The sequence below is a fragment of the Cydia strobilella genome, chromosome 18 (assembly GCF_947568885.1).
Source record: "Cydia strobilella chromosome 18, ilCydStro3.1, whole genome shotgun sequence".
Taxonomy (NCBI): Eukaryota; Metazoa; Arthropoda; class Insecta; order Lepidoptera; family Tortricidae; genus Cydia; species Cydia strobilella.
Window position 1 is genome coordinate 1,221,486 of NC_086058.1, and position 288,358 is coordinate 1,509,843.

The 288,358-nt window shown below is 36.4% G+C and overlaps 2 protein-coding genes across 4 annotated transcripts; both read left to right on the forward strand.

Annotated features, from left to right (window-relative positions):
• Positions 1-3,113: 3,113 nt before the first annotated feature.
• On the forward strand, positions 3,114-8,635 carry LOC134749766 (uncharacterized). Of its 3 annotated transcripts, none has more exons than XM_063684800.1 (2): positions 3,114-4,178; positions 4,913-5,052. In XM_063684800.1, exons 1-2 carry the CDS (start codon positions 3,242-3,244, stop codon positions 5,029-5,031), a joined length of 1,056 nt encoding a protein of 351 aa, XP_063540870.1. In that variant the 5' UTR covers positions 3,114-3,241; the 3' UTR covers positions 5,032-5,052. The 3 variants fall into 3 exon arrangements, with proteins under 3 accessions (XP_063540870.1, XP_063540868.1, XP_063540869.1); XM_063684798.1 differs by adding an exon at positions 7,724-8,635 and having other exon boundaries at positions 3,205-6,794; XM_063684799.1 differs by having other exon boundaries at positions 4,081-4,178; positions 4,913-8,635.
• Positions 8,636-20,038: 11,403 nt separating this feature from the next.
• Positions 20,039-117,841, forward strand: LOC134749480 (transcription factor sem-2-like). The gene is made up of 2 exons (XM_063684419.1): positions 20,039-20,415; positions 111,784-117,841. Exons 1-2 carry the CDS (start codon positions 20,290-20,292, stop codon positions 112,504-112,506), a joined length of 849 nt encoding a protein of 282 aa, XP_063540489.1. The 5' UTR covers positions 20,039-20,289; the 3' UTR covers positions 112,507-117,841.
• The last annotated feature ends 170,517 nt before the right edge of the window (positions 117,842-288,358 follow it).

The window sequence follows — 288,358 nt, forward strand, 5'->3', positions numbered from 1 at the left end:
ATGTCATATAAAGCAGTGGATTAAGTTCTTGTTTTTTTTATACCACGTCGGTGGCAATCAAGCATACGGCCCGCCTGATGGTAAGCAGTTACCGTAGCCTATGGACGCCTGCAACACCGGAGATATTACACGCGCGTTGCCGACCCTTTAAAAACCTGTACACTCCTTTTTTGAAGAACCCCATACTGTAGCCCCTCGGGAAAACCTCGGCAGGGAGCTCATTCCACAGCCGAAGCGTACGCGTGTTTTTGTTAATTTCTTCAAATTAATCTCAAATTTCTCTGTCAGAGATGAGTTTTATTAACCTATAGGTATAATGCTCTTAGGGCAGAAGTTTATTTTTAGCAAAAAGCTCATAGTTTTAACTTACTTAATTAATAATTATGCAAGCCCTCTTATCAATTGTAAATATTATTTCACGCTGACGAAGTAGAGGGTTGAAGCTAGTAGGTAATTTTATAAATAAAAATAAAATTGGGGGAATAATAATAATAAATATTAGGGGACATCTTACACAGATTAACCTAGCCCCAAATTAACTAAGCAAAACTTACTGTTAGAAGTATTAGAACAAATTAAATTATTTACAGAAAATACTTTAATTTGTTTTTATTTTAAGTAGAAACACTACTATATAAATTATAAACTGAAATAAATGTCATATACTAAGAAAAAACTCTTAGTAGCTATTTTTTCTTAGTATATGACATTTATAAGTATTTCAGTTTATAAGCAAAGCAAAAGGCGACGATATACATACTTATATAGATAATACATACTTATATGTATACATAGGAAATACCCATGACTCAGGAACAAATATTTGTGTTCATCACACAAAAAAATGCCCTTACCGGGATTCGAACCCAGGACCATCGGCTTCGCAGGCAGGGTCGTCAAATAAAATACTATTTGAAACTAAATTTCTGGTTACTTGAGAATCCTTTATTCACTTTAGTAGCAGGCGAAATAATAAAAAATATGTACTAAAGAAAACCAACAAATTAAGGTATTAAGTACTGTTACCGCTGACCGCTGACTGTAATAAACAGTTCTGTTGTCGTGTAAAAATAATTATTTACAAATAATAATGCTCTTTAGAATCATCATTAGATACAGCTGTCCCGTTTTGATGCGGTTTTTCTTAAGATTAATAACGACGTAAAACTGAATTTAATGTTAATAAGCTACTAAAGTGAGATAGGTAGGTACTAGGTACAATTAAGTAGATAATTCTACTTGGAAGCGTTTACATCAATAATTTCTTATATATTAAAATTAAACTCATACCTACCTATTAAAAATTTCATCTGAATATATATATTTAAAGCCATCTTTAATTAACTGTTTATTATTATGGTAAGTAAAGAAATAAATGAAGGAAGCGCTGATGGCCTAGCGGTAAGAGCGTGCGACTTGCAATCCGGAGGTCGCGGGTTCAAACCCCGGCTCGTACCAATGAGTTCTTCGGAACTTAAGTACGAAATATCATTTGATATTTATATACCAGTCGCTTTTCGGTGAAGGAAAACATCGTGAGGAAACCGGGCTAATCCCAACAAGGCCTAGTTTCCCCTCTGGGTTGGAAGGTTTGATGGCAGTCGCTTTCGTAAAAACTAGTGCCTACGCCAATTCTTAGGATTAGTTGCCAAGCGGACCCCAGGCTCCCATGAGCCGTGGCAGAAATGCCGGGACAACGCGAGGAAGATGATGATGAAGTAAAGAAATAAATGAATAAATAAAATTCACGTCTTTATGCTATGAAAAATCGTGAAGGCGCGATGCAGGATTTTGGCTAACATAACGTTTTGAACAGCGCCACCTAGTGATCACTTCGACGTTAACTTTGCTAAACAACTTCGATGCGGCATATCATGTTTATTCAGCATAAATCAATACGGTGTCGTTGTCATTATTGTAAGAGCGTAGGGTCTGAATCCTTGACATTTGCAAGCAAATCACTTAGACACGACTCGTATTGGATGTAGCGTCGGCAGCAGTTTAGATCTGCATTTTTCACAATTTCATTTTGTTTTATGGTGACATGATGACATCAATATTATCTCTCATCATCTCTGATCATCATGCGTCTTCCAAACAAATTGTTACTTTACTAATCGATTTCTTCAATCCGATGAATCGATATATTTTTAAACGAATTAAAAACCGGCGAAGTGCGAGTTAGACTCGCGCCTCAAGGGTTCCGTGTCATTTTCTTAAGTCTAACGTAGGTACTATTGACCGTAAACTTCTTATAGTTTTCTTAGATGTAGGTTAGTAACTTAAAAGCGACTAAAATAAACAATTAAAAAAGGCCTTTAAATTAATGTCCAACGGTGTAGTAAAACTTTTTTTTAACTTTCTGGTTTACGATTGTTGCCACGTAATCGTCTATAGGGGACCCAGTTGTTCATAACCGAACACAAGTTATCAAAACTCTTTAGGTTTTTTGATATACTTTTGTCTATGGTAGAAACATCTGAATAAAATAAGAAAATGGAAGATATGTATCAGTTTTTTATTATTATAAAATAAATTTATTTATGTGGAGACACGGTCGGGACCAGGGCCTTTCATTTTAATATTGTCTCCAACATAAAATGGTCCTTCGAGATAAGATATAAAGAAGATTATGGAGATACAGTGAGTTGCGGAAGTTGAAGAAGTGAGTTGCGGAAGTTGAAGAAGTGAGCTGTAAAGAAAGCAAGAAGCTAAAGTTGTGAGAAGATTGCAATTTGCAAATATCTGAAGTCAGAAGCTTGAAAATTTTTCAAGATTTTCGTCATTTCGCCAAAATTACAATCGTCCAGAAAAGAAATATAATTTGAAATTGGCGCCAGTGCTACAATAAGAGTGCATTCGAATACGGTGTCACACGGAATTTTACGCGATTCCTGTATGCTTGTTTAGTTCCCCGTCGCGGTAGGGCGACCTACGACGGTGCAGAATTTGCTTGCTGCGTGAATGGGCCTCGACGTGCTACGAGTACGTGTATCCGAACGTGAGCGGGCAACAACCGCTGCCGGTGCCGTCTTCAACTGTCAGAGCTGCCAGCGGCATTTGTTGATATTGTGTTGTGTTCAAATTTCATTCGCGGCGAAAATTAGGCGGGCGTTTTATATGTTTAACATGTGAATTATGTACCTAAATCTCGTCTAGTTAATATTTGTATAAGTTTTATAAGCTGGAAGATTGTAACACGAGTATTTTATACAAGGTTGTCAACTTTTTTGGGTGTGAAATGGCTCAGCTGAAAGAATTAAAAGCCAGTCGGGGCTATGTTAAAGGGGCGATTAGTCGAATCGAGACATTCTGCACCTCAGAAGAGTTTTCAACAGCAACACTTGAAGTGCTCAGTCAAAAAAAGGACAGGTTGCTTAAGGCCTTTAACGACTACGAATCATATAATCGAGCTATCCTTGCCGTTGAGTCGGAGGATACTGAATCTTACGAATTATATGAAACTAAGTGCGATTTATGCCTCGCGATGATAAATACGCGAGTGCAGCCTGCAACACTACCTGCGGCACAGCCTGCTACATCTACATCTTCCGAGCTAGGATCAGGTAAGTTTAAAAAACTTCCTTTCATTAATATTAAAACTTTTGATGGCCAGAGTGTGATGGACTATCATCCATTCATTAATATGTTTAAGGCAGTCATTGATATGGATGCAAACCTGAGTTTCTGCGAAAAACTGTACTATTTGCGGTCGTTTTTGGCAGGAGGAGCTTTAGATTTGATAAAGCATTTAATGCTTACTGGTGAAAACTATGAGGTAGCTTTAAAACTCCTTAATGATAGGTACAATAATATACCTAAAATTGTAAGTTTTCATGTAAATAGCATTCTTGACATGCCAGTTTTGACAAAATGTACAGCTTCTGGGCTGCGTTCAATAGTGTCAACTGTAAATATGCATCTTGCAGCATTGAAAAACTTGAATGAAAAGGTTGAGTTCTGGGATACTATATTGGTCAATATTTTGTCTAGGAAGATTGATTCCTACACTTACCGTGGATTTTATCTTGAGCGTGGTTTGCAGGAGGTTCCTAAATTGTGTGAATTGCTTACTTTCCTAGAAAAAAGGGCTATTGCATTGGAAGCCACAATGAGGGAGGAGCCTAAGAAGAGGGAGAATTCGGTTGTGAGTGCTGCAGCTGCTACTGGAGTTTCATGTAAGTATTGCCAAGATACTCATAAAATATATGAATGTGCTAAGTTTAAGTTGCTCCCTTATGAGCAGAGATGTGAGTTTGTTGATGAAAACAACTTGTGTAAATTGTGTCTCAATGGTCATCGAGGTAGGTGTTTAATGAGATTAAAATGTGCAACATGTCATGAATTACACAACACTCTGTTGCATTCGCCAAATAAAGGTAAGGTAACGAATGTTTCCTTAGCTGATGAACCCTCTCTGAATGTAAAGGATAATTCCAAATCTGATGATTGTTGCTTGCCTACCGACTTATCCAGAAATGTGAGTTTGTCGGCTAGACCTCGGAATGCAAGTGTATTGCTTCCGTCTGTAATTGTGAAGTTGAAGAAAAAAGATGGTACTTTTACTCATGCTAGAGCACTTCTAGACTCTTGCTCACAGATACATTTTGTAAGTGAGAAACTGATTAAGGAAGTAGGTATTTGCACATATGATACTGATGAGGTAGTGACTGGTGTATGTGAAAGAGACAATAATATTGCACAAAAGGCTGATTTAGTTGTTTACTCTACTGTGGGTAATTTTAAGGTTGATGTGTCATGCTGTGTGACAAGGAAGATTACTTGTGCCCTTCCACAGCAAACATTTGACATTTCTCAGTTTAATATACCATCCTATGCCCAGTTGGCTGATGAGAAGTTCAATGAATCAAATGAGAGTTCACTATTATTAGGAGCCGACGTCTTTTTCCAGGTGTTCGAGTATGTGTGCCGGCAGCTGACACCTGTGGGTCCATATTTGGTGAAGACGAGGTTCGGTCATATTGTAGGCGGGGGGCTGCCCTTCCCTGCCGGCAAGAAGTCGATAAGTAACTATTGTGTTACAACTAAAGGTAATCCTTTCCATTTTAATGTAGCTGAGGATGATTTACAACCACCCTTCCCATGTGCTAAACAAAGTGAGGTTTGTTTACTGTCAAATGATTGTCAACCTTCGGAAGATATTGTTGATATAATGTCCAAGTTTTGGGATTGTGAAAAGGTACCTGATATCATTAAGGAAACAGGTACAGAGGCTGAGCAGGCTGAACAGATTTTTCTGGAGTCGGTTAAATTAGAAAATGACAAGTTCACTGTGGCCATGCCTGTGAAGGTTGAGTTGGATAAGTTAGACTTAGGTGATTCTTTTAGTTGCGCCTTGCAACGATTTTTTAATTTAGAAAAACGGTTTTTACGGGATCTAGAATTGAGTAAAAAATATAAAAAATTCATACATGATTACATAGACCAAGGTCATGCTAAATATTTTGACATGTCTACTTATGACTTAAGTGCAGGTAATGTCATGTTTCTGCCCCACCACCCTGTAATTAGCTCCAGTAAAACGACACCTGTTAGGGCTGTTTTTGATGCTGGCGCTGTCACAAAAAAGGGTATATGCTTAAATGACATTTTATTAAATGGTCCGGTGGTTCAAAAGGATCTCTTTGAAATTCTGATTTTGTTCAGAACTTTCAAGTATGTATTATTGTGCGACATAAAGGCTATGTATCGCCAAATTCTAATTGAGGATAAGTATCGTTGCTTGCAAAATATTTTGTGGCGCGATTCTCCGGACGACTCAGTCAAATGTGTACAGTTGCAGACAGTGACGTATGGTTTGAAGAACTCTGCGTTCTTGGCATGTAGGTGTTTGTTGGAATTAGCTCAGAGATACGAGAGTCAATATCCTTTGGCTTCGTTTGTGTTAAAGCACACGTGTTATGTTGATGATATTCAGTGCGGTTCTAATGATTTGAATGAGCTTATCCAGATGAAAAAGGAGTTGGTTGATTTAATGAAGTTGGCTAGTTTGTCTCTTCACAAATGGTGCTCTAATAACCAAGAAATTTTAAGCGACATACCGGTTGAATTTCATCAACTCGATAGTAGGAGCTTTGATAAAAATAATGAATATGTTAAAACTCTTGGATTGACATATGACGTCATTACCGATACTCTTAACATGCAGTGTCCTGTTAAAGAGGTTCAAGAAAAGTACACGAAGCGTCAGATGCTTAGCTTCATAAGTAAATTTTTTGATCCTTTAGGATTATGTGGCCCTGTGTTAGTGCAGGCAAAGATACTGATGCAACAGGTTTGGTTTGAATCGTTGAAATGGGATGAGTTTTTACCTCAAGGTCTTAACCAAAAGTGGGTTGACTTTGCCAATAGCTTAGTTCAAATGTCTTGCATATCGATAGCTAGAAATATCAATGTTCAAGGAGCACAATCGTTAGAATTAGTGGGATTTTCTGATGCTTCTAATGCTGCTCATGGTTGTTGTTTGTACTTACGTGTCATTGATGCTGACAACAAGGTTTCGGTGAATCTTTTGTGCTCAAAATCGCGCATCAATCCCAAGGCTAAATCCTTGACTATCCCAAAATTGGAACTGAATGGTGCCCTGCTACTTGCTATTCTAGCTCGGAAGGTGTATACTGCTCTGTCCTTAAAATACTCAGTGAGCGCTCATCTTTACAGTGACTCCATGATTTTGCTAGCTTGGTTAAAAACATTACCGGTAAAGCTTAACATGTACGTAGGTAACAGAGTTGATAAGATTAATAAGTTATCCTCCGGCTTTGAATGGCATTATGTAAATACTCATGATAATGCCGCAGATATATTGTCTCGTGGTGTAGAGCCCCAATTATTGGAAAAATGTGACATTTGGTGGCATGGACCAAAGTTTTTGTCAGACCCTACTTACCATCATAAACCTGTAGAACTTGATATTTTAAAATCTGATGTACCAGAGTTAAGGCCTACAACTGAAACCTGTTATACTTGTGTAGATGTAAGTTCTAGCTCGATTGATGCCTTGATACAGAAATGTTCAAATATAAACAAATTGACAAGGATTGTAGGTTATCTCCTTAGATTTGTATTTAACTGTAAACATTTAAATATTAACAAACGTCAGGGACATTTATCTCCCCAAGAGTTGGAATCTGCGTTGCGCATAATAATTAAATGTGAGCAAAGAAAGTTCTTTTGTAATGATATTGAAGACTTAAATAACAAGTTCTCATTAAAGTCGAGTATAAACAGTTTGCATCCTTTTCTTGATTCTGAAGGATTGCTACGTGTTGGTGGTAGATTGCAAAACGCAGGATTGTCCTATGACCAGAAACACCCGATTATATTGCCCAAAGGTTCTCATGTCACAAAAATAATTGTTCATAATGAGCACTTAAGGTTAAAACATGCTGGTGCAACTTTGTTATTGAGTACCCTAAATGAGAAATATTGGATTTTGAATGCAAACAGAGAACTCAAGTCCGTTTTGTATAAATGTATAAAATGTTTCAGACTTAAGGCAAAAAATGCTTCTCAACTAATGGGTTCTCTGCCATTCGATCGTGTAAATATGACTAGGCCATTTCAAATTGTGGGCACTGACTACGCCGGTCCTTTCTATGTAAAGCAGTCTAGAATTAGGAGACCTGTGATAACAAAGGCTTATGTTGTGATTTTTGTATGCTTTGTTACAAAGGCCATCCACATTGAATTGGCATCTGACATGACAACTGATACTTTTTTAGGGTGTCTTAAAAGATTTATAGCTCGTAGAAATAAACCTACTAAAATATATTGTGATAATGCGGCCTATTATAAAGGCGCAGAAAATGTTCTTAAGGAATTGTATGACCTTCAAAATTCTACTAATCATCAAGCATCTGTGGTTGACTTTTCTAGTTCTGAAAGAATAGCCTTTCATTTCATTCCTTCTTATTCCCCAGTTTTTGGTGGTCTGTGGGAAGCAGGTATTAAAAGTGTTAAATATCACATGAAACGTGTAATTGCTAATACAGTGTTTACCTATGAGCAAATGTACTCGACTTTGGTTCAGTTTGAAGCCATTTTGAATTCTAGGCCGTTGACCCCAATGTCTAGGGATCCTAGCGATATGACCTATTTAACTCCTGGACATTTTCTCACCGGTAGTCCACTGACATCTTATCCAGAAACGGATATTACAGATGTAAATGTAGGTAGGTTAAGTTTTTGGAAACAATGTGTTCAATTGCAACAACATTTTTGGAAGCAATGGCATAAGCAATACTTGGTTATGCTGCAGAGTAGACCAAAGTGGAGAAATGAGTCTCCTAACTTAGAAATAGGCAATTTAGTTTTGTTGAGGGAAGATAATACCTCTCCATTGTGTTGGCCAGTAGGTCGAATTGTTGATGTTCAACCTGGTAAAGATGGTAAGGTTCGAGCCTTGCATGTAAAAAACGCAAAGGGTTTCATTGTTAAAACGAGTGTTACCAAGGTGTGTCCCTTACCAATTGATTATAGTTAGGTAAACTGCTTTGTTTATTTGTTAAATTTAATGATAATGCAGGAGTTAGTTAGCATTAAATTTTTGTTGTTTTTTAACATTGTAATTGTTGTTTTTTGGCTTGGCCCCCAACATGTTCATAACCGAACACAAGTTATCAAAACTCTTTAGGTTTTTTGATATACTTTTGTCTATGGTAGAAACATCTGAATAAAATAAGAAAATGGAAGATATGTATCAGTTTTTTATTATTATAAAATAAATTTATTTATGTGGAGACACGGTCGGGACCAGGGCCTTTCATTTTAATATTGTCTCCAACACCAGTGACTAAGTCCGCTGGAAAATATCGGCCTGTCAGGTAGAACAAAAATTTTACAATTCCGAACAACTGACAGGCCGATATCGTCCGGCGGACTGATCGTCAGTGGGCCCCTTATGAGCGTGTAGAATAGATTTCCCGGTATTATACAACGGAAACGCAGCAGTAATACGGCGCAACGTTACTGCGGATTGTATTGCTGCCGTAAATGTCAAGAATATGAGCAATTGGGCAGCAACATAAATTTTGACTCTATAACGCCGACTGCGACACCTCATTGCTTTAGGAAACGCCAAAAGTGTCATATTACATGAGATATTTTATATTAAATTTGACAATATTTAAATCAATACGGTTTCACTCACTGTTATTTTTAGTCGCTTTTGGCGACATGTTTCGGATTCTTCGGGAATCCTTCCTCAGGCACGAGTGCTCGACGTGCAACCGCCGCGGACACTCGTGCCTGAGGAAGGATTCCTAAAGAATCCGAAATATGTCGCCAGAAACGAGTGAAACTGTATTGATCTGAATATTTTGAAATATGTCTGACGATAGTTTAATTTCGATTAAATTTGACGTTTGCTGCAGAAATCGGCAGTATTACTGCAGCAGTACCTATTGCACTGCGACATTACTGCTGCAAATGACAAAAATCCGGGCAACAACACCATGTCAACACATCAATCAACAATGACGACAGGTCTGGCCTAGTGGGTAGTGACCCTGCCTATGAAGCCGATGGTCCTGGGTTCGAATCCCGGTAAGGGCATTTATTTGTGTGATGAGCACAGATATTTGTTCCAGTCATGGATGTTTTCTATGTATGTATTTAAGTATTTTTATATTATATATATCGTTGTCTGAGTACCCATAACACAAGCCTTCTTGAGCTTACCGTGAGACTTAGTCAATTTGTGTAATGTCCCTATAATATTGATTTATTTATTATTTATCTCATTTAGCAATTGTACCACTGGTTAATAATACAAAATGTAGGTAAAAGTAATGTACGGCACATTTAGCTGTCTTTGCCTAACGGTACCTAGGTCTGTAATCTAGTTTCGTATGGAAACTATAATTGCGTTATTATATTTACTATAGTTATTAATATCGGCACTTGACTCCGTGAAAATGTTTGCATAATAATCATATTTTACTCATACCCGTAGGGCGTAGATCGGCGCGATATACAATGGGTAGGTATTTACCTACAGTGGGGTAAACTTGCATTATTTGGTGACACGCCTAATTCGGTGATACAAGTTATGAAGCATGACAACGAGGAAAGCTAGTGAATTAGGGCCCTTTAAATGGGCCTGTGAGGTCCCATTTTAAATTACTTCTTTTGGCTTGTTTCGTTCTGATTTGTTAGGAAAGGCCAATTAGGTAGTATAGCAGTAATGTTTTTTTTGGCTTGTTTCTTTCTGATTTGGTTAGGAAAGGCCAATTAGGTAGTATAGCAGTAGGTAGTATTATGTCTGCATGGCTAGAAAGCCAAAAAAATAAGAATTTTTATGCACTATGTTGCGGCGTTAAATAAATGTATTTTCTTTCTTCCTTTCTTTCAGTCTCCCTACCTAATCATAATAAAATAACCTATTATGCGCCGTGCGAACATTATTTTCGGGAAATCACTGATGTAACCATATTGATAATAAAGATGAGATGTATTCTTAGAAATGTTATCATACACTCAATTTGAGGATATCCTGAATTTGAAGTGCTTACCTACTTTAAAAATAATGTAAAATCGCTGCCCCAATATTACAGGGTTCTATGTTACAGCTTCAAGATAGTTGAAATTCGACTTAATGTCACTATGATAAAGTTAAAATTTCAGTTCGATAAAAGTGAAACATAGAACCCTGTAATATTGCGGCAACGAAATATTACAATGATAAGATTTTGAATGAGAAGAGTATATCCCAGGTAGCAAAATGACGTAAAATGACGTCAGCGACGTCATAATGACGGCATTATTACGTCATTACGACGTCGCTGACGTCATTTGACGTCATTTTGCTACCTGGGATGATAATTATAATTCCGGTAATACTTATATGGCTTTCCGAGAAGGGTTTCCTTATGCACGAGAAGCGTATGACTTCTCTGTGGAAATGGAAAGCCTATTTATTAATTTCCGATATCTAAAGGTTTATTTTATTTTATTTTATTTACCGCCTGTTGTTTAACCTCCTTTTCTGTATTCTTTGAAATGAGGTAATGAGGTCTGCAATAAAGAGTATTTGTATTGTATATTGTATTGCATTGTATATTTTAATTTTAATGTACATACTTAAATAACTATATTACGAGTATACTAACGCGTAAAGGACAAGCTTTTTTTTTGAGGTACAGAGGTTATAATACTTTTTTTCGGGTTATAGAGGTAAAATTTTATTTTTTCGATTTATGGAGACGACCGGTCTGGCGTAGTGATCCTGCTTGTGAAGCTGATGGTCCTGGGTTCGAATCCCGGTAAGGGCATTTATTTGTGTGATGAGCACAGACATTTCTTCCTGATTCATGGGTGTTTTCTGTTTTCTATGTATTTAGGTATTTATATATTATATATATCGTTGTCCTTGGGCTTACCGTAGGACTTAGTCAATCTGTGTAAGAATGTCCTAAATATAATTTATTATAAAATAATAAATTATAATTATATAAATTGTTATTTATTTTATGGAGGGTACAATCTTTAGTTTGTACCTACTGCATAACAGCGGAGGGAATCGTTGGTTACTTCGTTTAAATATTTCGAGTTATAGAGGTTTTCCGCTTTGAAGGGAATTACATTTTATGTTAACTAGCATTTCGCCTTATCGGGGTTACAGTTATCGAGGTTCCACTGTATATAACAGGACTGCTTTCTATATAATATGTATTGATGTAATATGAATTATTATGAATATACGAATATGAATATGAATATGGATGCTAACAGCTTTCAAAAAGCTTATCAAAACCTGTGGTTGCCTTACACGGACTCGAACCGCACATGTTAATCCGAAGGTCGATTTGACGGCAAAAGACACGCAAAGTCGCAAACTTTACCAAACGTACCTATAGACAAGTAAGTTATTAAGACTGTCAATGTCCATATTTACAAAAAAATTATAGTTTTATAATAAGCCCTTTCCTTTTAGGTACCAGGATTCGAAATTGGAACCTGCTTATACAGCCACAGGGCGGACACGCTATACATCAAAAATCACTTGCGTTTCTACACGTCTGTACACGCGTCATGCGTCATAGTGTGAGTAAGTTGCTTAAAAATAGTACTGAGAGTACGCCAGAAGTCCGCCAGATTTCTGTCGCGGGGCGAGGTAATTCGAGTCGGGGCGGGGCGGTGCGTGGCCGTTCTGTATGATAATACTATTACTTATTCTGTGACGCAGCGTACTATGTAGGCGAACAAAACGCGAACATAAAGCCAAGCGATGCGGGGCGGGGTGAATCAATCCTAGAATACCTATAGAAGACAAGTGTCCTACGTGGGCGATCACGTTGCGAACGCGAACGCCGTGGGCCCGCCGCGCCGCGCCTCGCCGCTTCGCTTCGCGTTCGCGAGTTGTTCGCTTACGTAAGACGCAGCGTTATCAATGTTATCATATTAATATAATACAGTTAATTTCTTCTAACAAACTATACTATTATTATCGCTTAGCTGACGGGACACAAAAACAAGTTAATCTACTCTAAATAATTTTATGTTACCTACAACTAAAAATTTAGCCAATGAAACATGGCCCAAAATATTTCGAAGAATCCTTGACGTCTTTAGTCTTTACATTATACAAGTCTCTGCTAAACCCCAATCCCCTGAAAGGCCTTAAGAAATTCGGCCATAATTGCATAGCGCGTCAAACCGGCGGGACCAGGAGACCGATTATGTTATAAAAATTTGATTAAGGTTTTATCTTATTTCGATACAACCTTGACTTTTGTTATCAAGCATCTCACGCGCACCAAAAAGTGCGAGCATACTTTATAATGGCTCCTCTACACGATGGGCCATCATTACTGGTGGCCCACTACGATGGGCCAGCGTCTGTGCTAGCGTGTAGAAAGGGTAGTTTTATTTATTTATTTATTTTAAACTTTATTGCACAATATAACAAATAAAGTACAAATGGTGGACTTTATGCCTAAAGGCATTCTCTCATTCTCGGTAGTGGTGTCGGATGGCTTATGGCGCGGCGGGGTGGCGATGTGATGGCCGCGTTGTCGGTTTCTCGTCCGCACATCAAAGGTAGTGGGCCATCGATGGCGCGTACGCATCTACACGTGGCCCATTTCATAGTGCGTGCTCTCAACCTACGCATGGCCATCTCGCTGGTCCAGCGCTGGCACAGTGTAGAGGAGACGATTCCAAACCTGCTAGCATGAATCGTGTTGTCGTGTGTGACTTAAAGATGGAGTCGTGCACGACAACACAGCAGGTCTCAGGTAACGACAGCAGGTCTGATTGCATTTAATCAGCAATCAGTGCTTTTTATTTATTTTTTATTTATATGATTACACTGTTTGGTCGATATAGTGACCAGAGACTGCTTATTTTATGTCAAGATTGTTGTCGCGGTCGAAATGGCCACATCTCCACCGAGCAATCAGCATGAGCCGCTAATGCTGACTGGTCCTCATCATGAGTCGTATCAAAAGAAGAAAACCAGATCAAATAGTTTGAACCGAATCGGCCTACAGGTTTCTCTCAATAAACGCATTACGCTAAGTCGGGTGCCAGCTGCCATGCGGTTTGTGGGGGGGAGGGGGTTGATGTTTTGTGAAACTGAAAACGATATTTCATGATTAAATAACATCACCATGCCACGATTTACTAAGGCAGGTTTACTCGAGGGACTGCCAGTCAGACGGAATGCAGAGTATGATGAGATTGATGAGTAGAGCAGAGGAAAAAGGGAGTGTACAGGTTTCTGTAGTCAGCAACGCGCATATTATATTGGTATTGCAGGTGTTCATATACTACGGAAATCACTTAGCACCAGACAAGCTGTATGACCGTTTGCCCCCAAGAATTGGCACAAGCACTAGTTTTTTAAGAAGCCTTTAAACGAATTTTTAAATGCCATCAAGCCTTATAGTTCATAAGGCAATAGGCAATATCAGGCGTTTTTCTTTAAAGCCAACCAGCTGATAAATGTATACCAAATGGCATACATATAATTAAATAAATAATAAATAAATATTAGGGGACATCTTACACAGATCAATCTAGCCCCAAACTAAGCAAAGCTTGTACTATGGATGCTAGGCGACGATATACATACTTATATACATAGAAAACACCCATGACTGAGGAACAAATATTTGTGTTCACCACACAAATAAATTCCCTTACCGGGATTCGAACCCAGGACCATCGGCTTCACAGGCAGGGTCACTACCCACTAGGCCAGACCGGTCGTCGATAAATAATACTACTTTCAATATACCTTATCAAATCATTTCACTACATATTAGCAAGCAAAAATAATACATATTATGCATATTAGTGTGGAGTTCTTCAATAAAGGAGCGTACAGGTCGGCAGGTTTAAAGGGTGGGCAACGCCCATGTAACACCCCTGGATTTGCAGGCGTCCATAGGCTACGATGACCGCTTACCATCATGCTTGTGCCACCGACGTGGTATAAATATAAATTCTGATGACTTTGTATTTTTTGCAGCCAGCTCCCAACCTATTATACCTATTGGGCTTTTTAATTATTTATCGCTGGTCACGAATTAACCTCCGTCAGGTGGTCGCGCTGCCGTGACGCACACGTGCGATAGTTTTCAAGTAAATAATGCGTAATTTATGAGTTTGATACACTTATTTCATTAGTTGTTATTAATTTTGAAAAATAACCGGATAAGTGCGAGTCGGACTCGCCCACCGAGGGTTCCGTACTTTTTAGTATTTGTTGTTATAGCGGCAATAGAAATACATCATCTGTGAAAATTTCAACTGTCTAGCTATCACGGTTTATGAGATACAGCCTGGTGACAGACAGACGGACAGACGGACAGAGGAGTCTTAGTAATAGGGTCCCGTTTTTACCCTTTGGGTACGGAACCCTAAAAACAATAAAAGCGTGAGATTTGACATAAGGACTGTTACGTATTGTTGGTAGTTTTATTTATTTGCAGTACGTAATCACCATAATAATTAATAGCTTGTACGTTCTAAAAAATAAATGCATTCCCGTTGTTAGGGAGTTTTGGGATTATATTATAGTGAGCAACTTTTACTATGGGACCAACCACGAAATCGCGAAAAAAAATTTTAACTGAACCAGCCAAAATGTATGAAACAGCCAAATTTTTTTTCGCGATTTCGGGGTTGGTCCCATAATAAAAGTTGCTTAGTATAATCCCAAAACATCCCTGGCAACGGGAATACACCTATTTTTTAGCCACCCTGTATAATACTTAAATATATAGAAAACATCCATGACTCAGGAACAAATATCTGTGCTCATCACACAAATAAATGCCCTTACCGGGATTCGAACCCAGGACCATCGAAATTAATCCAAAAGCATAAAATCTGCGATTATGTGTTTTTTTTTGTAAATGAAGATCTAGTCTAGAGCAGAGCCCGACTGTGGAAGTACCTCTTACAGAAAACCGCAGCCAAATAACACTAGACCCTACTCATAGTGTTGTGTTCCTGCCGGTGAGTAAGGTTGCCAGAGCTCAACGAGGGTGCGGAGTGTTAGGGTCGGCAACGGACATGTAACTCCTCTGGAGTTGCAGGCGTACATAGGCTACGGAGACTGCTTAACATCAGGCGGGCCGTATGCCTGTTTGCCACCGACGTAGTATAAAAAAAAATGAAAAAAGTATATCACATTAGTATAACGAGGCAGATATACATAACGCAAGCGACTATCCCTTAAGGTGAAAGAGGACGACCGCCTCGAAATCGGTTTCCCATAGAAACGACTTCCGCATTTTCCTCTCTGGATATTAGCAATATTGCAAATATTTTCACACAATTTGATGTATTTTAATCATGGTATATTTTAATCGGAGTTTTCCCGAGGCTTGATGAGAAAAAAAAAATTTGAGTTTCCAGTTCTAAGTAGGAATTATAATTGTAAAAACTACTTGATTACTTTCTATTAAGTGTTGACTTTTATAATTAAGTAAGATTTATATAATTAAATTATTACCTTGTATCTTTTTGGTTTAAACTGATATGTAATGTGATTGCGCTTACTATGTAAGGATTATTTATTTCCAGTAATTTTTTTAAGTTGTACCCAGACTGACATGTAAATTAGCTTTACCAATAAAATGATTATGATTATGATTAGGTACTTACCAAGTTTCAACAGTATAGTTCTTATAGTTTCGGAAAAAAGTGGGTGTGACATACGTACGGACAGACAGACATGACGAATCCATAAGGGTTCCGTTTTTTGCCATTTGGCTACGGAACCCTAAAAATGAGGACTACGATTGTATATATTCGATCGTCCCCCATCCTCTTAAAGAAATCTACACTTCCCACTAAAATAGTTTTTACCATCAAACTACCCTCACATGATTTATATAATCGTTTTCCAATACTAGTTTGTGGGACCATTGAGGGCCTACCACGAACCATGATCGACGTGTTGCCTCCCTTTCACACTTACGTACGAATTTTCAAGTGCGACAGAGGCAACACGTCGAACGTGGTTCGCGGTAGGCCCTCTGGACATTAGGATAGTGTTGCCAAAGGTACTTCTGGTTATTATTGAGGGAATTATGAATTTTGATTCGTGGAAATTCAAGCTTATGACAAACTGTGGCTTTCAGTTGAGAAGGGTCCATATGCTTTAAGTACAAGAAGGACGTTTCCATCTAAAATTCTGATGACTTCTGAGACCCCTATGACCCCTAAGGTCATCTATTAAGGGTCCCCGGCAAGCTCGTTTCTCCATACAAACGTAGTTACGCTCTCTATTTAAAACAACTAGCTAGTTTGCTCTAAAACTTTGTACTTACAATAGGATAAGATATATCTGTGTGTAATTAATTTATATAGATTTAGATACCATAAAAAATACAGCGAATTTAAGTTTTTAATACAAAACTTGCTTTTGCTCTATTTCGTGTTTTATAAACTGGAGCTATATAAACTAATAACAGACTTAGATAAACCTCATGTCATTGTATGTGCAAAGTTTCATTGCAATCCAACACGTAGTTTTAAAATGAGAACGAAACTCCGTTTGTATGGGAAGGTGTAATTCGGCCGAGCTTGCCGGGGACTCTCAATTACATCACACAAAACATTGTCTTCGGTTACCGCGATAGTTACTCATGAAATAAAACTATGAAGACGGATTATATCGCGTATATTGAATTTATAATACATCCCGACGTTTCGAACCCTTTACAGCGTTCGTGGGCAAGTGACTGAGGAAAAATTACAAAGTGTAAAAATACCCACATACTAAAAATAATGAACCATCATAGACTATAAACTTTAAGGCTGGTTGTACATGCAAAATCGGTAAAATAAAAATAAAATGAACATAAAATAATTATAAATAATTGTAGTGTGTAACTAGCCTTATGAACCGATTTTGCATGTACAACCAGCCTTAAAGTTTATAGTCTATGATGGTTCATTATTTTTAGTATATGGGTATTTTTGCACTTTGTAGTTTTTCCTCAGTCACCCGTTGACCACGAACGCTGTAAAGGGTTCGAAACGTCGGGATGTATTATAAATTCAATATACGCGATATAATCCGTTTTCATAGTTTTATTTTACATCACACAATTTCGATTTTTAGACCGGCCCCCTCCCCCTTGTTACATTTTTTCATAGGAAAGAGATAGGTAATACGTACCGTCATACTTGGCATGATCCCCCCCCCCCCCCCCCTGTTGCTGTTACGTAATAATGTGGATGAACCCTTACAGATGAAGTGAAGTGTAACCCTTCTCTGATGGAAAGCCACAAATTAACTTTGATATTACCTGTTCCTATAAAATAAAGGCCTTGACTGTGAAGTATTCAATGTCAATCTAGAAGTTACCAAAGTTTGTAACTACGTAGTTACGTACCCTATTATTTGTTACGTAACAATAATTACATCTAAGCTACTTGCCTTTATTGAAATTAATATTAATCATGTTAATACAATTAATTTCAAATTAGTGTCAATTTAGAAGTTAAGACTTGTGAAGTTATTTCTAAATATTACATTTATACAATTATCAATTATACAATTACATTGTGGATAGTATATTTTATGAAGAAATTAAATGTGTATATTTTATGTATAGTTGTTTTAAACATTAAATAATTTCACGGTTTAGACTCACTTGTTTTAGTCACGCGTGAAATTATTTAATGTTAGTATGTCTCGCAACAGTTTAAATTCGATTATAGTTGTTTTAATATTTTAAACATGTGCACTAAATATAAATATGTAGGTGGGTAAGTTTTATTAGTTTTTTTTTTAGTTTATACCTAATTTTAATATTTTTTTGTCATGTATTTATACCTTATTCCTTGAAATAAATACGTTGTCCAATAAAAAAAATATCTTTCTAAAAAGTTTTTTTCGCTGTATGTGCGTGACAAAATTTCGATAAAAACATGGAAAAATACATATTTCTAGACTTATCTTTATAATTGTACCAATGCTGAAATTTGTATTTTGTGGTACTCGTTGTACAGAAAAAAAACAGAATTATATTTATTTAAGATAAGAAAAATATAGTTTATTATTCAAGTAGGCATATTACAATGCGCTTATGAACGTCAAATAAAGCTACGCCGGCTCTAACCCTACACCTCTGACTCGAGAAGATTTAAATCCCCCCTTAAAATAATACATCAGCTTATAATTAACATTTTAAATTACTATATAATTCATGCAATTACATACGGTAGGTACTTTTCTTTATAGAAATTTGATTTAAAAGCATATAATTATGTACATCAAATCATCATTCAATCAAATTACAAAAAGCATATCAAATTCTAAAAAATGGAAAAGAAAATAAAATATAATGTATAAAATAAATTATAAATATATTATAATATTATTGTGTAATAAAATATATTATAATGGAAATGGAATAAAAAAAATGATAATATATAACATTATATAAATCTGACTGATTGTTTTGAAATACCTACATAAAATATTTAATGTGCTTAAAATATAAAATATTAATTTCATTAAAATACATATCTAACTAGTTTTGCAAAATGACTAAAATGTTATTTTCACAACGCAGCATAAAAATTGAATCGTTAAGGCCTGTAAAAGTCTATTTTAATACTTTAGGTACTTACTTATTAAACGGGCTTGTTAAGTGTTATAATAATATCATAAAAATGTTTACACAAATAATTACAGCTACGCATTGCATTAAAATATAAACAAATTAAATCATTGGATTCATAGTACTTAATAATATTAAAGTTGCAAGTTTGCAACTTGATTGTTATGACTAGGAACTTATGAATCATTTAAATTATACCTACTTATTAACCTTGAAAACTTACAATAAAATAATGTTTAATTGCGAAATTAAAAGTTCAGTATTAATAATAAATAATACAATGGCTTAGGTTAGGTTTTTTTAAATGTGTTTATATATTTTTTGTATTGTTTTGTATGTGCTTTTATATTTTACTATTATATTCATACTTATTATAAAAACCGTAACTTAAGATGAGACAAATAAATAAAAATAATATAATATAATAAATAAATAATCCTATTTAAATATGTAGAGGTAATTAAAATCTACAAGAGTAAGATACCTATTCAAAAACGTCCTGGTTGTTTTAGTTAAATACACTTATAAAAAAAAATTAAAAAGACCCGCATGCTTACCTACTTAAGTCGTACAAATGGAACTAAGTCATAAATTTACGATCTTTAACCAAATACCTGATATTTAGACATGTTACTTTTCAAAACCGAAATAAACATTACTTATGCATTTATGGTGTGCAGTCTGCAACGCGCATGTGACCCTACGCTACCTCATCTTACCATCAGAACCGCACCATTGCCAAGGTAAAAAACCATTCGTAAATAAAGTGACGCTCATAATATTTATGTTTAAACACTTTAAACGCATGCTGCAGCGTGCGTTTGCGTCGAGCGTCGTTGCCCGAATGAAGGGCGCGGGGCGCGCGGGGCGCCTGCGCCCGCGGGGGGCGGGGCGAACAGCTGAGCTGGGTATATTGACAGCACGTTGCTTGCCATCCAGTCGGTCCGCAGCCTTCGCGGAGTGCGAACGTCACAATTGATATGATCACCGCTCGCAGCATATGAACTCACGCTGCGGTAGGGTAACGATAAAATTATGACTTTTGGAGCTGAAGAAGACGTTCGAGTAATAAAGGAGTTTCATAGGATTGTTTCAAGGTATTGGGAAATCTCCGGTGCGACTGCCGAGAGGTGTGAAAAACTATAAAAACAGTGTGACTGTGTTGTGTTTTTTTTTAATGAAAATGGTGCCCCAACAAGTGTCGGATGTTCGGTCCATGTCGCCGACTTCGAGCGCCGGTCCGGTGTTCGGCTCCCAGTTAGTGGACAAAAACTCGTCCACACCTTATACGGATGCTACACAGGTAAGTTTTTTGCTAAGTGGAAAATCGGCAAGTGTGGAAAAGTGATCAAAATTAATTAAAAGTCAAAAATTTATTTGACAGAGATCAACCTAATATTACACTGAAATAAAATAAAAAACATTTAAATTAAATAAATAAAAATAAAGTAGCTACAACTAAAAAAAAAAAAAAAAATACGACTCAAAATTCAAAACTTAAAAACAACTGTCGTAACAAGTCTAGGTTACCTCCAAAACGGAAAAAAGAAACAAACCAGTTCTTCGCGAAAACACAAAAATATTACAACTGACATTTTATTCTAAATTTAAATTTTGAGACCGTAAAAGTCTAACAGTTTTTTAAACGTGTGCCATAGACCATGACTACCTACGAAAAAAAAAGTGAATTACATTCGTAATCGTTAGTACTTAATCGAATAATCTGAATGTTTATTTGTTTTGAGTGAAATGCGCAGTAGGTAAGTTAATCGTTTATCATGCCGTAAACATGTTTTTGTGATAATCTACGCGAGAAAATACTATATTATTATTTGATAAAAATGCGGAAAATATAAATAAGTAAATAAACTCGTGGATAAAATTATTCATAGGCAAGTTGTCGTCGCAGTGAACGGAATGAATACGAATGAGGCCATATTTTTGCATTTAAAGGCACCAAAATACAAATTAGTTTCCGCAAATGCATTAAACCCAATGACACACAAAATACGAAGGTGATATTCGTCCTACTATTTGTTTTGAACGCCATAGTAACAAACTATGGTAAAAAAATGTAGGTACCTACGTATTTATAAAATTTTTGCAAAATTTCAACTTTTGAAAAATTATGTGAATGTTGTGATCCACATCATACACAAGTTTGTGTAGTGAGAATCAATTTAGTGCAATATTAATAAAATAGACAAATTGTTCGAAAATTTGCAAGTGCTACTATGTTACGAAATCTTACTTCTTTATTTTTTGTCTCATTACAAAATTTAAGTTTCCGTTCAAAAAATATTATAGGTAAAAAATACTATCAAATTTCGCAATTTATACTTCTTGGCTTGGGCCTTGCATCCGACTGATTTCTTGAAATTAATTCTAGAAACAAATAGGTATATTAAAGTAACAACAATAAAATATTAAAAACGTTATTAAATTACCCATTAATCATAAGATTGCACATTAACAATAAAATTCTAAGTGATTTATCACACCAGGTAGAATCGCACAAATTTTATTGCATTGAAATAAGTTATTAAACAGAACTATAACGTTTTGGGAACAAATAAAATTATTTTTATTAAATATTTTGATTTGTGTTTTTTAAGTAGTCACACTACTATATATAAATTAAAAACTGTAATATATGTCATATATTAAAGAAAAACTATAAAATTCAGGTTTTTACTGGAAGTCCAAAACCTACTTTAAAGTCATTAAATTTGTTGATAATAAAGTCTACACATAGTTATTGATAAATATGTGTTTCAAATCAGTAAAGTTCTAACCTATAAACGAATGAACTATACACTACAGGGGTTAAAGGTTAGATTTGCAATAAAGTAATAAACCTGTTCAGTTAATAAAAGAAAACTTAGTCTATAGACATATAAATGTGTAAACTTCAATTTAGTAAAACTACAATAGATATAATTTAGTTTAATATTTATAGGTATATATGTATGTGATTACTTAGAAACACAAATTAAAAAAATAGTTCATAAAACAATTTTATTTATTTCCTAGTTATCTTAAATACCTATTTCATTTTTCGTATCGTATCGTATCGTAATCGTTTATTGCAGACAAATAGTCCATATTATGTACCTACACACTATTTACAAGTAGAATTAAAAAAAATTAAAAATAATCAATCACAAAATTCATAAACCAAGTCAAAAAATATAAATAAACGAACAATTATATCATAAAAAAAAAATTAAATTAAAATTGAAATAAAAATTAAAAGGATTAAAATTCAAATATTTTAAAATTAAAATTTTTACTGAAATTAAATATACCTATTCGTGGTAATAAATAAAATCGACGAACTGGTAAATACGTGGCCATATTTCGATTAAATGTGTTTAACACTACAAGAAAACGAAAAACCTTATAGCGTTTGCGATAACAATATTAAAAATAAGCCTAACACGGCCCAAAATTAGTTTTAACTATAAAGTAATATAATATATTCCATATATTTTCTATGCAAGAAAAAAATAAGCGTTCCATACTAGGTATTTTCTATACTTCATATTAAAGAAAAACTGTGTATAAGTCGGGAAAAAACCTTGAAGTGTTGTGAACTCTCAAGATATTATATAGTCATTCGTAACGAAGTTCGTGAACTGTCCAAGATTAACGTTCACAAAGAGCAATGACACGACAAGCAACTTTTCAAATTATCGCACTAACCGGCGATATGACGTCGCAAATGAAGCGATATCAGTCACAACAATCGATAAAACGAGAGGCACTGCCTATCCGCGAAGCGAAATACGTAAAATGCGCCCAGGGTACGGGTGCATTAACATTTTCAATGTCAACCCGCAATATTTTTAGCTCCATCTGTGCGTGTGTGCGGCCTCGTGTCGACGAGAATGTTTGCTTGTCTGTGCAATGCGTGTTCGTGTGCATTCAATTCCAAAAGAGCATTAAAGCTAAATTTTATTCTAGACATACGTCTGTTGCTCTCAGAGCGTGAGTGGTACTAGGAAATGATAATCTTAGGTCATTCGCGCTTGTTTTAACTCAACGGAATATTCAGGAAAATTATATTATTATTAGTCTTGACATGATCTCTGTAATTAGCTCCTGGGTTTGGTTAAGCCTTAATTATCAGCCACTGAGCGAATTATCAGATCATAAAAATCTTAATTGCGTAGAAACAAATGATTTAAATAAATGTTTGTTTATTTATCTTTAATGCAGCTTAGCGCATTAAAGATGATTTATAATTTGCATTTATGTATGAATTTGGTTAGAAGTGCTACAGATTATTTATACCCATGAAGAGTAACAAGTTTTGTAATAAAATCTAGATAATGATGTCTTCAACCAATCTTAAGGCATCAGTGTTGCTAATATAAAGCTCTTTTATCTTACCTATAAAACTACTGCGATATACATTAAATCTAATGAGATTTATGATCTAAAATTGATAGCACAAAAACAACTTGCGAGTCAGTTGCTCTCAGTGATAATTATCACGCGGAAACAATTAAAACCATTACTACAACATAATGGATTAACTACAATAGCTTAAGAAATTAGCGACGTTCAATCATCACGATACGATATCTAACAAAAACAACGCAGTTGCACAATCCCAGTAAAGATTGATAAATCATGATACGAGCTAAAAAATAACAATGGAAAAAAAACTTACAAAAAATAACAAAATTAACTTAGGGCGGAGTTTCGGGTCATTATAATTTGAACCGAGCGAACTGCGGACTTGTTTCTAGTCGGTTTTTGTCGTTTTTTGCTAGAGTAGCGCTGTTGCCGACCGCTCGACTCCTTTCCACCAAGGTTGATTCACGCCTCCTAGTGTAGTTACCTTTAACACTATTGTCCGCTCCAAAGCGATTCTTACATTATACAATCGAAGCTGAAAAACCCGCCTCGCCAGCTTTTAATTTACTTTAAGCACTTCCTAGAAAGAAAAGGCACTTTGTTAAGCCCGACGCTAACTTTTCCTTCGTGTTTGTCTACATCGTCGGTTTGCTTACAACTGCTACTCACGAAATGCCCTGTTTGAGAATTTCAGCTATTCCGATTACATTTTTACTTCAAGTTTCAAACTTCTGTATATGCGAGGGGTTGGCATTAAATTTCGGAGCGTTGTATCGGGGTAATAATTTAACTTTAAGAGCGCTGGTAACAGTGGAAACCACTCGAATACAATTCTGTGTTAAAATCCTTTCCTCGCATAAGTTTATCGCTTAAGTAAGCAAATTTATGTACCCTAATGCAGTGTTGGCAGTTCTGTGCAAATCAACATTTGATTGTAAAATATGTCGGCAAATGCAATTTGCTCTACACTTGTGGGTGGTATTTAATGGCACCATTATATGTCGGGGAACGGCGAATGTTGCCCAAGAAAATTACCGCTCAAGAACAGACGTGTCTATCAAACTCAACAAGTACTTACACAGGTTATTGAATAGTCTGGGTGCGGTGTTTTTGAAAAAGAGCAGCGCGAGTTCGCGGTCTCGCCGCGGATCCGAGACTTACCAAACTCGTGACATGTGAAAACAGAAAGTCGACACTGCAATAGCAATAAATTCCGGGCCCGTTTGACGCGGACTGAAAAACGCAAGAACAACTTCCATGGGAAACAACAAAAATAAACCAATATATCCTTCACTCCTGTTTTCCGCATACGGGTTCATTTACTCTACGGTAAACAAGCGTCGGTTTTACAAAATTGGATATTTGAACTTTTCAACGTTAAATGTGATTACTCGCTGTATGCAAACCTGGTTCACGTTTCATGTTATTAGCTGTTTGAAATGGAATTGCGTTTGCGTTCGACTCTATCAAGGTTTCAAGAGCCTAATCAGAAGGACTTCCATCAACAATTTCAGTAAAGTCTCGTTAGCGAAGGGCCGTGTAATCAAAATTCATTACACAAAATGAGCGCGGGCCTTCCATTTAAGGTGTTTATTCACGTATTCCGAACAAGTTCATTTCAGACATTTACTCCTCCAAGTCTTACCCCATTAGCGATTTATGTATGCTGATTGGATCCCCAAAAACTTGCCCAAGTTTCACGGCTCCCCTTAAGTCGCTGGCTTGATTAGGTGTTTTTAGATGAAGCAACTTTATTGTGGAAGTTTGATTGGAAAGTAATGGAAGGTCGGCGTCGTGTTATCGCTCCAAACAACGCGCCGTTAAATCGTAAGGATGTTATAAATGTATTACTGTTTTTCGATGTTATAAATAGCTGGGACCTCGAGTTGTTAAGTGCCTTGTTGTTTTTACTTAGCTACTTGTAATGGGCCCACGAATCACGTTTTAATAGAGCTTTGCTGTTTTCGTCACTCGAGAACGTTTGTAACTCGATCTTCCTTCGATAAAGCTTTAAATCTTGAACGAATGACATCGTAAATATTGGGTCTCCGTTGACCCCATCGAGGTCGCCTGCAATTTTAAAATGATAAATTTCATGACTGGTTTTTAAACAGGAGATGACACGTATACTCGACACTTTCGAATTTTCTCTTTTATTTGCATGCTCGCTGAAGGACATGCAATTAATAATTTTAATAGGGCTCGGAACAATATGGGCTTTATCTAAGGCGAGGTATTTATTATAATAGTTCTACAACCGTCGTAAATCGGTATTTATAAAGCCTTTCCGGGTAATTTAATTATTAGTGCACGCACACTCAATTCCGTTTTAGGCGTTTATATTAATGGCGCTCGGCGTTTTCTGATAATTATATGCATTAAATATTCATAATTTGTAGAACATTCTAATCAAAAGAAACAAGTTGGTCGACTGTATTTTTAGCAATTATCTGTTTTTTTTTTATACCACGTACGTCGGTGGCAATCAAGCATACGGACCGCCTGATGGTAAGCAGTTACCGTAGCCTATAGACGCCTGCAACACCGGAGATATGACTGTTTTTGATTTTGTACTGTATCTTTAATAATCTAAAATTTCTCAACTTCTAGTTCAAACACAGATCTAGGATCTAGTTCAAAATCTTTGAATCGTTCTAGAACTCTTTAGAACTCTGGTTATAGTTTCCACATAAATGTATGTTGTCTATTCCTTCGGTTAAACTTAAATCGGCACAAGCCTAACATTACCGAGAACCAGTTCCGCGCCGAGTATTATCGACAATGACCTTTGCTTAAATCGCTCACCAAAACCTGTACCGGACTCTCTTTTTTAGCTTTTGTTGTTTTGTTATTAAATCAGACGGGTACGGTATGATTCTCTTTAATGTTGATAGCAGCCCTACCAACCTTGACTCATTTTGTTCACATTTGAAATTATTTCAGAAGTAATAATACTCTTTTAAGTACATATTAGAACTTAAATGAGATTTCTTGTTGACCCGCGTATACATTGGTATAAAGTTCCTTAACATTACTATTACTGGCTTTTATTACATCGTTTAAAAGTAAAACGTCTTATTACGTTCATAAATGAAATGTATTTCTTATTGCAAATTTTATTTTACCATCATGTGTGTATTCTTTAACTTTACCTGCATCTACTTCTTTATTTTTCTTCGCTTAATCTAGTTGAAAATTCACTTAACTTGCGTTTATCTTTATCGGAATTTTGCACCGCAGCAACTTTTGTATCGCACAAGTTTGCGTGTACCAACTTGCTTCGCCTCAATAACCGGCTGAATTAACTTGGTTTATAAAAATCTGCTAAAGTCAGGACTTGGAGTTTGATACTTTAGAACCCGTGTATTCCAGTCTGGAATATCTTTGATAGTTTCAACAGGAAATTAGATTCCTTGCGCTGCTTGTGTTGACGGGCCTGGGGAATCTGTAAGTTTATCTTATAATAGAATTCTGCAATATCCTGTACTGCTGAGACGAAATTTGATCACGATACTCGTAGTTAGGCTTTGATCTCAGATAGAAAAGGAACAATGAATACATATAATAATATTGAGTGTTTAAAATTAAATACCTTTTCGTTATTCAAACTATCAGCTTTTTTACTAAGCTCTTAAGTTAAATGATTATTTGGGCATCTGCCAGACAACTGAAAATCGAATTGAAATTAAAGCTAACTATGACACTTAAACATTCCCGAAGCTGTATTTCCAAAACCGTGTAAAAAGTATTTGAACATAAAAAGCCCTTGGCAATAGTTGGCTGGCGTGACTCCTGAGTAAATCCTTTATACGTCGGCCAAATTAATCACTCGCCTCGAATTTCCATTCTGCGAAGTTTTATTAAAACTTGGTACACAGGCGGTTGATAGGCCATTTTTTAAACGCTACGTGTAGATTTTTTACTTACTTTTTGAAACTTTAAATTGAATTTATAAGCTAATTTAATGGATAGTCCTGAAAATTATAGATCTTTCTATGTTGTTCTTCGTAACTTTTAAATTCGTCTCCTATTTGTTTTTGGATTGATCATTAGAAGTTTATCTACATCACAAGCATCATATAACATGATTTTAAAAGTAGAACCGTATAATCCAAAGCTAGAGATTTAATCAACTGACATGGTCAATACTTAAAACCCAATATCTCTGATTTATCAAAAGAAAGCCCAGCAGTAAGACGTAATGAAGATGATGATAAGCTTATAGCATATCTTGGAACTGGAACTAATTATCTGTAGTAAGTAAATGCATGATTTAAGCAGTTAAAACGCGGCGATATAGGTACCTACCCGGCCCGCTTACCCAAAACTAAATCGCTTGCCTTAAATTTACTACCAAAAGGAATCAACAATTATTATAATTTCTGATTTCTGTACGTTACTTGGCAAACGCCGGGTTCTGGATACCATCCAGCCTGAAGTGTTTACTTGGTGCTACTAAATTTAAGTTTAGTCTCAAAGGGGTTCAAACGAGCTAAGTTTAGTCTTAAAGCTAAAAGTTTCGAGATCGTTGCTTTAAAAAATGCTTTGGGGATCCAATTTTATGCGGGGCTATACTTTTAATCATTTTGACGGACGGGAAAAGGTAAACCAACTTTACGGTTTTTATATTGAGTCTTCCTGTGACTTATTTAATTTAGTACGTTGCATGATTATCTTCATTTTATTACAAAAAGACGGCGATGACAAAAAAATCGAATCATGAAGATCATAGATATTTTGATAGGTGTGTAGATTAATGAACGTTTAAGAATTGTGTTTTTTTTTACAAAACTGGGCCAGGAAATGATTTTAACATACCTTTCTGCCTAAACTCAACTCTAGTTAATGACTAAACCCTTTTAACTGAAACTAAAACGTAGAAATCCATAAGGAATGCAGTGCCCTAATTGATTGAACTGTGGAACATAAACAAGGGCTCGGAAATAAAGATTCACCTGTGGAGTTAGGTAATTGGGAAAACATCACTGGTAATAGGGTTTCGTCGAAAAACTTAAAACCGGCCTATACACAACTGAAGATAGCTTCAAGTAGCAAACCGTTTCGTAAGTATCTTCGCGTTGCTACACCTGCCTACCCTACAATGAAATGTAATAAATGAAGAACCTTCTTAAGTACCTTCACATAACCAACTCAGTTTCAAAATATTGTTATTATAGTTTAATTTAGGATGTAAATTGATTTCGATCTAGAACAGTTTACTTGTAAAACCATGTAAATGTTGCAACAAGACCTTGCTTTAAACGACTTTCAAACGATGTTATGAATTTGGCGTAAATAAAAAAAATACCTGGTATATTATATAATTCTGAAAGCAGCTGCTCTAGAAAACGTACAAAAGCATACAGAACCATCCATAAAATCGCCTCACGCTTGACCGCACACACAATCAGATTAGGTTTCGCAATATTCTTTTTTCGGGCCAAGAAAAATATCTTAAACATTCAAACATCTTGGAAAGCAGGTTATTTCTATTTCTGAGTTGAGCGGATCACATAGAAAGTCTTTACTTATAAGGTTTTATACTTTATCCCATGATTATTTTGTATTTTTTTCTTTCTATCTTTCGCAAATATGCGATTTACCATCCATTGCTTTTAGTTTATTATTTATATGTAATTGCGACTTTACTTTCATCCATAACTTTCTTGGTAATTGCTTTATTTATTGTATGAACTATTTACAAATCACCAATGACGATTATATTTCTATTAGATTAAAAGAAAAAGCTATTATCTTTCATTATTATATTAAATATTTTAAGTGGAACCTAGCAACGGAGCCAACGGACGGATGTTATTAATTAATTATTAATTGAATTATTCGAACATAATGAAACCTTTCCTAATGCCTGACTCGTAGATTATTATTATTGGCAAAAACCTTACGTTTATATCGCAATTAAATTAATATCTGTATTTTATATCAGTAATTCAGTACTAACTTTAAGTTTCAATGAAGTAAAACATGATAACATTTCTCTATTCAGATCTAATTTCTATTTTATGTTATTATCGAAGAAGTTGAACAATAAAATAGACATTATTATATGTTGTCCATTTTATAGTTCCACTTCTGTTACTTCATAAGCTTTCCAATATAAACTAATTAATAAAAGTAATAACATATATATATATATATATATATATTATAACCCCTTTAATAACGACAAGATTTCACTTAGTAGAAAATACAGACATTAAATAAAATATAGTGTTATGGTTACGTACAGATCCGGGCCTAGTACTGCACTGTGTTATGGGGTACGGATAGTAAGCAAAAAATAGCGTAGATCGTTATTTTAATGGTGACATTATGTTTAATGTTGCATAAATATTTAATTAGTCAAGCAGAATTTTGTAGATTAAACTTCGTTATTTTATTTTCAATCTAACTAAACGAAATTAAACGTAAACTGTAATAGATATCATATATTAAAGAAAAAAGTGACGAAGCCCTCCAGTACAGTACAGTACAGTTTTAATAAAATAATTTGATTTGTTCCCAAAGTTGAAATTAAACGTTTTTTTTTTAAATAAGTTTTTCTATTTTTTTGTACGCTAAGTAATAAACTCACTCGATACCCGGTCTCCTAGTTTTGCACGGTTCCTGCAACAGGTTTAGATCTAGTATAACTCGATTTATTATCATTTGTACTAGTAAATATCAATGTGATAATATGCGCTGAACAAACACGTGTCATATTTGCATAGATATTGAGATCGCATTACTTTACAACATTATTATAACGTCCCTTTTATATAACTGTAGGTATTCTAAGGGCAAGTTTCCTGTCAAATTTTCGCGGTGGCGTTCGCGGTTACATATAGGCTTATAAAACTTTATTAAATATATTATTAATTATTTCTACACGTGTATTGTAAATAATAAGTTTTCAACAGTAAACAATAATATCGGTTATACATTATCGTCGCTAATGTATATTGAATTACAGTGTTCTAATTAACTTTGATAACAGCGAGTATATGGACTACGAGTAGGTGTATCGTACATTTATAATATATATGTGACAGTGACACGTGTTAATATGGTATGTGCATGCGATAGAATCATTTCATAGTAGATTTATAGGTATAAAGTGTTTTTCAACAATTTTGACAAAAATAGTAAACAAATACTGTTGACTGACACTCTCCGTAGACAGGACTTAAAATGACATTCAAATGTTATCAACTTATCACTCGCTTTGCATTTTGCTCGTATCAATACATATTTCTTAAGGTACGTCATGTCAAAATGCGATTTTGACATGAATTTGTAACTTCAAATCGGCCTCCTATTATTATAATAGTGAAATTTATTCAGATATAATGTCGATAAGTTCATTCCATTGTGGCTAGTAGTTACTACCCAATCGAACCCTACTGTAGGGTCCGATTGGGTTTGTATAGGCGTAGCCCAAGATGTCCACTTATCTTAGGCGGCCAGTAGAGATGCCCGGTGATTTTCTAGTAAAAGGTAGCCGAGTCTTGGTACTTGGGACTAAAACTAGTTTGTTAGGACTTTGGACGTTAATAGTCGCGTAAGGCCTTAGCCACCGCTCGCTTTTTCTTTATTATATGACATCTATTTCAGTTTATGACATCATATGATCAGAAACCAGCTAAGACTTGTGCGGTATATAGAGAGGGCCAATAGAGACCAGAGAACTGAGATTTGGAACTGTAAGCGCGATGTAGGTTTCTACGAAATTGCGTTCTAACTTCCTAACGCCATCTGTTAGAACATTGTGGCACGATGTCGACAGTGACAGAGGAGACGCCACAAACTTTTCCTTGCGCTGTTAATGCCCCCATCTGTTCGTGAGCTTTTTTTCTAGACTGCAACGAGGAAGCGAAGTAATAATAAACACAATTGCTCGGCCTTGAACTTACAGTACGTTTAGTCGCTCGATCGCCTCGCTTGAACCGGTCTACTCTGCACTCTACGCTAAATTGAACATGATTTTTATGTCTTTTTAATTTTATGGGCTGCAAGATGCAAGTTTCTAGAAGATTTTTTTATTGAAGAAATCGTTTTATATTACATATATATTTTTTGTGCTGTTTTGATATCTCTCGACGAATATTATTGTATACGTGTTTCTGACCGCGACATTGAATCATCAATGTTTCTAGAAACATTGTGTTTTGCGACTTTTGATTTCAAAAATCAAGATAAACACTAAAAAGTCGTTTTCAAAATTCAATTTCATGAAACCCATTCTGTTATTTCTATAGCTTGTAGAAAAATGGCTCCTTCTATTGCTTGTATAATAAACATAAAAATCTGTAGCGAAACATGATAAAAAAAAACTATTTAAACAAGATTAAAAATAGGATGTTATATAAATCCCACCGATTAATTTGAAAACAGTTATTTTTATATACTTACAAGTTTTAAAGGAAAGTAATATTTATTACAGTCAATATCTCGCTAAATGTTTAACTGACTTCAAAAAAAAGGAGGTTATCAATTCGACCGTATTCTCATAACTTCGTCACCGTGAACCGATTTGAAAAGCATTTTTTTTATTGATGTTTGTCCCATTTTTGTCAAAAACTAGATTATTTTCTGATGATTAGATCCATGAGGAATTGAGGGATCGTCTCAAATCTTATAGGTGATTTTGGTATTTTTTACAAACAATAATTGAGTAGAAACGGGATTAACCCGTCAACAGACCGGTGTAGTCACTAGTCAGGCCCCAGGCTCCAAATAAGGAGAGGGCACGGATACCTTGTTATTACTAGTTTAAAAGAGACGGGAAAACACGGGCTTAACAACGTGCCCTGACATGTTTCTATTAACCCCCTGCGGCGATGTCATCACCATGTTTTTGTGAACTAGAAAAATAGTTCGTTTTTGACTGGAAATAATAGTTCAATTGTTAGTTCGGTTGAGTGATTTAATATGGAATGTTTTGTTAGTAACATAAAGAAACTTTATACTGTATTTACTTATAGCGTAAATTAGAGATACATTTTCGTGTGACTTCGCAAAATGTGAAAGTTCAATAAAAGTAATAAGTGTGATTACATATGTATATTAAATGTATAGAGTTTGCAAGATATTTACAGGATTATACAGATCAAAAATATATTTGAACAAAATAACACCCATATTATGTGTCAACAAATATACTGTACTCATATTTTAACTTACTTTATAGATGGATAGATAAATGATTTATTTATTTGCTTTATGTATAAAATTGATTATTGAAGCCTCAACTTTCCTGTCAAAATGATTAACTTTTTTACAATTTTAATGTCTACAAACTTTAATAACAAATATTCACACCATTCTGAAAACATTGGTACAAAACAATTAGTTGTTAACAGGTAAATATTTAATAATGTCTAAGTATATAATTGTGACGGTTGTCGTAGAATTGAGTCAGAAACGTCAATTAAGCCAAAATTGAACGTTCCCAAGTCGTGAACGTGTAATTAAAACGCTCTAGACGCGTTGGGGGGGTTAACTCCCTTACCTCATATCTCTCTGAGAACTCCATCAAATCTCGACTCTATCTCCTTGTGATAAAGTCTCATTATAAATATATTCAAACGAAATGTGAGCATTCGTAAGTTATCAGTATTTTGTTGTTAAGAATTTTGTACACGAAAGGTGTTTGGATCAATTTAGTTATTTCATTAAATGTAATTGAAAAATACGTTTTTGGGCGCAATTTGGATTGACAAAATTACAATTAAGTTGAGAATTAAAAAATTGAGTGTTAGATTACTTAAAACTGCTTTAATATATATGTTATAGTCTATTTTTTTATTCCGTAGACTAAAATGACATTTCATGTGTTGCTAGTTTTTTACGTCGTCTTATAAATATAAATATATTATGTGGCTAGTTTTTTACGTCTTATAAATATAAATATAAGACGTAAAAAACTAGCAACACATGAAATGTCATTTTAGTCTACGAAAAAAAAATAGACTATAGACTAGCTTATATTATTAAAGATCCGGATTAAATTACCAGAAGTAATTACAAAAAAAGCTTTAAGGTTGAAATTACCTGTACAATACAATACAATACAATACAAATCCTATTTATTGCACAACCTCAAAAAAAAGACCTGTGAGAAAAACCTGTAATATTAGATAAATGGTTAAAAGTTCTACTAGAGACTGCCATTACAAAATTAAATACATTTACATCAATATTTGAAACAAACAAATGACGTAACGGCTAAATTGCGATCAGTAAAAGTTTTCCATAAATAAGCTTCAAGAAAAACAGCGTGATCACTTTTCCAGCCTCAGTATTTCATCCACCGTATTTCGTTCGGTTCTTCACGCTCATTTCCATATCTTGCACTGTACAAAAGGTTGCTTTCGGCTTTTGGAAGTTTATTAACTTTCTATGAGATTTTTTTTTAACTTTAATAAAATGTTTTATGATTTAATTACGAAAAAAAAACATTTTTTTTTAACCCAGGGGAAATCCGTTAGGGATCCCACCCGGCCCGGGAGAGGCCGAGTGGGTATGTCCGACTCGCACGGACTAAAACCCCTGGGGTGTTCCGACGCTCGCTTTTGGGCGGGGTTACGGGAACAACTTTGCAGACCTCCGTGACCCCGCCGGCTTTGCCCTTGCGGGCCCATCAAACGAAACGAAATCATACGAAAAAAAAAACCATGAAGAAACTCGACATAACCCGATTTTTGTTTTACAAATTGGCGTAAAGTATGATCTTGATGAAACAGATTCTTAGAATGTTACAGTACTATTACGCAGAAAATGTAAATATAGTTACAGTTTTTTTAGCTAATTTAGTTATACAAATTTAAATCCTATCGTCCCTTCGTTGAAGAACTCTGTTTACAAATCCCACAGTGTATATAAACATTGTTTTATAGTTTTGCAAAAATAAAATTAAATGTACTGTCAAGCAATGTGAAATGCTACATCGCTGCGGGATTTTTTTTCCGTAGGAAGTCACTAAAAACCCACCCTTGCATTTCGCGACAGTTCAAATGTAAATACTATATTTTTTCTAGACCCAGACGTTTAGTTAACCGGCCAATAAAGATAAATCAAGTGCGGCAAGGGAATTGAAAAATACCGAGATCTTTTTGCCAAGAAAAATGTTTAACAAGCAAGAAGCAGACAGTGGCGCGAAACGACGCTGTTTAGCCAGAAAAGCATGTCCCTTACGACAATTTGTAAATAAGACGTAACTCCATCAGTTATTGTAGCAAAAACTATCGTGCGAGAAAGAGTTAAAGTTTAAATTTGCTTAAAGTACCTAGACTTATATAGTATTTTGTTTTGTTTCAGGTTTGTGCAGTTTTTTTGGACTATCGAGAGAAAAAGGTATTTTAATGCTAGGAATTTAGCCTTTGACGATTACTAAAGAGAAAAACGAGCAGCAAACTTTATGTAATCTTTTTGTATCATTTATATTTAATCTATAAACATATTATAAAATCCCTAGATTAGACTAACTACAACAGACTAAATTTAATTAAGGTAAAGACTTAGTTAGGCTCTATTCAAACATTAAAGTATGTTTTTATGGCAAAGGGGTTGAATGGACATAGATAACCGTGCCCTTATTTGCTCACGACGTCCAAGGCGTGAGAACTTCAAATTTATTAGGGTCGCTAATGATGCAAGTTATCTCAAACTTGGACTAATGATACAAGCCTGATTTACAAATGATATGCACTTACCGGTTTGAGACAGCTTAAATTTACTTGTACGCTGCTAGCTTAAGTATTAAGTTGGAAAAGCAAAACGCTTTGCTATTTTGTGTCGATGTCTATAAAATGTTGTTAGCTTAGTTTTCATTACTTTAAATTTAAAGGACGGTAGCTCACGTAAATACAATTACGAAGGTAATATGTGAATTTATTAGTTCAGTTTTATGTTTAAAATGTATACAATACTAAGTTACATTTGGTATAGAATTTCTTATTATGTTTCGTAATAGAATTTCGGTATATGTAATTGTAAACTCGTAATAATAAAAAATTCTATTCAATTAAATTAGACTTTTTAAATTGTCGGAGTAGTAAGGAGACACTAACCAAGTTCTTAATTGCAAACAAAATGAAGTAAAGGACAAATAACTCGTAAGCATGGAAAGAAGAATTAATCGTCTAACTGCAGTAGGTGTAGGGCAAAAAGTGTCAATAGCGAGTGACTCGTTCACTAATACAGTGCCAATATTTGCCCGCGCCGACTCCCCGGATATAGTAGATCGGGACGCTGTAAGTGCCATTGACTTTACAGAAACCTTAAAGCGTTTGAACACTTTGAAGTTAGGTAGAATGACGTAACGTTATGTTACCGTTATTTAATTATGTGTAGTTCTTAGGTGCTTGTTATGCAAGTTATGTTTTTAGATAAGTACAGCTTGGCAAAAAAGAGTAGAAAATAATAGGGGCGCCACTGTCTATGTAAAACGTCTTGCATATGGCAACTATTGAGTCACTTTGACGTCTCTTTTGTATGCTTACGGTGGCGTCGTTGATCGGGTCGCCACTTTCCCGAATGAAGATTGAGGGAGACGATGGCTGAGATACGCGTCATACTCGTGAACGGGTGCTGTTTGTGGAGACCGGTCTGTTTAAGTTTACACGGGCTTCATTTTACCTATGTAACTTTACTTTTGAGTGGCATTAACGTGAGGCACTTCATTCGGTTCTTGTCTGTTTGTCTGATTTAATATCTTGTCTTTTTATTAATTATATAACAATTCAAGTCTTGGAGACCCTTTACATCTCTGGATAATTTGATGATCTTTTTTATTATTATATACATTTTATCTCTGACGCCTAGAGACTTTTACATCTCTAAACAATTTTAGTACTTCTGTTATTTGTATAGTTTTTATTAGTTTTTTTTCTTGTGTAATTAAACATTTATATTTATGTAATTGTTTTTTGTAATTTTGGATTCATTTTATTGTTTGTAAAAATTGACATGTAAAAGTGCCCCTGTGGCCTATTTGCTGAATAAATGTTTGATGTTTGATGAAAACAGTAAATGTTGCCATGATAAAAAAGAATATTTCCATTTCTACTCTTTTTTACCAAGCTGTATTTAAATACAAGTTAAAAATATAATGGAGGAATATTTTACAGTAAAATGAAATGCCTTCGAAATATAGATTGAACATGAAAAGCTATCGGTTTGATAACGTCCAAAAGAGGATTATTATAATTATACAGCTTACTTTCACATATAATTCATAATAATGTTTCCTATTATTTAATTTTGCTGATGTTAAATTATGGTAAACTGTGTTATAAAAAATTAGACCTTTTTTTAACTAACGTAACTCATAATACAATAATCCTTACATTGGGTTACATAAATGAATAGTTCTTTTTCACTGAAATTTGATCTGGATTTATTCTGTCCAGAACAAATGCAGATCAAATTCATGTCGCTGTTTATTAGAATACGTCTCAAGAAAACAATTTCGAAAACGTCCTCTACCCCGTTTTGTCACGCCGCAGTCGTTGCACAAACATTGTCTGTTCTTTCGATGCAGTCCCGAGGGGTGTAATGGCGTTAGGTCTTGAGATATTGTGAAATGGTAATGCTCAGCCGCTCTAACTTTGCAGCTGATATTTAGTTCTGCAGAACTATCACGTTTTAGAGCCGGGGAAGATTACTTTTAGGTAAAAAGCATGCTGTAAAGTTTGGTGCATGTGTTATTCATAAAAAGTTGCTGTAATAAATAATTAAATATCCATGATAACTATATTTTTCCGTGATCGTAAAGGACAATGTACGATAAAGTATTTTAGTCTAATTCAGTGCTAAATTATCTTGTAACATGACAGTGACAGTTACAACAAGCAGGTCTAGGTAACATGATATTTTACAAAATTACAAAATGAATAGGTACGCTTAAATCGATATCATGCCGTTTGCGATCAAGCGTGTATTCTTTGGCCCGCACCGCAGTTCACTCGACATCGAACGTTGATAGCTGATTTTTATGTCTGTCAGACGTTTGATAAGTGGAGCGCGATTCACAATTTGCGGACTCGCTAGTTATAGCCCCCCTATCATCAGTAAAAGCTATCGCCCCAGGCGCCCGGGAAACGCACACGTGAAATGGACACTTGAATAAAATTACGAGACCCATAAATCGGAAAACGCACTTCATCCAGCGAAATAAAAAGTTCAATTTGGTACAACAAAGTATCGTGCGGGTTCATGCGTCGCATCTGCGTCCGTTCGGACTTATTGATTGTGAGCAGATGCGACGGCCTGCAGCGGGAATGCATCCGTTGCCGTCAAAATATTCCGATGAAAATTCAAGAGAACAAGGCATCCCGCGGGAGCACTACAAGAAAGTTCCTCCGCGTAAAGAATTGCCAAAGTTGCCGCGACGTCTCGACATCGCTTTGAATATCAACTCTGAATTCTATATCGACTCGACTTCACTAACTAGACTTGTAATGACGCAATAGTTTTTACAATTGAAGATTCCGCTTGCGAACGAGATCGAGGGTCGTATTGAGAGTTCCTTCCCCGGCCCTATTGACTCCGTAATGTCTCTCATTTCCCCTACACCACGGGATAAGAAAAGTTCCGATAACGCCTTCGACAAGGAAATGAAAGTAGGCCTTTCACTCGCCCGCTGAACTTAGTACCTTTGATCTTTCATCCAAAAGTTCGAGTTAACTGGAATACAAAGAGAGTCATGGCCATCTGTTTAGTACCCTCAGTGTCGACTAACTAATTCCAAGTTTAATGAGAAACTCGTCTGTAGGAATAATTCGATTGCGAGTTAATTTGGACGTTTGGTTCGTTTACCTTTTTGATGTCGGGCTAAATTAAATTGTGTGCGGTGCAAGTACAGTTTGACGGCGGTGATGAATCATCTGCCATAATGCCATCCTCTGCCCTTTTATGTATAGCTATCATTAGTGTAATTGCTTCGCACCAGGCAGAGCCATCGATCCGGGCATTGTGCGCCGTCGAGCCAACATATCAAACAATTTACTTACAAGACGTCTATGATTTCTTTATTACGCTTTATCCTTTTGTCCGCCACTCCACTTCCCTCTGATATCCGTCTCAGAGATAGGTGATATAGAATTTTGAAATGTATAAGGTTTTCCTTTTATCTCGCGGGGATTTGTATATTTACAGCGTGAAAGTGATTTAGGGAAGTCCATTCCATAAATTGGTATTCCTACTGTTTCGTATATTTTCGTGTGAAATCCGTTTAAAGATTAAAACGCGGGCTCGAGGGAGATTTCCGTAACGCTCACAAACATAAGCCGCATTAAATCAGTTCCAAAAGAATTGTGTTCCAGTTCCCTGCGAGTAAAGCACTTACGGTAATGTATTTATAATTACGTTTCTATGTAGGCTTCGGTCGTGACAACTCTCGAGTTTCATGTATCCATTTGTAGTTATTATTATAATACGAACCATGACCGTATGAGAATCGAATGCTCCAAATCAGCTGCAGTATCAACGTTATTCACATGCTAAAATTCGTTTTGTATTATATCCGTTTTTTAATGTCTTTTGTATTTCAACCGGTATTGACCGCAATCTAAAAATGCTTGTTTTTTTGAGTTTTTAAATAAAACTTGTTGGTTTTCACCTATCTTTTTCAGAACCTGTTAGATTATAATGATACTATTTTGCTTAATCCACACTGTATTAGGCTTCATTCATTTTACTATCAGGGATTAAACAGATTATTTCGCTGGAGTGTTCACGCGAATGAACATTGAACAACGTAGGGAGGTTGATAATTGTATTCCTGGTAGGGTGCTATATTACATACGTGTGTAATTATTGCCGACCGTGTCTGGGATAGGAGGGCGGCGCAGTCCGCTTTCCCAGGCCTCTAAATGCTCCGTTAGGACAAACACAGTGCGTCAGCCTAGTATTATACTAGCTATACACGGAAAATTACTGTACAACTGTTTTTTGTTCCCATACTGTACGTTGTTATCTAAAATTACAGGTTAATCTGCGCTGATGTCATTTGGTTGTATCGGCCATTATCAAATTGATTGGCTTGTTCAAATTCGTTAATGCCGGGCTGTTTTTGCAACTAATGGTCTGTATACACTTAACATTAGGCGCTGTTTACCGTCTGCTTTGGGCTTGAGACTTTGCTGTTTTCTGTACAAACAGGGTTTTCGAGTTCGGTGTTAGCTTTGGGTTTATCTTGGTAATGTTGTTTTACACTTACAATTAATTCGACTTGTTAAGTTTGCCGTAAACAGTTCCAACTTTACTTATAATTAGGACTTTTTTCGTATTCAACGAAGTTCTATAAATATTTAGACATTTAAAATTCACAGACAATATTGTCGTAAGTAACAATAAAAATTTGACGCAAATTCGCTTAGGTACTTATATCCTCACGAAAAAGCAGTAAAACGTATAATATATAACACCGAGGAACAGTATATTATTACGTTATTTTACTATTTGAGCTAACTATCCATAAATTTAAACTACGTAGGCAATTAGCGTAACGGACAGCCGATAAATTGTGACTTACGTTACACGTACGTTAAATCAAAACAGTGTAAATGCCACAGTAACATTTGTTTCTAGTGTCATTTTACAAAATAGCATGAAAATTAGAGACAAAGTAGGCAATACTGCGAGGTCTAAGTTGAAATTTTGCAATAGTATAAGGATAAAAAAAAATTATTGGTTAAAATCGTAGAATTTTAGCATTAAAATCAGAGTGAAAGTATAACGTCTAAGCTCGAACTAATCTTGGCAATGCAGATTGAACGTGGAAAGCTACACGTGTAGGGTACTACGCAGAACTCGCAGATTAGATTATGACTAGAGGAATCACTTCAAAACTGCACGGGACAAGGCGTGCAACATTTTTTTCGTGCAACATTTTTTTCGTGCAACATTTTTTTCGTGCAACTGGGGCAAACAAGCGTACGGCACGTATAATAAAAGATCCCTAAGCTACCCTAAGCTTATCTGGAAGAGATCGCTTACAGCGATAAGACCGCCTGTTGCTACCTTTATTTACATTTGTTTTCTTTTATAGTGCAATAAATTATATTTACTTACAAACAAATCTCAAATTAAAATGGCATTATATACAATAAATCGAACTTATCTATCCTACAGTCATCAACTTCAGAAGTTGATGCCTTTATGCCTTAAAGGTAATGGGAAAATGATTCCTCTAGAGACAGAATCATTTTCCCATTACCTTTTAAAAACTGCACATACTTCTTTTTTTTAAACCCTACACGGAAAAAACCATACCTTTTTTACAATCTAAAATATTCGCCGCTAAAGACTGTTTTAGAATCAATAAATTCGTAATAGCAATTTGGCATATCCGTTTCTATGTAAAATACCTGCTTTACTATGCTATAGATTTACGTATGCATGTCATGACTCAGACGGTAACCTATTAGCGCACGAGGTTTTTTAAATTATATCTTATCTAGCGGAAACTATGATAATACTAAAATAATAAGATGATCTAAGTTGTCGGTTAGAGGATTTCTTATAAATTAATATTTAGTTTAGTATTAGTAAAGATGACTTAACTTTAAAAAAGTAATGAAGGTTAGCTGTAAATGTCAGTTTATAATATGCATATTGTTTAAGGAAAAATAACATGTACAGTCAACAATACTATTCGATTAGCACCTTTGCATACAAACTTCTATGAAGGGGGAGTACCTTTTGTCTGCAGCTGACTGTATGAATACACGCTGGTTATTTCGCAAAACCGGCGTAATTCATTTCTGATACCAATTTTAAGTCGACGTTTTTGTACATATGTGCCATTTTCAACCAAAAGTGTACTTATAGTCGGTTGTCAATAAGGCGCTATTTCCATATCGCTTCAATTCGAAATCAACCTTATCGACAAGCGACAATGTGGTACCTTTTGATTGAAAACGTCACATATATCCAACAAGGTAGATAGAATAAAAAGTAGATACGTTGCTGAGTAAAGTGAACAATCTTTCTTTTGCATACTCTATGCATACACATGTATGGAATTACTAGTATTAGATAGACGCACAAAATTACTACTTAGTACTTTCTAGTTAGGTCTAGAAACTACGCTTCAAGCGTACTTTATTTTAATTACAATAATCCTTCGTTTTGAGATTTCAACGAGATTAGTAATGACTGGGTGTTTATATATTTAAGTGTTTTAAATGTAATTATACTTATATAAAACAGTCCTAAGGCAAAAAATATCTAGCTATTATGTAGGTGTAGTTACGTGGATGTAATACATTTTTTAGTCAAAGATTATCCTTCTTTTGTGATACGTCATTGCTACCGTATTCTTTAAACGCATGCTACTCGGGTGTAACATGCATGTTGCCGACCCGTTTTTTGTGATACGTCATTGCTACCGTATTCTTTAAACGCATGCTACTCGGGTGTAACATGCATGTTGCCGACCCGTTACACCTGTACTAACATGCGGACTCTTTAAAAAACTTCAGCAGACTACACTCGACAAAAGCGTTAGAGGTAGAATACGCCTCCTGTTTTTTTTTTATAGGACATTCTTACACAGATTGACTAAGTCCCACGGTAAGCCCAAGGAGGCTTGTGTTATGGGTACTCAGACAACAGATATTAATAAATACTTAAATACATAGAAAACACGCGTGACTCAGGGACAAATATCTGTGCTCATCACACAAATAAATGCCCTTACCGGGATTCGAACCCAGGACCATCGGCTTCACAGGCAGGGTCACTACCCAGTCTACCCACTAGGCCAGACCGTTCGTCTAAGATGATATAGATTTTAATTAGGACAATTAGGTGTTTTGTACAGAAATAGATGATATTGGTGTTTACTGTATTTACCACACGTATAGTAAAAAAAAACAACACAGACCCAAAGAAAATCCCCAGTATATAATTCATAAAGAAAAAATAGAAAAAATTCAGCGCTCCTTCTTGCGCCACCTGGCTTCCGTATTAGGCAATGGGATACCGACTACGAGTCCAGATGTATTCGTCACCGCTTTTTGAATCTCCAGAATAGTAGAGTATTATTAGACATCACTGCACTATATGATATACTCTCAGGTCGCATTGACAGTCCTTCTTTGCTGTCGGAGATCAATTTCTCAGTGCCATCTATTAGAACGCGTAATTCCGGGCGCTGCCTGTTTAGTCTACCCAGAGTTCATATCAACTATGCTCAAAATTCGCCCATAAATCGTATTCTAAAACTTTATAATAAACAATTAAGTAGTATCGACTTGTTCGACTGCATAAAATCAACTTTAAAAAAACGAGTTCAGTCACTGCTACTGAAATCTAAAAATAACGACAATTGACGAAATCTAACTAGGTAAATAATTACACACCTTAATCTTTCCGTCTTCCATTACACACTCAGTCACAGTCACATACACACACACGAACACGCACACACAATCACTCAAAACACACACGTACACATGTTATGCAAGCCATATCTAGTTTGTATAGAATGCTTTTTTACTCCCTTCTTTTTTTTGTGTTTCCACTTAGTTATTGCATGTTAATTGTACTTTTGTGGACATCTGTTATTGGCTATGTTTTCTGTTCACTATGATTTGTATTAATTTTTGTATTGCTGTTGATGCCCCAAATAAATAAAATAATAAAAAAAACAGCCTCAAGGATCTGCTTATGTAACATTAGTAACATTACAGTAACACGCTACCGACCTATAAATAGCATTATTGATACTACTCTTCAACGCTCCTTTGATATAGACGTATATATTCAAGTATTTACTCAGCGATTTGATAATCTTTATTTACCTTAGCTTACATACATAGATTAGACTCAAGTGCCTCTTGACATCGATTAGAATTTTCATAAAATTTTAAATAAATGACGGAATTGTGCGTTGTATGTAAATTATCTTATTAAATATTACTATCTGTTTACAGTACAGTTTTTCCTGGAATACATTCAACTATATTTACATATGTAGCATATGCTTTTGCGCATCAATTAGGTTTATTTAATATTAGCATGATGTGTAGTTATTTATTTAAATTAAAGTCATATGCAGCTTATTAATTATTTATATTAAATAACCTATTGAAAAACGATTTAGAATTACTTTTATTGTGTTAATTTGATCAATAAGTTACGTATCTACTTATTATTTAACCTATTTTTTTAATCATAAACTTAAAGTGAGGCAAAAGAATATGTCACTTACGACAAACTGTTGTATTTTATTCAACTGTACTTTACAACAATCTGCCACCGTAAGAGGCCAACCGCAAAATCGATTAAGTAACCAGTAATCATCAGAAGTGTCATTAGATCATAATTTTTTTACTAACGTGATTAATGCTTGGAAATCACAATCTTAAAGACACAGTGGAACCGGAAGTATAAATGACTGCGTTTTATACCCAACGGATACCTGGACCCGTGTTACTTATTACGAGTCTTGTATTGTATTGTATTGTATTGTATTGTATTGTAGTTCGGGCGATTTTCCGCAACTCGACGACTGGCGCCTATTTTGCGTGACATGGGGGTGGGCTAGTCCTGCCAGCCCAGCTCCTCGAGGAAACCTATCAAACCTTTGATGTTGAGTAGGACCTCGGGGAGGTCTCTCGGGGATCCGAGATGTTTTGCCCTGTATGGGGCCACTCCGCTGCACTCCAGCACCACGTGAGAGGCTGTTTCTTCTGTCTCCATGCATCCTCTGCATAGGGGACTGTCTGTGACACCTGTTATAAAAAGATGTTTGTTAAATAGTCCATGACCTGTTATGACCACCATGCTCAGTCGGGTCTTTCCTAATTGAAGGAGCACCCTTGTGAGCTTTCCGCTGATGCCAGGCACGAGTCTTACAACCGCATGAAAGTATTTACAACAAATAACCAGAACAAGCCTGATCTCTGGTTACCTGTATTTGGTACTTACCTATAGTTTATGCTTATACTGGTTTTTGTGACTGGAATATGGGGCCTGTTTTGGCCGGAAATCGAAACCAATCCGGTGCCAAAGCAGATATCGTCTCAGAATGTTAAACTCATCTTGTTTCATGTGAAAAATGTGTAACTAAACCCAAAGACATGCTTTAAAACAAAATCTTTGGAATGATTCTCACAGTAAGTAGTTGCCAACGCAACAATAGTCTGAACTCTGAAATATTATCAATAATTAACCATATTAACAGTCAGCAGCCAAAGATCAAGTGTATAACTAGTTAACTACATCATACCAAAGATAGATATAACTCCGTAATAGATGGATACAGTCTAAGGAAAAAACGTGCCTCGAAAATCAAGAAAATTTGATTCTCGTTCAGAGGGCGCTACTAGCTTTGGCCTACAGTCGTATAGATGGCGTTGACGGTTTCGTTTGTTATTTAACAATTTTAACGCATATCAGTGAAAGAACATGGGTCAAAATCATAAAAATAATTAATGCAAATAAAAAAAATCATTTATCCATATTTAAATACATTTTATCGTATTTTTATAAATCTTCATTTTTAGTTTTAAAGTGTGTCGACAGATGGCAGTGAATTTACTGGGGTTACAAAATTTACTCTGACAGTACCGCTCTAGTATAAGTTACTCTATGATCATACACAGCTTCATTATTTAATAGTGTGTCTATTAAACACTGAACAGACATTAGGTCTTCATTACTAATGCTACGGTCTTGATCTGTACCTAACTCACTGTACTGGTAATGGTTATATAATAAACGTAACATTACTCATATGTGCCCATATCGGCTTCTAGAATAGGCGTATTATTGAACACCGTTTTATATTATTTTGCTGTGCGACTGCTAAGTGCTATTGAATGTATACTATACCTATACTATAGGTAAAAAACCGGCCAAGTGCGAGTCGGACTCGCCCACCGAGGGTTCCGTACTTTTTAGTATTTGTTGTTATAGCGGCAACAGAAATACATCATCTGTGAAAATTTCAACTGTCTAGCTATCACGGTTCATGAGATTTTTGCGAAATAAACTTAAATTGTCCGTTACACCTTTTGAGTTTTTTTTACACTTGCAAAAAACGTCACGTCATTTTGAGTTTAAAAGCGATACGTAGTATAAATTATACTTATAGCTAATCTAAAGACCTAAATATAATATTGTTATTCTTGCTATATCTTTAATGATATATGTATTTACATGGTCCGGCGGCATCGGCATATTATTCAGGCTACTGGGTTGAATAACAATAAAATATTATTTACGAGGCCAATCCCCGGATTCTCGAAAAAAAATTGCCAAAACGTTTGCCAATAAGTTCCATGCTCCAATAACCAGCGATTCCATATATTTATTTTATTATTAAATAAAATTACCAGTTCATATAGCACAGATTCATCATAAGAATGGTCATATTTTTCTTCAGATATAATAGTATTTTATACAATCGTGATATAATAGAGAGCTTTTCAGTCGAGTACCGTTATTGCTCGAGTCATCTAAAATATTACTTTTTCTCCTATAAAATCTTAATAATTAAGGTAAATTAGATAAGTATCTCGGTAGTACAAACTACATCAACGCGTGCATAACATATAAATAGGTATCACTCATGAAATAGTCGCGCGTTGGTGTCTTTTTCACTGGACCGCGGCGCCACATGATTGGCTAAATTCATTATAGTTGACTAAACCGTTTCGAAACGAATATAGTTGAGTTGGCAGCCTATACATGAAAAGTACCCAATTACAGTTTGGTATACGAAATCTTAATTGAAAAATTACAGTCGACGAGTAGAAAATATATATATTTTAACATGGGTGTAAAAACTCCCACTGTAGACTTGTTAATTGTCAGACTTTCTACTTGAATTGGAATAGTTTTATGCTATTATTTTAATAATTACTTATGTGTTATAAATATGCAAATCGAATGTCAGCAAAAATAAATAATAGGTATCGATATTTTAGAATCAATGGGCGTTAACGACATTTTAAGATAAGATTATTAGTAGAAATATACATTATTGTAATCAACACAAAATACATAGCGGATGTTGTCTAGACAAAGATCTACTTAGGAAGTTTTTTTTCGCATTCATTCAAAATTGTATTTGATTGTACCGAAATGTTATTTTATTACAAACCATATAACATATTTATGGACATTCTAAAAGTTTGCCAAATTCAATACGGCATTCCGTATGCGTTTCTATTTCTGTCTTCAAATATGAAGATATACGAGCGTGACCAGTAACCTGGAGTTGTATATTGATCCCGACCCATGAGAATATCAAAACAGGATCGTAAAAATCACATTTCATTTGTTATTGTTAGTAATTTCTCGGCGCACTCGAATTGACGTGTTGTGAATTTCCACGCAAAATGCATTTTACATCAATTGGGTGTTTCTGGAAATTCGTCATAAATTATTTCAATGTTCTCAGCAGTATTTGACGACTATTTGACGGAACGTGTAAGAACATTATAAAACTGTTTATTGAAAAGCAAATATGAAGTTAGTGCAATGTTTAATATGCTAACGGAGGTAAAGGACTTTTATTCCAAACGACAATAATTAAACGAGTGTAGTTACGAAAGTACTTTGTCTGAAACTAATTAGACCTGTCTGAATAAAGAACTTAAATGCTGGCTTAAACGGTGTATTACTGAAGCTACAAATTACAGGCAGGTACTTGCATTTTTGCTGCCAAGAACTTGGAAAAAGGGAGGATAAAGCCACCTATTAATTAAAAACCAAATTATAATAAATCTATCACAGATAAAGATCTCACAACGCTGACTAGAACTTAGACTTCACTAAATTCTACAAATCTAAGACATTACTCCATTTCATTCCTATTTCACGTTATCTCGGTAAAGAATAGACCGAAATAGAGAGAGAACGCGATAAATCCAAAATGCATTTGTAGTTAGGGTAGAAAGGGACGTAAAAGGATGTCGATACGGCGCGACGTGGGCAGAGCACCGTGCCAAAATCTGGATTTATTGAGACTAACTTAGTAAGAACGCTCAGGGAATCTAAAATAGTATCAATACCTTTCCAACTGTACTATTAGCAATGTTAAAATAGCGTTTGACTACGAAAACACGAAGACTTACAGATGCTTAGAAGAAATCCATAGACATCTCATGCTAGAAAAAATATTTTCTAAGAAACATAACCTGGTTGTTAAGAAATGTTGTATCACGTAAAAAACCGGTCGAACAGCTGATGGCCAGGCTTCAATACTACCCCTGCTCGAGGCAAAAAACATAACAAGTTGTCTCGAATTACCTGCCTGGGAGACCCTTACAGGTATATGACATCACAAAGATATCTATTCAACTGCATAAAAGACGTAACTAACGACATTCGATACGCAACCGTCAATAAGGATGCTACAATCCCCGTCCTTAACCGCAAAGATAAATTTGTTCAAACTAGGGATGTCACTTACCGCAATTTCGAGAGTTTACTGCTTTTTTTAGAGGAAGTGGGTAATCATCGGTCGTAAAACATCTTAATAGTAGAATTAGTGTACTGTCATAAATTGGTATGAAAAAAGCGTTTTACTGCGCCTTATTACGCGTTGAGAGTTAAATTTAGTTCGGGAGGGTGTAAAATTGAAATTAAATTTTACTTAAGCGATACTTGAACTCCCCAAGTAAGGGGAGAGAAAAAAGACCACATATTTATGTTTTGTTCTATAGTATGTTTCGATTAGGTATACTAAAGTACCTACTATTTGTAGTAAGTAATAATTTTAACATTAAAAGTTTTTTATTTATTTGTAAAGGACAAATAAAAAAAAACCTTTCGACATACATACAGAAATTATTAGCTTGTTTGATTATTACAAAATGTCTAATGCTGGCATAGTTAAATGAGCACTCGGAAAATATGTATGTATTTCCATACATATTTTGATATCTATAAAGTAAAATGAGCCAAATCAACCATTATTGTCCTTTACGTCTTTTTTGATACCTCATAATAATTTACCTACTAACGGTCGTAACATAAGTACCACGTAGTATAGGAAACCCTAACATCGTAGTGACCGTTGCGCAGTTTCATCACGCGCCGTATAAATAAACTACCACGTGTGCGCGCGCGCACCTCATATAGTACTGAGCGCAGCGGAGGCGTAAATTAACTAATTTCGGATTTTATAACAGAAAAATTGAATAAAAATTGGTCAAGTATATAAAAAGAAAACTGTCAAATAATGTCAGTCGATCATTGGGACTTTTATAAATATTAAATATTAATAATGTTTAATCCAAACAGTTAGATTACAATTAAAATATAAATAAATTGATGTTAAATTCACATCTATTTCCTTTATTAACATTGTTAATCATTATTATTATAGTTGTGTGTAACAGATCTAAAGCTTTTATAAGTCAATTGTCACCTTATGATGAACTAGCTTTTGCCCGCGACTTCGTCTGCGTGGACTTAGTAACCGCAGCTAGAGTAAGAATAGCGCCTGGAGAAAATCTCATTGCAATCTAAATTTCAGCATATTATGCACACAAATTAGCAGGCACTTCGTTAATTATCTCAATTCCACCCCGCTTTTTACTTTCTTAAGGGATGATTTTCGGGATAAAAACTATCCTATGTCCTTCTCAGGGACTCAACCTATCTCTATGCCAAATTTCATCTAAATCGGTTCAGCGGTTTAAGTGTGAAGAGGGAACACACAGACAGACAGACAGAGACAAACTTTCGCATTTATAATATTACCTATAGTATGGATTATATTATGTACTTACCTAGGCTCAGAGCAGAAACTATAAATTAACTAGAATTACATATTATAAAGTTTACCTATAAATTGCCCTCCCTTTTCGTTCATTAGTCGACGTCTCTCGTCAAATTACACTTCAGAATCGAATGCTCTCAGCAGAATCCTAGTCACGTTACTAATTAATAAATAACCCATTTAGTTTGATAATGAAAATGTTTAATTAACAAATCGCTAGCCCTCGATCACTGTGCCAGTAAACGTATCGCATATGTCAGATAGCAATGTGCAATAAACATATAATATTATTATATTAGATATGTACATTTGACTAGCTATATCGAGAACGGCTCTTAAGTTTATATTTGTATCGTAATTAGGGAAAATATGCCTTATTAACGATGGCACTTACGACGAAATTTGTGAATATTCTTTATAATCATGTAAGTTGTAAGTGCCATCAACAATATGGTCCATTTGTCTTGAATATCACATTATAAAGCGCATTTTTGATTTTATATTTTACTATCTTACATGTGCATTTCATTTTGATAAGTTCTTGCTCTTAAAATCAAGAATATATAAACTATGGTTACAGGTGTAAGACACCTGCCCGTGCTATTTAGACAGACTATATCAGTGTCACCTCATAGCTCTAATGTTTACAATAAAAAGGTCTTAACAAACACATTTATTCTATGTACATAAGTCATTTTGTATACCGAGATAGCCATTATTTTTGCCTTAGTCAAATTCCATGAACACATTTTGTTTTGCTGTAACAAGAATTGCCGTCTCCAAACAGAATGTCGTAAGTGCCATAAACATTAAATATGGAGATACGACATTTTTTAATGTTGTATTCTTACCTACTCTGTTAAATTTAGTGGATGTTAGATCATTTCCAAGTAATGAAACGCAGCTAGTACATTTATCAGTATTATTGTGGTTGTGGTTGAATAATTTCTGGTCATCAAACTGTAGGTAATAGGTTAGTGTGGTAAATGAAATGTACAGAATACGTACCTAACGTATTATGTACATTTAATAGGCCAGAGGCCAAGTTGAGTTTCATATTAAATGGCCACTTTATAAAATAAGCATTAAACAAAACTACATTTAAAAAGTTGAAACCGAGTTTGGTAATGTTCTGATTTCGAACGAAACCGAACCTTCGGTCGAAACATGATTTTTATGCCGAAGGCCGAAACCTGCCAAAGCCGAGTCGACATTATACCAAAAATACAGTATCGGCGTGGCCGAAAGTACTTCGGTCGGACTAATGCTGTGGATGAAATACTGTAGTTACAAGCATGACTAACGCACAACAAACTAACATTCGTGCGATAATCCGACCATTGTTGATTTTGCATTTCCTTCATACACACGTGTAGTTTTTTATCTTCGAGTTCCACGTGCAGTGATTGATATGTTTGTTTTCTATTCGGTTAAAACATTCCACGTTGATCGTTATTGAGTCTTATTGAGACGACATACGGTTCTCCGATATTCAGTCACGTCACTCCCGTCTGTTGTTGGGTTTTAGAGCTCTTTACATCGCACTTTGATATACAATTAATTTGCTACTTTTGAACCGTATTGCGACGGGATTAAGTCTATTAATGGTGCTAAATAATATAAATGTTGCTAAGTATAGTACAGCTTAGCATCCCTGCATAGAAATATAGTATGCAGGGGTGCCAAGGTAATAACTTTTCTGACTGTACATGCTTACGAGTTCATTGCGTTTTTTGGAAAAATCAGCTTATGTAATGGTTGTTTGTGGTATTAATCAATGCGCTTGGTTATGGCCGATGAGTGTTAAATCAAAGATAGATATAACTTTGTAATAGATGGATACAGTCTAAGGAAAAAACGTGCCTCGAAAATCAAGAAAATTTGATTCTCGTTCAGAGGGCGCTACTAGTTTTGGCCTACTGTCGTATAGATTGCGTTGACGGTTTCGTTTGTTATTTAACAGTTTTAACGCATATCAGTGAAAGAACATGGGTCAAAATCATAAAAATAATTAATGCAAATAAAAAAAATCATTTATCTATATTTAAATACATTGTATCGTATTTTTATAAATCTTCATTTTTAGTTTTAAAATGTGTCGACAGATGGCAGTGAATTTACTGGGGTTACAAAATTTACTATGACAGTACCGCTCTAGTATAAGTTACTCTATGGTTAAATGAACGAAATTTATAAATTGTTATGGTTTTGACTTTTTGCTAAAGGACTAAATGCGTTAATAGCATTCTCTACTAGTCAACCATTGAATCTAACGGAAATTTGATGAAGGATCGTAAAAATATAGAAAACCCAAATTCTTATACAATATACTTTTTCAGAATTTATAGTAACTTTCAACCATAAAATTTGGCATTAGTCTACTAAAATGTTTGTATGGGACGTTAACACTGATTTATATTCAGTTTTACTGTGATCATAAATTATTATCAGGCCAAATAAATCATTTGAGTCCTTGTACCCGCATAAAGTGATAAAATATGTCGACACGTCAGACTTTATGTTACAGAAATTCAAATATTTTAAATGAAACTAGAGTTAGACCAAGATAAGTCAACGATTTTGATTGCACACGCAGTGCAAGTTATTTAAAACTTCCAACCTCTATGAAATTATAACGTAAGTACATATGAAGGGTACACGGAAAGAACATGTCTAGTCACTTTAGTAACATTTTGAGTAATCGCGGTTTTAAAATTTGGATCCATGTCAAAATGTAGGTACTTAATTATGTGACCAGGTCTTTTTTAACTAAAAAAAGTTGTAATAATATTGTCTTCGGTTACCGCGATAGTTACTCATGAAATAAAACTATGAAAACGGATTAAAAAAGTTGTGTTACATAATATATTATACAGTGGTAGCAAAAGATATAACTAATAGTTCATTAAGAGCTCTGCATTTTGAAATGAAAATCTTATTTTCCGAAAAAGTGACTAGACATGTTCTTTCCGTGTACCCTTCATATGTAAATAACACTTGCACTGCGTATGATATCTACGTCTTTTTTCAAAAACCGCAACAAAAAAAAATCCAAATGGTTTTTATTGTTAGTTTCACGTCACGTATTATGCATGATTTGATACCATTTGACAAATGAATGATTGACTTATATAATTACCCATTAATCATTATTTATTTTAAATATAGTGACATTTCTAATAATATTGCATGCGCTAGGTAACCAAAATATTACATTTACAATATTATATTACAGAGAACAAATTGTTTATAACACCTGTATTCGTTACCTGTAATGCACAATTGATGAATAAATGATTCTAAATTATTCCATTTGACCGATTTGTGTCCTTAGCCATTGGACAAAGCCGAAATGTACATATGCATTAGGGTATTTAGAATCAGTATACCAAGTATCATAACAACTGGTGTAGCGGTTACGAAGAGATTAACAAATTACGATGTTTCCACAACTGCGACCAAAATAACTACAAATCATAGCGAACTTAAATAAAAAGACATACAAAGCACAGATCGGCGTGAAAAAACCCCCCTTCGTCTAATCTAAAGCAGTACCATTACTAAGAAATTATCTACCATGAAATTGGACCAACATTCTATTTCAGTCGCCTGTACCGATTACTTTCACACGAGCTAGCATTTCGGATCATAATTCAAATCTTATATTAAATTAAAAAGTTCCACCGATCCGCGCCAAGTAAAAAATCTTGTCCGGCCGTCCGGAAAGATTACAAAGTTTCCAAGTCCCGAAATCTTATAAGCTGCCCTTAATGGTTTTAGCTAAAGGCTAAGTTTTAAATTTGTCTAGTGAAATGTGTAAGATATGGTGACATGTTTGTGAATACGCAAATAAGTTTAAAACTGAGTCATCGCTATCACTTTATTACTGCTGAGTTTCTTGTGACATCATTAAAAATTAAGTTAAAGCCAAGTTTGGTAAAGTACACTTTGGCTAGTTAAATTTTTACTCGTGTCCTCAAGTTTCAAGATGAAAGTTTTTACTTTATTTTTGTCCTGATACTTTTTAGGGTTTCACGTTTAGCCAAAATAGCAAAAACGGTCTTATATTGCGTTTATTTTTTCCTTCTTGATATAGGGTAGACTCGCATTATTTGGTAACACGCCTAATTCGGTGATACAAGTTTTGAAGCATGACACTCAGGAAAGCTACAGAATTAGGGCCTTTTAAATGGGACCTCACGGCTTCGGTATTACGACGGTCGTACGAGTATTATGTAGGTATCAAAGCAATACGATTTTTGTCTTTGACCAGCCATGTTGATCAACTAGATGATTGTTGTCTTAATATCTAAGCCTTAGCTTCAACAGTTCGCCAGTATTTGCTCTCAGATAACCACAAGGCTGAAAGTCGTAAATATTGACTCAAACAATATTTTCTTGCGGGCCACTTCATGTCGACATCAGACTAAATAACACTAAATCCTTTAATGAAACCGCTAAAGAATTGAAGGGAAATATGATTTTCAATGGACTGGAAGTTTTCGGAGCTTAGAATTCAATTTCTATTAACTGAAGAGCTCTTTTATTTACAGGAAATTAAATTTTACTTTACTTAATAAGCTCAATACACGTGGATTTTTTCTTAGTAAAATATTTAACGTTATATACTATAGGTACATTTTGATTCTTAGATGTTTGATTTTCATTCGCACAAAAATGACTTAAGGGGCCCACTGAGTATCAGTCCGCCGGACGATATCGGCCTGTCAGTTAGAACAAAAATTTGACAGTTCCGAACAACTGACAGGCCGATATCGTCCGTCAATTCATCTTTGAAAAGGGTAAATCGGGGGTTGAAAAATTTGAAAATACTACGAGAGGTTTCATTTTATCAGAAGCGAAAAAAGTCATGCCCTCTAGCGTAAGCTAATAACGAAGAATTATTTCCTAATGGTCTAAATTTCAAACCCGATTATGCGGAAAATTTAAAAACTTCACCCACATTTTTTCATGGTCTACGATTTTGAATCTATATCGCTTCCTGCCACTCCCCAAAACGTTATGGTCTATCGTCTTCTTTAAACGAAGCCATTAAAGCATTAGAATTGTATGTGTATGGGTTCACAGAACTTGATTCCCCTAAGTACTTAAATTAGGGCAAGATCTCCAGATAAAGGTGTTTGCTCCGGGTTTTAGGAAGTGTATGACGAAATTCTGTGACTAATTTGAATGTATAATACATGAACACTATACCAGAAATGTAGAGTTGTGTGTACTTAGTTTCCCTTTCAGTAACTTTGTTTAATTTGTTTTGTTGGGCTTATTTGGAATGCTTTTGACAGTTAGAACGATGAAGGTAGGTATTTGTTAATTAGGCTTTAGAATTTACTACTATTTATCTTCCTAGCGCTATACTAACCTGTTACCACTAGCAATTACTTAATTCCAAGAATTGGTGTAGACATTATCTTTTACGATGACTTTTACATCTGACCTTCCAACATTGAAGTTAAACTGGGCCTTAATGGGAGTAGCTCGGCTTCACGGATGTTTTTCTTCACCAAAAAGCGATATTACTCTTTTGATAAAATTCTGGGTTACCTACCTTTTATCAATTCACCTATACAAACACCTGCCTGCATACTTTTTGCAGTACGCGTCGCGATTTAACGAAATGTGCTAGAAACATCTGGTTTCTTATTTGTACAATTGCGCAAACAAATTTACAGACCACTTGAATTGCATTGTGAATAAAATAGTTCTTTCGCCTATTTTGAGTATTCCGCTTTCCTTATATAGTTTTCTTTAAAGAATCTTTGTTTTAAATATTTCATATATATAAGTAACACATTTTCACATAACTTCTTGGGTTTTGCTTCATCATCTTCCTCGCGTTGTCTCGGCATTTTGCCACGGCTCATGTGAGCCTGGGGTCCGCTTGGCAACTAATCCCAAGAATTGTCGTAGGTACTAGTTTTTACGAAAGCGAGTTTTAGTTTTTGCCATCAGACCTTCCAATCCAAAGGGTAAACTAGGACTTATCGGGATTAGTCCGGTTTTGCTCAAGATGTTTTCCTTCACCAAAAGCGACTGGTAAATATCAAATATATATTATTGCAATTTTTGGGTTTTGCTTATTTGCTTTTTATCTTTTACTTAACAGAAAAAAAAATGTAAATTAAATATATCCTATTGTATAAAGTTATCTTATTGAGCAGCTAGGGTTAATGTTACAAACATTGAAAGGTTTATACATCCTGCCAAGCCGCAAAACCGCTAATAAATTAGGTACTAAAAGTTTAAGTTTGTAATTAAAATATACTTAAAAAGACATTATACATAACAACAATGCTCATAATAACATAATAAAGAACCATAAGGGCAATGTAAAGCGCGGTAGCGTAAAAACAAATAAAAAGCAAACGTTTTTAAACGAAAACATTGAAGAAGATAAAAACACGTTTTATTGTGCACGGCATGGGGGCGAAAGCATATATGAAAAAAGTCCAATACATTCTGTACCGATATCGTGTTACTTGAAAAATATTTCTATTTGTTTTCTGTTGATAAAATCAGTGGAAATAAGAATGGAACGCCTTAAGCTTTGTTACTCGATTTTTATTCTTATATTATGTTTACTTTCAATCCGGAGGTCGCGGGTTCAAACCCCGGCTCTTACCAATGAGTTATTAACGTCATTTCTGTATTTGAATATTTTGTGTGTATTGTGGCAAACAAATAAACAGTTTATCTATCTATCTATCTATCTATCTTATTCGGAACTTATGTACGAAATATCATTTGATATTTACCAGTCGCTTTTCGGTGAAGGATAACATCGTGAGGAAACCGGACTAATCCCGATGAGGCCTAGTTTACCCTTCTGGGTTGGAAGGTCAGATGGCATTCGCTTTGACGATGGATGATGATGTTTATAATCGTCTCTTTCTCAATGTTAAATGTACCTCTAATTTTTTCACATTCTTGTACAAGGTCTCTCTAATTTATACACTTGGGACTTTAGCTTATTTAAACCTTGAAAACATTATTATTACCTTTGCACACCTTTATTTGAGAACAATCGTTTTCTTTAATACATTCAGTCCATTACCATTTTAGACTCCAGCTACATATGTGGCACCTACTTACGATATGTATCTCATAGAACAATACATCAAAACGTCCTGTAAATATCTGATATCTACCTGTCTTCATCAATTACGCTTTTATCTTGAACTTCTTCAATATTGTCTAACGGCTTTGATGGATCTACTTTAAATACAGGGATTTTGGTTTATCATTTTTGATATGGTTCCTAATAAAGCTTGACAGCTTGAGATACCGTCACTTTGAATTATAATCGACGTTATAGAGCTTTATCTTTTACTGCTACCGGTAGCCAAAAGCTTATTACACTTTATTTACGATTCTTGCGTTAACTATCTTGTGGTTTATTACCGTTAACACGCTGTATATCGAATATACAGACAGAATTAGAAACAGGATTTTTGGGTTGAAACGGTTCTCAATTGTAAACTTGAATTAATTGGTCTGCTTGTATCATTAGTGAAGCAATTATTGTTCGGAGTTGTTATTCTAGTTTGGTTTTATGATCGAACTGAATGCGATACGATTGTGATTCGTGATTATGAAAATAAAACATTTTATGGACACTGTTGCACTGGGTCGACTCTTTCGTTAATTATAGAGAATGAGAATATGCAGATTCATTGAAAAAAGGGAAGGGAGGGGTTTTATAGAAACTGTAAAAAAACCGTTAATAACACAATGAAATCAGTGAAATTATGCATCGAAAATGTTACCGACTGTCTACTTTGTTAAGAATCTTGGCTTATCTTACATATGGTATAACTTTGTTGCATGTTGCATGCATATAGTAAACCAGCCAAAAATTTTAAGTCAGCCCACGACATTGTTGTGAAGCGAAGTGACTAACCTCTAAGAGTTCAAACTTAAAAATATGATACAGACGTGATGAACGCCTATATGGTTTCGATATAAAGTCAATCAAACTAAGGAGATAAATATCAGAATACACGTCGAAAAAAGCCTCCGTTCAGGGCTCGATAAAATTGTATAAGAGGATTAAAAGATTTATTGTATAAGCCTCTTCAAAAGATATTTTTGGGTGTCCTCGTTTTGTTTTTGTCATGTCCGTATATTCCGTAGCAACGTGATCGCGCATAACTTAAGCAGCGCTTAACGCATTCGTACATTTGACTCGCATTAAATTTCTGTTTGTGATTTTAAAGTGGCGGGTGGTTTTTCGTGATAAACGTTTTAATTGACGCTTAAATGCGCAAATAGCAATTTAAAATTAATAAACTTTGATGAAGCATGTAGTGTTTTCTATCTATTATGTTGTATGTTCAAAATTAATACGTAAACGTAAATTATCTTATTTTTTAACTGTGTTTGTATTTTTGGTACCTGTGCAACACCTTTAATACTTCGGAAATGCGTAGAAATTGTTATGATGAATATTACTTTTCATGGTTAAATATTTTTACATTTAAGTACTTGGTATTCACACACATTCCTATTTTAATATTTATGTTGATCAATAACTAACAAATGAATTAATTTTTTCAGGTAAAAGCTCGTGTATGAATGGTGAGACATTGCAGTTCCGTATTTTGCTACATACCTGATAGTCTTTCTTGGCTAAACAGTAACAATAAATTCACAAGAACTTTGCTCGCTCCACTACAAACTGCTGGTTGTTTTACAACTCATCCTTTTAATGGCCGCTATAAATTAGCCAGCCTGAACGGACTTTAATCAAATATATAGGTTCAAAGCCTGGCGGGGGCACAATCATTGCAATTTGTCCACTTGCGATGAATACTTTTACGACCTTCCACTAAATTGACTCTTTGAGCAGGTTATACACCTTAAATAATATCCGTTTTTAAATTTAGTGCTTAAAGTGGAACGAAAATATGCAAAGCGTTTTCGACTTCATCATGATCAGAATCACCCCGGCCATATTGCGGAAAAAGATACGTGCTAAAATATTCATCCATGATGACAGGGTGATTTATGTACAGAATCAGACTACCTATCTGGTCAGGGTACTATCAAACTGCCAGGGGAAATGAAGAAAAAAATAAAATTCCGAGCCAAAATTTCAGCAAGTTCTTGGCAAATGTTTTCAGTCTGTAATGTAACAGGATTTCAATTAGGGCTTCAAACAAAATGGCTGTGTGAACTCATGCGATCCCCGTATTAGCTACTTTTAAAGAATCTTTTAAGAACTTTGTAATTACTTCGCTCGTTGCTTGTAAAAAGTTACATTAACGAAACTTTGTATTTTTACATCCACATCAATCTTGTTCTGTGTTGTTTTAAAGGACTTTGTCTAAATCTATTATAGTTTGCTTTACGTACTGCTTTTATTCTTGAATGATGAGCTATTTCGACGCGGTTGTAACTTAGGTTTACTTTTATAGTGCTTACACGAATGCAAGTTTCACGTTTTATCTGTGCACACAGCAACAACCGATACTATCGAAAATAATGCAATTGATATCAACAACGATAAGTATATCAACAAGTTTGCTTTCCAGATACTTACTATCGAAAATAATGCAATTGATATCAAAAACGATAAGTATATCAAAAAGTTTGCTTTCTAGATAATAAATGTGGTAGAGAGGAAAGCACCGCAGTAACGTATGTCAGTCTATTTATCAATTCAGTAAAATATAACATTAACTTAAATTAAAAGATAAAGAGCTAGGTTTCCCTGTAATATTATTTTATCGATTTAGTGATAACTTAGCTGCAGTAACGACTACGTAATTGATAAAACGTATGCGAAGAGATATAATACAAGGTAATTTATATGCAAATACATATGATGTTGTTATGCTATCGGGAAATAATGGTCATTAGAAAATTAGAATAGAAAATGTCAAAAGTAGTAATTTAATGATATGCTTTCTAATGGATAAACCGGCTTGCATTCACGAGCATGCTTGAATAAAGCGAAGCAAAAGAGGCGAGAATAAACGGTGTGTTAAGAGTGGAGCACTTGAATGAGATACTGTAGAAGATATAACTATCAAAGGATCGTACATTACAGACTCTCATTAGATGACACGTAATCCAATTCAGAATTCCTATCCGAAAAAGCAGGTACGATGAAAGATTTAATTAACGTTAACCAGCTCTAACGAACTAATCTAAGGTTTAGCATTAAAAACATTACACATTTCCTGCACTGTTTTTAAAGTGACAATATTATTCGCTTCACGACTCTAAGTAGCCACTTCCTCATTAAACGTTTCGTTATTTCTACTCTTCAAGGTACGTATTAATAGGCTAGTTTATCTCTATTACTCTGCTTATTTACACTAACAACCGGGTCACCGATGGCAAATGATGTTTAAAGTGTACTTCTCATTTTAGTTTATACGCATTTGATAGAGCGTCCAATGAATTTATGGCTGCTATTTTTATGTAGGCAAAAACAGCGATTTATGGAGATTTAAACATGTGTAAGCTTTTATTGGGATTCGGTCTGCGAAGATCTTAATATAGAAAGTAATTTCACAGCTCGCGCAGTTCACGCGCTGCCTTGTGCGAGTCGTAAAGGGCGCCAACGGCTTCTATGAGAATCCATCAACACGCTAGTTGTAATAACAAAGAATGACTAAACAATTTTTGAAAGTTCCTCAAAGTGATGAATAATTTGAGAGGCGCTAACTTCTAGTTACGAAAACAAAGTTATTTGATGTTCCATCTGAATAATCCAGGAAATAACAAACAGTTACAAATAACAAGTAACGTAACAAAATGAAACGAGACGTCTTTTGTTTATTATTTTGAATCCCCATTATTGTACCCATCGAACTTCCATCAGTCAAAGTCTTGACAAATTGAAACAAACTGCAAAGTTGAGTTCCAAAGTTAGCGGGTAACTGCCTCCAAATGGGGGCGGGATCCATTAATTCAGTGTAAGAACTTGAATTAAATCATTCTAACCGTTGGCTCGTTCAGGGTATTTGTCGAAGACTTACATCTATCCAGTTTAAAATTTTAATTTTTAAATTGTTCAAGTATTTGTTGGTAACAACTTTGTAACCAGATTGCATCGCTCTCCAGAGGCTGAAACATCGAACATTAAGACGACGAGACGCTGTACCTCTGCCCACTCAGTGAGTGATTTAAAACAACAATTTGAAAACAGCTTTGCTTCAAGCGCTAGCATAGAAGCGCTTTGGATCCCAACCCTTTGGATCACAATTTTTTCCCTCGACAAATTATGAAGTATAATGAACCAGCAGGAAGTAAGTTTGCATTAAGTATTCGCATTTCCAGAGCTGTCTCTGTCGAGGCAGTTAAAATTTCACTTGGCTAAGCAAAAATTTCTGTCCGCTGCAAAAATCTTTCCCCTTTTTAGGGAGAGGGGAGTAGCGAGCGAATTCTTGCATAAAATTTACATCGAGCGGTCCATACAAATTACCATTTCACTTCTTACTCTGATTAAATGTTGTAGAAAAAATATTGCTCTCCAAATGGAAGAGAAAATTCTCGGGTTTCGACTCATTAAAATTGATGTTTTGTTTTCTTTTTTGGCGTTCGCTCAAGAATGATTTGCTTAGTTTCGCTGATTTGTTTTTTGATCCGAGACGAGATTTGGATGATTGTTTAATTATGTCCATTAATCATAAAATTATTTCTGTTTTACTTTTTTACGTTTAAGTTAAAAACACCCCGGGGCGTGCAGAAGTTACATTAACAAAAATGAAAATGGAAGAGCGAGCCACTTTGACCGCAAAAAGAACGCCACCGTAATGTCCGACTTGAACGGAGCAAGACTTGGCAATGGCCTTAGGGATGCTGTCCAAAAAAGGTGTATGTTACAACGTCTTTCACGCAAGTGTGAGAAAACAGTGGAGGCGAACTAAAGATATTTGGCAGCCCTTTACAAGCTAATGATCCACTTGATTGCGGTTAAGTGTCGCCATAAAAATGTCCGATTGTTGCCAACTAGGAAAAACAGTTGCTATTCTAAAGTGCTTCCTGGCAGAGTCCCGATATCATGAGACAATTGCCTTGAAGATCACTTAAAGTGGCCGGGAATTGATGTTTTCCTTGTGCTATGCGAACTTTTGTTTCGTGAAATTCAATTTCAAGGATAGTTTTTCCCCTCCTTACGCTCATTGCCGTTTATGTTATTTGAGTTATAAAAGAGAAATAAAACCATCGAGCTGTAGCTAGAGTACGAACATTACACTTTTGAAACTACGACAGTAATATAGTAGTAGTATATTAGATTCCTAGACAATTTCATAATCAGAGCAATAGAAGTAATAGTGGCAATAGTGAAGACGCAGGCAATTGAAGTATCATTTGCTAATTCAGTGAAAATATTCTCTAGCACTACGTACAGTACAGAGTACAATAATTATATACCTAATTGCTAATACATTGTTAATGTTTGAACAATTGGCTGTCTGTAATAAGTCTAAAATACGGTTGTTTCAAAGCATATTTAAAAGTCAATGTAATTGAAACCTCTCCGTCTCCGGGGTTAGTTACATTTGAGGTAAGTAATTTAATTTCCTCCTCGAAATATCTATAGTTACGAATCAATTCCAAATTCAAAATGTAATTTACTCGGGCGCAGATCATGTTTCAATTTCGCTCAAGTCATACTGTCACCTCCATCATAGAACTTTCTCGAATTTCTAGAACGAAACTTGGGTCTGTCATTAAAATTCTGTAATCAAAGTTAGGAGTTTGCGGAGTCAACATTAATGTTACGGGTTTATTATCAAATTTTAATGATCATGGTGTACATTTTCTCATTTAATGAAGATTCATTTTCACTCAAATTGTTTCCTAAAGCAAAAACTTTGTCGTTGTCTTCTTAAACATATCTGAGCTGATCCTTTCTTCAAAATGCAAGACCCCAATATCTTATGCTAATAAGGTTCCCCGTCTAAACGCGGCTGCCCTGTTTACTATAGTGCAAAATCATGTCAGATTTCTAGTAAACCTAGTGGGTGAAATAAGGTTAAGTTAGGCTCTGTTAGTCTGATCGAGTTTGGCCTCAAGCAAAATCTGATTCCCTTATCCGAAAATCAATTTGGTCCGTGTCTCAATAGTGTAGCTTGTACGAAATAGAGGTTGTTATTTTGTCTGATTTGGATATCGATTTCAAAATCTCTTGTATGTATGTAACGGGTAATGCATTACCCGTAACATATTATTTAGTTTTTGTCCCTTTTAAATATTGCTTTTATAAAGTAAATTAGAATGGCTACCATGAGCGGGTTGGCCTAGAGGTTATATAGCATCAATTGCGAATGCTGAAGACGTCGCGGTAATCAATTACTTTTGCATTAATACATATTTGTTATCTATTTCCACTTACATGGGTCCCTATAAAATTATGTATTTATTTTAAATTACGTTACATCCAAATATATTTAGAAGGATCCCCTTTTTCAAAATCTGCCCTAAATATGTCCCATGATTAATTTACATACGTCCCTACATAATTATCGACTTAACTCAGCCCCTCCACGCCTTCGGCATCTTTATTAAAAAGTTATTGTGACCATCATCACTTCACAAAGTAATATAATACTTCGCATCGGTCGAATAAACGTTTCAATATTCGAGGACCTCATTTATCACAGTAATTGACAGCAAGGGGAGGATTCGGACCGTGTCCCCCCCACCGGCGCGTTTTATTTTGTTTTCTCAAATAATTTGGTGATCAGGAATGAAGATTAATAGATAATCTGCGAATTTATGCTAGTTGGTTTTTATTGTCGCAATTATGCGGTTAATGTTTTCCTTATAAATCTCTTGAACAGTACTTATTTAGACTTAAAGAAAGTGAGGGTGATCATTATTTTTATCTTTTATAAACAAGTTTGCTAACCTTTCTTCAACAAATTCTTGCCTAATACCCGGCGTTTTCGTTTCGAGGCGTAAATTTATTCCTAATGATCTAAAGTTTAACATTTAATCGTCTGTACTCAAAGATAACTGATCGTAATTTGAAGAAATTACTTTTCTTTTTAATTATAAAATAACCTTTATCTTTGTGGAATATTTTAATGAGCCATTTTCAAAGTTTATTCCCCAAAAATGCTTCGTGTAAATTATCTTTTAGATTACCGACACATTATTTGTGGTATTTTCTATAAAAAGGGACCTTATTGTCGATGGCGCTTACGCCATTATAAACGATGCTCCGAAATAAATACAATGCCGCGCGACGCTGTGCGGCGTAAGCGCCATCGACAATAAGGTCCCTTTTAATAGAAAATGCCCCATTTAATTATAGTCGTTTAATGTGGACTATCGTGGTCATAAAAAAGAGTAATAACTTTTTAACTAAGTAACATAACTCCTAATGCAGCATGCAGATTATACAATTAAAATATTTTCCAAATGTTGCTAGAAAGAAAAATGTCTAAAAAGTTGCTAAAGTATGGTCCTCATTTGCTAGATACCTAGATATTTAAAAGTTGCTAATGCTGTGTGAAAAAAAAGTTACTAATATTGATTTTTTGTTGCTATATGCCCTTATAAAGTTGCCAAACTTACACTGTAGTATGATTAATGTCTAAAATTTGCTAAAATGTATGGAAAAAAGTTGCTAAGCTCTAATTTTTTGTGCTATATGCACTTCAAAAGTTGCTACACTTAGCATTTATGTAACACTGTAATAAATGGTTCCATCGACCTCCGAAATGATAAGAAGCCAAGAAATTTAGCAGGATGTATGGTTTCCTGTCTATTTTAATTACGTCTATAAACCCCGGGCCAATCACATCTGTATCTCTGTCCCTTTCGCTCGCATCTTCATTCCCCGCCGAATGAGGGAGAGGATTTACTTGACAGATTACTTTTACTTGTTTATGGGCAAAGATTACCGCCCACAGATTGAATGTTATGAACCGTTTACTCGTACGTTGAGCTGTTGAGAGTCATCTCAGTCCAATTAAGCGCTCTTATTGCATACCGAGAGTTGCAAACCTAACGTTATATGTATGTATAAGATACTATTTAATTCAATTCAATTCAATTTATTTATTTAAGACAACACTAGCCCCTAACGGTTAGTAACAATTAAGGTTAAAAACTAAGTGTTAGTGGAACACAAAAAACAGAAAACGACAAAACAAAAACAGACAGCAATAAAATTCTTACAACTCACCTAATAGCGGTTATGACACATTCAAAATGCCGCATTATAGGTGAGTCGTATCGGCCCGCAACAGTGGTCAGGATGGGGTTGGAGCTGGCCCGCACTCTGCAGAGCACATTAATGCTGCAATAATCTTTGTTATCAATTTCAATTTCAATTATTTATTTATAAAATAATAATTTTACACGTCACATTTTCAAATTTACGATTATAATCCTCTCAAATCTAATCTTATAATTTATAATAAAATTATTATCCTTGATTTACTGTTAATAGTTATGTATAATTTACTCTTAACAAGGATTCATGCCAATTCGAACGTACACTGACATCAGATTGATATTTGAATGATGTAATTTAGTTATCCTGGGTTTCGCCCGCGCCAATACTTGAACGGACAAGTACGAGCGAAATGCACGATAATTGAATGGCATCATTTAGATTTCATTCTGATATCAGTGTACGTTCGAATTGGCCTCCTAGGTGACATCGCGTTTTCTTATTGGCTTTGTACAGTCGCCATCAGATATATCGGAGCGGCCAAGGTGCTCACAAATATCAGAACACGCCTCTATTGTCAAGGCGCTAGGTGCGTGTTCAGATATTTTTGAGCACCTCGGCCGCTCCGATGTATCTGATGGTGACTGTACGTGACAGGGGCACTCGTCTAACTGCCATGGGAGACATTTTCCGGTTGACAGATGCCAAATCGTATGATATAAAATGCATTACTGCTGCAGTATTGAAGCGCGACTTTACTGCTTTCTTGCATGTGTAGTCTGATTCCGGACGGTACCTTAATACTCCGTCTAGTGGACGGCTCTGTGTTTATAGGTTTTTTTCGTATCAGCACAGTATCGGTGTTTACGGAAAAGTTTGCTACAGTAATTTGGGAGCAATTTTTATTAACTTTGCGAGTTCGCTTTTCCCGTTCGAGTTTTTGCGTTTTATGACTGCACACTTGCTTTTATCGGATATTAAATTGGTGAAAAAGTTAAGTGTGAGTTGGATTCGCGCTCTGAGGGTTTCCTACCAGTTTTATACATCTCATGCTTTACCGTTCTTCATTACTAATTGGTGTTACTTATGCAGTAAATTCGCAACACTTGTATAACGAAATTTTGCTACGAAAACTAGCCAGACATAGATATATATATATATATATATATATATATATATATATATATATATATATATATATATATATGTATATAGATATATGTTATGTGTTCATTGCAAGTTTCATATAATTTAATCATGTAATTTAGCGACACGAGATGGAGCGACGACCTGGTGAAGGTCGCGGGAATTCGGTGGTTGCGAGCGGCACAGGATCGGTCGGAGTGGCGAGCCTTGGGGGAGGCCTATGTCCAGCAGTGGACGTCTATCGGCTGACATGTTGATGATGATGATGAATCATGTCTTTAAAACGAGAGTGTAATTAACTTCGATTGTATGGAAGCGGCTATTTAGCGGCGGGTTTGTGTGACTAAGGTACAAAACCCTAAAAAAGTATTTGAACTTACAAGTCGAATAATAAGGTAAATGTAGACATAATGTGACCTCAGCCCACGCAGAGCATAAATTAGTTTTATTATCTTTGACATGTAATTTTGAAACACCTTTATACTTTTAAGCATTAAAAATGAAGCGACAAACGTGAACTTAAAAGGTTCATTCGAATTTTAAATATCCTTTTTAAACGACCGTCAAAAGGAAGGGTTACGAATAAAATACAAGCCCTGTTTCTACTTGTTATCAATATCAGTATGTTATAATTAATGGAACTATAGGTCTTATTGTATATCTGCAAGTTTAAACTTATCTGTATGTGACTGTTTGTTTCCTAAAAAAAAAAAAAAAAAAAAGTAATATCGTTTGTTCCATCGTAACACCAAAAACACTAAACCGATTTTGGTAATTAAGGTCAATCGATTCATATTTAGCTATAGTTCGGATGACAAGTGATACATTAATAACCAATTTGCAAAAAAAATAGGTTTTATACGAAAAAAAATCGGCCAGGTGCGAGTCGGACTCGCCCAAGAAGGGTTCCGTACATTACGCAAAAAACGGCAAAAAAATCACGTTTGTTGTATGGGAGCCCCACTTAAATATTTATTTTATTCTGTTTTTAGTATTTGTTGTTATAGCGGCAACATAAATACATCATCTGTGAAAATTTCAACTGTCTAGCTAATATCACGGTTCATGAGATACAGCTAGCCTGGTGACAGACGGACAGACAGCGGAGTCCTAGTAATAGAGTCCCGTTTTTACCTTTTGGGTACAGAACCCTAAAAATAGGGATTTCGTAATGTGAACAACCAATAGACAAATTAAAATTATATATTTCATGTACATAATACAAAATCGTCTACGCAACAGTAAACCCATGTTGAAACTTAACATTTCGCCAAAATATTCCTTAAAAATGGCCAATATATTTAAATCGAAGGGCAAAGGAACATTGCAAAACGCAAGACCTTGAATACTAGAAACCATGAGTAGGTAAGTCAATAAATGTCATAGCGATTAATGTCATTAGCGGGTTGAATAAAGAGGTGAACAGCTGCCTACGCGTTTAGGTAATAAAACCGGTCAAGTGCGAATCGGACTCGCCCACCGAGGTTTCCGTACTTTTTAGTATTTGTTGTTACAGCGGCAACAGAAATACATCTGTGAAAATTTCAACTGTTCATGAGATACAGCCTGGTGACAGACAGACAGACAGCGGAGTCTTAGTAATAGGGTCCCGTTTTTAGACGAGTATGTAGTAAAGAAACCGAAATTTCGCTATCTGCCTCTTTACCGATCGAATATGCAAGTGACGGAGATGTAAGATAACGAAATTTCGATCTTCTTGTTTCGCGATAGACCTTCAGATTGTGGTAGTGGCGCCACCTGCGCATATTCCCTATTTACGTGACAGTTACTCCATTTTAAAATGAACTGTCATATAGGGACCATCCATCATTCGACGAGAGAGGTAACTAGTAATGGAAATCTCTGTATAATATATGTAGTTGTCTTTGCTTATAATATTCATTTTCACTAAGTGAGCTATGAGATCCGATAGCCTGGCGGTTGCGTTGTGGTACGACCGATTCTCCGGTTAAGCAAGCTTAGATGTGGTCAGTTTTATGATGGGTGACAGTTTTAGACATTTTTTTTTAAATATATTAATAACGGGTCACTCACGTTCCGTCCTGGTGACACTCCTCGGTACGGAGTGAATTATTATAGTTATTAATATATTTAATATGTCTGTGTCTCACGGAAGTTTTGTTATTTTTTTATTTTTAATTAGCTTGATGATTTGCAGTTATCTTTTTTAGAACATTTCGAGTTGAATTAGGTTAAAATTAGACTATTCTTTCTTAAAAGAAATATTTTAACAGTGAATACTACCGGGTGAATCTAATCGCACACTGAACCTTTTTCGTCTTCACTACATAGTATAAAACAAACTAGCTTTTCTATATAGTCAAAAGGCAATCTCTATATACTAAGGTTAAGGGGATCCCATGCCCCAATGACCTTCGATTTGAATCCCTTAGTTTTCTAATGTTTTTTGTAGCTTATCATATTAACAGCAACGGATTTTAGCAATATAGTATCCCATATTTACTTCAAAGTTAATTGTTTTCGAAATATTTGGCATCAAAGTTGAACAATTTTAGGCCAAAAAACTGGTTTTCTGGCAATAACTTTTGTGTTAATTAGTTTAAAATTAAAACCTTAGACAAATTTTTAGAGACGTCTAAGACGAACCCAAATATGTAGATTTCGTATAAGTAAGATCTTTCACAGCAATCGAGATACGAAAAAAGTGTTTTTTTAGACAATGTTTAAAACAATCATAAATAAATAAGTATTAATTTTTTTCACAATCCGGTAGACAAAAATGGAGATAAAAGATTGAAGAACCGATAGCCGCTTGTCTTATAATTCTATATGTAGTGCAAAAGAAGGAGATACGATTCAAAACTTGTCAAAAATCGATGAAAACCTCAGGTAGCCCCTTAAGAAAAAGCAGAGAAATTGCTAAATTTGGCTGTATTTGGCTTAGAACTACGAGGCGTTATTAGGCAAAAGCCAGATTAATACCGTTTTTTTTTAGTTACGCACCCCTGGTTACACGTGTTTTGTTGTTTATTTAGTAAAGTCCTAAACGCCCAAGCAAAATGGCGGTGGTGTTAAAACATTCACAAATACAGACATTAGTTAAACTACATAATAACTGTACGTCTATCAGAAGCAATTATAAGTCGTTCAAGCTATTTTTCCGTATGTAAAGTTTTAGCTACCTATTATTAAATGTTTATCAGTCGGATCGTAAGCCTCGTAAGTGGGTGTTAACACAAGGCAGCCACTGTGACCTCACGCTTGAGGTGAAACTTCACCTTAATTTGGTTTACTATGGACCTTAAAATGTGAGGAAGGTCTAACATTGCTTATGAATAATTACCTATAATTGTAAGTACTTATTCTTGATAAAAACTGTTAAGCCTAGAATATAAGCATCATACAATACATAATGAATACAATACAGAATATACAATAGAATACAGGATGAATAGGTTAAATGGGATAGTCACGGAACTTATCTTATCGGGACTTTCAAACGAACGAAACGAGCGTACCTATTCCTATCTTAAATTCTCCTTCCTTTGGTTTTGCAGGTGTCTATGAATGTTGGAAATTACTTACCACAGGTGATACGTCTAGATTACTTATATTTTCAGAATTTTTATTAGGTTCGTATATTTTTTATGCTCTGATTTAATTCCAATTAAGGATTAAAGTATTTTAAAGCCTAACCAAGGTAATAGTAGACGTGATTGGAAAATACAACTCAAACAAAGTTACTTTAAAGCAATTATAAATCTTAAAATAAACCAAGTACCCAAATCAATGAAAATTTTTTACAATGCTTATAAAAGAACTTTATTATCCCACGAAACATTAAAATCAGAAAACAACAATTCAATATAATGTCAGCAATCGCCAATCAACCCGTAATTTATTGATACCAAATTAAAACAAATTGGTACGAAATTTAAATATAACTTACATTGGCAATGGATCGTGTACCATACATATTCATGCTCATATTTACATACATTAAGCATTTACGTTTCATTCAAACGTAAATTTAATGTACGTATTCAATTGATATAATAATTGTTTATTACACTATGTACTTTGTTGGACAAACGCCGAATTTATGGGCATACAATATGGCGAATAGGCTTACTACTGTCATCATCTCAAAGCTATAAATGATGGATATAAGCCTCAAGGATCTCCGCAACGACCGCTGCTCTCGTCTAATTGTACCCTGCGATTTTTATCAGGGGGACTAGCCAAGATGACATTCGTACATCGACAAACGTATAGATATAATGTATCGGGATGACGGATGCTACGAAAAGTCGCCATAATGTGACTATACGTATTTCTATACATTATTAAAGTTTGGATTGGTTTTTTTTATAAACGATTTTCATCTTTGCTAGAGTTCCAAGGTCCAACCTTAGGTCCTTGGTCCTTGTGATTCCTGAAAAGCATTAGATATCCGTAATACTTTTTATATTGTCCCATCTGGATGAAACTCCCAGGCCAATTCGAACAATGATCTTATCAACTAGATATGAAACAGAAACGCTAACGAGATATTTAAGAAAGTCATGTCAAATTTGACATTTCCGAATGTCCTCTTGAACGTTCTCTTTAAGATTTGCTTAAGATATGCAATGGATATCTAATGGAAACTTCAAACAAAACGTCACAATAATTGTAAATGACAATTGGTTTCTCCAATCGAACTGCAAAACATAACTAGTTGAGAACTAAACTATAACGTATCTATTAGATCTCGTATTGTTCTCGTATCTAGTAATTATCACGTTGTTCGAATTGACCGGTCCCTGTATAACCTGTATTACGTTTTTAAATCCAATTTTCAATTTGATTCCCCTTGTTTTTTAATAAAGAATTTACCACACTTCTAGTCTAATGCATTATTTAAGTAGTTCTCACATTACAACGAACAAAATGAAACAGATAATCTTGAGTTTTTTTTTTTTCAATCTTGAGATTCTCAAACTTACAATGCCCTATTGGCATTGACTCCACACAACTAATAACCCAGAATCAACGGAAGTATGTATTGTATAACCTTATCATAGTAACACGAGATCTCGTAGATTACTAACAAATTACTATTAACCTCGCTTACGAACCCAAGATATCAAATATATGTATACAATTTTCGCCTTATTACAATTACATAAGGTGCTTAAGAGTAAAAACAATTTCAACGTCGAACATATTACGCCCCCTTTTCTTAAAATACCTACGTCTTTGATAAGAGGAATATATGTGCAAGGAACTTAGTCCTTTTTGGATTTGTAACGGCCTGAGTAGGTACACCTCAGCGGTCCGCATCAAGACCTTCATTTTGTAACTGCTAAAGAATTGTGATTATTAAAATTTTACGATAGATATTTAAAAAAAGGGGGCAGCTATTTACTGTGTTTTGTATTTAAGTATCTTTTGAATACATCAAACTAGTTTTTATGTTGCTAGATTCGTCGATATATGAACTCAAAACAAAAACGGCCGTTTTAATTTTGGACGTAAAAATAGGTACGTAAATGACCCGTCTTAAAACATTCAATATTTCTGACCGTAAATACTGTTATTAAATTCACAAAAAGCTAAAGGTATGATTGAAGCCTTAACATGTTTAGATGATTTTGACTTACCTGCTAAGGCTGTACTAGTTACACTACTCTAACCAGTTCTGGCAACGTGAGTTACAATTATCGACGGTTACTGTCCTAACGTCGAAAGTGTAATATTACAACGAGGAAGTCTGACAGGATTTAAGGTTAATGCACCTGATTCAAATTTAAACCACCAATTGAATAAACAGATAGACTTTATTACTTAAAAAAAACGTTTTCTTTAGGAAAGTATTTATGCAGTATGTTGACTTTATTTAAAATTTAGCATAGTTTAGACGCAAAAAAAGGAATATACCTACCTGCAGAAAACTAATAGGTATGAAATACTAACAATAGGTACATCCGACAAGATGAAATCAGAAGATGACACTAAAAAGCGACCTTTATTAAAAAAAACAACAATTCAATCAAGTTGCTAAAATATGTATTTTTTATGCTCGGGTTTGGATGAACGATTTATGAAGAAATCGGCTGGGATCAGTCTGCATCATGCAGTCCACATGGCTTGGACACAAAATGGAGACAAATTACATGTGGTCGCGATCCTATCCAGCAATGATCGAAGGTATACATTCAAAGACAAAAACAATGATACATAGTTTTCTTGATGCATCAAAAACTACACTAATTTTAGTTGTATCTTACGTTGTACATAAATACAAGACAAAACAAGCCAGCAATAAACTTGACCGAGGAAAATGGAAGTGTTATACCCGTCATAATTGGTCGGTACACTTTTTACTTGTTCTAGCTACTAAACACAGTGGACGATCTTCATTAACTAAATCACACACTACTTATGCGTAGCGTAAAGCGATGATACTGATGATAGTGACGAGCGATTAGCGGATTTATGAGCTTGTAAAAGCTTAAAATGAATGGGGTGGGGTTGAAACGCTAATATTGTTTTTGTGAGAAGAAATTGTAATATACTTATACTTGAATTCATAATAGAAAAGGAATAGGAAAGGAAAGGAAATTCATAAGGGAAAATCGACGGCAAAAGGAGCAGAGGAAGGAGAAAGCTAACCTGGATAGACAACATTAAAAGCTGGTCTAATATTAATGACACTGCCAGTTTGTCTAGACTGGCACAGGATAGAACCAAGTTCCGTAAGATGGTCGCCGACATCCGCTGAGGATATGGCACAGCAAGAAGAAGAAGAATTCATAATATGCTTCAAAACATAGTACATTTCCTTTACAGCGCCTTTGACATAGTGTGAATTATCTCAGATTAGGGCCCGAGCCTGGAAAAATCGTCTGAGATAATTCATACTATACCAACTTTTAACATTTTACCGGCTCCTCTTCGCACGGGTTACACAAAACCTTTACAAATTATACATACACCTAAGCATTCCTCAAAAATCACTCTATTGATAGGTCAAAATCCGTTCAGTCGTTTCTGATTTTATCGCGAACATAGAAACAGAGATGCGGTAGGGGACTTTTTTTTATAATTAGATAATGTAATGATAGCAAATTGGACGTGATATCTAAAGTTTTTTATAAAGTACCATAATTCATTCAAAGACCAGATGAATTTTTTTATTAAAAATCGCTCCTCACTTCTCACACCACAACCTAATCGCCTAACCTTTAGTTTAGCATTCGTGTTTTTATTTTACTCATTTCGTAACAATAATATATAACCATCCATTGACCAGATAAACATCTCTAACCGAATTACATTGCGTGCCGCCACTACCACGTTTCCAAATCTGGATAACCTTACAACCCAGCCAAATGAAATAGCGTTTCTATTATGTGCGTTCCTGTATAATTTAGTACGATGCGAAACGGTCGCGTTATCATATTTTTGTAGAACAATACGCCGTTCATAGTAATTACTACGTCAACGAATTTGTACGAGATGTTTAAATGAGATGTTGAAATACTGGTTAGATTAAGTTAAAATCGGGCGAGATAATTTGTTTCACGTGTTAGGTTAATTTGGTACGTTAACGTTTTATGCTGTATACATTTTGGGGCATATATTTTATAATTCGTTTTGTGCCTATATGTGTGTCTAACTACAGATCACGTTTTTATATGGAGATACTTTAACTAGAATCTACTGTATGTTTACTTGTTTAGTACCTAGTCATTAATGTATTAGAGTTTCAGGGATTTGTATGATTACAAAAACTTTAGTTGTTAAGTACCAACCTACTTTACCTGAAGACATTTACATTTTCGCGGATTTATTTATCTACTTCCTTATGCAAATAAACATCCAAAATATCCTAAAGTTAAAATGATCCTGTTAAAGTACAAAGCTGTTGGATTACTTACAACTCTTGACGGCCATTTTCGAAAAAGTTGCAATCCTTTACCATCGTAATCGCAACAGCTACAGAATTTGTAAAAACTTGTTAAACAGTACATGTAATTCTTTTAACATCGCAAATATCAAATGCACTTCGTGTTTAATCTAAACTAGATAATAGTTATTACCAAGGTAACTTTAAGAAGGAAACGTACTCGGTTACCGTTCACGAACTGAATAACCTTGGGGCTCACTTGAATTGCCGGCAGATATATGTTTTAATTCCAAAATGTAGTAAGTATATTTAGATTCTGATGAAATAGGACTATATATACTAAATCGGTTTATAAGTATACTTTATACTTGATTAAGAGAGTAGTTTTAGTTTTTATGGTTAAAACTTCAAGCGTTTTTTACCTATTTTTAATTACCAAGTTATGTAAGTTTATTTTGGTAAGTCAAATCTACAATTGAATTAAAAATTCGTTTTGTTAACTGTTGCAATTTCAATATACATTTATGTGTAAATATTGAAGTTGATATAATTATTTTGGAGACCATTAAATTCAATAATACAAAATCAGAGATTATTATAAATTATTTTAAATTTAGCCATCAACAAAAATTAAGTCAATATGATATAATGCTAGAAAAGAAAAGAAAATAGAAACATACAGTAATTGTCTAAGGCTGAAAGCGATATCGTCCAGACAACCTTAAGGTAGCAGAGTGTATGTATATGCTTAGAACTCAGCATGCCCAATCTTGCATGAACAACAAACGGGTGACAAAAACCCATCCTCGAGTCCGAACACCTCTCCCAATCGATAGCCATCCAAGCGGCATAACAACCGACTCCTACGAAACCTGATCCTTGTACCGTGCAGTAATCGGGCCTTCCACGCCACTGGCCCATTACACGTATCGCTGATCGCCGGAGATTGAAGATATTTTACAATTTATATCATTTTATTTGGATATTATCGGTATTCCCTATGGCTTCACCGGGTTTAGGTTTATCAATTTGATACATTTTTATTATGAGTACGAAATCTTTTTCCGTGTAATTTCTATTCATATCTTCTTCACTGAATGAAAATCACAATCATTTATCTAAAATTTAACCACATGAGGAATTATATTGTACATAATGTAGTGCCTTGAGGCACACCTTGATTTAATTGAAACTTAGGACAACTTGCATTTGTTATTATTTTCTACTTTTAAATAAATAATGAGATATTTATTTACCAACACAAAAAAACAATGAATTGCGAGTACAATAAAAAAATCAGTTACAATTACAAATATTTGTGCAGTAAAATGGATGTGAATATAAATATGATTAATATGATTTGTTTTTTTTTTTAATATGATTCTAGTCAAGAATGTATAATGTACATAATTACATATTGTGTGTTCACTTATAATAACATATCTACATCCGTTTCAATCCAAATTTTCAATTCATACGGTATAAAAATCTAGTTATAAAATCCATATTCATGATGTTTACCGCCTAAGCTCAAAATTCATAATCGTTTATGAAACCTTACTTTATTTGCATTTAACATTAACCTTCTGCTATCAGCTACATTAATATCACACCCACGGCCCCAAGTTACCTTATAAAGCTGTTTGGCGTTAGCTATGTCGAACACGGCCAAATTTCATCAAATACACATCATTCTGTACATATATGGAGAGTTATTATAAATTATACCTAATGAGTAAAAAACTGTTTATTTTTTGGAGGCAATATATTATGCGTCATTATGTGTGATTGTATCCTTATAGCAACAGGTCTTTGGACATAATGCCAAGTACGGTAAACGCTTTAGAAAATATTGATTTTGGATGTTTTTGACAGTTTTATTTATCATCGTTATTAGAGCTATAAGTTATTCTGTTAGTATCCTTTATCTAGCAGGTGCAAAATAATTTTGCATATCATTTATAATATTTATGTTACTGATATCGTTATCAGCTTTATAAACTAAATTACGTAAATTACAAGGAAACACATTTACTATAAGTTTTGTCTATATACACCCCTGCAAAAGTGCATGGTTACTTTATGAATGAATTCCATTCATAATGTGTCCATGCAATTTTGCAGCTCGCTTTACTGAGTAAATCAATTTTGCGTTTATTAGAACAGTCTTTTCTTCGAGTTTTACTGCATTTCTTACGAAATGATGTTTCGAATATAAATACTCCATAGGGTCCCAGCGCGCACAAGTTGTTTGCAGAAATCGCGAAGCGTCTGGTTGACGTAACTGGTGACCGAAGAGCTGGCGGCTTCCTCGCACAACGTATCAGCATTGCGATACAGCGAGGAAATGCCGCCAGCATCCTTGGTACAATGCCTCAAGGGCCTATTCTGGATTTAAGCTAGTTATTAATTTCGTTTACGTAGTACCACTGTATATAAAAAATACTCTTTAGAAAAAGCGAAAGCTCGTAATAGAGTATGACTAACCATGCTTTCAAAGGCTCCGTTAAATGTCTATTAAAAAATAAACCCGTGTTTAAGCAACGACCTTTTCCCCACAGGCGTAAATATTTAAAAACCTAATATTCGGTGTGAGCGATAAATATTTGATGTCGATTCGCTCCGAAGAAAATTTCGGTGAAACTTCGTTGTGTGAAACTTTTTCCACGCTCATAAAAAGGGAGTTTTTCATATGCCGCGGTTCTGAAATACCTGTTACGGGGGCGTTATTATGCATAATTTTATTTGTCTGTCCTAGAAACGGACTTTATTTGATTAATCTGAACCATGAATCTTGAGTGACCATAAAAGTGCGGCCAGACAAACGTGATGGTAATTTTCATAAGTTGTAAAAGCCATAAGGTGCAGACAGTCGTAAAACGGGACTAAAAACTTGACGATGTTCGACGATGGACCTTGGTGTCGTTTAGAATAATCATAATTTAATAATAAACTTATGTTAATCAGGTCTTTGCAAGTCAAACGTCGTACTTGATCTAGCAAGGACAGAAACATGCATAATTATCTTTAGACTAGCATTCATGTTGGATCTACTGATCTACCTTCTTACTCTTCTTATTTCTGCTGGCATTATTTAAACATGATTTCAACATTTATCTCTAGAGTTTTCTGCTGCAATAAGCCATAAATCTGTAACTATTTATTCAAGATTGTCAACAAGGCATAAAATTTCACAAACGTAAATACAAGTCGGAACCACTACCTACTGAACACTCAATTAACCAACCCATGTCAGCTCATATTGATAAATTATAAATCCTTTAATAAGGTTTTGAATAATCTGACACATAAAAGCTTCATTAATGTTGAAGTTCATATCGCAAATAAGCACTTTATATGTCAGAATAAAATTCGATTAATTTCGTGAGCAGAATAATAACTGGTGAGTGTCGTTCCTTGAGGCATACTAAGTAACCCTCTTGAATGAGTCTTATTTAGAATTATTTGATTGAATTCCGATACCCCATTCACAAGCAATGACCATTCTAAAGGCTTCTTTAAATCTCAATGCTCATAAAAAGACGCATAAAAAAGTTGCTCCCAAAATATTCCAAAGCATTGTTTTTATATCGTTCTTCTTCCCATTCTGTCGTGTAACATGCAAATGCCCCCATTTCTGTTATATATACATGTTAAGGAGCATTCTCCTAAATTCTGCAAATGCTCTTTTCGACAGTTTTGGTGCGTTAACGGTAGAGTTCCGTATCCAAAGGGTACTAAAGGGCCCTTTTGTTGCACGGTCAACATGAAATTCAAGGATTCACTTTTGGCTTTAATTCAACACAATAAAGTACACATTTGCACACATGTCTTCTGTCAATGAACATTTCGACGATGTTGCAAGCGACGACAAACTATGCATATTGTTTATTCCCTTAACTATGAATTTTATAAAACGTAGTCGCAAAAATACCCGAATGAAGAGCTGAGATCTGTTTTTAAACATAAAACTGCCTGTTGTCTCTACATTCTATAGGACATGCCCTGTACGATGATGGTTTTTATGGTAGGTGTGTAATAATGAGTACTTAGTTAACACGTTCGCGGACGATAAGTGACGTCATGTGTCATAGGCCAAAGGAAACAAAAAACTACGCGAATGTGTTGTTGTATTTTGTGCTAACGATAAAATCATGCCACGGAACCTGCGCTATTTTCATTGGTCTTAGCTTCTTTTTTCTTTCATTTTCATAAACGTGCGCGTAAAACATATGAATCGGAAAACTTGGCATTATTATAAACTTTCTGTTTGTATTGTCAATAAATTCCTTGTGAAGCGTACCCTGTATGGCCCCATATATTTTGAGTATCAGTGTTTAGAACAGGGGTCCCAGATTTAGTCTGAAAAAGCCACAGGATCGATAAAACTAAGGGGCGGTTGAGATGTTTCGGTTTTGGGGGTAATGTGGCCAGGGTAGGAAGTGGTTAGAGGGGGTGAAGGGGGTGCAACGAAGCGGAGAGGGGAAGTCACGGTGCGGTTAATAATTTCTAGGATGACTGCGGTGTAAACGCTTGCAGCTAAATTATATTACCAACTCCGTTTATAAATTGTGAATTGGTTATGTATCAGCATATTACTAGATTTACTAGTTATGTATTTTGTTAAAAATTCTTATTTTATTAATAAAAACTTTTATGTTTATTTAAAGTCATAATACTGTTTTATTTCACTACGTGCAAGTTCATACGCAACTGAACTAAAATATGCACTCCAAGATTTAACTTTGAAACTTAAGAATATCAATCCAGAATTTTGATACGTGAAAATTTGGAACTTATTTTCTTTGTTCTGAGAATTTTGATGTTAACACTTATTATGGAAAGAAAATGAGGAAACTTATAATAAATATGAGTATTTTTTTTATAGAAATCAATTGCATACATTATTTTTATATTCATGTTAATACAACACACTACGATTTTTATTGGACACATGTAAAATGTATTGTACCATTTAATCTATGAATGAATGAATGAAATGAATTTTTATCATGTTTAGAAGATTTCAGTCAATTGAGGATCCATTTATCGAGGTTTCACTGTATAAGAAGGTTCTAAGTGTATTCGTGGTTAGACTGCAGTGACGTCGATGGTAATCATTAAACTAGGTCGGAAACATATCAGAATACATGAATGACGTGACATTTCCATCCATTATTCATACAAAATGTATTTTTTCTCCCAAAACTGGGTGGATTTTTAAAATTTTGGTCGGTCGTTCAACCGTTTCACTTGAACTTACTAAAAGTCCTAAGCGACAGGTCTTGTTTCATTTGACTCTATATCTTAATCCTGTATCTTTAAAGTCTAATTTTGTTAAATGATCTCCATTGTGAGATGATAGGTAATGGTTTTTACGTCAATTTCGCTTTTTAGTTGTGTCAGTTGTCTTCAAACCGCGAATAATGCTGTTCCGTCCCGCCTATTTACAGATTGGTGACTTACTTCATTTACAGTTAATTTTTAAACAATAGCTGCCATTTTGAAGTAAACTGCCTATAAAACGTGGGCATAGGCCAGATGTATTCCATATTTTTAATTTTATATATGTTTTCATAAATATGTGGTACTGTCAGCATCAATAACAGCGGATGAAACAAGGCGCCAAAAGTATCTACCATCCTGGAATACTTTTACAAATAGAGATATGTAAACCTCTATAGTTTGCTGTCCAAAGTACCTGTTACAGTCGTTCTACATGTAGAGACAGATACATATCTATTTTTATTTTTTATTTTTATAATGTTTTAATATGTATCTTTACATGTTATCTGTCGTGACACTCCGTGACATCGCCGAATGGGCCCTACGGAAGACCAGCGCTGGCTTTATAGCTAGCATTATGCTGAGTTGGGTCCATTTCGTGATGCATTAGTGATTTCTTCTTTTCTTGCTGTTGTTGTCTGTACATGTTCGTACATGTGTTGTGATCGTCATGAATAAATATCTTTTATCTATCTTTTATCTTTATTTTCGTTAAGCTTTTAGATTTCTCTTTACTCTATATGCCTATGTTTTTAAAAATGAAGACCAATTCAAACCAGCCAGACAGAATGTTCGCAGTAAAAATAAGGATGACATGTTAGTAATTAAAAGTAATTTTTAACAAGCAGAAACGTCTGCGATCGATGCTATTAAGCTTAGAATAAATTTAAAAGTGGAAAAATTACTGTCTTGGGTGTGACTTGAACTCACGGCCTCTGGCAAGTCTCACCCAAGACAGTAATTTTTCCAGTTTTAAATTTATTCTAAGTTTAATTAAAAGTAATTTTAGATATTTTGACAAGAGTTTAAACAACACCGCATTAAGGGTGTATAATAAATTAGATAAAGGTATAAAGGAATGCCAGAATCGGAAAATATTTGAAAGAAAACTGTAACAATATTTTATTATTCCATCAAATAATATTTTGCTAGAGCTTTAGATTATTTTAATATTTGACCTTTATATAGTAACTCTGATTATGTGTTCTCTTCTGTATTTCATCTTTTTTAACTTATGAAATTGTATATGTAGTTGCAAAATCACTTGACATAGGTATTTTTAATAATTGTTATTTGCATGACTGAATTGTATTTCAATAATTATGTACTGTTTCGCTATTTGATGGCTAAAAAAATGTAGTTCCTTCAGATTCTTCTTAAGCAGATTTTTCTTTACTTTAAACCAATTTTTTTAAATAAAATTTACTCCATTTTGTTTTTCTTTGTAATTAATCTTCCAACTTAGTATTAGAAAATTAGTGTTAGCAGCAAATCATATATAATTATTTGAGCTGTTCAGGTGAAAATAATTTTGCACAACTGCAACTTTCTGTCTTCCATATTCGCTTTTATTTGTTTCCTTCAAACCCATAAAGCTTTTCCATGTTTTATCGCAGATACAAAAACTATTTATTAATGTCACATTCTTATGTTTCAGGTAAGAAACAACACATCAGTAAGTGTATCATAAATAATACAAATAACTTTCCCTATCCCTGAATCGTTTTCTTGACAGCCGATAAATGAGTATGGCGCTTATGGCGGGTATTAGGGTTCTGCAAAACACCCTTTTGGGCTATCTGTCAGTTAAAGATCCTAAGAATTACTAAACAATTTGTACAAAATTAACTGACGTTAACTTATGCATAAGATGCTTATGTAACATGGTCTTATGCATCTGGAGATAGTTATGTTTTCCCAAGAGCACACTTTTTGAAGTAAAACTTCTTTAGGCGCGACTACAGGGTAACTAAGTTTTTTTTCTGACGGAAGTAACGCTCAGTAGTGACACACGCACAATAGGACACACGTCAGTGCCAACATAGCGATAAACGTCATCGTCAAAAAAGTTTTACTTCAATCGCGCGTAAAGATTACACGCAGACACTTTTTTTTAATTGAACCTCCATTTGTTGTTATTTGTTGGCCTTTTTTAAACAATAAGGGTTAATATTGTCTTCGGTTACCGCGATAGTTACTCATGAAATAAAACTATGAAAACGGATTATATCGCGTATATTGAATAAGGGTTAACTCTCTCATCATATAACTTCTGAGAAAGCCTTCTCTTTTCTTCTTCTTCTTCTTTTACCCAAAATTAATTGATAAGCGTCCAATAGTCTTACAAAAGAGTATTGGCAACTGGCTGGCATGCTACCTCTTTCGTACATGTTATTTTGTAAAATCTTATTACTCTTCATTCTTACTCTATGTCAAGTACTATTTGTCAGTCTGCCTTTAATACCGTAAAAATATTGTGCTGTATTTTCTTGTTGATAATATAATTAAAATAATTAACTTATAACACGTGTTTCTATCATCCCATCTCATTATACAGTCCACCGTTAGCTATCAAAGAGAATACCGAGAACCCTGCGAAATCGAAGAAAAAAATTCTGAAAGCGGACCGGGGGGCTTTAATGCAGCAGCTAAGTACGCAACCGAAATAAATATAAGATGAAAGATCATAATCATTTACTCTTGTATTTACTTGTTGGTACCTACAAGTGTTTAATATCGGCAGTTGGCAACCAAATCAAAAATTACAAATACCTACTTAAAATATTGTATTTCAGTATACTAATTACTGATGCACGAGGTTTTTCAAATTTTTCTAGTAAGATTACTTTGTCATAAAAATCACGGGACCCTTCACACGTGTCTCAAACTCGTTCGCATCCAAAATGAAGTTCATTGGCCGTTCGGATATCCTGAATAATATATGGGACAGTAACCACGCGATTTCAAATCTCATACGTCAAGGCGTAACTCTTCAGCTGCGGGATACATTTGAATTGTTTGAATTGAATGAGTTGAATCGGTATTTTGCAAGGTCGGTCGGTCAATGTACCGTACACAATGTTAACTTTGTTAAATGTAAACCGTATTCAAAAGATAATAAGAACTACCATTGGTCAGTTAATAGTGTTACTGATAGCCCAGTCGGCGGTTTGAGCAATTCGCGAGACTAATAAAAATAGGTTATCAATATGCGCAGTTTTGCTGTAAGTGTATCATATACGAGTTTAACAATCTATATGATTAGTTTATTTTGGAAAACGTAATTCTTATCTAGTTTGAGAATTAGAGCATGTCATCTGAAGATTACCTATAGTAAGAAAATTGCCTTTAAAACTCATGGATATTATTTATGCATAATCTGCATAGAATGATAGTTGCACTGATACTCTCATTGTATCCGCTTGCAAATTAAATTAAATGTGTAAAATTCTTGAATGTCAAAAAATCTAATTTAAAGTTCTTAATTTCTCATACATCAATCAAGTTTAACACACTGATTTAAACTTTCACGATTTTTATTCACAGTGACGGGACTTAATCGCGTAAAATAAGTTTTAAATTTACCTCCGACGTTTCGAGAACGGCGTTATCCACGTTGTCGGAGACTAACTAAAGTTGACATTAACATCTTTTACGCGATTAAGTCCCGTCGTTGTGAATAATAACAAGTTTAACACCATCTTTTATATGAATTCAAAATCCATTTGTTCACCATCACAAGACTAATTAGAATTTGTGTCTTCGTTAAGCTAAGCCTAAGCTCTTGTATTTGACTATAGCCTTTTTACACCGTCGATAACTCGATAACCCTTTTGCTCAGTCTACCACAATTTTGATCGCGCAGCGCGATGGGTCCGAGAGCAATGACTTTTGACCCCGCGGCGGTAGCGGCGAATTAATCGTCTGGTCTACGTTTTACGCTTAAAGCGTCATATAGAAATGATTTCTATGCAAGACGCTTTATGCATCGTACAGCGTCAGCCGGAGACCAATGGTGTAAGATTGAAACAACGTTTTCAACTTTCAAGAATGTTGCCACGTTACCAGGCCTCTGTTTCACAGTGACAAATGTCACAGACACACATGACAAAGACAAATAAATATTGACGACGTCGTCGTGACTTATAGACCCTGAATTTGTCGGTATTAGGTATAAATTGACAGCGTGAAACAGGCCCCAGGCGTAAGAATTTCATCTGGCATGTCAGTAATTTTGAAAATTGTCAGGTTCGGTTAGGTCATGCACCAGATCTGGTTCGAACGAGATCAATGACTTTTGACCCGGCAGTAAGCGGCGTAAAATGTATCGCTATTAAGCTATATTTTTAGTTATTTTTCAGTCCCTAATTTAAAACATTGAATACAAACGATGACAAACATACAAAATGCAAAAACTGTAGTGTTTAACAACCTATTATTGAATGATTTGATTACTACACTATCCCACTATTTTCATCAATACCTACCAAAAACAAGAGCGGATCGGGTCATTGACCTGTTATTTACAGCCAAAATGACGTAACTCTTCTTCTTTTTCCACGCGATTATATTTTTTATTTGCACAGGCTTAGTTCTTATAATACTGTGGACTCGCTCGACTCTCTCTTAGACAGTATTTTTTGCATTGCCCTGGGTCAGGTTGAGCTGAAACTTGCTCCAATAAGTATCAGCGGTTATAGTCGATATCGATATCGACGACGCTCTAAAATTCACTTAAAATTCCAATTCTACTGTCTACGAAATAAGATTCAATTTGTAATAACTTCTCTTATCGGGCACTTACGATTAATACACTATAGTACTAACCTTCTTTAAATTGAAACTTTTATTTCTTAGGTTCAGAAGGTTATCTATACTCCTTGGAGGCGACATTTGATCCCTAATAATGAATTCGACACGGACTAGTTATAAAGTCATAGGTTATCATATAATACGGTAAGGCCATTAAACGGTAAGTAGGTTAAATATCTTCCTTGCTTGAATGCTCTTGAATAAATATAAATGTCTGTATCATTATAACATACTTATGCTATTTAAAATAGTGTAGAGAGCTATTAAAGAGTGTCAAGTGAATTAATTTCAGGCAATGAATAATTGATATAAGTCTACCACTTATCTAAGGCAGTTGTCAAAGAAGTTGCAGTTATATAGTACTTAGGAGTTTTGGGACTAAAACTAGTGTAAATACATATATTTACTCTTTGCTTACTTAAAATAGTACAAATCAGCTTCATACAGCAAAGACTTCTACCAGTCCATAGCTGATGATAACTTCTTACAAACCGCTTTACTTAAACTATAGTTGAATGTGGATTAACGCATAGTCTGAAGTAACACATAAATCGGAAAGCCATCTAAAATTTTCCGATTCGAAAAAGCATTAAAAAGCCGGTGAACGGATTACAGCAACGTCAATCCTCGTTTAATCTACGTTTATCGTCGCATAGCAGCCGGTAGCCAGCACCGATGGACAATTTAATCCCCACGTTCTATGCGAGATTTCGTTTCAATAACAAAATCGAGGAGTTTCGAAACGACAGTGCAACCAGCTCGTAATGAACGGTTTAATAATTTAACTGTTGCGTGCGAATTTTCGAGGTAACAAAAATCCATTGGTATTCCAACGGAGAATCTCCAACGCTTGAGATTTGTCCGCATAATCCTGCCAAACTCATGAATCGGGATAGAATAGCGCAATGGAATGAGCTATAACTCGCAGACTAACCCATTTTACGAGGCCGAATCACTTACGACAATAAGGTATCATTAAGCACTCGAGTCAAGGATTATAAACATCAAGTTAAACCTTCAGATTAGAACTAGAAACCTGATATCAGCGACTTTAAATCGGGACACTAAACATCAAAATAATCGCTCCAAACATCAAGAATAAGCGAGAAAGTTGCACATTTCTAGATTAAGGTTGACAATAACTCCCAGGCGACAGATTAATCTAAAGTGCGCCCGTGAAAGCGATATGACGTCTCTTAAAAGGTTTAAACTAACATATTTGCAAAGTGAAATGTCTTGACATATAAGAAATGTTTCTCCAATATTACGTGACCCGACGAATCACGAACGCGACTTATTTTTTCCAGCTCGATAAAAGCTCTTTTACCTGTATTACGAGACAACGGTATATATTCCGAGAGATTTATTATAAGTTAAACAGTCCGGGTTGGAACATTAATCTTCCAAAGTAATGCTTGACTAAATTGTTTTAAGGAAGCACGGCTGACAATCCATTTAGATCTCTTTTGCGAAATAAAAAGGCTGGACCTAATGAAGCGACGGGAGCATCGAACCAAACTAATGTTTGGAATTTTAAGAGCATCCCGAGCGATTTAACATCGGAAAACCATATCTAAATCTCGAGCGTCCCTGGCAATATTTCAAGAGAGCACTTAAAATTTTTGACATTAGACCGGCGAAATGAAAAATCGGAGTCCAAACCCAAAAATAATACGAAATATCAAGTAGTGTTAGCACAAGTATTAATCAATGTGACCGCTCAAGCGTTGACATAATAGTGCTCCCGAAAGACTTCAATACAAATGATAAATGGGCGCTGGCTAGATCTAGAATCAACACGAACGCTTACGAACTTTTACAATTATCGTTTACAGATATGTAATTTCAATTTTTCAACTTCGATAACAATGTTCCATTCGGTCGACTCAATTCGTGTAGGTAAATTCACAACTTCAAGCATTCGTGAACCGCTTATTAGAATCTACGTGTATTAATATGTAGGTACTTGTTATCGTTATTATTTTCTAATCTCAATCAAACTGGTCACATTTGATTGACGTCTCTGATTTGTTAACATCTACCTTATTGTTTGTACGTCTATGATTTCATAATTTATAATGAGTTACTATTTAACTCTTTGTATTTTGATTAGTTTTGCTTTCATCATGGGTACCTATTTGAACTTTTAATTCGATGTTTTTGTCCGATCCGTTTCTATTAGCAATCTCGTCTATCGAGTTAGTCTGAGCCTGTAAATTCGTCGTTTCGACACTCATACTCGTACTTCGCTTTGCTGGCTCGGCATTCTGCAGAGACTTCATTTGCTCTCAGCGAAGCGAGATATATTGCCAGACACAAAAACATTTCGACGCTCAAATCTCGATCTTCGAAACCCCTATTTACGCTCGCAGGTATCCTAACTGCGAGCGAAGTTTTTATGTGTGTGTTTTGTATTATTTCTCTGAAATTGGAAGCTGCACATCTGGTGCAGGTCGGCCGGCCCCGCTTTTATTGCCCTGTTATGACTGCAATCCGAATCGCGAGCCGGGCCTGTATTTTACTTATTTTATTTATTAACACTGCGCTGCGGTAAATTAAATTTTGCACTCGCGTATTGTTTGTCGAAAAAATGTGATTATACGTCAGCTTTCCCGATGTTAGTTGATTAGACCTTTTAATAAACTGGAATCTAATTTGTGCTTCCGTGCATTGTCTAGGGTAGCAATATTCCTGAAACCACCTAACGTGATTAAGTCGGATGCCTTTTTGACGCGCCGTAGGGGCGATTTCATTTCTCAAAGTAACTTTGAAAACATGTGAGTCTCGAGCTCTTTGCGATATTATATGTTTCTGTAGGTGAGTTGTAGCGAGACGAGCACTATGCTTTGTTGAATTTTAACGAGAGTGTTTCTCGCAAATATTCGAACGTGACTTCTGATAAGTTGATTTAATTAGGAAGAGAAACAAATTAATCTTCGATATCATTGATAATATTGTTTACGGCTAAATAAACATTGCTTTAACGATATGCAAAAAAGATAAAGACAAGGTTGCCGGTTGAATAACCTTTCGCATTTGAATTATTACAGACATGTACGTAGACAATGTATGCACACACAAACAAATTGTGGCTAACCTAACACACTGACGTCGTATTTATATGTATGAGTTCACGGAACACGACACGACTGGATGACGACTTTTAATAACCCAAATAACATATTTAATTAAGTCTGTACAGTTTTTCAACAATAGCGCAAAGTAATCATTTGCTGTGGTTGTGTTCTGAATACGGAGTAATACAATTAGAGTACTCGGCGCTAGGATTATCTCTGACTGTAAATGGAAATATAAAATTCTCTTGCATCTTTCCTGCTTTTTAACTGCATAATGAAACAAAAGCGCATCCAGCGTGCAGATTACGTAGCTCGAAATATCATTAACTTTGAAACATTTTTAGAAAAATAAAAGACGCAAGGGAGCGAAATATAAATTGTGATGTTACGGCGCTGACAGCTGCCGACGCGGCGTCCATATAAACCTCATTTTTCTGTATATACCAGGCCAATTACAGTGACATATCTCGAGGCACGTCGCTTCCAGTCGGATGCGATCACTGTATCTTGGAGCCGTTGCCTCGATGATACGCCGAGCGATAACTTTATAGGGCATTACCCATCGCTCGCGTCATGTTTGCGCGATGATTTATCAGTTTTATGTACCGCGAATGCTCCACGCTCAAACGAAATAGGTTTTTCTCCGGAAATTCAGTCTCGCTCCAACAATATGCCGCAAATTGAATTTGAAGTGTAACTTGTATAACTCACATAATTGACGAGAAATCCGAAACACAATCTCCGAGTCAATCTAGAGACCGCAGCAATAATAGGCTCTCTAACATTCGACTTAATTTCGGTTCAAACAGTGCACGGCCTCAATTGAATCTGAGTAATGCATCATTTGATTTGAAGCGTTCGTTAGCTGCAAATAAATTGCAGCGGAAGCGAGGTCGACTGTACCTAACACTCAGTTCTGACTAAATCTCCATAGTCAAATTATTCACTCGTGCAATCCAAGTAAAGCCCCCTCCCAACATGGCTCCGGCGTTCGTGTAATATTAAATTATAGTGGCCCAAGTAAGGCATTTCGAAATGGAAAATTGTATCCAGCCAGTGTTGTTAGACCAAAGAGAATATTGCCGTTTATTTTCTATAAGTTCCTATTATAAAATTCTGTTTTATATACTCGAGAAATCGATCAGACTTTTGCATAAGTACTAGGTACCGGAAAATAGGAAGAGTTGTCTAGACTGGTTATTAATGCTGCCTTTAGAGGTCGGGAGGTAGGGGAGATAACAACATGTGTACACGGGACGTTATCCAAGTTAAAACAACGCGTCGGATGGAAATTGCGAAATATGAGCAGGATCACGGTGTCATTGTCTTGGCTGCAGGGAGAATTTATCACTGTGTCTGCTCCGCTCGCTTGGACAAGCGTAGTTTAGGGCATGCTGAATTTGCACTAACAAAATTTTGGCCGGATTTGAGTTTCGCTATTAGAGGGTCCCGAAGATTATACTAAGTTAAGATTAATCTTACGGTTTGACTGTTTTTTTGTGCTTTTTCTGTTTACTTTATAGTTCTTTGGCTTATTAACATTGTAATTGTACAAGACACCGGCATTAGGCAAGGTTATATTTGTTATGCTTGAAAATCGTTCTAAATATACATTAAACATCAAACATCAAACATTTATTCAGCAAATAGGCCACTGGGGTACTTTTACATGTAAATTTTTACAAGCAATAAAATTAACCAAAAATTACAAAAAGCAATTACAAATATGGAATCAATGAAATATTAGATACTTTGATAGAGATGTATCCAGTCTAAATGTCGAATTACAAAAAAAAAGTAGGTAATAAAAATATACAGAGACAAATACTAAATTTGTTCAGAGATGTAAAAGTCTCTGGGTGTCAGAGATAAAGTATATATAATAAAAAAAACGATCATCAAATTATCCTTAGAGGTGTAAAGGGTCTCCTATATTATAGAATCTTAGACGAACATCTCGCTAAAGAAGTCGGGGTCAAAACTGCTTCTATGTAAAGTTTAATGCTCAAGTAATAAATTGCCCGTGAACTTATTTCGAAATTCATTTTAATACAGCGAAACATGTTGAAACCACTCCTTGCGTAACGAAAAGCCGGGGCGAAAGAACAACAATGGACCAAATCCTTACTTTTAATTTATTCGGCTTCCCTTGCGGACTGGACGTCATTTCATTTTGTGTTAGAGCAACACGTTTATGCTTTTATTCGTCCGCCGCTGGGACTCTAAAGATATTTTCGTTTTGAGCAATTAGTCGCTCTCATTTCCGGGAGTTTGAACCTCAAATTTGTTTGGCTTTAAGTTTAGTGTTTATCTAAAATTCTGAAAGGTCTGGAAGATAAGCTGCTCCGTTATCCTGATCTGAGTGAATTCACAAAGTAAACTCCGGGTCCCTATTAATATTTCTTTATAGCACTTCTCTGTTGAGAGTTGTGAAGTTTGATATTTAATGTGAAATAGCGGGGTAGTAAAGCGTGGCTGTTGTTTATATGCGCCATCAAATGTAGATAACAACGAGTTTACATCCAGAGTTTAAGTTAGTGTCATTGTTTTGTAAGTTACAAGTCTAAGCGACATCTCACAATAGCTACGCTTTACCATTCATGAATATCATTAAGCCTCCCCCTGTTTTGAATATTGTCAACCTCTTTCCGAACTGCGGAGTTGTGTTTATGCTTATTGCCTTTTGGGGAGGCGATTTTTCGAGAGGAAACTTTACGGTCATTACTAGATTCGTAACTAAACAATGTGCCGTCCCGGCGGGGCTCGCTAAAAGAACGGTCGGGCATTCAAAAGCAATAAGCTTCCATTTGAAAACGTCCCAAAAGGTTTACTATTACAACAGACTCGATAGCGACCGACATGCAAAGCCGGGCGTTTAAAAGAGGAAGGAATAAAGTAGGAGTAGCTAAAAGCAAACAAGAAAGTTGGCTCGGAGCAGGCGTTCTTACGGCGCATGAAATAAGTTCTCCGTGGACATTATTTAAGTTGCCAGTGCAGTAGGCACTGTATTAAACGTATCAGAGTAGTTTTTAAAGTCGCCCTGTCGATGCGGCGGGCTGGTCGACCGCGAAACCGCCGCTCGGCGCTCTTGCCAACGCTGGAAAAATAAAACTCCGGCAACAGTTTGTTGTATACTAGTTCTACAATCGTTTTGTTAACTATACCTACGCGTTTTTCACTCAAACTCCCTTGTTGTTAAAATTGAATCTGTTTCAAAATTATTTTCAATATCAAAGTTTGGAGCGGCGGTCCACACATATTTCCCTAACCCAAGATCCCCATGAATTGGCTAGGCCTGATATTTGCCAAAATTCCCGTCCCCTTTGGGACAATTTTGACAAATAGTTGTTAGACTAATAAATTTTCATTGAAACCTCTATAAGTTTAACGGCGCGTCAGCTGAGCCAGAATTGGGACGTTTGAGGAAGTTAGAGTTAACTTAATTATGAGTTGAATTAATCTTGACTTTAGTATTATAACTTCTTAAGATGTCTTCGTCGCTTTGCTTTGATTAACGTTGTGCCGTATATGTTCTTTATATAACGAACGAGCTCATTGAGAGGAAATCATTATGTGTTTAACTTGTCATTTGGAGCCTTAAGTGTTCTGTCCTTAGCATCAACTTTTACCGGACGGGTCTTTATTTTTACTTCAATAAATACTGTGAACTGCTGGTTCTTTATGGCTGGAATTGGCGCTGTTTTTACGCGTGCAACATTCAAGGCCCACCTCGAAGCAAAAATTTGCATTAATCAAATCACTTACGTGCTAATGTATTCCTTCGCATGCCTTTTGATCGTATCTAAAGCCTTGTTTTTTACAGTGGCGTTAGTTAGTGCACCCAATTATTAGGAGATCCCATCTTTAAATGGCGTGCCCCCTTATGTTAATTTTCTCTTGTTTTCTCTGCTTACCGTTACTGTGTTTAATACTTTTGATTTTCCGACTAAACGAGTATTTGTATTACAACATCTACACTTTTCTTGTAATGGATTTCATTCATTTAAAGAATATTTAATGTTGTCTTTTAAAATGCGCGTCAATATATATATATATATAAATGCGTGTGTCCTGACACTGACTGATTCATCAACGCAGAGCCGAAACTACAAAACCTAGTAAGATGAAATTTACACACCAGGCTATATTTATTTGTATATAAAATATAAGAAGCAATTTTGAGAAATTCAACCCCTAAGGGTTTAAAAAGGGGGTGAAAGTTTGTATGGGGTTCAAGTTTTATTTTGAGCTAGGAATTTTAAACTTCTTAAAAAGGTATTTTATTAAAATACAAGAATACTGACGTCAGCGTTTTTGAAAATATATCTCCTAAGGGGGTGAAAAGGGGTTTGGAAATTTGTATGGGGATCAAGTATTTTTTTGAGTGCGGGACTTGAAATTTCGTAGGAAGGCACTATATTATAACACAAGAGAAGTGATTTCAGCGTTTCTAAAAACTCTTCCCCTAAAGGGGGTTGAAAGGTTGTAAAGGGAACGATTTAAGTAGGGACTTGAAATTCGTAGGAACACAAAATACCTATTAGAAAGTAAGAACACGAAATGCAGTGCTTTTATAAATTCATCCCCTAATAGGATTAAATAGAGGGTTCAAGGGTGTATCGGGAAATACTAAATCCACGCGAACGAAGTCGTAGGTAATAGCTAGTATTTCATATTTAAGTGTATTCATTTATTTATCTATATATTGTGTTCCACACGGAAGTTTTCCTCGCATTAAACTCTATCTTAATAAAAATTTAAAGCTTTATATCCAAGCACCGCAATAATTGCAATTCTTACGTCAAATATACTGAAACTGCAGTCGTTAAACGAGATTTAAATTCATACCCCACTACAAACGGGGGTTATTTTGGTGCAGTTCCGCGATATACTGCTCTCCTGCCTGTTATTACCGGTATTCTGCTCAAATGACAGGACAAATGCAGGCATTATATCCACCACCTGCTCCGTTGGCATGATTTCGAATAGCTGTATTACTTACGAGCTCTAAAATCTTGAATTAGCTTTATGGCTTTATTGAAAATGTACATGTGTTATATTTTGCATCAGTTCCGTGTTCTGGGTACATGTTTTATTTCAGTAACTAGACTATATTATGCATATAAGTGATAAAACATTAAATTTCTTAAAATATAGTATAAACCAGTAAATACGCACGTAATCAAAATACTGAAATGACTTGAACATTAGTTAATAAAAGATATTTGTTCCAGGTTTCTTGAGTTAAATATAAAATATTTCTCAGCGAATTAATATCCGTCTAAGCTTCAGATTTCATTTAAATCTGAATTGGTATTAGCGAGAGCGATTTTAATTTAAGTGCATTTTTACGAGCGATTCTATTCATGGTTTAATCTCTAACATTTCCGATATTAGCAAAGTTTTTCAAAAATGCTTGTTAAGTATGTTTCAAAGTAACATCGTCAAAAAGGGGTCGAATTTATTTAATAATGCTGTAGGTAAATACTTCAGTTCTTTTTATATCTTCATAAAACTTGCTCACAGAGTCCCCTGAGCCTCCCAGGCACCTGCACGTAACTCTAAATTCCTATGGGCAAAAACTTCAGAAGTCGAGACACTGAGCTGAAGTGAAATTAGAAGAGTTCGCGCAGAAAAATTTCACTTTAAAATTAGTTACTGTGATATTACGCTGTAGTTAAAAGTGGGTCCTTTGGGATTTCAATATTTACTGGGAATAAGTTTGAATTGGTATATTAATGGTACATTGCGTCTGTGAATTAAACATGTGAGCGTATTAAATCTTTATTATTTACAACGACGGGACTTAATCGCGTAAAATAAGTATTAAACCCACCTCCGACGTTTCGAGGACGGCGTTGTCCCCGTGGTCTCGGAGAACACTCCGGAGAACACTCCGAGACCACGGGGACAACGCCGTCCTCGAAACGTCGGAGGTGGGTTTAATACTTATTTTACGCGATTAAGTCCCGTCGTTGTAAATAATAATGAGTAAAAATCGTGAAAGTTTAAATCAGCGTATTAAATCTTGGTTTAATTTCCAAAATACTGTCTGGACATAACGTTTAAACCTCTTGTTTGCATATTTTTCCTTAAAAAGAATCATTGAGCGGCAAGAAGGTTTGGACTCACGAGATAATACTTTATGTAGGGCAAAAGAAGTGTATATGTAAGAAATCCGCAACGTCAGGTGGCCACAAAAAATGAAAAAGAAGTTAAGAATGAAATTCATATTAGTAAAGTCGTAGCTCTATATGTGGCTTTCCATCAGAGAAGCAGAACCATTTAGCTATGGAACTCCACATGTAACTTTTATGGTTAAAACACAAATCTGCAATATCTGAACTAGTAAAAAATATAACAGGAACACAAAGCTGTTAGCTCTGTAATTCTCATTGTCTCTTGTTATTTCGTTTGTCAACTTCATTACTCCGTGCTGCTTTGTGAAGTTTAACTTCAATTTGAGTTCTGGTTTATTTATACGTCATAGTTTTTGCGCTAATTTTGAGACTATTTGTACTTATTACCAAGTCATTTTTATAAATATCTTGCCATAAAAGTACGACATTCGATTAAAAGGAAGATATTATTCGAGTTGACTTTGGACCATATTTTGGGTGGTTTAACGGTAATAAACTAACCGAAATGCGATTAGTTTATTAAATAACTATTAAATTAAATTAACATCGTGTTCCTTATTACAGAAAAAGATTGTTTTTCTCCTAAGGAATCCCACTTTGATCAATCTTCTTCGAATAATCTGACAAAATTCGGTTCAAGCTTTTATGCTACAAGATAAAAGAGAATTCTAGGTAAACTTACGAAACCTTCTAGCCTCGATCTAAGTCTATACCGAAGACATTGATCCTATTTCTCCTAAGACCCTTTGTATGTCTAAGTGCGTCTTTGTTATGTTAAGTAAATGTGTAAGACTTGTTGAATAATGAGTCTTAATCCTTAGGTACTAGAATTTAATCTCCGTTAACTAAACGCCCAAATTCTACAGAGGTCGATTCTCCAGGCGACTGATTTCTCGAATGTACTTGAATTCTCGCATTGACTTCACCTTTCTTTGTAACAATCGTTTTGTCAAAAGATCTAAGAGATTTCAGCTCAGTATCAGCTCTTGTTGATCGGTTGATTAAATTGACATTTAGGATTGACGGAATGTGGACCCTCTTCTGTTATATGCGTTAAAATATGAGCGTTTCTTAAAAAACAAAGAATGTTTAGTAAATGATATTTGATATAACACTTAAACAAGTTTGTAAATAGGTAATATTAACATTTTATTTATTATACAAACTATATATGTATATTACCACTTTACCTTTCTCGTTGTAGGCGATCCGTCAGTAAGTTAAACAATTTTCGTAGAACAGTTGTCAACATTGTTTTGTTACCGATTGTTAATCCAAGTTCTCTGAAACTTCTAATTCTTTTGTACCCTTTCTTTTCGTGACATAAATTACAATTGACTTTTAAAGGACTGTAAAGAATTGTAACGGAATATAATTTTGTAAATATTTTTAGTCGATTCTCTGTTTCAATTAAAATTTCGTCATATTTTAACATTTTAATTTTAAAGTATTATCTATTCATGCTTAACTATGATTTGGCATAAAATTGTATTTTTCTTTACTCCAACCTTTTACAATCCACCAAAATCTTTAACCGCTTTAGTCTCAAGTTTTATAAGGTTATAAAAGAGGGTAAAAATGTCATAGTTCCCATTAAACTCTCCGTGTAAAGTTTACGTTCGGAATAAGCTGCCGGCTCCCGTTTGTTTGCAAGTGACGTTAATCTTACGGACGGGGCACACTGCCGTAGCGATTTTAATAATAACAAGGCAAGGTTTAGTATAAGCAGATGTTGAAAGCATTAAAGTTATCAACTATTATATCATACATTTCGATAATTGCAGAGGACTTTAAACAGTCTACACTTGTGAACATAATATAAGATTTTCTCCAATGAAACGGCCAAGCCATAGTTTTTAAACCAAGGTGTAGGGTTAGTAGTCAGGGCTTAGGGGCTTGACTTTTGCTGAGATACTTTTTTTACAGTAAAAGCTAGTGAGTTTTGGCAATCTTTACATTAAATGTTTTTAGTGGGATGTGAGATTTTTTCCAATGGTTTTATTATTTAGTTTGTCCATATGCAATTGTGAATTTCATCGCTTATACATTCTTTTATCTTTTCGCAACAAGCCCTCACTTTGTGTCAATATTTCATGTGCATTGTACACATTAAGTTTCATGTCCAAATGCATACTCTAACTAAAATTAGAATGTAAAGTATATTTAGCATTATGACCGCCTGTATTAATTAATGTTAAATATTTTTAATAATGACAGTGACAAAACTGCAGACAGTTAATATCGGTGCAAGCGTTAAAGCAATCACTCAACTTGCCAATTAAGTAGTTCGACTGACATTTAAGTTTAGTGCTTAGTGTCAGTCTATATTAATTGACAACGGAGATTGAATAGACAATTTAACTGTTACTGAAGCAAGTGAAATGAGAACAGTAATAGTAATGAGGTAATGACTATCAGTTTTCTGTTCTATGCTGAAATAGTTACTGTTTTGCAAGAAAGCCCTTTATTATCAGCTCAGTTATAAATAAAATCGAACAAAATCAGTTTATTTGAACCTATTGTTCCCATTTTTTTTCGCGGTTTTACCGTTTCTGGGTTGTTATGTATTAATTTCTCCACCGTTAATCCATCGTTATTCATCATTAAACACTTAATAAGGATATATTCAACTCGGTAACTAGAAAAACTTTAATTTGATTCTAAAGGGGCCCACAGACTATCAGTCCGCCGGACGATATCGGCCTGTCAGTTGTTCGGAACTGTCAAATTTTTGTTCTAACTGACAGGCCGATATCGTCCGGCGAACTGATGGTGGTGGGCCCCTTTATCTTCACTTTGAACTTAATACCAATTTTGTCTTCTGTCTTGCATAATCTTGTTTCCTGCGTCCTTGTGTAATCTTATGTCTTTTACATTATCCCAGTATTATCTATCCAGGTCGCAGTGTGCCCATCCCGTAACACTAGCGTGTTTGCTGTAATGTTATTGCAAATTGCATCATGGCTGTGTGTTCCTGATATTCATACTTCTGCCTTTATTACTGCATATTTTATGCGAATGCTACTTTCGTACTAGTCGTTAAGTCTGGGATAAATTGAAGGTGTTGATTTTGTTGCTTACATTATCTTTGTTTTGATGTACTTTATGGTTTGTCGCGTGCTTATATGAGAATTATATATCAGCTCCACTTTGAAACTGAGACATGTTAGTCATGTGAGGTAGCGTGAGGTAAGGTAATGTGATTTGGCTTTATGTAATGGAGGCTCTTTATAGCTACTAGAAATTCTATCTTTGTAAATTTAACTAAATCGAATTTGTTTACATCCTTTGTATATTATAACGAAAATATATTACGCATTTAAGAAAATACTACTATGTTAAAAGCAGTTTAATAAAGCCCATATAAAACGAGTTACCTTTCAATTGGAATTGAAATACAGCATTATGGCTTCAAAACAAATTATACGATAGATCCGTCTGTAGATATATTTTATTGTTTACACATAGTAACGGTGCCACAATAAAAAGGCCTATAAAAGAATTTACATATGGCCAACTATGATCAAATCGCGATAATTTAACTTGTGTGGTAGAGGTCTCTCTATTGCACAATGCACATAGGTACTCCTACTAAATTTAAATGTATACTGGTAAACATTACCACACACACAGGTGTTTTATAAGTAGATAGAAGATTTAATAGTATTTACTTTATATGTAGGTAACAAATACCTTCAGCAATTGCAAATAGTCATACTAAAGAAAGTAACTTACTAAGTTCTTGGTCCAAGTATCGTCAATATGCTCAGCTCATTCGAATTAGATTTGCTCAAGATAAATGGCTAGTATTGAAACACAGATTTTTTTAAATCATGGGAAGCAATGTACTTAGCTTTGGATGCCAAATCTAATTATTCTGTAGAAATCCTGTTTGTGTCCTGAATTCTGTGTTTAATGTTGGTAATTGCCAGCAAAATTGACAACCGATACCTCAGAAAAGTCCATGAAAGTGGGCACAGGGCGGTAGAAACTCTACCCTATTAGGTTTTACTTATGGTCTGATAACTTGAGGTCTTGCGATAACACGAGCATTAGTTAATCCATAGAGAACAAGGCCCGAGGCCATCATTGGCGCAAATCAAGCTGTCTGCTATCTGCTATTCTGTACAAGACGGATTTTGGTGAGTCGAACGTCCAAGTGGACCATGTATACGCTGCCGAGCTTTTCTCAAGAGACTTTAGTATGAAGCTTTTAAAAAAAGGAGTATTCAGCGCTGTGTAAAACGTCAGCAACTCGCATTTGACACCCCTAGAGTTACAAGCGTCAATAGGTGATAGTTAAATGCTTACTAATATTTAGATCTGATAAAATCATCAAGCATAACAAAAATGGGGGAGAAATCCGCAATTTTCAAACAGTCTCAAGTCATCAATATCGCTGCAGTGTTAATATCTGCTACCTAGTTAGTTTTAGTTTTATCAGGCCTCACTGAAAATCAGCGTCACGTAGTGTGTCCTAGGATTCACTTCGGGGCATTAAGCTGAGTGAGGACCTTTTAGCACAATTCTGTTCATCTATACTCTAAATGAATCAATGTTTTGTGTTCTTTTTTGTGCTAATACTACTTATTCTTATTCTTACTATTAATACGTCGCAAAAGACATACCTAGTCGTTGCCGCTAGAATACTCTAAAATACGTTGGGTGAATATTTTAGAAAAAGCTACTAATAATAATAATATGCCTCACTTTAGCTCCTTTACCTAACCCGAGTATTTTCCAAAATTACCTATAGTAATCTCAGTCAATTTACGCTGGATATCCCCAACTAGACTCAGCACCCAACGACAACATACCGATCAACGCATCGACACAAGTTTCAATAAGCAGTGTGTGGCGAGGCATAAAAAACGTTATATTAGTAGTCCGCGGCCGTGTCGTACGTGCGCGGAGAGGGAATTAGTGTTGCCTAGGCCTTTGACGGTGCAATGTCAGAACTCAGAACTGGCAGTTGTTTTTTGTACACTTGAGACATTAGCTCTGGATAGGAACGTGAAACTTGGATGGTTTCTAGCACAAAACTGACACTAACTTTAATAGTTTCCATATTTAGCTCCTTGCACTACCTGTTGACTTTTGTATGAGTTCTACATTTCCTGCTACCCAAAGGTTGTCTGGAAGAGATCGCTTTTTAGCGATAAGACCGCCTGTTACGGTACTCTTACGGTAGATGTCGCTAGGGTCCCCTAGACCCATATAGTGGGAAGATTTGCTGACTATGGATGAGGTCTTGGTGGCTCAGTTGGCAGAGCGCTGGAGTATCGATCCAGAGGCCGTGAGTTAAGTCTAACCCAAGGCAGTAATTTTTCCACTTTTAAATTTATTCTAAGACCGCCTGTTGTTACCTGGTTCTATTTTTTCTTTAAATATTTCTTTGTAGTTTTACATGTATGTAAAATGTATAATTTTGGTGCAATAAAGAATATTTACTTACTTACTATAGCCCGTAGTTAACCATAGTAACTTACCACCTCAGTTAAGTGATAGATTTATATATAAAATACGTTTTATACAGGTTGAAACTTTATATCATTAAATTATAATTCGGATTTGCATTTAATTTTAACGTGGCATGCTTCGTTTAGGGTGATTATTTAAATTAAGCTCGAAGAAACTAATAAAATTTACATGTATTGTGTTTGTTAGCTTTAACATAAACATAATCGTGATTAGAATACAACAACCAAAAAAAATGAATCTGAATAAATATTTTTAATACATTTCGTGACAACGAAATATTAGGAAGCGATAAAACTAACCCTATAATTTTTAGTCGTAAACATAGCTAACTGCATGTTATAAGTGTTAGTTACTTCCTTGTACGGTCTACTCTGTGTCAACCTTCATACGACCGCTCCAGTAGAATACATTAAATTTGTGTGTAGATTACCTATGATAGATGCCGTATTAAGCATTTAAAAAGACCACTCACTCACTCACTCACTTGTAAAGTGCTTGATGTATTCACTTTAGAATATTCAATATCAACAGTGAATAAAACTCGTATTACAGTTTAAGCCCTCCTAAGTAGTTGTAGATAATATAGTGCCATTCATATAATACGTAAGACGATTTTTGCCAGTTTTTGATCTCCACCCACCCCTACGTAAGAAAAAATAAGAACAAGCCCCCTCCCCCCTATATTACGTAATAATCTAAAGAAAAAAATATTACACGTTTCGTTTGTCTTAGTGTTTATTAAAAAAAAAGGGACATTTATTTGTTTCTACAAAGGTCCTGGAGCCCCACTAAGCTAACTCAGGAGGCCCCGGGTTCGAATCCTGGTAAGGGCATTTATTTGTGTGTTCATCGCAGATATTTGTTCCTGAGTTACGTATGTTTTATTTGTTTATTTAAACTTTATTGCACGATATAAAATTGTACAAATGTCGCTCCTCAAGGCTTTTTGTACCAGTCAACCATGGCGATATTTTCTAGGTATGCTCCAATTGCTCCATCTACGTATAAGCAATCTGTGAGAATACATTAAACTCAGGAAATCACCAGCCGACCGATCGCCGATTTATCTTCCCAAATCGTAAATTCTGCCGTAATGATATTTTGCATCCGCCATTTTGGTACAAATAGTTGCGAAGTTTTGCCGTAAATCAAGTTCTTAGTGGGTATTTCTTTTAGTTATTATGTTCATTATTAATGTAGTTAATGACTTAACTGTACCTATACCTCAAGCGCGTTCGAGCAACTGTGGATGGGCCACGTGTAGATGCGTACTGCCATCGCTGGCCCAATACCTTTCATGTACTGCTGTGGCGCGACGACCCGAAGTGGATCTTGGCCTCCGACACCAAAGACCGCCATGCTACTCTGCTCAAAGCCGTTTCTGTCCAGTCGACGGCGCCGAGTTCGCTGAGGTCATTCTGTACTTCGTCTCTCCAGCGGTACCTTGGCGGACTTCGGCCACTTGGTACTCCAGAGTACGCCCTCCATACTGCGCGATCTTCCCCCATCCGGACTACGTACCCGACCTTACCTACCTTTGATGTGCGGACGAAAATCCAACACCGCGGCCATCCCATCGCCATCCCGCCGCGCCATAAGCCATCGGTCCGTGGTGTCCACTACCCTCTATACACGTTCATCTTAATGGGGCAGTATGATGGTCCATCGTGTAGAGTAGCCATTAGTTATTCATACACGCCTCAGCCCCAACTAGCTATTAATAGTTTGAAAGCTTTTCCTCAAGCGTCAAGACGTGGCCCAAACGCCAATATCTCGACTAGTGAATAACGAATATAAACCTTTCTGTCAGCAGGACAATTGCTTTGACAGCGTCCGCCATGACCACTTTAGTGGTCGCTGGCGTGGCAGGCACGACAGCACACGACCTAGTGGCTCTTGGCGTCCAAAAAGTTAATCTGTCCTTTTTGACTTATGTATGAAAGGGAAAAGGTTATGAATAAGGGGTAAAAATATACACAATACGTATTAAATAGACAAACAAAAGGTCTTATAGCGGGTAACAACATAAAATTAAGCTTCAAATAGAACGACGGATACTATGGCTTACTTTTAAATGATGTTTTCTAACCTTGAAAAGCAATATTAATAATCCAATATAGCAATATCAAACCGAAGTAATTATACGAGTATCAACGGAGAAACCTCTACATCCAGTTTCCATTCGTACCATTTCACCCAAGATAAGTGGCTAATAATCGATAATTGTCGTGTTGCGGGTTCGAACCCGGCCTAGCCACGTTTCTAACTTGACCTAGTCACAACTGGATTATGCGTTCAAATGATTTTATCTTAATATACATATAAGTTAGTTACCTAGGTATGGCAAAAAGCATATATTTTACTCGTACAGATTCAAAGATTCATTTATTTCGTCATCATGGGTTACTTAAGGTGTCATTTCGGTAATATATTAGGTCCATGAGCCATGGTGTGCCTTTCGGCGTACGATATAAAAATATAACTAACACTAAAATACCTAAGAGTACACGCTAAAATATTCTTAAAATAACAACAAACACTTAAAACATAAGGCCAACCTCACATGCAAAAAAAAAAAAATTTAAACCAGATACAAAACAGATGTCAGAGGTGTGTTTTTAAAAAGAAGCATGTCAAAATTGTCAAACAGTTAACAAAAGAAAAAAATATAGTAAAAATTTATACATCATTCAACACGTTCATTAATAAATTCATTGATCGAGTAATAGGCTTTTTCTATTAAATACATTTTTAAGGCTTGTTTAAATTCTTTAAAGCCCTCCTTACCCCGAATTACATTTGGCAATTTATTATAAAGTACTAGGTATATATGTTAAAAAACAAAAAATGTGGCGTTCCCTGGCTAAATGGTCCTTATGCTCCACGTGCATAAGGACCCTTCTCTGATGGAAAGCCACAAATATTCTTCAAATTAGGTAAAAATATTTATCAAATTTCTCCGTAGAGTAAGTAACAAACTTATTAGTTTCTTGCTATAAAACGGTTATGGATATGATTTGTCAGCTGTCAACATGTCAATATAACAGTTTTTACCTATTTTGTTGGCTAGTGTAAAACACTCCCGCCCTTTTTCAGACAAAAATTGGGTTGAATTTTGGTCTGGAAAAAATAGTAATAAGGGCATGAAAACTTGAAAAGTTTAAATAATTTCTATATGAATCATTTCAATAATAGGAACCACGCAAATAAACTCTTTCGTGTTTTTTTTTCATTCATAAAGTACCGTAAAAAATAACTTATTTTTTTTTTACTTAACTGCCTATCGCCACATTCTTTTTATAGAAGACTGACACAAATATATTTAGTACAAACGATTAAATTGCCCTTCACATTTCATTTCATGGCGCATTTTTTGTCTATTTTAAATCACGTCCAACGGTCGAGCTTAATATTGCCTCAATCATCGAAAAAACATATCTAATACATATAGGTAATTGTACGCTGTCGAAAATAACTTTTAAGGTCAAATATCAATAATAACGGCCGTTTCAATGGTATCATGGAGGAGCCAAAAAAGCTGATAAGTATTATACTAGAAGAACGTACCTTTGTTACTAATTAAGTGGTTGATATGAATTTTATTTTAAGTTATAAGTTGTCAGCGGCGATCTTTAAAATATTTTCTCTAACGAATAATTAAAGCTTAGCATCGGCTTTTATTAAAAATATACAGACTCAAAGCAAATTCACGACGATATGTGTTACATACAAAAGTTTTATAAGACATACTTAGGAGAGCTTACAAAACAAACCATTAATGTTTCTGGTTGTACTCTGTAACTAATCAAAGGGCTTACAGCTGTGAAAATAATTTACCAAACAACCTTTGCGATATCCTACCTCATTGATTTGTGGTTATTACCCTCCCAAATAACGAGACGCAGCGGAATTTCACATTCTGTCGTTTCTATCCCCTCACCATGATTCTGGCGGAGTACCCGGCAAGCTCAACCGAATTTCACCTTCCCATACAAACGGAGTTTCGTTCTCATTCTAAAACTACGTGTTGGATTCTAACGAAACTTTGCATATACAATGACGTGAGGTATGTCTAGGTCTGTAATTATTTTATATAGCTCCAGTTTATAAAACAAATGAAATAGAGCAAAAATAAGTGTTGTATGAAAAACTTAAATTCGCTGTATATTTTACTATGGTATCTGAAGCTACATAAATTAATTACAGACCTAGATATACCTTATCTTATTGTAAGTACAAGGTTACAGAGCAATCTAGCTAGTCGTTAAAATCAGCGCGTAACTACGTTTATATGAAGAACCGAGCTTGATGGCGGGGACTTAAATGATCATGGCAGCTCGCCCGTGCGACTGCGTGGATAAGGATTGGTAAAAACTATCATATGTCCTTAATTTGAGGCCTGGCAAATTATCTCCTCACCAAATTTGATCTAAATTGGACTTATATTGACCGGGATATAGACCGTGATTACCTTTTGCTCAAAAACAATACAAAAGGTAATCACGGTCTATATCCCGGACCCCGGTCAATATAAGTCTAGTGAAACTAACCGTGAATCATTCAAAATTGTGATCTAAATTGGTTCAAAGGTTTAAACGTGCAAATGTAACAGACATGCAAATAGATTTACTTTCGCTTTTATTAAATTAGTAGGGTTAGAATTTAGTGCAATTGGCGCTTATGATACTAATGTTCCAAAAATACATCTGCGTGGTTTTTTAATGTAAGCGCTAATAAAATTTCTCCAAGGCACCTGATGACAAGTTAAAGTTACCTCATGTTACGGTACTAATACCATAACGTCAGGTAACTTTAGTCCACGCAACTTACAACTACCTATAGTCCAAATGTTCCAGTATGTATAAGTATTTTTCAATTTATGTTGAGTATATAATATAAAAAGATCATTAGTGTAGCTTAGATAAGCTCCAAAATAAATGTAACGAGTACAAATCATAAAGGCTCATTAAGAATCAACGTTAAAAACTGGAACATAGTTGTACTTAAGGAATATAGTTAGTTAATTTTACGGTACTGTTTTTTACGTTCAATAATAAAATTCACAGACACTTGATGTTTATGTGGTTTACTGGATTTAATTAACATTTTCTCCTCATTTTGATGATTTATTTATAAATAAACTGCTCCAGCTACCTTTTATGACTTAAGCAGCAGTTATAATAGTAATGCCGAAGACATAAATTACAATGGCGCCCTGAGGCAAGTTTCGTAAAGATCGTTTACGGAGCGTTCGGCAAGGTCAAGTGTGTGCCTCTGGCGATCTTTAATGATAGGATAAAACTTATAAATTACTCTTATAATTTTCGAACACTTTTTATAATAACGACAGCTGTTTAACTACTTAAAACGATGTCTAAAAATTTACTCGGCCGAATACATTATCAAGACGATTCTAACTTCATGGGGATATCACTAGACTTATATTGACCGGGATATAGACCGTGATTACCTTTTGTATTGTTTTTGAACCCCCGGTCACTTTTTATAATAACGACAGCTGTTTAACTACCTAATGATACTAAACGATGTCTAAAAATTCTTTACTCGGCCAACTGCATTATCAAGACGATCCTAACTTCATGGGGATATCACTAGACTTATATTGACCGGGATATAGACCGTGATTACCTTTTGTATTGTTTTTGAGCTTCCGATTCATTAAAAACTGTTATTCTTTCATGGGTATATGTTGTTTTATTTCAGTTTTTGTGACCATCTATGGTAAAATCAGCTCGATAAGCTAAAATATTGCATTGCTACCTATCATCCATAAACCAAATTTCAGAGTTGGTTACCAAAAATAGTTTTAAATCTTTGAAACAGACATATCAAATTCGAAAATCATGCGACAAGATAAATTGATAATTCACTAGGTCATACTAGATTAGTTCACGATCATAATTCATGTACCTACCTAAAATAATTACGACCGTGTTTTATTGATCTCACTAACAATACACTCGCAAGTGTAATCACGTCGTAATCATCTGGTTGAATTATGGTATTCTTAACACCGACCCACAAATAATAGCTTGTTTACCTATGCCATTAGACCCGGAAGGTGAACCAACATTTACAAGAAAAAAAGACTTATACTAGCCTAAAACTATGTGACTTACTACTTTTGGTGTGGTATTAGAGAAAGAAGCCTCCAAACCTTTGGAAGCGTGATCGACTAACATTTGTTCCCCGAGTAAACAATCGCAACTGAGAAAAGCCAGAGAATTATACGACGGACTTGTATTTATTTACCCGTCATACGTTGCAAAAGGCAAATACACCCGAGGTGCAGAACACAGTAACTCAGCGGTGTAAAAACATTCGCTGGCTTCCTCTGTCAAGACTGCTCGTAAATTTTGATTCGAGTTATATTTTATGTTTAATATTAGCATCTTGTGGTTAACTTACCGGTATAACAAGTTTCTCGGTTTGAATGTATAATTCGATTGTTTTTTCATCCTTTACGTTTTTCTAGGTCACGTTTGGAAAGGCAGTTTTTTTGTAGGCCAATACTGAGTTTTATTTTCTGTAAGTTCAATAGCTATTCATACATTGTTATTACGACAACCCATGATTTGTACTTATGACCTCTCTGACTTTGATTCATTTCACTCATATTTATGAAAGTACACACGGCGCAGCGTTACTTAGGTACATTTAAAAAAGCTACAAACAAATCTGTTCTTTATTCAGGACCGTTTACTGCATACAATTGTCTGGACGCCTACCTGTTAAAGCATTTTACTTTGTTGCCGTATGTACCTAAGTTTTTTTTATGATTTATTGATTTTGATACGGTTCCAAGGCATTAAAATGGCTTTTATGAGTTTTAAAATAATTTTACAGCCATGTTGGAATAGGTAATGTTAGTAAAATCTTTCGTTGCATTATTTGAATGACTAAAAAGGTAACATAACTACTAAATATAAACGTATTTTGTAACGTAGTATTATATATATTGTACGAGCGTACTTACTTGAATGGCGGTTACGTTCTTTACGCTCAATTACATTTTTTGTTAGAAGGGTTTTAAAACGACCTAATTTCATACACGCCTCGGCATAATACCTTCATTAAAAACGCTTGTCGGCTGTAAACCCTGTCAAATCTCGATCAAAAGAACTTTTATCATTTCGTAATCCATGGACTTCCATTGAAACTACCATCGCTATTTAACGAGAGTCAAAAGCTAAAGCCTTTGACTTTTATCGTTTAGATCTTTTTGTTATTTTATAGTCTCCATTGAAACTCAAATGTTTTAACCTTGCTATGAATTTAGAACATAACTCAGTTTCTCAGTGTTAATTATATTTATTACATAAAAATGACAAACGTCTTGCAATGATTACGACCAGAACGCTAGCTGACGAGGTTAAAGTAATTTGTAGGACCCGGTAAGCGAGTCCAAAACTAATGAAAAGAACCGCTCTAATCGAGAAAGACGTATTTGTATATAAACTTCACCGATACTTACGACGTTTCTGTTAAGAAAGTCAGAATAGGCGTACCACCCATCCGTTGTTTCGAAACGCTCAGGGCTAGGCGCTACGTGCTTGACGGATCAAATCACATTCTCTACAAAAAAACGCCCTATTTTGTATTGAGACTTTAACATTATCGACCCAAATAACTCGACATTTTCACGTAAAAACTGTTTAAAAAAGGGGCAAACTGAAAACCAGCGATGGACACCAGTCTAGCACATGCTGAGCTTGGTACCCACGGCCAACATATCTTACTGAATTTGATTACCTTTTAGATTAGACAATAAGTTAGTACTTACCCTAGAATAAGTTAATACATACTTAACCCAGAATTGATGTATTGTTTGTATTGCAATTTTTTTGTACTTTCAACCTATCATGTTTTGGCAATACAGTGATTAGAAGTTGAAGTTTGAAGTTTAAAGACGGTTTTTGCGGGATCACGCTTAAAAATTACGTTGCTTGGTTTATTATAGATTGACCTTGCAGAACGCGGTAACTGCATTTAGCTTTTTTTGGCTGATACGATTTTAATGTAACTCACAAGTCTAGATATTTTTTGTGTATGTTAAATCTACGACGTTAGTAACCAAGTTTAAGTTAGCACGGTTCTCATATTGTTAGTTTAATCGCATTTTAAGAATTCGCCTTTAGAATCACGGAGCGAGACATGTGGGCCAAGGTTTGTTCATATAACACGTACGCTTAGGTTAAGGATTTTTATTAGCAGCGGCGAAAAATTAATATGTATTTGAAAAAAAAATGTAGTTAACGTTATTAGTGGTTTTATTTGGGTCAAAAAGTAAATAGCTTCTGCTCAAGACATCACAAACTTAAGTTCATAATATTGAAGTATCTAAGTAAATTCATTATTCACCGTTTCAATATTTTCGGTGACAAGTCAAATAAATAGTATTAAATATTACTTCTTGCGTCTTGTTTTGTCACATAGTCTCAGTTAGCTTAATAAAGTAACTTGATACGTACAAACATAGGACATAAAAGAACGAAAAATATAACCCAAATATAAACTCGTATAACTAAGTCTGTTTACAATATTCATAAGCATTAACAATACAATACTCAACATTTTATTCGCAATAAAAACGAAACGCCACCTTTTATGGAACAAAAACACAACACATTTCAACTTCTTTAATATTCACATCGTGTGCCTATATGAATAGACGATTATGGCGAAAAGAGGTCAAAAGTAGCTTTAGAAAGGGTCCCGTCGTGACTTCGGTGCATTAAACTAGACACGTGTAGTCAACGGTGACGATGTCAGTACTGTTTTGTGTCAAGATAGCCTAGATTTGGACACACACGTGAAACTTTATGTGACTAAATTTTATTTTACCTTATACCTTACCTACCGTACATGAAAGCGATTGGCGCTTACAGCAAAATAATGGCGTATCTGCTTACCGTTGTAAGGTCCATTTTTACGACACATTTATATAACTGAACTTAAAGTTTGTCTGATGACAGCCAATTATGAAAATAACTTGATTGTTCAAGCAAGGCAGCGTAATTATAAGCAATCCGGTATCCAAGAATTTACATAAAGCAAAAACTGTCATGTAAGGACGTAACGGTAGCCATATTTTATATCCAGGTTCATTAGTAATTCGTTGAAATAGTTGTAGAAACTTACGACATTTTCAACCGGTAGATTAATAAAAAGTTGCGATCATATAAATTAATCCTATAAGCATAAGCACGAATAATAAATATAATAATTGTAATAATGAACTTTATCAATAGAACTACGAACACAAATTTTATATTGTAACGTAGTATAAATTTATTATAATTATATGGTTGACATTGTATATTATAGTATGGCTGAATTGACGTGTAAAATTTGTACAATTTTATCAATAAATGTATCTTATCTTATCTTATCTTATCATAATCAGAGCCTTATAGGGCGGTATATAAAACATATGCTTCGATGATAAGTCAGTGCTCATTATGAGTTCCTTAGAATTCTATTACGGTTTCATTAAATGTCAGTAATTTTCCATTAAACGTAGCTGATGACAGATGCTGTATTCACTTTGCTAAAGGAATTCTTTATTATTAAACAGCAGTATGAGACACGTCTCTGCCATTTCGCCTTTATTAAATGAAGCAGATGCGCTTTTCTTATTTTAAACAGTTTTATTCAACTGAAATTTGTAATATGTTTGCATAATATGTTTAAGTAATGAGTAAAGTTGTCACGTAAGAAAATATTTCTACAAATCCGATGGATTTAAAATAGTTTTTTGTCACTTCCACAACTGAAACTATTATAAGATCACTCAAAAAATTTCAAGTCTTTTGAGCCTTAAGGTATATCTTTGTAAATACACTCCCAATACATTATTGTTCGTCATTTAAAAATTGAATCTCATAATTAATATATTTATGTTGACACGATATATACGTACGTTAGGTATACACGATATGAAAGGTACATACGTGTATGTTAAACAAGCAAGCCTAGAGAAAAGGCTAAGAGACATCCCAAGGCAGGAAGTGAATATAAATTGCGAATAAGTCAAGGATTCTAGATGCAGAGATGTGCACATCAACTTTAAACTGCTACTTTATTTTATTTCGTCCTTTAACTTGGGGAAATGAAGATTTTTGTTACAGTCTTTTATGACTGCAAACGAATAATGCTTTCAAATTTTCGGTATCATTTATACACCTTATCTAAACAGGGTATTCAGACGTAAACTTCCAACACCACTTTTAAATCCTTGAAGAAAACTAAGCGTAAATTCTCGAAATGGAGAGCTAACTTAATAAAGCGCAAGATGTCGAAAATTTCCAATTTCAATTCCTTACCCCGTAAAAGGGAAGGTTTTAATAAAAAAAGTTTCATTTCGACTATTGTTACTCATTATCTGAAAACACAAAAGGTATAAAGAGCTCATCTGGCGTCACGTATTACAATGAACCTCTTAATCGGGGGCCGATCCTTTTGTTCAATGCCAACTCGGAAATGTCCTACATCTTCATTAATATTTCCTCCCGACGCATTTGGACCATTTTTGTCAAGTGCTTCCTCCATTGTACCAGCATTTTCTGTGCAATTTGTCTATATTTTGAATGCTTCATGATTAATACTAATGAATTTACGATTGATTAGATTTGAACATGAAATCATAAAACTCTAACTACATAACTCCGCTGGCTCAGCGACCCGAAGTGAGTCTTGGCCTCCGATACGAGTTGGCGCCAACACGCCCTGTTTTGTGCGATCTCCTCCCAGTTTTCTGCTTGCAATGCGCGTAGATCTTTCTCAACTTCGTCCAAATTAATCCGTCAATTTTGAATCAAATTAAAAACTCATTAAAATCACGGATTAACGGCTAAATCCGTATTTAGAATCGTTGATGAAGTTCTGACTATTTGATATGCGAGACATACGAGATTTCGAATTGAAAGAGGTTTTTTGCCGTGTCCGTAGATTCACCTGACATTTATGAATAAAACATAGTTCTATGTATAGTTTGTTTGATCGTTGCGATACGGGAGCCATTATTTAGAAGATATATTTTATAATCTTTTTGCAATATTTAGATTTATAGTCTTCAGTACTCTTTTAAATATCATCATTAAACTAGACTTTCTCAATTGCTTTGTAAGTAGTAAAGCATTATAAAGTGATGCCGAGCTACTTGTAAGTAGTTTGCACTTTGTATTAGGCTATTGTAAAAAAAATTGTTGTTTCATTTTCTATGATAGAGATATCCATTGCAATTATGGTATTTTTTAAATAGTAATAATCTACTATGTTATCATCATTTTCTTGTTATAATGTATTTTCAACAGTTTGTTAAACTCTTAGTTAAAATGATTGTCGAACATCCTCTAAGGAAGTCGTAATGAATCTTGAAAACGGAAGTTAACCTCGCTAAATCTCCGGAATCGAGCAAACATGTCCAATAACGCGGAACTTAGAAGGCCTTGGTCAGAATCAATAGTTTGTATGACCATTTAAACATTGTGTGATCACGACATTCACGACCTGTTCCGTTTAGGGTAGCCAGGCAAAGTGATAAATTATAGCCCTTTAATGATTTCCTAGATGATAAAAGCATGTGAAATCAATTGCACCGCTATTTCCATTGAGACAAATTGAAACCTATCGTCATGTGTTTTAAAATAATATTTTTAATATTAAGGATCTTCGAACGATAATTCTTGTTTTAAGTTAAAAAAAAAACAAACTCGAAAAAAATACGTAATTGTATAGGTAAATATATAATGTTTGAATCACTCAAATAAAATACGGAAACATGACATTATTTAAAGGAATTCCACATAAAACGTAAGTCAGCACTCACTGTCAGTCAGGGATTCTTGATTCATTTCACCCTTATAAGGGTTAAATTGGGTATGACTAGGGGAACTTCCTCGTTTTTGAATTTAGAAAATTCCCTTTGGCATCACGAACCGATATAAATAGAATACTAATGAAACGTATACTGTAACTAAGTCACAGCCAATTTTCATTTTATAAAATCCACTCCTTAAGTATATCCAGCGTAAAATGAGACCAGTAAGACCACTAAATCTTCGCGAGAGCGCGGATGTCTTAAAGTTAAATAATATATGGCATTTTATACTATGTACGGCAGTATGTGTATTATTCCGTCGTATACAAGGGCGCCCAGTTTGGTTTCCTGGCTACGTCACTATTGAACGAGTAGAAAGATTGCGAATATAATTATAAGAGGCACAGTTTTGATGCGTGACGTTGATTGTTAGAGTTATTTTATATTTCATTGTGTTTCTTTATTATCTTGATTAAAACATTATTTGTAGAATGTATTTAAATTAATAATTGTTCAGAAGTGCATTATAATAGATAGTATAATCAATGTAATTTTTAGGTACTTGGATTGCTTTATTTATTTAGGTATATGACTATGAAAATGTGGTTTGTTTCTTTGGCAATGATATCATATTTATTTAATGTAACGTTTTTTCTCCAACTCGAGTTACATGCAACGGGCATATTTTTTACCGGCCTGCATTCATTAACTAATACAAAATTGCACCCTGACTCACTTCTGTCGGGTAACTCGTAAATGTGATTAATTACTAATTGATATCAAAAAAATGCATACAGACATAGTTTACAATCCAAATACAAATTGAGCAAAAAAACCCCGGTAATAATAGTAACCCGAATTTTGGTTGCACGGCAAAAAGTTACCTCGACTCACCTTGAGCTCCGAGTGGGCGGGCCGAACTTGATTTAGTTGCCATCTGACAAACCCTTTTTTTCTCCTGAATATAAATAAGACGAACAAAAAATATAAAGTCACGAGGTTTTTTCCCTCGAATATTCCCCCGGGACGGCGGGAGGAGTTTAGCGAAAGTAAGATTTGAATAATAAAGCGACGTATTCGCTTATGGTCGTACACGGAGTGGTGTTGTTTTTATGTTCCTCCGCGATAGTGCTCCAACTTTCCCCCCTCGCTAAACCCTGAAATATGCTCTCCATTTCGGCGGTAACTTTGCAGATACACCCCTAATTCTTTCGCATCTTCGGTATAACGAGGAAAAATAGATAACGCCGCCCTTGTAACGCTGCTCGCTTCCTACATGGTTTGATAATGGCTTCCTGTGTCCTTACACATCCTCGTCAATGTTTCACACTCCGATCGACGCGGAAGCGGTCAAACGAAAAGAACTCGGCTTATGGCCGTTGCGAGATCGTTAAAAATAGATACGAATTGGGTCAGTTAGTGAGCGAATTATCCACTTCATCTTATATTCCAACTGCGTTATAAAAATTTCCATCTGTCAGTTGAATAGATTGTTTATACTTGTTTGTAATAATAATTCCTTTGATAACAATTTCATTAATAGTAAGGACGCGGCCTAATGGTGTAAAGCCATGCATACTAATTCAAAGCGAGCAGATTTTTGCTAGCTGCGGCAGATGGGGCATGCTTGAAATATTAATCACCCAGACTACAATTAACTGATTCTACCTCCGACATGAATACTTTAGAGCTTTAAAGGCCTTTGAGACTTAACTAACCATTTGTTTCCTTTGTTCCAGACGAAGAAGAACAACCCCAACCACATCAAAAGGCCGATGAACGCGTTTATGGTGTGGTCCCAAATAGAGCGCAGGAAAATTTGCGAACAAACCCCCGACATGCACAACGCGGAGATCTCTAAAAACCTGGGCCGCGTTTGGAAGACCCTTAACGACGTGGAGCGTCAGCCCTTCATAGACGAAGCTGAAAGGCTCAGGCAGCTACATATGAGGGAATATCCAGATTATAAATATAGGCCTCGCAAGAAGGCAGCCAAGCCCGCGCCGCGTGCTGGAGCAGTCTCAAAACAAAAGCGCATCAAGCAGCGAGCTGATTCTAATAACAATAGAGGAGTCTCTAGAAGACGGTCGAGGCCTACACCTCCATCCGTCCCTAGCGTAAAAGTAGAAACACCAGCGCCTACATTATTGCCGTTACCAGCATCTCCAGCAGGCTCTCCAGATTCCCCAGAATCCGCCTGCTTTTACGAAGACAGCAGTCGCCGAGAGCAATCAGATCTTACCGATCTGTACTCTATCACGGACCTGCTTCCACTGCCGACGGACTGTGAGGTCGACCTAGACGCGCTCACGGATATGGAGTCGTTCGAGACGGCTTCTTCTTCCTCAGGCTCCCACTTCGAGTTCTCGTGCACGCCGGACGTGTCTGACATGCTGAGTGAGATTGGCGTGGCGGGCGACTGGGTTGACCACACGTTCTCGTCGTACCTCACGTCCTCTTAGAGCACGAGCGGGTCGCCACGGCCGCAGCCGTTCCACTGATCTCATGCGTTCGGCCCTGTGCCCACCAGGCCGACGACGCGGCGACCGCTGCCGCCCCGCCTAGAGAGTGCCTACATCCAAAATGACGTGTCGATTTGGATTCAATGTACAAAGTTATTTAATAAGGATCGAGGGTGAACTTTTGTTTTAGTTATCAACCAACCGTTCGCGGTCGAATTCTTCATGAGTTCTTAACTTTGGTTTCTTTAGTTTGTTTAGAAATAAAATCGAATGCTCCGTGCGACGACGTCGCTATCGTATCGGGTTTAAAAACATAGGCTGTGAGTTGGTTCTCGTTTTACGTCGCTTTCGTTTAAATTTAATGGGGGTAATTTCCAAAGATCACGGCACGTCTCAGATGCGTCTCAGTACAGAATCCGTCTCCTCTCCGTCGCTGGTCGGACCGGTCCGGCCCGGTCCCTGTTCTATACGTGTACATTACTCGACTTGGCTTCTAGTGCATGCTGAACCGATAAGTTTGCGGGAAACTACACTCTTTATTTTATTAACATTTTGTACTTTAAGGGCAATCGTCATTTTTACTTTGGAAGTGTCTTAGATGAAATAATTATGTATCATTCGATGAATAGAAAAATAAGACTAGAATAGTCATGTTTGTCTTGCGTTCCATTTACTGTACGTAAGTTCACTTTATACTTTGATGCACGTAGATGATAGTTTGAGAATTATATTTTTTATGTCGGAAGCTAATCGGTATGTCATTGAAAGAATTTCGGAATGCGGGAATTTTGAGAATGTTTTAGAACGGGTAGAGCCCCCACTGTTGTCCTTTTGTAAACAGTCGCGCGGTCGCTTTTGCAGCTCTAAGATTTCATTTCGCCGCGCGACTTTGTAAAGTAGGGGCTCACGGGTGAGATTTCTATTCGAGTTGGTATTGCTATTATGTATGTTAGAATGTTAAGGTAAGATATAATCTCTGTTCAATGGTAAGGCATGAAATTAAAAATGTATAGTAACGACGGCACCCAAGATTGATGCGAAGGGACACTTTTCTTTCTTTCTTCACGCAAATCTTTTGAACACAAACGTCTATAGAAAGATACATATCAATAAAGGGATGTATTGTATCGCGGGACGGTGAAAATAAGTCGGTTCGACATATATGCGTCAGGTTTTACTCAAAATGTTTTGCTATTTCAAACTCTGTGATTTACTTTATGGATTTTCTAAATTGTAAGGTTCTAGTGGAGACTGATAACGCTATAGATTAGTTTTAGCCGCGCTAGCTTCTCAGAATTTTAATTTTTAAAACTGGTCGTGATTATACGGTGCCGTCGCAGCTCTTTGTGATTAGGTGCGATGCTTCTCATTTTTACTTAGTCTGAGTCAAAACGTCGAATAATGATTACTTTAAAGTTAAAAAGCATTTACTGTTTTAGTTTGCGTTTTGTTCTGAATTTAGTGAAAGTTTTTGTCTTACCCAACAGAATCACAAAGAGTTTCATGAGCACTGTGTAAATAAATTCACTTTGTACCTATTTTTCATATTTTCCATTATTGTGGGAATCTGGTCACATCATCAAATAATGAAAATGATGTTAATGATGCAATACCAGATGATATAACTAATTAAGTCAGTGAAGATGATGAGACAGAGTCCCACAGTAACGCAAAAGCTAAATTGTAAATTGTCGCTAAAGTCTGTCAATTCATTGAAAATGGTGTCAGTTAGTTAGAAAGTAATGTTTACAAGATAATTCCGCAGTCATGTAAGAGTCATTAAGATTGATCCTTCTAAAATTACTATTTCAAGTGAAATCAATATTTGTAGGATATCTGTGTCCTTCATAAAGTAAGGGATCCGTTGTGGAAGAAAATGCTTTACCAATATTATTATATTCTTATAAATATATATGTAAAAAAACGAGTTCATGTATAACTTAGTAAGTGTCTATGAAATCCAATTATTTAAAATGCATAAATACATACATGTTATCTATACATTAATATTACTGCAAAACTGTAAGTTTAACTGTCTTGTGTGTTCTAGGGCGATATTATTATATTAATAATACATTATAATAATGAAAAGGGAATAAAAAAAAATTGTGCCTAATAATGTCTTGGAACTCTTCTATGTATATTTTAGTGATGCTCAACAACTATTTTTAAGCGCGTAGTGTTCTGTAGATGCTGTCAAAATATCTAATAATATATAATAACTACAAGTAAGATTTCCTTTAACGCCAGATATGCATTTTCAACTAGTTTTGCTTCATTGATAATAATCATATTGGACCTTGAAGAAATTATTACATCACTATCCAAGACTGACATAGTTTGATACTTGGTTCTGAAATAGTTTCTTTAAGGTCATTGTAAAGTATATTTTTGCTACGTAAAACGTCCCTCCATAATTTTCAAAATTTTGACAATAATATATTGTTGCAATCACATTCTTGATCAGGACTTGTTTTTCATAAATAAATGCTAAGTTACTCTTTTTTTACTTTTATACGCTGATGCTTTTATTTCTATAACCAATACAAAATCGTAACAAAAATACAAAATCCAACGAGAAAAAGCAATACTTAAAAGTCTTATAGAAGAGTAGAGAGATAACCAACGCTCAAATTTAGAATTTAATGTCCTCAGCTAATGAAAATAACTTAATAGTAAACATTATTTTAAAAATTTATAAAGTGGTGTATTTTGATCTTCACAATTATAAAAAATCAATAGAAATCATGATGGTACACCATGACAGAAAAACACGACCTAGTGATTTTTGTTAGTGAGGAGTAGATGTCGCTACCCCACAGTCTATTGCTACAAATTGATGACTAGTTTTGGTAACAATAGATTGCAGTTTTTGGCAATAATAAATAACCCCGAGATATCGATATAACACAACATCGAATTTAACGTCGTAATTAGCTCTTCTTGTTGTGGTTCTGAATTGGAATTATCAGGGTTTGATGTTTCATTTTAAATGTTTAGATGTATCTTTGAAAACTCGAAGCCTTCCTTGGTATGAGCCCTAGAATTTGATCCTTTGCTTTAATCAGGCTTTCTTCATAGCGCATCTTCTAATTGAAGGTATATATAAGTCTATTGCGTGTAAATAAGTACCTATTGAAACTGTTAATAATAAACGTCAAAATAAAGCGATACTGTGAGAAAAATTAGAGGGTATAAATAAATATGCGTCTCAAAAATAAATATCATAGAGGACGTAGTTAGTTGTTGTAGGTTATATATGTAATTAATAATTGTTGTACTTCATTTAATAGCTTTGGGCTTAACATCCAAGTAAGTAGATGAACCCGAATATAGCAACAAATAGGCCTCCCTAACTTTAACATGTAAAATAAAACTCTTAAATTAGTAATTTGTACATGCGATTGATCAAAATGTTAGTGATTTACTCACAGAACTGAAAAGTTGAAAATATTCTCGTTATGTTATGTGTTTGAAAATTGAATCGTAATTATATCTCTCTATATAATATGTATGTATCACAATTGTTGATTTAATTGATAAGTCTCTTCTATCGTAAGAATTGTTTCCATTTCGTCTTTGAGATACAACGAAATTGTATATTTTGTTTCTTCATCATCCTGCCCAGCACAACATGTAACCTTTTAAAATATTATCTGATATCTAATTGGTGTCTATAAGATGGTAAAATTAAACATAAATAACCCTTGTATTGTATATCAACATCTGTAGTGGATGCGTATTATTGTAATAATAATGTTATTATCCGATTCGTTGTTGACGTAGCTGTGTCATTAATGATAATTGGTATAACGATAAAGCTAATGATAATGATAAAACAAACAAAAAATTTCGCACAATCTGAGTCAAGGAACTAACATAGGTTAAACAATAATAGGTAGATATTAATGATTATAATTAAGTAACAGATATACTTGCAGTAATAGACGTGATCGATATTGAAGATTTTAGTTATCAAGTTTACATTGAACATTTAGTTCACGACTATCTTTCCAAGTCCACTCTTTACATGCTAATAGAAAGAAGACGTGCATTGGAAGGTTTGGATGTAAGAAATGAAGATGAACTTAATATCTTTGTAATAAATGCAGTTGATTCTGTTTCAGTCACTAAAGCTTAAGGAGACGATCAAAATGTTTTTAACGCTTGCATCTTTCGCGTAGTGTTCAAATCGTTGCAACTCGAATGAGCTTTCTAAGCATGGTAAAGGAGATTGTTAATATTTTGGATTTCGACTTTATTCCAGTTGTTTTACTGTACATAAAATTTCGTTGATCAAATTGATTAGGAACAAAAATGTTGATAAAATGGTCCACTAAACTCTATCAAGTACTATTAAGGTAATTTTAGCGTTACCGCATACGTATACTTTGAAATTGGTGTGCTTAAACATTGATTGCTGAAATCTTTTGAAAAGTATAATATGCCAAACTTAATCCTACTTCTGTAGCTAGAAAGCATGGCTTTAATAAATATACTGAATCGACTGATAACATTCTCACGTTATTAATTTTTCTGACGCTTTACTGTCATTCTTTTGCCATTGGACTATGTAAATATCTTGTTAATATTTCTTCTTAAGGCCACATTTTGTTAAGGATTTTGAGAAATTTGTAACTCACACCGTACAGTGTGTTCCGAACCATTCTAGTCTTTTTTAAGATTTAGAACATGTACTTTGTTTCTAAAGTCTTTAAACTCTACGTTGGTGTCGAGCGGAGCGTCATGCCTTGTTGCTTTACCTTCGATGATCGTAGTGGCCTTTATATCATTGATACCTGATTTTATAATTCAATTTATACCAAAAATAAAAATGAAGCTCTTAGAAACCGTTACCGATGGATCTCTTGTAAGCTAACCGTTGTTCACTCATTCGGCTAACCAAATATTGGAGACATGTTGTTTTCAAATGTAATTGGTTCTAAAGTATTGTACATATTAGTGGTCAGAATTAATTTAAGAAGGAAAACAACGCACGTTTCTCTTAAACGAATCAAAGATTGCCCCAGCGGGGTGTATTTTATAATCTTTTGTCCGGCAATAGTTTAAGAGGTTTTTATTTGTATTTCTAAGTTATTGTCGAGGGCAGGGTTCGCCATTTCGCCCCTCGACCGTTGTATAAATTATTGACGTGTATTTCTTAAGATATCTACTATAATTGCATATATGTACGTAGTCTTTTAAACTGTTAAGTATGAATAATAATACTGTAGTTATGGATTTAAGGCAAACGTGTACATTTTGTATCGTACTTTGTTTCAATAATGAATATATATTATTATATGGTAAAAATAAATCATCCAGTTTTTTAAAATTACCAGATTTTCAATTTTAACTTTCCCTATTTCTTTTCTGATAATTAAAAATTATTAATAATTGACAGGGTTGGACTATAAAAATAATTAATGATTAAAGTAACTGCATTGTAATTATAGTTTAAATAATTTTTTTTGAAAGATTAAATCTTGTCAATTTTTAATTGTTTTTAATGAATAAATTTCAACACGATAAATAAAATTTTTGCAAGGCTAAGGGCCACTTGCACCATCCCACTAACCCGGGTTAACCGGTTAAACCTAGAGTTACCATGGTTACCAGTACAATTTGACACTAAGTTAACGGTTTAACCGGTTAACCCCGGGTTAGTGGGATGGTGCAAGTGGCGCTTAGACATAAAAAAATAATATATTTACTTACATAATTTTTTTGTAAAAAGTACCATGATACTTTAGCATTGTTTTTGTCAAGTAAAGTTCCAAATCCATGAAATTACAAACAGGGCTATAACCGCGAAAATCGAAGTTCGCAAATTGCGGGCATCTGTCTCTGTCACTCTTACGCCTTCATTGGAGTAAAAGAGAAAGATCCCCGCAATTTGCGAATTTCGGTTTTTGCGGTAGCCCCTCTGAGGTTTACAAAAAAACCTAATCATTATAGGTTAAAAACTTAAAAAAAAGTGCGTAAGATTTATATGAAAAAATATGTGTGAACGTCATATTGGTTATACATAACCAATATGACGTTGACTATTTAAATTTTAACGTATCTTTAATATTAGTTGTTTACACATTCTACAACGACGTAGTGCACTTATTAAAGTTTTTACACCTATAACTGAACTAAAGTTATACCTACTAATTTAATATGGTCACGCTTATCATACATGACATGATATGATGTGATACTTTATTAATAAAACGTGGCGGATAAGCGCGACCATCATACGCCTGCTGACTTACCAGCAGTTTTGTCTTGAAATCTATTAGTAAACGTCGTGTCGTCTATGGCGAGAATTTCAATCGATGATACCACGGGTTCGGCAGCTAAAGGGTTAAGTATACAATATATAAGGAGGCAAGTATCGAGTTACATGAAGCACCTAAGTATTTTTTTTATACCACGTCGGTGGCAATCAAGCATACGGCCCGCCTGATGGTAAGCAGTTACCGTAGCCTATGGACGCCTGCAACACCGGAGATATTACACGCGCGTTGCCGACCCTAACACTCCTCTCCCTCGTTGAGCTCTGGCAACCTTACTTACCGGCAGGAACACAACACTATGAGTAGGCAGTGTTATTTGGCTGCGGTTTTCTGTAAGGTGGAGGTACTTCCCCAGTTGGGCTATGCTCTAGATCTGGAATGACATCCGCTGTCCTGTGCCCTACCACACAAAGCGAGATGTCATTCACAGTGCCCATACCTCTCTTTTGGACGTAGTTTAAGGACATATTCGGGTCCGGACGCAGTTTAAGGACATACCCGGGTCCACCTAAGTATTTGATCGAAATATTCACAATTAGTTAAAGTACCTACTTTCCAAAAACGGATGGAAAGTATTTTACAAAAATATTGACACTAAATAGACCATTTTATGGATAAAAACAAGCCAGGTGCAAAACACATGTTCCAAGTGTTTTTAATTTTTTTCAATATACCGTCTATAATACACATTATGTTTATACCGTAACAATCTCGCCCTTGTTATAAATCGATTATAATTCTAATAGGTAACAATTATAAAAAAATGCAGCTGACACCTTAGGGTATCTAGGGTAGACCGACGCAAATCGGATCACAGGGCGATGATATCTGTTTTTTTTATACCACGTCGGTGGCAATCAAGCATACGGCCCGCCTGATGGTAAGCAGTTACCGTAGCCTATGGACGCCTGCAACACCATATTGCATTGATTAGCTACAAGTGTGATCATGTAATTGGCTTTCCATCTCTTATGAATTGTTTTCTTCTCTAAGGGCCTGTTTCACAATGTCCAAGTAAAGTCCTGAATAAGCTGCTTGCCACTTATCTGATGAATAAAGTCATCTTTGGCGTTTCACAATCTTCAAATAAGCTTAACTGGGAGATAAATACCTTTACAACTGAAGGTAGTTTTATCTGGCAGTTAAGTTATTTGTTAATTAGCTATCAAATTCCTCGCTCCGGATCGTATCTGGTCCAACAGATCTCCTTGGCAATTCAACGGGGCAACGCTGCCAGTGTCATGGGGACTTTGGAACCGGCTACGGTCCGAAGTGGGGACTTGGCCTAGTTTAATTTAGTGTTTAAGATTGACGAAGCCTGTAGCTGATTTATTGTTGTAAGCACTTGACGAAGCCTGCGTTGCTGATCATGAACTATGTGTTGTATATAATAAACTTATAATACTTTACTTGGACATTGTGAAACAGGCCCTTAGCCTACGACGTCAGTCGTATGAAATAATTTAAATATCAACAGATTTTTAATCTGACCTGATTCGCTCTGTGATCTGATTCGCATATGTCCACCCTATTAACAATCAAAGTTACGCCCTCATTTTCAAACTACATGCTATCTATGTCTGGTACTGGTTTTGGCTAACAACTGGTAGGTATATAAAGAAAATAGACCGAGTAGAAGTTTTGTTTGTAAAACTTATACAATTTCTTTGTACTTATTAATACACACAGCACTTACTAACAGCATCCTAGCCACAGTCGCAGACAGGATAGATGGCGCTTTCTGGAAATACTGGAGTAGCCTACATGTTTATAATTAGTTAAAGTATACATAGATTACATACATAGATATTGTCACTAACATAGGTTAAGAGTTAATAGAATAAGTTATTAATATATTATGGAAATTGAATTTCTGAAATAAATATTTTTTTAATTTAATTTAATTTAATTTAATTACAATGTCTAGCGATAAAAACTAGTACCAGAATCCCTAGTGTAAATTTCATTTGATTAAGTGCGAAATTTCGATTGTATGGCAGTAGCTATTAGGTTCGTGTGACTTGTGACGTGTGAAGTTTTCAGCTCATATTATAGCTACCGTATTGAGAATTACATGATTAACTTTTGAGTGAAGGTAATCTTCGTGTTGCAGTAAAAATTGGCCATTTGCTCGACCTCATATAAGTGAGGAAGGCATAAATAATAAACAAATTACAGTTATAAATCCTGAATTTTCGGGGGTAATTGTCTCCCATTAAAATGTAGGACGAAAATTATTCTTCAGAAATATAATTAAGGAACATTTGGAGAAAAGCCGTAAAATGGAATGACTTAATTTTGGAAGCAAAATTGATGAAAGTGTGTTTTTATGACTTTCTGTCAAAATGCAAGCGGAAGATGTTAATCTTGAGTCATATTTTATTGTGTTTTCGAGTATGGTTAATAAAATGTCCTAAAATTAGCTTATTATAATATTTAGTTGTGCGAACCGAAGATTCAAATCAAAAATATATCGGAAACTATAATTGTAATTGTACAATTTTGGACTCTGGTTTCGAAGCAAAAGCTTAAATCAAACACCTCGTTTAATTATAAACAGTAGTACGTTTAATTGGCTCACACAAATCACCTATCACCTCCATACAAAAATATATTAAAATCTTATAAAATCCGCGATAGACAACCGTTATCTAGTTGTAGAAATAAAAAGCTACATTTAACGGGAACCCTAATGTGATAGCTAGCCAAACAGTCCCGCAGCCACACTTGTCCGCATTGAACTTGTTGTGATGAAGAAAAGTGTGTATATTGATCGCCGTACACATGGCGGAGTCACCTCAGCAAAAATAGGGATGAAACACCGAATTAATTCAATCGGTCAATTTGTACTACGTCAATTTGTACTATCTATACCCTTGGCAATGTCCGGGGCATGTAGATCCGCCCCGACAAGTCGCGCAAATTAATCGGGCCGCAGTTAACATTCATTCCGGATCCGATCCGAGTTGCATTAATTGGGGACTGTTGGTCACAGGCTGTGCTACAAATGGGGCTCGTAGTGTTGCTAGAAAAATTAAGGGGCGTTTTTTATAACGGCGTACAGGAACTACTTTGTATCACGGTTATACATTGAAAAAAAAATGTATAGCCCAACTCATCGAGTAATTTAAAACCAGCCAAGTACGAGTCGGACTCGCGCGCAAAGGGGTTCCGTACCATTACGCAAAAAACGGCAAAAAAATCACGTTTGTTGTATGGGAGCCCACTTAAATATTTATTTTATTCTGTTTTTAGTATTTGTTGTTATAGCGGCAACAGAAATACATCATCTGTGAAAATTTCAACTGTCTAGAAATCACGGTTCATGAGATACAACCTGGTGACAGACGGACACACAGACAGACAGACAGACGGACGGACGGTCAGCGGAGTCTTAGTAATAGGGTTTTATGTATTTTGTTACTTTTATGCAATAATATTGTGAGTGTTGTGTGTCGACCCGGTGACATCCCTAGTGCGCAAAACGTTCAAGTTAATAAACAAGACCAAGTGCGGGTAGTTCGAAAAACTCGCGCGCCTAGAAGATGTTGATGTCAACTTTACCCAGTCTTCTCCGAGACTACGGGGACAACGCCGTCCTCGAAACGTCGGAGGTAAATTTAAAAACTTATTTTACGCGATTAAGTCCCGTCGTTGTGAATAATAATAATTACTTTTAGTGTAGGTAGGTACTTATTGGCTTCATAATTGTCTTGTTTGTATGAGAAACGAATAAAATCGTTGGTATCTACTAAAATAGGCAATGTGGTACAGTCAACATCGAAAGGAGCGAATTAGACTGCGCGTCATGTCTCTATAGGTATGTATAACAATTGGACATATTATGTCTCTATAGGTATGTATAACAATTGGACATATTATGTCTCTATAGGTATGTATAACAATTAGACATATTATGCCTCTATAGGTATGTATAACAATTGGACATATTATTTCTCTATAGGTATGTATAACAATTGGACGTATTATGTCTCTTAAGGGATGTATAACAATTGGACATATTATGTCTCTATAGGTATGTATAACAATTGGACATATTATGTCTCTATAGGTATGTATAACAATTAGACATATTATGCCTCTATAGGTATGTATAACAATTGGACATATTATTTCTCTATAGGTATGTATAACAATTGGACATATTATGTCTCTATAGGTATGTATAACAATTGGACATATTATGTCTCTATAAGTATGTATAACAATTGGACATATTGTCTCTATAGGTATGTATAACAATTAGACATATTATGCCTCTATAGGTATGTATAACAATTGAACTGTGACCATTGAGTTATTATAACTATAGAGACGACAAACCAAACAATTTGTCGCAATCACAACCTTATTTTATGTTTTCTTTTATATTATGTAATGTCTTGTTTGTTTGTGCTTACGAATAAAATTTTATTCTATTCTATTATAAGTTCTAATTCTGTACCTAATAATAGTTTAATGACTGTGGCAGACACTCTTGAACGTGAACTGAAGAAATATATTATCTCTATTTGGGAAAGTATTCCAAGGTGGCAGATACTTTTACTTCCCACTTCTTCTTCACTTACTTCCCATGGCCCATGCTATATACTGAAGGTAATACGGTTTACCTATTTTTTTAGGAAATTAAATATTTTCTTTTATGCCGTTTAGAATAGAATAGAATAGTTTATTTGTGCAAAAAAGGGTATAAATTGTTGTTACATAATATTGTTTCCAGTCCTTGTTTTACCATAATACATGGCGTACAAGTATTCTTAAATTACTAACTAATATTAAACCTCCATTAAAATAAAATGTCACATTGAAAAATAATCAAAGTACAATTAATAATAAATAATAAAATCATAAATTGTAAATATAATTCAAGATTACAATTTGTCTAATATGAAAATATACAATCATTATAGAGCATTATAAATGTATCAATAGTCAAACAATGTAAAATCTATAACCTATAATTTACATAATGTCAAAAATACATCAATTGAATAATAACAGTTCTCTATCAAATGGTCAAATAATTTTTTTTGAATAGTTTTATTGGAAGGGCTTTAAAATCGTCAGTAAAAGTGTTAAATAATTGTATTGCCATGTAATGCACGTTTTTTCTGCTCAGTGAAAGGTTTGTCCTGGGTATGTACAGATTATGTCGATGGGTACCTCTTTGAGACCTCATGGTGATAGTTTCAAAACATGTGGGGTGCTTTTTGACAAAAGTACATATTTCAAAGATGTACATTGCAGGTAATGTCAAAATTTTATTGTGCCTAAATAAAGGTCTGCAGTGATCCAGATACCAAGCCCCAGATAGAGACCTTACACATTTTTTTTGTGTTTTAAATATTATATCAGCATCGACTGAGTTTTACTTTAGTACAGCTTTGATGTCTACCGTCCTCCAATTCTCCCTCAATTGCTCAAAGGTTAACTGGAAGAGATCCCTGAAAGGAATAAGTTCGCCTTTGTACAAAAGATGCGTTTTTCTCTTGTTTTATGTTTCTATTTGTACAATAAAGAGTTTTACTACTACTACTACTACTACTTTTCGTGCGTTGTTTCATCCGCTACTTTTACTAAACTAGTCTTCATCAGCAAGTTTCCCGTATTAGATACCCCCGCGTTACTATCCGCTACTGTTGACGCTGACCGTACAGTAATCGTAACATTTGTATGGCGCGCGCCCCCGAACACGGCCAACTGAATTAATCAAACAGATAAAGGACGAACCTTCCTTTTGGTTCGTAGCAAGTTCCTTTTCATATGCTTACGGCGCAGAGGTAATTTAGGCTTTACCAGAGACCAGTGATAGGAAAGATTGGGTACTGGGTGGGTATGGATGATAGTTTTTGTATAGCAGCAACTATCCTTTTTATATACTTACGGCGCAGAGCAGGGTATTAATCAAACAGATAAAGGACGAACCTTCCTTTTGCTTCGCTGCAAGTTCCTTTTCATTTGCTTACGGCGAAAGGCAGAGGTAATTTAGGCTTTACCAGACCAGTGATAGGAAAGACTGGGTACAGTGTAGTTTAGTATGGATGATATTTGGATCGCAGCAACTATCCTTTTTATATGCTTACGGCGCAGAGCATGGGATTACCTCTGGTAAAGCCTAAATTACTAGGCTTTACCAGAGACCAGTTAATAGGAAAGACTAGAGTTTGATGTTTTTAGGGTTCCGTACCCAAAGGGTAAAAACGGGACCCTATTACTAAGACTCCGCTGTCCGTCTGTCTGTCACCAGGCTGTATCTTATGAACCGTGATAGCTAGTTGAAATTTCATATTTCATATTTTCATATTTATTTATTGCAACCATGGTTTTATGTAATTGCATTGCATTAAATGCAAATTCTTGGTAGGAACCCGTGGGGGCATAGCAATATTACATGCATACTTAGGATCTAATCTTAAATCTATGTGTGTGTGTGTGTGTGTGTGTGTGTGTGTGTGTGTGTGTGTGTGTGTGTAAAAGTAGGTCAATTTAGTAGTTTTCACAGATGATTTATTTCTGTTGCCGCTATAACAACAAATAAGTACTAAAAAGTACGGAACCCTCGGTGCTCGAGTCCGACTCGCACTTGGCCGGTTTTTATTGCCTAATATTAGCCTCTGGATTTATATTAATATTCTGAATCAGACAGCTATTCTCCGATCGAGTAATACGCTTTCCTAACTAAAAATGTAAACACTCTTTTTAAATAATCCTATGTCACGTAATTTAGTAATATCAAAGATAAACTCCGTAATAGATGGATACAGTCTAAGGAAAAAACGTGCCTCGAAAATCAAGAAAATTTGATTCTCGTTCAGAGGGCGCTACTAGTTTTGGCCTACAGTCGTATAGATGGCGTTGACGGTTTCGTTTGTTATTTAACAATTTTAACGCATATCAGTGAAAGAACATGGGTCAAAATCATAAAAATAATTAATGCAAATAAAAAAAATCATTTATCTATATTTAAATACATTCTATCGTATTTTTATAAATCTTCATTTTTAGTTTTAAAGTGTGTCGACAGATGGCAGTGAATTTACTGGGGTTACAAAATTTACTATGACAGTACCGCTCTAATATAAGTTACTCTATGGTAATATTGTCTGGCAGTTTGTTATAGAGTTTAGGGGCCATGCCGAAAATACTTTTAGGCGATAAAAGTCGTTTTTATTGATTTTGTACAATATTTGTTACAACGACGTGCACTATTGGTAACAGAAAATTGGCCAATATCATTTTTAGGGTTCCGTACCCAAAGGGAAAACGGGACCCTATTACTAAGACTCCACTGTCCGTCTGTCCCTCTATCCGTCTGTCTGTCTGTCACCAGGCTTTATCTCATGAACCGTGATAGCTAGACAGTTGAAATTTTCACATAATATGTATTTCTGTTGCCACTATAACAACAAATACCAAAAATTACGGAAGCCTCAGTGCGCAAGTCCGACTCGCACTTGGCCGGTTTTAAACATATACCGCTACTTCGAAAATATATAAAGGTATTGATTATTTATTTCCAGTAATTTTTTTAAGTTGTACCCAGACTGACATGTAAATTAGCTTTACCAATAAAATGATTATGATTATGGTTATGATTATTGTCAATATGCCGACATCTATGTTACAGTTACTTTTCCAATTAGTAAAAAGAATCAAAACGCAATCGTTTACATACGTGTTTTGACTTACCACGACATTCCCGCTCCGTAGCCGGGTACGTGGCTGGAATACAGATCCACTGAAACTGAACGGTCTGGAGCAGATGTAAACGGTACCCGGCTGTAATTTTAAAAATAAATAACTGGATGTTAATATTTATTCATTTATTTTGATCTTTTCACAGCTTCAAGGGATTGGAGACCTAAGTATATGAAGGGTACACGGAAAGAACATGTCTAGTCACTTTAGTAACATTTTGAGTAATCGAGGTTTTAAAATTCCGTGACCAGGTGTTTTTTAACTAAAAAAAAATTGTGTTACATATATGTGGTATTTTCTATAAAAAGGTACCTTATTGTCGATGGCGCTTACGCCATTATAAACGATGCTCCGATATAAATACAATGCCGCGCGATCGACAATAAGGTCCCGTTTCATAAAAAATGCCCCATATTATACAGCAAAAGGTATAACTAATAGTTCATTAAGAGCTCTACAGTTTGAAATGAAAATCTCATTTTCCGAAAAAAAGTGACTAGACAAGTAGACATGTTCTTTCCGTGTACCCTTTATATGGTTTCAATGTCAACTCGATACCTCCACGCGTAATAATGATCCTTTAAGGGTTCCGTTTTTTCCTTTTGAGGAACCCTAAAAATAATGTGCATAAATTTTGCACGCACCTCTCACGTCTTTACCTTATCATACACTAGCTATCCGCCTATCCAGGCCAAGTGCATTTCCTACACGACGCGACGTTCTAATCAGTTACCCAAATCAACTGATTACCACCTTCAGGCGTCACAGCTATTTTCACCAAATCGTAAACAAGTTTAACCTTGAGGTCAGTGCCCTAGCGTGAAGGTCGTGATAGTGATAGATTATGATATAAAAATAAATAATAAAAACTCATGCTGTATAGGTACGTCTTACTGCGCACCTCTCATTTTTACGAGAGATTAGGCAATTGTTAAATTAAGAATGGGCGCTGTCTCGTCAACAAACTGCGTAAGCAGTTTAGCGAGTAACTTTAATATTGATTATTTTTATGTGCCTTTGAAAAATAAATGAAAATATAGCCCCCACTATGGTTCAAAGCGGGATGGGGACTTACACCTAATGGATATATGCAGATTTCCTCGCGGTGTTTTCCTGTATCAAATGTTATTTCGTACATTCGGTCTGAGAAACTCATTAGTACGAGCCGGGGCGAGAGCCTCCAACGCCTAGGGATTTACAGGACAAGAAAAGCCGAATGAACAGTATAATATTTTAAATTTATTTTGTGTAGGTACTTCACAGGCATTAGTTGGAGAGACAGGATAACGAATGAGGTGCTGAGAAGAGTGACTGAAAGAAGAGCTATTCTGAACACTATTGCAAATAGACGCGGGAAAATGATTGGACACTTAATACAACACGACCACTTCTTTAAAACTATAGGAAGGAAGCGGGGTAGAGGAAAACCCAGACGCAGCTTTTTAGATCAAGTGAAAGAAAAAGTAGGGGTCGTGTCGTATCAAAAAGTCAAAGAGCTGGCGCAGGATAGGGAAAGCTGGAAGATACTCCACCGACAAGAGAATAACTTAAGTTAATGATGATGATGATGACTTCACACTGATTGTAATTTTTGGCGCTGTAGGCTTAAAAAGGACGACTGTAGTTCTTGGCAATGGTTCATAAATAAAACGCATACCTACTTAATTCTAATTTCGCCTGCAAGCCTTATTCAACACAATACACCGTTAATTGTACGCTAAGACTTTAAAAATGTTTTTTTTTTGCCGTTTTGAAACGTTCAAACCCATCCATCATTTTTGGGTCGAGGTCTATAAAAAACGAGCCGCGTTTTTGTGCCTAAAAAGGATCCTAATTTAGTTCCAGCCTAAAACACGTAAAACCTAATTGTAGGGTCTAATGAAATGGGTGACCTGCCCCATTATCCTGGTTATTTTAATCAGTACCCTTCTAAAGAGGTCAATTACACCTCTAATTTCGGGTTTAAAATACGAGCAGGTTTAATTGAAATATTTTGTGTAAAATCAAAAGGTGATTATTTAATCCTTATGTCACAATTCACACATAAGAACTTTGCATCAATATGCTATGCTCACTCCTTTTGTTTATTTATTGGCCGAGCGTTAGCGAACGTCTTCGTTTCAGCTTGGATAAAAACGCTTCTGTATGTCCAGATGTCCTGCTCTGGTCGCAATAGATTCTCGTGAAATTTTGTGAGCAGGTTCGGTGATTATACATACCTAGAATTTTGCGACGAATCCATTCTTGGAAATTTAGCAAAATGGCAAGCCGTAGGTCGATTTATTCAGTTGTAAGCTAACAGAATCACTAGTTTTTTCCGGTTTATCGTGCATTTTCCTTAAAAAAACCGGACAAGTGCAAGTCGGACTCGCCCACCGAGGATTCCGTACTTTTTAGTCACACACGGGTCACGAGATACAGCCTGGTAGCAGACAGACGGACCGACGGACAGTAGAGTCTTAGATAATAATAGGGTCCCGTTTTTACCTTTTGGGTACGGAACCCTAAACAGGATAAAGCAGTTCGACTAATAAAATTGTAAGCTGCAGCGTCTTTGCAATGTACAATGCGCAAGTGCCTCTAAATACGACATATTTTCATAGACATCTGCGTTTAAATAGCATCACTCTACACTCTGACATTATCATTACACATAGCACAATTATCTGGGTTCAAGTCTAAGCATCCGTTACGTACACCTCTTGGTTCTACTCGCAAAAAAAAGGTTAGGTACCTCCGCGGTACTCAAACGTAACCGATGCGCGCATACGAACGAAACCAAAATACCGCATCTAAGTATATATACCTTGACACCAAGCTGAGTGGAAACCTTTTCAGTGACGTTTTGAACCGTTTTTGTGACATGTTTTTGTTAAATTTTTGTTGTTAAAGCGTCCTGAATTTATATTCTATTCTATTCTATATATAGCAATGATGACAACACTTATCAGACTTATCAGACGCAGTGTCTGCCATACCAGATTAGCCGAGCGTCGAGTTTTTCTACATGGATTGTTTGTTTCATGTTCTATTTTTTTTTATATCATGGCCATGACGATATTTAAAGGTTGACTTGATGAAAATATTGTCATGTTATATTTTAGATGATGCGAAGGGAAGCACATGCCACACTTAAGTCAATATAAGACAAGCTCATCTTATCATCATTAGCGTTCCCTTGTCCCATTCACTTTGATTTGGCGCAGCATAATGTCTTTTTACTCTTTTTAGGGTTCCGTACCCCAAAAGAAAAAAACGGAACCCTTATAGGATCACTCGTGCGTCTGTCTGTCTGGCTGTCTGTCTGTCCGTCTGTCAAAGCCTATTTTCTCCGAAACTACTGGACCAATTAAGTTGAAATTTGGTACACATATGTAAGGTTGTGACCCAAAGACGGACATGTAACGTAAACAAATGAATTTTAAACATGGGGGCCACTTTTGGGGGGTAAACGAGAAAATTAAAAAATAAAGTTTTTCAAACTATATTGTATTACATATCAAATGAAAGAGCTCATTATGATAATCTCAAATATATTTATTTATAATTTTGGAATACACAGCTTAGAAGTTATTCAAGAAAATAGGCAAAAATTACCATTCCCCCCCCCCCCTTTATCTCCGAAACTACTGGGTCAAAAATTTCGAAAAAAATACACAAAATAGATCTTTACCTATAGATCACAGGAAAACGTTTTAGAAATGTGCAGTCAAGCGTGAGTCGGACTTAAATACTTAGTTTTGATCCGACCCGTTTTTAAAGACATTTCACTCACGTTTCACATAAAAAAATACATTATTTAAATTGTGTAATGTACTGAACCCTTGGAACGCGAGTCCGACTCGCACTTGGCCGGTTTTTTCTTCCATATGTCAGCTGATCGTACGATCAGGCAGGTCGTGAATTTCCTAGGCATATCGTGAAACGTGAAAATTTTTGTCTTGTTCCCTGAGTCGACGGAGCACCGGTACGCGGGGCTCCTATTTCTGGACAGTTAGCCCTTCGGGCATCTGGAGCAACTTATCGAACCTATCCTACCTATCTATTGGTTTAATACGACTAATACCGACAAAATATTATACAGGAACATTACGATCTGCCTCTGCCTGCTCTTACGATCGGCCGCCGAAACATAAATCTCATCATTCACCTGCGTTCTTTTGAGAGCTAAGTTTTGATTTGTGAGCTAGTCTCTAGAGGAAAGGAAGACCTATTAGGTACAGGTACATAGGCTGTGTGAGGCATGGTATCTCAGGTATCTGGAACTAGTATGATCAGTTGCGCGGGGGCGCGCCCGGGCGCCGTCTTTAGCGGTCACGCATACTACAACAAGCCGTGACATACGCACACAAACAAATATTAACGGTCCGACAGCTGACGGGGGGCTCCGACATAACTGAATTTCTCGAAAGCGCCTTTCCGATATCGATGTCGGAAGGCGCCTATGACAAAAACAGCTGCAGGAGAGTGCCATTGGCATTAAGTCCGCCTTTTCTGCGTTATTTATCGTTTTAATTATAGTGATATATTAAATGCATACAGAGATACAGAGGAACACATGTATCTTACATTTTACTTCCTTCCGACAAAAATTCTTTAAACCTATATGGGATCGGACAATGTGAAAACGCTCTAATAGTACATTAAGATACTAGTGTGAAAGGTCTCTCCTTTAGTTTATTTACCTTCTACAGAACACCATAAAAACTAAATCTTAAATCAAATCAAATAAATCAAATATCGTCACACCTTAAGTACAATATTATGTACAATAAAAAATCTTATAAAAAATCATGTCTGCGACCACACTGCGACTCAGTTTTCTGTTGCGATGTAGGATTCGGCAGATTCCCGAACCGACATAATACCACACCGTTTGGCCAGAAACCAAGTTTGCGGTGGTTTCCAGTTCCAGCTGCTTATTACTCATATACTTAACTTTGGGAACAATTTAAATGTATAGAAAGTTGTGTATAGATGGCAGCACCAGTTTCTCTCGCTATATCGTAATTCCGTAAGGAATTCATATAGGTGCACCTACTGCTTGCCCTTAGAGTTGGTCAAAGACGCCTAGTCTTAGTAATTTGGCATATAGTCGAGAAATTGGGACGGGTTCCGCCGTGGCGAGGTGACCTAAAGATTGCTAAAGACGCCTGTTCGAATCCGGCCTTCACCACTGGAGGGCTTCGTCACTTTTTCTTTAATATATGACATCTATTTCAGTTTATAACAACTAATATACCTGTAATCCTTTCAGGCCTTGACTTTGCATCGGCTGATTCATCAGTAATTAGCCTACTTAGCCATACATTGCATGAAATTATTAATTATGTAGGAAACGATACAGTACCTATCGCGTGCTGCGGCCATGTATGCTGTGGGCTTGGGAATTTAAATGTATGAACTTGGGTGTTTGTTCTAATACATGTAAGTCGCAGTGGGGGTTTTCTTGAGGGACTGCATTAGGGTGCTTAAGGTGATGTATTGGTAAAAACTTACAAAAACCCTCCTTGTAGTAGTGAAGTGGACGGATACACGTTCCATATTTGAAATTTGTGCACCAATTGTAGGTAGTTATTACAGCATGTAGATTAATTCCTAACACGTTAATCCATTTTAGCAACCTCATTTTTAATGCTAGATCAAATTAAACAGCAAGTACGACGTTTAACCTTGTACTTTATCTAAATATGAGTCAGTACAGTTTTCTGGCCTTTTCCACTCGCCCTTCGCGTATCGTGCCACGCTCAATGCCTTAATATTACAGAGTATCTCCAATAGAACTTGCACTGTGAACCCTTAGAGCGTTTTCAAATTGTCAGATCCAATATCGGATGTAGGATCCTACAACCACGCAGTCAGGCCGCGGGGGCGCGACCGGGCGGGGCGCAGTCTTTAGCGGTCACGCACACTGCAACAAGCATTATGCTTACACTTACGCACACAAACCAATATTATCGGTCCGACAGATGACGGGGGGCTCCGACATGGCTGAATTTATCGGAAGAAGAACTATTATATAATTTGTGTCGGAAGCGCCTTTCCGATATCGGATGTCGGAAGGCGCCTTTGATAATAATAACTGCAGGAGAGTGCCATTGGCATTAAGTCCGCCTTTTATGCGTTATTTATCGTTTTTTAGTAATAATGATTTATTAAATGCGTAAATAAATACAGAAACACATATATCTTACATTGTACCTCCTTCCGACATCCGATATCGGATCGGTCAACGTGAAAACGCTCTTACGGAGACTCGCAATCGCATAATTGAAAAAAAAAACATAATTCAGCGAGGGAATGCTGCGAGCATCATGGGCACCTGCGCAGGAGCGGTTTATTTGTGTTATTATTATTATTCTCTTAATTTACTCGTATTGTCTTTCATTTTAATTTTTAGGTGTAGCTTCTAGTTGTAATTTTATTTTGTACTTTATTTTATATATTAATTTACCAGTCGCTTTTCGGTGAAGTAAAACATCGTAAGGAAACCGGACTAATCCTGTTAAAGCCTAGTTTCCCTTCCAGGGCATGGCAGTCGCTTTCGTAAAAACTAGTGCCTACGACTCGTGAACGACACGTATATACACTATCTAGTAAACTGTAATCTGCGTTGTATAGCTACTACAATTACAATTCAAATGCATGTGGGCCAATGCCAATAACTAAATCATTACAAGCGTGATCGATTTTAAAGTATACAAGTTTATACCTAATTGCTGTGCGTGCGCAAGGGCAGACTACCGTAAGGAAGGGTTATGTGTGACCGTGTAAATTTTTTTATGTGCTAAGAAGTGAACGGCTATAAATTTTAGAATAGAATATAATATTTTTAGGGTTCCGTACCTAAAGGGTAAAAACGGGGCTATTACTTAGACTCCGCTGTCCGTCTGTCTGTCACCAGGCTGTATCTCATGAACCGTGATAGCTAGACAGTTGAAATTTTCACAGATGATGTAGGTATTTTTGTTGCCGCTATAACAACAAATACTAAAAAATACGGAACCCTCGGTGCGCGAGTCCGACTCGCACTTGGCCTTAATTATAATAAATATGGGTGCCCAATATAGGAACGCCTATGGTTCTCTTAGACCTGTACCCCTAGTGTATTCAATAGCGTGACGTGACGTTACGCGTTTAAAACCGGACAAGTGCGAGTCAGACTCGCGCACCGAGGGTTCCGTACTTTTTAGTATTTGTTGTTATAGCGGCAACAGAAATACATCATCTGTGAAAATTTCAACTGTCTAGCTATCACGGTTCATGAGATATAGCCTGGTGACAGACAGACAGACGGACAGCGGAGTCTTAGTAATAGGGTCCCGTTTTTACCCTTTGGGTACGGAACCCTAAAGATATTCTATTCTTTCTATTCAAAAATTTATAGCCGTTCACTTCTTAGCACAATAAAAAAAATTTAACTGTCTAGCTATCAAGGTTCATGAGATACAGCCTGGTGACAGACAGACAGACGGACAGCGGAGTCTTCGTAATAGGGTCCCGTTTTTACCCTTTGGGTACGGAACCCTAAAAACGTAAAAACACTTTTTTGGTAACATAATTAATCTTTTTCTCTCGTGTCTAGTTTAGCAATTTTTTTGACATCATTCTGATGTCAGTGTACGTTCGAATTAGACTGATAGAAGTTAGTACCTTCAAGCCAACAAGCTTTGTGTATGTCTGTGTGTTAATAATCATTCTAAAAATATCTCTGCACTTTATTAACTGTCTCGCCCTAAAGCACACTGGACATCTGTTAACAACCTCAATGGTTCATAAAATCTATTTTTAAAAGCGTCATTCGAACTTTGTAAATTTGACATTGATTTTTATATTAAAGGAAAAATTTATAAACTAGCTCATTTGTTTAAGAGCGATCGGACCAGTGTTCCAGGTCGCAAGTTCAAGTCTTACCCGAAGCTGTGAATTTTTCTATTTTTAAAATTTGATCTTGATTTCAAATGTCGCAGCGCGCGGTCGTACAGTCACGTCTGAAAATATCGATACGGACAAAGTGTCAAAAATATAATAAATTTGTATACACCACCCTATTGCCCATATATTAAGATTATTAAGGTACCTAGTGTATAGGTACATGTTTTGTCCGTATCGATATTATCGATACGGATGAAGTGCCAAAAATATTATGTTTAGACGTGTACGGTGCGAGGGAGATGCACGAGCGAATGTTAAAATGAGATGAAATTGACATCAATTTGTAAGAGTTGACCTCCAAGTTTAATAAGCTAATAGGGACCGTGGTTCCGTGAGTTAACTATGATTTATATCCATACAAGGATCAAGTTACATTTTATGAAAAAATGTGACAGTTTATGTTTTCCTAGTACAAATGTACTGCATAATGGAGTTGGCCTCCATAGAATTGTTTCATTTTTTTTTAATGCCCTGGATGCCAGCCCTCTTCTCTCTTAGAAAAAGGGGCAAGCTATGATGGCGCCATCTCTGCAAACCTTTGACAGTTGCCAACCCCATTGTTTGCCATCGTATTTTCACGGAGACGCACAAACGTGTTATTGCTATTTCAGTCAGCCTCTGTATAGTGTAAGTACTAAATTTGACAGAAGTAGCATGACAAATACGAATGTTTCCGGGAAAATACGATGGCAAACGATTATAAAATAAATAATATTTATATATAAAATAAATAATAAATAATAAAATAAATAATATTATGCACTACATCTGTATCTACGTGTATTCTGCCGTGAGGTACGCACAACATATGTATCTACGTGTATTCTGCCGTGAGGTACGCACAACATATGTATCTACGTGTACGTGTATTCTGCCGTGAGGTACGCACAACATCTGTATCTACGTGTATTCTGCCGTGAGATACTCACGTCACAACATCTGTATCTACGTGTATTCTGCTTTGAGATACTCACATCACAACACCTGTATCTACGTGTATTCTGCCGTGAGGTACCTACTTACATCAAAACATTTGTATCTACGTGTATTCTGCCGTGAGATACTCACATCACAGCATCTGTATCTACGTGTATTCTGCCGTGAGATACTCACATCACAACATCTGTATCTACGTGTATTCTGCCGTGAGGTACGCACAACATATGTATCTAAGTGTATTCTGCCATGACGTACGCACAAAGAACTAAAATAACTACAGAAGTCTGATAAAGGGGCTCCCTAACGCCAATTACGTTTGATCTGAATACCTTAGTTTTATATGAAAAATAATGTTAGTTATAAGATAAAAGATAAAAGACATTTATTCGTGACGATCACAACACAAGTACGAACATGTACAGACAACAACAGCAAGAAAAGAAGAGATCATCAAGTGTGCATCACGAAATGGACCCAACTCAGCATAATGCTAGCTATAAACCCAGCGCTGGTCTTCCGTAGGGCCCATTCGGTGATGCCACGACAGATAACACACAAAGATACATATTAAAACATTACAATATTTTAATATGTAATTAGTTCTTACATGCGTATAAGGAACTTCAACGCTTATTAACTCATTTACTGGATTTAAAAATAGATTTTATGAACGTTCCACAACAGTATCAATTAAACCATCGTTTTAACAATTAAAAATAATTCCCGTGCAATTTTATTGTAAATGCTAATTAGAATTAAGCGTAATGCAACTTGCTATTGGCGTAGTTATTATAATAATATCTTCCTTGTATAATAAAATATAAGTAATTACTTTAACTCATATAAAATTCAAATTTATATGAAAAATAATGATTAAAATAAGTGGGGAGGCCTTTGCCCAGCAGTGGGACATTAAAATTGGCGTATAAATAAAGCAATATACGATTTCAAGATAAGATGGTCGTTTAATAGTTATTTGAGGGGGCAAATTTGTTGTTTAACTCCTCGTGTTAAAGTTGATAGATACAGTAAAATGGAGTTCAATTGAAAAAACAAATTATACAAACATTCGATTCGTTAGCGAGTGCTTTACCTACGGGTCAATTCGAACAATGATCTAGATATCAACTAGATATCCACTAGATATGAAACAGAAACGATAACGAGATATTTAAGAAAGTCATGTCAAATTTGAAATTTCCTCGATTCCGAATGTCCTCTTGAACGATCTCTTTCAGATTTGCTTAAGATATTACTTAGACATCTAATGGATATCCCAAAACGTCACAATAATTGTAGCGTGAAATGACAATTGGTTTCCCGAATCGAACTGCAAAAGATAACTAGTTGAGAACTAAACTATATCGTATCTGTTAGATCTTAAATCACATTTACAAACGGGTCTATCGCGAATTTATTTTGTTACCTTTATTTACCGACACATGTTTCACTGGTCGTGGTCGCGGCTAACTGACGTTCCAGCAAAATGTCAAAACAGAGATTTGTGTGACTACCCCACGAGATCTCGTATTATAATAATAATAATAATAAAATATTTTATTGTACATAAGGAGCACGTTACATAATAAACAATTACACAAGGGTTTGTACAAACATGACAGTATGGAGAGGTCAGACTTTCGACCCCTAAACTAGGTAAGCACCTGTGCCTTAGGGGCTAAAGTTCGTCTAAATTCGATGTCGAAACAAAAATGAAGGTCGTGTACAGCAGTAAGATAGTAAAACATTAAACTAATTGCTATAAATAAATAGTTGCTTAAGTTATTTAAATTTATCTACACTTTAATTATACATTAGCTAGTTGCCTCTGCCTATGTTATTATAACGAGGAGATTTTCAGTCTCATTGTAAGTTAGATTTAGCAGCCAGTCTTGTACTTTAATTTTGACTTCCCGCCTTGTCAAGCTATAAATTGCGATTAAATTATTAATTTTGTTATATAGACGTGCGCCCTGCGCTTCGATCTGTCGACGGCCAAACGCTGTGCGGCAAGACACCGTTTTACAGACAGCGTGTCCCTGTCGTTTTTGGGCGTTAATATTATTAAATGGCACTAGTGAATGCTGTCTCAAAATTGTACGCAGTAAGTATATCTGCCTTACAGAGAGCACTTTGGACTCTAAGTAGAGTTGAGTTGTAGGGTAGTCGCGTTTTTTAAAGTGCATCACTTTGAGGATTGCCCTTTGCGCTCTCTCTACCCTGAGCAGTGTGGTTTTATAGGTTCCGCCCCACACTGGGATGCAATAGGTAATGACAGCTTGGCACAAGCTCTGATAGACTAGGGAGAGGATTTCAGTAGATGCAGTGTGCCGAAGCTGCTTGAAGATGTATATTAGCTTGCGGAGTCGAGTACATAGAGCGTCAGTATTGTTCTCGTATCTAGTAATTATCACGTTGTTCGAATTGACCGGTCAGACTTTTGATGCATAACCGTACCCGAGCAAGCGACAAAAGATTTCAAACTTGAGTGGAATGTTGAGCGTTGTGAGGTTTTCAAGAATAAATAGAGTCTTTACGAACTGTGTGTCAACCATGAGCTCAGAATATGACAGTCGATAGCGAGAACGTTTAGGAATAATTGTACAGTGCCTCTACCGGTCACCTAAAGAACGAAACATTTCAACTGGTACAAAGTCACAAACGTTTTCACTTGATTTTTCGTGTAGTTTTCAATACGCGCCTTACTTCACACCTAAAATGCTCTCTTTCGATGTAAAGAAAACTGAGCTAGAATTATTGTACCACCAGCACCCACAAGTGTCTATAGTGAATTCTCATTACTTTATAGACGTGAAATATACCCAAGTAATAATAATAATAATAAAAGACGTTTATTCAAGAAGTTGTAACATAGGTACATAATAAAAGTACACGATAATGCTTACAAACTAATTGAAAGGGAAGGTGGCTCAGCTGATGTCTGTGCCAAAAAGGCATAAGTAGGTACTTATGTAAAATAATCTACCAAAATATATACTTAGATTTTCTAGGTCTTTTGTAGGTCGCCAGATAGTCTGCTCTTCAATCAGACAGGTGCTAGTGTTTGTAAGCTTGTGATAAAAATATCACAAATGCGTCTAATAAATGTGATATTTTAAAACGTGATAAACACGAACAGGGATTAAGGCTTGACATCAAATCGATAGCTATAATCCTCATCTACTGATCTAACGTCCGGGTGAACGCTCTTTTGACCTATATAATCATGTGACATTAAAATGTCACAACTCTGTACAATAATTGATAAAAATAAGACATTATCACGCTAATATTAGTTATCTAAATAAAATTTGCATATCGCTATAGACGTTGGAAACAATGTGAGTGAACTTTTATCTGGCGTGTGATAATCTGGCTTCAGATGTTTGGGTTCTATAATATTCTATGAGATAGGCGTCATATTTATTTTTATTATTATTATTCAGACAGACCGGGCCAGACCAAATTTGCTCAGCCCTTGATGTAACGCTCCACGGTGCCCTACACTCGGCGACAGACAAAAAGAGGTGGCGGCAAATTGTGCAAGAGAAGCTGCTTCCTAGAAGTGACCACGACCCTCAGTGATAAGGAAACCGAAGCAAGGAGGAGGATTATTATTCAGAGCCCACTGTCTGCCACTGCTGGGCAAAGGCCTCCCCCCTCTTTATCCGCTTGTCTCTGTTTAGTGCTATATCTGGCCAGCTTCTCAAAAAGGAGTCCAAGTTATCCCGCCATCGCCGACGAGGTCTGCCGGATCCCCGGTTAGACTCGTGGGGCTCCCACTCCGTGGATAACTTGGCCTACAACTCGACCGGCATTCGGCAGACATGACCAGCCCAGTCCCATTTCAACTTAGCCGCTTTCCGAGCTACGTCTATTATTTGAGTCTTAGAGCGCAGCGTCGTGTTTCGACTCCTTAATTTTACACCTAATATGCTGCGATAGCTCTCTGGCAAACCCTAGATAGGCGGGAGGAAAAATCGTATAGTTGATGGACATAAAACGTTTTAGTATAGTTACGTGAATATCAGGCACATCATACTTTAAGAATACCTATAGAAAGAAATCAACAATACAAATGTGTTCCCTTTAAATTTTAAATCGTATGTCCAAAAATATAAAAAGTTGAATGGACAGGCAACGCAAAGTTTAAGCCGTTGACGGAATGACCTTAAAATTTCAAACATAATTATTAAAATATTTTGAAATGTCGAACTGCGCTAAGTATGAATCTTAAAATTCAACCCCTTTTGAGGTAAAATTTTTTTTAAAGTTAATGTGACTTTTACGCAGGTCCTTTCCACCTGGAAAGGACCTGCAGGCAAACGACGCTCCGGGAAACCAAATAGCCGCTGGACTGATGACATAAATAAAACAGTCGGGACAAACTGGAGACATGTAGCTGCAAATAGGGATAGATGGAGTCCTTGGAGGAGGCCTTCACCCGATGAGGGGTTCTTGTCCGCAAACTAAATTTTTGTTATAAGATTATAATATCAAATTACTTAATAATATATGTGATAATTTGACTTATTTAAATTGACATACTAAAAATCACATACTAAATAAATTATATAAATGCTCTACTGTAACAAAACTGACTTATTTAATGTACAAGTTTGGGAACAAATCAAATTATTTTATTAAATATTTTGATTTGTTTGATCCGGCCTTCACCACTGGAGGGCTTCGTCACTTTTTCTTTAATATATGACATCTATTATTTTCATTTCATTTTCATTTATTTATTGCAATCATGTTCATTTCATACAGGTGGTAAATAAAATATAGTCGGTACATGATACCCTGTTAGGGCACAGCAAAATTGTCTTAAAAACTAAATTAACAAAACAATTTTTATTTTATTTTATAAGTTATATATTACATTCCGATAGAAAATGACATAATTACTAAGATATTAATTATTCATTATATATTACAGTTTTTATTTAATGTAATTAACTTGGACTCGAAATAAAAGGCTTTTTTATTTTTATTTTATTTATTTTATTTATTTATTAATACTTTTACGCAGATGAACTCACGGTAAAAGACTAGTTTGTGTGATATGTGTGTGAATCTAACTTGCCTACTTGTCATTTGGTTTGGCAGGCATCATATGTGAGATATGAGTTCATTGAACCATGAAATGGGATACCTATTACAGATAATTGTTGTCAGTATTTATACCTACATTGATTAAACGTTCTACATATAAATGTTCTTTTGAGTATGATATAATTATAGTACAGGCATGGGTGGCTCACTCCGCGATTTCTATGGAACTTTTACTATGGGACTAACCATGAAAACGCGAAAAAAACTTTACCCTCCCATAGAAAATGGACCAGCCAAAATGTATGAAACAGTCCAAAAAATTTCGCGATTTCGGGGTTGGTCCCATAGTAAAAGTTGCTCAGTATAATGCTAAATCCTTCCTGGCAACAGGAATGCATTAATTTTTTAGCCACCGTGTCGTGAGGCCGATCATATAAAATATTCCTATTTTTGATTTGAGCCTTGTCGTATAGTAAATTGGGATGAATTTCGTTTGTTTGAGAAAGAAATGAAACAAAATAAAAACCGGCCAAGTGCGAGTCGAACTCGCGCATCGAGGGTTCCGTACATTACACAATTTAATCAATGTATTTTTATGTGAAACGTAAATTGCCGTTTACGATTTATGACGTATTAAAAAAAACTACTTACTAGATCTCGTTCAAACCAATTTTCGGTGGAAGTTTGCATGGTAATGTACATCATATATTTTTTTTTAGTTTTATCATTTTCTTATTTTAGAAGTTAGAGGGGGGTGGGACACACACACACACACACACACACATTTAACCACTTTGGAAGTGTCTGTCGCGCAAACTATTCAGTTTAGAAAAAAATTATATTAGAAACCTCAATATCATTTTTGAAGACCTATCCATAGACACGTATGGGTTTAATGAAAAAAAAATTTTTTTTGGGTTTCAGTTCTAAGTATGGGGAACTCCAAAAATTTATTGTTTTTTTTCTATTTTTGAGTGAAAATCTTAATGCGGTTCACAGAATACATATACTGACCAAGTTTCTACAATATAGTTCTTTGAGTTTCGGAAAAAAGTGGCTGTGACATACGGACGGACAGACAGACAGACATGACGAATCCATAAGGGTTCCGTTTTTTGGCCATTTGGCTACGGAACCCTAAAAACATCATAATCATCATTGATTGCACGCCATTGAGCACGATTTGCGGCAACTCTGATCCAGCTCTTGCCTTGCCCAGGTCATCGCTCTATCTAGTTTGAGGGCGTCCTACGCTACGTAAAATATAAAAGTGAAAACTCATTTATTTTGTTTTTAAGTGTCAATGTCACCTCAGATTACACAAATTCAAGCAAACATGCTATATACAGTCAAATCATTTTATTTCCGTACCATTTCGTACCTTGTCAGAGTGACAATCAATATGAAAGTCGCTAGGAACTTCATACTATTGTCACTGTGACAATGTACAAATTCGTACTGAGATTAAATTGACTTGTACAAGGATTCAATAAAACGAATTAGAAACGAAAATTACTATTTTTAGGGTCGGCTGCACCAAACTGTTTATCATCGTTAAAGAGTTAGCAAAATTTTATTGTATGGAAAGTTTCATAGTAAACCGCCGCGGCGCGTCGGGTGACGTTGATCAGTCTGGCAAGTGCGAATGGTGCACTTAGGTCCGGTTTTCATAGTTCTCTGCTGCTTGACGTTGAACAGTCTGTTAATTTTATTGTGGTTGGTGCAACTTCGCTTTTCGCTTAATCTCATACACATGCCGCCCATGGACACCCGCAACACCAGAGGGATTGTAAGTGCGTTGTTGTTTTCCACTTCTAAATATTTTCCATTCTCCACGATTTTTAGTACGATATTGACACAATGAAAAACTAGATATTTATCAGTACGGTTTTTACTCACTATTATTTTTAGTCGCTTTTGGCGACATGTAAATAAATAAAATTTATAAATATTTTGAAATATGTCTCACGATAGATTAAGTGCAATGAAAAACAAGGTTTATAGATTTTCTTTTTTTTTTTAAATTTGCAATACCTACAAAAAAAAGCGAGACCTATAAACCTAAATTATATTATGCTGAGGCGATCGCCATCAAAATCAAAGTTATTTGTTACCTAAGGTTTAGTTAGTGGAAACCGTTTTTTCCCGAAATGGAAATTTCATACAAAAAGTACCGTTATTTCGTTAGGATCGCAAAGCTATTCTTCCATTTTAATTTGCAATACACATAAATTGACTGGTAAAAACTAAGTCTCGGCACTAAATTCGCCTCTAAAAACTTTATTACTCGTACAATAAACAAAACTGCACACTATCGTACAAAGTATTGTTACCCTAATCAAAGCACAGCTTAAATTATATCGGTGATACAGAGGTCGCGATAAAGTGTCACTGAACTGAGGGCCTAGCGCGAAGTTCGAAGTGTTGCCTCCCTGTCACACTTACGTACGAATTTACAAGTGCGACAGAGGCAACACGTCGAACATGGTTCGCGGTGGGCCTCTGTTATCTTGTCACCTTGCTGACGACATATCGACCCGTGATATGATGTCACGGTTTTTTGTCAATATGTTTGGCTGTGCATGACCTAGGTTTTAGCTGTTGAGTCATTTTGGTGACGCGAACTGTGTGTTTTATATGCGAATTAAGTAAAAGACAAAACAGATAGGACAGACGGCCTAGTGGTGACCCTGCTCACGAAGTAGGATTTCCATCCATGGTTCGATTCTTGGTAAAGTCATGTGTGTATCACGCTTTTTCTTGGGTTATGGATGTTTTCTATGTATCTCATATAAACTAATTTCAGACCTAGATATACCTCATGTATGTGCAAAGTTTCATTACAATCCAACACGTAGTTTTAAAATGAGAGCGGAACTACGTTTGTATGGGAAGGTGGAATTTGGCCGAGCTTGCCGGGGACTCTTAAGACAAATCATAGGATTTTTCTCGGCGAATTTTTATTTATGGGCTGGCTATTAAAAGTTACTAAGTAGTTTTAGTAACTAACTTACTGATAAAACATTTAAGTCGTTGATACATAAGCTAAAATACTTCAACATTTAAACACGCCTAACAATTTATAAATACGAAATTTTCCATATTTTCCGCCCTGCATATATTGCACCAGAACATTCCAAGCCTGCCCTTTCATAACGATCACATATGCTAAAATATCTGTACAACTTTGAACCTTATTTATCCGATATAAGGACTAAGATATGTTATTAGATGGTATGGTTAAACAGGGACTCTAATCGTTGGGAAAACCACAAGGGACGCGTCAAGGGACATTCTTCGCGTAGCCACACGCGATGGCCGAAGGGGACGTTTATGACGTCATATTATAAATATTTATTTCATTTTATAACAGTCAAAGAAAATAAGGTTTTGGCAAAAAAATCATTTTTTCGCATTTTATTCGCACAGGCAACTAATTGGTACTTATAGACACCAAACACTATAATATAGCTTGTATAATATAGGCTGTCGGTGTAGGCAGCAATGTGCAAGGTTGCAGAATATTCTCAATATATTAACATTTCTGGTAATTTTAATACAATACAATACAATACGATACAATACAATACAATACGATACAATACAATACAATACAATACGATACAATACAATACAATACGATACGATACGATACAATACAATACAATACAATACAATACAATACAATACAATACAATACAATACAATACAATACAATACAAATACTCTTTATTGCACACCTCATTACAGAAAACAATACAAAGAATACAGTAAAGAAGAGGTTAAACAACAGGCGGTCTTTATCAATGATATTATATAACTAGATAGGTTATACTCATTCATAAGGAGGACAAAATATACTTCCATATTTATTTCTATACCTACGTAATCTACTATTTTTGAATAATTTTCGCATTCCATTCATCTTTGTCATACTCGTTGTTAAACATAAGCTTGTCTCTTTCTCCTTCGGTGAGCGGGAGCTCTTTGCACGTGCATATTGCTCGCTTGCCCAGGTGCGAATAAAGGCAACTTGTACAATTTGTCACAACTGTAGGCCGCGCACATGATTGGCGCGACAGTATCTCGCCGCGAGATAGACTACCCGTCTTTTACTAACTGTATGAATTAAAGAGGGACGGGTAATCTACGTCGCGGCGAGATACTTTCGCGCCAATCATGTGCTAGCCCGGCTAGTGTGACTTGTGTATAGATAAATGCATATCAAGTGAAGACTAATTTGTTTTCCAGTGTCAATGTCACCTCAGATTACACAAATTCAAGCAAACATGCTACATACAGACAAATTTTTACATTTCCATACTATTTCGTACCTTGTCACAGTGACAATCAATATGAGAGTCGCTAGGGACCTCATACTATTTTTACTGTGACAAGGTTCGAAATGGTACTGAAATTAAATTTCTTGACCGTACATATACATAATTTCCCGGTTATTAAACTACAGATATATTATTATCAGTATAACTGATTATAATATCACGATAAAGTATCGGACAAGGATTATTGCTTTCACAAGATCTTACTGATATGTTTTTCAATAATAGACATGATTAAGCAATTTTTCTTACAGTACATATGGTGCTACTTTCTCTTCTAGTGCGTTAAATAGCACTTTTTGTGCATATGTCGAAAGTTTAAAGGGCCATATGTACTGTAAAACGTTGTACGATACACGTGCGAAAAGGTAATTCGCAACTCGTGTCGATTTAAAACACTCCCTGCGGTCGTGTTTTAATTTATCGCCACTCGTTTCGAATTTCCTCTTTTCCGCACTTGTATCGTAAATAACTATTATCGGATGCTGAATTTGTACATAAAAATTTTATGGAAATACAGGGTGGATTTTCTTACTGGGTCAGTGAGGGCAGCTACCAGATTCCGTGCTGCTACGCGAAAATGGTCTTAGAAGACCTTCCCTCATTTTCAAATTAATGAAGATTGGCGTTTACAGATTTTGGAAAAAATATACAGGGTGCGAGAGAGGATTTTTGGCCAACTTTTTTTTTATGCCAATCGATGCCATTCCTATCCAGTATCAAGTTTCCTAGGGGTCAACTTACGGTAATGTACTAGAAAGCCACAATTTTTTTTCCCATACATTTACTATGGAGAAAACGTGAAATTGTATTCACATTTTTCTATCACGCCAATCAGTCCTGTTATAATATTTGTTATAAAATACGTTTAAGGACCATAATACTGTATGAAGACATTACTGTATGAAATTATTCGTACATAGCATTACTCCTCAATCGCCTATCACCCGTAAGACATGCAACAGACATACCGACAGCATGAGCGTACATTTTACCCCGTAACATGACAAGGGGCAATATCTACCCATTACCTTCATCGTTTATTTAACCCTTTATTTACCGAGTAAACAGAATGGAGCCGAAATAATGTTTATTGTATAAACAATAAACATGAATGATAAAATTAATGTTTGTATGCGGCGTATTTAGATAGTGCGCAATTTTTGATGTTGCATATTGTTATTGGAATAGCGTGATTCAACTTTGCAAAATTATACTTCGGCAAATAGTAATGATTTAATAAGGCCTCATTCGTACCAGCGCTTTTTCGAAAAAACCGTTTGAATGACACAAATGGATACATGTGTATTCACACGATGGCGGTGGCGCTTTTTAGTAGTAGTTGTAAACACTTTATTACACAAAACAAATACATAACACAGAGAAGATACAGTAAATGTGTACAAAGGCGAAGGTGAAGGAGGTGTGGACTTTTTATCAAGCTGTTGGATTTTCAACTTTAAGCGTTGGCCGTTAAATCGAATTTAGCGTGCGGGCGGATTCAAGCGCTTTTTTAACGCGCGTTGAGAAAGCGCTCGTGTGAATGGCCTCTAAGGCTTAACAATAAAGGCTTGCCACACTTTGTTAATGCAAAAGCCATGCGGTGTTAACTTGGCGCGACTTTTGCCAAATCTCATCTGTTTGCCTCTGTTGATTAATAGTTATTTGTTTAAGAAGGGGGCAAAGTTGTTATTTAACCTCTTTTGCTAATATTGATACCCGAGCAAGCGAAAAATTCGCGTAGCGAGTGGTTCGAAAAGTGGAATCTTGAGCGATGCGAGGGTTTCCAGGCACGAGGGTTAAACAAATTTTGCCACTGAGTAAAACACAAAATTTTTCACCACACCCGCGCAAGGAAAATACTACCTGTAAAATATCAAACCAAATCAATACAAAATGAATATTATTAAATATTTATCATTCAAAATCATTATTTAAAAGCCAATACCGGCCAACAGAATTGCAAACCTTAAGTGGCAGTGGGCGGGGCACATTGCTCGCAGAACTGATGGCCGGTGGGGCCGGAAGGTTCTGGAGTGGCGTCCGCGTACCGGAAGACGAACTGCTGGTAGGCCTCCAATGAGATGGAGCGACGACCTGGTGAAGGTCGCGGGAATTCGGTGGATGCGAGCGGCACAGGATCGGTCGGAGTGGCGAGCCTTGGGGGAGGCCTATGTCCAGCAGTGGACGTCTATCGGCTGACATGATGATGATGATGACCAGCCAACATACAGAAACAACTCAAAATTTGATTATCTTGCCACACATGTGGATAAAATGCAGATTTCTCATCAGTTTTTGAACAATCAAGAGGGCCTTTACCAACTGCTGTGGTGAAAAACTATGTTAACAATGTTTTAAAATATTTTTTATCTCAAACACAGTCGCCATTAGATATATCGAAGCGGCCAAGGTGTTCACAATATCTGAACACGCGCTCTAACGCCTTGACAATAGAGGCGTGTTCAGTTATTTGTGAGCCCCTTGACCGCTCAGATATATCTGATGGCAACTGTACAAGCCTCTAAATACAGGCCAAGTGTGTTAAATTTTAAGGAAATAGACATGACTTTGACGCTAAGGACAGCAACAAAGGATAATCAATATTAAACGAACCGTCCATGTTTTGACAAACAAATGTGAACCTTATAGTAAGGACTTAAGGCTCACAATGTACATATGTTATTGGACATGTTGGTACAAGTACGGAAGTGTTATTACTTCCGGTTGAGGATTGTTCCAAAAGCCTAAATATGAGGCGAACTAAATAGTTTTCATATCATTCATTATAATAATCTCTCTGCTTAGCCTTAAGGTTGACTGGTAGAGAATGCCTTATGGCATTAAGTCCGCCTTTTGTACTGTAAGGTTTTTATCGTTTGTGCAATAAAGATTAAATAAATAAACCCCCGCTCCGAATCGTTCCTGGTGCAGAGGCTGTCCATAGCAGGGGTCGGAAACCGGTATTTGCTCCATACAAAAATACCGGTATTATTACGTTCTTTTTCGTTCTTTTGTTTATAATTTCATTTTTAATGGGACGTTTTAATAATGCAAAATTATTTCCTAAATACATGATTCAGTCCTACGTAATGAGCATAAGAAAATTCAAAATATTGGGCAATTTCGGGGTTTTTTTAAAAATACCGGTTCCGAGCCCTGGTCCATAGCCATCCAGCGGAGCAATGCCGTGAGCATTATGGGCACTTTTGCACCGGGAGCGATAACGAACGGGGTTGACTAATAGTTACTTCATGTAATTATTTGTATTCATAGGTTTATTTGACATTTGTATATATTATATAATAAATAAATAATAATATTATAGGACATTCTTAGGTACACAGATTGACTAAGTCCCACGGTAAGCCCAAGGAGGCTTGTGTTATGGGTACTCAGACAACGATATATATAATATATAAATACTTAAATACATAGAAAACACCCATGACTCAGGAACAAATATCTGTGCTCATCACACAAATAAATGCCCTTACCGGGATTCGAACCCAGGACCATCGGCTTCGCAGGCAGGGTCACTACCCACTAGGCCAGACCGGTCGTCAATAATGCTTAGAAACCTGGTTTTATAAAGCAGGGTGCTTAGCCAACGTGCAATCGTTAACGCTATTGTCACTGTCGCACTAGTGGGGAAGAGTGGTAGAGAGATGACTACGATACGCTACGGAGCGTTAACGGTTAGCACGTTGGCTACGCGCCCTGATCTGTTGAAAGTGGAGCCAAAATACGACATTACAATAGTAGGTAATTGGCAATAAGACCGCCTGTTGTCTATTATAGTTTAAGTGCTTGATTTGTATGTCATGTTCTTTTTCATACATATTGGTGAGCAATAATAGTTATTTACGATAGAAGTGCGGAAAACAGGAAATACGAAACGAGTGGCGATAAATTAAAACACGACCGCAGGGAATGTTTTAAATCGACACGAGTTGCAATTTACCTATTCGCACGTGTATCGTACGTTTTGCAGTACATATGGCCCTTTAAACTTTCGACATATGCACGAAAACTGCTCTTTTACGCACTAGTGCGAGAAAGTAGCACCATATAATTGTACCGTAAAGAATATTTGTATTGAATTGTAATTGAGTAAAAGAGTGATAATGTTGATATTCTGGCATTAACTGCAGCCGCATTAAAGTGACGTCTGAATACCACCTACTGTTGTGACTTTACTGCGGCGGCGAACGTCACTCATTTTATGATGGAAATTGACAGCTACAGATTGACGGTGACATTAATATGCCGCAGGCCCTCAGCAGTCATTTACGTACATGGACAAACTATAACGCTGCGTCTTACGTAAGCGAACAAGACGCGAATGCGAAGCGAAGCGACGCGGCGCGGCGCGGCGGGCCCACGGCGTTCGCGTTCGCAACGAGATCGCCCACGTAGGACACTTCTATAGGTATTAAAGGATTGATTCACCCCGAGCCGCATCGCTTCGCTTGTTGTTCGCCTACGTAGTACGCTGCGAGGGTTCCTTTAATTGTTTGACTGCATGGTAGAGAATGCCTTCTGGAATTAAATCCGCCATTTGACAAACTTACGAGACCCAAAAACCATACATATATAAAACATATAACGTATAAATAATGGTGATAATGTCACTATTACTAACGATACCTTCGGGTTTTTGGCGTTCAACGGAAGCATCTTGAGGTCACCTTAAACTGGCCGTCATTACTCTAACTAAACCTTACACGGTTGGTAAGGAGTAGCACAGGCCCACAGCTTGATTGACAGCGTTTATTTATTCATTCGCATCCGAAGGGTTGAGATACAGTCAGCAACATTAATGCGCGAAGTGATCAAAAAAGTTACGCCAACGCGAACGCTGTAAAATAAATAAAATAAAATTTGTTTAATTCAGACCAGGAGATCCATATTGTTGTTAGTAACTACACTAAAACAAACTTACACACATATGATCCTTCCGGCCGATTTCGACCATGGCGACCACTTCGACTCCTAGTAACTAAGAGCTAACTGTTACTGTTACACACTATATTAGTACTTATATAAACACACTTACAGTTTAAAACTATTAACACTATTGACTGGGAGCAGGAAGGAACACGAGACAAGACGGGTTAAGTATTTAGCCCTGCCTATCACTACTACCCAGTCTTTTGTGAGGCGGCAATCTAGGCGTTCAGACAAAGTCCTAGCGGCGCACGCGCTTCAGCAGAGACGCTATTCTTTTAGTCATCCACTCGTGCCTCTGCAAACATGCCCGAAGCACTACAGTGCTTCGGCAGTTTCAACAGCATTCAGGATGTTATTGTACTCAACTCTCTAAAGGGTTCGAAACGTCGGGATGTATTATAAATTCAATATACGCGACATAATCCGTTTTCATTGTTCTATTTCATGAGTAATTTTATCGCGGTAAGTCGAGTTAATAAATACAGCTTCTCAGTATTTTATTGTTTGGGCTTGAAAAATTTTGGCGTATCTAATATTGTCTTTATTAGATACGCCAAAATTTTTCAAGCCCAAACAATAAAATACTGAGAAGCTGTATTTACTAACTCGAATAAACAAAAACAAACACCCACTAATCATTTAGGTACACAGGTAATTTTCGGTATTTCATTGTTTGCGCGTGTTTATAGAATGTTAATACATACGAGTATGTGGCACAGTTTTAAAATAATATCTGGGAGACCGAGCTTTGCTCGGAAAACACAAAAAAAGAACTCAAAAATGCGCGTTTTCCCAGAGATAAGACTATTATATAGCAAATTTGATCGAAATCGTTAGAGCCGTTTCCGAGACTCCCAAAATATACATATATACAATATACAAGCATTTCTTGTATATTACATATATACAAGAAATACTCGTTTAAAGGTATAAGATATGGTGCTATGTATATTTCATGTCACTATAAAATAATTGATGTCATTGTAAATCTTGTATTGAATTGTGAAAGAGCCCTTTTTTTATATACCACGTCGGTGGCAATCAAGTGAATCAAGCATACGGCCCGCCTGATGGTAAGCAGTTACCGTAGCCTATGGACGCCTGCAACACCGGAGATATTACACGCGCGTTGCCGATCCTTTAAAAACCTGTACACTCCTTTTTGAAGAACCCCATACTGTAGCCCCTCGGGAAAACCTCGGCAGGGAGCTCATTCCACAGCCGAAGCGTACGCGGGAGGAAATTCCTCTTAAACCGCACAGTACGCGACCATTTAGGTGCTAGGGTGTGAGGATGAACACCCTGCCGATGGCGAGCGGTGCGGTGATAGAAAGCGGCCGTTGGCATCATTTCAAACAGTTCTTCAGAGCACAGCCCATTGTACAAGCGGTAGAACACGCATAAGGAGGCGAAGTCTCTCCTTAGACTTAAAGGTTCAATACCGCTTGTGAGTTTGAAGTATACGTACAGAATAATTATTTAAATTTTGTATTTTAAGCGTAGAAACTTTTTCATTCGACTGTACAATGCGTCGGAAGGATGATCCTTTGAATTTGAGTCAGGAACATTTAGTTGAATAATTTGTAAGTAATATTTTAGTATTATTCATAACTTACATGCAGAGCCCCTAGTTTAAATTTCATTAGATAGCGTGACGGACGTTTTGTATGAGATTTTGAACAGCGCGCCAAGTGGGACGTTTTGGAAACTCAAAATCCCCACACTCGAGGTACAGAACTTGAAATGTTTACGTAGTGCTGATACGTAAAAGTGCCGTTTGGATTGACTAAGATCGGTTACACTAAACTGTTAGACATCGTTAAACAGTTCGCTAAATTCATTGTAGGTAATATGGAAAGTTTCATAGTAAACTGCCGCGGCGCGCCGGGTGACGCTGATCAGTCTGTCAAGTGCGGATGGTGCAACTGGCAGTAAGTACACCAACAATCCGGACAGCAACATCGATTTTGATTATTGTCGCTCTGCAATATTGCTCCAGTAATAGTGTGGATTGCATTTCTTCAGGAAAATTGCTGCTTGCAAGTGCAACTCGCATGTGGGATTTAAAATTGCTGCTTGCAAGTGCAGCTCGCATGTGGAATTTAAAATTGCTGCTTGCAAGTGCAGCTCGCATTAGGTGGGATTTAAAATTGCTGCTTGCAAGTGCAGCTCGCATGTGGGATTTAAAATTGCTGCTTGCAAGTGCAGCTCGCATTAGGTGGGATTTAAAATTGCTGCTTGCAAGTTCAGGGGCCCGTTTAGCAAAAGCATGTAGCTTGTAATACAAGTGGAAGCCCCTTTTTGACAGCTTTTGTTAGAAAGGGACTTCTACTTGTATTTAGGTGGGATTTAAAATCTGTTACGATTTTTCACAATTGGTAACATACCTCAACTTCGAAATATGTTTGCTCGATGTTTCATTTGCCGAATTTTCATTTGACCAAACGCGTTTTTTTTCTTCAAAAAACCGTTAAATTTTCTAAACTTTTGAAAATGGCATTCTGTAGGAGCCATTGGGTTAGGTTAGATTAGATTGGTGATCCTTCTAAAAACCTATCTCATCTCCGAAAATTTTAAATACGATTATTAAAATCCCGTAGTTTTCGGGATTTTAATAATCGGATTTTAATAATGGGATTTAAAACTTTTGGAGATGAGATAGGTATATAACCATCTTAATTATTGGTTCGTGCGTACTGCACTGGGAAACATATCATAAAGTAGTGTCCCGCGTTACTTATGCCATGGTGGTGGTACGGATTCCTCAGAGCGCGAGTCTGGCTCCTACTCGGCATTTTTAGGGTTCCGTACCCAAAAGGTAAAAACGGGACCCTATTACTAAGACTCCGCTGTCCGTCTGTCCGTCTGTCTGTCACCAGGCTGTATCACATGAACCGTGATAGCTAGACAGTTGAAATATTCACAGATTATGTATTTCTGTTGCCGCTATAACAACAAATACTAAAAAGTACGGAACCCTCGGTGGGCGAGTCCGACTCGCACTTGGCCGGTTTTTTTAAACCTGTCGATAAACCCACAATGACCAAACCTCACCCAAATTGCTGGTATACAGACAAGGAACGCTTCCATTTACTTTCTCACCATTAATTTCAGAGCATCGTCACGCGTGCCTGCCTATGTCCGTGACATTGGCTGCAGCAACCAATAGCAGCTATATCGCGAGTTGACTGTCAACCAGTGTTACAAGACCTGATATCTCACTAAAATGCATCCAGGGCACCAATTTTTGAATTTCGAGTGCTCGATTTCGTGTATCTTCAATACTATCTCCACTACTATGGAAATTGTATTCATAGAATTGAAATCGAGAGATTAATATCACTAGATGGCCAATTTCTATCGCTCGTATTTCAATTTTTTTTTGTGTAAGTATTTTTTACATATCATACGTTTAAAAATTTATATTTCGCCGCTTTCCTCCGACTTCTCCTTCGAGTGGCGAATTCGAGCGATCGGAATCCCAAATCGCCTCCCAGATCTGTAGGCCTAGAATATGATTGGCGCGACAGTATCTCGCCGCGAGATAGACTATCCGTCTTTTACTAACTGTATGAATTATAGGGGGACGGGTAGTCTATCTCGCGGCAAGATGTGCCCGGCTGGCAGACAATGACATGTTTGTTCTAGATTGCGCGCGTCATGGAAACCTTTATGCAAGTTTCGCTACTTTTGCTGTGAGATGTGTGGCCACTCGAGGTGTATTTGCTACTATGTCATATTTATCGTAAACGATTTTTAAAGGGTATGCTTACTTAATTATACTGGTTTTCCTGTATCCTATGTCCCGGGTTAGTCAAGCGTTTGTAATGACCCCAGGGACTTCCTGAGTCGCCCCAAACACTAAATTTCACTTACGCCCCACGTAATGAAGCGCAACCGGCCTGTTTTATATGCAGGCGAGTTCTTAAAACGTTGTTTTGTGACTTAGTTATAGCACAGAGTACATAGACTCTGGCTTAGCCAAACCGAAAGGTCGTGAGTTCAAACCAAGGCTTGTGCCAATAAATTTCTTTTTTAGGGTTCCGTACCCAAAGGGTATATAAAAAGGAAACTGTATTACTAAAACTCCGTCTATTCGTCTGTCTGTCACCAGGCTGTATCTCATGAACCGTGAGCTAGACTGGTCTGGCCTATGGTCTGGTGCTAACCATTGGTAGGCCAACGGGCAGACAAAAAGCCCGACAGGTAGCACTTACACTCTACCATGGACACTTATTCAACACCAGCACCAGTGGTTGCAATTTAGATGGAAGTATACGCTCTTTTCGTGAAGGTTTGAAAGTCGTATAGAAAAACAGCGTGAAAAAACCGGACTAATCCCAAAAACGCTTAATGTTCCCAATGGATTGGAAAGTCATAAGTCAGATGGTGGCGTCAATTCTTGGTATTAGATTGCCAAAGCGGACCCTGGGCACATTTATGGTGCAACTGGGATAAATCTGAATACAACTTTTACACAAGTCCATACACCCCCCCCCCCTGCCATCTGTCGACACACTTTAAAACTAAAAATAAAGATTTATAAAAATACGATAGAATGTATTTAAATATAGATAAATGATTTTTTTTTATTTGTATTAATTATTTTTATGATTTTAAACCATGTTCTTTCACTGATATGCGTTAAAATTGTTAAATAACAAACGAAACCGTCAACGCCATCTATACGACTGTAGGCCAAAACTAGTAGCGCCCTCTGAACGAGAATAAAATTTTCTTGATTTTCGAGGCACGTTTTTTCCTTAGACTGTATCCATCTATATTTAGAGTTATATCTATCTTTGCTATCTGTTACCGTTTCACGCTTGGTGCAATATGAATATAGTTTGAGGCCCGGGAAAGGATCAGGATTCAATCATCATCATCATTCCATGCATACGAAGTCGCGGGCAGAAGATGATAACTTTAAACATATCTATTTAAAGCCATCCCCTCACTCCGTAGTTTCCTTTTACGTAATTTCCTCTAAAGCAACTAGCTGTATTGTTTATTCATTTGTGAAATAGATATTTGGGAGGGAAGCGAACAAGTCCGTTGACTTTATAATCCTGAACGACAATGGAAAGTAGCGGAGAGGACTCACATATACTATAATAATTTTTAAGGGGAACGTGAATGGCCGCTTCTCCACCAACCTACCTACAAAATATAGCTGCAGTAGACATCCGAATGTCACCTTCAAGCAATTATTTAAGTCGGAATCTGATCGCCAGCCTGTCAACCCAATGTAGGTATGTACAGTCGCCATCAGATATATCGGAGCGGCCAAAGTGCTCACAAGATATCTGAACATGCCTCTATTGTCAAGGCGTTAGAGTGCGTGTTCAGATATTTTTGAGCACCTCGGCCGCTCCGATATATCTGACGGCGACTGTATTACGTAACACTGGGTACAATGTATAACCTAATCTTGATCTAAACCAAGCTATTATTTGGAATTTTAGATAAGGGTATAAATTCATTAAAACATTACGCCTTTGCGACCTCGACCCTCGTCTACGCCACTATTTCAATATTGACAATTATTGCGTTCAGGTCAACAAGGGGTGTTCATAATCTCCAATTTCCTGTACCTACGTGTTTTGGATCTCCAGGTCTCACTTATGCGTGTCTTCAAGCCGTTCCTTAAGCCAGATGTCCCAAATAAGAGGAAAAGCGGCGTGGAAGGCGAAAATAATTTGAAGTAGCAGATAATTTTTGATCGTTGATTCATCTGCTGCTGCTGACTATACAATATGGAAACTTAATTCTAAATGACATAACAAATGTCATCAACTTATTCTAAACAATACTAAATTAGTTAACATTACATTTTAAACGTTAATAACGTTAATACTTTTTATAATGTGTTTATATATTTTTTGTATTGTTTTGTTTTTATATTTTAATTTTATATACATACACTACATACACAGGCGTACATAGGCTACGGAGACTGCTTAACATCAGGCGGGCCGTATGCTTGTTTGCCACCGACGTAGTATTAAAAAAAAAACACATGGATACTAGCTTTTGCCCGTGACTTCGTCTGCGTGGAGTTAGTAATTTGAGTAGCTTATTTTTTATCCAATCTGCTTTTTATCGATTTCCCATAAAAACTTCCACCCCCCTTTTCACCCCCTTAAAGGATGACTTCTGGGATAAACACTACCCTATGTCCTGCCCCGGGAATCAAACTATCTATATACCAAATTTCAACTGTTCAGCGGTTTAAGCGTGAAGAGGTAACAGTAATATGGATTGTAAAAAGCCTAGCCTAAGAAGATAGATAAATAAAGAGAATAATAACTAAAGGTTTACACTTCATTAATTATTCTCAAAAGCAAGCATACGCATAATAATAACCCTACGCATGTAACCTTCTCCCCCATTCCATACACCGTGTCCCGCACTTAAAATTATTAGTTTGGTTTAAGTCGACGAGAACTTTGCCGAGCCTTTACGTATTATCTACACTAATAAACAAGGTCGCTATTCCCACACGTCGCCTTAAGAGATCCATTATAGTATGACCCCTGTACGCATGGTTGAATAAGTTTATTTTAATTTTGTTGAAATCTGACAAAAAAAATATGGTTTACGGACGATAATTTTGCGTGATAACGTCATAAGAATGTCACGTCACGTTACCATTGAGAGCTGTCCACACCGTGGCCGTAACGTTACCATATGGATCTGTCCACAACGTTACCATGGAGATCTGTCCACAACGTGGCCGTAACGTTACCATAGAGATCTGTCCACAACGTTACCATAGAGATCTGTCCACAACGTTACCATGGAGATCTGTCCACAACGTGTCCGTAACGTTACCATAGAGACCTGCCCACAACGTTACCATGGAGATCTATCCACAACGTGACACTTTTTCGTGCATGCGTCAAAAACAAAGTTTTTTTTTGTCCGGTATCGAAAATTGGTTGATGGATAGTTCCTTATTCTATACATAATATCTAAGCGCAATTTCACCGTAAGTCATAAAAAATCTTACACTTACGAAAACACCATAGGTTTTTGTAACTAAACGCAAAAAAATACATACATATTTTGTCCCAAATTGGGATTTCATATTTATTCCACCCAGCTCTTCAGACCAGCCAAATTGTATTTAAATATTACAGGACAAAGACAACAAAATAAAAAAAAATCCTTTAAACCCTTATTTGACCACCTGCCGGGCCTATTTGGTGGTGACCCCGCCTGACGCCCATGGTCCAGGGTATAAATCCCGGTAAGGGCATTTATTTATTTAAGTTTTATTGCACAAAATATAATAAACCTTCCTCTTGAATCACTCTATCTATGAAAAAAACCGCATCAAAATCCATTGTGTAGTTTTAAAGATCTAAGATTTAAAATATACAATGCTTTAAATAACGACATCACAGAATGCAGTAATTTAGATAAATTTAAACAGAATTTAAAATCATTTTTAATCAGTAGACCTTTCTATTCCTTAACGGAATTTTTCGAAAAAATATACGAATGAATATAATAATGTATCGTCATGGCTGTTTCATTTATTTTAATTGTAATTTTGAACTTTTTATTATTTATATGTTTCACAATGTTTCGATTATTAATGTATAATATATAATATATTAATTTGTGATTTTTATAGTTTAAATGTATACCTATTAGTTAGCTAAGAAGATAGGCTAATTATAATTTTAGTGTAAGATTAATATTTTGCATGCCTATTGTGGCGTAATATGCACTCATGAATTTGTACCACACTGACATGACCAATATTGTATCTGTGTATATTAGCAAAATAAATAAATAAATTGAAATTGAAATTAAGCATACATAGGGACAGACAGACAGCAGGAAGCGACTTTGTTTTATACTATGTAGTGATTTTGCTAATTCAAAAGTCTAATTTCATTACTTAAACTCTTAAACGATGTCGTTTTAAGTGACAAATATTTATTGATAATCGATAAAGCACAGTATTCAATTAATTAAATCCCTCTTGATATTTCGTTTCGTTTTCGTTTGACCATTTCGTGGCACTTTTTCTGTTTTATGTTTCTCTGTTTTGTATAATTTTCTATTTGTGTGCTAACGAATAAATTATTTCTATTCTATCCTATTCTATTCTATATTTGATTTCTGCTATAGGAATTCCGCTTCTTGATAACTACCTATTTATTTATTTAAAAATAGCTCATTACAGTCGCCGCCACTCGCCAAGCAATGTTATTAAGGCCGCAGAGTTGGTGAGTTTGTTACCGAAAATCTCGGAAACTACTCAACCGATTTGCCAATCCGGTACAACTTGGGCTCATTTCGAAGTTACCGGTTTCGTTGTTTGAAAGAAACTTGGGTTCATCGTGGTTGATATTGTTACTAGTATGCAGTGCTGTTATGTTCTGATTAACTAATCCCTAATAAAAGTAACTAGTTTTGATGAGTTTTGTTTGTTATAATCTGCATAGAGTAACTGATACTAGAGCGTTACTGTCATAGTAAATTTTGTAACCCCAGTAAATTCACTGCCATCTGTCGACACACTTTAAAACTAAAAATAAAGATTTATAAAAATACGATAGAATGTATTTAAATATAGATAAATGATTTTTTTTATTTGCATTAATTATTTTTATGATTTTGACCCATGTTCTTTCACTGATATGCATTAAAATTGTTAAATAACAAACGAAACCGTCAACGCCATCTGTACGACTGTAGGCCAAAACTAGTAGCGCCCTCTGAACGAGAATCAAATTTTCTTGATTTTCGAGGCACGTTTTTTCCTTAGACTGTATCCATCTACGGAGTTATATCTATCTTTGTTGATAACTACCTATTTATTTATTTAAAAATAGCTCATTACAGTCGCCGCCACTCGCCAAGCAATGTTATTAAGGCCGCAGAGTTGGTGAGTTTGTTACCGAAAATCTCGGAAACTACTCAACCGATTTGCCAATCCGGTACAACTTGGGCTCATTTCGAAGTTACCGGTTTCGTTGTTTGAAAGAAACTTGGGTTCATCGTGGTTGATATTGTTAGAATGCTGTTATGTTCTGATTAACTAATCCATACTAATCCATACTAATATTATAAATGCAAAAGTCTGTCTGTCTGTCTGTGTGTTACCTCTTCACGCTTAAACCGCTGAACCGATTTAGTTGAAATTTGGTATACAGATAGTTTGAGTCCCGGGGAAGGACATAGGATACTTTTTATCCCAGAACTCACCCCTCAAGGGGGTGAAAAGGGGGGTGGAAATTTGTATGGGGAATCAATAACCGCTGAACCGATTTAGATGAAACTTGGTATGGGGATACTTTGAGCTGTGGGAAAGGGTATAGAATAACTTTTATCCCCGAAATCATCCCTTAAGGGTGTAAATAGAAAATGGGGGGGAAATGTATAGTGTGGACCAATTTGGGGGTAAAAAAAGGATGGATTAAAAAGCAGATTTGTTTAAGAATTAAGGTACCCAAATTACTAATTCCACGCAGACGAAGTCGCGGGCAAAAGCTAGTCCCTAATAAAAGTAACTAGTTTTGATGAGTTTTGTTTGTTATAATCTGTAAACGTCAAATACTGAAGAAAAATGACTGCCTTCCGCTGGCTGAGGCCGGAATCAAACCGGCGCGGCGTGTTTAGCTTAGTCGGCAAATTTTCTGACCACTAATTTTTTTTTCTTTAGTGTATGACATTTATTTCAGTATATAATTTATATACCTAGAAGTGTGATTGCTTAACACAAATTTGACTAGGGAACAAATAAAATTATGTTATGAAATATTTTTTGATTTGTGTTTTTAAGTAGCCACACTAAATTATACAAATTATAAACTGAAATAGATAACATACACCATATACACTAAAGAAAAAGTGACCAAGTCCACCGGTGACCGAGGCGGGAATAGGTACCTTTTTTTTTATTTAACGCTAGTCTAGTGCCCCCCCCCCTCCCCCCTTCCCCGCACATGCAAATATATATATTTATGTATATTATATGATAAATTTGTATATATATATTTGTATTGTTTATTTATGTAGTTTATAAAGGTATTATAGTATATAAATATTACTAGTTTGTATATTGGCGTTAGTATTAGAATTTATATTTAGAATTTTTTTTTTTCGCATCCCACTGCACCCACCTTAACAATTTCTGTTTGGCCCAGTGGTTGACTGGTAGAGAATGCCTCAAGGCATTAAGTCCGCCTTTTGTACTTGTTCTTGTGCAATAAAGTTTAAAATAAATAAATAAAGTAACGCTAGTATGTATATGTATTTCATATCAAAACTCGCCCATTGCCCATTTTGCATATTAAAAGCAGGTCAAATTCAAAAATCTTTCCATTTTTCCCTGTGTTTAACTTTAGTATACCTAAATAACTGGAAAAATATAAATGAAAATGACCACATAAAAAACCGTCATGAAGGAGATTCTTAACAGATGAGAGTGTAATAGAGACTTAATTAAAACCGTTTGGTGCGCATTACCGGGTATCCCACTTGATTAACTCCGCATTTCGGGTGGATCGTAAAAAACTCGGCGAAATGACGAACGCACCTCGGGGTATAAGGTATTGGCTACATTGGCAAAGAAAAAATATTTTTCACATCAGCAGCTCGAACAAGCCTACTCTCGTCACTCCATGAAGTGAAGAAAGTGCGACTTTCCTCACTCCAGGGAGTGAAACAAAGTAGCTTTTTTAATTTAGTGAAGGCCATGAACTGCCACTTCATACTTTTATTACATTTTTTTTGTTTCTGTATTATTCCGTGTAATTCGAAAAACATTTTACCCTTTAATATGTTCTAACTACTGAGGTGAAAAATTATGTGTGCAACACGAGAGCATAGTTATTTTACACCTCGTGTTTTTGAGTCCCTCGCTACGCTCAAGATTCTAACTTAGAATCACTCGCTTCGCTCGTGATTAAATTATAGAGTCTTTCACTTTCTCGGGACTCAAAATAAACACTCGCAAGAAAAACCAACTTTCCTCTCTTGTTGCACAAATAACTATTTTATCTCCTATTCTGAATTATGAATTATGAATTATTATTATGAATTATTATTCGGAAAGTTCACCTTTCATAGGCTGATAGGAAAATTGCATTTCCGACCTGAAGCGACAGTTACTTTAAAAAGCTCATGTCCCGTAACTTGTGTGGTGTAATTATTACATTGCGGGCCGAATTATTTTGTATGGTTAATATTTTCATTGTATTTCTAAGCAAAATCTATCTCAATATACTTCCTATGCTACACACAAGTCTCTATGGTTAATAATATGTAAAACTTTGGAGTTGCGTATATACTAAACGAAAAAATATGAATACTAGATTTGGCTGTGTAAAGCCTCTACCGAATGAATGTCAAATTCAAAGTGTTTTCAAATGAAATTATATGAAATAAGTTTATAATAGAAATTAATTGTACCTATCAACTCCGACTGCGACAGACATGTCTCTAATGTTATAGTTATTTATCTAATCTAAATTGAAATCGTCCCTCAATTCATAAGGGCCAAGATAATGTTCATAAGATTGGTCGGAAATTGTTTTTTAACGAAAACCTACAAAAACCGTGTGGGCAATGAATTGGAAACGATAATTTTTATCACCGGATATAAGACTTATATTGACCGGGATATAGACCGTGAATCTAACCGTGAATCATTCAAAACGGATATAAGTTGTATCGTAAACGAGTATAAGACGATGAAATTGTGAGATGACGTAAAAATTGCTTTTTCGTTATGCTTTACTAACAATAGGTACTTACTTACTTACTCCTCTGGCGCAGCGACCCAAAGTGTGTCTTGGCCTCCAACACGACAGTTAGCCACTGATCCCGGTCCTGTGCAGTTTCTCGCCAGTCTTGGACCTGGAGCTCGCGCAGATCAGCGTCCACCACATCCGCCCATCGGTACCTAGGTCGCCCGACCGGGCGGCGTGCTGTCGGTTTTCCCTCAAACGCTCTTTTCACCGCCCGATCGTCTCCCATTCGCTTCAGATGGCCGAGCAATAGGTATCATGATATATTATGACATGCTTTTTATGACATGTCAGAATATAATAATAATGATTTAATCTTAATTTAATTTTATATTTTGTATTTTTATTAATTATTGGAAATTTGAAATGTGATGATTATTTTTATATTGTATTATTTTACTTTAATTTAATTAATGATTATTTGAATGAATTGAATATATTATGTAAATCCAATTATGATGTGTAATATGAAATATTATTATAAATAAATGAGTATAAGTATAAGTATGAGTATGAGTATGAGTATGAGTATGAGTATGAGTATGAGTATGAGTATGAGTATGAGTATGAGTATGAGTATGAGTATGAGTATGAGTATGAGTATGAGTATGAGTATGAGTATGAGTATTATGTCAAAACTTTGCTAAAGGTCTTGTTTGTGTCAGTGAATCAGATAGAAAATAGGTAAAGACGTAAGGTTTGCAAACTGATTATCCTATTTATCCTATCCAATTTTTTTCTTAAAGATTAAACAGAAATGGTTTTCAACGTATCAGCAAGCACAATTAACGCCGCGATTCGGGAAATGAATTAGAGATTCATTAGATATAAAATAGTAAAAATATGTGACATTCCACGGCAAAAGGTACCTTATGGGGACGTAAGCGCCATCCAATATTAATTGGAGCGGCGTTAATAATAGCGTAAGCGCCAACCGCCATATCTAGTGAATCTCTAATTATTTCCCGAATCGCGCCGTCTATCCTTTAAGGTACAGAATCCATTATGCGTGGTTTTTTTACCTAGTACCTACTTTACTGTGCACGCCCCCTAGGTAATATTAGAAACGGTGTCAAAACATTTTCCCCTGGACGTTTTACTGCCATTTTAAATGAAGAACGCCTGACACCAAGAAAAAAGTTACCCATTTTAGCCCGAAAAAATTAAGCAATATCCTGTCCATATTATCTTCAACGCAAATTAACTTCGTGAATTTGTAACTTCTTTACTTAAGGACTCTTGCTTTTGGACAATGCTTGTTTATGAAAGTTCTGAAAAAGTATTGTTCAAAAATACATTTACCAACTCAAATTTGAAACTTATTTTAAATGTTTAAGGTTGGTTTTTGCTTAAAGGATGGAGGTTGGATAGTGACAGGCAAATTTACGGGGGTTTTTGAAGAAAACATTTATTTTTAAATGGGATAACGAAGTTTTGATGAGGAGTTTATTGTCGATCCGTACTGGAACATACTTTCAAGTCTTTCAACTGACGAAACATAAAAGGAAGGCTTTATATGTTTGTTTGTGAAATCATAATCTTGATTACGAATACTAAAACAAATTATAATGTACACAAACTTACACAAAAGTCACATAAGGTTACCTAATATGGGTAAGTGTGGATGTGGGATAATTGCGGCTGGCGTTCATATTGTGGCCTGTTTATCAGTGTTGGCCGAACGTTAATTGCAATTAACCATTAACCAGTACAAATTGAACCGTAAACCGTAACGGACGGTTAGTCGGTTACAGTTTTTTTTTATTTTTTTTTATTATAAACTGATCGGCGATTGGCCCTAGTCACACCTGATGGAAAGTGAAGACAGGGCCTAAGATGGAGCTCACCGGTTCAGCCTATTCACTCTTGTTTTAAAGAGACCGAGGTCATATTGATCAGGGAATACAGATGGCGGGAGCGCATTCCATTCCTTAGCCGTCCGTACCAAAAAGGAGGAGGCAAAACGTTTCGTCCGAACGAATGGAATGTTTACGGTTCAATTTGTACTGGTTAATAGTTTATTGCATTAACGTTTCGGCCAACATTGTGTGAGCGCCGCACGCGCCGTGGCACACGCCAACACACAATGGCACACAAAGAGACAATGGCTTTTGTGTTTTGTTGATTATAATTTGAGAAGATGCAGACTTTAGATATTTATTAGTGTTTATTGCGTATTCATACGTTTGCCACTAAACACAAGTAGAAAATGTATGAATGACCACCGAAGTGCTATAAAATAAAACCGGCCAAGTGCGAGTCGGACTCGCGCACGAAGGGTTCCGTACCATTACGCAAAAACGGCAAAAAAATCATGTTTGTTGTATGGGAGCCCCATTTAAATATTTATTTTATTCTGTTTTTAGTATTTGTTGTTATAGCGGCAACAGAATCATCTGTGAAAATTTTAACTGTCTTGCTATCACGGTTCATGAGATACAGCCTGGTTACAGAGAGACGGACAGACGGACAGACGGATAGACGGACAACGGAGTCTTAGTTATTACTAAGACCCTATTGGGTCCCGTTTTTACCCTTTGGGTACGGAACCCTAGAAACAACTTTTTTTAATTTTTTAAGTTATAAGTATATGCAACTTTTGTAGGTGAAAAATCATCGTCACCTTCTTAATACCGAAAAGTTATGATGACGATGCAATTTTAAAGTAATTTCATGCTTGGAAACCATCAATGAACTGTTGAGGAAAACTGTCAATGTCATTTTGAGGGGCAATGAACGTGCAGATATAAGGAAAACATGATTCTATGCATGTATAGGTATTATAGGTACCTATCTATGTTGGAATATTGTAGTGGCTTGATCATAAATGATTCCGGATGCATCTATTTCTAGAACTGTCATAAATACACCCCAGGAAAAGTATGGAAACAACGTTGTTTTCTTTAATATCTCATGTTTCTATCTTTGTTGTATATATTTGTAAACTAAGACTTTTTTTTTAATACATACATTAACTTTATTTATTTACATACAAGATATATACAGTGGTACTACGTAAACGAAATTAATAACTAGCTTAAATCTAAAATAGGCCCTTGAGGCATTGTACCAAGGATGCTGGCGGCATTTCCCCGCTGTATCGCAATGCTGATACGTTGTGCGAGAAAGCCGCCAGCTCTTCGGTCACCAGTTACGTCAACCAGACGCTTCGCGATTTCTGCAAACAACTTTAAAAAAAAACTTAACTAAGACTTACATTAGGCAAACTCAAAAGATTAAAAATACACGCTTAATATCAAAACATCCTAAAATATTGTCAAAAAGCAAAAAAAATAAAGTAGGAAAAGTTACATAATTATAATACCTACACTTTAATTACATGACAAAAATGTTGAATTGGCAACTATCACAGCCAGAGTAATTTACTTTTAAAATGTTCTATTATTATTTTTACCAAATTGTCAATGATTAATGAAAAACCATCGCTTAAAAGATCACACTTTTCTATTGAAATACAAGCTTGTTTTCATACTTTTGGCCTGGGGTGTACATAATTTTATCATCAAGCCAACATAAGACTGCGTTTCCACCAGAGAAGGCGAGAAAGCGTAGCGAGGGATGTGTTTGTTAAGAACCAATAGAATCACTTCATTTGTTTTCCTCGCTCAGCATGCCGCGCCGCTACGCTTCGCGTTCGCGATTAGTTCGCTTACGTAAGACCATAGAGTAACTTATACTAGAGCGGTACTGTCATAGTGAATTTTGTAACCACAGTAAATTCACTGCCATCTGTCGACACACTTTAAAACTAAAAATAAAGATTTATAAAAATACGATAAAATGTATTTAAATATGGATCAATGATTTTTTTTATTTGCATTAATTATTTTTATGATTTTGACCCATGTTCTTTCATTGATATGCGTTAAAATTGTTAAACAATAAACGAAACCGTCAACGCCATCTATACGACAGTAGGCCAAAGCTAGTAGCGCCCACTGATCGAGAATCAAATTTTCTTGATTTTCGAGGCACGTTTTTTCCTTAGACTGTATCCATCTATTACGGAGTTATATCTATCTTTGGTAAGACGCAGCGTAAGCGCGAAGCGTCTCCGATTCAGATTAGGTAAAATTTCTAGTCGTAACAAGATATTTACAGTACATATGGTGCTACTTTACCGCACTAGTGCGATAATAAGCACATTACGTAACTATGTTGAAAATTTAATGGGCCATATGTACTGTAAAACGTTGTACGATACATTTGCGAATTCGCAACTCGTGTCGTTTTAAAACACTCCCTGCGGTTGTGTTTTAATTTATCGCCACTCGTTTGGAATTTCCTCTTTTTCGCACTTGTATCGTAAATAACTTTTTATGCATGAAATAGTGAGGCAATGTTATTGTTTATGTCATATTTACATGAAAATATGACGTATATATTATATAATGACACTCCGTCAAGGGTGCACTCTACAGTATCGTTTGCCTAGCCTACTGTATCAAAATAAAACCGGCCAAGTGCGAGTCGGACTCACGCACGAAGGGTTACGTACCATTACGCAAAAAACGGTAAAAAAATCACGTTTGTTGTATGGGAGCCCCCCTTAAGTATATATTTTATTCTGTTTTTGGTATTTTTTGTTATAGCGGCAACAGAAATACATTATCTGTGAAAATTTCAACCGTCTAGCTATCACGGTTCATGAGATACAGCCTGGTGATAGTCAGACGGACAGTAGAGTCTTAGTAATGGGGTTTCGTTTTTACCCTTTGGGTACGGAACCTCAAAAAATGTACTTATAAGCATGACTAAGTAACCAAGTATAACGTAGTTGGCATATATATTTCACGAAACTTAATCTAAACTACACAAAATTAACACCACAAAACTGCTTATCTCAAACAGAGAGCTTGTATTTTCAAAAGCAACTCCCATCCGAAGCTAAAACTTTCATTTAACGAAAAACACAAAAGGCGGATTGTCAAAATAGGTTTAATAATCTTTTCATACCTAATTCCCTTTTCGTCCATAAGCTGCATAAACTCTCACAAGATACAGCTCTCTATTTTCTTGCAAACGTTATACGGTGCACGGATCTCCTTAAACTGGACGTATTATAAAAACCACTATAAGATAAACTTTGTCTTCTATGAGTTTAATAAATAAAAGGCAGCTCAAGATATGCCGGTTAGTTGTAAGATGGCAAAGAAACGCATTGTGAACGATAATAAAAATAATAAATCCCTTTCAAAGCCGGCTGACAGCCGCGAAACTATTCGTCGGAGATTGTAAGGCGACCACGCTTCGAGGACAACCCGGGACTCTTATTAAATAAACATTAAATTTTGTAAGGCTTTGCTTTTTCAATGCCTGAACGTAATATAGTTAATAGGATTTTGTAGAGGATTCCTTTAGAATGTAGTCTGCTTTTGAATGCTTATAGCTTATTACTTAACCAGCCTTTGACTAGAAATACTAGAATAATATGTTTGGAAAGATTCTTCTCCTTTTAAAAAGTGGCTTCTATGATGATTTCGCCTATGTCAAAAGTGTGCGCGTAGAGGTCCGGTAATTACCTTTGTTAAAGCGATAGCTATAGATACCAACAACCACGATGGACTGCCGGGTATTGACTAAAGAATGGTTAAACGCGTTTCAAGACTAAAGGATTACTCACGTTAGACCGGGCCGTGACCGGGCCGGAGCTTCCGGCGCTTACTTTTCTACAATACAATACAATAATTTTTATTTGCAAAAAAAGGGTAACGTTTACAGGTGTTAATGTAAGTAAACAGTGGTCTATGACATGACAGGTGATCACGTGATGCTTTCCATAGAAAACGAAGCGCCGGAAGCTCCGGCCCGGTCTAACGTGAGTAATCCTTTATTCTTCATTAGTGACGTTCGCTGCCATTCGTCTCCGTGAATGACGATCAATCGTCGCTCATTTTATCCAGGAAATTGACAGATACTTTTTAATCAGCGTTATAAGATTAGACGTTTTACTCTCTGGTGTGCCTTTAGGTGGCTCGCGTACCCGATCTTCCTGCTAAATATTCAAGCCCATTTTGGGTACGTCAATACACCACCTTCATAATGACGGCTACCGCGTTTAATTTCGCCGCTAGGGGCTCTAGTGTATATGGAGGTCTTTCAAAATGTCAAATGCATAGAAGTTTTGGGGGTTTCAAGCTTTTTTATCGGGAATTTTCACTCCATATTCATAATTATTGCATATTCATAATTGTGGTATTGTGTGGTAATATTTGTCTATCTTTGATTAATCATGGTAAACAGATATAGCTCAAAAAATGTAAGTGGTTAAAAAAAAGTGCCAACTAAAATATATGCAAAATTAAACAGGTTAAAAAATGGCATATTTAGACGTTAAAATACCTTTTGTATATTAGAACGTATTGATTTTATAAAAAGAAGCATAGAAGAATTTTGAGGTCTGTTTTTCTGGACCTACATCTACTGTGGCGCCAACTGGCGAGCACAAAAACGGTAGCCCACATTGTAGCAAACACAAAAGACAATTCAAGAAACACACAAACCATGCGCACCCCAGCCAAACCCCGTCACCTCCAGCATCGCAAAACGGCGGGAAATTTTGTTCTACATGCAAAAATAGCGAACAATTGAACGGCATTTACTAGAAGCGTGACAGCCTAGCCATTGACGGGCTGAGATTGCATTTCTAGCTAGTTTTGTTTCGATTTCAGGTTGAAATGTCAACTAAAGACGACATTTTCTGATATGCCGAATGAACGCACACCCGTAGTGTGCGTCATCTAGGTACAAAAGTTTATAGTATACTGGACAAAAGAGTTGAAGTGCACTTAGTGGCGCGAACGAAGATGGAACACCCTCAGCGTGTAACCGGTCTTTTGGTGTACATACTCCACCACTTCAGCAGCCGTGGCGGTGTAAAGGCGCGACACATACAGCGCCTTACTCGGTATAGCAACCCGCAAGCCAGAATCCGGTTCGGCGGTATCACGCTGAGTCCTACTAGGCGCCTAGCGCGCCTTCTTCTTTCTTGGCACCAGAGTGAACTCATCCACTAGAACCAGGGAGCTTCTCTTTGCGAGCCGCTCGCTCCTCAGGTACCTTCAAAGGTACACGAACCCGGTTCGATGCGACTTTCGGACCGGCGACACCGGCGGTGGCGGCGGTAATGCAGGCGCGACACGTACAGATCCTTACTAGGTGTAGCAATCCGCAAGCCAGAATTAGCCGTAATACCCTAATTTGAAACAAAATTTTCTTAGTGTAAACTTGCATAAACTTTCTCATGAAAGTTTAGAAACTTCCGGCAAATTTGAGAATGTTCTAAAACTTGCCTAATTGCTTGGCAACATCCGACTAGAGGTAACTTTCGAGATTCAACTACAACATTTTCACTAAACATCATTTCAAGTCCTTATCTCTATAAATGGAGTGCACAAACAAAGCTACGGATGCACAAAAAAACTGAAATAGTCGTCTCACTCGCACGCGGGAATGAAGGCGTTATGAGAAAGAGATGTCATTATAGATAGGATAGTTGGGCAGGTTTAATTCTATCCGACAGTAACATTCACGGGATGTGTTCCGGTTAAATACCGGACCGGGCCGTAGGGTTGTCACAATCACAAACCAGAAAAAGAAATTAGTTTAATTATTTTTATCTATTTTTTTAAAGGATGGGGTTTCGTCATTCAGTGACGATGTGACTCAAAAAAATATATTTTAATATTTATCCCTAATAATGTAACTACTAACCTTAATTTGCTTATAGAGTAAAACATAAATTCATGTACCTAACTAAAAATGTATGGATACTGGGTCGATATTAAGCTGTTCCTTTAAGGATGACTCACGTTAGACCGGGCCGTGACCGGGCCGGAGCTTCCGGCGCTTACTTTTCTATGAGGTATGAGGTAATCACGTGATGCTTTCCATAGAAATCGAAGCGGCGGAAGCTCCGGCCCGGTCACGGCCCGGTCTAACGTGAGTCATCCTTTATTGTACTTTGCCATGTAGAGATGATTTAAACTTTGAACTCGCGAACGCGAAGCGAAGCGGCGCGGCGCGGCGGGCCCACGGCGTTCGCGTCAAGATCGCCCACGTAGGACACTTCTATAAGCATCAAAGGTTTGATTCACCCCGCACCGCACCGCGCCGCGCCGCTTCGCATTCGCGTGTTTTTCGCCTACGTAGTACGCTGCGTTAGATTTTCAGATCTATGTAGTTATCACGATAGTGATTTAAGTAGCTTTTATTATCTCGTACCATTGAACACGCTTCGTGATCCAAGCACGTTCATCATCATAACTCTTAAGAGCCTGGGCTATAACCGCGAAAATCGAAGTTCGCAAATTGCGGGCATTTTTCTCTGTCACTCTCATTACGCCTTCATTGGAGTAAAAGAGAAAGATCCCCGCAATTTGCGAATTTCGGTTTTCGCGGTAGCCGCTCAGGCTCTTGTCGGTGGAGCCACTCCGTTCTTCTTTCCAAGCACGTTATTCTGTGGAAAAGTTCTTTATTTAAATAAGTCATGATTGTATTTAGCAGAACGGAACTTAATCGCGTATAATTAAGTTTAAATTATAAGCAAAAAAATACTTGTCAAACTTTAATGTCACAGCTACCGTTTCTTTACAATTGGTCATGCCATAGAAACTCGTCGCGGTTTTTTTTGCGAAGATATTTTGCACAAGTACGGTAACACTGAACACACGATCTGCCGCGTCAAGTTTAAATTTCACCAATCACGCAAAAAACTTCATGGACCCAATGATTTGCTAAAGTAAATAATACCGTTTGATAGCTTAGGTAGCTATAAAATCTTTAATCGTTATGTTTTTTAAATTCATCATTAATTATTCTATTTGATAATATTGTATTTGTTTTAATAACATCTTACATATTACATTTGTTATGTGTAATTTACGTAATAACGGAATTTATGGCTAGACTAGGTATTCAAGCACAAATTAATGAAAAGGAATGAAGTTTTTGTAACACAGTAGGGGTCATTTATTAATTACATCACACAAAATTTAGATTTATTAGACCCCCCGCGCCCCCCCATCACGCTTGTCACGCTTTTTCATAGGTAGGTATGTGTGACAAGAGGGGAGGTTTACAAATTTGAAAAAAAAAAACAGGTCAAGTGTGAGTCGGTCTCGCCCACCGAGGGTTCCGTACTTTTTAGTATTTGTTGTTCTAGCGGCAACAGAAATACGTCTGTGAAAATTTCAACTGTCTAGCTATCACGGTTCATGAGATACAGCCTGGTGACAGACAGACGGACAGTGGAGTCTTAGTAATAGGGTCCCGTTTTTACCCTTTGGGTACGGAACCCTAAAAAAGAAACCTAAAGTAAAGTGGCTCAAGTCGAAAAGTAGCAACCCTAGCGAACTAGCAAGACATCCGAAGCGGCGAGAAAATTGAACCGTTGTTTTCGAAATGTATTAGTGCATTTATTCGCACGAGACCCGATCCGATAATATTTTAACTCCCTCCAGTGCAGTAAAGACTTTGTGCAGCAGCGTGAAATGTATGGGAGGCAGGCAATAACAATAAAACTACAGGAATAGACAAAAATCTTCTGACTACGAACTAGGAATAACAAGAAAACTCTGAAATTACACTGTGGTAAATACAATTTTGGGGCATAAGGAAAGTTGTGGAGGACCCGCGCGAAATCGCCTTTTCATACAAACTTAGTTCTCATTTTCCTCTCTGGATATTGCAATTATTATTTTTTAATTTTTATGAGGAGCATTTTTTTATCTACGCACATATCGTTAGTGCCACAGAACTAAATGTTAGTGCCCTAAAATGCGTTCAGAAACCGTAGGAAATGACCAGCATTATTACAACCAATTTTACTATGAGAACTTTCTTATCTGTGGTAGTAGGTAAAATCTGTACTTTAATGTTATTACATTATAGATTTTTCTAAGATTATGAGTTTAATTAAATTTGGAACAGCTGTCGGAACTCAAGTGGGTCTCTATTCTAGTATCCATAGATTTAAAAACCAGCGAAGTGCGAGTCGGACGCGCACGAAGGGTTCCGTACCATTACGGAAAAAAATAGCAAAAAAATCACGTTTGTTGTATGGGAGCCGCATTTAAATATTTATATTATTCTGTTTTTAGTATTTGTTGTTATAGCGGCAACAGAAATACATCATCTGTGAAAATTTCAACTGTCTAGCTATCACGGTTCATGATATACAGCCTGGTGACAGACGGAGAGACGGACAGACGGACAGCGGAGTCTTAGTAATAGGGTCCCGTTTTTACCCTTTGGGTACGGAACCCTAAAAACAGTTATCGATACGAAACGTCAATTCAGTATGTTTGACGACGCACGACATTTGATTACGTCCGAGGTACGAGCCAGGATTTGAAAGATAGAAAAAAATATTATGCTAAATCTTTTTTCCCTTATTTCCCGTAGCTTACGTAAATATATAATAAGACGTAATATAACCATGAACCACGTTAAAAAGAGGTAGGTTTATAATATATAAATATAAAAACCTAATTTTTTTTAACAATCACAAAAATTTAAAGCCTTCACTTCACCATCATGATAAATGTTGATAAAAAGTATAAAAACTCATATAAATTCCCGTAAAAATTTAATAAGAATTTCCAAGCATATCATTGTCAAGCAATAAAAGCTGACATGGCGGATGAAAACATTGAAAACCCAAGGGAGAAGAGGCACGATTTGAAAGTCTTTAGTAGGTAATTTGGCTTTATGACCTCATTTGCCGTAATCTGGCTGAAATTTGACGCAAACGTAATAGACTTACGGGCCAATTCGAACAATGATCTATATATCCACTAGATATGAAACAGAAACGATAGAGATACCACCTTACAAGCATTAAAGTTTATAGTCTATGATGGTTCATTATTTTTGTATTTTGGTATTTTTGCACTTTGTAGTTTTTCCTCGGTCACCCGTTGACTACGAACGCGGTAAAGGGTTCGAAACGTCGGGATGTATTATAAAATACGCGATATAATCCGTTTTCATATGTTTATTTTTCGAGATATTTAAGAAAGTCATGTCTTTGACATTTCCGCGATTCCGAATGTCCTCTTGAACGATCTCTTTAAGACCGTTCCATCGGTTTGCCGCTGTCACTGTCATATTTCGCAAGAAAGAACGGGAAAGATAATGCACGCCAAGTGTCAATTTTGATCGAATTTTGTCGATTTTTATTTATTTTAAAAACGTTACCTAACAATATCGAAATTCGAAAGCTATGAAATTACTATTTAAGTTAAGATTGTTTTTGTTCCTTTTTTGTTTATAGTATCACATAATAAATAACCGAGTAAAGTTGGATTAAAAGTCCTAGTTAGAGGTTACTTTGGGAATTAATTGTATCGAGCGAAGTGTCATAATTCGTGTATCGGAAGCTATGTTATTAAAGATAATATAGTCAAAAACTACATATATTTTTTCCACGTCTACTAATATCAACGCCTCTTAGAAAAACATGATCATGTAAGGAGATTTTTCGCCTTCTGGCTCAGGGAACCGCCTTAAGATTTGCTTAAGATATTACTTAGACATCCAATTGATATCTAATGGATATCCCAAAACGTCACAATAATTGCAGCGTGAAATGACAATTGGTTTCTCGAATCGAACTGCAAAAGATAACTAGTTGGGAATTAAACTATAACGTATCTATTAGATCTCGTATTGTTCTCGTATCTAGTAATGAGGGCTAACGCGTATGAATTCGCCGCTAGGGGCGCTAGTGTAGATGGTGGTCTTTTCCATAGTTCGAAATGTCCAATGTCACTTTTCACTTCAATGACTGACAGCTTTTCTTTAGTCTTTTGGACCACCATCAACAGAGGCGCCAACTGGTGAGCAAAAAAACGATAGCCCCCATTATCACGTGGTTCGAATTGACCGGTTAGACCAAGAAAAATGCAGATTTTGACTGCACACGCAGTGCTAGTGTTATTTATACGTCATTAATTTTGTCGTTTTCAAGCAAAAGGTACCACATTGTCGCTTGCCATAAGAACGCTCTGACAGGTTTTTCGTATAAAGATACAAGCAATTTTCGTCCTTAGTAAGCGACAATGCGGTACCTTTTGCTTGAAAACGTCACAATTCATAGAAGTTTGACGTTTAAAAAAACACCTGCACTCCGTGTGCTGTCAAAATCTCTGCACTTTTCTTAGTTTAACTTTAGAGGTACTGAAATGACCTACATATAGGTTCTAGATGCACGGTGTATAATTTAATGTAATTTGTTAATTGTAATCCTGATTTTAATTGTAATTTTGATTTAAATTTTAATTTTGACTTTAATTTAAATTTTAAATGACTTTTAATGTAATTGTAAATGTAATGTAATTTTCGTAATGTAAATCGTAATTGTATTGTAATGTAATTTTTTAAGTTATTTTATGTATTTTTAAGTTAAATTTGTAATTTTTATCAAAGGGTTTTTGCCTGAAATAAACATTTTGATTGATTTTGATTGATTGATATATCTATGGACATGGTTTTTTGGTCGCTGTTGAACATTGTCTATACTAGCAAGTAATTCCTCCCTCCTTCCTCAATACTGATGTCAGTGTACGTTAAAATTGGCCGGATAATCCAAGATGTCAATGCCCTATAAGTTGTACTTACTTACCTATTAATTTAAATCAACCAGTCGTGTTCCAACATGTTGGAGTTGATAGCCTTTGGCTTGACTAATGGTCTAAGTGATATGCTATTTTAAGAACATGACGAATTATGGTCACTATGTTTATATTAGATTATTAGCAATTTTGCGCAATTTATGTACATAAATCTTAATTTTCTGAATAAAATTGTATTTCTAATTTATTCGGTTTTTAATATGTACCTATTTAAAATTAAAGCTAAATTGACTCCTATACTAGACATGTGATGTTCACGAGTGAGTGATTTAAATGAACTATATCTTTTGATTGAACTCACTCACTCTTCAACTCACTCATAATTTAACTCGCTCAATAACTCATCTATCTCAGTGTTCCTTGCTCGCTCTTTCCCACTCATGATTCGAATGAGCCGGCCGAGCGTGATGATCGAGTGAGACGATGTGAATAGGTTTCGGAGCGATTCGGAAGAATTCGTAGGGTTTCGGGAAAACATGGCGGGATCCTATCGCGTCATTCTCCATCTTGGTCGCACTTGTGGCTGTGTGTATCTCATTGATTGTCATCTCTCTCTACTCATTCGTAAACAATATAGTCTACAGATTCACTGAGCGAAATAAGCGACATGAGTGATATATAGATTAGATTAGATATATTTATTTCACAACATATGATTACAGTACAAATTACATTAATGTCAATTTATAAGAATCTACATTGTGATTGTCAGAAATAAATTTAAATAATAGCAAAATAATCCAAATAAATTAATTTCATTAATTATACATTATATGAAAAATTTCCCCTGAGAAGGATCGTCAAATAGTAACAATAATAAACAAGGAAAATGTCAAAAATGGTATGCGATTATAAATCATTTATCATTTATCATTTATCATTTATTTATTGTATTGTCATGTACATAATAGGTGTTACATAATATAAAATCAGATCATGACACCCTGTAAGGGCACACAATAGTAATATTATTCTAGGCTAATTACATTTACTTATTAGTAATCAATTTAAGTTAAAATAAAATAAATGACCGCAAATCTAAGAATATATCGTCAAAAATAATTATATTGGTAAATGATTAATTGAATTGATTTGTCAGTTTATTATTAATAGTTATTATTTCAATTTATTGATGTCGTATAATAATAAGTAGGCTAATGGTAGAAAAAAAATGTCAAATTGCAATGTAAAATCCTAATTTCATCAGTGTCTTATTCATAACATTACTACATACTTGGCTAAAATAATAATATAATGTATTACTGGAATTTATTATGCGCATTACATTGCTGTGAATAGTGTGAATAGAGGCAGACCGACGATTTTTATTTGTTATGTTTCTTCGATATCATCAATAAATTCTTGAAGGCTATAGTAGTTTTTATTTATTAGAAATTGTTTGAGTTTATCTATGAATTTTTTTTCAGATGTTTCGTTCTTTATTTTATCTGAGAGCTTGTTATAGATCTTAATAGCCATCATGTTTGGGCTTGCTTGGTACAATTTTAAATTAATTTTTGTTGTAATTGCCAAATTATTTTTGTATCTCGCGGGGTATCGTCGTGGTTGTTCATAGACTTTTGTGAATAAGTGGGGATATTTCCGAACGAATTTGCATATTTCGAGAATATAGATTGATGTTAAGGTCAGTAGTTTGTGGTTTACAAAGAGCGGCTTACAACTCTCTGGGCTTTTGATGTTGCCTAGAATACGTACGCATTTTTTTTGAAGGATGAATAAATCTTCAATATTTGTAGCATCACCCCAATGTATAATACCGTATTTTAACCACGAGAAGGCATATGCGTAATAAGCATTGAGAGCTGTTCTTAGGTCGGTGCATTTCTTTAATTCTCTTAAGGCGTATATGAATTTTGACAGTTTGTTTTTAATTTTTGTCACATGTGCCTTCCAATTCAGATGCGAGTCGATGTCTAGTCCGAGGAGCGTGAAAGTATCGACACACTCGATTTGGGTTCCCATAAATGAATATTCTATTTTCAAGGGGTCTTTTTGTCGGGGCCTAAATTGCATTATCTTTGTTTTTGTGAAGTTTATTTCTAGATTGTGTTGTTTTAGCCACTGTGTGAGTTTTGTGAGTATGTTATTTAGGTCAGTGCATAGGTTTTCATTGTCATTACAAGAAGTAATAATAGAGATGTCATCTGCAAACATTACACACGTTTCATTTAGGATTTTAGGCAGGTCATTGATGTATATCAAGAATAATAGACACGAGAGGGCGCCACCTTGTGGTATTGAGCTTATCATTGGCAGTGAGTCGGATTTAATTTTATGAATATTTCCGGATATTTTGTCCATATGTTGAATTTCGACGTATTGTACGCGGTTTTGCAGATACGATGAGAACCATTTGTGTGCCTCGCCTCTGACACCTATTCCATATAATTTGTCCAAGAGTATGTGATATTGTACCCTATCGTAGGCTTTGGACATATCGAGTAGAATACCTATTGTTTATTTTTTATTGTTTAGTAAATTATACAGTTATGTCATAAAATTCACTTATTGAATATAATGGGTTGTCCAGTAAAAAGTTTCTCAATCGATGCTTGAATGTTGTATCGGATGGTTCCGTCCTTATTTCCCAGGAACGAAAGATATGAATCAATCTTTTCAACTCAGTGAAGCATTTTCCGCATCTCTATTCTATACACATGAGTCAAGCAGCTGTTTAAAAACTCCCTAAAACCACAAAATAACCCAGATTGTGTCCGTGCATTATCAGTGTACGAAACATCACATCCATGTCCTTCATGTAAAGTTCATTGCACGATACCACGGCAGTAGTTCGGTGGTGGTATAAGTGTAAGGATCGAAGCGAAGCGTTCGGCGGGGCGTGCAGCGTGGCGTCGGGCTCACAAGTGATGTAAGCAGCGGTGCACTAAGGCCGCTCCAATACGTTTGCATTTGTTTAACATGCACGCCGCTAGCCCCGGCTCGCTGCACGCCCAACTAGAGCGTCCACTCAGGCCTTACACTAAGTTGAACAAAGCAGCGGTAAAAGGATTCGACGTCAGATTTGGTTAACCATAATAAAATGAGAAATAGTGAGTGCGTTCAATACCCCTAGTGTAAACATTCAATAGCGTGACATGACGTATGTTTGCGTTAAGTCTCATTTCGTATGGGATTTTGAGTTTCCAGAACGTCCCGCTTGGCGCGCTGTTCAAAATTCCATACAAAAATAGACATAACGCAAACGCGAACGCTCGTCACGCTATCGAATGAAATTTACACAAGGGGTTTTGTAATTAAATTATAGTGCGATTAACGCACGGATACGTTACCGTGCGTTAATCGCACGCTTTGTTTTTATACAGTAGAGCAGTGAGTGGCTAAAGATGTATCCATATGTGTGTGTGTAAAGGAGTGTACAGGTTTTTGCGCGCGTGTAATATCTCCGGTGTTGCAGGCGTACATAGGCTACGGTAACTGCTTACCATCAGGCGGGCCGTATGCTTGATTGCCACCGACGTGGTATAAAAAATATATGTTAAAAATTGAAAATTGAAATTGTGGTTGAGGTACATAAGAAATCAATCGATACATTAACTAACAGAAATAAAGCATTCAGTTTCGCTATATTTTAGATTAGATGAAGCGAATCCTGAAGTTTACTAAACCTCTTACACATTCGGGGCATCTTTTCCATCAGATCCACTCTTAGACCTTATATCTTGTACCGTAGATAAACCAAACGATACAATGATATCGCGATCGCTCGTCAAGGTGCTAGTAGACTCGGCGACGACTAACATATGATAAGGAATGTTTTTTTTTATTCAGATAGTGCACTGGCAAAGGCAAAGTGTCCAGTGTCTAAAATAAAACCTATCAACATATATGTAGTAGGCGGCTACATAATTTTGAAAATAGAATAATAGTTTAAGAGATCCTTTAATAAGTGTTGTAACCCTGATCTAGTTAACTCGAATAACATAGAGTCAAAAAATCAAATTTATTTGGGATTTGGTTAAAAATATCATTAGTATGCTGGTCTCTTATGACTTGTACTGTATATTGAGATAACCCAAACGATACAGTGATATCGCGATCGCGCGTCAAGGTGCTGGCTGGTAGACTCGGTGACGACTAAGTGACTAACGCATGACAACGAATATTTCTTTTTATTCATATAGTGCACTGGCAATGACCAGTGTGTGTCTATAATAAAGGCCTAACAACATAGTACCCGCTTACAACCTGATTATTTTCATGGTTTAACTATAATTTTTCATATAGGAAATTACATAAGTTTAATAAGTACATTCAGATCTAACTCGAATATCTTACAGTTAAATTGAGGTTGCCTGATATTTTGACGTTGGTTAAAATCAGTATATCAGTGGTCTCCTGTGACTTGTACCGTACAGTGAGATAACCCAAACGTTACAGTGATATCGCGATAGTGCGTCAAGGTGCTAAATAGTAGACTCTGCGACGACTAACGTACGATAACGAATATTTGTTTTTATACAACAGATCGAAGGGTGGCTAAAGTTGTAATGTCCATATGTTAAACTAGGAAGGAAATTGTGGTAGTAAATAAGAAATCAATTAACCTTAGATAGAAAAAGCATTCTTCATTAAAAATGTGTTTAGTTTTGAGAAACATTCTTTATCCCTTATATTTTAGATTACAAGATGCAAACTCGGAAGAAAACTAAACTTTCACATTTGGGGCATCAGTTTCCATTAGATCCACTCTCAGATCTTATAACTTGTACCGTACAGTGAGATAACCTAAACGATACAGTGATATCGCGATCACGTGTCAAGGTGCTAGCTGGTAGACTCGGCGACGACTACGCACGATAACGAATGTTTGTTTTATACAGATCGGAAAACAGCCGAGTTCAAGGAAAAGAGGATGGTAATGAGGAAAGAGGAGGCTAATCCAACAGCCTGACATCAAAATCATGGAGACTATATAAAGGAGCCAAATCTCTATGTATGAAAAGTGTCCCTCAAAAAACAGTAATTAGGCGGCGCCACCATACACCGAAATACTACCAAAAACAACCTACGTAATTTGGTCGGGTTATTTGTTGGTTCATGTTATACTCATGTCCCAGAGCCTAACTAGCGCCACCGGAGAGATTAGGAACTATTATTTAAAGCTGAAAGCGGTCACTTTTGCAACAATTCTGCCATAAGAGATTGGCATCCTTTCTATACCATCCATAATCAAAATGATGTCGTGCTTGTCAGTACATGTATTGGCGTAAGCAAGACGCGACACGAGTGAATGACGTCACCTATCAGCCTGACTTCAAAATGATGTCGTGCTTGTCAGTACATGTATTGGCGTAAGCAAGACATGACACGAGTGAATGATGTCACCTATTTAATATCGTTTTGATGCCAGAATGTAAGTATGAATTGGCCTCGAATCTGCTAGAGGTCTTTCGGCTGACCGAAGGAAAATGTTGCATATAACACTATAGTACGTAAAAGGGTTTAGAAAAAAAGGCACCGTTAAGGATGACTCACGTTAGACCGGGCCGTGTCCGGGCCGGAGCTTCCGGCGCTTACTTTTCTATGGCATGACAGGTGATCACGTGATGCTTTCCATAGAAAACGAAGCGCCGGAAGCTCCGGCCCGGACACGGCCCGGTCTAACGTGAGTCATCCTTTATTAGGTACGTAAAATCTTACATAATATTGTGGCATATTTATAAATTAAATAAATTTTGGATTATTTCTACTCTAAATGACGATGACTATTGATTAAGTAAGAAAAAAATGTCCGGAGTTTTTCATAAAAACTTTATTAGTCAGCTATGTAAAAAGGCGTCACAAAAGTAGAAAACAAAACATAGGCAAGTTTTATTACTTTAAGGGCCTGTTTCAGAATGTCCAAGTAAAGTATTGGATAGCTAATTAACAAATAAATTAACTGCCAGATCAAATTTGCTACAAAAAAAGCACTTTATCCAGCAGATAAAGCTTATTTGGAGATTGTGAAACGCCAACGATGACTTTATCCGTCAGATAAGTGGCAAGTAGCTTATTCAGGACTTTACTTGGACATTGTGAAACAGGCCCTAAGTCAACTGTCAATACTTTTGTTTCTAGGTAGAAATAACCAAAAACTTGTTATATTTTTGAAAGAGTGAAAAATAAGTGTTCCGTTTTTCAAAACAAAATTTTGCACGGAACACTAATAATATGTCTTTCAGGAAAGCCCATTATTTTTTAATACCTACGTACCACGTACCTATAAGTTCCAAGCTAGTCAGTCAGTGTCATCATTTTCATTATCAACTCCACGATCTCCGAGTCAGTCCCGTGGTCGCATCACGCTACTTTGAGTCATGTGTGCTCGGCATTGGCACGGTCAAAATATCTCAATTTAACGAAAGATTGTAAGCCGAATTGCCGAATGTTCATTAGACTGAAACCTGTTTTCAAAAACCATTAATTTTTCTAAATATTAAAAAAAAAAACAATCAACAACTGCGGAAGCCTAATGGTCAGGTTAGGTTAGATTTTGTGATCCTTCTAAAAATCCGGAGGCTTAAAAAAAAGTGGTCGTAGGTACATAGGAAGACAATGTTTAAGTACAGTCGAAGGCAAAATATAGATCCATACAAATGGGGCAAAAATATGTGAACACGACTTTATTGTCTAAGGTGTAAGAGCGTTCACATATTTTTGAAACTTTGGAAAATATATTTATGCCCTTGACTGTGCATAAGTAATCAGATTAGAATAGAATAGAATATAATTGAATAGAATAATTAGACATTAGAATAGATTAGACATCATAGCTAAATTACAATTAATAAATGAATATTGGACAAACTCACATAAATAAGTTTAGTTCGGCAAAAAGCTCAATAACTCGTGTTGTGGATACAACGATGACGCTGCCGTGATAATGTTTTTTGGTTATAGAAAGATAGATAAAACGCAATAATACGCCCATGGCTTCATAAAACAAAATACCCACAAAACCCAGCCAAACAAAATATTCTTCAGCATTCCCCACCGCATTCAAAACTTAACAAAAATCTTAAACCCTCAAAAATAAACACTACAAAGGCTTCTGACCACGGCGGAGCAAAAAGTGGGAAAAAACACCCTGTACATAATTGAAAATGCCTAAAATGCTCCGGATTCTGTGGAGTTTCGGCCTCTATTCGATGCTCGACAGTCATGTTTCCATACGGCAGTTATCTCGCTTTTTCACATTATGTTAAAAAGAGCTGAAACTACGAAGAGAAAAGAGAATTAAATACGAGGACTATTTTATTTTAAATTTAGGTACCACTACACGATTTTTTCAAATTTGCAAATTTTTCTGTTATTCCTACTCAGGATAACGAGCTTTGTCGATCTGGTAAGAGAAAAAAAGTGTCCCAAGATTTTTATTTCCATCCCCTAACAATTTTTCATACAATTTGACGGTAACGTAGAAGGGAGAGAAGGGGCGAAAAAATTTTGGACACTTTTGTTTCCTGTTAATTCAGTTCAATTTTACTAAATAAAAATAGTAGGTACCTACTTCACTTTTAGTGTCTCAGTTCACTTCAGAGTTTGTCTTTAGCCGGCTACGGGTGTATACTTCACAATATTAGCAATATCTCGAGCTACGATTAAATCCTCTCGAATAGCGCCTGTCGGATTTTAGGACCGACGGCAACATTGTCATTCTCGCTTCGATCAAAAATTGTTTCAAAAGATTTTATTACATTTTTGTTGAAGTTTGACAAATATTGTAATTCTAGCTCACTTACAGGTTAGCTTGTTCAGTTCAGTTCAGTTTTTAAAATTAAATGGCTTCAGTCCATTGTGACAATTTAGCCGTGTCAAAAGCGGTGTTCTTCGACACGGCGCGGATTGTCCGGCGGGTCCTCTCTGCGGCCCTGTGACCACCGGCAGCTTGTGCTCTGCCCCGCTGCTGGCACCCTAGGTTAGGTTTTTAATAATGTGTTTATAATGAAATAAAACTATGAAAACGGATTATATCGCGTATATTGAACTTATAATATATCCCGACGTTTCGAACCCTTTACAGCGTTCGTGGTCAACAGGTGACTGAGGAAAATTACAAAGTGCAAAAATACCCACATACTAAAAATAATGAACCATCATAGACTATAAACTGTAAGGCTGGTTGTACATGCAAAATCGGTTCATAAGGCTAGTTATACACCACAATTATTTTCAAATAAAGATATATATATATATATATATAGGTATATATATATACGCGAAAAAACTATGCCGGCTCCAACCCTACACCTCGGACCCGAGAAGATTTAATTCCCTCCTGAATTGTAGGAGGGTATCCCAATATGGGACCGGCAACAACGCGAATACACGCGAATATACGCGATATAATCCGTTTTCATAGTTTTATTTCATGAGTAACTATCGCGGTAACCGAAGACAATATAATGTGTTTATAAGTTTTTTTGTATTGTTTTTGTACGTGTTTTTGTATTTTACTTTTAAGGCTGGCGTCCACTAGACTCGCCGAGGCGAATCGAATCGAATCGCAATAATTCGCCTTCTATACATTTACTATGAATGGTAAATTCGATTCGACGCGCCGCGGCTCTTCGTTAAATAGACGCAGTTTCATAGTAAATGTATAGAAGGCGAATTACTGCGATCCGCCTCGGCGAGCCTAGTGGACGCCAGCCTTAATATTCATGTTATACAATCCTAACGAAAGAAAATGATAACTAAAGAGATAATAATACCAGAAATAATTCCAAAAACAATACTGTGATTATGGATGGTATAAAAAGGATGCCAATCTCTTATGGCAGAATTGTTGCAAAAGTGACCGCTTTCAGCTTTAAATAATAGTTCCTAATCTCTCCGGTGGCGCTAGTTAGGCTCTGGGACATGAATATAACATGAACCAACAAATAACCCGACCAAATTACGTAGGTTGTTTTTGGTAGTATTTCGGTGTATGGTGGCGCCGCCTAATTACTGTTTTTTGATGGACACTTTTCATACATAGAGATTTGGCTCCTTTATATAGTCTCCATGACTGTGATAGAATTGATGTGTCAAAGCTCTTCGACTGTATACACCAAACATATTTACAAACAACAGCTACCGAGTCTACCGAGAGTACAGTCGCCATCAGATATATCGGAGCGGCCAAGGTGCTCACAAATATCTGAACACGCCTTTATTGTCAAGGCGCTAGGTGCGTGTTCAGATATTTTTGAGCACCTCGGCCGCTCCGATGTATCTGATGGCGACTGTACTGACTACCAAACATAAGGAACAGCTGCTGTTACCAATGTACCAGTTTAAACTGGTGTTGTGCCACTGTCTAGTTTTAACCGGTTTCGATTGCTGGTTTACTCCTTTTGCGACCTTAATAATTATTGGGGCAGATTTTTATTTCGGAGCCTACAACGTAGTCAACGTACATACGATGAAAAAAATTGAACACAAAATGAAAAACTGCCCATTCGTCGTTTTATATTTAAGTTTTCTAGTAAAGGTCGCCGTTTTCTAGTGAAATTCGGCCGAGCTTGCCGGGGACTTAGTATGAACTACATAATATTCACCCCTAATAGTAAGGTCAGACAGCAAAACCCAACAACTAAGTAAGCGGTGTTATAGTAGAAACAACCGGGTTGTGGTATGCGGAGGCCTTTTCGGGGAAGTGGGGTGACGCATGCGGGGGAGAAATTTGAATCCTCGCTCCGGGTTCTTCCTGATGCATAGGTTAGGTATCCATCGCGTTTCAACGAGGCAACGCGGCGAGCGTGATGCTTTTGCGTCAGGGGTTCGCGGGGCGACTGTTTTGGCTTCTTCTTCTTCAGTGCCAAATCCTAACGGATGTCGGCGATCATCATGCGAAAGTCCTCTGTGTTCTGTCTGCCTGTGTGTGTGTTGTGTGTGTGTTATGTGTGTGTTGTGTGTGTGTGTGTGTGTGTGTGTGTGTGTGTGTGTGTGTGTGTGTGTGTGTGTGTGCGTGTGTGTGTTATGCGTGTGTGTTGTGTTGTGTCTGTGTTCTGTGTCTGGAATTCGTTTTTTTTTTCTATTGTAACTAAGCGGTACAAAGTGGAACACACCGCCTACACACTATAGTGTGAAAGAACTCATGTTTACGCACTTTGTGTTTACACAGTTGTAATTTTTACGATGACTAGTTCTTACAGCTACGCTAATCTAATTGTATCTCTATTATCTAAGGCTTACGGATTAGTTCAGCTGCATTTGATGTGGTAGCAGTGGTCTAGTTTAATTGAGTATTCACGTGATGGTTTAAAAATAAGTTTAATAAGGATTAAAGAATCCGTTACCGCCGATTAAGTAGGTATAGTAATAAACGGGTCAATTCGAACAACGTGATAATTATTACATACGAGAACAATACGAGATCTAATATATACGTTATAGTTTAGTTCTCAACTAGTTATCTTTTGCAGTTCGATTCTAACCCATTGTCATTTCACCCTACAATTATTGTGACGTTTTGGGATATCCATTAGATATCCATTGGATGTCTAAAAGAGATCGTTCCAGAGGACATTCGGAATCGCGGAAATGTCAAATTTGACATGACTCTTAAATATCTCGTTATCGTTTCTGTTTCATATCTAGTGGACATCCAGTCGACATCTAGATCATTGTTCGAATTAGCCCGATTGTCTAACGCAGCTAAGAAGTCAATTTTTACAGTTATGAATTGACCATTACCTATATATGTATATGATACTAAGGCTGTCAGTTAAACGGTAGGTCTTAGCTTCGTAAATATATAAGTCTAATCGGCGACCAGTCACCGACTAATCGCCGACTACTGTCCGCGCGCGAATTCCGTGCACGGCTGAGGAATGTTAGGAATGTTGGGCCCAACATCGCGTCATGACAGTGATGGTGACTGGTGTCATTTTGTACGTACGAGCGCGGCACACTCCCCCCCACTTCCTCGACCTCCGAATGCACGGAATTGGCGCGCGGACAGTAGAAATATGGCCGGATGTTCGGCTTTCCCTACTAGTCGGTACATCCCTACTTTTAATTTCAACTCGATATATACCTTCACGCGTTCCTGAGATAAAGGGTCTTAACAGAAAGACGAAAGGACGGGCGGACAACAATGATCCTACAAGGGTTCCGTTTTTCCTTTTGAGGTACGGAACCCTAAAAAAATGTCAACCTGTACGTTCCATAATATCCATAAGCTCAATAACAAATCAAGTTGAGATTTGCGAAACTTCAATTAGGCCTGGATCTCGATGCCAATGTTCAAGAACGAGTTTTAACGAGTCGGTGGCAAATTTTGTTCAACATTGTGTAATGGGTTGAAATTTGCTAGTGTGATTTCGTCAGTTGACGAAAACTATTTTTATCATTGTATAAAGCTAAGTTGACACGAGTTTACTAAAATAAATTAGGTACTATCGTAGTAACTATTTATTAATCTGTGGTACTATCCACGTCCAGCTTCTTTTCCGTATAGCTTTTTGTACACGGCTTACGTTTCGGTGTTGGCATAAAAATCATGTTTCGGCCAAAGGTTTGGTTTCAAGCATAAAATTGCCGAACTTTTCGGCCGCACTAAAACTGTATTTTCGGTAGTGTCCGGCCAAAGTTAAAACAGAACATTCGTTTTCGATTTCGATTTTGAGAAAAAATACAGTTTCTGTCGGACTCAAAAATATCAATTTTATTAATGTCGGATATCAATGAAAAGTAGTTAAATGAGGAACCACCATTCACTAGACAGTAGACAGAAGTAATATGTTATTCCCTTTTTTTTTGTTAATGATATTGAACTGCTGCAGTGCTGCGGGTGACATTTATAAATATGTAAAAGTTTGACATGCAAAACTTTTTCTCGCTCCATTTTCTGTGTACCTTTGTCCATTTTTAGAAAAGAAAACTTGTACGAAACATAGATAAACATAACTATGTTATTTGAATGTAGGTACAATTAAATTTTCATACAATTTAAGCATGTAGTTTTAAAATGAGAGCATCACTTAGATTGTATGGAAGCGGCTTTTTAGCGGCCGGTTCGTGCGAGTCTTGAAAAACAAACTTTGCTTATGACGGGTTTGACGGGCTTTTGTTTGACATAATTATTGAGTCATAATGTAATGATTGACATATTATCATTAGTCATAATTTGGTTTTTCTCAGAAACGCGTAACTTTTCAGGATTGCCATGAAACAAACCTAATCTAATTAACCTATCTATAGGATAACCCGAGGAAAATCCTAAAAAGTTAACGGTTTGAATTATGAATGATGATCCTTCCGGCCGATTTCGACCATGGCGACCACTTAAACTCCTAGTAACTAGGAGCTAACTGTTACAGTTAGCTCGGCGCTCGTGCGCCCGAATATGGCTGATGTAGCCGATCTTCCAGGCGAACCCCCGTGCACATTGAGAGCACGTGAGAACACCAGCCACATAATGGTAATGAATGGAAGCAGGCTGGCGTGCTTTCAGCTCGTCGCGTTTAGCATCGAGGTCAACGATGCGTATTACATTATGACTTTCAATAATTATGTCAAACAAAGGGACCCCGCTTAGGTACATGGTGAAATACATAGACGCACTACATGATAAGTGATAACCTAATGCGTATTAGCTATGATTTATCAAATGTCAGTATAACGCATCCGTTATTATATCTAAGTGATAAGCTTGATTGATAATAATTGTCATGTCATGTCTGTTTGCGAATGTCAAGTTTAATCCAAACCACAGACGTACAGTCGCCATCAGATATATCGGACCGGTCAAGGTGCTCACAAATATCTAACAACGCCTCTATTGTCAAGGCGATAGAGATGCGTGTTCAGATATTGTGAACACCTTGGCCGTTCCGATATATCTGATAGTGACTGTACATCAAGATCGTGTGTCACATATCAAAAGACCAAAGTCATTGTCTATAAGTGCCATTGGAAGCATTGAATTCAGAAACAATATGTGATGCGTATCAATTTTTTACTAGTGAAAATATAAGTATACCAAGATTTATAAAATACAATCGGGAATATCCCCAAAATCATTTGAACGTCTTGCAGACGGTCAGGCGATATCATAAAAGTGATGACCAATAGCATCTTAAAAATGAGGGTGTTGAAAAAAAAAAAGGTTAGCTCAGGTAGGTTATTGCCGTCCATTGTCTCTGTGACGGCCGGCATTTGCAAACTAAGATAAGGAATCCAAAATGCATCCTAATTGGTTATCTTTATAGGCGAAGCTTAGCCTAAACAACAACAAGTAATAAACTGTCCTTACTACCTATTGTTTGTCTCATTACCTGTTTTTACCATTTTCATCATATTGTTATTATTTTTACTAGCCTATTATGGTGTCCCACTGCTGGGCAAAGGCCTCTCCCCTTGTCTTCCACGACTCCCGATATAGTGCCTCCTCCGGCCAGTTGTTGAGAAAGGTGTCTAGGTCGTCCCGCCATCTCCGTCTGGACCTGCCGGGTCCGCGCCCCTCTTCTGGCATCCATTTTCATTATTTTCATTATTAACATAAAGAATCCTAAATGCATCGTAATTGGTTATCTCTATGGGAGGCGGAGTTTAGCTCGCTCATAAGAATCGAGGATTTTTTTACTGAAGTGATTCACCGGGAATGTCCCCGATTATACATCATACAATCGTGTTGTAAGTTAGAGGTCATAGATATAGATTATTTTTATTTAAACAATTAGTATGCTAACATAGTTATTAAGTTTCACGTGTTACTTACTCGTGGATCGTGTAAACAGGGCTGAAATAAAGCATTTCTTTATAACCACCATGTGTGTACACGTAACTTAGTCGTATCATATGATTAATTGCATTGATAATATAACTGAGGACGATAATTAATGAACCATATCGATAACAGCATCGTTACATTCCCATCATACATCTTACATGAGCGTTATTCGACATCTCAATGTCATCTTTGTCGACACGTCAACATCATGTCACTACTTAACTGTCGACACGTCCAAGGCATCTACCGCTCCTTCCTGTCTGTCACATGCGGATGTACCAGTGCCGGCATCCTGATGAAAGTAGGTATACCTGTAGGTGGGTGTGGGTTCTTGACAGATTGTGGTGTAGCAAGCTTTTCTTGTCGACACACAAGTCCCTTACACTCGCGCGCGCTGTCGACACGTCCAAGGCATATGAGTACGGATGATGGTCGTACTTGTCCACGTGACAGCGTGATAGTGTTAAGTATCACAATGCCTGTATTTACTTTTTACGATTTTTGACAGATTTAAATCCCCTCCAATGTAAGAAAAAATAAGAGTAGACCGACCCCACCCACCCTGTCACATATTTATTAAGGCGGTTCCCTGAGCCAGAAGGCGAAAAATCTCCTTATATGATCCTGTTTTTCTAAGAGGCGTTGATATTAGAATCTGAAGGAAAAATTATTTCACATCGGGTTTGTTTTTATTTCGATTTTCAAGGAAACAATTTTAGGAACTTTTATTTTGTACCTGCAAAAATACAAAAAAACATTTTTTTGGCAATAATAAACTTTGGCTTTTTTTATAGTTTTTATTTGCCGGCACACGGATACACGTGCATTTTCAAAGTATACTTAATCTTTGCTTGCACCTTTTTGTGATTTTACGTAAGAAGTAAGAACTATCAAGACTCCCTCCCACCCCCATGTAAGAAAAAATAAGACACGGTCGACCCCCTCCCCCCCTAAATTGCCTTACGTAATAAATGAATCGCGCTTATTTAAATTCGCAAAACATTTTTTATCGAAAACGATTAATGACTGTCTAATTATTTTAACCCTTAAAATTGGCACAAACTTTTCATCGTACAATAAAAGGTCAAAGGACTTAATAACATCGTTACCAAAAATGTTCAACAACAACCCTTTTCTTACGAAATGTCGTAACTTATTTTAAACGACTAATGACTTAGGACCTTTTAAAACAAACAGGCAAAGTTCCTAATTCAAAATCCTAAATCGGCTTCGTCTCGAATTAAAAGGTTAACGGTATATTGATTGGCAATGCAAATGAGACTTTATCGCGTGGTTTATAGGGATTAATTTGTTTTTAAGTCGATCAATGTGATCGGTTTCTCGGGGTTTAATTAAATCTTAGTCACCGGTAACGGTTGGTCGTGAGTCAGGGAGTTGAGGTAAGAGCGTTGATGGTGTTGAAAATGTCAGTTTCACCAACTTCATTCATTTATTCTTTTACATTTATTCTTTTACTAGCTTTTGCCCGCTACTGCCTCTGAGTGCAATTAGTAATTTGGGTACTATATTGGGTATGTTTAAACAAATCTGCTTCTAAATTGGTCCTTCTTTTTCACCCCCAAATTGCATGGTCCACTATAAATTTCCACCCCATTTTTTACACCCTTAAGGGATGATTTCGTATATAAAAATTATTCTATATCATTCCCTACAGCTCAAACTAGCCCCGTACCAAGTTTCATCTAAGTGAGTTTTGGGATAAAAAGTATCCTAGCTGAAGTGGGACTAAGCGGGAAACGTTTGCCGTATGCCGGATAATTTGTGGGCTAAAATAACAACCAATTGGGTCCCACATCAAAAACGGGGTCGCGGCAAACCTCGAAGGCGTTGGCGAGATGACCTTGACGCCTACCATAAATTACCCGTATTTTGTTTTTGACCTGAATGCATAAAATTTGTTGACAATAGTGATTATTTGTAAGACATTTTTTGATTTGTATCTATTAATTTAATAAATAATATTATGTAAATAGTCATGACGATCATAATATAAATACATGTAGATTAGTCTTGCATAATTTATAATGTAATTTCATATTATGAGAATAAATATCTAATCTAATCTAATCTATAAGAAACGAACGAAATAGAGTAATAACAAGTTTTTATGAAAAACTTAAATTTGCTGTATTTTTTTTATTAAGGTATATCTAGGTCTGTAAACGAATTACAGACCTAGATATACCTTATCCCATTGTAAGTACAAAGTTTCAGAGCAATCTAGCTAGTCGTTTTAAAATGAGAGCGTAACTACGTTTGCTGGGGACTTAAATTTACATTGTATTTTAACCACAAACCGCCTGGCGCGCTATTTTTTTACGAGACAAGGGAAATTTATTATAAATAAATTGATAAAAAGGATGTACTTAAGAACTAACGTAATGGTAGGTGATAAAAAAGCATACAGTGCACCTGAGCTAGGAGTACCAATCACTTTACTGTTTTCTTTGGAGAAACTTATACTGTAGCACCGCACAAAGCATACACAAACATTACAGGCTCTAAAGGGGCCCACTGACTATGAGTCCGCCGGACGATATCGGCCTGTCAGAAGTTCTAACTGACAGGCCGATATCGTTAGGTAGAACAAAAATTTGTCAGTTCCGAACATTTCACAGGACGATATCAGATGCCGGTCAGGGGCCCCTTAAAAAAGTATGAATCTATTGTCCCCTGAACTCATTCAGGGGGCCAAGCCAAGAAGACAATCGTTTGCAGAAAACGAAACGCTACGATAAACGTAAATAACATCAGGAAATGATAGCGTTTTGTTTCGTTTTTTGCAAACGATTGTCAACTTGGCTAGGCCCCGGCACTTCTTCGAACGCAGCAGCTCCCTGAGAACTGTATGAGCGGACTCGGGATCACGGATATCATTGTTATTGGATTGTTATTTTTAGTAATTTTTAACAAAAAAAGTAGTCAATGCGTTTGATCAAAAATAACATCAAATTTTTTTAAAACTAATTTTAATGTGAAAAATAGCTTTTGTACAAAAATAGTTATTAATTTGGGGCATTTTCTATGAAAAGGGAGCTTATTATCAATGGCGCTTACGCCGCACAGCGTCGCGCGGCATTGTATTTACATCGGAGCATCGTTTATAATGGCATAAGCGCCATCGACAATAAGGTCTCTTTTTATAGAAAATACCACATTTTTAATCGTGCGTTTTAGACCTATGTTCGAACTGTTCGAAGTTACAGAAAGGCCTCAAGATTGCAATTCATATTTTTGACAACCGTATTAATAAGCGCTACAATTTTTCAAAAAACTGGTGGCTGAACCCACTGCAGCAGTATGCTATAAGAATTTTCGAGAAATTTTCCAGCTCTATGAATAAAATTACCTACACTTAAAATTATGCAGACAGTCACCATAACCTTCCTGACTCATGCACAGGACATGCGTGAGTTGTCCCAATCTCTACAAGTTTGAACAGGTACTAACCGCCTGTACCAATAAAAGTACAAGTAATCGATATTCCTGACACTTCGCTATCCATTGCTGCTTTTATATTAACTTGGTATAAAATGTGTTTGAAGAAACACACCAATGGATACAAAAATTTAATTGAGGTTGAGTATGTATTATAATTTGCTATATATAGGCAATAAATACATGAATATCATACGATACAAACCGCAACTGCGTAGATTTTTATTGAAATTATTGTGCAAATTATTTCGCTTGGGTTCTTTTCTTTGCTAATTAATACAATGAGGTTAACAAGTATTGATTACTAATAAGTGCATTTGTTTTGATAATTAATGTAACTGCATTATAATAAGTTATTTTATTTAAAACCTACATGCATAAAGTGTCTACGACTAGGTATCTAATTGGTAGCCATGGGTTCATACCCCAGTTTTTAAGGGGGAAGAATAGCTACTGACAATAGGCACTTATTTCATATATTAAATCACATTTAGAAACGGGTCTATCGCGAATTTATTTTGGTACCTTTATTTACCGACGTTTCGAAACAGGTTTCACTGGTCGTGGTCGCGGCTAACTGACGTCCCAGCAAAATGTCAAAACAGAGATTTGTGTGACTACCCCACGAAAAGTGCATTTAAAGTTTGAGGTAGACATCACATTTTTAAACCACCCACTACACATAAAAGTTAATTATAGTTGCCCGTTTCTAAATGTGATTTAATATGTGTTCAAACCGCGAAAGTTTTAAATGTTATTTCATATAATTTCCATTTCGGGAGAAAACGTTTTTTACTAACTAAATCTTAACGAATCACTTTGACTTTGATGTTGATCGTTTCAGCGTAATATATTCTAGGTTTATAGGTTTCTCTTTATAAAAAAATTGGTTTGTATTGCATATTTTGAAAAACAAAAGAAAACCTATAAACCTAGTTTTTCATTGTGTCAATAACATACTAAAAATCATGGAGAATGGAAAATGATTAGAAGTGGAAAAACGTTTTTATTTTTCTATGGACAAAGATAGATATAACTCCGTAATAGATGGATACAGTCTAAGGAAAAAACGTGCCTCGAAAATCAAGAAAATTTGATTCTCGTTCAGAGGGCGCTACTAGTTTAGGCCTACAGTCGTATAGATGGCGTTGACGGTTTCGTTTGTTATTTAACAATTTTAACGCATGTCAGTGAAAGAACATGGGTCAAAATCATAAAAATAATTAATGCAAATAAAAAAATCATTTATCTATATTTAAATACATTCTATCGTATTTTTATAAATCTTCATTTTTAGTTTTAAAGTGTGTCGACAGATGGCAGTGAATTTACTGGGGTTACAAAATTTACTATGACAGTACCGCTCTAGTATAAGTTACTATATGCTATGGACGAGTACATACTTCCCTGTTAACGGCCGATTTTTATTAAAGTAAAACTTCATTAGGCGCGACTAGAGGGTAACTCAGTTTTTTTTTTCTGACGGAAGTAACGAGCAGTAGTGACACACGCACAATAGGACACACAACGTCAAAATAGCGATAAACGTCATCGTTAAAGAAGTTTTACTTCAATCGCGCGTAAAGATTATACGCACACACTTTTTTTTTGTTCACGATTTAGTAGATTTGGATAAACTTTGGCTGGTTTGAATTGAAGAGTTTGAATAAAAACGAAATCAAAACTTGTCCCGAAAAAAAGCACTTCTTACCTAATGTATAGCATGCCTCGTAGCATTAAGTCCGCCTTTTATACGATTGTATTTTCTTTTGTGCAATAAAGATTAAATAAAATAAAATGTACTTTAGGTATGTATTTTTTTGTTAAATTACGTAAATACATTTCATAAATTGTTACGAAAATATGTACATTATTCCACAAATAGTCAAACACAGAGAAAAGTTTGAATAACCTACTGATCTAATCACTGAAATAAGTAAAAAAATTGATACCTTATTACCAATAAATTATGTCTATGTCTATGTCTTCACTGGTGGTAAGCAAATATTCAATCAATCAATCAATCAATATTTTTTATTTCAGACTAATGTCCATAGTGTTAGTGTACATTCCCTTAAGCCTATGTTAGTTAAACCTATACTAACTTATAATAACTTATAAACTAAGCCTCTGGATCCCATATGTACATTGTTCCAATGTTTCCAGAAGGCGCAAGCAGGCGACTCTAACACTAGGCGCACGAGGCCGTTGGAACTGAATATTAAATTAATACCTCAGGCAGAACTATTTTGTAGTACCTAACTACCTAACAGATAGGCGCACCGTGTTTTGACGCCTTTATATGGTGTAAGTGAAAGTTCCTACCAATATGGAGTAGACCAAAGGTCACTTTATGGATTTATTAGCATATGCGAAACGTTATTGTTATACACTAGCTGGAAAATTAACAGTATATTACAAGTTTGTAAGAAATGAAGAACAGAATTTTAAGCAGTTACTTAATCGTAAAAAAAAACTGTTTATTATAATTTAGGTTAGTGCACACATTTGCTAATGTTTACCTACTATTAATATTTCATAGGTATTTTAAGATTATATCACTTAGCACAAAAAAACCCTCTTCCCCCTCTTGAAATAGAATAATGCTAAATATAACAATTTATGTCACTAATACTAGCTATCTATTTAGAAATACCTTATTATTTAATTTCCTATAAAGAGTTACTTTTTCAAATCCTTATGGTAGTTTACTATAAATTCAAATTCAAATTCAAATGTTTTATTCGTGATAAACTTAAAACTAAAATTACATACAAAAGTATACTAAAGCTATAGGAACTTATAAAATAGGTAGGAGTTGAAGTTTACCACGAAATGGTCTCGCCTCAGCATAATGCTGAACCGAAGGTCAGCGCTGATCTTCCGGCGGGACCATTTTATACTACTATAGAGGTAAGAAGGCTCCAATAAGACTAAGATTCAATATAGCGCAGAATATTTGGATGAAGTTTGCACACAATTTTTCGTACTGGAGACATTTTAGGGAGTCTCAAGGATTCCAGCAGTGGACTTTCAGCTTAAATAGTATTAATTGAATTTAGGAAACTACACAGGTAAAATATGAAAATAAGTATATTCGTTTTAAAGATTTTTCCCTTTTCTTGCCTTTATTTTCAGTTGTATGTGAACATTTAACGTAAGCCGTTAGTATTGGCCGTAAGTGTATTTTTTATGGTATCCATTTATTTAAGGAAACCGATTTGTTAAGCATTGCGGTTTTATTGCAAAAGAGGTCCCTGGTTCGATTCCTGTTTAGACTAAATTAGTATTGCCCTAGTTCCACACAATATGAAAGTTGGTAACAAATCGATTGAAATAAAACTATGAAAACGGATTATATCGCGTATATTGAATTTATAATACATCCCGACGTTTCGAACTCTTTACAGCGTTCGTGGTCAACGGGTGACTGAGGAAAAATTACAAAGTGCAAAAATACCCACATACTCGTACTAAAATAATGAACAATCATAGACTACAAACTTTAAGGCTGGTTGTACATGCAAAATCGGTTCATAAGGCTAGTTATACACTATAATTATTTTTCAAGTAAAGATATATATATATATATATATATACGCGATAAAATAAAATAAAACGATTATTATTAAACATATTAATAACGGGTCACTCACGTATTTTAAGTCGAAAACGCTCGACATGTAAGTGAAACATGTCGAGCGTTTTCGACTTAAAATACGTGAGTGACCCGTTATTAATATGTTTAATATGTCTGTCTCACGGAAGTTTTGTTATTAAAATTGATTATTAGACTAAATCTAGATTCGTTCGAGAATGGGGTCCCTGGTTCAGGCCAAGGTACAAAATAAATAAATTCGGTGGATGCGAGCGGCACAGGATCGGTCGGAGTGGCGAGCCTTGGGGGAGGCCTATGTCCAGCAGTGGACGTCTATCGGCTGACATGATGATGATGATGATGATGACAAAATAAATATTAGGAAGATTCATGTTGATGGAAGTAAGGTATGATTTGTTATTTACTTACACTACCGAACCGTGTCACGCGATGTTTGACTAGAAGATAATTAGGTAATTAACTTTACATATTTACTATACTTTGTGGTCTAGGACAAGGATAATGGAAACCGCGGATTATCAATACAAATAAATTATTGGATCATGTTTATTTAAAATGAACATAATTAGATTCATAACAAAATAAAACTATGAAACCGGATTATATCGCGTATATTGAATTTATAACACATCCCGACGTTTCGAACCCTTTACAGCGTTCGTGGTCAACGTGGTGGTGACGGGTGAGTAGTATTTCATGAGTAACTATCGCGGTAACCGAAGACAATATTAGATTCATAATACTTTACAAGTTTTATTTTATTTATTTATTTATTTATTTCCAAAAACCGGCTCCGTCCTTGTCCGGCTCACAGTGGAGGCCAAACGCCATGACATGGAATGGAAAGAACATTTCATACACAACACAAGTAAAACACAACGAAACAAACAATTCATCATAAATATCATAATTAAACATAATAAAACAACATTTTATATTCGGGCATCTCCCAACCGCCTTAGTCTAGGCACGTGTGCCAAAAACATTTAAATATTGGGATATTTTTGAGCACAAAAGACAACTTGTCATTAAAAAGGTCAGCATCATAATATCATGCAGTCAGCAGGTCAGCATCATGTTTTCTCCCTTTTCCCCCGTTTAAGTTTTAATTAGTTAATTCATGTTTTATCCATTTCTTACAAAAACATGTCAAAATGACATATTAAGATAAACGGTTAATAGCTATTCGAGACTTGTTGTAGTAACACGTTTTGAAAAAAGTGTGTGCGTGTAATCTTTACGCGCGATTGAAGTAAAACTTCTTTGACGATGACGTTTATCGCTATGTTGGCACTTCGACATGTGTCCTATTGTGCGTGTGTCACTACTGTGTGTTACTTCCGTCAGAAAAAATCTGAGTTACCCTCTAGTCGCGCCAAAAAAGTTTTACTTCAATAACGCCATAAATAAATATAATAAATAAATAAATATTATAGCACATTCTTACACAGATTGACTAAGTCCCACGGTAAGTAAGGAGGCTTGTGTTATGGGTACTCAGGCAACGATATATATAATATATAAATACTTAAATACATAGAAAACACCCATGACTCAGGAACAAATATCTGTGCTCATCACACAAATAAATGCCCTTACCGGGATTCGAACCCAGGACCATCGGCTTCACAGGCAGGGTCACTACCCACTACGCCAACCCGGTCGTCAAACATAACATAAGTAACGGAGTTAAACCCTAAAAATGAGGATTCGAAAACCTCTAATCTTTACCAATACAACACAATACAATACAAAGAATAGGTAGCACCTAAAGTACCTATATTATATAGGTACTAATTTTATTTTATTCTCCGTTTTATCAATTAAAATGAATTAAAAATTAGAAGTGAAACTTATGTCCCTACCAATTTTTTTTTCCATAGGTACATAATTATCCTAACTAACCTAGTTAACACTTGTATGAAGCCTTATAAAGTAAGCGAGAAAATTGAAACAAAATTATGTATTATGTATTATTACGGTTAAATAGTACAATAAATAAATAATTGTTAACTTTTTTGACTGGTAAAAATCCCCCAAAAATCAGAGATTTCTATTTATACTTCGTTACAAACATATTTATCACGTTGACCTTATACCTTGAGGTTGAGGTTAATACCTACGGCAAATTCTTCATAAAAAATAGTCCAATGACGCCAATGAGTCAACCATAATGGACCAACTCCCTTTCCACTTCTCAACTCCAAAAGATCACAAGTAACATTTTTACAAACACGATTAAGGTCAATGCATTTATGTAGCGATATAGCCAAGTAATTACAAACATTAAAGAAACGAGTTATGGTTCATAATCGTTTAACCAAGTGTACTCAGTAATGGTTGCAAAAACTATCAAACGATCGAAATTATCGGGATTGAAACGAGTTATTTTTGTATTAAAAGTAAAAAATGGTGTGAGTCACTGATATGTGTTGTGTTACTAAATGCAAGTCAAGTTAGAGGTCGGTGTTCGATTGATTGCGGATAGTAAAAAACAGGCCAAGAACATGTCGGGACATGATTAAACACAAGGTTCTGCTGCTACAGAAAAATAGATAACTTTGAGGTGTTTGAGGCCAACAACACCTAGATTAGAGTACTGAGATGTAGGAACGCCCGGTAGGAAGCAGGCGGGCTGTCGATCACGTGTCGCGTTCATTCAGCCCAGTTCCCTGAAGTTGGAGCTGCAGGTTACTGTCCCGGCGGAATTCCCACTGTTCTCGAATCTTCTTGTTTTTCGGCAGAACATAAGGACATTTTTAAGTTCGACATCCTTTAGTTCGTTTTCTTTCAGTGTGTCTCTCATCATCATCATTAACTTAAGTTATTCTCTTTGGAGTATCTTCCAGCTTTCCCTATCCTGAGCCAACTCTTTGACTTTTTGATACGACACGACCCCTATTTTTTCTTTCACTTGATCTAAAAAGCTGCGTCTGGGTTTTCCTCTACCCCGCTTCCTTCCTATCCGCTTCTTTCCTGTAGTGTGTCTACCGAATGTATTATATTTTGCTAGTAAGTTTAAGCTGGTCTCCTCCTTTCCAGTGTGGGCAGGAGGCGTCTCTACTAATTCCCATTTTCTTAAGATGTGTGTTGAGGGTATTGTGACCTGTAATGACACCTGTTAGTAGTCAGAGTCAACACCACCTAAAGTCATAGCGAGTTGTTCAGAAAGCGAGCGAGCGAGTAGCGAGTAAATTTCATTCGATATTGTGACGAGTGTTCGCTTTTGTGTTAAGTCTCATTTTGTATGGGATTTTGAACAGCGCGCCAAGCGGGTCGTTTTGGAAACTCAAAATCCCATACAAAAGGTGACCTATCGCAAACCCGTACGTCACGTCACACTATTAAATGAACACTAGGGGTAAAGAAAGCTGCATTAATCAAAGCAAAAAAATGCTGTGCCTCAAATCCTAAATCTTTTCGTAATCGCATTTCTATTGTCTATTGGTGTCTAAAAAATAAAATTCAATTTAGACATTCGGTATAAATTAACAAGAATAGCTAACAGCGAAACCTTAGGCATCCAGACATTTTTCTAGGAACAACGTCACACGAGCGAAGGACTCTATTTGACTTATTTAATGGCGGTTCGTAACATAACATGTTCTCAATAATGCCAGGTAGACTAAAAATTAAGAAAAACGGTTTTGAATTTACTAATACGTAGGATGTTAGCTGATTAGAAAATATGATGGGTAAAGTTTTGTCATAATGTATTGTTTGTCATATTATAATTAGTCCTAAAACTGAAATCGTTAACTTTTCAGGATTTTCGTAAGGTTATCCTATAGATATGTTAGGTTATGTAAGTTTTGTTTTATGACAATCCTGAAACGTTACGCGTTTCGGAACCAAATAAAATGACTAACGAAAATGCGAACAAAAAGCAAGTGTGTGCGTGTAATCTTTACGCACGATTGAAGTAAAACTTCTTTGACGATGACGTTTATCGCTATGTTGGCACTTTGACGTGTGTCCTATTGCGCGTGTGTCACTACCGAGCGTTACTTCCGTCAGAAAAAAAATCTGAGTTACCCTCTAGTCGTGCCTAAATAAGTTTTACTTTAACAATACATTATGACTGGGGAGGTACCTCCACCTTAAAGAAAACCGCAGCCAAATAACACTAGACCCTACTAATAGTGTTGTGTTCCTGCCGGTGAGTAAGGTTGCCAGAGCTCGAGGGAGAGGCGTTAGGGTCGGCAACGCGCATGTAACTCCTCTGGAGTTGCAGGCGTACATAGGCTATGGAGACTGCTTAATATCAAGCGGGCCGTATGCTTGTTTGCCACCGACGTATTAAAAAAAAAATTTAAAACTTTTTGGGAAACCATAGAGACCCGACTGTAACTTATTGGACTTGTCCTTCTCGCCCGCCATATTGCTATTGAAACACGAACACAACTAAAACATGGACGTCCGATGACCTGGCCATTGACCGTATCGTTAAAAAGCTGCATAAACGCGCCATTGTTTCCAAGGCCCTGAATAGGTTCTGTTAGCTTGTTTGCCACCGACGTATTAAAAAAAAAATTTAAAACTTTTTGGGAAACCATAGAGACCCGACTGTAACTTATTAGACTTGTCCTTCTCGCCCGCCATATTGCTATTAAAACACGAACACAACTAAAACATGGACGTCCGATGACCTGGCCATTGACCGTATCGTTAAAAAGCTGCATAAACGCGCCATTGTTTCCAAGGCCCTGAATAGGTTCTGTTAGCTTGTTTGCCACCGACGTATTAAAAAAAAAATTTAAAACTTTTTGGGAAACCATAGAGACCCGACTGTAACTTATTGGACTTGTCCTTCTCGCCCGCCATATTGCTATTAAAACACGAACACAACTAAAACATGGTCGTCCGATGACCTGGCCATTGACCGTATCGTTAAAAAGCTGCATAAACGCGCCATTGTTTCCAAGGCCCTGAATAGGTTCTGTTAGGCGTTATGTAAAACTATGGTAAACATGTGTTGATATTATTATCTATTATGTAGACCGGTCGAGGGTTGCCTGGTGAAACCCAATAAATATGAGAAACAAATTAAACCTGAGGAGTATCATCGATGGATAAGAAGCCTAAAAACATTTGCCGGCAAAGCACCAAATGATTTAGATGAAGAATAACACCGTTCTCACTTGTAGATTAACTTCTTTATTTAAGTTTTTTATAAGTAATAAAACCTCTTAGTGACATTAACGGCATTTTTATTTTTGCGTAAACCCAATAAGTCCCCTTGGTAAAAAACATTTTCTTACAGGAAAACTAAATGAGTTACATAACTAAAACACAAATTAACTTAAAGTGGATGAAATTACCTTGCACGAAGAACTTATAGTACTACGAATTTATTCATCAAAATTAGTGTTTGATGACCATAAACCTTCAACATCGTTTTACTCGAAACTAGGTTTCGCATATTTATTGGGTTTGATCAGGCAACCTGCGAGATAACAGCTTATCTTTTCATATTTGCCGTTGAAACACTAGGTCCAGTCATAGAAAATCTGTTATTAGAAGCACCTGATCCCACTGGAACGCGAAAAATAATCAATATTATTTAATAATTTAATCAAACATACTATTAAGTTAAACTACATTTTTATTATTTTGTACCGTAAGCATCACTCAGTCGCGTAGTTTGATTATTAGCTAGTACTAAAACCCGACAAGTTTGCTCTAAATGAAACAACAACAATGTTTTTCATATTAACGGTTACAATAGCTTAGATTTATTGTTATTTAAACACAGTAGTCTAAACACGATGTCGTCAAACATACTTATTGGACTCTTCCCCGGACAACTTTTTGAAAGAAATTTGTTAAAGGCCTGTGCGAGAATCCGATAACTAGACTTAACATAATATTTCTTAAAGATTTGTTTCCGATAAGTACTATAAGTTTGTCTATTGGGTTTCTCTTTTAAGTAGTTTTTTACGTTTAGTAAATAATATCTTGAAAGTAGAATCCGACAAATGCTTTTAACGTATTCTAATTCTTACTAAAATCCTTTTGAGGTTCGAATCGTAATGAGGTAACACCGGGTAAGTAATAGTAACTGATTCTACGTTGTGTGTTTAGTTAGTATTGTGTGGTTCTTCCACTAAGTAATACTAAAAAATTAAGCCTTAAATATACTTGTAGTATTTAGTTCTAAATTAAAACTTCAAATCGAGTACTTATTGGGTTATCAACTCGGCATATTTCCGTGATACATGTCAAATCCGCTTATCTGATATTACCATTAGATTAAGCGATACCGAATCAATATAAAACTGTTTTTACCTTAAAATCTCACTTTCGTCACTTATTGGGTTTTACCAGGCAACCCTCGCGGTATTCTATATTTATTTTATCAAGAAATCGTAAATAGAAAAGGCCATAAACTTTGATGTTTGTTTCCGTTTAAGGGCATATTCAGTATCGTTTTCTGATTAGGAAAAAGTAGAAGAAAAATTTTTGTGACGCGGAAAAAATATATTTTTCTATGGGGCAGGTCGTCCAAATCGGCCAAGCGCCACGTCGAAAAAAATATTTTTCTACTTTATAAAATAAAAATAAATAAAAGTAGAAAAATACGTTTATGTTAATTCTTTTGTAACCCATCTTGGCCACGACATTAGGCGACTGGCTTCGGCTAAGGCGACAACCATAGGTTGGAGCGAGACAGCGATAGGAGCTTTGAATGAGAGAATATGAGAATGAGTTAGATTAACACTTTGTTGCAATAATTTACATTTATGCCAATACCAAATTACATTTTTTTAGCATTCATTCATCATTGGCAGTGCTTTTGACAATTTGTTCGAAAACATGCGGCAATGATGACATTTGTCAAGTCAGAATCTTATTAGTGTCATAAATAAAAAAGATAATGAAAAAGGTCGAAGAAGGTTTCTTACTATTTATGACCTCAGGAGCTACTAATACAACACATACAGGCTGCTCGTAACCGCTACACCGGTTGTTATGATACTTTGTATACTGGTTCTAAATACCCTAATGCATATGTACATTTCGGTTTTGTCCAATGGCTAGGGACTACCTGTATATGTATCTAAGTGATCTTTGTGTCTTGGATATCCCTATATTTCCATAAATACTACTTCAAAGATCAACAAAAACTGGTACACTTCAAACCAATGCTTGGGTCACGATAGGAATTTAATCTCGGTCTTAAATCGCCGATATTGTAGGTCCACTATCCGTTAGCAAATAATGTCCAATAACAATATTTCATAGGAGTTTTCTAATACATTTTTAAGCTCGGCCACCCTGGTTACCTCAAAACCAGACTATCCTAAAACCTATAAGTTTCATAGGCACTTAGTGCGTTTTAGTTCTGAACAATTTCTAGATTCTGTAGATATTGGTGGTATAAATCTAATAGGAATGGTGGTTAGGTTTTTGTCTAAAGGCAGTCTAGACCTTATCTGGAATTTAAATAGCTTAGGTTTATTTTCGAAGGAACCGTTAGGATGTTTTTTATCTAAGTTCAGATGGGGTCAATTTTAAACGTTGGGCAACTAAATAATATGAAAAGTGTTTCAGGAGAAGAAAGGAAGGTTTAAGAGGAAAAGGGACGATCGCTTCTTCATACAAACTAAGTCCTTATTTTCATATTAAGAGTCCCCGGCAAGCTCGGCCGAATTTCACCTTCAACTTTAACTTGAAAAATAATTTATTAAAGTAGGCTTAATAATAAAGTAATAAGCACTTTTGACAAGACATACAAAATATAAGTAAATATTACAATCATTAATTAAAAAATAATAACAATAATAAACAATACAATTGGTAACAATTAACAATAATTAAAAAGACAATAATTTCCCATACAAACGGAGTTTCGTTCTCATTTTAAAACTACGTGTTGGATTGTAATGAAACATTGCACATACAATGACATGAGTTATATCTAGGTCGGTAATTAGTTTATATAACTCTAGTATATAAAACAAACGAAATAGAGCAAAAACAAGTTTCCTACCTTAAGCCTTAGGCCTTAAGTTAAGTTGTGTACCTATCTTAAGCTACATAAACTTATTACAGACCTACATAGATATACCTTATCCTATTGTAAGTACAAAGTTTCAGAACAATCTAGGTAGTCTTTTTAAAATGAGAGCGTAACTAAGTTTGTATGGAGAACCGAGCTTGCCGGGGACTTAGTTTAGAAAGTATTTTTACACAATTCTCAAAATCGACCGGTTTCTGAAAAACTATCGTTCAAATGAATATTGGGAAAACATTTCGAGATTGCTGCAATAGAAATAACAACAGGTGAGATGGTTTTTTTTTCTATGCTCTTTGCCGTCATTTAATTGATGGCTATGCCTATTATGAATATCTTTCATAATAGGCATAGCCATCCAGCGGGGTAATGTAGCCAGCCTCATGGGCACCCTTCCGCAGGAGACAGACTTGGGGGACCTTTCATAGGTGGGTATGTATATTACTTTAATTTTTAAGTAGTTCTATAATTGTAATTACTGGTTCAGTAGCAGCTTTATTTGTTTATTTAAATATTACCCACTGCACAAAAAAATCCCAAAGGCATTTTTATTGCACGAAAAAATCCCTGTATTGACAGTATTATTAAATATTCCTTTAACGCCATGCACATACACGGTACAATGTCACCCATTTCATTTCATGACTCTGAATAAATAAATACGTAAAACACGAGCCTCATAACTAAATAAACAAAAAAATTAAAATTTCCCTTCAATTTTGCATGTCACACACAGCCGATTTTAATAGCACCTAGTGATGCGTTGTCTGTTGGGAACTTGGGAATATTCCCAAAAACTTAAGGGAAAATAAAAGCATTTTTTTAAAGATGAATCCAAAATAATTTTTTACTCATACTTCTAACAACCTCAATTCATGTCATATGTATAAAAGAAGTTGATTTTATTAAAACGGTCACCGAAGTCAGGTTGTCCAGGATGGGCAAAATACGCTGACTAACCATTTTTATGAGGAATATATTTCTTACTAACACATATTTTTTAGGGTTCCGTGCCCAAAGGGTAAAAACGGGACCCTATTACTAGGACTCCACTGTCCGTCTGTCTGTCTGTCTGTCTGGCACCAGGCTGTATCTCATGAACCGTGGGAGCTAGATAGTTAAAATTTTCATAGATGATGTATTTCTGTTCCCGCTATAACAACAAATACTAAAAACAGAATAAAATAAATATTTAAGTGGGGCTCCCATACAACAAACGTGATTTTTTTGCCGTTTTTTGCATCTGTTGTCGCTTGACACACAAAGAGTCCAGCTTTAACTTAAAATGACAACACTGGGTAAAAATACTCAAAAAATTATGAGTTCGCATTTAAAATTATAATTTTTTGCTTAATATCTCTTTTTTAATAACAAAACTACATATTTATTTTATTTATTTTTTATTTATCATTTATTGCAGACAACATTGGTCCATATACATAATAAGCATAACACAACAAAACAACAGTTACAATTATAATAAGAATTAAAATAAAATTATGTTAAAATTAATAATAAATAAAACTTGACATTAAATTTAATTGATTGATCATAATAATAGATTGATTAATTCTGATTAAAAATAATACTAAAATTAAAATTAAAAATTAATAGTAATTATATGGTTTCATTATGCGCAGTGAAAAATAAATTTAAATGTCAACCCCAAAAATCAATTTTAATTATTAACATGCAGACTATGCCAGTGTCCAGCTATCGGACAATCTAGCCTGTCTGCCACCAGACTCAGGATGCTGTTGGAGCTCCCACGCACTCGGCGCATAATGGAAGCTGTTCGTTTCCGGATTATGGCTTGGAAGCCATCTATTTGTGAAACCGCAAACATCCCAGAAGCGCTACAGTACCTGGGAAGACCCAACAGCATCCTCAGTATGTTATTATACAGAACGCGCAGGGCGCTGATTGCCTTCTGAGTATAGTTGACCCACAGGCTGCACGTGTACAAGGACTGGCAAAATGCCTTAAAAAGGGTTATCTTAACGTCCCTTGAACATCGTGCAAACCTGCGAGCCACCATGTTACCCCTGATATTAAATATAGAAGTCTGCATCGGCCCGCCAACGTGTGCTCCCGTTGAAACTCCTCGTTATGGAGCAAAACGTGTCGAGCAATCTTCGACTTAAAATATGTGACTGGCCCGTTTTATAATATTTAATAATGCCTGTGCCTCACGGAACTTTAGTTATTAAAATTCTTTTTTCGTTCAATATTCCCTTTAATCGGGAATATTAGCAGTTACATCACTAGCTGGATCCTGCGATTGCTGCATTTGTTGTCGCTTGACACACAAAGAGTCCAGCTTTAACTGAAAATGACAACCGTACAAAGGCTCCAGCGGACATTATTTGCATTTAATACTCGGAAACATTTTCACATTTGTATAAGTAGTAAATAAAATATATTAATAAAAGTTGTGTTACATGAAAGTTTTGGTTGTGAGGAATTAAAAGCGAGGACGTTACATGTCATTCGCAAAAATGTGAAGTAAGACCCCCGCAAGCTCGGCCGAATTTCACCTTCCCATACAAACGGAGTTTCGTTCTCATTTTAAAACTACGTGTTGGATTGTAATGAAACTTTGCACAGACAATGATATTAGGTATATCTAGGCCTGTAATTACTTGATGTAGCTTGTGTATAAAACAAACGAAATAGAGCAAAAACAAGTTTTGTATGAAAAACTTAAATACGCTGTATTTTTTCAACTACGGTATCTGAAGCTACATAAACTGATTACAGACCTGCGGCGCTAGCACGCTAGCATTTTTATCGGCTGTCACTATGCCTGTCACGTTCTAACAAGTATGTAAGTGCGAAAGTGACGGGCTTAGTGGCAGGCGATAAAAGTGGAACTATGCTGCGCCCGCTGGTATATCTAGGTAGGTAAGTATATCTATCCTATTGTACGAGTAAGTACAAAGTTCAGAACAATCTAGCTAGTCGTTTTAAAATGAGCGTAACTACGTTTGTATGGAGAACTGAGCTTGCCGGGGACTCTTAAGACATATAATACTAAATATTACGTTACGAATTACGGAAGTACACCATTAGGTAAAATAACATAGAGAAGTCCATACATTAGTTTCCTTACTTAATAAATAATAATTAATAAGTTATATGGGAGTTATGGTAAAACTTATTATTAATTAATAAGTTTGAACTTGCTTAAAAATTAATCATTTTTAAGCTGAAATGTAACTATTAATGGGTTTAGTCATACTCGTGAACGGGTGCTGTTTCTGGAGACCGGTCTGTTTAAGTTTACACGGGCTTCATTTTACCTATGTAACTGCTTTTGAGCGGAGCATTAACGTAAGGCGCTTCATTCGGTTCTTGTCCGTTTGTCTGATTTAATATCTTGTCTTTTTATTAGTTGTATAACAATTCAAGTCTTGGAGACCCTTTACATCTCTGGATAATTTGATGATCTTTTTTATTATTATATGAAAATGAAATGAAATGAAAAAGGTTTAATTAGGCAAAAAACATTACATCACAGAAAACTTGACAGTGGTCCCCAAACTAGGCCGAGCCTGTATCTTGGGAACCACAGAGAGTTCGTAAGCATTTAATTTTATGTTACACTTATATATGTCACCTAGTACTTAAAGATATAGCTATTGTAATACTAAACGCTAACAATACATTTTATCTCTGACACCTAGAGACTTTTACATCTCTAAACAATGTTAGTACTTCTGTTGTTTGTATATTTTTTATTAGCTTTTTTTGTGTAATTTGACATTTATATTTATGTAATTGTTTTTTTTTTTTGTAATTTTGGGTTAATTTTATTGTTTGTAAGTGCCCCTGTGGCCTATTTGCTGAATAAATGTTTGATGTATTTATGAAGTGAACACTCTAACCTTACTTAATTCTCTATGATAATACATAAATAGAGTTAGACCAAGATAAGTCTGCAACGATTTTGATAGCACACGCAGTGCAAGTGTTATTTTAAACGTCAAACTTGTATGAAATTATGACGTATAAATAACACCGGCACTGTGTGTGCTATCTAAATCGTTGCAGACTTATCTTGGTCTAACTCTAAATATCATCTGTTTTTTAGGGTTCCGTACCTCAAAAGGAAAAAAACGGAACCCTTATAGGATCACTCGTGCGTCTGTCTGTCTGTCTGTCACAGCCTATTTTCTTCAAAACTACTGGATCAATTAAGTTGAAATTTGTTACACATATGTACGTTTGTGACCCAAAGATGGGCATGTAACGTAAACAAATAAATTTTAATGATGGGGGCCACTTTTGGGGGGTAAATGAGAAAATTAAAATATAAAGATTTTTAAACTATATCGTGGTACATATCAAATGAAAGAGCTCGTTGTGGGAATCTCAAATATGTTTTCCTGTAATTTTAAAATAAATAGTTTAGCAGTTATTTAAGAAAATAGCCAAAACATGACGGTCCTCCCCCCTTTATCTCCGAAAGTACTGGGCCGAAAATTAAAAAAAAAATAGTTTTTTACCTATAGATCACCTATTAGAAATGTGCATTCAAGCGTGAGTTGGACTTAATTACTTAGTTTTGATCCAACCCCTACGGATTTTTTAAAGACGTTTCACTCACGTTTCACATAAAAAAACATTGTAAAAATTGTGTAATTGTACGGAACCCTTGGAACGCGGGTCCGACTCGTACTTGGCCGGTTAATAACAAAACTTCCGTGACACACAGACATATTGAGTAAGATCATAACCGTAACACGCTATTATAATCTGAATCGACCTCCCGCTCTAGGCCGGAGTTAAATCTAGTTTAAAGTATACCGTTTGAGGAAACCTTGGATCAGCTAAAAATGAGTCAGACGAGATTGTACACAAAATTATTAAGATAATAAGCGGATACGTATATTTTGGTCACGAACCAATTGACAATGATCGGTACTGCGCGCTGCTAGGGAGGGGAAGAGATTGGAAAAATGTAACACTGCATCGATAAAAAAACCTTCCAAGTGCGAGTCGGATTCGCGCACGAAGGGTTCCGTACTGTTACGCAAAAAAACGTCAAAAAATCACGTTTGTTGTATGGGAGCCCCACTTTTAATATTTATTTTATTATGTTTCTAGTATTTAGTAGCGGCAACAGTAATACATAATCTGTGAAAATTTCAACTGTCTAGCTATCACGGTTTATGACATACAGTCTAGTGACAGACGGACAGACAGACGGACAGCGGAGTCTTAGTAGTAATAGGGTCCCTTTTTTACCCTTTGGGTACGAAATCCTAAAAACATTAATTTCATTTGGTACAATTGGTACTTTCTTGTATTGTGCAATAAAGGTTAAATAAATAAAAATATTTTTTTAACGTACTGTACATATAAACAAATTAGTTTTAATATTAATGTAATGTATAATGAAAATCTTCCTTACCCACTAAAATCACGTCACATATTTTTAAAAAATTGTCAATTGTTGGCTAACAAGGACACCGCCCTAAAGACGGTAAGCAAATGATGAACATAATCTCTACTTTAACATCTCTAAACGAAACTTTTTTTTTACATGTGTAAACCCTTACAAATTTTCAATATACTGCTATAATAACATACTTCAAAATTTATCGATACTTTCCACATCCCTACCCGCGACTAACCTTTACTCGGCTGTGTTTTGCTTTTGCAAGTTTAATCATGCGCCGTGAGCTCGTGACGCAACGTTTCGCAACCTTAATCATTATTTTATCTTACAAATTGTATTCATGTTGGTTTGTCGACGTCGATAGGCTGGTATCGACAACGATTTATCGTCGCGTGTGACATCACCATTTTGTTAGTGTATTTGGGTATTGGTAATATTGGTATTATATTTTAAAATTAAGCCCGGTTCACATTTGTCTGACGTGTGGTGTTGTGTTGTGACGCATATAGGTTTCATACATTTAATATGATTGCGTGTACATTTGTCCTACGCAGCGTGCATCAGACAAATGTGAACGCAACCATATTAAAATTAAATGTATGACACCGATATGCGTCACGACACAACACAACACGACACGCCAGACAAATGTGAACCGGGTTTTAGTTTTATTATTAAATCAGTTTACGATAAAGTAAGGCTGAGGTGTTTCCCCTGCGCTATGACATGGGGTTCTTCAAGAAGCAGGTAATAGGGTACTCAAAGGTGGGCAACACATAAGTGGCTCCTCTGGTGTTGGTTATGTCCATGGGCAGCGATGACTGCTTCCCATCAGGCGGCTCGTCTGCTCGTTTGCTTCCTATTACATAAAAAAAAGTAGTTAATGCAATGGATTCTACTCTAACATCCACACGGAGCTTAGTTATTATTTATTAACTTACCACAATTTTTTTGTGTATTTTTCAAGTTCTTGAGTATTTCAGATAGTTTTAACACTTAAATATCTGTTTACTTTTCTCCTTACAGCATTTTACATGCCTCTGTTCGGCCCGATTGTTGACTGGTAGAGAATGCCATTATGAGTGAGTATTGAAAATGAGACCAATCCTGTAAAAATAGCTAACTTGTTTATGAATCATTTTTCTGTCAAGTCTCCCCTTAGTGCAGAACCCAGAAGGGAGGTGGCATGGTCAGCTGGGTCAGAGTGTACTACCAAAATTACAGCAAATCTAGTAAGTAAAATAATTAAAAATATGAGGAGGGGCAAGTCCCCTGGGCATGACGGGCTGAGCATTGAGCATCTGCAACATGCCGGGCCACACCTGCCCAGGGTTCTTGCCATGCTCTTCTCGCTTTGTATTAGCCATGCTTACCTGCCACCCGATATGATTCGCACTATGGTTGTTCCTATTGTAAAAAATAAGACAGGAGACATAGCGAAGCTGGCCAATTATAGGCCAATTTCTCTGGCAACTGTAGTAGCTAAGGTGTTCGACGCGGTGCTTGATGCTGAGTTAGATAGATATATACGAATCAGTGATGCGCAGTTTGGGTTTCGACCTAAACTATCTACTGAGAGCGCGATACTGGGCCTCAAGCACACCGTCGAATACTATACACAGCGGAAGACTCCTATATATGCATGTTTCCTGGATCTATCCAAGGCGTTCGATCTGGTTAATTATGAGCTCTTGTGGGCCAAGTTAAAAAAGGCGGGGGTCCCTATGGATATTGTGCATATACTTAGGAGTTGGTACTTGTGTCAAGTTAATGTTGTCAGATGGGGTAAAGAAGTGTCAGAGGAATACAGGTTGGAGTGCGGAGTGAGACAGGGTGGGAGAACGTCTCCTAAGCTCTTCAACCTGTACATTAATGCTCTCATCGAGGAGCTCAGCAGCATACATGTCGGCTGCCATATTAGCGGAGTATGTATGAATAATATTAGCTATGCTGACGACATGGTGCTGTTGAGTCCCTCGCCGGGAGGACTTGAAATACTGCTGAAGGTGTGTGAGAAGTATGCATGTAAACATGGCCTCAAATATAACGCTCTGAAAAGTGAACTTATGGTTTTTAAGTCTGGGACGAAATGTCCATCTGTTGTACCGCCGTTATATCTAAATGGCACACCCCTTAAACGAGTGACATGTGTCAAATATTTAGGCCACTTAGTCGATGAAAATCTGCGTGACGACGCAGATATAGATAGGGAACGTAGGGCGCTGGCGATAAGAGCGAATATGATAGCACATAGGTTCAGAGGTTGTACAGCTCAGGTCAAAATAACTCTCTTTAGAGCCTACTGTACCTCTCTTTATACCTGCAGCTTGTGGGCTAATTATTCGCAAAGATCGATCAGCGCCCTTCGGGTACAGTTCAACAACGCCTTCAGGGTGCTGTTGCGTCTGCCTCGCTTCTGCAGCGCGTCAGGCATGTTCGCGGACGCGCAGGTAGACGGTTTCTTTGCCACAATAAGAAAGCGCGCCGCCGCGACGCGTCGCAGAGTGCTTGGCAGTAGCAACAGTATCCTGAGTGTGATAGCGGGTAGGCTCGATAGTCGCTATATGCAGCACTGGTCGAGCCTGCATCGTTCCCTAGCTAAGTATGTATTGTAGTTGTAGATATCTAGTAAGTTAAGTAATAATTAATTGTATCTAACATAGTTTTAAGTTCCTGCATGTTCGACTAACCTGTTATGGATTTCTGTGGTCCGAAATAAATGATTTTTATTTTATTTTATTTATTTATTAAGCACTAAGTCCGATGTTTGTACATTATTTTTGTATTTTGTGAAATAAAGTTAAAAAAAAAAAACACTTTAACGGGCGAATCATTCGGTAGTATTGGATAAACTATCACTACACAGTATAAAAAACCGGCCAAGTGTGAGTCGGTCTCGCGCACCGAGGGTTCCGTACTTTTTAGTATTTGTTGTTATAGCGGCAACAGAAATACATCATCTATGAAAATTTCAACTGTCTAGCTATCACGGTTCATGAGATGTACCCAACAAAATTCTTACTAGGCTGCCTTGAATATAATTCTCTAGAGGTAAGGCGCAACAACATCTTGCTGACTACGGCTTGTCGCATATTGCGCGGTGACTCGGACTGCCCGGAACTGGTAGCTGGAGTCTTGAGGTTGTACGTCCCGGATATTCCTCGAGTCTGCTTGAGGCCGCGAACGCGTCCACTATTGTCTGTGCCGGCAGCGCGCACAGTATCGCACAGAAACTCGCCACTCCTCCGCGCGTTATCGCTGCTCAATGCACTCCTGACATCAGCACCAGAGTGCGACTTGTTTGCGTGGAGATGGGCGAATGTGTGCCAGGAGTGTCTGAGGTTTTGTGAGATGAAGGATGATAGGCTTTCCAGCACTTGCATTTGACTTGACTATTTGTATTTTACTTTATATATATTTTGTATTTGTAATTTGTATACCTGTAACTATTTTACTATTACTATTTTACTAATTATTCGGTGTATTGGCCTATGCTGTGATTCCGTGTAAATAATTTAAATCAATAATAATAATAATAATGAGATACAGCCTGGTGACAGACAGACAGACGGACAGACGGACAGCGGAGTCTTAGGGTCCCGTTTTTACCCTTTGGGTACGGAACCCTAAAAACAAAGTCGCTTTCCGCTCTGTATGTATGTCTGTCCCTATGTATGCTTAGATCTTTAAAATTAGGCAACGGATTTTGATGCGGCTTTTTTTAATATATAGTAATTCAAGAGGAAGGTTCATAATATGCATAATTTGTAAAGGTTTTGTGTAAATTAGTTTAACTACCCGTGCGATTCCGGGGCGGGTCGCTAGTGTATTATATGAATATGAGTATATTCGTAGCGCACCAGGAGGCCTAGTCAAGATGACAAATTGATAATCGTTTCCAGAAAACGAAACGAAACGGTACTGTTTCTTATCACTCTTCCATATGAAAAAAAATAATGAAAAAAGTTTATTGTGTAAAACATACAATAAATCACGACCCTGTGTCCTGAACCAGGAAACCCTGTGTTGACAGGACCCAGTTTCGTGATACTAGTTTCTTAATCTAGGTATATTGGTACAAATTGTACAGAGAGTACATATACGAGGTATATTAGTGCGATGGAGCCATATAGCGTTTCGTTTCGCTTCTTTGTGAACGATTGTCATTTTGGCTATGCACCTGCAGTCAAAACTACGCTCTTTAGAGCATACTGCACTTCGCTGTACTCGGCTGCACTGTGGGTGGACTGTACGCAACGGTCGCTCAGCTCTCTGCGCGTCCAATATAATAATGCTTTTAGGGCGCTGCTGGGGTTGTCACGTTTCTGTAGTGCATCGACCATGTTCGCGGAAGCACGCGTAGACAGTTTCAATGCTCTGCCGGGCTACATAATTGGCGCGAGAGTATCTCGCCACGACATAGACTACCCGTCCCCCTTTAATTCATACAGTTAGTAAGAGACGGGTAGTCTATCTCGCGGCGAGATACTGTCGCGTCAATCATGTGCTCGGCCTACTGCTGCGGAAAAAGATGGCATCGCTTCTGAACAGAATACGTGACAGCCCAAACAGCCTCCTGAAGACAATCTGCAGCTGTAAGAAATGAGTGCTCAATAATGCAACACTTAATTAAAAACACGTTGTCATTAGTGAGGTACGAATACTAACATAGTTTTTAGGTTTAGTTTGTAGATTACTAACAAAAATGGATCTTGTTATCTAAATAAATAAACGTTTTATTATTATTATGCCCCCATGACTGATCAGCGTCTTACGATATGTTTATTGCCAACCTCGTGATCTATGAGCATTCATTATTAGCAGTAATAATTAACAATTACAATACATTTATTGTTCAGAGCAATATAAATGTTCTCTCGCGTAGTCATCTGGCAATTATGAGTTACTCGTAGGTCTAATCGGTATCATAACGTGGCACAGATACATAGTAAGGAAGGTTGAAATGTTTTATATCGATTAGTTATATTAGTAGTTTACACTTAATATTCTGCAATCTGTATGAGTAAATGATGGAGCGACGACCTGGTGAAGTTCGCGGGAATTCGGTGGTTGCGAGCGGCACAGGATCGGTCGGAGTGGCGAGCCTTGGGGGAGGCCTATGTCCAGCAGTGGACGTCTATCGGCTGACATGATGATGATGATGATGATGAGTAAATTATCGGCAAATACAAAGATGGACATTTTCAAAAGATTCCATCCTCCCTTTTTAAGTAGGTACAGTAAGCTGCATAGATAACTGACCCCCTATAAACATATTTCTATGCAGGGGGTACTTAACTAAGGTGGTAAGTACGAAGTTACTACGGATAACTAATGTACTGATTGAAGACTTGACTCAATCCAATTGAATATGCATTCGATACGTTAAATATGAAAACAAGTGCGAGTCGGACTCGCGCACGAAGGGTTCCGTACTATTACGCAAGAAACGGCAAAAAAATCACGTTTGTTATATGGGAGCCCCACTTAAATATTTATTTTATTCTGTTTTGTGTATTTGTTGTTATAGCGGTAACAGAAATACATCATCTGTGAAAATTTCAACTGTCCAGCTATCACGGTTCATGAGATACAGCCTGGTGACAGACGGACAGACAGACAGACTAACGAACAGCGGAGTCTTAGTAATAGTGTGCCGTTTTTACCCTTTTGATACGGAACCCAAAAAAAACACAAACTAAACGTAGGTAGTCGCAAAAAGCTTAGTTTTGTTAGCTTACTTACTACCTAACTACCTATTATAAAATCAAGGATAAATGTCAGGGATGTAAAATGTGTTTAGGTATTGGTTAGACATGTGTGACTACATTAATTTTTAACAAGCAGAAACGTCTGCGATCGATGCTATTAAGCTTAGAATAAATTTAAAAGTGGAAAAATTACTGCCTTGGGTGAGACTTGAACTCACAGCCTCTGGATCCAGAGGTCGAGGTTCCCCTAAACAGTGGATGCCCAGAAAGCAGCGGTGCTGACAGCCCGGACCGTGGCGTCTCTCAGGTCGGATTCAGAGCAGGAGTGCGGGCACGCGAGGCAGTCCAGCAGGTGCACCATAGTTTGCTGCATAGTTCCTGGGGTGCATGAAAGGAGCCTCCCCGCACGACGCACTCGAAGTTACGGCGATTACACATTGCAACAGCGTCTGGCGCACCCCGGGCAACGTTCGGTATTACCACCGAGCGGCGAATCCTTTCAACACGATGGTTCCTCCAAGTATGCCTTAAATTATGTATACTGATAGTTTTATACCTATCGTACTCAATATATATCCTCGTAGGACCCATCCAGACCCATTTTTGTGCTTTTGAATTTGAAACATTTTCTATTTTTTTTATCAAGCAAAAAATTTTATATTAAAAGAAAAATGGAAAAATTTACAACCCGTTCTTTCATTAAGGGAACGAATGGAAATATTCGCACACATCTGGTAAGCCCCCGTAGCTCAGTTGGCAGAAAGCGATTATACCAGGGTTCCAATGGTCGCAAGTTCAAGTCTTGCCGGAGGTATACCGGATATTACCGTTTCTCCTTTTTTTTCAATTTCTATTAGAATTCAAATTCTAGGTCCATGGGGTCCCAGCGCGACAGTTGTTTGCAGAAATCGCGAAGCGTCTGCTTGACGTAACTGGTGACCGAAGAGCTGGCGGCTTCCTCGGACAACGTATCAGCATTGCGATACAGCGAGGAAATGCCGCCAGCATCCTTGGTACAATGCCTCAAGGGCCTAGATTTAAGCTAGTTATTAATTTCGTTTACGTAGTACCACTGTATAGGTATATAACTTGTATGTAAATAAAGAGTTTTCTCCATTCAAATTTCAAATTTAATTTGTACTTGTAAGACAAGTGAGCGGGACTTACGAGGGTAATATTTCAAAGCTCTTACATGCAATTCTTACATAGGCCGTTTTAGCCACGGACCCCGCGCGAACCTCGACCGAGTTCAAGGCACCGTGCTAAGGTCTTGTTTTATTTGTGAACTGTTTTTAAAAGACCCAACGCATCCCTGATCCGACGCTCACAGATCATGAGCGCAGTGGAGCTGGAACTAACAGTAAGGCAACAAGTTAATCTCTGTTAATCCCTATTATTATTGACAACGACGGGACTTAATCGCGTAAAATAAGCTTTAAATTTACTTCCGACGTTTCGAGGACGGCGTTCTCTCGGAGAAGACCACGGGGACAACTCAGTGAACTCAGTGAGTGATAAGTAAGAATCGTGAAAGTTTAAATCAGTGTAATCGCTATTAGTTAATACAATCAATCAATCAATCAAACTTTTATTGGTAAAATAGAAGTATTTTATATGTCAATACATTATTATTATCTTATACAGTCATAGAACATTACTTACACATTTCACAGGAATAATTATACTAGGTACATTATTATTTTTGGTCAATACTTTAAATATATAAATATAATAGGACATTCTTATACAAATTGACTAAAGGGGCCCACTGACTATCAGTCCGCCGGACAATATCGGCCTGTCAGTTGTTCGGAACTGTCAAATTTTTGTTTTAACTGAAAGGCCGATATCGTCCGGCGGAGTCAGTGGGCCCCTTAAGCCCCACAGTAACCTGAAGAAGGCTTATGTTGTGGGTACTCAGACAACGATATAAATATACCTAATTATAATATATAAATACCTACTTAAATAAGTACATACAAAACACCTATGAATTAGGATCAAATATCTGTGCTAATCATATAAATAAAAGCCCCTACCGCGGGATTCGAATCCAAGACCATTGGCTACATCGATCGATACCTGGTACCGGTGGGGTAGGTGGACCGGTCGTCAACTAACAAACTATTTTCTGCCCGCGACTTCGTTTACGTAAAATGATGATTTAGTAAAAACTACCCTATGTCCTTTCCCGGGACTTAAACTATCTCCATATTTTTTATCTAAATTGGTTCAGTTGTTAAAATGTGAAAGGTAACAGACAGAATAACTTTCGCATTTATAATATTAAAGTAGTAGCAATAGCATCTAATCTCAATCTTTCCATTACTTACCAACATAGTCAAATCTGCAGTATCGACAGGCAAATCTTATTAACCTTGCCTTAGGGTGAAGCCAGACGAGCATTATTTTGTGAGTGCTTTAATTATTTCAGCTGCAGAAACTCTAATGCATATTGTCAGACAACTCATTTTGCGTTGGCGTGTAAACCAGACGTTTTGTATGAAACCGAATGCAGCAGAAATTGAGCAAAAGAAATTACGCGACTTCCAATTCAAAATTCACCCTTACTGTTTCACGGCTGTGTACTGGTAAAGCAAAGTGTACCTATTCAGAACGCCGAACCCGGGCCCTTGCCCTCACGACCCGACAGGAAGTGCGACCGGCTGGATAGTTCACGGCGCAGGTATATACCTACATGTATGAAAAGTTTTTGCTTGAGTTTTTAGGGTTAGATTAAGTAATTGCAAAAAATTGGCATTACTCTTACGAACGTATTCTAATCTGCAGGATGGAGGGAGTTTATCAACAGACAAATATAATTGACCTTGCCTTACTGCCTCACGACTGTGTACTGGCACAGCAAAGTGTACCTATTCAGAACGTCGAACCCCGGTCCTTGCCCTCACGAGCCGACAGGGAGTGCGACCGGCTGGATAGTTCACGGCGCAGGTATACCTAAATATATGACGATCAGTTTTTGCTCAGGTTTTTAGGGTTCCAAGCAAGTATTAGATAACCTACCCAATTCCAATTCGAAAAGTTCACCTGATATTAGCCTGACTCCATAGAATAAGTACTTCTAAATCCTACTTCATAGTTTTCACCCCCTTTAGAAAATAACTCTCTAAATCGCTGAACCAATTAAGATTAAATTTAGCAAGGAAATAGTTTATAACAAACATATTAGATTATTTTAAACTGGGTCACTCACGTATTATTAAGTCGAATAGCTCGACATGTTTCGACTTAATAATACGTGAGTGACCCGGTTTAAAATAATCTAATATGTTTGAGTCTCACGGGAGTTTTATAGTTTATAACAAATAAAATGGCATAATTAATTTACGAAAATGTTTTTTTTTTCTATAAAAAAGTAATTAAATGGTGCATATAGCGTTGTTGTAACACGGGCATTATCCTCTTTGCTTCGTCTTCTAGATTAGAAATAAATACAATGTAGTTTCACGTAATGCATGACCTGAATAAAATAAAATAAAATAATAAAACTACATTGTGTTTATTTCTAATCTATTCGACGAAGCAACTCGGATAATTATGATAGAACTTCACTTATGGGTAAGTTCGTTTAATCATTAATTAACTCAACCAAACAATTGAAAACTGAGACATATCTATGTCATTTCGAACATCGATCGTCCGAGGATTCCGAAATAGTTAGTTTAGTAGCAAATGAATGAACTCGTACTAAACACTAATGAATATGTAAACAGGCCCTAAAGCAAGTGTACACGCTCGTACGAAATTAAGTTAATTAGAAGACTGGTGTCTGAGAGAGTTACTTGAAAACGGTGTATATTATGATAATTAATTTACAAGAGTAGGTAGAAGAGGGTTTTATCAACTTCTACGTGGGCCAAATCGCAGCAGACACCAATAAAAAAAAAAGAATAACGAAACGCGAGCGCATCCAGCGGACTAGGCTCTTGCGCGATGGCCGATATGTCGGGCAATTTTAATTGGCTCGGCCTTTTCCACGACATCTGGCTGACGATTTGTGGACGGGCGTTTTTAGGGTTCCTTACCCAAATGGTAAAAACAGGACCCTATTACTAAGAATCCACTGTCTGTTTGCCAATCTGTCTGTCTGTCCGTCTGTCTGTCTGTGTCCGTCTGTCTGTCTGTCACCAGGCTGCGTCTCATGAACCGTTATAACTAGACAGTTGATTTTTTTTACAGATTGTGTGTTCTATTGCCGCTATAACAACAAATACTAAAAACAAATATATAGTATTTTAAGCAACCGTTATTTAAGAGAGGTCAAAAAAGGCGAGTGGCGTGAGTAACAATTTGAGGCGAAGCCGAAAATAAAGTTAATAAAGACCGAAGCCGTTAATAAAGACTCCACGAGTATATTTTGACTTAAAATAACGTTGCATACAATACTTTTTCTACGACCAAGCACTAACTTTGAAATAAAATTGTAAATTTAACAAACTAAACGACTCTTTATATGACAAATAAAAGTACGGAAGTAGAAAAAATATTTAAGTGGGGCTCCCATACAACAAAGCGATTTTTTGCCGTTTTTTTACGAAACGGTACGGAACACTTCGCGCGCGATTCCAACTCGCACTTGGCCGGTGTTTTTTAAATTGGGTTATTTGATTAAGCTAATTTATGGTACCTGCTACCTGTGATATTTTAAATGCAATAATTGGATTCACTCCTCAAATATCACTTTGGTAAATAAATTCATGGCCTGCGTTGTTGATCACGCACTATGGATTCGCGACTTGTTTCTACTATTGAGATACGATTGAGAGTATCTCGCCGAGAGATAGACTACCAGTCTTTTACTAACTGTATGAATTAAAGAGGGACGGGTAGTCTATTGTCGCGGCGAGATACTGTCGCGTCAATCATCTAGCCCGGCAGAAGAGTTTAAGTACCCGCGCCATATGTCTTCAGTACTTGTCGAACAACGCCAAGGATTAAGTTTATATAATCTATATTAAGTTCCACTAGTGGGTTTTGTTTGTCTTGCTCCGCGGCGGCGGCAGGTGGCGAGTAGACTCGCCGCGTGTACAGGATGTTCTTAAAGAAAAAATATGATCTATTTTATTACAAGGTTTTATTTAACTTGCCCTGTCAGTAACTATCATATGTATGTCAGTTAGTGTAGGTCAAATTTTAGAAGCAAAATTTTACCCACTTCGAAATTTTGATAAGTAAATCAGATGCACAATGCAATATCATGATGACATATGGACTATATGGAGCTGATCTGATGAAGGAGACATAAGGTCGCCATAGGATCTCTGTGATAAAACAACGCAAACTAATTGTGTTTGTGCCTTAGGGTTGTTAGAATTGTGTAGATTGTGTGAATTAAAAGAGTCAAAATATTCGATTGAATTTCATTATTTTACCTTTTTTCCGACGTTTCAACTAGGTTGCACTAGCTGTGGTCACGGAAGACAACTTGTGTCTAGTTGAAACGTCGACGAAAAAAATTTACTTAGACATTAATTATAAAAACTTTATGTTTAAACTTGCATTTTTGGGCCCATCCTGTAGCAGCAATTACCACCGCCACGAGAGTTGCTCGGATGCAATTAGCTCTAACACCGAAATCGCATTATTGGTCGCAGAAAAAGGAGCAACCTGTATATTGAAAAGTTCGGTAAGTAAGCGCGCTTTCTGAAATTACGGTTCCGTTTCAATTGGAAAACCGTGTTCATCGAAAATACACAATTATATTTTTCAAAATAATCTTGGATAAAGCAGCAACGGTTGCGAACGAGCTATTAAGCTTATAAACAAATTAAAAGTGGAAAAATTCACTGTCGTTGAAACTTTTTTCATATTTTTGCTCATATCTCGAATATCTGTACGAATAGCATTATAATTAATTAGCACGGGGGACGCTGGTTCGATTCCAGCTCTGGACACTGGAGGCTTTGGTCATTTTTTCCTTCGTATATGACATTTATTTTAGTTTATAGTTTAAATAGTAGTGTGTCTACTTGAAAAAACACAAATTAAAATATTTCCATAGAAAATAATTAATTTGTTCTTAGAGCATTATAATTACTTGGAAAAAAGTTTTGACATAAAAAATTTCCACAAAATTTTCGTTATTTTTATTTTTACTTTACGATCAATACTTTAGAAGCTACAGGCTGTTAAATTTAACAAAGAGATAAAAAATAGACGATTTAAGAAAACGCCGTTTTTTCGTAATTGGTCATCATAAATCAAATTTTTTGTTAAGCACAAGCAAGCTTAGCGATCTGCTGATGAGACATAAAAAACCGGCCAGTGCCTTGTCATTTTGTATGAGATTTTGAGTTTCCAAAACGTCCCGCTTGGCGCGCTGTTCACAATCCCATACAAAAATAGACATAACGCAAACGCGAACGCACGTCACGCTACTAATGAAATTTACACTAGGGGTTCTGATGTCAGTGTACGTTTGAATTGGCCTGACAGTTTCACCATTTTGAAGTTCAACCGGAAATCCCCAAAAACTGAACTGAAACCAACGGATCCCTAAAACGGCCAAACATTAGGGTTCAGCAAGCTTCTGTTCGAAACGTCATCCCAAACTTCAGGAGTGTTTTTCTTTAACCAAATGAAAAGTTTGCAGCTCGCGAGATGAAATATGGCTGTGTTTTTGCGGACAGAAAAGTGGAGTCATTTATAGGGATAGTTTTTACGTTGAAATGGGTGTTTTTAATGATTTCGTGATTTATGAAGAATAGAGGGACGAAAATAATAGTTTATTTTTAAGATTTTACCGTCTTTTATAGTACCTTACAAGTTATAGGTGCCTAGTCACAGTTGCTATCATAAAAAAGCGCGCAAAAAATTTTTATATCTTAATTATAGAGCTATAACAGCGTTATATTAAATATATTGGATAGGTACTATTTATTCATATATATATTATAATAATTATTCACGTATAATGTATTTTTCCCCTCACTAGCTCGGAAAGTTGTCTTTTATCCTTCAATACAATTGGGAAAAAACGCGTTTTATCCACTAGTGGGGAAAGTAATTTGACCTTGGATGGAGCGTGTTGAAGTAGCTTGACAGATAACAACGAAAAACGCTCATAATAATGGTTCGTTCGATATTAATTATCATTAAATAAATGGTTTGAGATTCTAATAAAAAATACCAAATTTATCTTTATTTAATGATTTTAAGTCATAAACCTTAAAATTACATAAGAAACGTTTGTTTTTTTTATAATGATGTTAATTACAATTCTGAACGCACAAGAGTTGTCGATGCAATTTCAAAACGCATCGTTGACATTTCATACGTCAGAAATGTCAACATTGTCAACAAATTTTTTACTTAAAAACTTTTCTCACCGACTCGCGTAAAAACACACAACTTCCAGAGTTATCTGTTATAATATCGTAAAGAAATGAGTGATTCCAGTGATGAAGATGATCTAACGCCTGTGGATGTTGCACTTTCCTCGCTATAGTGAGGTGAAAAGTTTTGTGTTACACACGGGCGCACATGTATTTTACTTCTCGTGTGTTGAAACACTCGCTACGCTCAGGATTCAATCCTACACTCGCGGGTAAAATACAACTTTGCACCCTTGTATAACTATTTCAACACACTTGCTCAAAAAGGTGCGGCTTAAAAAAATGTCAAAAACAGGGCGTTTACTTAAAGATCAAAATGTTCAAACTGTCATTGGAAATAACTAACCTGCCAATAAATAGCTTTAAAAATAAAATATCTAATTATTTCAGGAAGCATGCCTTCTACTCTGTGACCAAATATTTAATAGTTATTTACGATACAAGTGCGGAAAAAAGGAAATTCGAAACGAGTGGCGATAAATTAAAACACGACCGCAGGGAGTGTTTTACATCGACACGAGTTGCGAATTTCCTATTCGCACGTGTATCGTACAACGTTTTACAGTACATATGGCCCTTTAAACTTTCGACATATGCACGAAAAGTGCTATTTGCCGCACTAGTGCGATAAAGTAGCACTATATGTACTGTAAACTGTAATATTGACATGAATAACTTTGCATAATGTTAAATAGGCCATTGAAGGGAAATTTTATAATTATTCTAATTGACAACAATTACTATTAATTCATTTCTACTATTATTTCATATATTGTAGTGTATTAAATAAATAAATAATAAATAAATATTATAGGACATTCTTACACAGATTGACTAAGACCCACGGTAAGCCCAAGGAGGCTTGTGTTATGGGTACTCAGACAACGATATATATAATATATAAATACTTAAATATATAGAAAACACCCATGACTCAGGAACAAATATCCGTGCTCATCACACAAATAAATGCCCTTACCGGGATTCGAACCCAGGGCCATCGGCTTCACAGGCAGGGTCACTCCCCACTAGGCCAGACCGGTCGTCAAATTACGTATCGTATTGTAATTATTTTAAGTTTCTATCGCTTGTAATGACATACAATGGCACATAATAAATAAATACAATGTATGTATTTGATGGTCAAAAATCGTGGATAATAATAATAAAAATCTGGTGACCAGAGGGCTGGCAGCTACTTCGGCCAGAGACTAAGTCTGGCCATCCAAAGAGGTAACGCTGCCAGTCTTCTGGGCACCATTACACATGATAGCGACCTGGGGAGCATTTTTTATTTATAAGTTTATTTATAAGTTTATTTTAAGTTTTATAAGTTTAGTTTAGTTTAAGAGATTAGTTAGTTTATTTAATTTTAAATTTATTACATTATATATGTTATGCCTAAATTGAAATATACCGTTACTTAGTTATGTTAGACTATCAAAATCGTGGATTCATACCTCGGTTGTAGCTGCTTATGAAGCAGTTTTTTTTTAAAAGATGACTTAAAATTTGGTCAATATTACCATACATAAAAAAAGAGGTTAATAAGAGACTTAACAATAAAAATTACTTTAGTAAGAATCACAATAAAACCATAACTATCAAGTCGGTCAAAACTGCACTCAAAACGCATGCGATACCGGAGCTTTTGAGCTTATAACTTAAAGCTTTCTCACTTGCCTAAAGTTCAATTAGCTTATTCTGAAATTTGATTGCGAAGTTCTAGAACAAAAGTTTAAGAAGCTTAAAGCTGCTGAGTTTTATTCGATGGCCGTTTTATAGTCTAAGAGCTAGACGCCGAAAAAAGTGTACATTTTTTAGAGCAACAAAACCTCCCTGTTATTCTGCTATAAAATATACGATAAAATTTATCTGCATAGAATAATGATTTCCATGAGAAAACTATCCGATTTCCCTTCCCGGAACTTCAACTCTGTCTCTGTACAAAATTTCATCTAAATCGATTTAACCGTGAAGAGGCAATGCAGATGGATAGACAGGCGCAGATAATTCTTTTCACAACACAATAAACATAAACGTTTTTGTAAAATGTACACAATTATTAATCTCGCTCGTTTCTTCCCAGAACGTGCAGAATGTGGAATGAGTTAGGTGGAATAGGTATTTCCTTCAGGGATTCTTCAAGAAGCGAGTATTTAGGGTTCTCAAGGGTCGGCAATGCTTAAGTGGCTCCGTGATATTGCTTATGTCCATGGGCGACGATGACTGCCTCCCATCAGGCGGCTCGTCTACTCGTTTGCTATCACATGAAAAAAAATGAAAAAATTTTTTTTGGGTTCTGTTAGCTCCGTACCTCCAATGGGAAAAACGGAACCCATATAGGATCAGTTTGTTGTCCGTCCGTCCGTCCATCCGTCCGTCCGTCTGTCATGACCTTTTATATCGGGATCGCGTGAAGGTATCGAGTTGAAATTAAAACCATATTAGTTGATCTACAGGGCCTTGAAACTATGAAAAAAATCAAACTTCTAAGTTGACTTAAAAAAAACCGGCCAAGTGCGAGTCGGACTCGCGCACCGAAGGTTCCGTACTTTTTAGTATTTGCTGTTATAGCGGCAACAGAAATACATCATCTGTGAAAATTTCAACTGTCTAGCTATCACGGTACATGAGATACAGCCTGGTGACAGACAGACAGACGGACAGAGTAGTCTTAGTAATAGGGTCCCGTTTTTACCCTTTGAGTACGGAACCCTAAAAAGATACGGCCGTTTATGACGCAAAAAATGTATATTTTGACACTCACAAGGGAATCAAAATTAATAGGGTACTTCCCCTTGATCTAGATTCTAGGTTCTAGAACTATGAAATTTAGCAAGTAATATTTTCTAACACTACAAGTAGAGGGAAAAATCTCAAAACTAAAAATTTGTAAAAAAATAAAAAACATTAAAAAAATAAAAAAATACTTAAATTTGTACGGAACCTTCGGTGGGCGAGTCCGACTCGCACTTGTCCGGTTATTTCAATTTAAGTAAAAATTCACAGCAATCACAGCTTTTGGCAAGACTTGAACTTGCGATCTTTTGTAACACGGGTCCAATCGCTTTAAAGCAACTGAGCTACCGAAGCTTACTAGAGCAGTGCTAATTTTTCCATTTTTCCTTTTTCATATTATATAACACACACAATCCATACTAATATTATAAATGCGAAAGTCTGTCTGTCTGTCTGTGTGTTCCCTCTTCACGCTTAAACCGCTGAATCGATTTAGATGAAATTTGGCATAGAGATAGGTTGAGTCCCTGAGAAGGACATAGGATAGTTTTTATCCCGAAAATCATCCCTTAAGAAAGTAAAAAGCGGGATGGAATTGAGATAATTAATGAAGTGTCTGCTAATTTGTGTGCATAATATGCTCAAATTGAATAATTGCTATAAGATTTTCTCCAGGCGCTATTCTTACTCTAGCTGGGGTTACTATGTCCACGCAGACGAAGTCGCGGGCAAAAGCTAGTACACAATAATACACAATTATAGGCAAAAGTCGTAGATACTTACTTAAGTTTTCAAGGCACCTAAACTACACAACTTGTGAAACTAAAGTCAAACATAATTACCACCTATCTTCGTAACTAAAATTACCAAACCTTTCTTTTAATATTCAATTGATCCCTATATTCGAAAGGGCCATCGGCGCCAACTACACTAACCGATCGTTTAGCAATCCACGATTACAAAACCGATATTATCTTAACGATTAATGGAAAGGCCTTTATCCAATGTCTATAACACTTTAATATACTAACAGCCTATCTGACAATACTTTATAATGCAATTTCAACTGTAAGTCTTTATAATACGGTTCAGTTTCGATTGACTGCGCGGGTACAGTCACATAAGTTAGCGATGTAGTCAAGTTTAGACTTTAGGTGACAGTTTTAAGGTTGTTTTTGGGTTGAGGTGTGTGTTTTCTAAATAATAGGCTATGGAGAGTCAGTTGTACGTCCTCAGGGGACAATAGGTAGGTCTGCAGCCGATATTTCTCGAAAACGAGACAATTTGAGGTATAACTGGGAAATGCATCGTATGGATGTTTAATATAGTTTTAGTACGTACAAGGTATATGGGTAAAAATAATAATAATGTCAGTGGTTAAATCATTTTACGGTTTAGACTCACTTGTTTTAGTCACTCGCGCGACATGTTTCGGAGAGCCTAGGTCTCCTTTCTCAAGCACTAATAGTGCGAGCAGCGTTCGCGACGACCGTGTATTGCGTACTGCCGCTACCGTAATATGATTTAATGTTAGTATGTCTCACAACAGTTTAAATTCGATTATGTCAGTGGTTGTTACAGTGTCAACAGTTGGCAACTTTGATCATGGGGTACTTTTGTCAGAAAAAGTGAGTTTTATATTTTATTTATTTCATATAAAATAAATCTGAAAAAAAAGGTATTCCACATCTTCTTCCTTAATGTGTTATTTAATAATATATGTAATTTGTAAAGTTCTAGACTCTTTGAATTTTTTGGATTCTGCCTTATAAGTTTTTAGACACGTTCCGAAATATTTTATTGTTGGTAAAATATCTCTGTACCTAATATATAATTATAATTGATTGAATTTTAATTGTAAAATTTTAAGGTTAATGTAATTTAGTATTATAGTTTAAATTTTTTATGTATATAAGATTGTATGTGATTAGATTCCGAATTGTCCGAAATAAATGAATTTTATTTTTATTTCATTTATTACATCTCTGGTGTTGCAGGCGTCCATAGGCTACGGTGACTGCGTACCATCAGGCGGGCATGCTTGTTTGCCAACGTAAGTACCTATAGTTTCTTTGTATACCTTTTTCCTTTTTTTAAACAAGAAATAACAACCACAACTAGTACAGTTTATTTAGGGACTTTTAATCTTAAGATTACGCCAGTCCCATCGTACCTTAATCTAAATTACACTCATCTACGGCCTGTCAGTATACTGACTAATATAATCATCATCATCATCATCATCAATATCATCATCATCATCATGTCAGCCGATAGACGTCCACTGCTGGACATAGGCCTCCCCTAAGGCTCGCCACTCCGACCGATCCCGTGCCGCTCGCAATATAATTATGTACACAAATAAATATATCTCCTTTGCCTCTTACATGAATTAAAAAAAAAAAAAAAAAACTAGTAAAGAACATCAAGTGTAAATTCCCAATATAAGCTTTATTTAGTTATTATGAAAATTTACCACACACTTTATAACAGGTATATATCTGTCACAATAATAATAAATACTCGCACCATCCCTTTAGTTTCAATTTCCAACAAAACTGGATAATTAAACGAAGTCTAATACTCGCCGAAATATCCTTCCGTCACTGTACCTAATAAAAAGACGAGACAAGTATGGATGGCCTCAGGCGGCTTGCCTTACAAGTCCCATGAATAATTCTACTTTAGAGTTGTAACAGGGATGAGTATTTTTACCTGGTATTTATACTCTTAAAGTTATAGTTATATGTAGAGAGAATTGCAATTGGTGGCCTTTAGGTGGCTTGCCTTACAAGTCCCATGAATAATTCTACTTTAGAGTTGTAACAGGGATGAGTATTTTTACCTGGTATTTATACTCTTAAAGTTATATTTATATGTAGAGAGAATTGCAATTGGTGGCCTTTAGGTGGCTTGCCTTACAAGTCCCATGAATAATTCTACTTTAGAGTTGTAACAGGGATGAGTATTTTTACCTGGTATTTATACTCTTAAAGTTATAGTTATATGTAGAGAGAATTGCAATTGGTGGCCTTTAGGTGGCTTGCCTTACAAGTCCCATGAATAATTCTACTTTAGAGTTGTAACAGGGATGAGTATTTTTACCTGGTATTTATACTCTTAAAGTTATATTTATATGTAGAGAGAATTGCAATTGGTGGCCTTTAGGTGGCTTGCCTTGCAAGTCCCATGAATAATTCTACTTTAGAGTTGTAACAGGGATGAGTATTTTTACCTGGTATTTATACTCTTAAAGTTATAGTTATATGTAGAGAGAATTGCAATTGGTGGCCTTTAGGTGGCTTGCCTTGCAAGTCCCATGAATAATTCTACTTTAGAGTTGTAACGGGGATGAGTATTTTTACCTGGTATTTATACTCTTAAAGTTATAGTTATATATAGAGAGAATTGCAATTGGTGGCCTTTAGGCGGCTTGCCTTACAAGTCCCATGAATAATTCTACTTTAGAGTTGTAACAGGGATGAGTATTTTTACCTGGTATTTATACTCTTAAAGTTATAGTTATATATAGAGAGAATTGCAATTGGTGGCCTTTAGGTGGCTTGCCTTACAAGTCCCATGAATAATTCTACTTTAGAGTTGTAACAGGGATGAGTATTTTTACCTGGTATTTATACTCTTAAAGTTATAGTTATATGTAGAGAGAATTGCAATTGGTGGCCTTTAGGTGGCTTGCCTTACAAGTCCCATGAATAATTCTACTTTAGAGTTGTAACAGGGATGAGTATTTTTACCTGGTATTTATACTCTTAAAGTTATAGTTATATGTAGAGAGAATTGCAATTGGTGGCCTTTAGGTGGCTTGCCTTGCAAGTCCCATGAATAATTCTACTTTAGAGTTGTAACAGGGATGAGTATTTTTACCTGGTATTTATACTCTTAAAGTTATAGTTATATGTAGAGAGAATTGCAATTGGTGGCCTTTAGGTGGCTTGCCTTGCAAGTCCCATGAATAATTCTACTTTAGAGTTGTAACGGGGATGAGTATTTTTACCTGGTATTTATACTCTTAAAGTTATAGTTATATATAGAGAGAATTGCAATTGGTGGCCTTTAGGCGGCTTGCCTTACAAGTCCCATGAATAATTCTACTTTAGAGTTGTAACAGGGATGAGTATTTTTACCTGGTATTTATACTCTTAAAGTTATAGTTATATATAGAGAGAATTGCAATTGGTGGCCTTTAGGTGGCTTGCCTTACAAGTCCCATGAATAATTCTACTTTAGAGTTGTAACAGGGATGAGTATTTTTACCTGGTATTTATACTCTTAAAGTTATAGTTATATGTAGAGAGAATTGCAATTGGTGGCCTTTAGGTGGCTTGCCTTACAAGTCCCATGAATAATTCTACTTTAGAGTTGTAACAGGGATGAGTATTTTTACCTGGTATTTATACTCTTAAAGTTATAGTTATATGTAGAGAGAATTGCAATTGGTGGCCTTTAGGTGGCTTGCCTTGCAAGTCCCATGAATAATTCTACTTTAGAGTTGTAACAGGGATGAGTATTTTTACCTGGTATTTATACTCTTAAAGTTATAGTTATATGTAGAGAGACAATTGCAATTGGTGGCCTTTAGGTGGCTTGCCTTGCAAGTCCCATGAATAATTCTACTTTAGAGTTGTAACAGGGATGAGTATTTTTACCTGGTATTTATACTCTTAAAGTTATAGTTATATGTAGAGAGAATTGCAATTGGTGGCCTTTAGGTGGCTTGCCTTACAAGTCCCATGAATAATTCTACTTTAGAGTTGTAACAGGGATGAGTATTTTTACCTGGTATTTATACTCTTAAAGTTATAGTTATATGTAGAGAGACAATTGCAATTGGTGGCCTTTAGGTGGCTTGCCTTGCAAGTCCCATGAATAATTCTACTTTAGAGTTGTAACAGGGATGAGTATTTTTACCTGGTATTTATACTCTTAAAGTTATAGTTATATGTAGAGAGAATTGCAATTGGTGGCCTTTAGGTGGCTTGCCTTGCAAGTCCCATGAATAATTCTACTTTAGAGTTGTAACAGGGATGAGTATTTTTACCTGGTATTTATACTCTTAAAGTTATAGTTATATGTAGAGAGACAATTGCAATTGGTGGCCTTTAGGTGGCTTGCCTTGCAAGTCCCATGAATAATTTTAGTTTAGGGCTGTGTGTGTGTGTGTGTGTGTGTGTGTGTGTGTGTGTGTGTGTGTGTTTAGGGTGATTTAAACTTAGTAAATACTAAGTTCAAAATACTCTACTTGTTAAATAAAGTTTATAATACAAGCAAGTATATTTGGCTGATTTGCTTTACAACAAACTTTTTTCGTTTGTAAGTTCGAGTCGTGCAACAAGGGACACAAGAACCAGCCAGCCAGTGAGCCCGAGGGCCTACTGCGAAGCACGTTCAACGTGTTGCCTCTCTGTCGCACTTGTAAATTCGTACGTAAGTACGACAGGGAGGCAACACGTATCTATTCGATTGAGCTGAATTGTGGCATGCCTAGTTTGATTGAGTGCGAGTTTTAAATAGGGATATTAAATATGGCACTATTACTGATAAGGTCTTATGATGAAGATCACTAAAACTTAGTAATAAAAAACCGGCCAAGTGCGAGTCGGACTCGCGCACCGAGGGTTCGGTACTTTTTAGTATTTGTTGTTATAGCGGCAACAGAAATACATCATCTGTGAAAATTTTAACTGTCTAGCTATCACGGTTCATGAGATACAGCCTAGTGACAGACAGACAGACGGACAGCGGAGTCTTAGTAATAGGGTCCCGTTTTTACCCTTTGGGTACGGAACCCTAAAAACAAAGCAATGAAAATTATCGGTACCTATTGGTACCATCTCCCACACTGTTAACTGACAGTTCGTAAACCTTATTACAAAAGGCATAAAGTCCACCGATGGACAGTTAAGAGTGTTGCTGTTTCAGTCGAACATTTTTTTTGCTTTTTTTTACTTTCTGAAGTTAGAATTGTCAAAGATGTCTAAATGGTAGGAAAATCAAGAGCTACATAGTATGTGTATTGTAATTGTTTTACTTAAATGTGAGGTTTTCAAGCAAAAGGTACCACTGTCGCTTACCATAAGGACGAAATTTGCTTGTATCTTTATACGAATAACCTGTCAGAGCGTCATAATGGCAAGCGACGATGTGGTGCCTTTTGTTCGAAAACGACACAAATGCCTTTTAACTTTTCTCCATTTTTTAATGGCCTTACAAAATGTTGAATTGGCAACTATCATAGACAGAGTTTGAGTAATTTACTTTTAAAATGTTATACACACTATTATTATTTTTACTATTTTGTTTTTAAATTGCTAATGAGTAGTATAAAATCCACGTCTTAAAAACTACACTTTCCTATTGAATTATAAGCTTTGTTTTCATACTTGTGAGAGTGTACGAATATCGAGCGCCTGAGTGTCAAGTATTTTTACTTAGTATTCTGCAAGCTCCGATTTAATTGCCACATCACTATACGGAATGATACATCGAAATAGGGTTGTCATGTTAGTCTGTTGATTCGGGGCGTTTAGGCCCGATCGGCCGATAGCGATGTCTTCAGATGAAATTATATTTTGGATACTTTTCTGTTCTATTGTTTTCTTTTCGCAAACATTTTCCTGTATATTGGAATAATAAATTTCGGATCAAAAGGTAAAACATGTAGATGTAGGAAAACGTTTTTATTATGAAATGATAAGTTAGGGATCGAAAAGGGTTTCTGTAAAACATGGCTTTAACTAAAATCGTATTTTTAGGGTTCCGTACCCAAAGGGTAAAAACGGGACCCTATTACTAAGACTCCGCTGTCCGTCTGTCCGGCTGTCCGTCTCTCTGTCTGCCACCAGGCTGTATCTCATGAACCGTGATAGCTAGACAGTTGAAATTTTCACAGATGATGTATTACTGTTGCCGCTATAACAAATACTAAAAAGTACGGAACCCTCGGTCCGACTCGCACTTGGCCGGTTTTTTACCTACATTTTACTTTATCGTGCTGTGTGTTATTATTTGTATATATAGGTATGTATTTACTTACACAATATTGCATAAGTGAATAGAATATATGAGTTATATGAGGGAAAGTACTTTCTATGAAAAAAAATACTTGATACTTTTGACCGTACAAGTGTTTCACCTATAGTTACGAATATGTTAATATGTTATATTATTTATTGTATTATACTGATGCACGAAATATTTATTTTACGACTGTGATAATTATAGATATCAACTAAAAAAACAACATTTTAAAAGCAGTTGTTGCTCTCTAGATGACTTTGAGTCTTTATTGCTTTTTTAGGGTTCCGTATCCAAAGGGTAAAAACGGGACCCTATTATTAAGACTCCACTGTCCGCCTGTCTGTCTGTCTCATGAACCGTGATAGCTAGACAGTTGGAATTTTCACAGATGATATATTTCTGTTGCCGCTATAACAAAAAATACTAAAACGGAACCCTCATCCTCAGTGGGCGAGTCCGACTCGCCCTTGTCCGATTTTTTCATTAAAAAACGCACGGTGTCGTCCCGGATGCAAGTAATTCGAACATAAATGTAGTAATTTTATTGCATGCTATAAAATCGTCGCTATACTTACTCAACCTCATATCTGCAACAATCATCATCATCATCATCATCATGTCAGCCGATAGACGTCCACTGCTGGACATAGGCCTTCCCCAAGGCTCGCCAATCTCTGCAACAATCATTATTTATTCAGGGACCATAATTTTATATCCGCAACGCAGGCTTCGTCAGGTGAACACAAACTCACTATCCGCAACAGGCTTCGTCAACTTACTTACTCTAAAATTATGTACATTAAAAAACCCTACAAACAAAACACCCCCTCTAACTCGCCGCCAGCAGGCAGTGTGCCCAACAGGCTGGCTGCATTTCCCCGTTGAATAGCGATGCTAATTCTCTGGGCAAAATACTGGCCAGCCCTTTGGTCGCCCGTGGCATCCACCAAACGCGACGCCAAACCCTTATATAAGCGCCGGGCGCTGGGTCCCCACGTCCCTAACGTTTCGACCCCAAAAGGCTCAAATATGTAGCCACTGCCGAGCGTGCTGTACTTGCGCCGTTTGTTATCCTCGGCTGTTGAGGCCGCATGCCCAGCCCCAGTGCTGGTGCCCGGTAAGTGGGACGTGGCAAAAGTGTCTACGCACGTAGCGTCCCAAACCAGAGGCCGCCCCCTCCAGGGCACCAGCGTCATGCCGTCGGGCCTCTTGCCGTCATCCCTCGCCAAACCAACAGGCTCCAGTATAGCCGGCACCTTTACGCTGACAAGAGCCCTTCGGATGACATCGTTTAAACTGGCATGACGAGGAATCCGACCAGCACTCCCGCTACAGGAGAGGCCATGATGACCCAGGCTGTCTACCATGGAACCACATTGACAACGATGCGGGACATTAGTCACTGCCCCTACCCGCAAACTGGCAGCCAGACGAAAAGTGACATTATCTAGGAGCGTACCTATCAACGGAGAAGGTAGGGCTAGTAGCCACTGGCCAGACTCCCATTCCGCAGCAGCAAGAAGACGAGCACGCTCTGCCAAGCTAGTTGACGTATCAAAAAGATTATTCCGTACTAGCTGACAGAGCGGCTCGTCCCACTGCCTCTGCGAGCAAAGGTTGGCAGGTAGGTCGACGTTCGGGCAAGACACTGACCACACATTCTTAGCCTCGGCGCAGTACGCCGGCTCTAGATCCCCAAATGAAGAAACTAAAATACCCCCTATCACTCCCTGCGCGCTATGCACCGAAGCCAAAAAAGCAGGCAACGCCACAACAACCATTTGATGGAAATGTCGCTTTTCTTTCATTCGGAATACGGGTGTTTTTGTCATCAAATGAGTGTTGCAGATACGAGGTTGAGTAAGTATAGCGGCGAAATGTAATTTGTTGTCAAAGGACATTATAGAAGTTATAAACTGAAATAAATGTCATATACGAAGAAAAAGTGACCAACGCCTCCAGTGCCCCAGGCTGGAATCGAACCAGCGTCCTCTGCTATCGCGGCAGGTGCCTGTGCCATTCGGCCACCGGGCCACAGCGGCACAGATCGAATTGCAAGTATAAAATATTTTCTGAAAATAATTTAATTTGTTCTAATACTTCTAACAGTATTATAGAAGTTGTTTGTATGCAGTGTAACGTAACTTTTTGCATTCGTGTTTGTCGTCGTGGATGCTAATTCGACCTAACATTTAACATTTTGATAGGTATCAAAATAGTGTCATTTTGCTATTATTCCAACGTACGTCTTGCTGGCGTCAATATATCTTTTTATTATACCACGTCGGTGGCAAACAAGCATACGGCCCGCCGGCGCGCCTGATGGCAAGCAGTCACCGTTGCCGACCCTTTAAAACCTGTTCACTCCTTTTTTGAAGAACCCCATCGGGAAAACCTCGGCACTCAGCAGAGAGCTCATTCGAAATACTTGCATGTTAGGTACCTAAGATACAAGTATTAAGTCGAAACTTTTTATGTTTAATTAAGTACTTAATTAGTTCACTATCGACATATACATTTTAGCTTACAAGATTTTATATTTTATGTTGACTTTTTAAACCATGTTTTGTATAGGTATATTTACAGTATGGATGGAATATCTTCAATGAAAAAAATTAAATTTTATCTTTATCTCTAAGTTATTTAAGAGCTCTTCCTATACTTATGCAATTAGGTACCCAAAATGAAAAGTTTATTTTAATTTTAATATGTGGCATCAAAACATCACAACAAACCGCATTAATAAATATTATTTAAATCTTACGCAACTTTCCGGAACGTATTTTAATCCAATACTTCAATTCATAGAAAAATCCGAATGATCTCTAACATCCGGCAAAAAATAGAAACTCCAGTCATTCAAAAATCAACCTTACACCTGTGACTTAAGCACTGTTCAAGTGTTCTCTGAAGATATATGATGTCGAAATGTCAATAGATTCGTAGAAATTGATGTAATATTTTTTAGACAGGGTTTCTTAGTAACGATAAATATTACTTTAATGGGTTTAACGAAAAGTTTGTTAGATTACGGAAGTTGTTTTTAAATAGGTTTTATTTTTGCCCTTAAAATATACCTCATTTATTAAACAAAAATGTAAAATTATAAAAATTTGAGGAGAGAAGACTCCATCGACGGATTTGACGAGGGGAGTGAAAGTTGCGTGACGCTTTTCGCACGCGTTCGTGTATTTTCTTTTTTTCTCTTCTTCGGCGGAGTTTAGGACGGTTTTATTTTTAGTTTAATATTGTTAGGTATGATTGGAAATATGGATTTTATATAATACAGTATACCTACATTATTGTTAAAAGTAGGTTGATTGACGAAAGCGGGCGCGGATTTCATACCTTTGAGAATTTGACAGTTCACCTCTGGGAGGCTCGGAAAATATATTAAAAAAAAAATCGTTTATTGGTCACAATCTTTGTGTTACAATTTTATAAAAACTCAAAAATGCGCGTTTTCCCAGACGAGACCTAGCTAGATCGATTTTTCGTCCCCGAAAACCCCCATATAGAAAATTTCATCAAAGTCGTTAGAGATCACCGAAATATATACATACATATATATAGATTAATTACAAGAATTGCTCGGTTAAAGGTAAAAAGAAAATTATTGATGAGTGATCTATTATTAACATTATAAAACCCGCGTCGCTTTGAAAAAAATCTGCTGGTGACTTTACAGTGTTGAAAAGGACTTTTTTCGAAATTTCTAGTCTAGATCACTTCACCTGAATTTTTATACTTCAGGCATAAAATGTGCCATTTTCAACTAAAAGGGTACTTATTGTCGATTGTCCATAAGGCGCTGTTTCCATATAGCTTCAATTCGAAATCAACCTTATCGACAAGCGACAATGTGGTACCTTTTGGTTGAAAACGTCACAAATCTAGTTCTTTTAAAACTACAATTCCAATAACATTACAAACAATACAAAAAAAAAAATACAAACATTATTAACATCTTTTTCTAATACAGAAGCAACTTAATTTCTAATTCGACAAACATTTAAAGCAACAGACTCATCCACATAGAAAAATATTAATAAGACATATTTTATCAAACAGCTTTCCAATCGATTCTCTACCTTATAATCTAAGTTTTAAGGTTGAAACTCGCACGCAAGAATTAAATGTAATCTAGAGGATGCTCTCAAAAACAATTTCACGTTACGTTTAATACAGGGTGTCTTGAGATATTGTTACTGATACGTGGGATATTATTTTTAAATTGCTTGAAGATTTCGTAGTGTTTTGGTTTTATTCGTTTCTTTCGGGTTATTTATAAGAACTTGAATTTTTTGTGAATTCATGGAATTGATATTTTTAGGGATCATGAGAGTAAAATATAGTTTGTATTCAAATAGTTATTGCGAGATACATTCGTTGAATAAATTTCAGTTTTCTTGAGAACAGTTTTGGAATTTTCTTTTACAGTTGGTAAATATAATTGAATATACAAATAAAATGTTAAAAAATACAACAAATCTGATTCCACTAAAGAACAATAAAAGTGGGTGAAGCTTAAACTAGTTAAATTAGCGCATCTCCGCCGTCATGTTATTTTGGATTTTTCTGTTTAGCCATGAAAAGTTACTTTGCCACTCTAGTGGATAAAATGCAACTTTATATATATACTCGTAAAGAGAACCTTTACGAGCCGGTGTAGTAAAAAGAGTATTCATCTGTGTTTGTAACTATATGTCGGCGGCCGATCATAAAATCAGGCAGAACGTAAAGTCCCTGTGTAATGTTTTGACGGTAGTCACATTAAACCAATAGATAGGTAGGATAGGTTCATTAGGTTGCTTCACATGCCCGAAGGGAAAGCCGTCCAGAAATAGAAGCTCCGCGTTGCGGGGCTCCGTCGACTCAGGGAACGAGACAATGATTTTCACGATTCACGATATGCCTAGGAATTTCATCTGCCACCGACATATATAACACGACTTTTATATATTTAAGTAGGTTCCTATATGTATTTAGATTAGTTTCAACCTATTTGTGACGTCAGTATTAGGAAGATATTACCTAGGATATTCACAGAGCGGTCCGCATTGTACCCTAATAGACCGAGACTTGCATTGTATCAAGACTGAAGCCATTCAAGCCTCACTGGCTTGAGATACGCTAGTCAAAGCTGGAGTCAATCAAACCTGAGCCTTTGACTTTGAAGGCTAGGCAATGTACCTTGATGTAGGTTTAAGATTAGAAATTATACTGTCCTGAGAAATTAATTTATGTTTATCTTGGTAAGTTTTAATAGGGTTTACTGTGACTTTATTGTATGTAGGTATATTTACTAGGTAATAAGATTCACTAAAAGATAGAAATATTTTTTTCGGTAGCCAAAACACAAAAATAGAAAATTATACAAAACAAAATTATACACACGAACTTACCTGCATTAAATGTACAGTCGAAAGAAAAACATTCAACACGACTTTATTCATTATTGTCTAAGGTGTAAGAGAGTACACATATTATTGAAACTTTGTGAATGTATATATATTTATGCTGTATATATATTTATACTGTAGGTATAAGCGCGGCCAAAAACGAAATAGGTAGGTAATGATTCACTTTAAAGAAGCTCATTTTTAAAAGTCCAGTAGCCAAAATCACAAAAATGAAAACCTTATATTTTTTCATGTCCATCTGTCTGTCTGTCCGTATGTCACAGCCATTTACTCGAAATCTATAAATGTAAAATAATAAACCTAGTTTTTCATTGGGTCAATAACGTACTAAAAAATCATGGAGAATGGAAAATATTTAGAAGTCACTGGAAAAACATTTTCTCTTATTTTATGGCCGAGTACGTAGTACTACCCAGGTAGCAAAATGACGTAAACTGACGCCAGCGACGTCATAATGACGGCATTATTACGTCATTATGACGTCGCTGACGTCATTTGACGTCATTTTGCTACCTGGGTACCCTCTTAACACGACTCATTGTCCAGATTATTTTAACAACATGTACATCAATAACTTAATTAGCCATACAATAATATTTACATAGTAATCTTAGCAGTTTTTAACCGCATAACGTAACAGTTTTTAAAGTGTAAACAAAATACTACGGGCGAACGAAAGGGTATGTAGTAAACACACGTCTAGACGGTCAAACAATACTTTATGATAAGATAAACATGTTTATAAAATAACAATGTGTTACAAATGTGTTACCATAGGCAACTTTGACACTAAGATACAGTCAGTATACATATTAACTGTTTAAAGAATAATTTGTAGGCACAGTTTACTTTAAAGATAAGAAACTTATATTTTAACTCATGTACCTACTATTTTTCGCGATTTCGGGCAGGCGAAACAAATATTACGGTTTATATCAGTAGTTCCACTTTACCACCACTGACCACTGGCAGTCCTCAACTGCATTTCTCTACAGATAACGCAGCGGACTACGTAGGCGAAGCGAACAACACGCGAACGCGAAGCGAAGCGATGCGGTGTTGGGTGGGCGATCTCGTTGCGAACGCGAACGCCGTGGGCCCGCCGCGCCGCGCCGCTTCGCGTTCGCGAGTTGTTCGCTTTAGTAAGACGCAACATACTTAAATGTGGAATGAACTGCTGTCCGCGTTATTTCCGGACAGATACGACTTTTAAACCTTCAAGAAAAGAGCGTACTCGCACCTTAAAGGCCGGCAACGCACATGCGACCCCTCTGGTGTTGGAGGTATCCTTGTGCGACGGTTATTGCTTACCATCAGGCGATTTTTCTACTCGTTTGCCTCCTCCTCAACATCATCATCTTATCAGCCAGAGCATGTCCACTCCTGGACATAGGCCTCTCCCAAAGAAAGCCACAATGACCGGTCTTGCGCCACCCGCATCCAACAGACTCCCGCGACCTATATCACAAAAAAACCGGCCAAGTGCGAGTCGGACTCGTGCACGAAGAGGTCCGTACCATTACTCAAAAAACGGCAAAAAAATCGAGTTTGTTGTATGGGAGCCCCACCTAAATATTTATTTTATTCTGTTTTTAGTATTTGTTGTTATAGCGGCAACAGAAATACATCATCTTAAATGTTAATATATTTTTCCTTTTTTATTGTGGGACGTACCACATTATTACAATCTATAAATTGTATATACAGATGTCAATCACAATGAAAAAATCAACGATGATCAACTCTGGTCAACGTGGGACTCGAACCCACATCCTTGGATTGCCGGTCGAATGCGTTACCAATTGCGCTGTTGCTGTTGTTGCTGTTGTTTTCGTTGATTTTTTCATTGTAATTGACATCTGTATATACAATTTATAGAATACATCATCTGTGTAAATTTCAATTCTCTAGCTATCATGGTTCATGAGATACAGCCTGGTGACAGACAGGCAGACAGACGGACAGAGGGGTCTTAGTAATAGGGTCCCGTTTTTACCCTTTGGGCACGGAACCGTAAGAAACAGACTTTAATCATTTGTATGTATATTTAAACTCGAATATGCAAAAAAATGTCTTACTCACTCGCCTTATCCACGGGTGAGGTGGCCAAAGGCCTTCGCTTTATCTTGAGTTTGTTGTCTTGTTATACCTAGATGCTTTATTGCTTGTTTGACTCCTATCTTATCGGCTCTGTAAATAAATACGCGTAGTACGTAGACCAACTCTTTTGATGACACCGGTAACTCGATTAATCATACATGTGTTGACCATAAATAATAAAAAAGAAAGTCGAGAAATTTGATAACTGTGCCACTTTGTACCCTGTTACAGTAGCAATCAGTATGAAAACTGCTAGTATAGTACGGTTTTTTAGGGTTCCGTACCTCAAAAGGAAAAAACGGAACCCTTATAGGATCACTCGTGCGTGTGTCTGTCCGTCTGTCACAGCACATTTTCTCCAAAACTACTGGACTAATTAAATTGAAATTTTTTACAAATATATAAATTTGTGACCCAAAGACGGACATGAAACGTAAACAAATGAATTTTAAACATGGGGTCACTTTTGGGGGGTTAATGAGAAAATAAAAAATATAGTTTTCCAAACTATATCGTGTTAATTTTAATAACAAAACTTAGAAGTTATTAAAGAAAATAGACAAAAAATTACCCTGTAGTTTCGGAGATAAAGGGGGGGGGGGCTTTATCTCCGAAACTACTGGGTCTAAAGTTTTGGAAAAATACACAAAATAGTTCCTTAGATCACAGGAAAACCTATTAGAAATGTGCAGTCAAGCGTGAGTCGGACTTAATAACTTAGTTTTTGATCCGACTCCTACGGGTTCTTTAAAGACATTTCACTCACGTTTCACTTTAAAAAAAAATACATTGCTAAAATTTGTGTAATGTACGGAACCCTTGGAACGTGAATCCGACTCGCGCTTTGCCGGTTTTTTTAACTTCCTGTGTCCCAGATGCCCTTATCCTTATAAAGGTCTTATTCCAAAATTGTATTTAGCTTCTATTAAATAAGACAAGGTTCCAAATTCGAAAACAAAACAAGAGCTTCTGGGACTTAGTAGGTTGATATTAGCATCCATATTTGTGAATACAGATTATCTATTTCAGGAAACGATTGAGCAATTGAAGGAAAGTCAAATATCGTCGCTATACTTACTTAACCTCATATCTGCAACAATCATTTGATGGAAATGTCGCTTTTCTTTTATTCGGAATACGGGTGTTTTTGTCATCAAATGAGTGTTGCAGATACGAGGTTGAGTAAGTATAGCGGCGATATTTTATCATCAGAGTGAGGAAGGCATCAAGAGCCGCGGATAAGTTTACGTGTCAAAAGGTTACCATTCTGTAAAAGTTCCACAAAAAAGATATTTACAGTACATATGGTGCTACTTTCTCGCACTAGTGCGTAAAGTGCAATTTTTGTGCATATGTCGAAAGTTTAAAGGGCCATATGTACTGTAAAACGTTGTACGATACACGTGCGAATAGGTAATTCGCAACTCGTGTCGATTTAAAACACTCCTTTTAATAATTAAACTTATTTACCTATGTTTTTTTATTTACTCGCACAATGCATAGTAAAACATTGTATGATACACGTGCGTAAAGATGATTTCCGCACTTGTTGCATAAATAGCTATTATTTATCTAGAAGTAAATACATAGAAGTATTTAATTACAGTGTGGCAACTGCCACACTTTTATTCACACTCTTAATTTTAAAATTACATTTTCCCCTCACTAGCTCGGAAAGCCGTCTATTATCCTTTAAAACAAGCGGGGAAAAACGCATTTTATCCACTAGTGGGGAAAGTAATTTGACCTTGGATGGAGCGTGTTTAAGTAGCTTGACAGATAACAAAACGTAAAACGCTCATAATAATGGTTCGTTCGATATTAATTATCATTAAATAAATGGTTTGAGAATGTTATAAAAAATACCAAATTTAGCTTTATTTAATAATTTTAAGTCATAAACCTTAAAATTCCATAAGAAACGTTAGATTTTTTATAATGATGTTAAATATAATTCTGAACGCACAAGTTGAGTCGATGCAATTTCAAAACGCATCGTTGACATTTCATACGTCAGAACAGAAATGTCAACATTGTCAACAAAATTTTTACTGTTCTTCTCACCGACTCACGTAAAAATCAGAATTTCTAGTGTTTTCTGTTATAATATCGTAAAAAAATTAGTGATTCCAGTGATGAAGATGATCTAACGCCTGTGGATGTTGCACTTTCCTCGCTATAGTGAGGGGAAAAGTTTTGTCTTACACTCGGGTGCAAATGTATTTTACTTCTCGTGTGTTGAAACACTCGCTACGCTCAGGATTATATTTTAGAACCACTCGCTTCGCTCGTGGTTCAACTATAGAATCCTTTCGCTTGCTCATGTTTCAATTCCACACTCGCGGGTAAAATACAACTTTGCACCCTTGTATAACAAATAACTATTATTTTTGTAGCTGACAGTAAAACCTTCGCCTTTGTATTCTATTTTAGTATCAACATACCACATGGCAATCATAACATGTCGTGTGACATTTAGAATCGATTTCCAGATTACAGCGTAATTGCGGCTCATCTAATAAATCGGTCATCATTCGCATTAATATTTCATCGAAATGGGTGTAGCCATCATTCATATTGCTTGGTATCATTATGTAATAATGTGGGTTTTCTTGCGGAGAATAAGCAAAATAATTTAATGTTTAAAGAAAATATACTTCAATATGAATGTTGTCTAAAATGAAATCACTTTTCATACAAACGTAGTTCCGCTCTCATTTTAAAACTACGTGTTGGATTGTAATGAAACTTAGCACATACAATGACATGAGGTATATCTAGGTCTGTAATTACTTTATATAGCTCCAGTTTATAAAACATATGAAATAGAGCAAAAACAGTTTTGTATGAAAAACTTAAATTCGCTGTATTTTTTTAACTATGGTATCTGAAGCTACATAAACTAATTACAGACATAGATATACCTTATTGTAAGTACAAAGTTTCAAAACAATCTAGCCAGTCGTTTTAAAATGAGAGCGGAACTACGTTTGTATGGAAAACCGAGTAAGTACTACTAAAATAAGTTGTCTTCTGTTTTGGCATATACTGCGCGTTATAAAAGCAAATAATTTACCTAATCTCACAAATATATTATTTCTGAATTCAGTACTTCCAATAACATTCGATATCAGTCCGCTTTTGCTCGCAGTTTTGATACTTGACAGCCCAATCTTGCACATAGTAGATCTGTGGGTGGGTAAAATAATACACAAATTATCAATATTGTCATATACCTAGTCACTATCAACATAAGTACTAGACTTATATTGACAGGGATATAATAAAATAAATAAATAATAAAATCATTTATTTCGACCAACTTAGGATCATATCACATTACATTGGGACATTACATTAAATAATAAGATTATAGTTTAAGTTAAAATTAACATTAAAATTAAATTAATTAATTAAATCATAATTATTACTTAAAATCTTGGCTTGTACACCAGCACGTGAATCATCTGACAGTGATTCAAGTACTGGCAGTCAAACCTCTCCGCAGACATATAGACCGTGATTACCTTTTGTATTGTTTATGAGCTCCCGATATTAAACAATACAAAAGGTAATCACGGTCTATATCCCGGTCATTATAAGTCTAGTGAAACTAACCGTGAATTATTCAAAACTCTTACTATCAACATACGTTCTTATATCACCATAATATCACATCAAAATTACCTATAATATACATACAATTAAATAGGTATAATAATAGGTCGTCATAATTGACCGAGCACACACAATATAGTGGAACGCTATTAGATTTTATTACCTAATTATACAGCCGAATGGTTTACGAAGTGCCTGAGATTGGTTTGTGTATAGTCATTAGTTAGATTTATATGCTAGTTTCAGCCCACGGCTTTGCGTGTGGTTAAAGATTTTAAAATGTATTTTTTCTACTCGTCGACTGTAATGGTTGAATTAAGATTTCGTTTACCAAACTTTCATTCGGTACTTTTCATGTGTCACCCAACTCAACTATAATATTCATTTCGAAACGGTTAAGTCATAGTACGGTTAGGTATAGTTAACGGTTATAATGAAATTGACCAATCACAAGTCGCCAAAATCGAGAAAAAACCTGTCTAAGAATTGAATTTAGCAAGGAGCAAGTACCAGGGCCTCATGAGTTACGAGAAGGTGTCGTTAACCAACCCGCCGGGCCCCGGGGGCCGAGGCGCGTACGAGTATGAAAGTAACGCGGCTGCTCGCGTATCTTAGCTTTTTACTTTTGGTTTGTTTACCTATATGATTCTTAGGTACTAGTTTAAGGTATATTTTTTGTTGACTCGTAAAAAAGGATTGTATACAAAACTGATACGAGTATAATCAAGCTATTCAATCTCGTATCCAATTAAGGCCACCAGGATATTAAACCATGATCACTCACGAACATGTCGAGCGTTTTCGACTTAAAATACGTGAGTGACCCGTTATTAATATGTTTAATATGTCTGTGTCTCACGGAAGTTTTCTTATTAAAATCTACCAGGATATTTAGTAAACACACATTAGGCGTTTTATACACAGCATGCCGATGACGGCGGGAATCGAACCTGGATCGGGATCCCAAAACTCCCCTCAAGCCCCCTTGTTGACTCAATCAGGAACGGGCGAGGTCCTTTTTTTAGCGTTCCCAGTTGAACCGTAAAAGCTGTAAGGCCCAATTTGAGTTGATTTAATGACAACAAACATATGGTTACATTATATTTCAAATTAGCGAACAGTAAGCGTCAAATATTAAACATGGATTGAAAGTCACAATTTTTACTTATTATTATTCACAACGACGGGAGTTAATCGCGTAAAATGAGTTTAAACACAAAATATAAGAATATTGTGAGTGTTGTGTGTCGACCCGGTGACATCCCTGGTGCGCAAAACGTTCAAGTTAATAAACAAGACCAAGCGCGGGTAGTTCGAAAAAGCGCGCCTAGATGTTGATGTCAACTTTAGCCAGTCTTCTCCGAGACCACGGGGACAACGCCGTCCTCGAAACGTCGGAGGTAAATTTAAAACTTATTTTACGCGATTAAGTCCCGTCGTTGTGAATAATAATGGTCAAATATTAAGTTATTAAAGGACAATCGGTACATGTATAGGTATATGTCTCACGCGTCACCATTTTGTCCTTTACCTATACGAAGGACTCAGGGACCCAAAAAAATAAAAAAATCATACATTCATTCATTCATTCATTTATTCATTCAAGAGGATACATAGTTTAGTTTGGGACTTTGTCGGTTATTGTAATATTATCCCGAAATATGTACAGGTTTAGTACATAATTATTTTCCATCGTATTTTCACGGAAACGTACGAATGTGTCTTGCTATTTCAGTCAGTCTCGGTACAAAAAGTACTGAGCTTGACTGAAGTAACTAACACGACAACTACGAACGTTTTCGAGAAAATACGATGGAAAACAATTATACACTACATCTGTACGTATATTTTTTTGTATTTAAAGAAAATAGCATTAAATTTAAGAGTCCACAAACTTCAGAATTTGTACTGCCAGAAGCAGAAGTTGAGCGGGCAAGTTATTCAAATTGAGAATAGAAGAAGAGAGTTAAGATAATAAGAGCGTGTGTATATCATTTTGAACACCACGCCCGCATAGCTATATCTGCTGTGACTGTACTAAAACTCTAAAATCCACTTTATTCACTTAAGTCGAAGTCACGAGCACCGTGACTTGAAACATGCATATATAAGAGAAACTTATTCTTAAGTAGATTAAGAGGATGGGGCGGCCGCTTTTCCATACAATCTTTGTCCCCATTTTCCTCTCTGGATATTGACAATATGAAAAATATTTTTACATAATTTGATGTATATTAACCATAACAAAACTTCCGTGAGACACAGACATCACTCACGTATTGCTGCGTGGGTCTGCGCCGGTCCGTCACCGTCGACGCAAGCTCCTGATGACGCTGATCGTACCGAGTGAAACATGTCGAGCGTTTTCGACTCTAAATACGTGAGTGACCTGTTATTAATATGTTTAATATATTAACCATAGCTATGCCCCGTTTGACATTTTTCGATGTTTTGTTTATTGTAAAAATTAGGAGCGCGAAAAAGATTTCATACAAATTTTTAAATGCTCCTAACTCTTATTAATATTTAATTTAATATTCGAGAAAAATCTAACGTAGGGGCATGGCTGTAGTTGATATATAACACATTGTGTCAAAATATTTTCAATAATATTAATATCCAGAGAGGAAAATGAGGACTACGTTTATATAAAAAGATTTCGCAGGGGTCCTCCACTTTCCTCTTAAGTAATTTATTCTAACCTGTAATATCTCGTTAATATAATTATTATTTAATTAGTAATTATTTGATCCTGAGAAGCTTAGATCCTACCTTATAATTAGGTTATGAACTTATGACCTAACGACCTCTCATGAGATTACTTTTGCCCTATCTTGTATAGTCGCCATCAGAAGTGACGTTTTCAACTAAAAGGTAGCACATTGTCAGTTGTCGATAAGGTTGATTTCTAATTGAAGCTATATGGAAATAGCGCCTTACTGACAAGCGACAATAAGTACCCTTTTGGTTGAAAATGGTACAGATTATCGGAGAGGCAACAAAGGTCATAAATATAAGTTGACGACTGGTCTGGCCTAAAGTGGGTAGTGAGGTAGTGACCCTGCCTGTGAAGCCGATGGTCCTGGGTTCGAATCCCGGTAAGGGCATTTATTTGTGCGATGAGCACAGATATTTTCCTGAGTTATGGGTATTTTTTTATGTTTTTAAGTATTTATATATTAAATATATCGTTTTTGCGTATGCTGCGTAAGCCTACTTGGGCTTACGCAGCATACGCAAAAACAGTTTCATGCATATAACTTAAATCGAAATGGCTTTATTGTCGTAACACAATGGAATCAATTAACTTTAGACTAATTACAGGTCCTTAACGAATTTTATTTATTAAAACCATAACCACAACAAAATTAATTCTAAACCTAAAATTAAAAAACTATGTGGTCCTTAACTATGTAAGTTTTTTTGCAATTCACTTTTGTAGCAAGATGTTATATAAGATAACAAATCTAATTTTTTTTGCAATTCCCTTTTGTAGCAAAATGTTATATAAGATAACAAATCTAAAACACTTCAAATTATGTTAGGTTTACATTAATTTAGCCAAAAACACTGGCTCCTGTTTATCAATATCATCAAATTAATTACCTATTAGTTTTAACCTCAAAATACCTAATACTACCCAAAAAGTTGCGTATTAAATCAATCATTGAAAAAATCGATTAAAACGCAACACCTAACCGTCTTTAATCGTTCACCCATTTGCCTTTTTACGAAAAAAGTAACAAGTTACACAAGTCTCATGCTCACTTACGCCCTTATTTTACTAAGAAACTTCAACGCGAAACGAAACCAAAATCAACTCGTGCGCACCGGGTGCTAAATCTGAATAACCCACGCTATAATATTTAGTTCCGTATGGTTTAACTGCGTGAATAATTTTTGTTTGTGTAGTCAAAAATCTGCTGCCATCTTGATTTTGTGTAAGTCCAATCTCAAATCATGTAGAGAATTTATATGCGCAGTGATTCAAACAGCAAAAAGTCAAAGTTGATAAAAACAGTCGCCATGATAAATTTAAATTTTTTACTGTGAACCTGAAGAAGGGTTTGTAAATTGTATGTCAGTAAAAAAAACACTATACCTTTTAAAGTTTTGAAATTATTTGCGTTTTACCGCCTTATTCTTTTTTGCACTTATTTCCTGTTTTCTTTGCACTAAATCTACGATGAGGGTTATTTATTTCATAGTAACGTACTATGCGACATATTGTCGCTGCGATTTGTTTGAGTTACGAAAGCGTGCGATTTGTTTGAGTTGCGAAAGCGTGCGATTTGAGATAATGTTATAACGAATTAAACGACACATGTGGATAAATTGATAAATCATTGAAACTTTGAAACTAAAATAATTAACGACAGATTTTAGGCGTTATTTATTTATTTTTATTTTATTTATCGTATGGCATAATGTACATGTCACTGGATTACAATTTAAAAAAACAAAACTTATGGTTAGTTAGAATTTCGCCCTTCCCAGGTACGCGACTGCTTCATCTGACAGGATCTTAAAATCGTCTACATGGCCTGTGTATTTAGTAAGAGGGCATTCCAGAATGATGTGGTTGATGGTCTGATCCGGGTGCCCGCAGCTACAGGCAGAAGAGGAGCTCCAGCCCCATTTGTACCAGTGGTGGCCGCAGTTGCCAAAACTCCTGTTCTTAGGCGGTTAAGAGCGGACCACACCCGACGGGGTTCCTTAAAGCCTGCTGGGGCCTGCTGGGCTTTTAGGCGTTTAATTCGTTTTTGCAATTTTAAATATAATTATAGTTATTATAATTTGTATAACTACTCGTAACTTTGGCGCTTAAAGAGCATTCTATCGTAACGTAAGGGACATTCGGACCCATTTTTTAATACTTTCCGAGCCTGGTTCTTTTTTGGCTTGCCTTTTTAAAGTGTAATATTTGTATCATCTTGAAGCTTTAATTAATATATTTAATACATCTTAAAGCTGCTTGTTTTCTTAATAAACTGTTTAATTTACTTTTACTATAATACGCAAGTCGACAAAGTAATTCGGAATTAAAGCAAATATTTCGTATGCAAAATACGCCAATACTTTGTCTCACACGTAGACATTGCATAAATAAACAATTTTGTTAAAAAAAACTAGATGAATAACTTACCGTTTTCATGGAATGCTCCTTAATTCTTTTTTACGTAACTATGCATAGGCCCGAACATATTTTGATGTGTCGCTTGATTCTACCCCTTATAATAAGGCTTTAAACATGATTTTTGACAGAAATAGTCGAGCATCGAGCACATAGTATCGGACTGCATTTTTTTTCGATTTTGTCGCTTATTTCGTTATTCCATAACGCAGTTCAATTAAAACGGAGCAATAACGGAGACCTTTACTTTCGCTCGGTCAATAAATATCCTACGGAACCCTATATCCGTAATTCCGTTCGTAGCGTTTTTTAAGTTCCCGGTCTTGGGCTCTGTAGCGCGGTTGTAAACATTCGTCACGTCGGTGCATCATCATAATTAGATCGTAAATGCAAGTCGCCATTTTAAGACCCCTTAGAATTAGGTAACTAGAAGCGACTCATCCCGACAGAGCCCGTCTATTTCTGTGATCAAAGGGTAAAAACGGGACCCTATTACTAAGACTCCGCTGTCCGTCCGTCTGTCTGTCTGTCTGTCCGTCTGTCACCAGGCTGTATCTCATGAACTGTGATAGCTAGACAGTTGAAATTTTTACAGATGATGTATTTCTGTTTCCGCTATAACAACAAATACTAAAAACGGAATAAAATAAATACAACAAACGTGATTTTTTTGCAGTGCGTAATGGTACGGAAGCCTTCGTGCGCGAGTCCGACTCGCACTTGGCCGGTTTGTATGAAATTTACCTTTGATTAAACGTGTATAAATTCAATATAAAACTATAATTTTGTGTTAGCTCTCTCCTAAGCAAGTAATCTTCGGAGTATGCTTGACATAACCCTTCCAGTAGGCTGTAAACTCAGTTCTTTCGGTCGCTCGCAGGGCGTCGGACGCATATAACCTTCAGTTGCAGACCGTGAAGTAAAATACAATAAGGCTTATTCTACGGACCGATCTTATATTTTTACCGACTTAGGACCATCCCACTAACCTGGGGTTAACCGGTTAAACTAACCGCTTTGCTTGCAATTACTGTTAATTCTTTTATCTTAACAATTTTTTGTTAAAGCTATTAAAAGCAAGTGACTATAAGACCAGATCTTGTTTTTTATTTTTTTATAAATACTGTCTCTTCCAGTAGTTTCAGTAAAGTTAGTCTCTCTTAGCCTCAGCCTCTCTTTGAACCATCCTTTTATCGCAATTTCTACGCTCTTTTAATTAATTTTCTATTTTTTTGTCACCTCTAAAGCTCTAAATGACTTGTCCATTCCAGTAATAGGGGGTATTATAGCAATGTTCTGCCACCAGAGTGCAGCACAAGCCTTTTTAGTAAACCATAGAGTAACCTTTACGTACTGTACCTTTAACAGGTTTTTGACAAGTTTTCAGAGATAATAAAATATGACATTTTGGCAAATTCACCCCGTGCAAAATTGCGGGGAGTAAAAGCCAGATAGGATAAAAAAAAAAATAATGACATTGATGCATCAAGGCGGTTTGTTTACAAAGGACCTACCGGGAAACGAGAATCCGAATTTCGCTATCTACCTCTTTATAGCTCGAATATGCAAGAGTGACAGAGATGTAAGATAACGAAATTTAGATTTTCTTGTTTCGCAATAGACCCTCAGATTGTGGTAGCGCCCCCTACGCAGAATTTCGCGTAACTGAACTGAACTGAAGTCGTTCCTAATCCAAAAGGCCTTTTATTCCGTAGCTGAATTCTTGGATGAATAGCTCGACGATTAACTTCATCATCTTCCTCGCGTTGTCCCGGCATTTTTGCCACGGCTCATGGGAGCCTAGGGTCAGCTTGGCAACGAATCCCATTGGCGTAGGCACTAGTTTTTACGAAAGCGACTGCCATCTGACCTTCCAACCCAGAGGGGAAACTCGGCCTTGTTGGGATTAGTCCGGTTTCCTCACGATGTTTTCCTTCACCGAAAAGCGACTGGTAAATATCAGATGATATTTCGTACATAAGTTCCGAAAAACTCATTGGTACGAGCCGGGGTTTGAACCCGCGACCTCCGGATCGCAAGTCGCACGCTCTTACCGCTAGGCCACCAGCGCTTCACGGGCAAAAGCTCAACGATAAACTATTACTTTTAATTTTGTTTAATGACATTCTTAAAATTTTATTCTTGTATTTTTCTTTGTAATAATGTATTTATGTTTTGACATCCATCTTCCATACCTATGTACCTAATTGTAACACTGACAATGTATGATTATAAATAAATAAATAAATAAATATGAATATGAATAATATTCCCTATTCGGCCGTTTTCAGCCGGGTGCGGTCGCTCTGCGGGCGTCGGCCGCACAACCACGCCGCTATTTAAGCCACAAGGTTTCTCTTAGTTTCTTCCTCTACCTTCTCATCACTTTCTTTCAATATTTTTGCATGTAAGCGCTACAATGAGTATCTATGGATTGACTGGATTTGTGTTTTTTTTTTTTATATTAATGTTGTCTCTTCCAGTAAAACCGTTTTTGGCCGCGGTCGCTGCACGGGCGTTGGCCGCGCTTAACCTTCAGCCGCTATTGGCTGCAAGGTCTCTCGGCTTGGAATTGCCTTCTACATTAGATGAGACCAGAATTTTCAACTCATATTTTTTTTATTTGTTAAAGACAAAGTCTAAAGACAGCGTGTAGCCTAAATTTGTCTATTTGGTTGTCTCTTCCAGATGTTTATGGCCGCGGTTCTAGTATAATTTTCAAGCCTTGATTAATTTTTTTTTACTGGATTTGTGGGTTATAGTTTTTTGTTTTTAGGGTTCCGTACCCAAAGGGTAAAAACAGGACTCTATTACTAAGACTCCGCTGTCTGTCTGTCTGTCTGTCAGTCTGTCTGTCTGTCTCTGTCTGTCTGTCTGTCTGTCTATCTGTCCGTCTGTCACCAGGCTGTATCTCATGAACCGTGATAGCTAGACAGTTGAAATTTTCACAGATGATGTATTTCTATAGCCGCTATAACAACAAATACTAAAAACTTAAGTGGGGCTCCCATACAACAACCGTGATTTTTTTGCCGTTTTTTGCGTAATGGTACGGAACCATTCGTGCGCGAGTCCGACTCGCACTTGGTCGGTTTTAAATGTCTTCTTTCTTATTTTCGTGTATTTTTCTTGTCTCTTCCAGTAAATAAAGTTTGTTTTGTAAATGTCTCTTCCAGTAAAGCTGTTTTCGGTCGCGGTCGCTGCCCGGGCGTCGGCCGCGCTTAACCTTCAGCCGCTATTGGCCGCAAGGTCTCTTGGCTTGGGATTGCCTCTTCCTGGAATCTCGCGTTAATTAGAATTCGGAAGGGCAAGATTATATCTACATGAAAAAATATTTTTTTAAATGACACGTAAGTAGGAAACAAGTGCAGTTCACTTGAGGTAATAAATGTACCCATGTATGGTGAAGACATTTGAAACGGCAATAAAGTTTCCAATACTGATTTTGAAGTGTAAATCTAAAATTCTACTTTTATGAACATAAATAAATGAAATAAATAAATGAAATATATTTCTTGGATCGCAAGACTAGCGACAAAAAATAGTTAATTAAAATGAAATAAATTGTTACCTACTCCCTGTGTGACTGCACAAAACATAAGTGGGGTTCCCATACAACAAACGTGATTTTTTTTTTGCCTTTTTTTGCGTAACGGTACGGAACCCTTCGTGCGCGAGTCCCACTCGCACTTGGCCGGTTTTTGTTATCAATCATCATTATTCTACACAGATAAAGTCGCGGGCAGCCATATTAATTACACACGTGGTACCTCATTGGCAGGGACGCCAAAACGGACTTGTAAAATCTCACACGTCTGCCCATCCGTCTGTTCGTCCGCAGAATTTCCGAGAATTTTATTTACGCGTACAATTTGGCAACACCACTTGACGTGATGATAGCCTGAATATTTTAAACTAGTTCACGTACTATAAAGTAGTTAAATAATTTTCCCCTCACTAGCTCGGAAAGTTGTCGTTTATCCTTCAATACAAGCGGGGAAAAACGCGTTTTATCCACTAGTGGGGAAAGTAATTTGACCTTGAATGGAGCGTGTTTAAGTAGCTTGACAGATAACAAAACGTAAAACGCTCATGATAATGGTTCGTTCGATATTAATTATCATTAAATAAATGGTTTGAGAATCTAATAAAAAATACCAAATTTAGCTTTATTTAATGATTTTAAGTCATAAACCTTAAAATTCCATAAGAAACGTTTGTTTTTTTATAATGATGTTAAATATAATTCTGAACGCACAAGTTGAGTCGATGCAATTTCAAAACGCATCGTTGACATTTCATACATCAGAAATGTCAACATTGTCAACAAATTTTTTACTTAAAACCTTTTCTCACCGATTCGCGTAAAAATACACAACTTCCAGAGTTTTCTGTTATAATATCGTAAAGAAATGAGTGATTCCAGTGATGAAGATGATCTAACGCCTGTGGATGTTGCACTTTCCTCGCAATAGTGAGGTGAAAAGTTTTGTGTTACACACAGGCGCAAATGTAATTTACTTCTCGTGTGTTGAAACACTCGCGGGTAAAATACAACTTTGCACCCTTGTATAACAAATAACTATTACTAGTTTAATTTAGTGTTTAAGATTTATAAAGCCTGTTGCGGATTATATCATTTGTTAGTCGGTGACGAAGCCTGTAGCTGATTTATTGTTGTAAGCACTTGACGAAGCCTGCGTTGCTGATCATGAACTATGCGTTGTATATTATACATTTGGATATAATTAAATAATAAATATACTAACCTACGTTAAATAATTATTACATAGTTGTCGTAAATTTTAACGTAATGAACCTTGAAATTTGACATTAAATATTTTACTGTGACTGTTTTGAATGATTCACAGTTAGTTTCACTAGACTTATATTGACCGCGATATGGACCGTGATTACCTTTTGTATTGTTTTCGAGCTCCTGATATTTCGACGCAGTTAATTGCATCTTGTTCACGGGTAACTGAAGATAGCAGGTGGGTGCCAAAGTTGTGTAGACCGCGCTCGGATGCATGTAACTGAGAACAATACAAAAGGTAATCACGGTCAATATAAGTCTTATTTTACTGTGTTTTTATTGCGATTAAAACGAAGTTTAGAAAACATTTTTATATACTTTGTGGACTTCTATGCCTGCCTTCTACATCCTTATTATTTTTCGTATCAAATCTTTTTCTAAATAAGTAAAAATTTAGTCTTTACTTAACGCTGGCGAAAGGGAAATCGATCGACCTATCATTTAATAAAATTGGGGCTAACATGGTCGGATTTTATCATCTGTCATCATGCCTGTCACGTTCTAACAAGTATATACCTAAGTGCGAAAGTGAGTGACATGTCACATGAGAAGTGATAAAAATGCGACCATGATACCACAGGAAGCCTAGCTAATATTAAATCGTTGATAGAAAACACCAATCGAAATTTAAATAATCTATGGAAATAGTCATAGTCACGTGACTTTTCGTAGCGTCTGTCATTCCGATATCTTTTTTTCTATTTGGTTGGCGTTTGTCGATGTCCGATTGGCATCTTGGCTAGGCTCCAAGCTCATTAGTGTCGGCGCTATGATAAAACTTACGACACCGAACTACTATTTCTATAGACTTATATTGACCGGGATATAGACCGTGATTACCTTTTGTATTGTTTACTGCGTCGAAATATCGGGAGCTCATAAACAATACAAAAGGTAATCACGGTCTATATCCCGGTCAATATAAGTCTAGTGAAACTAACTTTGAATCATTCAAAACTCTTACTGTTTCTATACTTCTATAAACGACACCATTCCATTTGCCCTCGTCGTTGTCGGCTAAACCCATACTATTTTTAACCACCAATTTGCAACACATTCAGTCACAAGTCATCCCAACTCTTACGAATCATTAACAACAACTAATGATTCCACAGAACCAGCTCATCTTTCCTTTGAGGAAAATTTACTACGAAACTGGGAGAATTATTGTAAAATCAATTTTTTTACATGCAGAAACGTCTGCGAGGCTTCCGTAGCTCAATTGGTTAAAAGCAACGCACGGATTGCGGAGGTTGCGGGTTCAAATCCTGCCGGAAGTGTAACTTTTTTCATTTTTTCCTTTAATATAAAATTTAGAATTAATGTAATAACATAGTCATGACAATAATATAATAATAGTCATTTGTGAAGCGGGGAGACGTAGAGAAAAGTTTTTGGTACGGGTAGAATATGTTATATATATTTATTTAAACGAACGGGTACCATGATATAATTTCATTGTTTTTACCTTAAACTTCGACGTTTAAAACATTGACTTTTACCAATAAATTTCTTATATATTGTATCTGATTCTTGTTTTAGCTACGTTAGACCTGTTCGTGTAATTAAATAGGTATGTGTACAAAACGCAAGTATAAAGTTAACATTAAATAATTTCACGGTTTAGACACTTGTTTTTATTCACTCGCGCGACATGTTAAATTATTTAATGACCGTGAAATTATTTAATGTTAGCATGTCTCACAACAGTTTAGATTCAAGAGTTTAGTGTTATACCTAGAATGAGTTATAGGTAGACTTATATTGACCGGGATATAGACCGTGATTACCTTTTGTATTATTTGTGAGCTCCCGATATTTCGACGCAGTTACACAACTTTGACACCCATCCGCTATCTTCAGTCACCCGTGAACATGATGCATGTAACTGCGTCGAAATATCGGGAGCTCACAAATAATACAAAAGGTTATCACGGTCTATATCCCGGTCAATATAAGTCTAGTGAAACTAACCGTGAATCATTCAAAACTCTAAGTTATAGGTAGTTTTAAAATTTTCAAATGATACGAGTACGACTTTTGTGATTAGTAAGTTTTTTTTTATAGTCCCACGTTAAATTCGTTTGTGGTATGGTCTTGTGTGTGTGTTCTACATTTATGTACATAGACACCTTAGAATTCACATAAAGTAGTACAAGAAGGTTTTTCGTTAGTCTAAAATTTTATGACTACATAGGTAGGTATATTTCGGATATTTATGATCCCTGTCGATCTTCCTAGAAAATAGGCAAAATTATGTGTACCAATATGTATATAATATACATTTAAATTTATTTCAAAGCCTCTTGGAAAATGAAAATTCAAAAATATCCAAAAATTTATACACACCACAAAAAACGTCTCCTCGACACTCCTCGTGTCACAAGTTTTTGATATATTCGTCAAAATGATTTTAGCACGTGCGTCATATGTATGAAAAAGCGTATAATCCCCTTTCTGTTAATTTTCGTCGCTGCCAACGGAGCGGCCTTGGGCAGGTATTTATAATGGACCACCGGTGAGATTATTAATAATAGCGTTTTCTACTTAGAAAGACATTATTCGTATTAAACGGAAATTTGGGTGATGAAAGGATAGGTAATCTTCGTTGTGCTCTTGATAGAGATCAAAAATACTCAATAATGATTCTTGGGGTCGGCTGTATCAAAAACCGTCAGGTGTAAATTATTTTCAAACGGGTCACTCACGTATTATTCGAAGTCGATTTAGCTCGACATGTTTCGATCCAATTTACGAGGATCGTCTTCACGCAGCAACGACACGTCTTCACTGGTCGAGGGCGCGCCGTGTACTGTGTACTGTGTGTGTACTGTGTGTGTACTTGTGTGTGTGTGTGTGTGTGTGTGTGTGTGTGTGTGTGTGTGTGTGTGTGTGTGTGTTTGTGTGTGTGGTGTGTGTGTGTGTGTGTCTGTGTGTGTGTCTGTGTGTGTGTGTGTGTGTGTGTGTGTGTGTGTGTGTGTGTGTGTGTGTTTGAGTCTCACGGGAGTTTTATAGTTAAAACCGTCGGGTGTAGTTGGTGCAACTTGCCCTTAATCTCGTGAAAACCTAGTAAAGGATCTCACCCTAGACCGGACCGGGCCCGGGCCGAGGCGTCCGACATGTCATTTTCTATGACGGCTGATCGGTAATCACGTGGTGCTTTTCATTCCTCTCCAACCCGGCCATGGAGGTTCGCGAGGTTTAAGGCCATGCACGTGCGCGTGCGCTAAAATGTTGGAGCCGCGCATGCACTTCACGTCTACGCACATGCATCCGGTGTGCATAGGCCTTTATAGCTGACAGAGCCGCCTTTATCAACTATGTAAATATATAGCTATTGTCTGACTACGAGTACTCCAAGCATAATTAACATAGTACACAGCAACACAATTTCCCAAGCTGTATGTTGGCAGGCGGTGTGACCTTGAGATGGAGTAACTATTTCTAATAGGCGTCACCTTCACCTTCGGGATGAACGTTCAAGGTCATTGCCGTGCGAAAAGCCAGAGAAAAAGCGGGTTTACGAGCGGAAGCGACTTGTAAAATATGCTCGTATCTCTGTTCATACAAGATACAAGACATTTATTGATAAAAGTTAATGTTTTACAGGTCAGTAAATAAATAGAGTAACTTATACTAGAGCGGTACTGTCATAGTAAATTTTGTAACCCCAGTAAATTCACTGCCATCTATCGACACACTTTAAAACTAAAAATGAAGATTTATTAAAATACGATAGAATGTACTTAAATATAGATAAATGATTTTTTTTATTTGCATTCATTATTTTTATGATTTTGACCCATGTTCTTTCACTGATATGCGTTAAAATTGTTAAATAACAAACGAAACCATCAACGCCATCTATACGACTGTAGGCCAAAACTAGTAGCGCCCTCTGAACGAGAATCAAATTTTCTTGATGTTCGAGGCACGTTTTTTCCTTAGACTGTATCCATCTATTACGGAATTATATCTACCTTTGGTAAATAGGTAGGTACATATTCAACTAATACTAGTAGAGTAGTAGCAGGTACAACATTTCTGGAGTAAATATTTATGTCAAACTTATTATTATTAAATAAAACATATTTTAAGCAAAACAAATTGCATAGAACCATAAATTTTCTACTGAATTATTATATTAGGCGAGGCATAACGGCGTTTCATATCCGATAGCCCAAAAATGCGCTCACAAATATTTTTAGGAATATTTTTCTTACACTGCTTTTACAAAAGGTTGTTAAAAATTAAAACTATTATTATTAACGCAGCAGAAAAATACCAACAACAAGATGGTCCGACGATCTGGTTAAGGTCGCGGGGAGCCGATGGATGAGAGCGGCGCAAGACCGGTCGTTGTGGAGATCCCTGGGGGAGGCCTAATGTCCAGCGCCTCCAGCAGTGGACGTCTTTCGGCTGATATGATAACGATGATTATTCTTATTATTTTACTGAAACCATAAACGTATTACTCCTATGACTTTAATGCCAGCCAGAAAATCAGTGCTTTTCCTAATGTGTGAAGCGTAATACTGAACCAGAACCTTTTTGTTTTGCTGCGACGCACACAGGATTTTTATTTGTATGAAACAGTATTTATATGTATTTTTTTCCTTTTTCTCTATTATGTAAAAATCTGTGTGACTTATTTGTTGTTGTAATTTCTATTTTTTTCTGGATTGTTTTGTGTACCTATGTCATTTTTGTATTTGAATATTTTGTGTGTATTGTGGCAAGCAAATAAACAGCATTTCACTGTTTTATTGGTAGTTTTTTAGGTTCCGTACCCGAAGGGTAAAAATGGGACCCTATTACTAATTAGAGTCCGCTGTCCGTCTGTCTGTCCGTCTGTCTGTCACCAGGCTGTATCTCATGAACCGTGATAGCTAGACAGTTGAAATCTAGTATTTAGACTTAGTATAAAAACAATACTTTCACAATTATTTCCAAATCCGCTTCGCGCCCCGCTACTCTCCTGGCCCCATCTATTCTTAGACCGCGTAAAATCCAGTGCTGACAAATTATACTAAAAATTTCTGTGAAAAACGTCCTCTTTGATGTAATTCTTGATATTTTCATCAATCAACTGTACGTCAATGACATTTTGTGACATTTTCAACAAAAGGCATCCTATTCTTATTAATTATTAAGGACCTTATTGACTGCAAAAAAGCATTCTTAAATCGTCGTTATAGTCAATCGGCAAAGCGGTGTACCTTTTGCGTGAAAACGTCACATTATGTGCCAATGAACTTGTGAATAATGTCCTGGTGCATTAAATAAACTTCAAAAGTGTTTACAGTCTATTAAATACTTAAAAATGTCACGTGAATCAACTCAAGAGTTTTGCCAGTAATGTGTAAATACAATGACATTTTAATTTACTGGGAATACAACAAATCATTCACGTATTTTTTGTGTATTTAGTTAAAAATAAATATATTTCTTAAAACATGGAAAAAGTGTCAACGAGCAAGAAAATGTTTTACATAAAATACAATTAAGCACTGAAAATGAAAAACGATTTGGTGAATTGCAAATAAGGGTACATAGTTAAGGTCTTAATAACTCGTCTTAAATATGGGCAAGTTAAGATTTAGATTCCATTAGGTTATAAATAATAATAAGTTCGATTTCGGAGTTCGTCCCATAGTAAAAGTTGCTCAGTATAATCCCAGAACCTTTCTGGCAACGGGAATGCACTTATTTTTTAGCCACCCTGTATTTATATCAATTTTTGCGTGCACATTTTACGACCTTTTTTGGCCCGGCGTTGTCTATCGGTTCTAAAATAGGTACAGAACCCTAGTGTACATTTTATTCGATAGCGTGACGGACGTACCCGTTTGCAAGTCTCATTTTGTATGAGATTTTGAACAGCGCGCCAAGCGGGACGTTTTGGATACTCAAAATCACGTCACGTCACGCTATCGGTTGAAATTTCCCAGGTAGCAGTGACGTTAGCGACGTCATAATGACGTAATTATGGCGTCATAACGACGTCGCTGACCTCATAATGACGAATAAATGCTGTTAGGGTTACACTAGGGGTACAGAGCTCTATCTGTATATTACTTACTTACCTAACTACTTACTGCTGTGGTGTGACGACAGACGCTGACGCTTACGCTGCATCTTACGTAAGCGAACAACTCGCGAACGCGAAGCGGCGCGGCGCGTTCGCGTTCGCAACGAGATCGCCACGTAGGACACTTCTATACGTATCAAAGGATTGATTCACCCCGCGCCGCATCGCTTCGCGTATTGTTCGCCTACGTAGTACGCTGCGTTAGCCTTCGACACTAAAGATCGCCATGCTTCTCTGTCCAAAGCCGTTTCTGTCAAGTAGGTTAACGGCACGGCACCGAGTTCACTAAGGTCTTTTTGCACTTCGTGTCTCCAAATCTTCTAAGACTTAGGTACAGTTCTAAATTAGAAATCTCTAAACCTCCCTTATTCTTAAAACTACGGCCTGATGTAGTAAAATTATGTTTTATCCCTTTCTTGCAAATACATAAGTCAAAATGACAGATAAAGACAAACGGCTCGTAGCTAATTCAGGCCAAAGCCGAAGCCACCTTAGAGTGCAATGACATAAGAAGTTCACTATCATTTCCTGACCTTGTTACTTCAAAACAACATCTTTTTAAAACTAGCCATTACAAGTAAAACTATGAACAGTATTTTAACTATCTGAAACATATTCCGTGTCGCTGTCATGACTACATCTAGTGGTCAAATACGGGGTAAATACAGGATGGCCAAAAAATATGTGCATTCCCGTTGCCCAACCCCGAAATCGCGAAAAAAAATTTGGCTGTTTCATACATTTCGGCTGGTCCATTTTCTATGGGAGGGTAATTTTTTTTTCGCGATTTCGTGGTTGGTCCCATAGTAAAAATTGCTCAAAACCTCCCTGGCAACGGAAATGCACATAATTTTTGGCCACACTGTATGTACCAAAAACTACCACTTTTATCAAAATTCTATTTATGCAGACTGAAGCAAAATATATTCATATAAAATACTTATAAGTTTCATGAAGTTATCTTTACGCATAATTTAGTTACGTCAAATTATACCTTTGCACGGCTCTCCTGTAAAGTTGTGATTTTGTAGTTGTCTCAGTATACTTAGGAGGTATCGGTATAGGTCATACTGAGCAACTTTTACTATTGGTCCAACTCCGAAATCGCGAAAAAAATTGACTACCATATATTTTGGCGGGCTGATATTTTGTATGGGAGAGTCAATTTTTTTTGCAGTTTCGTGGTTGGTCCTATGCGCAACAGCAAAGCCACAGCAGTAATGCAGCTGCGGTTGATATCCAAACGTCACCTTAAGGAGAAAATATTCTGAGGTATGTGTGGTGGAGTAAATATACCGAAATATTTACACACACACAATAAAGTTTGACACGTAGGAAAAATAAAGCCTTCATTATTTTAATATTTTGACTATTTAAAAAAAAAAAATTTGTAATAGCCCAGATTATTTCTCACCATCAAACGCCATCTCTCCATTTCCATTTGGCATCTCGCCATCAAACGTAACAGTTTGGCGAGAATATAAATGTTTAGTAATTAAGTTGTAAATTAGAAAATATAAATAAATAAATAAAATAAAAAATCATTACGTTCCTTGCATACGTCCTTCATATTCCATTATCACTTTTACAGAAAAGCTAGTTAAAAATTACAGTGGTGTGTGTCATATTATCTTCTTCTGTCCAATGCGTAGGTGACCGACCTCATGGCCGCGTGAATGCATGCCCGCATGAAACCTGAAACATACAATAAGATGCATTAGTGTGAAGTCAAAATACTGCATTACTACACCGCATGTGCGACGTCACATGTTTCTATTGCGTTTAATATTAGAAGCGCGAATTTGTTTATTTTCTTGCGCCTGCACATGTAAACTTCGAAAGTACGTTGCGAGATGTATGGACGTCGGATCTTGAACCGTCCTTGATTTGTCCTTATTGCCGGATTCCATCTACTTCCACGAATAACAATAGTATACAGGGTGGCTAAAAAATAAGTGCATTCCTGTTGCCAGGGAGGTTTTGGGATTATACTGAGCAACTTTTACTATCGGACCGACCCCGATATCGCAAAAAAAATTTGGTTTCATACATTTTGGCTGGTCCATTTTCTATAGAAGGCAAAAAAATTTTTTTCGCGATTTCGTAGTTAGTCTCATAGTAAAAGTTGCTCAGTATAATCCCAAAACCTCCCTGGCAACGGGAATGCACTGTATTATGTATTATGTTTCGTCTCTGATCTATTTGGAAGTATAACTTTTAACTATGCTTCTAAATGTAAATGGTTTATTTGTATTTAACCTTTTAATTGCAAAAGAAAAGCTATGCAACTTTAAGCCATATTGGAAACTTCAACTAATCAATGTAGTCAATTCAATCAAAAATGACAAAGATTTACCAATTAATCTGAAACCAGGCATATTGGGCCGTAGCCATACGAAGACGGGCAACGACCGACGGACAGACGGATCGATCGCTAATGCAAATAAATACGTACGATTATGACTTACAGGCGTATTTTGTTTTATTGTATTAATAATTCTTACCTATTTTCTTTCCATTGTTACATAATATAGGTATAGTCTGTATTTGTATACAGTATTTATTAACAGTAGCAGACACAACAACGCGCCTAAATTACCTGCTAGATTATAATTGATTTAAGTACAATTGGACAGTTGTAGATAGACAGTTTGCACGACATGTTTCGGAGAGCCGAGTTCTCCATACTTCAAGCTTCAACAGTTATTCAGCAAATACGGCAAATAGGCCACAAGCACTTTTACACGTCAACATGCAACTTACATACAAGCAAAAATTATAAAATAAAATAAAATAAAAAAGCCCTTTATTCGATGTAAAAACGGTTACATATAAATTTGAAAAATAAAACTTAAACTTAAAATTAGTGTTTAATTACATGAATCCCTAGTGGGCAAAGGCCTCCTCCAGTGCTGCCCATTTGTCCCTGTCCTGTGCTAATGACATCCAGTCTGTGCCGGCTGTTCCTTTTATGTCATCTTCCCAACGTGTAAGTGGTCTGCCTTGGCCTCTTTTGCCAAGTGGGCCTCTCCGTTTAGTGACTTTCGATGTCCATCTCTTGTCTGTAAGCAAAAATTACACATCAACAATTATAAAACCCATCTAACTGCAAATATCAATTCAAACTAAAGTAGTACAATTACTTGGAGATGTATAAAATCTCTACATGTCGAATTACAAAAAAACTATAATATTAATATTAAAAAAACACAAACATACAAAACCTCTAAAATTATTTAGAGGTGTAAGTGTCTCTGTCAGAACTAAACGATTATATAGTTAATCAAATTATCCTTAGAGATGTATAGCGTCTCCAAGAGTCAAAATGCTGTATAATTAATTAAACCATAAATTAAGAGAAAAACAAAAACGAGAACCGAATGAGTTATCTCAATGTAATTACTCAAAAATAAAGCTACTAAATATAATTAGCTCGTGTTACAGTTACCAGTTACCAGTTACCAGTCTCTACAAACAGCACCCCTTCACGAATATGATGCGTACCTCAACCATCGCCTCCATCAACCTTCATTCGGGAACAGCAAAATTCGGGAAGCATTACATTTAAGCGTATTTAAGCACTAACAGTTATCGTCGCCATGTTGGCGCGCGGCTATCGTCACCGCTGCTTATGCACTATTAGTGCTTTAAAATGGAGACCTGGGTTCTCCGTCGCATAATGCATCTTCTTATTACACTAATAAAATACAAGCTAGCGGGAATACTATAAAGTCCATGTGGAACGTAATCAATCGAGAAAAGGGTAAAGCGGTCCGGGAACCGCTCGAGTTCACGGACGTTATCAGGGACTCCGCAGGTAATCCGTTTCCTTGCAAGAAAGATGCGGCCGATACGATGAATTGCAGATTTGTCGCGGCGGCGGAAGCGTGTGGCGCGCGACCCGCGGCGCGCACTGCCGCGCTCGACGCGCTGCGCGCCGCGCGCCCGCCCGCCGACCGGTCCATCCGACTGAGGCCTTTCACGCCGAGCGACGTGTTTACCATCATCACATCAGGTATTGCAAGGAAAACCACGAGAGATATATTTGATATTTCTGTTGTCATGCTCAGGGCGGTGGCCGCAGACCTAGCACCGATACTGGCAACTGCATACAATAGGTGTATTCGTGAAGGAGTTTTTCCGGAAGCCCTAAAGGAAAGTCGGATAGCGCCACTATTCAAGGGCAAAGGCAAGAGGGAAGACATGGACGCGTACCGACCGGTAGCGATCATCCCCGTCCTAGCTAAAGTCTTCGAATATGGTCTCAGCGCAAGGATAACGGACTTCCTCGAATCCACCGATGCACTCTCCGAGCAACAATATGCGTATCGCAAAGGCCGATCGACGTCAGCGCTAACGCGCGAAGTTGTGCGCCGGATTTTAGGGGCTCGTGAAAACAAAAACCAAGTCGCAGTGATATGCTGTGACTTGTCTAAAGCCTTCGACTTGGCGGATCACGGTGTCCTGGAAGACAAGCTGCGCCACTACGGCTTCGATAACCGAGCCCTGAGTCTAATGATCGATATGTTGTGTAACAGAACGCAAGTCATCGTGGCGGACGGGGGACGCCTGCGTTCAGACCCGGTTCGAACCCACATCGGCGTAGCGCAGGGATCGTCCGTCTCCAACATACTGTTCTCGCTGCTGCTGAACGATCTACCTGAGGCAGTGCACAGCGGCGAGACATTCATGTATGCGGACGACGTAGCAGTGGTGGTTACCGCTCAGAGCTGTGACGCACTTAGCGACCAGCTAAATATTACTGCAGCACTTCTCTCTGATTGGTTCAGTAAAAATGGCCTCACGTTGAACATACGGAAAACGCACTTTGTTCACTTCGACCTCTCGGGAAGGGAAACAAGGTCAATGTCTGTGCGCGCAAACGGACTGAATATCGAACAAGCCGCGAGCTCAACCTTTCTGGGCTTCGAACTGGACAGAGGACTGACCTGGGCGGCACACATTGATAAAGTGTGTAATAAGTTGTCAGCGGCCTGCTTCGCACTGAAACGTCTGGCTCGGTTATTGCCTCGCGATATGCTGAGAGCGTGTTACTTTGCATCGGTGCACGCACACCTGCAGTACGGAGTCGAGCTGTGGGCCCGAGCCGCAGATTGGGAGCGTGTGTTTCGGTTGCAGAAGCGCGCCGTACGGGCTATAGTCCGAATCGCTCAAACCGAATCGGCGAAACCGCACTTCAAAGCCCTAGGCATCCTAACCTTGCCGTCGTTACTAATCTTTCAAGCGGCAATATACGCGCGTTCGCAAGCAGACAGCGCCCCTGCCTCGTCGAATGCGGCCCCGCGCCGCTACCCCGCGCCGCTACCCCGCGCCGCTACCCCGCGCCGCTACCCCGCGCCGCTACCCCGCGCCGCTACCCCGCGCCGCTACCCCGCGCCGCTACCCCGCGCCGCTACCCCGCGCCGCTACCCCGCGCCGCTACCCCGCGCCGCTACCCCGCGCCGCTACCCCGCGCGCTGCGGCCGCGCCCTCTGCAGGCTCGCGCCCGTGCCGCACAAGCTGGCCAAGTCGGACAAGCTCATTCACATATTGGGCCCAAAAGTATACAATCGTCTTCCGGACTCAATAGTAGTTGCTAAAAGCGTAGCAATATTTAAAAACAAATTAAAGAAATGGTTAATCGAGCAAGCGTTCTACGACCATAAAGAGTTCTTTAAATTAGGAACTTAGGTAGATGTAAGAGATTAAATACAACCTACATTATGTAGCGAAAATTCATACTTAAATATAATCTTTATACACTGTATAAAATGTGACATGTAATTTATATTATTAATAAATATTATGATTATGATTATGATTATGATTAATGTCACGCGAGTGACAAAAAATACGAACTCACTGAAAATAATATACGATTTAATCTGTAAAATTAAAGGAACAGCGATACATAATAAACTAAAATCTATTTAACTATTACAAAAATCTTAACCTAAAATTATACTAAATCCTAAACTAACTATATGCACAAAATACGCTCCGCGCTCCTCCAGATGCAAAGAAGCCCATCACGCTCGCCGCGTTACCACGTTGTGCAGCGATGGACAACATTTGCATAAGGAACGACCCGGAGCGAGGGTCATGACCACCGCAACTGTCTGCCCACTTCCCCTATAAACGACTTGGCCACAGCACACCAACAGCCAGTGGTCACAGAATAAGTAATAGTATTATCATATAGAACGGCCACGCACCGCCCCGCCCCGACTCGAATTACCTCGCCCCGCGACAGCAGATTGACGGCCGTTTGCCGGCCGCTCAGTACTATTTTTAAGCAACTTACACTATGACGCATGACGCGTGTACAGACGTGCCGTTCACACATAAAAACGCAAGTGATTTTTGATGTATAGCGTGTCCGCCCTGTGCAATGGTTTCCACGGCAAGAGGGACAAATAAGTAGTTTGTCATTCCTGCATACTTCTCCCGCTTTCGAACCGCCTGCTCAGCCGCTGCCCCGCCGACCGTGCCGTGCGGCTAACATGCGAAGCAGCAAAAGTGCTGACGCACGCGGCGTCCCACAACATGCATCTTCCCCTCTCCCACGGGACCAAGGTTAGCCCGCCGGGCCTCTTCTCATCAGACCGACTAAGACCCGGTGTGGTGGTGGTTTTATTACCTTATTATGCAATAAATTGTTTGATTTAGATCTGTAAAATTAGCTTAATGTTAGTAAAATGTTAGACACTATTGACTTTGATTATATTTATGTATATTATATAATAAATTTGTATATGTATTTATATTGTTTATTAACGTTATAAAGGTATTATAGTATATAAATATTACTAGTTTGTACATTGGCGTTAGTATTAGAATTTATATTTAGAACATTTTTTTTTCGCATCGCACTGCACCCAACTTAACTAATTTCTGTTTGGCCCAGTGCCAGTGGTTGACTGGTAGAGAATGCCTCAAGGCATTAAGTCCGCCTTTTGTACTAGTTCTTGTGCAATAGTTTAAAATAATAAATAAATAACTATTGACTCGTAATCTTATTCAAAACAATGATCTTTGGTATTATTTCATTGAATGTTCAATTTTTACATCAAACATCAAACATTTGTTCAGCAAATAGGCCACAGGGGCACTTATACATGTAAATTTTTACAAACAATAAAATTAAACAAAAATTACAAAAAACAATTACAAATATGGAATCAATAAAGTGTTAAATTACAGTATGGCAAAAAAGAGTAGAAATTAAAAAGTGGCAACACTGTAGTGTCGTCCCGTTTTTCTTAGATTGATTTGAAAGGGACGACAACTACAGTATTGCCACTTTTTAATTTCTACTCTTTTTTGCCAGACTGTACTTACTTTGTTAGAGAAATACGAGAGAATACAGTTTTTATTGTTTTTTATACACAATGTTAATAATTTCCTTTGTTTTTTTTGTATACCTTGTATAACCACAAGGTATACAATATTAAATATGTTAGTCATTACTATACATTCCACAATCCACATACTTTCTGCTGAGTTGAAATAAGAGCTTTATAAGATCCAGCATTGCAGCAACATTATATCTCCAAATTAGTATTCCAAATCTGGGTTACTTCAAGAAATAGCTATACACCATCAATGCAGTTTCGAAATCACATGCATCTGACCCGCTTAATCCAAAACTGCATAAGTTAATAGCATAATACGTGTATTTAAGACCTTTTGAAGCAAGGTAATTGTAAAGTAAACCATTGGTTAAGCAAATAAACAAAGTTAGGCGTCAGTGCGCTTGATCTGAAATAGGTGCATGCGTTAAAATCGGATTTAAGTGTTCAGTTTCTATCGACAATATTTTATACATTATACCGTTATAGGTTCGTACTAAATTCACCAATGAAGGATTGCGAAATCTTTAATAGGGATGACTCACGTTAGAACGGTCCGGGTCCGCGACGAGGCCACAGAATAAGTAATAGTATTATCATACAGAACGGCCACGCATCGCCCCGCCTCGACTCGAATTACCTAGCCTCGCGACAGCAGATTGACGGCCGTTTGCCGGCTATTTTTAAGCAACTTAAGGGGCCCACTGATTACCAGACCGCCGGACGATATTGTTCTGTCAGTTGTTCGGGTGTCAAATTTTTGTTCTAACTGACAGGCTGATATCGTCCGGCGGACTGATAATCAGTGGGCCCCTTTACTCACACTATGACGCATGACGCGTGCCGTTCACACATAGAAACGCAAGTGATTTTTGATGTATAACGTGTCCGTCCAGTGACGAGGCGTCCGACTTTACATCTATACATATAATAAAGCGGAAGAGGGTCGAAAGTCTGTACATGGAAAATATTCGAAAAAAAATTAGCTGGGGATACTTAGAATCGATAACAGAACACATTCCAACAGTTTTTAGAATTTTTGTCTGTTTATCTGTTTGTCTGTTTATCTGTTTATCTGTTTATCTGTTTGTCTGTTTATTTGACCGCGCTACAAATGAAAACGGCTGAACGGATTTTGATGCAAACTTTACTAATCTGTCGAAAAAAACCACGGCCAGGTTATAGGCTATAAAAATTTGAGAAATTTTACCCCTAAGAGGGTTAAAAAGGGGATGAAAGTTTGTATGGAGTTCAAGATTTATTTTAAGCTAGCAATTTGAAACTTCGTAAGATAATATATAATTGAAATACAAGAAAACTAATTTCAGCGTTTTTGAAAATTCATCCCCTAAGGAGGTGAAATAGAGGTTGAAAGTTTGTATGGAGTTCAATTTTTTTTAAGTGCGTTACTTGAAACTTTGTATAATGTTCATATTATTATAATACAGGAAAAGTGATTTTAGCGTTTTCAAGAATTCGTCCCCTAACAGGGTTAAAAGGGGGTTGAAAGTTTGAATCCATTACAAATGCTTTGAAACTTCTTAGAAAGGTATGACAGACGATTACAAAAAACTAATTTTGACGTTTTTGGAAATTTAACCCCTCAGGGGGTTGAAAATGGGATGAAAGTTTGTCTTGGGGTGCAAGTTTTATTATAAGCCAGGAAATTAAAACTTTGCAAAACGTTAATTATATTAAAAAGCAAAAAAATTTCAGCGTTTTTAAAAATTCATCCCCCATGGTGGTGAAAAAGGGGTTAAAAACTTTATCTTGATAACTATATCATTTTAGCTACTAGGCCAAGTTAGGTACCGTTTTTGTATAAATCGGGTATGCCCAATTCATTTATGATATCAAAATGACACCATTCCCGAGTGAAAACACAAAAAATATGAAATAAACTTTTTTTAATTTCTCTTTACGCTTAAACCGCTAAACCGATTTAGATAAAATTTGGTATAGAGATAGTTTGAGTCCCGTGGAAAAACATAGGGTAGTTTTTATCCAAAAAATGGAGACTGCGTTTGCATTGGAGAAGCGGCCGTGCCCTTTCCTCTTAATAATGGTCACGAAGGTGGGTACTTAAAAAAAAAAAACATTTTTCAGTAAATGTCAAACGATTTGGGACTTTTATGCGTTACCATGCCTTCCCGAAAAAAATCGAATCTTTCGCGAAAGTCTCGCAATGCATTGCGGCCACAAGGGGCACGGTCTCAGGAGTCTGAGAAAAAGCACGGTGAGAGACTCAGTGGAGCCAGGCAGGTCGCTTCGCTTTCGGCTGAAATGGCAAGCCAGCGCGAGTCTCGATTGTGATCCCAAATACATCGTACGCAATACATATGTAGGCGCAGATCCTGACGGAGTGTGGCGCTGGAGAAGCCGTGTTCATCCTGCGTATCCCCCTCATTCCGAGCAACTTCCCGTTCCGCTTCAAGCGCCTACAGGTCCCCGTGAGCGTCTGCTTCGCTATGACCATCAACAAGTCGTAGGGGCAGACGCTACGCAGTTGCATTTCCCACTCCGAAAACAAAAAAAAGGGGCAGACGCTGCCCGCCGCCGGCGTCATGCTTAGACTGATTTGACTGGAGGACCGATTTGGATGACATGATTTTGATGGGAACACCCAAATATTCCGAAATACGTTTTTCCGATTTTTATAACCACGACTTTCATAATCCCGATTATTTATAAGTCCGAAATATCAAAATTACGATTTTAAAAAACACGATGGAATAAAATCACGAATGTGCTATTTCCGAAAATTTTAAATCCGATTGTCACTTGACAGAAAGCTTGAAGTTCCGGTTTTACACTTTTTCGAAAGTATTTTTTTTTCCGAATTCCTAAATTCCGAAAAATCATTGTCCGATCGGAAATAAAATAATTCGGTATTCAGAAATTCGGTTTTTTACAAGATCGGAAAAATGAAGTCCGTGATATTCAAATGAAGACTCACGTTTTAGTAATTATTACGGGTACCTGTCGTGCCGCGTCATGTTAAATTCGGCATAAAATATTTTTGGCATAAAAATTCGGCATCAATAAATTAGACAGAACTGCGAACCCGAACTGTTGCTAGAAGTGGGTTAGGTTAGGTTAGAACTGCGACCCCCAAGAAAACGAACTGTTGCCAGAAGTGGGTTAGGTTAGGTTAGAATTGCGACCCCCAAGAAAACGAACTGTTGCCAGAAAAGTGCGGTTAGGTTAGGTTAGAACTGCGACTCCCAAGAAAACGAACTGTTGCCAAAAAAGTGGAAATTTAAAAATTGGGATATTTAAAATAGGAATCACGTTAATTCGGAATTAGGGCAATTCCGAATTCGTGATTTTTAAAATCGTGAATGTTAAATTCGGTGTTTGCCACCATCGGAATTGTTATAGTCGGAATTATGTAGTTCGGAATTTACAAAATTCGGCTTTTTGGGTTTTCGGAAATATAAATCTTCGTAATTTTCATCATTCGTAATTATGACAGTCGGAATTTTGATGGGTCGAGCATTTAAAAATCGGAATGATGAAATTCGACATTCTAAAATTCGGAATAAAAATTTTCGGAAATATGTAGTGTACCCGATTTGGATAGGTACAGTCAAGGACGTAAAAATACAAAAATGGTACTGTATCGCTCGATATACACCTACTACTCTATGCCGTTTAAATCACGTCAAAAATTTGAACAAGGGCAAAAAAATAACATTTTTGAGTGTAATAACATTTAGTGGTAGCAAAGAGGATAAAATAATAGAGCGGTACTGTCATAGTAAATTTTGTAACCACAGTAAATTCACTGCCTCTATCGACACACTTTAAAACTAAAAATGAAGATTTATAAAAATATGATAAAATGTATTTAAATATGGATAAATGATTTTTTTATTTGCATTAATTATTTTTATTATTTTGACCCATGTTCTTTTACTGATATGCGTTAAAATTGTTAAATAATAACAAACGAAACCGTTAACGCCCTCTATACGAGAGTAGGCAAAAGGTAGTAGCGACATCTGATCGAGAATCAAATTTTCGTGATTTTCGAGGCACGTTTTTTCCTTAGACTGTATCCATCTATTACGGAGTTATATCTATCTTTGGTGGTAGGTACATAATTGTAAAATATTTTATCTGGACTACAGTCCTCTAGCGTATCCATCTGTCAACTTTACTTTAAGTTCCGTCTCCAGGGGACAGGGAGATAAATTAGGGGTGAATTAGCCGCTTACTGACACAGACCGAATTCCACGCAGGCGAAGCCGCGGGCACAGCTAGTTTTCAATAGATCGCCGATCACCGGTCATATAAAACGAAATAAAATAATCTATGGAAATAGTCACGTGAATTTTCGTAGCATCTGAAAGATACTTTTTCTTTTCGTTAGTCGATGTACGATTGTCATAATGGCTAAGCCCCCTGTAAGTCATTACCACACTTATTTATTCGTATTAGCGATCGACCCGTCTGTCCGTCGGTCGTTGCCCGTCTTCATAGGGCTACGCCCAATAACATGACTTTATAGATACATCTAGAATTCCCAGTAATGCACTAGAAATAAATAAATAATAAATGTTGTTGGAGATTAGTAATTACACAAATTAACTAAACCCCACAGTAAGTTCAATAAAGCATGTGTTGTCGTTGTGACTACTCGACATCGATATGTAGGTAACTAATATATAAATATTTGTAAATACCGTAAAATGGGGTGAGTAGGGTTCGCGGGGAGAGTTGGGTTATGAATGGGGAGAGAAGGGATTTTAAGGCTACTGCTACAAAAATAATGTATTCCACGATAGTTACTCATGAAATAAAACTATGAAAACGGATTATATCGCGTATATTGAATTTATAATACATCCCGACGTTTCGAACTCGCGTTCAGCGTTCGTGGTCAACGGGTGACTGAGAAAAATTACAAAGTGCAAAAATACCCACATACTAAAATAATGAACAATCATAGACTACAAACTTTAAGGCTGGTTGTACATGCAAAATCGGTTCATAAGGCTAGTTATACACTACAATGATAATTAGAGTTCGAAACGTCGGGATGTATTATAAATTCAATATACGCGATATAATCCGTTTTCATAGTTTTATTTCATAATGTATTCCAATTTAAAATGGAGCTATAGTAATACTCATAATAAAAAAAATCGATCCATCAATCTGCCAAAATCACCTTTATATGAAAACCTATCTCACCCCAATTACGAGGGACTACGGGGTGAGGTGGGATTTCTTGTTTATCGTCAAAGTTATATGAAATGGAACTACCCAAAATAAAATAAAAACTAAAATACAAACGTCCGGAACACTTATATACACCATTCAGTTTGCATATGTAAAAATAAAATGTTATCGAGGTTTGAATGTCAGTTTTATTCCTGCTCGCCCCATTTTACGGTACATAGAAAACATCCGTGACTACGAAATAAATATCCGTGCTCATCTCACAAATAAATGCCCTCGTGATTTCCTTGATAAAATGAGTGACGGAATGTACGTCATAATCGCGGCAATAATACTGTAGCGAACGTCACTCATTTTATCAAGCTATCTACGACACGAGCTGCAGTTTATTTCCGAACGTCACCTTAATAAGGAGTGACATTGGGATGTTGACTGCAATAGGGTTGCCGCTGCAGCGGTGTAAATTAAGTTGGAACGTCTGACGGAAAATCAGCGCTGCGGTCTCCGCAGTATTATGCTGAGTCAGCGCCTATTCTTTACCACAACACATGACCCTCTACTAATATAAAATACGTACATTGTTAATTTGTTATTACTGCTATTAGTGTCAAATTGTATGTTGCCTTTTCTTTTTTTTGTCTCATGTCAACTTTCTTTTTGCCTCTTTTTTTTATACCACGACGGTGGCAAACAAGCATACGGCCCGCCTGATGCCGCCGCTCTTGTTATTATTTGTGTCACAAAAGCATGTAAGTTGTGGCTGAATAAAGTTTTATCTATCTAACGTTCAATGGGGTTGGCCGGTCAAAGTGTTTAGCAGATGGCGCCAGCATAGCTTGCCCTGTCAATCCCTAGAATTGTGTCATTTTTAATGGAATTTTATGACCTGCCCTTAAAGCCAAATCTCATAGAAAAAGGGGCTAGCTATGATGGCGCCATCTATGCAAACCATTGACAGTTGCCAACACCATTCGTCGCTAACTTTATCAAGGAAATTGACAGTGATATCGGCTGCGACTACTCCGCAACAGTAACGCAACTGCAGTTGCCATTCGAACGGCATCTTTAAGGCGGTTCCCTTTGCCAGAAAGCGAAAAATCTTATATGATCATATTTTTGTAAGAGACGTTGATATTCGTAGACGTGGAAAAAATATATGTAGTTGTTGATTATATTATCTTTAATTTATAAGCTTCCGATACACGAATTATGACACTTCGCTCGATACAACTAATTCCCAAAGTAACCTCTAACTAGGACTTTTAATCCAACTTTACTCGGTTATTTATTATGTGACACTATAAACAAAAAAAAAACCGGCCAAGTGCGAGTCGGACTCGCGCACGAAGGGTTCCGTACCATTACGGAAAAAACAGCAAAAAATTACGTTTGTTGTATGGGAGCCCCATTTAAATATTTATATTATTCTGTTTTTAGTATTTGTTGTTATAGCAGCAACAGAAATACATCATCTGTGAAAATTTCAACTGTCTAGCTATCACGGTTCATGAGATACAGCCTGGTGACAGACAGACAGACAGACGGACAGCGGAGTCTTAGTAATAGGGTCCCGTTTTTACCCTTTGGGTACGGAACCCTAAAAAGGAAGAAAAAACAATCTTAACTTAAATAGTAATTTTACCGCTTTCGAATTTCGATATTGTAAAAACGTTTTAACAGTATTTTATACAATCGTGATATAATAGAGAGCTTTTCAGTCGAGTACCGTGTTTAAGCAACGAAGTTTGCTGAGTTGCTTAAGTAAGGTACGAGATTGAAAAGCTTGATTATATCACTATTGTATACAATACTTTTTCTACGAGACAAAAAAATAATACTTTCAACAGTTTCAACTAGTCATATAGGTAAACAAACCAAAAGTATACAGCTAAGATACGCGAGCCGCCGCAGCCCGCGATACCTTCATACTCGTATGTGCCCCGGCCGCCGGGCCCGGCGCCCCCGGCGGGTTGGTCAACGACACCTCGTAACTCATGAGGCCCTGGTACCTGCTCCTTGCTAAATTAAATTTTAAGGCAGTTTTTTCTCGATTTAGGCCACCGTAGCCTATGGAGACTAACAAGCAATGCTAAGCGGTTTTCTTAGGGTATGGATGTTGCTATATTAAGGGTGTCACATGCGCGTTTCTGACTTATGAAGCAATTGTTTCTACTACAACATAAAATAAAATGTTTTTGTTGGCCAACCAATCACAAAGCAGATGCGACGCACCAGCGTGTGGCTAATTTTCATAAAATTAAAAATCAAAAATGCATTGAATCGAGTCTCCTTAAACAAGAAATAATTTATCGAAATGTATGAAGTTCTATTTTCAAAATTTTTATAATTGACTAAACCGTATCGATAAAATTCTTATGCTCGAGTCGGAACTGCCATAGACTATCCAACGTTGAAAAGAATAAGGTTTTAGTATTGCATATGAAGTGGTAATACACAGATTATACTCGACGAGTAGAAAAAATAAATAAAAATCGACAAAATTCGATCAAAATTGACACTTAGCGCGCATGGTCTTTCCCGTTCTTTCTTGCGAAATGTGACAGTGATAGCGGCAAACCGATGAAACGGTGTTAACGAAGTGCTAACAGTTGAAATTGCAAGTGTCCATAGGCTAACAACGTTTATCAAGCGGGCCATACGCTTGTTTGCACAGTTGTGGTATAAATAGTAAAAATCGCACGTATTTATTTGCATTAGCGATCGACCCGTCTGTCCGTCGGTCATTGCTCTATAGGTCTACGGCCGAATGGCCTGATGGGAAGCGGACAGGGACACCTCAGTCTATAAAGGTACTGTTCGGATTAAGACTGCATTGCTTCAGTAATGCTGTCGAATGCATTGCTTCTAAAAAGGTCTAATATATAGGTATATAAATATTACTAGTTTGTATATTGGCGTTAGTATTAGAATTTATATTTAGATTTTTTTTTTCGCATCGCATTGCACCCACCTTAACAATTTCTGTTTGGCCCAGTGGTTGACTGGTAGAGAATGCCTCAAGGCATTAAGTCCGCCTTTTGTACTTGTTCTTGTGCAATAAAGTTTAAAATAAAAAAATAATACTAAAATACTCTTTATTTCACACCTCATTACAAAAAACAATACATAGAATACAGAGGTCAAACAGGCGGTCTTATAGCTAAAAAGTGATCTCTTCCAGACAACATTTAGGTAGAGGAAATTAATATTTTATATCATGTCAGTAGGTGTTTCAGATGCAATAAAAGAAATCTAGCACAGAAAAAACACTAAACAAAACAATATACCATACATATAGAAATAAAATAAAATATAATATATATTATACAAAAAAACTTAAAAATGCCAGGTAAAAGGTAAATTCATAGATAACATTTTTATTAAGTTAGTAGGTAGTTCAACTAATTTACACAAAACCTTTACAAATTACACATATTAACCTTCTTATTGAATCACTCTAAAAAAAACGCATCAAAATCCGTTGCGTAGTTTTAAAGATCTACATAGGGATAGACATACAGACAGCGGAAAGCGACTGTTTTATACTATGTAGTGATTTGACGCTTCCTGCAGTTATGCAGTCGGCAGCATTTAATACTGTAGTAATGTCGCACCACATTACTGCAGCAATAAAGCTTGATGGGAAGCAAACACCGCAGACTATAAATGCTTGTAGCTTTAGCGGTGTCAAAAGCTAACCAGTTACTATTTATAAGGATAATTTCGCCTTTTTACATTGCATATACATATATTATGTTGTCATCGTAATTTCCACTTGTCTTAAAAAAGTACAATACAATAACTACATAAACTACAATTAAAAATAATAGATATACAATCAAGTTAAGATGATAATTATTTTCGAAAATGCCGATCGAATTTGCGTTAACCCTTAAATGCATATTGTTGCCTAATGTATACAAAGCATTGGACAGCTCACAGATTCAACAGAAAAGCTTAATTTAAAGTACTAATAAATAAGTCCAAACAAAAATAAAAAATCATGTATCTAGGGGTTAAGTGTCATTTTGAATGGAATTTTGAGTGTCCAAAAACGTCCCGCTTGGCGCGCTGTTCAAAATCCCATACAAAAAAAGACAACGCAAAAAACGCTCGTAATGAAATTTACACTCAGTACAAAAAATTTACCGCTAATTTTGGCATTTTCCAAGTCCGAGTGAATTTCAAACATCTTACGCTGCAATTAGTGACACAATACACCTTCAGGAGCAAACATGCCGACTATACTAACATAATTAACATATTGTCTTCGGTTACCGCGATAGTTACTCATGAAATAAAACTATGAAAACGGATTATATCGCGTATATTGAATTTATAATTCATCCCCCATTTCATTCATTTCATTTATATTAATTATAAATTCAATATACGCGATATAATCCGTTTTCATAGTTTTATTTCATAATTAACATACATTATATTCTTTATTACCTCGGAATAAGATTTACCAAATGCCGACGATACATCGCTATAGATAATCCTGAATATTAAGCAGTCGTATAGTTATTAATAACCATAAATCAGTGCTCTGTGCATCACTCCACCAGCAGTGCACTACTATTACTACAACCTAAAACTAACCTTATATCTTCGTCGCAAAGTTCAAATTTAGAACAACTTTTGAGATTGAGTTATGATGTATTGTTTCTAAGTGAAATAATATATGCTACAAGCGAAATTCAACTTTGATGCGCAGTTATTAAAATTAGTTATCAATTGTTTGAACTCTAAATTCAATGCCCTGTAACTCTAGACGCGGTATTGAAATATCGACTTTACTAGCTTGAGTTTTAGTTGCTTTTTGCTTGGGTAGTAATGGTTTTTAGGTTTTTTTATAGGATGGACGTTGGAAAATTGACCTCAGCTGGTTCGTTGGTGTAAATATTTGCGAACGAAGCGAGGCTAAGGATGAATTTAAAAGCGTTTCGAGGCGTTTTAATTCTACGTGGTGGGAACTAGATTATACGTTGCTATATATCCGTTTAAAACTCACCGTTTGCAAATCGCGCCAAAAAACCCGGCATTATCAGACAGCTTGGCAAACTAGGAACAGCTAAATTATTCATAATTTGACTGCTGCTAGCCAGTCCGACCACAGTAAAAGAAGTAGTGTAACATGACGATCTGTCTGGTCTAGGTGGTAGTGACCCTGCATTATGAAGTCTATGGTCCTGGGTTCCAATCCCGGTACGGTCATTTATTTATGTGATGAGTACGGATATTTGCTCTTGTTCCTATATTATATAAGTATACAGTGTGGAAAAAAATTATAGGCCCTGGAGGGACAGTGCCTTAAAACCTTAAGTTAGCTCATTTTACTTACAGGAAACATTCTTTCATTTTTAAAAAGAAACAAAACTGCATTTAAAGATTTTTTTAAATTTGCTTGCCTCGCCCGGGAATCTAACCGACAAAAAATTCCAAAAATAAACACTCGCTATTTCATTCTACTATCCGATACAGTAACATTAATGATAATATTTCTTCAAGAAACATTAGGTCTTACACTCGTCTGTCGTACAAAATATCCATAAAAACGAATATTTAGTACTCAAAAATATTTTTAGACAAACAAAACTGAAAAAAAATTTAAAATATTTAAATGCAGTTTTGTTTCTTTTTAAAAATAAAAGAATGTTCCTATATTATATAAGTATGGAAAAAAAATATGGGCCCTGGAGGGCCAGTGCCTTAAAACCTTAAGTTAGCTCATTTTACTTAAAGGAAACATTCTTTCATTTTTAAAAAGAAACAAAACTGCATTTAAAGATTTTTTTAAATTCGCTTGCCTCGCCCGGGATACGAACCGACAAAAAATTCCAAAAAATAAACACTCGCTATTTCATTCTACTATCCGATACAGTAACATTAATGATAACATTTCTCCAAGAAACATTAGGTCTTACACTCGTCTGTCGTACAAAATATCTATAAAAACGAATATTTAGTAGTCAAAAATATTTTTAGACAAACAAAACTGAAAAAAAAATTAAAATATTTGAATGCAGTTTTGTTTCTTTTTAAAAATAAAAGAATGTTTCCTTTTAGTAAAATGAGCTGTAATGTAGCATGTATAACCATGTATGTAAACTTCACATACCTACATGTGTAAGTTGGGAGAGTGAGCTGATCTGATAATGGAAACAGAAGGTGGGCATAGGAACTCGAAACCTAACTGTGTTCGAGATTCTTAGAATTGTCTTGATGAGTGTTAATTGCCCATTGAATAAAAATTCAGTCAGCGATAAAAGCTTGTCTTATCAGAAACTAAATTCTTGTCAAAAAGCTTTTTTTCTCTGTTTATGCTCAGTAAATCTAGGTTGACGCACGTTTTAATTTCTTGCATTAAATCCATAGTCCTATTAGTTATAGTTCTATTAGTCTATTGCAAATAGACGCGGAAAAATGATTGGACACTTAATACGAAACGACCACTTCTTTAAAACTATCCTGGAGGGACGGATAGGAAGGAAGCGGGGTAGAGGAAAACCCAGACGCAGCTTTTTAGAACAAGTGAAAGAAAAAGTAGGGGTCGTGTCGTATCAAAACGTCAAAAAGCTGGCGCAAGAGAAGGAAAGCTGGAAGATACTCTACCGACAAGAGAATAACTCATAAGTTAATGATGAAAATATGTCAATGTTAATTAAGTAATCATCACTTTTCTATTGCAAAGTGCAAATTGCTCTTATTCTCTTAATATTTTAATAATTGTTAAATAATTGTAAAATTTTATTTATTAATAGCTTAAGTCTAAATGTCCTACTGTACCTATATTGTATGTCCTAAGATACTGGTATAAGCTGTGGTTACCTATAATTGGACAAACATCTAACCTCAATGTTATGTAAGCTACAGATTGTTTTTTCATGATGTATTGTCTGTTGGTGATCCCAAATAAATAAATAAAAAAATAAAAATAATAATACATCCCGACGTTTCGAAACCTTCACAGCGTTCGTGGTCACAACGGGTGACTGAGGAAAAACTACAAAGTGCAAAAATACCCACATACTAAAAATAATCATCATAGGGCTGGTTGTATAGGTACACGCAAAATCGGTTCATAAGGCTAGTTATATAATACAACTTTTTCAAGTAAAGATATATAAGGGCATTATCTATGAAAAGGGACCTTATTGTCGATGGCGCTTACGCCGCACAGCGTCGCGCGGCATTGTATTTATAACGGAGCTCGTTTATAATGGCGTATAAAATATTATATAAATAAAAAATAATCAAAAATATATACACCGTGTTATTTTTGATTTCCTTTAATTTTAAGGGGAAATTCTTCAGGTTAAATAAAGTTAATTTCTCTAAGAAACTAGTATTTTAACTCCTACAGTTTTTGAGATATTCAATAAATAAATTTAATTGCTGAGCCTGTGTAAAAGATTCTTCATTGCCTTCAAATTTTATTTATTTTTTAAGTTTCGTCAGTAAAGAGTTTTCCATTGATAGCTATTCACTACAAGAAGGTTACTGAGGTGAGTTAGTTTGACAATTCCGACATTACCTACTTTTCTTTTATTATGTGTCACACAAACTTTTACGTAACTCTAAAGGACCTTTTACAATGCAATATTAATTTATTTTGTATGAAAAAGAAAAAAAATTTTTTTTCGAATTTTACAAAAAGCGATATACCAGGTAGCTTCTATTAATGTACCAAGCAACGTGTCGAATTTAACGGAGATAAAAAAAACACGGTGTATATATATATATTTACTTGTAAATAGTTAAATAAAATACCACATATACGCGATAAAAACTACGCCGGCTACAACGCTAACTAAACTATCGCGGTAACCGAAGACATTATTAATGATGATGATTAGTCGTGAAGAGAACCAATACTTACTTATTTCACTCTGTCTACGCAGTAGATCTGTTGGCGCAGAAGTCGGCACGTGCTGCCAACGCGCTGACAAATTGTTTAGCTATGGAACTTTGTCACTATAAGACTAATAAGAATAAGTAAAAATCATTTATATTATTACTCTTGAAACTAGATTTCGTTCTTAACTATGTATTGTCATCAAAAATTAAAATTATTAAGTCACACGAACCGAGCGGCCGTCATACAGTCAAACTCATTTTATTTAAAATGACATTTGAATCTGAATCTGAACTGAAAGTCTGTGCGGAAGTCGTGGTATGTAACCCAGGTAGCATTTATACGTCATTATGACGTCCGTTACGTCATTATGACGTATACATGACGTTACTTGTACGTCGCTGACGTCACTTTCATGGAGACTGTATAAAGGAGCCAAATCTCTATGTATGAAAAGTGTCCATCAAAAAACCATGCACCGAAATACTACCAAAAACAACCTACGTAATTTGGTCGGGTTATTTGTTGCCTTATATGGTTCATGTTATACTCATGTCCCAGAGCCTAACTAGCGCCACCGGAGAGATTAGGAACTATTATTTAAAGCTTAACGCGGTCACTTTTACAACAATTCTGCCATAAGAGATTGCGATCCTTTCTATACCATCCATAGTCACTTTGCTACCTGTAAGGTGGCCCATACATTATTGTACATTACTGTATCGAATAGTAGACTAACATATTTTGTTATTTGTGTCTGGCACTAGTTATGAAAAATGCAACTAGGTACAATAATTTATTACTTTATCTACAATAGTACAATAAAATACTAAAATCAATATCAATACTTGTTATCAATATCAGTATGTTATAATTAATGGATATATATATGCAAGTTTAAACTTATCTGTATGTGACTGTTTGTTTCCTAAAAATAAGTAAAAATAATAAAAATTACTATTAAAACCGGACAAGTGCGAGTCGGACTCGCCCACCGAGTGTTCCGTACTTTATAGTATTTGTTGTTATAGCGGCAACAGAAATACATCATCTGTGAAAATTTCAACTAGCTATCACGGTTCATGAGATACGGCCTAGTGACAGACGGACAGACAGGCGGACAGCGGAGTATTAGTAATAGGGTCCCGTTTTTACCCTTTGGGTACGGAACCCTAAAAAGCTATAAATTATTATAATTTGTACAATTTTCAGGTTTGTTTTACAAAACTGTCTGTCTTAATGTTCTGTCATGACTATTAGACACACATAATAATTTATAGTCGAAATGCATTTAAGAAATGTGCGTTATTTTTATACCTCATAACTTCACATTTTTTCCATTCTCAATAAAAAGTCTAGACTATGCCCTATGCCGTGCATACAAATATTTTTATGTCGAACCCGGGACCGCTCATTGGACAGGCAGACCATACAGCCAAATGGATCGTTAAAGATGCAATAAAACATACTCTTCAGCGATATTTACAACAAAGTACGAAAAGTCATAAACAGGCGTGTATTTGTGACATACAGTGTAAATTTAGTCACCTGCAATAATTTACGGGGTGAATATATTAGGTCATACCTGTGGTCATACTGAGCAACTTTTACTATGGTACCAACCCCAAAAATCGCAAAAAAAAATTGACTCACAATAAAAATATCAACATCACCTAGCCAAAATGTATGAATCAATTTTTTTCGCGATTTCAGGGTCGGTCACATAGTAAAAGTTGCTCAGTATGACTATATACTCAACCCGTAAATTATTGCAGGTGACTGAATTTACATACTGTATAAATAAGGTGCTTTCTCCCAACGCATAAGTGGCTCCTCTGATATTGCTTATGTCCATAGGCGGCGTTGACTGCTTCCCATCGGGCGGCTCGTCTGCTGGTTTGCTTTCTGTTACATAATAAAACTGCTGTACTGTATAGGCGGAAATGAGAGGAGTTGTGCGCGAGCACAAATACCATTAGTTGTTATCCAGCGTAGAAGAGAAAAATGCTATTGTTTATTAGTTGATTACATTTTACTCAAACGACAAATAAACGATCTTATATAAATTTTTTTAAAGAACTATTAAAGAAAATCATGAAATAAAACTATGAAAACGGATTATATCGCGTATATTGAATTTATAATACATCCCGACGTTTCGAACTCTTTACAGCGTTCGTGGTCAACGGGTGACTGAGGAAAAATTACAAAGTGCAAAAATACCCACATACTAAAATAATGAACAATCATAGACTTCAAATTTTAAGGCTAGTTGTACATGCAAAATCGGTTCATAAGGCTAGTTATACACTATAATTATTTTTCAAGTAAAGATATATAGGTATATATATACGCGATAAAAAACTACGCCGGCTCCAACCCTAATCCGTTTTCATAGTTTTATTTCATGAGTAACTATCGCGGTAACCGAAGACAATATTATTAAAGAAAATGTTTATTCGCTGTTCACAGTACGACTTTTATCCAACACAGACTGCGTAAATCGCCGATATATTTAGGATACGAATGCACCCGATTGATTTTCGTTTAGCATGGGCAATAAAGATTATTTCTGCGCACTACCGTCTTGCATGGAATGGGAATAAAATTCAGATTGGTGCGAGTTTATTTTGCTTTCAATTTACATGTATTTTTACCCGGTGGGAGAGTCAATGTCAAAGTTTTTTTTTGTTTATCCACACGCTCAAGAAAAACTGGTGTAAGGAAGTATAGGTTGATCAGGTAAGAGTAGTTTGCAATGCGGACCCGAAACGTACGAAAATATCCGTATCTGGATCCGGATCCGCGGTGAGAGTAGGTAAGTCTCCACAATCTATTGACGCGGAATCGTCAAAAACCGATAAAAGTAAGCTTTATTGTTTTTTATTTCGAGCTTTTTTCTACCGGTTATTGCCGATTCTGAGTCGAAAGGTGTGGGGAGACCCTGAGAGTAGCTATCCCAACTAATATTATAACTGCAAATGTAACTGTCTGTCTGTTAGTACCTCTTGACGCTTAAACCGCTGATCCGATTTAGATGAAATGTGGTATGGAGATAGTTTGAGGCCCGAGGAAGGACAGGATAGTTTTTTTAATCATCATCATCATCATCCCACGCACAGGGGCAGATGCTTGTGTACAATCAGCTGCAGAGAGAGGTGACCCCCCCCCCCCTGCAAACAAACTTCTATGCAAGGGGGGGGTCACCTGTCTCTCCAGCTAACTGTATACATAAATCAAGTAAAATTATGTAAGTAGTTGCAGATATATGTTTCAGTTTTTGTGTGTGTAATAAATGACATACCTATGTACTTTACGTGTTGTTATCTTTCACAGCACTTATAGCTTTTTTCGCGCCATTTCACCCCGTTGTTACTACGCGTCCATCGTTCACAATAATTCTCGTAATACAAAAAATAGTCAAGCACGCAACCTTTTATTTCCAAAGGTTCTTTATGTAATCCCATCGCACACTCCCCGAAATGTATCCTGTAGAATACCGATAAACAAGCTACCTTTCTACGGTGTTCAAGGCTCTGCAGTCTAGCCTCTACCAATCCTGAAGTACCAATGCAAATACTTTAATTGTTGAGACATTTGACGACCGGTCTGGCCTAGTGGGTAGTGACCTTGCCTGTGAAGCCGATGGTCCTGGGTTCGAATCCCGGTAAGGGCATTTATTTGTGTGATGAACACAGATATTTGTTCCTGAGTCATGGATGTTTTCTATGTATTTAAGTATTTGTATAGGTATTATATATATCGTTGTCTGAGTACCCACAACACAAGCCTTCTTGAGCTTACCGTGGGACTTAGCCAATTTGTGTAAGAATGTCCCTATAATATTTATTTATTTATTTATTTATTTCGGGTTTACTTTACATTGGACATAATATCATACATTACTAGACTTATATTGACCGGGATATAGACCGTGATTACCTTTTTTTTAATGAGCTCCCGATATTTCCCGGTCAATATAAGTCTAGTGAAACTAACCGTGAATCATTCAAAACTATACAAAATAAATTTAATAATTATTTTTGCTTTATCATTACAGCACGGTACCCCAAACCGCTCGGTCCAGCAATCTCGATTTTCCCTGAATTATTACACAGCAGCGACCGTCGTTGACAAAACGTCGCCGTATCCAGCCGGAAATTCGTCATTACTCACATTCTTGGTGCGCGGCCAACTTAACAGCTATCCCGATGACTGTCGCTAGCCAGTCATATAAACGATACACTAATCTAGGTACAATTTTCAAGGTGTACTCAGTCTTACCAATTGCGCCAGCTGACCATCCGTCAATCAACGCGAATTTAATCATTGCAACTGTGACGACGTCACTAGCGACATCTGCATATTAAGGTTCACAACCTTGACCACCTCTGATCCCCTGACCTCTGATCTGATTGGTAACGCATTGGACCGGCAATCCAAGGATGTGGTTCGTGTCCCACGTTGACCAGAGTTGATCATCGTTGATTTTTTCATTGTGATTGATATCTGTATATACAATATATAGATACAGTCCCACAATAAAAAAGGAAATATATATTAACATTTAAGGTGTACTCAGTCTTGTATGAAATAATAGGGATGATGACACATGTTGAATTTTATAACAAAATCTAGTAACATGGCAAATGAGCAATTTATCACAATAATGTAGATATTAAAATAATATATGGAAATAATACAAAAATGTCAAAGGAAAAAAAGTAAGGGTACCATTCGATTCCTTACATTTTATCTATATAAAGATTGTATAGCAACTATATACATAAACGCAATATTTCACCGACAAAAACGCAATTTTCTCGTTTTGTCCATACATTCAAAATGGGCTCTCAGTGAACTTGACGTCACGTTCACTTATGGTTTTGTTAGGAGCGTTTCGCGAGTGAAGTACGACGGTCGGACTTTGACTATCATTTCTGACTTTTGTTTTGCTTTAATGCAATGGGTCCCATATAGACATTTGATCCTAAATATAAACCTGATCGATTGATACCATTAATGAAAATTTCTCATCTAGCCTATTATCCCTTTACTTCACTGGATGGGCGTCTACATCACTTTGTGACGCGAAAATATTGCTTACTGTGTCTGATATGGTGACCGTCTACGAGTAGGTTTCAAAAATATGTGTACGCTCTTACACCTTAGACAATAAAGTCGTGTTCACATATTTTTGAGCCATTTGTCTGGATCGATATTTTTGCCTTCGACTGTACGTTAAATGACAGTGTTAATAGTACATGGGGCGAGAGGTAAATATTGCAAACGAGAGTATAGTTTGATATAGACTCGTTACGCCCCGAGTTACACACAATGTTTTTCATCACACTTGCGATACAAAAATGAAGTAAAAAGACAAAAAACTGTTAATTATAATACTAGAAACTTCATAACTCTTTCCCGCTTAACCCTTAACTACCTACGCAAGGTCTCTCAGACCTTTGCAAATACAAAATAGTGAATAACTCAACACGTGTTCATTGCACGGACCTCTGTGACCCTGTACCTTTCCCTGCAGCCGTCTCAGTGCCGGCCATGTGATCGATGCCTTCGGACGTGTGTCTTTGTGAATTTGGTGAGCAAAAGACTGTCGTCGGTGGTCTCAGCGACCTTGCCTAGGTGGTTATATACTATATCTCGCTGGTCTCTGAGACCTTGCCTAGGAGGTTACGTTCATTTTTATGGGCTTGTAGTTTTTAATATTTTAACGCATTTTATGTTTTTTCTTTGTAAAATTGTTATGCCCGCACTCCACTAATAGGGGATGGAGGGTAAAAGTTACAAATTTCTTAATTTTTATGATCTTTGTATAGAAATCATATAGGCTTCATACCAAATATTTTATCTCTCTAGGACATCGGGAAGTGCCCTGTGCACACTAGTTCTGTATAAGTATTTGGAACTGCACCCCCTTTATAACGGGGTGCAGTTTTAGGATAGCAAGCGGGGGAGAGAGGGGGGGGGGGTTACGGTACAGCGTTTTATGTAAACCGTAGGCTCATCAGGACATCGAGAAGTGTCCTAGTTTTACTTGTAATATATTCAGAACTCTACCCCCTTTTTTAGAGGTGGGAGGGTGAAAGTTACAGATTTATTAGCTTTACTGTTCTATGTAGGTATCTAAAACATAGACTACATGGAAAAGTTCAGCTTTCTAGGACAGATATAATAAAGTATTAAATAAAATGTGTAAGTATTGTATTTATTGGCTGTGCATTGGCTGCCGCGAAAAATGGCTATTTGAATAGCTTGCAATTTTATAATAACAATACGTTTTTATATAAAAATTATAGCTGATTAGCTAGACTGATTATTGTTCTTTAAGATTTATTAATAAAAAAATATATCATGCAAATAATATTTTGTGATCCCTTGTCCCAAAGGATTTACAATGATTTTTTTGTTAAAAGTAAGAAAAATGTTATATGTTAAGTTCAAGCTATATTTTATTGATTAATATTGATTAATAGGTAAATATTATTTAATTGTCCCTCTAACATAATTCTTATAAATATTTTAGACCCATTTCAAATAGTGGTCTACCAGACCTTTCGTAGGTGGTTATGCTATAGAAATCGGACGTAGGTAGTTAAGGGTTAACCTGCGTGCAATTCCACATTTACTGATCGTTTTTTTTTTTCTTAAAGTATGGTACATTTTAAACTTATACTAGGTTCGGCAAACTTGCGTTTAACGGCGAAATGATGCATTCATTTTCAACGTTAGTCCCTTAATCTAAATTTAATAATTAACTTATATTACTAAGGTTAATACATACTTTTGTAAAAAAAGAAAAGTTAGTTTCTTATATGAAAAAGAGACTAAAAATATATCTTATGTTTTTGTCCAGGGACTCAATCGATCTCGATATAAAATTTTATCCGGCAACGTGGCGTGCCGTGCACGGAGCGTTTCGGTGTCGTTACCGGTGAAATATTCTCGTCGACAAATTTTGACGATCCGTGCATAGCACGCGACGGTGTTGGTCGTGACGAAACGGGCATAGTTTCATACTTCAATACTAAGAATATTTTTTTGCCTGACACCTTCCTACTACGATGATACGATACGGTGTAGTGGGCAGAGACCTTAAATCGGTCCAGCGCTTTAAACGTGAAGAGACAGACAGACAGACAAATTAACTTTCACATTAAGGTGACGCTCGGATGGCTACTGCATTACTGTGACGGCATTACTGTTGTGGCCGCAGCAGTAATGTCGCAACAGTAATGCAGTTGCAGCAACCAACCGAACGTCACCTATAATAATTTTATAGGGATAAACCTTGTTTCTTTATAAGCTTACTTTAGTGTCCCATTGCTACAGTTTTAATGTTTGTTATAAACTGAAATAGATAACATACACTAACGAAAAAGTGACCAAGTCCACCGGTGGCCGCGGCGGGAATCGAACCCGCGTCGCCGACCGGCGGGTCGTCGCCTCGTCCCGCGTGGCCGGGTGCTCTAGAGTGGTCAGAATTTAAGGCGCGCGGGTACGATTTCTGCCTCGGCCACCTGTGGACTTGGTCACTTTTTCTTTGGTGTATGTTATCTATTTCAGTTTATTATTTATAAATAGTAGTGTGACTACTTAAAAAATACAAATCAAAAAATATTTCATAAAATAATTTGATTTGTTTCCTAGTTGGTTAATGTTTGTTGATTAGTACCTTTAAATAGTTGAAATAGTCCGTATTAGTTGCATATGCTGCAAATGTATGACAAACGACATATTTAAATCAGCGCCGCCTAGCGACAAAACGCGGCACTGAGAGGACCTTGACCGAAAGATCTAGTCGTTGACCCGTCTCACGCGCATATTAATTATATTGGTGCATCGCTATTTGTGTCATTGAACAGCTGTTTATTTTTACAGCAGTTTTGTTTTCGACTTTTTATGTTATAAGTATATATAAATAACTGGTACTCGTAATATTACAAAAATGGCCAAGTAATTTTAATAGCTACCATTTCAAGTTTTTTATTGTTTGAAGATATTCGGCATCAAAGATGAACAATTTTAGGCCAAAAAACTGGTTTTCTGGCCATAACTTTTGTGTTAATTAGTTTAAAATTAAAATCTCTCACCAGTTTTTAGAGGCGTCAAAGACGAACCCAAATATGTAGATTTCGTATATGTAAGATCATTCACAGCAATCGAGTTACGAAAAAAAGTGTTTTGTTTAAAAAAACATAAAAAAATTAGTATTTATTTCTTTCAAAATCTGGCAGACCAGAATGGAGGTAAAATATTGAAGAACTGATAGTCGTTTCTCTTATAATTCTATCTATAGTGCAAATGTAGGAGTAAGGGGTCAAAACTTGTCAAAAATCGATGAAAACCGCCCGGTCCCCTTATGTTTTGATGTTTATTTATTCCGAAAACGATCTCTGATTTGATTTTAATATGTAGTTAGTATAAATCTACTATTTTTACAAAAATAGAGGTAATGTAAATAGTTCTACCATTTAATTTAAAGTAGGTATAGGAAGGAAAATATATGCAAATTTTCAAAAAAATTACATTTCCTTGCGCCAACGTTACGGTTGTAGAATTCGACCATGTATAACAAACACATAAGTAGGTGTAATTAGTTTGATTGTTTTAAATAAATAAAATATATTAAATAATATTACGAGTAAAAGGACAACTTCACACAAATTGATTAAGCCCACTAAGCCCAACAGTAATCTCAAGAAGGTTTGTGTTGTGGGTACTCAGACAATGAAATATATAATATACAAATACTTAAATATTGCCATAGGTGCCGCTGGAGAGACGAAGTGCAGAAAGACCTCAGCGAACTCGGCGCCGTCGACTGGACAGAAACGGCTTTGGACAGAGTAGCATGGCGGTCTTTGGTCTCGGAGGCCAAGATCCACTTCGGGTCGTCGCGCCACAGCAGTAAGTAAGTAAGTACTTAAATATTGACTACACGACTCAGGAACAAATGTACTCTACTTATCACACAAATAAATGCCCTTAGCAAGATTTGAACCCGGGACCATCGGCTTCATAGGCAGGGTCACTGCCGACCAGGCCAGACCGGTAGTCAAAGTTTATTTACTCACAAACGTAATTTATCGAATTTAAACTGTTGTGAGACATACTAACATTAAATGATTTCACGGTTTAGACTCACTTGTTTTAGTCACTAACAATAACAACAACAACCAACACACACAACAACTCAACAACAACAACAACAACAACAACAACAACAACAACAACAACAACAACAACAACAACAACCAACAACAACAACAACAACAACAACACAACAAACAACAACAAACACGTACAACAAGTAACAAGTGAGTCTAAACCATGAACTTATTTAACGTAATTTATGTTTATACCAAACCTTTCCCTTATCACAAATAGATCGTATTTTAGTTAGAACAGTCAATTTGGAGCGGTTTCAATGGAATTACATTAGTAATGGTAATGCAGAATAAGTGGAGGTAAAGAAATTCGAAGACAGAAGGCCGATCGTAAT

Excerpts from the sequence above, each read along its gene's own strand:
- LOC134749766 (XM_063684798.1), top strand. The coding sequence starts at position 3,242 with ATGGCTCAGCTGAAAGAATTAAAAGCCAGTCGGGGCTATGTTAAAGGG.
- LOC134749480 (XM_063684419.1), top strand. The coding sequence starts at position 20,290 with ATGAAAATGGTGCCCCAACAAGTGTCGGATGTTCGGTCCATGTCGCCG. Across the intron at positions 20,416-111,783 it reads CTTATACGGATGCTACACAG|ACGAAGAAGAACAACCCCAA; the intron begins GTAAGTTTTTTG and ends CCTTTGTTCCAG.